General features: G+C 38.4%; 6 protein-coding genes, 3 non-coding genes and 1 pseudogene across 17 annotated transcripts; 4 read left to right on the top strand and 6 right to left on the bottom strand.

The window, feature by feature from the left end:
- The first annotated feature begins 4,902 nt into the window (after positions 1–4,902).
- On the top strand, positions 4,903–30,071 carry TGM5 (transglutaminase 5). Its single transcript, XM_061159118.1, has 13 exons — positions 4,903–5,016; positions 5,388–5,634; positions 5,757–6,002; positions 6,823–6,941; positions 10,110–10,238; positions 10,826–11,003; positions 21,132–21,270; positions 21,862–21,965; positions 22,072–22,311; positions 23,764–24,123; positions 24,633–24,793; positions 29,612–29,745; positions 29,918–30,071. The coding sequence occupies exons 1-13, from the start codon at positions 4,903–4,905 to the stop codon at positions 30,069–30,071; spliced, it is 2,325 nt and encodes a 774-aa protein (XP_061015101.1).
- A 21,153-nt stretch (positions 30,072–51,224) lies between these two features.
- On the bottom strand, positions 51,225–75,889 carry LOC133068046 (cyclic AMP-dependent transcription factor ATF-4-like). The gene is made up of 4 exons (XM_061159117.1): positions 75,760–75,889; positions 73,574–73,842; positions 73,200–73,335; positions 51,225–52,192 (listed from the first exon to the last, which is right to left on the bottom strand). Exons 1-4 carry the CDS (start codon positions 75,887–75,889, stop codon positions 51,225–51,227), a joined length of 1,503 nt encoding a protein of 500 aa, XP_061015100.1.
- Positions 71,468–71,539, bottom strand: TRNAC-ACA (transfer RNA cysteine (anticodon ACA)). Its single transcript has one exon. It is a non-coding gene; the product is annotated as a tRNA-Cys (tRNA).
- On the top strand, positions 73,289–122,237 carry MIS18BP1 (MIS18 binding protein 1). 2 transcript variants are annotated; one of them, XM_061159234.1, is made up of 15 exons: positions 73,289–73,585; positions 78,994–79,607; positions 84,042–84,161; positions 84,332–84,798; positions 85,759–85,832; positions 87,966–88,096; positions 92,823–92,910; positions 94,192–94,349; positions 97,719–98,583; positions 109,300–109,472; positions 110,243–110,400; positions 111,837–111,985; positions 117,628–117,715; positions 121,188–121,242; positions 121,425–122,237. In XM_061159234.1, exons 2-15 carry the CDS (start codon positions 79,079–79,081, stop codon positions 121,526–121,528), a joined length of 3,159 nt encoding a protein of 1,052 aa, XP_061015217.1. In that variant the 5' UTR covers positions 73,289–73,585; positions 78,994–79,078; the 3' UTR covers positions 121,529–122,237. The 2 variants fall into 2 exon arrangements, with proteins under 2 accessions (XP_061015217.1, XP_061015216.1); XM_061159233.1 differs by having other exon boundaries at positions 73,289–73,727.
- FANCM (FA complementation group M) lies at positions 92,940–185,524 on the bottom strand. 4 transcript variants are annotated; one of them, XM_061159227.1, is made up of 24 exons: positions 184,874–185,521; positions 184,111–184,283; positions 178,076–178,153; positions 175,022–175,180; positions 171,916–172,047; positions 169,418–169,550; positions 168,417–168,542; positions 167,816–167,902; positions 165,883–166,067; positions 158,613–158,819; positions 156,919–157,132; positions 151,013–151,170; positions 149,595–149,750; positions 143,993–145,910; positions 139,546–139,637; positions 139,378–139,446; positions 137,313–137,441; positions 136,434–136,590; positions 134,175–134,281; positions 131,937–132,461; positions 127,114–127,489; positions 125,232–125,523; positions 124,544–124,659; positions 92,940–93,634 (listed from the first exon to the last, which is right to left on the bottom strand). In XM_061159227.1, exons 1-24 carry the CDS (start codon positions 185,397–185,399, stop codon positions 93,606–93,608), a joined length of 6,144 nt encoding a protein of 2,047 aa, XP_061015210.1. In that variant the 5' UTR covers positions 185,400–185,521; the 3' UTR covers positions 92,940–93,605. The 4 variants fall into 4 exon arrangements, with proteins under 4 accessions (XP_061015210.1, XP_061015211.1, XP_061015212.1 ...); XM_061159228.1 differs by having other exon boundaries at positions 92,941–93,634; positions 185,058–185,189; XM_061159229.1 differs by lacking the exons at positions 169,418–169,550; positions 175,022–175,180; positions 178,076–178,153; positions 184,111–184,283; positions 184,874–185,521 and having other exon boundaries at positions 92,941–93,634; positions 171,916–172,050.
- On the top strand, positions 128,684–128,790 carry LOC133068756 (U6 spliceosomal RNA). Its single transcript, XR_009695703.1, has one exon. It is a non-coding gene; the product is annotated as a U6 spliceosomal RNA (small nuclear RNA).
- Positions 162,449–163,138, bottom strand: LOC133068464 (protein FAM136A-like; annotated as a pseudogene).
- Positions 185,525–186,995: 1,471 nt separating the features above from the next.
- Positions 186,996–196,953, top strand: FKBP3 (FKBP prolyl isomerase 3). Its single transcript, XM_061159226.1, has 7 exons — positions 186,996–187,149; positions 189,465–189,566; positions 190,178–190,285; positions 193,120–193,255; positions 193,746–193,813; positions 195,356–195,453; positions 196,626–196,953. The coding sequence occupies exons 1-7, from the start codon at positions 187,042–187,044 to the stop codon at positions 196,678–196,680; spliced, it is 675 nt and encodes a 224-aa protein (XP_061015209.1). The 5' UTR covers positions 186,996–187,041; the 3' UTR covers positions 196,681–196,953.
- A 241-nt stretch (positions 196,954–197,194) lies between these two features.
- Positions 197,195–232,059, bottom strand: PRPF39 (pre-mRNA processing factor 39). 5 transcript variants are annotated; one of them, XM_061159221.1, is made up of 14 exons: positions 231,901–232,059; positions 217,259–217,605; positions 216,264–216,389; positions 215,492–215,610; positions 212,327–212,494; positions 208,083–208,248; positions 207,242–207,349; positions 205,751–205,915; positions 205,312–205,438; positions 204,678–204,946; positions 203,595–203,779; positions 198,679–198,753; positions 198,322–198,442; positions 197,195–198,039 (listed from the first exon to the last, which is right to left on the bottom strand). In XM_061159221.1, exons 2-14 carry the CDS (start codon positions 217,574–217,576, stop codon positions 197,983–197,985), a joined length of 2,004 nt encoding a protein of 667 aa, XP_061015204.1. In that variant the 5' UTR covers positions 217,577–217,605; positions 231,901–232,059; the 3' UTR covers positions 197,195–197,982. The 5 variants fall into 5 exon arrangements, with proteins under 5 accessions (XP_061015204.1, XP_061015207.1, XP_061015206.1 ...); XM_061159224.1 differs by lacking the exon at positions 231,901–232,059 and adding an exon at positions 215,739–215,901 and having other exon boundaries at positions 216,005–216,389; positions 217,259–217,281; XM_061159223.1 differs by lacking the exons at positions 217,259–217,605; positions 231,901–232,059 and adding exons at positions 215,739–215,901; positions 216,005–216,073 and having other exon boundaries at positions 216,264–216,394.
- On the bottom strand, positions 204,517–204,602 carry LOC133068737 (small nucleolar RNA SNORD127). Its single transcript, XR_009695688.1, has one exon. It is a non-coding gene; the product is annotated as a small nucleolar RNA SNORD127 (small nucleolar RNA).
- Positions 232,060–235,983: the final 3,924 nt, after the last annotated feature.

Genomic DNA, 235,983 nt, shown 5'->3' with positions numbered 1-235,983 from the left:
CTGCTTTTATTTGAGATTCACCTTGGACCAGACATGGAGAAAGAAATGGCAACCCACTCCAGTATTCTTGCCTGGGAAATCCCATGGACAGAGAAGCCTGACAGGCTACAGTCCATAGGGTCACAAAGAGTCCAACACGACTGAGAGACTAAGACTTTCACTTTGGACCAGACAGATCTCACTCAAGACAGTATCTTCACCAGAAAACAAATACCAACAAGTCATTCCAAGAGTGGGCTCTGTCTGCACACGATGTCCAGAAAGTGACTCTTCAGGATAAAAGAGAGGGTTCAGGTGCCAAGCAGAGTTCCAGTCTGGAGAGTTCTCTTAGGTGACCTATAGTCTTGAGACCCTGATATTCCTTCCTGCAGGGACATAGGCCTCCTCCCTCCTCCTAGAGGCCCCATCAGCCCACCTCTCCCACCTGGCTTCCCCGTCACAGCACAGTACTAGCCCCGGAATGCCCTATTGCCCCAGAGTTACTTAAGGCCCACATGGCACAAGGCCCCGACAGTTCATTGGCCTCCATATTTCCTCTCAGCCAAGCAACACTGCCAAGAAAAACCCGAGGGCAAGTGAGAAAACCAGTTGTGATCTGCCCAGTAAGCAGGTGGCAGTGCAGCAGCCTCTCCGCCTTCAGTGTCTCCTGGAGTCTGGAGGATGGAAGGGGAAGCAGACACACCAGGACCGGTTTCCTGACACTCCAGGCCGCCCAGCTGTCCTATGCGGAGCAGCCTGGGAGCCAGGGGCAGCCACCATGGCGGAAGGTATGCAAAGCCCACGGGGCTGCTGGAGCTCAGGGCCGAGGAAGAGGGAGAGACTGCAGGAAGTCCAGGGGAGGGTGGATTCAGAGGGAGGAACGAGTAAGTCAAGAAGGAGGCAAAAAGAAGAGAAGCTCCAGAAACAGCAGCATTCATCGGTAGCCTGGGAACCAGGAGACCAGGTGGAGGCTGGCAGGTAAAGAGCTCAACAGCTGAGCGTCAGCAGGCCTGCTTCCACATCCCCGTGGGCCGGGGCAGGGCCAGGGACTAGGGGGTCAGCGTTCCTACTCTCTCTGCCAGAGCTGATCTTGATGCCGAACGAGTCACTTCTCTAGTTCCCAGTCCCTGTGCCGGACCAATGAGGGGCCTTGGACCAGATCATCTTAAAACTGTCTTCTAGCTCTAGAATTCTCTGAATCTTCATTCTTCTCTTCTCCCTCCACTCCAGAGTATCTGTGACTCAGGTTCTCATCACTACCCTTCTCTCTGTATCAACTCCCTCTCTCTAGAGAGAGCCGCTACAAAGATTAAATGGTTGGTCAGAAACATGTATAAAAGTGAAACATGAAAGTCACTCAGTCGTGTCTGACTCTTTGCGACCCCATGGACTATACAGTTCATGGAATTCTCCAGGCCAGAATACTGGAGTGGGTAGCCTTTCTCTTCTTCAGGGGATCTTCCCAACCCAGGGATTGAACCCAGGTTTCCTGCATTGCAGGCAGATTCTTTACCAGCTAAGCCACAAGGGAAACCCAAGAATACTGGAGTGGGTAGTCAGTTTATCCCTTCTCCAGGGGAGTCTTCCTGACCCAGGAATCAAACTAGGGTCTCCTGCATTGCAGGCAGATTCTTTACCAACTGAGCTAATGAGGGAAGCCCCAAAACCATGTATAAGAATGAGCTAAAAGCTCTACAAATGTAATAGCTTCCTCTTCATTTACTATTTTCATGTTCAAAATTTTAGTTTTAAATTTTTATAAATTTTAATTATACAAGAAATACTGTATAATGGACACACAGTTTGAGTAAAATAAAGCAATAATTACAGATAAACCTACTACCTGAACTACCCCTGACTACCACTTCAACCTAGCCTCATTTCTAGAGAAACCACTGTTACTAGCCTTCTGTCTATACATTCATTTTCATGTATATATGCTCAATGTAATGCATAGGATTAGCTTGTATGGCTTCTTCTTCTTTTTCTTGGCATATCCATGGTATCATCATATTGCACATATTTTTCTACAGCTAGATTTTTTTTTTACTCACTCAACAGTTATCTCTTGGACCTCTGTCTACATCTCTGAGTACCAAAAGATTTACGTCAGTATTTTCCACTTTGTATAGTATTTCCATAGTATGGCTGTAAGTAATTTATGTACCCAATCTTCTCTTGGTGGGTGTGCAGGCTGTTCCCATTTTTCAATTAAACAAGCAATGCTGCAGTGTACTTTCTTACCTGTGCCTCTCTGTGCTCCTGTGAGAGTTTTTCTCTAGGATAGATCTTGAGATCCATTACTTTAAAAGTTTTTCCAATAATTTCCCTTCTACCTCCCTGATCATTTCACCCCATTCTCCCCTCCCATCAAAGAGAATAAAAATGTCCAGTATTAAAGATACCTCCTATTTGGATATCTGATGTTTGGACTGAAGAATAATCCCTGTGCTATAGGCAGATATTAACTTGACCCATGGTGCATCCGGAGGATGAAATCTGGCCCCAGTATTGGCTGTCAGGAAGATGCTGCCGCAGCTGTTGAGTAATTTGGGTCACATGTCCAACCTGAATCAGGGCCGGTTAGCAATCCCTGTCTAGGCAATTGGTTTCTAAAAAGGGTGAGCTTCTTTTTTCTGGAAAAGGCTCAGTTGCTTTCCCAGGGGGCAGTGGGTCAGATGTCCTTTCTGAACATGAGTGAAGGCCAGCAGTGGGTGGCAGCTGTTGGGTAATGGTGAGGGCACTGGATGTGGGCCAGTTACCCTAGGTTTGACCTTGGGTATGATATTTAGCCTACTTACATCTTGGTTTTCTCATCTTCAAGCGTGGATGACACTGACATTTCATCTCCTCAACACTGTAGCGAGTATTCCATGAGATTACTGGCCTAGAGTGGCCTAGAAGATGGCCCAGCACATGTAATCAGGCACCCAACAGGCGGTAGTTGAATCTGAAATATAAAAGAAGTTCAGGGGATTATATAGAAAAACAGAACTCCATTCAACCTAGTAAACACTGGAGTATCTACAATGTGCCAGTCTTTATGCTTACATTTCTTTTATAATAACAATAATAAAACAACAACTAGTTTATGAGAAAGGTACACATTAACTGTAATCAAAAGAACTTAAAGAAGTTTAAGAAGATAAAGTTTAGCATCTATTAGGGTATTCTGGTACAGTCAATTTGATTCATATTTGTTTTATAAAAGCCTTACTGAGGTATAATTCACATACTGTAAAGCTCACCATTTAAAGTGTATAATTTATTGGCTTTCTTTATACTAAATTCATGAAGTTTTACAAGCATAACCACTAACTAGTTCCAAAACATTTTCATTACCTCAAAAATGAAACCCCATACCTACTAGTAATTATACTCTATTCTCCCCTACCCCTAGCCCCTAGCAAACTCTAGGGTTAGGGTTAGGGTTAGGGTTAGGAAATATGCACTATTCTGCATATTTCCTATAAAGTAATCATACAACACGTGGGCTTTTGTGTCTAGCTTCTTTCACTTAGCATAGTATTTTCAACTTTTATCCATGTTATAGTACGTTCACCCTTCCTTTTATATGATTGAATAATATTCCATCGTGTGGCTATACACATTTCATTCATCTGTTAAGCAGGTGATGGACATTTGGACTGTTTACAGCTTTTGGCTATTATGAATAAAGCTGTAATCAACAATCATGTATAGGTTTTATGTGAACATACATTTTTCATATCTTGGATATGTATCTAGGAATTACCAGGTCATATAATGACTCAACATTTAACATTTTGAGAACTGTTTTCCAAAGTTGAAGCACCATTTTATAATCCTACCAGCAACATATGAGGGTTTCAATTTCTTCACATGCCCACCACCAACACTGTTTTTCTTATTATAGCTATCCTAATGGATATGAAGTGCTATCTCATCTGCACTTCTCTAATGACTAATTCTGTTGAGCATCTTTTCATGTCCTTTTTGGCCTTCTTTGTATCTTCTTTAGAGAAATGCTTACACCAGTTGCCCATTTTTCATTTGAGCTATTGTTTTTTTATTGTTGAGTTATACAAATTCTTTACAGTGAGGGAACATTCTGAGTTGTAGCTCTTGTAGGACCAAAATACACAGACAGGTAGAGAGCTTTGCTTGGGGATAGACTGGCTAAAGGAGAGGGCCTGTGCTGGGATGGGTGACAGGTGAGAAGGTAAGCATAAGTTAAGGCCAGGTCTGCAGGGTCATGAGTGTCACATTAAGAGTGTGTCTTTTGGATGGCAGCCTGGGGTGTATCTCAGGACTTTTAGAGCAAATAGACAATGGAATGATCAAATTGTCTTGAGGGGAGATAATCTGGTGATGTGTTAAGGGGCAGGTGATGTGGAGAAACAGGATGCAGACCTGATGGAGGCTGTTATAGTCACTAGTAGTGAGGTGAGGAGGTTGGAATTGTGTTCATGTGGAAAGGGACAGATGAACACCACCGATATTTTAAAGGAAGGAGTGAAGGGAGTCATGACACGTGAATGGATAGAGACTGAGAAGATGTCAACTGCGATTTAAGGGCTATGAACCCGGGTGCTTGGGGACTGAGGTTGAAACATGGCCAAACATGCAGGAGTCAGAAGTGGAGCCCTTTTGGAGGAGGCACACTTGGAGAACACTGAGATCAGTCTGAGTTTTAGTGGAAGCTGCAGAAGGCTGGGAGTGGGCCTTTCTGAGACTGTCCTCAGCTCTCAGCTCCCAAGTCACTGGGCACAAAGCGTTAGTGGTAGTCAGAGAGCTAGCAAATTACTTTAAACATACCAGCTAAGCCAGGGACAATTAACCTGGGGCAGCTACCCCAGGGACTTGCTCAGAGCCAGAGACTGGTGCAGGGACAAGGGAAACTGTGAAGTCCAAGAAAGTAGATGCAGGAGTGAAGCTGGAGACATGTTAGACGGAGCAGTCAGATCTGGCCAGGCCTACAAGAGGAGTCAAAGAGGGGCAGAAAACTATGTGCCTCCTTATGGGAGAAAGGGACAGAAGGTCACAGAAGCCGGGAAGGTAGGCAGGAAAGAAGTAAGGGAGAGACACTTGCATGCATGGAGCCTCATTGAGCGTTAGTTGCTCAGTCGTGTCTGACTCTTTGCAATCCCATGGACTGTAGCCCACCAGGCTCCTCTGTCCCTGGGATTTTCCAGGCAAGAATACTGGAGCGGGTTGCCATTTCCTTCTCCAGGAGATCTTCCCGATCCAGGGATTGAACCACGGTCTCCTGCATTGTAAGAGGATTCTTTACTGTCTGAGTCACAAGGGAAGTCCATTTTATCCTCACACAAACCCTGAAAGGCTCGTTATATAGATTCTATTTTACCTACTCGGAAACTGAGCTCAGAGAGGCTCAGTTTCTTTTCCAAGTTTGCACAACTACTAAGTGGTGGACAAGAACGGGCCAGACCCCACAACCCTGCTCTTTTGTTTGCCCTCGCTGTCCCATCACAGGGCTGGAAGTGGCCCTCACTGACCTCCAGAGCTCCTGGAACAATGTGCGGCACCGTACGGAGGAGATCAGCTCCAACCGCCTCCTTGTTCGCCGGGGCCAGGCCTTCAACATCACCCTGTTCTTCAGGAACCGGGCCTTCCAGCCAGGCCTGGACAACATCATCTTTGTGACTGAGACTGGTGAGGACCCCAGCTGGCTTGCAGGGTCCATTTGTGTGTGTTTATGTGTGTGTGTCTGTTGGGGGCGATTATCGGGGGTTGGGAGGTCACTGCAGAGTTCCTCAGCTCTGTTTCCTTCTTAGGACCGCTGCCAGATCTGCCCAAGGGGACTCGAGCCGTGTTCAGCCTGGCTGGTCACCGTGGCCCCAGCCCCTGGATCGCCTCACTGCAGGCCATCGGGGCCAATTCCCTGGAGGTGAGCCTGTGTGCCCCTCCTGTGGCAGCTGTGGGTCGGTACCTCTTGAAGGTTCACATCAAATCCCTACAGGGGCCTGTCACAGCCTACCAGCTTGGGGAGTTCATCCTGCTCTTCAATCCCTGGTGCCCAGGTAAGGCGGGATGCCCTCACCGCTGCCCCTGTGTCAGTACCATAGACAGCGAGGCTCAAGGGTTTCCAGACCCCTTCTCCATAGCCACCGCAAACCTCCCCAATCCCATGCACCCAGCATCCACCCCAAACCGCCAACAAGCAGGACAGAGAAGCCTTGTTATTTATTTACTTGTTCAGAATTTTAAAATAATGAACCAAGTCATCTTTACTTTAAAAGAAAACTATTATAATCAACCACTGACCACTATTAACATCTACCTTCATCATACATACATTCTAAAGTTAACTGGAGTTTTTCCATTATAAGAGTAATAAGTACATTCCAATGAAAATTTGTAGAATGAAGTACAGGGTAAAATGAAGAAAGGAAGGTAAGTAGGTAGGTAGTTAGGGAGGAACCCCTAGGCTCCAGTTTGCTCATTTCCATAGAGGATTAGTTGAGTGTAGCAGAAAAAGCAGGCACTCAATATGGGCTCTGTGTTCAAATTTCTTTCTACTTATGTGTGATTTGGACCAGTTACTTATTACCCTGAGCCTATTTCCCCAACCTTGAAGTGGGGCTAGGATGTAAAGGTGCTTTGTAAACCAAAACATTCCACCAAAGGTTATTTTTACTTCTACCTTCTGTTCCTGTTGACCCTACTGCTGGTGTTGATGGGTGGTAGGGATGGGTCTCCCCCTCACACATCCACCTCTTGGAGTCACCCAGCTCTCTTCCCAGAGCTCAGGTCCCATGGGCCTGGGCCTTCTAGAGTGGGACTAGCGTGGGAAGGACGATGTGACTTTTCTGCCTTGTGTCCTCCCACTTTGATCCCCAGAGGATGCTGTCTACCTGGAGAGTGAACCCCAGAGGCAGGAATATGTCATGAATGATTATGGCTTCATCTATCAAGGGAACAAGAACTGGATCCGCCCCTGCCCCTGGAATTATGGACAAGTGAGTCTCAGCTCTGCTCATGGCCCATCCAGGCCCTGGTATCATGGGGAGAGGGGAGCAGGAGTGGGTGGGAGGATGCCCTTCATGCAAGATTCATCTAGAACTACTGACAAGTGGGAATTAAATAGCACCAAGAAGATATGAAATGTGACCCCAGGGAGCTAGGGGAGCAGCTGTAGAAAGGTGGAAGGTATTCTCAGATGATCACATCTGATTTGGATAACAGGACTTAAAGGGGAAGGACAGCTGAAGGCACCCACCCAGGAATTCCACTAAGAGGGTGCGGATGCAGGGACAACAGTGACAATGGTCATGATCGCTCCTGGATTTTCGTTTGTTAGCTGTGTTTCCAGTGGGGCCCCAGCTACCACACTTACTTCATCCCCATAACCCCAGGTGACAGGCTCTAGGATCCATTTTGTCACACCGGAGAAAATCTGTCCCCTGAACATCTCAGCCAGAATCAGGGCTGATGAGCAGTGGTGTGTCTTCCCCCCCATCCCCAATTGCTATCGCCTCTTCAGTTATTTGTTTTGATCATATGCCTTTTTCATTATAAAAGTACTACAGGGACCTCCCTGGTGATCCAGTGGTTAAGACCCCACACTTTCACTGGAGGGGGTATGGGTTCAGTCCCTGGTCAGGGAACTAAGATCCCACCGTGTCATGTGGTACAGCCCCTCCCCCCAAAAGCAATATATATTCTTTTCCCTTATAGATTATCACAAAATATTGAGTACAGTTCCCTGTGCTATATAGTAGGTCCTTGTTGGTTATCTATTTTATATATAGTAGCATGTATATGTTCATCTAAAAATCCTAATTTGTAACTTACGAGAGAAAAGAATCTGAAAAAGAATATATATGTGTGTACTACATATATGTGAATTATTGTGCTATACACTTGAAATTAACACAACATTGTAAATCAACTATGTGGTGGTGCTTTAGTCACTCAGTCATGTCTGACTCCTTGTGACCCCATGGACTGTAGCCCACAAGGCTCCTCTGTCCATGGGATTCTCCAGACAAGAGTACTGGAGTGGGTTGCCATTTCCTTCTCCAGGGGATCTTCCCGACCTGTAGATCAAACCCAGGTCTGCTGCATTGCAGGCAGATTCTTTACCCACTGAGCTACAAGGGAAGCCCAAATCAACCATACTTCAACAGAAAATAAAATTGGTATTAAAAATTTTTTAAAGTAAAATATAATTGCTTAAAAAACTTTACAAAACATTACAAATATAGGTGTCTAGAATACGAAAGTCTGTCTAGGCACAGTCACCAGCAAGGTGTGTGTTCCTCTACATTTTGTTCTCTACACATATTCTAAAACATGTGATTTTGTTTGTAAAAACAGCATCATCTTAATTGCAATGCTCTGCAATTCCTGAGTTACTGAAAGCCTGCCTCCCACTGAAAGCTCAGCCAACAGCAGGTGCTCCAGGAAGCCCAGAGCCAGGCTGAGCCCTCGCACCAGAACACTCTGGGGGTCGGTGGGGAGGGGCCAGCTCTGGCTGCTCAGAAGGGGTGGTGGCTGGAAAATTCTGCGGGGGGTCTGTGGTGCTTGTATCAGGTTGATATGGGTCCCTGTCCCAGACTTCCTCAAAGAGAACTCCAGCACAGGTGGCATCAGGCCTGTTGGCCCCCGACGTGGCTGTGATCAAGATGAGACATGGAAGCCTCAAATAGTCCCAACTGAAATCCCCAACTCCTCACTCAGCATGGGCAGATGGGGATCCCAAAGGGCCCCTGGACAGGAGTTGGCTGTCATCTGTGAGAAACAGAAGTGAGGAGATGCTGCTTTCTGAGTCCTGGGTTTTTCCTGTCTCTCTTCTTCGGTGAATGCATATTGAATATCTGCTCAGTGCCGGGCAAGGCGCTGGGTGCTAGAAGCATGAAAATGAATAAAACACTGTCCTGAGCCCAGTGAAGTAGGGACTCAGTCACATAAGCAGGTCACTTATTATGCAGTGGGATATGCAAAGACTGGGTGCCAGGTGCAGGGTATTCCAGGAGCCTTGAAGAAGAGCACTGGTTGGGCATGGGGGTGTTGGGGAAGCTTCCTGGGAGAGGAGATGCTGGAATTGAGTTAGCCAAGTGAAGGGAAAGGGGAAACTATCCCAGGCAGGGGGAAGCATGAGCAGACACAAAGGAGAGAAATGATTTGGTCTGCTACAGGGGTTACGAGGAATCTGATGTTGCTGAAGCAAAAAAAAAAAAAAAAAAATGAGGCGGTGAGAGTTACTGAGACACAAGACTAAGGAGGTAGAAGGGGGGCCGATCAGGGAGGGTCTTATGTGCCTTGAAGAGGTTAGAGCTTTGATCCTGCAGGCCACAGGACCCGTTGAATATTTTAAGGCAGAAAAGTCAACCAATCAGACTGTCCCCTGGGGAAGATGAATCAGAGAAGCCTCCTAATCCTATTTATGTATTCATTTACTCTCATTCAACAAAGACGTACAGAGTCCCTCCTATGTGCTGGGCACGATGCCAGGTCTGGGGGTAGAGCTGTGAGAAGAACTGGAGGGACACAGCATACAGTCAGGCAGGGAGGACAGACCCTGGGTATCTCGTTGTAACGTAATCTGATGAGTAAGAGATACAGCCAGGGCTATGGAGTGAAACCAGGCTCTGGCTCAGGGAAGGCCTCAGAGGAAGTGGCATTCATTCCAAGCCTAAAGGACAGAGTCAGCCTGGCTTGGTGAAAATTTTCCGTAACTCATATGCTATTAGTCAACCCAAAGCTCCACTGACAAGTCGGTGCCGTCGTCTCAGCACCAGCTGCCAATGAAGAGCTGGGTCAGCAAGTACAGGTGGAAGATGAGGCAATGTGGCTTTAGCAAGAAACATCCCGGGGGCTCTGGGAGTGTGGGATTAAAGGGGAGAAGAGCGAGAAACAGATTTTTTTTCAGCCAGTCAGACTCACTGGAAAAAACTCCAGGAATCTGACAGGCAGGAATTACAAACTAGGCGAGCTGTGACCCCAGAGCTTTGAGACCCTGTAGGGCCGTCCATGGCTGTGCTGCTGGACGGTTTCCTTCCAAATGGGCTTGTATCCCACAAACACACTCCACTGGAGAACTGGGTGGGGTGGGTCATGTATTTCTTTTCATATCCACGTGTGCCTAGCCTGGGCACCTTGCCTCTTTGCATCTTTTCTCGCAGTTTGAAGAGAATATCATAGACATCTGTCTGGAGCTGCTAGACAAGAGCCTGAACTTCCAGATCGACCCAGCCACAGACTGTGCCCTACGGGGCAGTCCTGTCTACATCAGCAGAGTGGTGTGCGCCATGGTGAGGTTGGGTCTGGCTGTGTCACCCAGGGCATGTCCAGGGAGGGAGGAAGCTCTGCAGGGGAGCCCTGCCCACTCACGGTTGCCCACTGCAGCCGGGAAAAGAAGAGTCAAGAGGCAGGAGCCCTCTGGCAAAGTCATTTTTGATGAGACTGATGGAAGAATCTGGGTAACTGGTTTTGTTAACTGAGATCTGAAACGGCTGGGTATGACCATCACCTCCATTAATTACAAATTGCATTTTGGGGAAAGAGTAAATGAAGCTCTGGTTTGGGAAATAATCTTGTGTCTAAATTTCCTTGGCTCTGAAGTGTGTTCAAATGCTCTTAGAGCCAAGCTCTGGCTTTGCAGGGGTGGGGGGGTGGAGGGGTCAAGAGGGTGGGTAGACACAGAATAATAAAGTAATTAACAGTGGTGCACAAGTCAGAATAGCTGGCTTCCCACCCTCACCCTTTCCCCAGAAGGTCTGGAAGATCCCAGTTAAAATAAGATCAAACCTTCCTGCATCTCAGGCCCAGGAGCCTGGGAGGCAACCCACTCGTTGAGGAAAAGGCTGCTTCTAATGCTTCTACTTTGGCTTCTCTGCAGATCAACAGCAACGATGACAGTGGGGTGCTCAATGGAAACTGGGGCGAGAACTACTCAGACGGCACCAGCCCCACAGAGTGGATGGGCAGCGTGGCCATCCTGAAGCAGTGGCACGCCGCGGGCTGCCAGCCAGTGCGCTACGGGCAGTGCTGGGTCTTCGCTGCTGTTATGTGCACAGGTGAGGAGTGGAAAGGCAGAGAGGACACTGGTTCACGTCTTAGCCGTCTGAGCCATTCCTGTCCCAGAAACCTCACACAGTTCCCACCGAGGGACATTTACAAGGAAGCAGAATGCCTCGTCACTGACCTCAGGCTTCACATACCTTGGCTTATCTCAGAGGGTAGTTCGGAGGTGGACATCATACACTTCTCAGAACACATTAGTAGAAGAAAAGTCTCAAAATATGTACTGGGAAAGAAAGCAAATGGAAACCAGTTTGCAGGTGGCGAGAGGAGCAAGCAGAAGGAAGGGGAGGTGAGTGTTAGGGAGGCAACACCTGGACATGAGTTACACCCTGGAGGTGGCAGGAGGAGGCTTTCTGCTTCACCCAGGTCCAAACTTGCTTCTGGCCCTCTCACTGCCCCAATATCTAGGCCAGCTCTCAGCCTCCTGGCAGGCTATCTGTGTACCTGAGTCACAATCAGTCAATTCCTGTTGGCTGGGGAAAGAGGCCAGGTATGACTTTTACTCACAAGGCTCTCTAGGCCAATCCAGGAAGGCCAGATCTGCCCACAGCTTTACTGAGGGCTCAGGCCTTTTCTGTAGAAATTCCCTGTATGCAAAGGCTGGTGAAGTCTGTGACTGTGTGTGTGGAGTGTGAGTGTGTGCTGGACAAGGCTCTTGGAGGAAGCAGCAGGTGTCAGCCCACTGTTCACAGGGGCATCAGTTCACAGGGGCATCAGGAAGTTTCTGCCTTCACAGGGGTTGGAGAGAGGGGTAGTCCTGAGCTACTCCTCATCTGCAGCTGCAGAGGTGCATCTGGAAATGGATGCCTTAATGGCCCAGGGGTTAGAAGCCAGAAATTCAACAGCTTTGATGCCCAGAGTCACAGACGTCAGGGTGAACTAGGATGTCTGAGTCATCCAGGGAGCAGGCACAAGACTGAAGGCAGAGAATGGAATAATCTCGTATATGACAAAGAGGGAACCTTCCTGGGACTGGAAAAGCCTAGAGTCTAATGGGTAAGGTGTGTGTATAGAGGGAGAGGGCCAGGTGTTTGGGTGTGGTTGTCTGGAACTGGGTAGTGAGAGAGTAAATGGAGATGATGCAATGAGAGCAGACCAATTAAAATTTTTATGAGAATCATGGCCCTTTAGTGACCCTGGAAGCAAAGGGTCGGGCCAAGTTGGTCAAGCGTGGCTGGCTCACCTGCAGCTCAACAACACCAGCCCTCCCCCACAGGGGCCACCATGCTGTGTGTTAATAAGTATGTCTATCAGTTTGGAGAACTCATCACTCATCCAGCAACATTTCTTGAGTCCTTATCCTATGTTAGGCACTGTGCTTCTAATAATCTTGGTTACAAAGATGGGTAACACCCAGCTTCAATCCTCCACTAAATGTCAAGGATTTAGTCAGCCTCTTTAACCCAATACATGTTGCCAAAACATGTTGTTAAAAATTATTATTATTATTCTTTAACAGTCACAATAGCTGACATTTATTAGAGACTTTCTTGGTGCCAGGCATTGTGCTAAAGCCTTGACAGCCTAGAGTAATTGTGAAGCTTGAGTTCAAATACTAGTACTACCATTAAGTGACTGAGTGATTTTGGGGAAGTCGTTTAACTTGTGCCTCAGTTTCCTCAGGCATATGATGGAGAAATTAATAGTACCTACATCATAAGGTTATTGGAAGGATTGACTGAGTTCATACATGGAGGGTGCTTAGAAAAATGCCAGGCTACAATGAACAATCAATAAGTTCTTTTGTTTTCTTATTGAATGATTTCATTTATATAAAATGTCCAGAAAAGGCACAGTTATAGAGACAGACAGCAGATTAGTGGTTGCCTGGGGTGGGGGAATGGAAGCGGGGATTAATGATAAATGGGTATCGCAGGGGTCTTATTGCAGAGATGAAGATGTCCTAAAACTAATTTATGGTGATGGCAGTAAGTTCTAACTAGGATCACCTTACTTGATTCCCCAAATGACCTTCAGAGACAGGCTCTATCATTATCTCCATTTTACAGATGAGGAAATTGAGTGGCAAAGCTAGTCTCACCTCCAGGTATGATGGCTCTAACCACTAGACTATACTGCTGCATGAACGACGTTAGCAGCTGCCATTTAATCAGCATCCCCTGTGCTGAAGGCACATGCTGGGCCCTTCCTGATGCTCACAGTCACCTGCAGGTGGATATCATTACTGCCATTTTACAGAAGAGAAAACTGAGGCTTAAGGTGACCACGTAACTCATCTAATGAGACGTGCATACTCCCCTCTGCAGCTCTGCCTCCCTGTTTCCTTTTTTTTTTTTGGAAACTGGAATCTGTTCAAGAGCCTCTTCTCTCACCTCTGTATTTATTTATTTATATATATATATTTTGCTGCCAAATGCAGCTTGCGGGATCTTAGTTCCCTGACCAGAGATCAAATCCACACTCCTGGCAGTGGAAACCGCTGGACCGCCAGGGAAATCCCATGTTGCATTTTTAAAAATAACATCAGCATACTGACTTCAACTTCCTAAAGAGAAATCACACAAAGAAAGATACTTTGTATGCATCAAAGACATTATTATAATTTTTTGGATAGATGTTTCCTTGACATTGATTTAGTTGGCTGTTTCTTTGGGAATTTCAGAGAAATCCCTGACCCTCCCTCCCTCCGGTGCTCAGGGCTGGCTGCTCCACAGCTCTCTGTCTCAGTCATCAGGCGTTTCCTGTCCTGGCTATACACTCTATGTGACAAGGCCAGGCCCCTCAGCCCTGGGGTCTGTGAAGTAGCCTGGATGCCTTGCTCTGTAACAAAGGAACAGAGGGAACAGTGATGTTCTGTGACCTGAAAATTCTCCCCAAAGCCAGGTATCACCTACTGTATGATTCCAAATATGTGAAATGCCCAGAATAGGCAAGTTTGTATAGACAGAGAGTCATTCTGCAGTTGCCTAGGGCTGGAGGGGTGGAAGAATGGGAAGTGACAGCTAGTGGGCATGGAGGGCCTTTCTGAGGTGATGAAATGGTCTGGTATTAGATGTGGACATTGTTATACAACCTGTGGATATACCACACACCACTGAACTGTACACTTTAAAAGGGTGAATTTTGTGGTATGTGGATTATATCTCAGCAAAGATGTTTACAGAAGAAAAGTCAGGCATCCTGGAGATGTGCCTGGTCTGTCCCTGCCCACAGCTGCAGGGGGCAGCGAGCCTTGGGCTGAGGCTTGGGATGCTCAGCAGGCCTATGGGCATCGCCCCCTCCTCTGTAAAGGAGGGTCCGGGGCCTGGAGCCACAGAGGAGGGTGGTGTGAAACAGCCTGGGAGATGAGGAGTCTGTGTGCTTAGGGCTGGGCCCTCCTCTCTTCACCCCAAACTACCCCATGTGTCCATCTTTTATATGTTGGATCCCCACTTATGATCTGGTTCTCATGTGCAGTCCTCTGCTGAGAAGTTTCAAACACCCCTGGGTTAGAAGTCATCTAAGGTTTCTTCTCACTCACTTATATAGTGACCTCTATAAAGTGCCTCACTATCTCCATTTCAATACAATAACTCTAATCTCATTGTTTTTACTGAGCCCTTACCTCTCAAGGAGAAGGAAATGGCAACCCACTCCAGTATTCTTGCCTGGAGAATCCCATGGACAGAGGAGCCTGGCGGGCTGCAGTCATGGGGTCCCAAAGAGTCACTGAGCAACTACCATTACCTCTCAAAGATGGACCCTTAGCCAATGTCCCTGTCTTTCTCTGACTTACTTCACTTAGTATGATAATCTCTAGGTCCATCCATGTTGCTGCAAATGACATTTTCATTTCTTTTTATGGCTGAGTGATATTCCATTATATACACACACCACATCTTTTTAAAATATATATATATATATTTATTTATTTACTTATTTGGCTGCACTGGGTCTTGGTTGCAGCCCACAGGATCTTCTATCTTTGTTGCCGCATGCGGGATCTTTAGTTGTGGCATATGAGATTTAGTTCCCTGGTCAGGGACAGAACCCTGCACTGGGAGCGGGGAGTCTTAGCCACTGGATCAGGGAAGTCCCTTTTTTTTTTAAGTTGAAAACAATTTTTATTATCTCACAGTCTCTGTGGTTCAGGAATCTGGGTACAGCTTAGTTGTCTTATGTCAACACATCTTCTTTATCTGTTCATTTGCCAGGGGACACTTAGGTTGCTTCCTATCTCGGCTGTTGGAAATAGCGCTGCTATGAACACTGGTCTGATACTGTTTTAATCCCTGGCTTTTAGGCTCCAGGGTCAAGCTGGGTCTTGTTCAAAAGTCGTTTCTAGCCATCCACCAGACTTTAGCTCTCCTTTGGCTGTGCTGGGTCTTTGTCGCCGAGTGGGCTTTTCTCTAGATGTGATGCACGGGCTTTTCATTGCGGCGGCTTCTCTTGTTGCAGAGCACAGGCTCTAGGGCACTAGGCTTCAGTAGCTGTGGTTCATGGCCGCCGAAGTTGTGGTGCACGGGCTTAGTAGCTCCGGGGCGTGGGATCTTCGCAGACCAGGAATCGAACCTGTGTCTCCTGCACTAGCAGGCTGATTCTTTACCACTGAGCCACCAGGGAAGCCCCCTCTTCACCACTATTTTACTTTACTTCCCTCCTTTTTCCCTTGGAGTATTTAGGTTTCAATTAATCATATTCTTCATTTCATGGCATTTATCATAATAGGTCTGCTTCAAATCCCTCTTTTTAAAAATTATTTACTAATTGATTCCCCCCTTTATCTCATAACCCATTCTTATTCACTTCCTCCTACAATAGGGAAACATTTTGATGTGTTTGACATGTAGTATGGTATTTGAATGTGTTCTTACAAAAAAAAAAGTATATTTTTATCTTTGTGCAATATTCTTCCAGTACATTTTTTGTATTATATATTACACTTTTCATCTTTAGAAGTTCCATTCGGTCTTTTTTCTGTCTTCCATTTCTCTTTCATGTTCATGTTTTCCTTTACCTCCTATTGAGTATATTGATAATATTTTTAAATTGGAGTATAGTTGCTTAACACTGCTGTGTCAGTTTCTGCTGACACATCAGAATGGATCAGCCATATGAATACACATGAGTGAAAAGCGAAAAGTGTCAGTCGCTCAGTCGTGTCCAACTCTTTGCGACCCTATGAACTGTACCCTCTGTCCATGGAATTCTCCAGGCAAGAATAGTGGAGTGGGGGGCCATTCCTTTATCTTGGGGTTCTTTCCCACCCAGGGATCAACCCAGGTCTCCCACACTGCAGGCAGATTCTTCACCATTTGAGTCATCAGGGAAGCCCATGTATTTCCCCCACCTTTAAAAAAATTTTTTTCTTTCCCATTTAGGTCACCACAGAGCAGAATTCCCTGTGCTATACAGTAGGGTCTCAACAGTTATCTATTTTATACATAGTAGAGTATATATGTCAATTCCAGTCTCTCAACTCATCCTGCTCCTCCTTTCCCCCTTGGTATCCATATATTTGTTCTCCACACCTGTATCTCTATTTCTGCTTTGCAAGTAAGATCATCTATACCATTTTTCTAGACTTACTAATAATATTTAAAATAATTGCTTTAAGGTCCTTGTCAGCTAATTCCCTTATATCTGTCATTTGTGGATCTAATTTGATAGGCATTTTTTTCTCATTTGGAGTCATACCTTCTTGCTTCTTTACATAAAAAAAATAGACTCTATTTTTTAGAGACATTTTAGGTTTCATTGTCATTGGAGACAAGAGAGAATTGTTTGATTTTGTGATGGCATATCTGAAAAACCATAGCAATATTACCATCTTGGTTATAAGGGACAGTTAAGGGCATGGGAGGAGGAATAGGAAGTGATGTTTTTACCATGTGGAAGCTTAATGCATCTAGGGTGAGACAAAAATATGCTAAAAGTCATCACACTTAAATGAAATTAATTTGATTCTATTGCTTGGGGCTCTGACTGTATTTCATCAGTATAAGCCATGCAAGTGTGGCAGCAAGGCTGACCAAATGAATTTTGATAAATTGAGCTTGAACTTTGCACTGATTTCTCTTATAAAATTGGAGCCACATTTCCACATGGGGGTGCAGAGGAGAGAAGAACTGGTGGGAAGCCTTCATGGCCAGTCCTGAAACAGATTCCATGTTTTAACCACACCACCAGGACAGGGTCCCCCACAGGTCAGAAGTGAAGCTGTGCTCCTCAAAGGCAGGACTGTCTTACGTCTCTGCGTAAGCATCAGAGCCACTGCCTGGTTTATCACAGGGGCTTTGCACTTGTCACTGAATGAGTGCCGAATGGCTAAGTGAAGAGACACAGTAATTGATGCCAGGAGTGTCGTGTGGTGTAATATACATTAGGAACTCTATCGACCTTTCCTGACTCTGAGATCTTGTCCATCTTTGTCCAAGCATTGCTGTGTGAAAGTGCATGCAGGTGTATGCACAAGCGCACATGCACCCCACATTGATATTTCTTTTTTGAGGGATTCAGCTCCCAAATTGTCTATGAAAGTCTCAGGTGCAAAGTCACGTGAAACTCACGTCAAATTGTGAGTCTGCATCAGGACTGATAGTCTGTAGAAGTGAGGCTAAAGAAAACTCATTTCAACACAGATTTAATGAGCATCTACTCTGGTCAGCACTGTGCTGGGAATGAAGAAACACAAGAAAAGTATTTGATCTGAGCCCTACTCTAGTGGAATCTGTAATCTAGCTGACAAGATAGGACAAATGTATGAGATCACAGAGCGCTTCATGCAGTGATAAAATGTATGGCATTGGTGACTGGAATTAAGTGAAAGCATAGGAAGGAGGATGAGTGGGCATGGAGTAATCAGTGAAAACTTCACAAAGGAAAGCGCATTGAGAATAACACGTTGTTGGGACGTGGAGTGAAGCTGCAATGGTTAGTGAAGTTGTAGTGAAGGCTTGTGGTTAACACTGGGAGGCTTTGAGGTCAGAGATACGGGGGCTTAAATCTTGCCATGGCTTTTCTCTTGCTGCCATGTGATCTCAACCACTCTAAACTTCAGGTTTTTCCTCTTCAAAGGTGGAATAATCACAAGGTTGTGGAGAGGATTAAGTGAGATTATGCCTGGGCAGTGCTTGGCACCATTCCTGGCACCTAAAAGGAAGATGATGTCATCAGCTGGCCAGGAAGCTTGCCAAGAATGGAAGACAAGCTCAGCTGCAGATGTGCTTCATGACAGCAAGGTCTCCACCTAGGCTCAGGTTTCAAATTTAGGAGTCACGGGCACAGGGTGAGAGAAGAAGCCACGACCGAAGCCCTTTGTGGGGGGACAGAGAAAGCAGGACAGAGGGGGCAAACCCTGTGAAACATGTACGTGCGTGACTGTGCAGGTCTGAACACTGCTTCCTTTGCGTGACACTAAAGCTACAGGCTTGGCCTCCTCCCAGTGTAGAGAACCATTCTCGTCCCTCTGTCGCCTCATTTTGACAGCTATTGTCCCCTATCCCAGTCCTCTCATGAGGCACGATGAGGAAATGGTGAGAATGGATTAGTGCAGACCCATTACCACTCATGGAGAAGGCAATGGCACCCCACTCCAGTACTCTTGCCTGGAAAATCCCATGGACAGAGGAGCCTGGTGGGCTGCAGTCTGTGGGGTCGCTAAGAGTCGGACACAACTGAGCGGCTTCACTTTCACTTTTCACTTTCATGCATTGGAGAAGGAAATGGCAACCCACTCCACTGTTCTTGCCTGGAGAATCCCAGGGACGGGGGAGCCTGGTGGGCTGCCGTCTATGGGGTTGCACAGAGTCGGACATGACTGACGTGACTTAGCAGTAGCAGCAGCAGCAGAAGCATTACCACTCAAAGCTTATGTTCTGTGGAAAGTCAAGTTTGGTATCCACAGCACAGCACACAGCCTTCAGTTGGAAATTGTCAAAATGGACATAAGATTCAAGACATTCATTCACTCTTCCAGCAAAGATGCACCCACGTTTCTGCAGAACAGGCCTGCCTTGTATCGTTAATGGTTGTATAATGATAAAGATGACTATCACACAATCCCTGCCCTCAGGAGGAGAGACTCATAAATAAATCATTACGTGCCATATACCATGTGTAGCAGAGAACTCCAAGTGCCATGAGACCAGTGACCTGTGCTTGGGTAGGAAAGTGCCTATCTGGCCATGTCTAGCAGCAGCTGACACCACCACTGACACTTCATGAATTTAGCAATCAGGGTGAAGAATGGAGGCTTGCTCCCTGCTCTCTCTGACCACCCCTCTTTGGCATGTGCTCTTATTACCATAAGTGTTATCCACCCTCCTGACTGTAATCTTAGCATTAATGTGCCCATGGTAATTCTCTTGAGTCATGCTCTTGCCTCACCCCTGTCTCATGTTCCTTCAGTGGCAGCTTTTCCCACCTTCATCCTACTCTTTGGGGTGGTCCTGAGTCACCTCCACCTACAATTCACTATCAGCTCTGCGCATTCCCCACCCTCGTTCCTTGGCCCTGTGCAGACCTGCCATTCCAGGGAAGTGCATGGCTCCCCTTTGGGGCTTTTCTCCTCCCCTTCCTGGGCTGCATCCAGGGATGTATCCCCACCCCAGCCTGGACAGGCTGTGTGCCAAAGAAGGACCCTAAACTGAAGACTACAAGCAATTAAATGCTTATTACAAATAAGTATCTAAACTAAAAATTATAAACATTTTTAAATGACAGTGGTATTTTTGAAGAACTATTAGAAATATCTATATTTTTTGACTCAGTCATTTTACCTCTTGGAATCTGTCTCAAGGGGGAAAAACAGAAATTGATCTATAGAGATGTCCATCATAGCATTAATTACAATAGGGGAAAAAATTAGAAACCAAGCAAATGTCTAAAAATAACCTCTGCTAAAGTTTAAAAAAATATATGAACCAATAACAATACAGTGGGTATCAATGCTGTGATGGACATCTCTGTAGATAAATTTCTATTTTCCCCCCTTGAGACAGATTCCAAGAGGTATAGCAATACCAGTCTTCCCTGGTGGCTCAGATGGTAAAGAATTTGCCTGAAATGCAGGAGCCACGGGAGACCTGGATTCGATCCCTGGGTTGGGAAGATCCGGGGAAGGGAATGGCAACCCACTCCAGTATTCTTGCCTGGAGAGTTCCATGGACAGAGGAGCCTGGCAGTTCATGAGGTCTCAAAGAATCAGACATGACTGAGAGATTCACCTCACTTCACTTCATAACAATACCAAAAAATGGGAGAGGGAGATTGAAATGCTTTTCTTTATAGAAGAATGCCAGCTAATACATATTGAAAAAATGATACTGTTAGAATATAACCATTTTGGTACCACCATGGAGAAGAGAATGGCTACCCACGCCAGTACTCTTGCCTGGAGAATACCATGGACAGAGGAGCCTGGCGGGCTACAGTCCATGGGGTCGCAAAGAGTTGGACACGACTGAAGTAACTTAGCACACAATCAATTGAGCATAGCGTTAATTCAGGCAAGGATTATCAGGAATGCTAAAATTACTTGGTGAAAGATTGTTAGGGAGCAATATGCTAGTGATTGCTTATTTAACGACAAGAAAAATCATAAAGACAGCATTCTACTTTCTTTTAAGAATTTCTCCATTAGGTATAGATTCTCACTTTTCTAGCCTTTGTTACAGCCTCCTTGCCTTCCTGGCTGGATTTGTAAATACTTCCTTTGATAAGCTTCCAAGACTGTACAACCACAGAGAAAGGGAAATCCAAGCAGCAGAACTCTTTGCCTAAGAATCTGATGGTCTTAATCTGTACCACAGGAGGGAAAAAAAATTCAGCTATTTGGTTTGAAGATAGAGATTTATGGCCAGGAGGGAAGTGAGACAAGTCAGGCTACTGAGTTTTGCCAAGGTACCCGCCTCTGCCACCTTGCTGGCTAGGGCAGGGAAACCCCAAATTTGCTAGACCCTCTGTTGACCCTAGGAGAGCTTGTCTGAGCAAGCAGACAAGCTCTCACCTTTGTGCAGAGCATTAGGGAGAGGAGCTCAGGAAGGTGGGGAGGGAGGCTGGAAGTGTCATCAACCTGGTGCCCCAGACAGCTCCTGCCTGCCAAGGGTATGATTTTCTTGAGCTGAGAGCGCTAAGCCCAGGAATCCAAGGCCCACAGGAGATTTCTGCCCTTTCTACAGTGATGAGGTGCCTGGGGATCCCCACCCGAGTGATCACCAACTTCGACTCTGGCCATGACACAGACGGAAATCTGATCATTGATGAGTATTATGACAACACAGGCAGGATTTTGGAGAATAAGAAGAAGGACACTGTCTGGTGAGAGACATCTCTTTCTGGGGCAAACCCCATAAGCCTGCTACCCTCCCATGCACCCCCCATTTCATCAGCCCAGAGGCTTGGTATCCTCAACCCTAAGGCTGGGAAGCAGCTAAACACAAATACAACCATCTTCTGAGTTTAACACATCACATCACAAGAGCTCTCTGCACCGAGGGAGTTTTCCTCTTTTTCAACCTCCTTCATTTAATACTCAACCTGTGGCTCTGATCACAGGATGGCCTGAAGTCTCACCTCTGGACAAAGGTGAGCCCGTGACTGCCTCTGTGAGTGGACAGCAGACACGAGAAAGGGCTACGAGAGTCTTTTGAGAGAGAGTGAAGGGTTTCCATTGGCTCTGGAAACTTCACTCTTTACAAAGAGAGGAAACCTCCTTTCTGGGCAAGCTAAGGCTCACAGGAGGAAGGGTGGTCACCTGCCTCCCACAGAGGTGCGCAGGCCTGCAGCACCCTGACTTTCTATCTAGCTGTCCATCACTCATTGTCCCGTGCCTAACTCCAGAAAGAACTCGAGCACCACCAACTCTCCCTCAGCTTCACCTGACACCCACTCCTCTGGCTTCTGCCCCAGGAATTTCCATGTGTGGAATGAGTGCTGGATGGCACGGAACGACCTCCCACCTGGATTTGGAGGCTGGCAGGTGCTGGATGCCACACCTCAGGAGACAAGCAATGGTGAGACTCTTGGGAGGACAGGCAGAGCCCACCACCACAGAAACAGCCCTCACCCCGACCCGGCCCTGCAGCCACAGCCCACCGAGGCTCCTCTGTTCCCCTTCAGGCCTCTACTGCTGTGGCCCTGCCTCCGTCAGAGCCATCAAAGAAGGAGAGGTGGATCTGAACTACGACACAGCCTTCGCCTTTTCCATGGTGAATGCTGACTGTATGGCCTGGCTGGTCTTTGGAGGGAAGGAGCAGAAACTTCACCAGGACACCAATACTGTTGGCAATTTTATCAGCACCAAGAGCATCCAGAGTGATGAGCGGGATGACATCACGGAAGACTACAAGTATGCAGAAGGTATGACCAAGCCAGGCCCCTGCAGAGTCCAAGTCCTGTAGGCCCCTTCCCCAAGACCCCAGGGAATCTCTCCGGCAGCTGGGGCAGTCCTCTGCAGTAGGGGAGTTGGGACCCAGGCCCACTGTCTCCTCAGCCCTTCAGGTTTAAGGGCCCAGTATGGGGTCCCCACTGCCTCGCTTCCTCACGCCCAACCCCACCCCACTCCCCACAGGCAGTGAGCACCCTCCACAAGATAGTCACGTGGCTGCAGGGCCATCGACAGCCATCATACAGCAATAGTATATGACCTCCTTGCCCCTGTCTTCCTGAAAAATCAAACTGAAGAGGGCAGGAGATTGAGTAAACTCTCCTACAAATTAATTTTATTAATTTCATTTAACTTATTGTTTGATTCGTGTTTTATTGGGTGTTTGGAGGACAGGCCAGACCACAGCCAGCACTGCAGCCGATATAAGGCCAAATGCTCACTCCCACACCCACCCCGTGCAGAGGGTGGTTCTGAGAGATGGGAGCCCTGGCAGGGTCTTCTGACCCAAGCCAGTGGGGCAAGGGGCCTCTACATCAGTCAGCTGTGGACTGATTCCTGGAAATTGAGACCAACCACCAGTTTTGACCACTAGGGAGCCAAGAAAAAATATGCAAATCTAAGAGGGCCAGAAGCAGGGTGAGGAGCAGCATCTGAGCAGGAGTGAATCAGGACTGTGGGCTGGTGGTGGGAGCACCTGAGATTTCTGGAAGTGCCATAAAGTATGTGTTTGTGTCTGTCTATGTGGACCTTTGGGGCCAACACAGAGAAGGCCCAGAGTCCAAGCCTAAGAGACAAGCACTGAACACATCCAGGGTACTGGCAATCCATCCCTCCACCTCAATTCTCTGTGCGGCTATCTTCACTGGGGATCATTTCAAGGACAAGTGGTTTATCAGTGAGGAGATTTAAAAGCTACTGGAAGGAAGGAGAATGAGCAATTGAGATGAGGAAGGGGAGCAAGCCAATACCGGGAGCCTTGTCAGGCCTGGTAGCGCTGTGGGCGAGTGGCTGGGGCTCAGTCTGCTGGGGTCCCTGCCAGTGGGGTGACTGAGAAAATGTAGGATGAAGAATGCTGTGGTCTCACTGTGGCCAAATCATTTGTTGTTAATCTGAAATTCAAATTAAACTGCTCTGTATTTTTATTTGCTAAATTTGGCAATCCTATCAGAGATTTAGTGTAAAGTGTAGAACAATACCGCAGATTTATCCCACCCAGGAGGCAAGGGGCCTAGGCTATCTATCCACCAACTCTTTTTGGTCAGTGGTTGGAGAGGGCTGCTCTTGGGGAGTGTAAATTTCCTAGCACTTTCGGTCTGCTCCATGTATGAGGTGAGTCAGTCTGGTGGCAGAGAAAGCCTCAGACGGAGAGTCTCAGGTGGTGGAATTTGAAATGAGGGCACTGGGGCTTTGCTCTGCCCTCCCAGGTTCTCTCCAGGAGAGGCAGGTGTTTCTGAAGGCTCTTCAGAAGCTGAAGGCTGGAAGGTCCCCAGGCTCTCTCCGAGCAGAATCGCGACCTAGGTCCGTGCCACTGAGCGACAGTCCGCGGAGCCTGGCTACTCCTTCTCTCCAGCCCAGTAATGTTGTCCAGGTCTCCCTGAAATTCCAGCTGCTCGACTCGCCCGACATGGGCCAGGATATAAGGTTTGTCCTGCTGGCCCTCAACATGTCGCCCCAGTTCAAGGACCTCAAAGTGAACCTGAGTGCCCAGTCTCTGCTGCATGATGGCAGCCCCCTGATCCCATTCTGGCAGGACACAGCCTTCATCACACTCTCTCCTGAAGAAGGTATGGGCTCTGGGTGTGGGCATGAACACAGAGTATCTTATGGAAATGCCCTAAGGGGGGGGTCAAGCCAGCCAGCAAGGGTTTGGGGGCAGATCCCTGTGACAACTGTCTTCCTAGTGTCTCCTCCAGAACACAGTCCTCCTCCTTCCTTCCTTCCCTCTCCCTCCCTCTCCTCTACTTCTGTTTCTTTCCTTTAACCTCCTCCTTCTCCTTCTCCTTCTCCTCAATCCTTCCTTTACTACCTCAAGGGATATAGGCTGGGCTAGTGAGGAAAGCCTGGGATTTGAAGTCCTCCAGACCTTGGTTAGAGCCTCAGTGCACCCACATACTAGTAGAATGACCCTGGGCAAGCCATTTCACCTCTCAGCCCCTCCAACAGAAAAATGAGTACCTGCTTCATTGGGGCTCAGTACAGGATGGCCTCTCCTCTGCGTAGTAGGGTCCCAGAGCCACCCAGGCCCAGCTGATTTCTCTAGTGAGTCTCACCTCATCCTGTGTTCTCTCCCTAGCAAAGACCTATCCCTGCAAAATCCCCTATTCCCAGTACAGCCAGTACCTGTCCACAGACAAGCTGATCCGCATCAGTGCCCTGGGTGAAGAGAAGAGCAGTCCCGAGAAGATCCTGGTGAACAAGATCATCACCTTAGCCTATCCCAGCATCGTGATTAATGTAGGCAAGAGCCCTGCACGTGGCCTGGGGGCTCCTTGGGACTCACTGAGGGGTGGGGGGGGGGGGATGGAGACCCCTGAAAGCTTGCTCAGGAGAGCAGTCCCTCCTGTCTCCTGCCTCTTCTGGTGCCTCCAGGAACCTTCCCACCAGGAGCAGGTTTATCAGAAACACTGGATGAGGTCTCCATCCTCTTGTACCCTGAGAGGCCTTATGGTGCCCCTTGAGCAACTGCCACGGGGAGGTTGGGGAGAGACCCCTCTGTTGTATCTCCTCCCACTGTTGGCCTTCCCCAGGGTCAACATGAGGAAACATGGGCTCAAATGGGAGGATCCTGAGTGGGGGAAGACAGCTGCCTGAACAAAGGTCAGCTCAGGTTTGATGCGCTAGTTCCTGGCTGTGGATCCTTGGACAAGCCCTGGGCTTCTGCATCTTGAACTGTCATTGATGGGCTTAGACTAGATGGCTTTCGAGGACCCCTCTTTCTCTGACATTCTGGTGGGGAGACGTCACAGGGCTCTTCCTGCCAGTGCTGTTTCCCCAAGGCCACGCAGCCTCCTAGATCCTGCCTAGTGAGCCTGGGGTGCCCCCTGGTGGGGTGCGTCTGGCAAGCCCAGCCACTGGAGTCTATTTTAGGGAGGGTTTCCAAAGGTGCCTCCAAGTTTCCTGAGGCTACTTCCTTCTCTCTAAGCCCTGAATGATCTACTGGCCTTGACTCACACACTGGTGTGAAAAGAACCTGAGCCAACCAAGATAAAAGGGTGGGAAGGAATGGAGTTAGACTGAAAAGAAAAAACAAAAACTGCTCCCAAATGATCCTATCCACTCAAATTATCCCTGAGAATCCTTTGGAGCTCTTATTTATTTCACATTTTGATGAAATCCTTGCAGCAGAGGAAATATTACTGAAGACTCCCAAGTCATCAGACCTTTCCATATGATGCGTTGAGTAGAAATATTTTACACAAATGTCCATACATGTATAAGTCAAGTAAAAGTTTCACATAACAATATCTTGTGTGATGAACACTGATATTCTATTGTATTTCATTTTTAAAAATTAATTTAATTATTTTAATTGGAGGCTAATTATTTTGCAATATTGTGGTGGTTTTTGCCATACATCAACATGAATCAGCCACGGGTACAAAAGTGTCCCCCATCCTGAACCCCCCTCCTACCTTCCCCCATCCCAAACCTCCCTCCTACCTCCCTCCCCATACTATCCCTCTGGGTTGTCCCAGAGCACCGGCTTTGAGTGTCCTGCTTCATGCATCAAACTTGCACTGGTCATCTAGCTTACATATGGTAATATACATGGTTCAATGGTATTCTCTCAAATTATCCCACCCTCACCCTCTCCCACATAGCCCAAAAAGTCTGTTCTTTACATCTGTGTCTCTTTTGCTGTCTTGTATATAGGATCATTGTTATCGTCTAAATTCTCTCTCTCTCTCTCTATATATATATATATAAATTAATATACTGAATTGGTATTTCTCTTTCTGACTTACTTCACTCTGTATAATAGGCTCCAATTTCATCCATCTCATTACAATTGCTGGGAGGTGGGTCATAGAGGATCTGGCTGTGATTTATGTCAGAGTATTCTGCCTAAGTTTCCCTCTAAGAGTTTTATAGTTTCTGGTCTTACGTTTAGATCTTTAATCCATTTTGAGTTTATCTTTGTGTATGGTGTTAGAAAGTGTTCTAGTTTCCTTTTTTTTTTTACAGGTGGTTGACCAGTTTTCCCAGCACCACTTGTTAAAGAGATTATCTTTTCTCCATTGTATATTTCCCCCCTGCTTTGTCAAAGATAAGTTGTCCATAGGTGCATGGATTTGTCTCTGGTCTGTTTTGTTCCGCTGATTTATATTTCTGTCTTTGTGCCAGTACCATACTGTACAGATGACTGTAGCTTTGCAATATAGTCTGAAGTCAGGAAGGTTGATTCCTCTAGTTCCATTCTTCTTTCTCAAGATAGATTTGGCTATTTGAGGTTGTTTGTGTTTCCATACAAATTGTGAAATTATTTGTCCTAGTTCTGTGAAAAATACCATTGGTAGCTTAATAGGGATTGCATTGAATCTATAGATTACTTTGGATAGTATATTCATTTTCATTATGTTGATTCTTCCAATCCACGAACATGGTATATTTCTCCATCTATTTGTGTCATCTTTGATTTCTTTCATCAGTGTTTTATGGTTTTCTATATATAGTTCTTTTGTTTCTTTAGGTAAATTTATACCTAAGTATTTTATTCTTTTTGTTGCAATAGCAAATGGGATTGTTTCCTTAATTTCTCTTTCTGTTTTTTCATTGTTGGTGTACAGGAATGCAAGGGATTTCTGTGTATTAATTTCATATCCTTCAATCTTACTATATTCATTGATGAGCTCCAGTAATTTTCTGGTGGTATCTTCAGGGTTTTCTATGTAGAGGATCATGTCATCTGCAAACCATGAGAGTTTTACTTCTTCGTTTCCAATCTGGATTCCTTTTATTTATTTTTCTTCTCTGACTGCTGTGGCTAGGACTTTCAAAACTATGTTGAATAGTAGTGGTGAGAATGAGCACCCTTGTCTCACTCCTGATTTTAGAGGAAATGCTTTCAATGTTTTGCCATTAAGGAAAATGTTTGCTGTGGGTTTGTCGTATATGGCTTTTATTATGTTGAGGTATGTTCCTTCTATGCCTGCTTTCTGGAGGGTTTTTATCATAAATGGGTGTTGAATTTTGTCAAAGGCTTTCTCTGCATCTATTAAAAATAATCATACGGTTTTTATCTTTCAATTTGTTAATATGGTGTATCACATTGATTTGCAAATATTGAAGAATCTTTGCATCTCTGGGATAAAGCCCACTTGGTCATGATGTATGATCTTTTTAATATGTTGTTGGATTCTGTTTGCTAGAATTTTGTTGAGGATTTTTGCATCTATGTTCATCAGTGATATTGGTCTATAGTTTTTTTTTTTGTTGCCATCTTTGTCTGGTTTTGATATTAGGGTGATGTTGGTCTCTTAGAATGGGAGTTTGCCTTCCTCTGCTATTTTCTGGAAGAGGTTGAGTAGGATAGGTGTTAGCTCTTCTCTAAATTTTTGGTAGAATTCACCTGTGAAGCCGTCTGGTCCTGGGGTTTTGTTTGTTGGCATATTTTTGATTACAGTTTTGATTTCTGTGCTTGTAATGGGTTTGTTAAGATTTTCTATTTCTTCCTGTCTCAGTTTTTGAAGGTTATACTTTTATAAGAATTTGTCCATTTCTTCCAAGTTGTCCATTTTATTGGCATGTAATTGTTCATAGTATTCTCTTATGATCTTTTGTATTTCTGTGTTGTTTGTTGTGATTTCTCCAGTTTCAGTTCTAATTTTATTGATTTGATTCTTCTCCCTTTTTTTCTTGATGAGTCTGGCTAACAGTTTGTCTATTTTATTTATCTTCTCAAAGAACCAGTTTTTAGTTTTGTTGATTTTGTTATAGTCTCCTTCGTTTCCTTTTCATTTATTTCTGTTCTCATTTTTATAATTTATTTCCGTTTACTAACTTTGGGGTTCTTTTGTTCTTCTTTTTTTAGTTGCTTTAGGTGTAAAGTTAGGTTGTTTATTTGATGTTTCTCTTGTTTCTTGAGGTAGGCTTGTATGGCTATGAACCTCCCTCTTAGCACTGCTTTTACCAAATCCCATAAGTTTTGGATTGTCGTGTTTTCATTTTTATTTGTTTCTATGCATATTTTGATTTTCTTTTTTATTTCTTCCATGATTTGTTGGTTATTCAGAAGCATTTGCTTAGCCTCCATATGTTTGTATTTTTAGTAATTTTTTTCCTGTAGTTGACATCTAATCTTACCACATTGTGATCAGAAAAAATGTATGAAATGATTTCAATTTTTTAAAATTTACCAAGGCTAGATTTAGGGCCGAGGATGTGATCTATCCTGAAGAATGTTCTGTGTGCACTGAAAAAGGTGAAATCCGTTGTTTGGGGGTGAAATTCCCTGTAGATATAAATTAGGTCTAACTGGTTCATTGTCTCATTTAAAGCTTGTGTTTCTTTGCTAATTTTCTGTTTGGTTGATCTATTCATAGGAGTGGGGTATTAAATTCCCCCACTATTATTTTGTTACTGTTAATTTCCCCTTTCATACTTGTTAGCATTTGCCTTATGTATTGAGGTGCTCCTATGTTGGGTACATATATATTTGTAATTGTTACATCTTCTTGGATTGATCCTTTGATCATTATGTAGTGTCCTTCTTTGTCTCTTATCATGGTCTTTATTTCAAAGTCTATTTTATCTAATATGAATATTGCTACTCCTGCTTTCTTTTGGTCTCTATTTGCATGAAATATCTTTTTCTAGCCCCTCACTTTCAGTTTGTATGTGTCCCTAGGTTTGAGGTGGGTCTCTTGTAGACAGCATATATAGGGGTCTTGTTTTTGTATCCATTCAGCCAGTCTTTATCTTTTGGTTGGAGCATTTAACCCATTTACATTTAAGGTAATTATTGATAAATATGATCCCATTACTGTTTACTTTGTTGTTTTGGGTTCATTTTTATAAACCTTTTCTGTGTTTCCTGTCTAGAGAAGATCTTTTAGCCTTTGTTCATGAACTGGTTTGGTGGCGCTGATCTATTTCATTTTTTAAAAAGGTTAATGACAATCCATTAAGTTGTCCATACTTGGAAAAACACAGGCCATGGAAATCTAGTTCTTTAGGAAGCAGATCTAGGGAACAGTGCCCTCCATAAATGTCTGATGAACTGGGGGATGAGACTAATTCTCTGCTCTCTCCTCTCTGGATTTTCCTGTTCAGGTTTTAGGAGCAGCCATTGTGAACCAGCCGCTCTCTATACAGGTGGTATTTTCAAACCCCCTCTCGGAGCAGGTTGAAGACTGTGTGCTGACTGTGGAAGGAAGTGGTCTCTTCAGGAGACAGCAGAGAGTCCTGTGAGTGCTGGCAGTGCCCACTCTCCCCCCCATCTTTTATCCTCGGTGTGGAACTGTCCTTTGTTTTAGATATAGGGGAAGGGGAAGGGGAAAGTGTGGCTTCTGAGTAGAAAGGGGTTCTGGGGTTATCATAATCCCATGGTTTTCTCACAGTCTGTTTTCTCTGCTGCAGCATTGGAGTCCTCAAACCCCATCACAAAGCCAGCCTCACTCTGGAGGCTATCCCCTTCAAGAGTGGCCAAAGGCAAATCCAAGCGAATCTGAGGAGCAACAAGTTTAAGGACATCAAAGGTTACAGGAACGTCTATATAGACTTTGGGTTATAAATTCTGGGACAAAGAGCTGGATGTGTAGATGTTAGGCTTCAGGGAAACAGCAAGTTCAAATGCAAGCTGTGCCATTCCCCACCAGCAGCAGAGGAGAAAATGGCAATGGATAGTCCCCTGGGCCATTTGCATTGCTCCCTGAGGACTCTGCTAAGGGCCCAGGGATTCCACAGTGTCCTATCCAGAATTGTGAGACTGGCCATGCAGTCCAGAATTGCAGACTTGATTTAATGACCCCTAGATGTCCATAAAAGAAGAAGACTGGCTGAGCAGCTGTCCCTTTGACATTGCAATGGCTACTTCCTTAGTACCAATAAACTTCAGCTCTCATTCTCATCTTTGTGCCCAGACACCCATCACGGCCCCCACAGCAGCTCCATCTGTTCCCTGGATGCTGGGAGTGAGTGTCCTCCTATTTTACTACTTGAGCCCACTCAACTCATTCAAGAAACATTTACTGAGGAGTTTGGGATGGATGTGTACACACTGCTATATTTAAAATGGATAACCAAAAAAAAAAAATGGATAACCAACAAGGTCCTACACGGAACTCTGTTCAGTGTCCTGTGGCAGCCCAGATAGGAGGGGGGTTTGGGGGAGAATGGATACATGTATATGTACGGCTAAGTCGCTTCACTGTTTACCTGAAACTATCACAACATTGTTAATTGGCTATACCCCAGTACAAAATAAAAACTTCAAAAAAAAAAAAAAAAGAAAAGAGAGAGAGTGTAAAGAAACATTTACTGAGTGGCCGGTATGTGCCAGGCACTGTTCTAAGTGTAGAAGTGCATGCATGCTCAGTCACTCAGTTGTGTCCTATTCTTTGTGACCTTACGGACTGTAGAGGATGAGGCAGTAAATAAAGCAGTCTCTGCCCCTCTGAAGCTTCCATCCTGGGGGTGGGGAGACAGGCAATAAACATGTCAATAAAAAAGGAAGGCACTTACAGATGGTCTATCCGTCATGATGGACTTAGGAAAACAAACACCTTTGTAGATGTCTCTGCCGCTGCTTGGTTGCTTCAGTTGTGTCCAGGTCTGTGGGACCCTACGACTGCAGCCTGCCAGGCTCCTCTCTTCATGGGGAGTCTCTCAGCAAGAGTACTAGAGTGGGTTGCAATGCCCTCCTCCGGGGGATCTTCCCCACCCACGGATCGAACCCGGGGTCTCCTGCATTACAGGCAGATTCTTTACCACGTAGATGTCTCTACATGCTACTATCTTTACATCTTAGAAAAAAGTCTGGGCGATCTCTCACTCGGCTATCCTTTGGATCCCTTCCCAAATCACATCTAAGAAGTCCCTCAATCTTAACTGTTCCAACCCCTTGGCTAAAAGTTCACTGGTGCGTTGTGGTCCTGAATGGCTGCATTCTGGAGAGAAAGTCAGCTAAATAATACAGTGAGGTAGATTTTGGGTAGGGAGTGAAGTACTTTCAGACTTTGCTATTGGTTGCTGCTGGCGTTTATGGTCCTACTGAGCACAAAGCAACTGTGATCATTGTTTCCCCTGGGACAAGCCTGCTTTCTCACAGCAATGCAGGAAGTTCTGTGTGGAGAAAGGCATGATACATCTGTCCTCTAGGCACTGGCTACGTGACTGAGGCAGCTGCTTAGGGCATATATTAAATGCCCACATTAAATAAAAAAGTTAAATACTTCTATTATATAGGAACAGAAGGGTAAGTGCAGTTAATCAGAGGGAGAGGGAAGGGTGTGGTGGGAATTGCAGAGTAGGTTGATAGTTCTCTTAAAGAGAGGGCTGAGAACCAGGAGAATTCTGGCAGCATGGAGCTGGAGATAGCCTATAATTATTTCATTCTATAATTACAATCTGACAGTCACGAAAAATGGTTTAAGGAAAACATCATGGAGGGGAGCATCCTACAGAGGCAGTGACCCCTGAAAGACTTGGAGTATTTCTGCTACTGCACTCTCAGACTCTTTCACAAATCCCGATTTTAATACCATATTCATTCACTCTTTTCATCAGCAAATCTCCACAGAGTTTCTAATAGGGGCCAGGCCCTGAGTTAGGCACCTAGGACAAAAGAAGGACCAAAAACTACCCTTGTGGAGCTCAAATTAAGCACGTTGAGAATGAAAAATAAACAGAAGGGGACTTCCCTGGCAGTCCAATGGTCAAGATCTCACCTTCCAATGCAGGGGGTGTGGGTTTGATCCCTGGTCAGGAAGCTGAGATCCCACATGCCTCAGCAAAAAAAAAAAAAAAAAAAACCCCATAAAAAACAGAAGGAATATGTAACAAATTCGAGGAAGACTTAAAAAAATTTAATAAGCAGGAGATTATAATACAGTGTGGTGAGACTCACCATAAGGGTGAGTATAGGGTGTTGTGGGAGCATAGGAGGGGCAACCAGTCCAGTCTCGGGACTGTGGATCAAGGAATACTTCCTGGAGGCAGTGGCATTTAAGTTGAGCACTAAGACGCCAGCAGTTAGCCAAACAGGGGCTTCCCTGGTAGCTCAGCCTGTAAAGAATCTGCCTGCAATGCAGGAGACCCCAGTTTGATCCCTGGGTTGGGAAGATTTCCCTGGCGTGGAGATCTGGCGTGGAGTGGCTACCCACTCCAGTATTCTTGCCTGGAGAATTCCATGGACAGAGGAGCCTGGCGGGCCCCAGTACACAGGGTCACAGAGTTGGACATGACTGAGTGACCTTCATTCTGTCAGGCGAGTGTATGCTCCTCGGTTCTTTGTCTCCTCACAACAAAGATTTGGAGTGACGGACATTAAAGCCCTCGGCGCGTCACAGCTGTTGGGTCTTGGACAGACCATGTTATAGCTCTTAGACAAATCAGTGTTACAGTTTTATTTTATTTAGAAGATAGCAGGAGAATCCATCCTCCAAGAAGAGAAGAGAGTGGAGTAGTGCGCCAGCACGCGGGGGCGGGGGGTGGGTTGAATGAGGGAGAGAAAGAGGGTATGCACGCGTGGGAGAGAGAGAGAGAGAAGAGGGCTTTGGCTCCTCTTTTTATATGTTTCTCTGTCCCTGGGCCTGTCTTATGTAAATTGGGCCAGCCAGGAGTGTTGTTTGTTTTACCTGAGGTTCTCACTCTGGTCCTCGGACCTTCCTTTGTTCTATTTTCGCGGGCTTTTCCCTTCCAGGTCTTTTAGCCACCGCCATTCTGGGCTCCTTTTCCCTATTCTAGCTACCTAACAATTCATTAGCCAAACAGATTCAGCATTGAAGGGGTGGGACTGGAGTAAAGCAGTCAGGAACTGAATGTCACCGAGATGGCTAGAGATCAGAGCAGGAGGGAGCAAGTTGCAGGAAAAAATGTGGCAATAGTCAGGGAGTCAAAAGCTTCAGGTGGCAGTTTAAGGAATTTGGACTGTGATCATTTTCAGGCATGTTTCCTCTAAACCTCAATTCATAGTCACTGCCTGTGATGTCAGTGCTTAAAGTAAGCAGACTTCAGATGATTTGAGAAGCACTTAAAGGACAAATAGTTCTCCATCCTTGTCTGTCATAGGACCTTACAATCTCCTTCAGCGTCGCTCTTTGGAGTTAAGGGCTTCCTTGAATGTCAAGGTTGTCTTTAATCCATTCGTTTAATATTTACTGAGTACCTACGTGTAGAATATTCTAGGTCCAGAGGACAGAGCAGTAAACAAGGCAAATAAGGTCTTCCCTGATCCATTCCCAACTCACAACCCCAATGGAATTCAGCACAGAAAGACCTCAGAGATATTGCAGGTTTGCTTCCAGACCACTGCAATAAAGTGAATATCACTATAAAGTAAGTTACACCAATTTTGGGGTTTCTCAGTGCATATAAAAGTTATGTTTACTACATACAGTAGTCTAATAAGTGTGCAACAGCATTGCATGTAAAGGAATGATGTATACACTTTAATTAATACCTTATTGCTAAAAATGCTAAGCATTATCTGACAATGCAGGGTTGTCACAAAATGTCAATTTGTAAAAAGACACAATGTTTGCAAAGTGCAATAAAATGAGGCATGCCTGTATAAACGTCCAGCCACAGGCACAAAGGAGCCCTGTAAAGACTTGCAGATGCTGGAAATTATGAATCCTTTATGTGCTTCCACAAGGTTGAACCTCACAACACCTATGAGATCAATATTGTTATTATCTCCCCGGTGGCTCAGTGCTAAAGAATCTGCCTGCCAATGCAGGAGACATGGGTCCAATCCCTGGGTCAGAAAGATCCCCTGGAGTAGAAAATGGCAACCCACTCCAGTGTTCTTGCCTAGAGAATCCCATGGACAGTGGAGTCTGGTGGCCACAGTGCATGAGGCTGCAGATAGTTTCACATGACTGGGCATATAAACATCCCTCATTTTGTAGAAGGAAAAACTAAGTGTCAGAGAAATTTAACTGATTTGCCTTAGGCCTCAAAGCTTGAAAGTGGCAGACCCAAACTCAAATGTAGGCCTTCTAATTCCAAATCTGGGGTCTTCCCCCCCCCCCCCCCACCAGCACTTTCTTGTTGTAGGTATCAACATAATTAATAATAGCATCTATCAGCTATCTGGCTTCCCAGGTGGCACAGTGGTAAAGAATTCACCTGCCAATGCAAAGAGACTTGGGTTTGATCCCTGGGTTGGGAAAATCCACAGGAGAAGGAAATGGCAACCTGCTCCAGTATTCTTGCCTGGAAAATTCCATGGACAGAGAAGCCTGGCAGGCTACAGACCATGGGGTCGCAAAGAGTTGGACATAACTGAGCACTCCTCCCTGTTTCAAATCATCTATCCATCACTTTTCCCTTACATGCCAGTCACATGACCTACATTACATTAACACATCACTGTCTTATACGGTAGATATTATAACTCCCATTTTATACAGGAAAAACCTAAGGCACAAAAGTGAATGGACACTCATTGATTGTTCTCGCCTTTCTTTTGGTGATAACATCCCAGTTTCTTTTGGAGGAACCCCTTTGTTCCTCATGGTAATTTTGGTGGGTTCGTCAGCCAAGGCTCCCTGACTTCCTCTTGCCAAGAGGTGGTCATGTGACTTACACTGGACCAGTGCTTCTCTCAGGACTTTGGCTACAGAGGGGAGAGAAGGCAGAGACTTGGAGCTGACCACCTAGGCAGCAGAGCTCCAGAGAGAGACCATCCAGCAGCTCCTGCTTCCTAGACCCCCTGAGATGCCCCGGATTCCTCCCTTCCCCTGGTTCTGAGCCTTGTCCTCTGTTTCCTATCAGTTTCTGGAGTCCCCTCAATTACTTGCATTCAAAGTACTTTATCTGGTTCAGAGAGATTAGACAGCTTGTTTAAGATCACACAGCAGGGATTTCCCTGGTGGCCCAGTGGCTAAGACTCCACACTCCCAGTGCAGGTGCCCAGGGTTCAATCCATGGTCAGGGAATTAGATCCCATAGGCCGCAACTAAGAGTTTGCGTGCCACAACAAAATAAAAGATCCTGAGTGCCACAACTAAGACCCATCGAAGTCAAATAAATTAATAAATAAGTAAAAATATTTAAAAAGAAAAAAATCACAGAGCAAAGTCTCTGTGACTCCAAATTCCCGCTACACCATTGTATCTAGTGCTCGTAGAAGTCTGCCTTTTGGTCCTAGGGGTGCCCTGATTAGTGCTAGAAACTAACCTGAAGTTCAAGGAAGTGGCAGAAACTCTAATTCACCCCAGCCTTGTAGATAACAAGAGAGGCTAGGTCTAGCAGTGTGGAAAAGGGGCAGGTGCCCGCTAGAGCTAGACTTTGTTTTCCAGGCCCTGCTCCTCCTCTGGTCTCTGGCATGACCTTCCAGACCCATCACCCAGCGTTTCTCCCTCACCATCTGCCCAGTGACTACCAGGGAAACCACCAGTGTGCGGAAAGTAACTGCCTCCCTACCTGCCCATCAGACCCAGCTTTTCAGTGTCCGGAAAAGCACCTGGTGCCAGCTTTGGGCCTGCTGCTTTTTCAGAAGTGCAGACACAAAGAATTTGATTGCCAAGTGCTCCCCGCTCGCCTCGGACCCATAGGATGGGACGTGGCCTCAGACTGTTCACGAGCACAGGCACAAGCACGGAGCTTCCTAAAGGCAGGCAGACTGAGAGCTGGGACCAGCAGAGTGGGTCGGGAAACCTTTAAGCTGGGACAATGCAGGAATCTGTGGGACTGTGAGAAAGAGCTCTGCCACTCTTCACCAAGTTGGAGGGAAAAGAGTCAAGATAACAGACAGGGAACGAAAGGCTTTTTCAAAGAAACACATTGCTTATGTTCATTGTATCTGGGGATTTTCTAGTTACCTTTTGGTACCCATTTATAGCCTAGTTCCAATGTGACAAGATTAATTACTCTATCTGAATTTAATCCTTTGTAATTTGTTGAGCCCTGTGCTGTGGACCAGCATGTGGTTCATTTTAATAGATGTTTCACATGCTCTTGAGTATGTGTTCTGCAGTTTTGTGATACATGTTTTAAATATATGTCCTTTAGGTCAAGTTTGCTAATCATTTGCTCAATTCTATATCCTTAATAATTTTTTGTTTGTTCTATAAATTATTAAGAGAAGTGTATCTAAAATCTCCCATTATGATTGAGGAGATATCTATTTCTCCTTTAATTCTTCCTTTGAGGGGGTATGTTTTGAGGAGAGGGGCTATTTAGAGACGGGCAGGGGTAGGGAACCACAGTAACTGTAAGGCACTTAGAGCTCTAGGCTTCAAAGAGTGAGAGAAAGGGAAGAATGTTGGAAACAAGAGACAGAAAGAGCTTTGTGGGGTAGGCTGCCTGCCGGAAACTGATGTTTGGTGACACTACAGGGAAGGAACCAGAAGAACTGATACGTCAACCATACCCTTCTCCATCCTCTGATTTGATGCTTGTGCCCCCTGTCAGGCAAAGAACACAGCTGGGGGCCAGAGAGCTAGGTGCCTTTGTGTATCATCCACACGAGTCCATCATCCAGCTTTGGGGCACAGGGCAAGATACACAGATATGAAGAGTATATCTGGGGCAGGGGGTTGGGGGAGAGACATGAAAAACATCCAGCATAGGAAGTAACTAATCCAACCTTCTGACTTTAAAGGTACTGAGCCTCAGGAGGAATCCTGGCCTGAAGACTGTGGGTGAGGAGCATAGCTGGGCCTGGGTGCCACTTCACACTCCTCCACTCTCCATGTGATCTTAAAGGTGTTACTCATACCTTGAAATATAATTGATCTTCAAGTTAGCTGGAAATGGCCCATTTTTCATTTGTGGATGGTGTGTTCTCCAGCCACTCCTCCATGGTAGAGTCTGTCTTCTCCAGGAACTACTGTGATACCCCGGCTTAGTTTATTACTGTGTTACATTTGGCAAGGGTGTTGAGGTTACCACATTTTAAGGGGCTATAGTTCAGAACCAAAAAAAGCTTATAGCAGGCATAGATATGTAAACACAGTGAACTTGCAGAGCACGCTTGAAGTTCTACAGTAAAGTCTAGCTGCTCACACACTTTGGTGTCCAGCTGGGGCACAGTAAGGATAAAGAAAGTGCCTCCATCTAGAACCCCAGCTCAGCCCCTGACCTTTAATGAGCTGACAGACCACTCTCCCATCCTACTTAAATCAAGAAATAGCCGTGTATTGACTCACAATTTGCTCAGGCCTGGAAAAATCCTGCAGGAAATGTTGAAAGTCAGATGGTCTTTCAAGCCCTTTTAAATTGAACTGCAAGAAAAGAGTGACTCATTAAGACTTATTTTGTAGGTATTAACTGAGTTATAAACTCAGTATGAAAGATAAGTGATTTGTTGACTCTCAGTTTCCATACATATTTTTAAACTTTACCTCTTTATGGAATAAGGTGACCTATCCAATTCTTTGGAAAACAGGTTTCTATCAAGAAGCTTCCATCGATCAGTTTCCTCATTTTTCATTTGTTCATTAAATCCATCAGTCCAAAAATGTTTCTTGAGCCTCTGTGTTTGCTACTGTGGGCAAACAAAAGATAACAAGAAAAATCTGTTTGCCTGGAAACATATGCTTTCATTTGCTAAAAGATATTTTCTCATTTATACAATTTTAGGTTATCTAGTTTTTCCTTCAGCAATTTTCAAGCTATTATTTCATTAGTCTTCTGGCTTCAATTGTTTTCATTGAGATATCATCTATTTATCTTATTTTACCCCTTTGGAAGTAATGTTTTTCTCTGGTTACTTAAACTTTTTTTTTAATCCTAACTAGAGTTCTTAGGACAACAGGAATTGGTGGTTTTAGTTTGGGAACATTCTTGGCATTATCTCTTCTAAACATTTCTTCTGCCCTATTCTCTTTCTCTCCTCTTCAATTTCACACTTTTCCCCTCCATGCTTAAATGGACTCTCTTCTATTGATCTGTTTTCTAGTTCACCAATCTTCTCTGAGATTAATCTGTTTTTAAACTCATTTATGATGTTTTTAATTTTAGTTATTGTACTTTTCAATACTACAATCTCTGTTAGATTATTTTCTACATATTTCAATAACTGACAATATTATTGTCAGATATCTGCAGATTATAATTTATTTTCTTGAATATAATAATCACATTTTTGTCTTGAATAAATTTAATATTTGGATCTTTTATAGGCCTGTTTCTATTGTCTATATTTCTCTTGGTTCTCGGTCATTTGGCCCTTTTTTTTTTCTGTTATGGTTGGTAATTTCTTACTGAATGCTAGATATTGTATATAAAAATCATAGAGATAAAGACAGGCTTTTCATAATGTTAACATCCTCCAAAGAAATTACCTTCTACTAGGCACTTAAGGTAGGGCAGAGGACCATAATCCAGGCTGACTTACATAAGGTTTCAGCACAGGCAACAAAAGCAAAAATAGACAAATGGGACTACATCAAACTTTGAAATTACTGTTCATTGAAGGACAATGACATAGTGAAAAGGCAACCTATGGTTTATGAGAAAAGACTTACAAATCATAAATCTGGTAAGGAGCTAGTATCCAGAACATATAGAGAACTCTTACAACTTAACAACAAGAATTAAGTAACCAAATTTAAAAATGGGCAAAGGATTTGAATAGACATTTCTTCCAAGTTGATATACAAATGGCCAATAAGCATATGAAAAGATGTTTCATATCACTAACTATGAGAAAAATGCAATCAAAACTGCAGTGAAGGGAGTTCCCTGGCGGTCCAGTGATTAAGACCCTGTGCTTCCAAAGCAGGGAGCCTAGGTTCAATCCCTGGTCAGGAAACTAGATCCCGCACACCAGAACTAAGAGCCCGCATTCCGCAAGAAAGATTCTGTTCATGGCAACGAAGATCCCATGTGCCTCAAACTAAAACCTGGTGCAGCCAGATAAATCTTTTAAAAGTGCAGTAAAGGGGTGAAAGCAGCCAGTGGCAGGGGCAGCTAGGGGCATCCATTCTACCAGGGCATCCGTCTGCTGGACAACAGGTCTGGGAAGAATGTGCTACAAGCTGAGGTTCTGGGAAGTAACTTAAATGTCCATTGACAGATGAATGGATAAAGAACATGTGGTACGTATATACAATGGAATACTCAGCCATAAAAAAGAATGAAATAATGTTGTTTTCAGCAATATGGATGGACCTAGAAATTATCGTATTAAATGAAGACAGAAAGACAGATATCATATGATATCACTTATATGTGGAATCTTAAAAACATTATACAAATGAATTTATTTATAAAACAGGAATGGACTCACAGATATAAAAAACAAACTTCTGACTCATATAATATGTGCAACCTTTAAGATGTTTTAGTACTTTTATCTTTAAAACAAAATAAAGTATTTTACATACATGCCACACAAATGTATACACCCATCTATGTATACACATACATACGTGTTGCTGAGTTTTAGTATTTCATTGACTTGGAGGCGTAATGTTATCTGTGTGGAGATTAAAAGCTGATAATGCCTTATGTATATTATATATTTTAATAAGTTTTTAATTTAATGCATACTGTGGGTTAAGACTGATAAACTGGGAAATGCTAAAGCAAGTATTAAGACCCTACCATCTAAAACAGATTATCAATATAGTAGAAGTTTCCTCATCCATTTATTCATTCATTCAATAATGTGAGTTGAATTAGATGAGATTATATATTAAACTTGTATTGTGTGCTGAACTATAATAGGTAATTAGGAATATAAAAGCAGAATGATTTGCATTTGTTGACAGTAGGGAACTGTTGGATGTACCTGATTAGAAAAAGTGACATGATGCAATATACTAGGAAAGTTAATCTGGCAATTCATTTGAGTCAAATAAAAAGAGAAAATACAGCCTAGTGATAATAGCATGGTTCAAATTCCAACTGAGTTGAATAGAGAGCCCAAAAATAAAGCCAAACACCTATGGTCAATTAATCTTTGACAAGGGAGGTAAGAATATACAATGGAGAAAAGACAGTCTTTTCAGGAAGTGGTACTGGGAAAACTGAACAGCCACATGCAAATCAATGAAGTTAGGACACTCCCTCACACCATATACAAAAACAAACTCAAAATGGCTTAAAGACTGAAACATAAGACATGACTCCATAAAACTCCTAGCAGAGAACATGGGCAAAATATTCTCTGACATAAATTGTACCAGCATTTTCATAGGTCAGTCTCCCCAGGCAATAGATATAAAAATGAAAATAAACAAATGGGACCTAATCAAACCCAAGCATTTGCACTGCAAAGGAAGCCATAAACAAAATGAAAAGATAACCTACAGACTGGAAGAAAGTATTTGCAAATGATGTGACCAACAAAGGCCTAATTTTCACAATATACAAACAGCTCACAGAACAAAAAAACAACCCAATTGAAAAATAGGTAAAAGACCTAAAGAGACATTTCTCCAAAGAAAAAATACAGATGGCCAATAGCCACATGAAAAGATGCTCATTATCACTAATTATTAGAGAAATGCAAATCAAAACTACAATGAGGTATTACCTCACACCAGTCAGAATGACCATCATCAAAAATCTACAAATAACAAATGCTAGAGAAGGTATACAGAAAAGGGAACCCTTCTACACTGTTTGTGGGAATGTAAATTGGTGTAGCCACTATGAAGAAGAGTATGGATGTGCCTTAAAAAACTAAAAATAGAGCTATCATATGATCCAGCAATCCCACTTCTGGGCATATATTGGGAGAAAATCATAATTTGAAGATACATGTACCCCAATATTCACAGCAGAACTACTCACAATAACCAAGATATGGGAGAAACATAAATGTCTGTTAATAGATGAATGGATAAAGAAGATGTGGTATATATACAAAATGGAATATTACTCAGCCATGAAAAATAATAAAACGCCATTTGCAACAATATGGATGGACCTAGAGATTATCATACTAAGTGAAGTAAGTCAGAAAGAGAAAGATAAACACCATATAATATCACAAATAGGACACAAATGAACCTATCTACAGAACAGAAACAGACTCAGAGAACAGACCTATGGTTGCCAAAGGAGGAAGGAGGGGAAAGACAAATTAGGAGCATGGAATTAACAGACACAAACTACTATGTGTAAATCAGATAACAAGGTCCTATTGTATAGCACAGGGAACTATATTCAATATCCTATAATAATCCATAATGGAAAGGACTATGAAAAAGAATACATAAGACAACCTCAATTGGTGTGAAAAGGCACAACCTAATGGTCTGAGATACTGCTCTTTCTTTCTGACCTCAATCTATCCAAATACATTATGTTACCATAAGTAATGTGATGTTGGAGAAGACTCTTGAGAGTCCCTTGGACTGCAAGGAGATCCAACCAGTTCATCCTAAAGGAGATCAGTTCTGGGTGTTCATTGGAAGGACTGATGTTGAAGCTGAAACTCCAATACTTTGGCCACCTGATGCGAAGAGCTGACTCATTTGAAAAGACCCTGATGCTAGGAAAGATTAAGAGCAGGAGGAGAAGGGGACGACAGAGGATGAGATAGTTGGATGGCATCACCGACTCGATGGACATGGGTTTGGATGGACTCTGGGAGTTGGTGATGGACAGGAAGGCCTGGCGTGCTGCGGTTCATGGGGTCTCAAAGAGTCGGACATGACTGAGCAACTGAACTGAACTGAACCATAAGTGAACCAAGACTGAGATTTATGCATATTGAAAATTGCTTAGCATTTCTGCAATTTCTGGAACAGCACATGCCATAATGATGTGCATGCAAACTTCTCTGATTTAGAAAGAGTCATCTTAGGAGAGTTACTCTCATCAGGCTTAGGTAAAGTAAGATTCTAAGTCATCCACACCTTATTAACTGAAAAGCTCAAAAAAAAAAAATAAATAAATCAGTCACTTGTTTCCTTTCTTGTTTCTTTCCAGACAGGGAGTGAGAGAAGATAAAAAGGAAAAGGGAATGGGCTGTTAATCTCTCCCTTGAGGAAGATCCTCAGTGGTCTAGAGAGAGGCTTACTTTTATGCTTTAAATTCTGCTTTCCCAGGGGCTGAAGGGAAAAGGAAAGAGAATGAGAATTAAAGAAAGCATTTCATCAGAAGATGGAAAAGTTCAGAATTCTTCAGGCTTCCTACCTCTCTTGGTCAAGGTCAGATGAATGCAAAGTAATCTTAAATTAGAAAGGGAAGAGAGCTAGTCCTAGAGAAAAGGGAGACAATAATGACAAAACAGAATACTCTCCAATCGTTCAGCTTCTCTCAAGGCCATGGCACATGCAAAACCCACTGAGTCAGCAAAGAAGCAACCACCTAGAGTTGCATCTGCAAGGGGAGCTCAGGCCCTGACTTGTGACTGACCTTGCCTCAGTGCCACAGCTGTTTTTCTCCCAGTCTAAGCTGAGCTGGGCTGATATGTCTTGCTTAAGTATCAGTCCCACTCTTTCAGAAGAAAAAAATCTGGCATTTGGTGCCTAAATCACAGACATCAGATAAATGACAAACATCCTCTCTCTGCTCTGCAGGCATGGCATACACTGCAATAATTCCATAAGTTTTTCAATTTGTCTCTTTCAGTACGACCTGATTATAAATTTAACAGACAATTATAATCAAATAAATTAGACTCCCGAACTTTTGTTCAAATAAGGATCACAGTAAGTTTTGTTTTTCTCTCAGCACATTAATAGTGAAGGAGTATCAATAATTCCTTCAGACGTAACCTCTTCAAGCTTTTTAACTTTCAAGTATTTTTACATTTCAGAAAACAAAAATGTTAATTTAAATATTATTTTCAGAACAGCAAATTATTATGTAAGATGAAAACATAATTACAGATTTTTTTAGAAGTATCCTCTCCAGAACAGACCAACAATGCATGAAATTTAGACATTTTATAAGACCGTTAGAAATAAAATTTGCAAGGATGATTTCATGGCAAACAAAATAAAAGCAAAATTTTATGTATGTTCTGCAGATATAGAGGAAGAGGGGATATTTTATCCTTCTTATCTTACTGAGATTTTCATCGGCAGTTGGGAGTCCCTACAATTTAATTGCTAGTATACCAGAATTTCATTAATTAGCATAAAGAGAAAAATAAAGACTAGGTTGAGAAGCTCAGAACTAACAAAATGGGAAAGGAAAAGGACCAAATAAGATTATTAATAATGAAAATTTGGGGCATATAATGGTTTGCATCCTCATCTAACAACTCAGTAATATTATAGTTAAAAAAATAAAATAAGAATGCATGATCATATAAAGAGGACCCTAGGACGTCCCTGGTGGTCCAGAGAATCTGGAAGGATCTGCCTGAAGAATCTTAAGAATCTGCCTGCCAATAAAGAGGACATGGGTTTGATCCCTGGTCTGGGAAGATCCCACATGCCTTGGAGCATGAGCCCATGAGCCATAGCTACTGAGTCTGTGGTCCAGCGCCTGTGCTCCTCAACAAGAGAAGCCCCTGCAATAAGCCCACGCACCACAACTAGAGAGTAGCCCCAACTTGCCACAAGTAGAGAAAGCCCGCGCGCACCAACGAAAACTCAGCACAGCCAAAAATAAATAAACAAATAAATCTTTTAAAAAAAAGAGGACCTTATTACATAGGAGAATTATGATAATTTGCATGGAGATCTGAAGCTTCAAAAATCTGACTTAACTACAAAATTTGAAGTTAACACATTAACACTCCAGGAGAGGGAAATGGCAACCCACTCCAGCACGCTTGCCTGGAAAATTCCATGGACAGAGAAGCCTGGCAGGCTACAGTCCATGGGGTCACAAAGAGTCACCCACGGCTGAGAGACTGAGCACATTAACACTAGACACTTCTTTTGTAAAAAAGCTGGTAAAAATATATAATGCCCTCATTTGAAATATAAATGAATGTTTAATTCCTTTAAGGGATTCTGCATTATGTAAAAGGTATTTGAGGTTTATTATAACATGCAATTCTGAGGATTAAGGCCCTTTCTAGAAGCATAAAATATTCAATTAACTATCCTGCAGAATTTTAAATTATGACACTGAAATGCTAAGCAGAGCATTAACATCTATTATTCTTTATGAATTAATATTTTCCAGGACTACCCATACTGTGGTTCTACAAAGTAGGGCACTATTTAAGATTTTGGTTACATTTCTCAACCCATGTGAAAGGGTAGTATTTAATTCTGACTAAGCTACCTGTCATAAGCAGTGAAGCATTGTTTCAAATCAAGGAAATGGTATATATGCTTAATTTTAAAGGGAGAGTATTTTCAATATATTAGGATAACTTCTTACCAAACGTCAAAATCATTAAGATATTCCAAATTCCCAAAGCTGTGTTGTAAAAAATGATCACCATAATATGCTTCCTGGCTCATTTGCTTTCCTCACAAAAGGAGCAACAGGTCCTCTACCTCACTTCCAAAGAACAAGCCAGCTCTGCAGAAAAGTGTAATTGGCACAGAGTGGAGGCAGCCTGAAACTGAGTATTGCTGATGTATCACTAAAAACTTAATGAAGAAAGTAGTACCAAAAGGAAGATTCTACTATAGGAAAATATGTATATTTCAATGTATATCTTGCTCTGCTCTGTAGGAAAAGACACAAAAGGCTTGTGTTGTTTAAATGTCACTTCTCCTGAGGTGACTGTTCTCCTTCACATAATCACTTTTTATGCTAAAATAATAATAATTCAAATTGTGTACACTCCAAATGCATACTCTTCCTGGGAAGGGCATACAATTTGTAAGGGAACATTAAATGTATTTAAAACATACTGCCCCTTGAGAAAAGGTCTTAGAATTTGTTAGTCTCTTAGTTTTCAATAGAGGAACTATCGATTTTGTCCATATAGGTCAGCTCCTGTGGATACAGCAGGACAAGTAGAAGGAGAGTAGATCTGAATAGGCAGATGGAAGATACTTAGCTCTGTCCACCATTTTTGTTCTTCACAAATGAAAAAAATGTTCATGCCTGCAATAAAAGAAACAATGAAAATGCAAAAAAAAAATAAACTTCTCAGAATAAACTTCTTCTACATGACAATCTTTCAGCTATTTAAAGACAGAATCAAGTCCACATAAGTTTCTCTCCTCCATAGTGTACATTTTTCATCTCTTCAACTATACCTTGTATGATGTAGTTTTAGCTCTTGATATACTCCTGTTGGTCAAAGTCATTTTCAAAATGTGACATCTAGAACTAAATGCAATCCACTGGATGTGAGAAGTTTACAAGGAGGAGAGGATATCATTTCCTTGTGACAGGACCAGTGATTTCATACTACTTATTTGAGCAAACTCTGGGAAATAGAGGAGGACAAAGGAGCCTGGTGTGCTATATGTGTCCATGGGGTTGCAAAGAGTCGGACACGACTTAGTGACTGAACAACAACAGTCTTTGAGAAGGGAACTATCTTTGGAACTTACTAGTCTCAGGTCAATCCAAGTATCCTTTTCTACAGTAATCTTGACAGACAACCAGCCACCCCCTTCTTGCACATGACCAACCAACAGAGAATGTGTCATCTATCCATTACTAAGATAATAATGCAAAAAAAAAAAAAAATACCACCTAAAAATACAGTGACTTAAAACTATAAGTGTTTATTTAGCTCATAATAAACAACTAGGACAGCAATTTAGTCTGGGTTTGAGTAAGTCCTAGACTTACTCAACTCAGATGTCTGGATGTTAGCTGGCCAATGCAGAAGACAAAGAGATGCTGGTTTGATCCCTGGGTTGGGAAGATCCCCCGGAGAAGGAAATGCCAACCTGTTCCAGTATTCTTGCCTGGAAAATTCCATGGACAGAGGAGCCAGGCAAGCTACTCTCCATGAGGTCGCAAAGAGTTGGAAATGACTGGGCACATACACACACCTTCAAGCACACCACACACCTTACAAGTCCAACCCCTGTGTTTTTAATATACAATGCCTTGAAAGCATGTTTGTATTTTAGTGTAAAACCTTAAAAATATAAAAACTCAGAAGAACAGTAGAAATTAATTACTAATGACAAAATTATAGAGTTGTAGGAGAAAGTTTTCTACCAGGAGAGTTCTTCTGTTTTAGTTGTCTGTCTATTCACAAGCCTATACTTAGCTAATAGCATCCTTGTCTAGGTTGTTAATCCTTCTTTCCACAATGGTAGTTGAACTGTGCAGAGAATCGACTAAAATTATAGCCTTGAGTGATACTGATTTGGAGGAGATTCGACCTAATGATTTTTTTAAACATAAACTCTAATGCACATTATTTCTAATGCTAACATCTGTGGTGAGCAGCTCTAAATAAAAAAATCCCTAAGGGTTCCAGGTAATCATGCCAGCTCTAACAACACAACATTAAAATAATTTCCCTTTGTAAAATCTGGAAGAAGTCAGAGCTTCCAGATATTAGGCTTGTTTTTTGACATACATAGGTCACTATGATCATCTTCTAAGTTTATTTTGGATTCAGCAACTTTATTTCCATTTTTACAACCCTCTTATGTCACTGAATCTTCCCTACAATCTACAACTCTGACTCAGTGAACACCAGGTGAATCACAAGCTATACTTGTTTTATTTTTAGTGTGAACCATAAACCTGAGGGAGTTGCAAATGCTCAAAAACAAAAAAACCTTGTAAGGCCAAATAACACTCCTTTACATCATGGAGTGTCTCCCATTGCCTGAATCTTAATACATGTCAATAGAGGGGGCAGCATGATGCTTTCAGGAGAAACTGTGTCCTCTGCACTTTTCTGAGGCCTTTTTCACTGTGACAAAAAGCACAAATGGCAAAAGAAGAATACCACACTTATGAGCCAGGTGAGGAGTCTCTCATACAACTTCATTTCTATTACTTACAGGCTGTCTGTGAGATGCATGGGAGAAAAGACAACAAGAGTATCTCCTTTCCAGACAAAACAAACTCTCTTATCAGAGATGAGAAAACTGTGCTAAAATTATGCTAAATTAAAGCATGTCAGAAAACAAGTTCCAAACAGGACTCAAAAGCTATTTTTAAACTAAATGCCAGCTACTTACTCTGGTAGAAAGATTGCCAGTAATTAATTCTACTTTAGCTGTTTCTATTTGCTTTAGAAAACTGTATTTAATCTAGACTATAGTAAGAAGTGAATTATGAATTAAAGCTGAACTTAAAATATTACTGCATAATTCAAGTGTTTTCTTTCCTTCCAAATGAATTTCATATGGATGAAGTAACATAATGTCAGGCTTTAGTTTTACATCACAGTGAATGTTTATTTATAGGTACCCTGAGACAACTGGAGCTCAGTAAAAGGTTTTTCTTTACCTTGCAAAAGTATGTAACTTTCCTAACTAGTGGGCCTAATTAGTGATGGGGACTGACTCCCAAAAAGGACAGCCTCGGCTGCCAGAGAGTGACATCACCTCATGGCACTGTGGGATGAAAAAAAAAAAAAGAAACATGACTCAGTAAAATTACCTTTAGTGTAACTCATTAAACAAACACAATACTCAGAAGGAAATGGTCCATTTTTAATTTAACGGCATACTATGTCAGTAGCATTTCTCAAGATATCGGTTGGATTCAAGGCTCATCTGCAAGATTCGATCAAACAGAAAAATTTTAAGCTGTAAATATTTATTATATATATCAGAAATTAGATATTTTCATATTTTTACTTGTAATATAGTGCCTTGCTCCTCAAAGTGTGATTTGTAGACCAGTAGCTTTGGCTTTAGCTCTTAATAGAAGCTTGTTAAAAATGTAAAATCTTGGACCCCACCCCTACGACCTGAGTCAGAATTTGTATTTTAAACAGATGCCCAGGTGATTACTCTTCACATTAAGGTTTTAGAGACACTATCACAGTAGACTTTAAAATCTCTTCTAGCTCCGATCTTCCACAACCAGAACCCTATACTCCCATTTAAAGAACCAGAACACATTAATAATAAATGTGTTGTTGAGTCCTGCATTCTTTTTAAATTAACTGGAATAAAAATTTTTATGAAGTTGTCAAATAATGAATAACTGATTGAAGTGGCAAGAATGAGGTTACGTGAAAACTGTAGTTGATCAGGGAAAACAAACCTGATGGATATGATATTATTTCAGTGTGCTATTTGTGACATTGCAAAAGGATGTTACTAAACAAGATCAAATGAAGCAGCTATACTGAAATCAAAGAAGCATATCAAGGACAAAGGCAAGAAGAAAATCATAATGTCAAATGCAAAGTTTCATTTGGAATAGGAAATAGAATTTTGTGCAGATTTTTGTGGAAATGACAACTGGATAGAAAGTTATGAGGTAGGTCTCACTAACATCCCTCACTTTTGTCATTCTGCCTCACCCTTCCTGTAGGTTGTAAGGTGAAACCCTTGTCCTATCTCTGGGCAAAGCTGCTGCTAAACAACGACATGCTCAAGCAATTAACCACTTTCAGGATTTTGCACAAATGTCTTTAATTCCTCTCTATACTATTGTCAGAGTGATTTTTTAAGGCATAAAAAATTACTTCCCAGATTAAATCTCTTCAGTGGTCCAAATCCCTCAGCAAGTACACAGATGCCTTTCTGAGAGGCTTATGACTTTCCAGGCTCATATCCTGCCACTTTCACATACCCCACCACACAGCCATTCCACACTGCCAACTCAAATCACTGAGCCTTTACACTGTTTCTCCTTCCTCAGAAAGTCCTTGCTCTTGCTTTCCTCAAATCTGCTGGGTGCTCATCCTCCAGGTCTCAGGATTCAGTGAATTACTCTTTCCTCTGTTTTACCCATGTAGCAGCACTTAATATGTTGTACTCAAATTTATTGACATCTTTTTTTTCCCCACTAGGCTAAGTTCCTTGAGCAGAGAAAAGCCTTACTCATCTTTGTAACCCCAGTGCCCAGTACACTGCACTAGGTGCATTTCTCCCTTCCTGGGTCCTCTAGTTTGAAGGGAGCTTGGTGTGGCTTCTTTTAAAGAAACAACCTAAATGTCCACTGAAAGATGAATGAATAAAGAAAATGTGGTATATATATATATAACTCAGCCAAAACTGACAGATGAATGAATAAAGAAAATGTATATATATATATAACTCAGCCAAAATTGATAGATGAATGAATAAAGAAAATGTGGTGTATACATATACATAAATAAATATATGTATACATATATATATATAAAGGAATATTACTCACTCAGCCAAAAAAAAGAAGAATGAAATAACGCTATTTGCAGCAACTTAGATGGACCAAGAGATTATCATACTCAGTGGAGTAAGTCAAAGACAAATATCATATATCACTTATATGTAGAATCTCAAAAAATAATACAAATGAACATATATACAAAATAGAAACAGACTCACAGAAATAGAAAACAAACTTATGGTTACCAAAAAGGAAGGAGGGAAAGGGAGGGAGGGAGGGAAGCACAAATTAGGAGTTTGGGATTAACAGATAAAACACAACTATATACAAGGGCTTCCTGGTGGCTCAGATGGTAAAGCGTCTGCTTACAATGCGGGAGACCCGGGTTCAATCCCTGGGTCAGGAAGATCTCCCGGAGAAGGAAATGGCAACCCACTCCAGTATTCTTGCCTGGAAAATCCCATGGACAGAGGAGTCTGGTAGGCTACAGTCCATGGGGTCACAAAAAGTTGGACAGGACTGAGCGACTTCACTTTCTTTACTTTACTATATACAAAATAATAAACCACAAGAACCTACTAAACAGTCAGGGAACTCTATTAAATATCCTGTAATAACCTATAATAGAAAAGGATCTGAAATAGAGTATATATATTATACATATATATATAAATGGCTGAATCTCTTTCCTGCATACCCAAAATACTATAAACCAACTATATTTCAATTTAAAAAAAAACAACGTAGTAGTTAGGAGAATAGGCTCTGGATCAAACTGTCTAGGCTTGTGTAGGTGTGTTAGTGGCTCAGCCGTGTCCGACTCTTTGTGACCCCATGGACTGTAGCCTGCCAGGATCCTCTGTCCATGGAATTCCCCAGGCAAGAATATTGGAGTGGGTTGCCATTTCCTTCTCCATGTCTAGGTTTAAACCTAGACAATTTATCTTGGGCTGTGTTTATGCTTAGTTATCTTTAAGCCTCAGTTCCCCAATCTCTAAAATGAGACTAATAAAAACATCTAATCTCATTGCTGAGGTAGGGGGAGGTAAATGAAACAAAAATATAAAAATATATATAGGGCATTTAATGTTTGTCAAATGAATGAATATATATTCTCCAATTAAAACATTTAAACATCACAATATATTTTCCATTTCAGTTTGAACAACTTGATTCTAAATTTGACTGTATCTGTGAATCAGGGTCTTTGTAATTTTTTGATACAAGTGCCACTGTCTCATGCAAAGACTAGGTTTGAAAAAGCAGCAATTTATGATCTTGGTGCAATTGAGAAATTGAAAGAGAATGCTTGCCATCTAGTGGAGACCTATTAAACTGCAGTGCTGCTTCTGACGTGGCAAATTCCTGGTTTCAAGTGAATTGTTCATTTTACATCTTTTGTGAGAAACTTCCTTCATATAATTTCTTGTATAGATTTATAGGAGGAAAAAGCTCTGTGGTAGAACAAAATAATGATCATCATCATCAATATCAAGTTATCCTTTGATCAAACAGGATCTGCTTTATAAGATAACATATGTATATTATAGTATATATATATATTTTTACTTTCATTACAAAATAATTTATTAAAGCACAGCTTCAGCCTCCTATATACAAGCTCACATACTCCTGACTACCCTAACTAGGGGACATTTTTCTTCTCCCTTGCCTTGCGAACCTCTTCTATCAGATCTTTAAGATACTGGATTTCCTTGGCCAAGGAATCTGCCTTCTCTTTCAGAGCCTCATTCTTCTTTTCTAGCTCGTTACATTCATCAGTGAGAGCCTCCTGTTCTGCCCTGTTCTTCTGGCGGTACCTAGTGGCTGCTGTCTTGTTCTGCTCCATTTTCTGCAGCTTCTTGTCTAGCTTCTCGCCCTTTACTTTTGCTGCTACCATCTTTTCTCCAGGAGGGTCATAGGGGTTGGGGCGGGAAGAGCCACCGAGGGCACCTGGAGATAGCAGGCTCTTATTTGGAGAGCCCCTGGAGGTGGAGGGGCTGTGCTGGGGAGAGCCCAGAGAGGAGTCAGATCTCATACAGAGGCCACGATCATTATCTGAGGGGGCATCCTCCTCCTTTATGCACTGAGGGATCACAGTAATGCAAGTGGTGGAGTCTGGCTTGCTATCTCCTGCAGAGATAACCACTTCACTGCATAGCTCTAAACTAAAGGAATGATCTGGAGTGGAAGACAGGGCCCCTGGGGAAGGAGGAAGAGGTTGCAAGAAGGTGAAGGGGGCACCCTGGTCAATTGTTGGTAAACTTTCTGGAAGATGGCCAATTGGGTTCACTATCTGGGGGGGCTCCTTATTAGTCTCCTGGAGTAGGGGATCAAAGAGACCACACGTGTTATCCAACGTGGCCAAGAGCTCATCTGGCATGGTTTCCAGGTCATCTATACTCAACAGGGTATCGTTAAAATCAAACTCCTTCAAATCCATTTTGTCCACCATCCAATCTGTCCCGGAGAAAGCATCCTCCTTGCTGTTGTCTGAGAAACTGACCAACCCATCTATAGCCAGCCATTCGGAGGAGCTTGCCTTAGCCTTGTCGCAGGAGAACCCATGAGGTTTGAAGTGCTTGGCCCCCTCCAGGTAGTCACCTAGGAGACCTAAGCGATATTATAGTATTTTTAAGTCAGACTTGAAAGAAAATTCCAGAAAATAACCAATAATAGAAAAGAAACATATCTGCTTGAGTTACCAGCATTTCTTCCACAGTACCCACATAGAAGAGTCAAGAATATAAGTAGATGCTTGCTCCCAGATTTCTGTCTGGTTTTAAGGCCCAGTTTTTCTGTAAGTAGTCTCCATTCTTTCTTTCTATAATTTTTTGTGAATGAAGTTTCAACCTATTTTGCCTTTCAAGGAATCATTTCCTTTTACCATCAAAAAACACCCAAAACAATTTTCTTTTTTCTTAACAGAGTGTTATGTTTAGTAAGCACTTCTTGGGTTGAGTTCAGTATTACTTCTTTAATCACCATAGAGAGAAAACCCTGCAGTAGCCAGCTCTTATGAAACCAACTCACATCTCAAGAAACAAATTACACTGGTAGGTTCACGAGCTGTGGCAATGATGTACAGTTCTTGCATCAGAAAGGTAACTAACCTACATGTTGAATAAGGTTCCTTCTCTCTAAAAATGAAGAAACTTGAAAAAATATGGGTGATAATTCTTAAAAGAGGCGAGTAAGTGGATTCCATAAAATTATTTGAAAGGTTAATAGTTTTAAGACATAATGAGACTGGAGCTATGGTTAGGATGGGGGGAAAGGTGCTACTGAGACAGAGAGAAATGTATTTGTGTGAAGAATAGACAATAGTTCCCAGGATGTTCTATCTTTCAGCGTGACCTTTAAGTGAGGCTACTTTTTATTTTATCTATATTTTGACCTGCTTATCCATAAACCAAGCTTGAGTTTTTTAGTTACCCTTCAGGTATTCATAGAGAATCCCCCAAAGAATCACAGGCATGTGATAAGGGAAGGGCAGTGATATCACCATGCCATGGGGTCTATAACACCTGCTCATGAAGCTTGTTTATGCTAACTGGCCATGTTTGTGCTTGCTCCCAAATATACCACTTCCATCTTGCAACATACTGTGGCTGGGCCTGTATGACCTTATCATTTGAGAAGTCTGAAAGGACTCAGTTCTAGATAGAAAGTCATCTGATGATCCATGGCCAGGTATCCAGCCTTCACCAGGGACCAGGGGCATATTAAAAGGCACATAATTCTCCATGGAAAATGGCATGGCCTCACTCCCACACTCAGAGTTTACATTATGATTTGCCCACTGAGGCCTGCCACAAACTTCATGCAGCATCTTTTCTTACCAATACTTTTTTTTTTTCAGTCTGCCCAACTGTATGAGCCAAGTGGTACGATGGCCTGAGCTCTGTCTTACTCTAGATCCCATTTAGAAGTCGTCAACCTTTTATGCTTATGGGCAGGAGAAGCATTCCAAGCTATAGAATTATGCTTCCCCCAGAATTCAAGCACCCACCACTTATTGCGCCTTTTAACTTAAAGATACAATAATTCCTTTTTTACTTTAGAAGAGAGATCTAGGCATACCACTGATCAACTGATGGCTAACGTATTTACAGATGTGGCAGACACTTGACTTTTCATAGGATTTGTCAGCCGCATTCCTGCACCATGTCTTACCAATACCTCCACAGTACTCTCTTGCAAATTCAACCCAATCAACATAATGTTATCAAAGTAACTAATTAAAGTTATACACTGCAAAATGTCAAAATGGCCATATCTTCTCAGACTATATTATGACAGAAGGCAAGAGACTTAAAACAGCCCTGCACAAACCTATAAATGGATATTATTATCCATTCCATATGAATAGAAACTGGTTTTTTTTTTTTTTTCTGGGTAAAAGGAAATATTTTGGAGATCAACTTTCTCCTGTGACTGAATGGATGTGTCTTAGTTCTGTATCTCATTACCCTGGCCAAGTTGCCATTAATTCTGTGTTATTAAGTCTGGTATGTGTGTAACACACTTGCTAATACTTTGCTGCTATTCAGTTGCTAAGTCACGTCCAATTCCTTGTGACCCCAAGCACCACAGCATGCCAGGCTTCCCTGTCCTTCACTGTCTCCCGGAGCTTGCTCAAACTCACGTCCATTGAGTCAGTGACGCCATCCAACCAGCTCATCCTCTGTTGCCCCCTTCTCCTCTCCCCCTCAATCTCTCTCAGCATCAGGGTCTTCTCCAAAATGTCAGCTTTACACATCAGCTAGCCAAAGTATTAGAGCTTCAGCTTCAGCATCAGTCCTTCCAGTGAATATTCAGGGCTGATTTCCTTTAGGATTGACTGGTTTGATTTCCTTGCTGTCCAAGAGACTCTCAAGAGTCTTCTCCATCACCACAATTCGAGAGCATCAATTCTTCAGCATTCAGCCTTCTTGATGGTCCAACTCTCACATCCATACATGACTACTGGAAAAACCATAGCTTTGACTACACAGACCTTTGTCAGCAAAGTGATGTCTCTGCTGTCTAGGTTTGTCATAGCTTTTGCTAATATTACTCAGACCCAATTATCATTCAAAATATGCCAGTTAATCATAAGAGGGACCATCTGAGATTAGTAATAAAATAGATCAAATGTATAACTACCAGAGGGCTTCCCTGATGGCTCAGCTGGTAAAGAATCTGCCTGCAATGTGGGAGACCTGGGTTCAATCCCTGGGTTGGGAAGATCCCCTGGATAAGGGAAAGTCTATCTCCTCCAGTATTGCGGTGGCCTGGAGAATTCCATGGACTGTATAGTCCATGGGGTCACAAAGAGTTGGACACAACTGAGTGACTTTAACTCACTCATAACTAACAGAAGAAAACTGACAAGTTTCCTCTACTGCAATCATTATTACCATGAGATATCTTAAGATCTTGAAACTAGCAAAGAAATATTTCAAGTCAAAGCATGACTTTGGGACTTCCCTGGTGGTCCAGTGGTTAAGCATCCACCTGCCAACACAGGGGGCCCAGGCTCAATCCCTCTTCAAGGAACTAGATCCCACGTTCCACAACTAAGAGTTTGGATGCTGCAACTAAACATCGTGCATGCTGCAACTAAAAACGAAAAAATTCTGCATGCCACAACCAGAGAGCCAAAGTGCTGCAACTAAGACCTGATGCAGCCAAATACATAAATATTTTAAAAAAAAGAAAAGAGTTGATGACAGTAATGCTACACAATGCTCAATTTTTTCATTTGTTGGTTAGACATGTACCAAAGATGAAGTGAGAGTAAAATGCACAATTTAAAACAATATTTTTCTTTTAATTTTATGTATATGTTAGGTGAAGGATTTTATGACCTGAAAAAGTCAAAATTGTCTCTTTTTAGTAATGCATGAACAAAATGAATCTAAAATACAAGGTCTACCTTTTAGAAAATCATAGAATTATAGTTGAAAAGGAACTCAAGGTTACTTGGTACATATACCATTCTGATATTTTACCCTCATGATATTATAGTTTCTGCAAGTAATCATTGGCCTATATTTGAACCTATGTGAGAACTTAATGTTTCTTAAGGTAGTGCACTCCATTCTTAGAAAATTCTGACTGCTAACATTTTCTTATATTTAGCCAATATCTCTCTGTAGCTTCTAGTTCTAGTTCCAATCCAAGGAGCCATGCACAGCCTTGCACGCATGTGTGCTCAGTTGATTCAGTCATGTCCAACTCTTTGTGACACTATGGACTGTATTCCGCCAAGCTCCTCTGTTCATGGGATTCTCCAGGCAAAAATATTGGAGTGGGTTGCCATGCTCTCCTCCAGGGGATCTTCTGGACCCAGGGATTGAACGTGTGTTTCTTAAGTCTCCTACACTGGCAAGTGGGTTCTTTACCACTAGCGCCACCTGGGAAGCACCTGGTATTTAGGATAGTGCTGCCAAACATATGCGGGCTTTTTCCTTCAGCTTTATTGAGATTTTTATTTGACAAAAGCACTATATAAGTTTAAGGCATACAGCACAATGATTTGACTTATATCATAAGTTTAGTGAATATCCATCACTTAATACAGATACAAAATAAAATAAAATATACTTTTCTTATGATGAGAACTCTTAGGATTTACTCTCTTAATGACTCTCATATGCAACACAGAGCAGTGTTTATTAAATTAATCATGTTGTACATTATATTCCTAGTACTTATTTATATTATAACTGGAAGTTTGTACCTTTTGACCACCTTCAAAATTCCCTCTCTCCCTACCCCCATTTATGGTAAGCACAAATTTTATTTATTTTTCTATAAGTTGTTTGTATTTTGAAGTATAACTGACTTACACTATGCTAGTTCCTTGTATACAACATAGTGATTAGATACACGACAAAACAATCACCATGATAAATCATTACCATCTGTTAACCTATGAAAATATTACATTATTATTGACTGTTATTATTTTCCATGCTGTACATTACATTCTTGTGACTCACTTATTTTGTAACTGAAAGTTTGCACCTCTTAATCTCTCTCAACTATTTCACTCATCCTCTCCTATCTTCCTTCTCTCTGGCAACCACTTGTTTGTTCTCTGTATCTATGACTCTGTATCTGTCCTGTTACTCCTGTTCATTTGTTTTACTTTTTAGATTCTGCATATAAGTGAAATAATACAGTATTTGTCTTTCTCTATCTGACTTAATTCACTTAGTGCAATATCCCCTAGGTCTATGTTGTCACAAATAGCAAGAAACTTAAGATGACATAGACAAATGTAAAGATGTATCACATTCATGGGTTGGAAGAATTAATATTGTTAAAAAGGCCATAATACCCAAAGTAATCTACAAATTCAGTTCAATCCCTATGAAAATACCAGTGACATTTTTCACAGTACTAGAATAAGTAATCCTGAAATTTGTATGGAAACACAACACTGAATAGCCAAAACAATCTTTAGAAAGAAGAATAAGTTCAGGGTATCACACAGCCTGATTTTATTTAATTTATTTTTTTTTAATTTTTTTTTACACAGCCTGACTTTAAACTATACTACAAAGCTACAGTAATCAAAACAGTATGGTGCTGGCACAAAAACAGACACATACCTCAATAGTTGCCAGTCCAAGAAGCAAAACTAACCAGCTGCTCCACATCAGGAGCCAGAAGGACTCCAGAGAACTTGGCATCTCAATCGGGACTTTTCTATCCCTCCTTCTCTTGAAAATGGGAAAGAAAGAAAAAGAAATAAGAAAATCAGAGAATTCATTAGAAAACTGAGCAAAAAGCAGAAATTCAGAGCACAAATTTATTGAAGGTCATAAGAAGAAAGTAAGCTCCTCAATACCCACCTCCCTCCTCATGCCAAAATCTTTGGATTTCCTAAAGTTAAACAATAAAGAGTATAGACTAATTTTATTTGACTGTTAAACAAAAGGGTAATCTCAGAGGGCTAGAGAATTTGAGAATATTCAGGATGCATGCATTACTTTTATGCTACTTTTCTATCATATTTCTGCTGTTGGTTACTATTTTGAGGAACTCAAATATATATTTCTACCCCAGTAGGACTCATATCTATCCCAATCAAATTATATTTGGTATATTTAGCCCATTACTCAAGCTTTTAGAGGATATTTTGGATCTTAATTTTATCATATCATATACTCTTTACCATAGAGTCATAGTGATGGCACATTTGATTAGTCTTTCTTCATTATTCTCATAAATATCTTCAGCAAAAATGCTAAGTCTCACAAGGGTAAGAGGGAGAGCTTTTAAAACAACCACTAACAGGTATCAATCAGCCAGCTGTTATTTTAGAAATTGTACACATATCACCCCATGTTCTCAGATTTAAGAAGTTCTTGTCAACTGTCCTGTGGAAGCCCATTAATGCTACTCTAGCATTTACTTAACCTTCCCAATGAGTCACCCCATTAATTTAAAGCTGTTTGAAATTTGTCTGAGAACTTTCTCTGCAGATAATGACTAATAAAAAGAAATCATGAGCAAGGATTATTTTCCCTATCAATGTGATGGTTCTAAACTACTTTACAAACCATGACCAGACTTTTCTTTTATGGTGATATCTTTTTGACCCCAAATAGCCAAAGAACAAAGCTGGAGGCACCATACTCTGACTTCAAACTATGTTTCATATATTGGATTATAGTAATCAAAACAGCATGACATTGTCATAAAAACAGACAGACAGGTCAATGGAAAAGAATAAAGAGCCCAGAAATAAACCCATGTACATAAAGTAAATTAATTTACAGAGTTTCTTCAATAAAAAGTATTGGGAAAACTAGACAGCCACATGCAAAAGAATTAGGTTGGACCGCTATCTTATACCATACACAACAATTACTAAAAATAGATTAAAGACTTGAAACCATAAAACTCTTAGAAGAAAACATAGGCAGTAAGTTCCTTGACATCAGTCTTGGTGATGATTTAACTTGACAACAAAAGCAAAGGCAACAAAAGCAAAAGTAAACAACTAGGATACATCAGACTAAAAAGCTTCTGCACAGCAAGGAAACATCAACAAAATTAAAAGGTAACCTACAGGAAAGAAAAGAAAAAAAAATTCAAAAATGGGCAGAGGATTTTAACAGACCTTTTTTTAAAGACACATATAATTGGCTAACAGGCTTTGATAAGATGCTCAATATCCCTAATAATGTGGGAAATTAAAATCAAAATCACAATGAGATATCACCTTAACCCTGCTAAAAGGGCTATTATCAAAATGACAAAAAACATCAAGTGTTGGTAAAGATGTGGAGAAAAAGGAAGCCTGTGCACTGTTGATAGAAATGCTAATTGTTATAACCAATATAGAAAGCAGTATCAGTTCAGTTCAGTTCAGTTCAGCCGCTCAGTTGTGTCCGACTCTTTGCGACCCCATGAATTGCAGCACGCCAGGCCTCCCTGTCCATCACCAACTCCTGGAGTTTACTCAAACTCATGTCCATCGAGTCGGTGATGCCATCCAGCCATCTCATCCTCTGTCGTCCCCTTCTTCCCCTGCCCCCAATCCCTCCCAGCATCAGGGTCTTTTCCAATGAGTCAACTCTTTGCATGAGGTGGCCAAAGTATTGGAGTTTCAGCTTCAACATCAGTCCTTCCAATGAACATCCAGGACTGATCTCCTTCAGGATGGACTGGTTGGATCTCCTTGCAGTCCAAGGGACTCTCAACAGTCTTCTCCAACACCACAGTTCAAAAGCATCAATTTTTCGGCACTCAGCTTTCTTCACAGTCCAACTCTCACATCCATACATGACCACTGGAAAAACCATAGCCTTGACTAGACGGACCTTTGTTGCCAAAGTAATGTCTCTGCTTTTTAATATGTTATCTAGGTTGGTCATAACTTTCCTTCCAAGCAGTAAGCGTCTTTTAATTTCATGGCTGCAGTCACTACCTGCAGTGATTTTGGAGCCCAAAAAAATAAAGTCTGACAGTTTCCACTGTTTCCCCATCTATTTCCCATGAAGTGATGGGACCAGATGCCATGATCTTAGTTTTCTGAATGTTGAGCTTTAAGCCAACTTTTTCATTCTCCTCTTTCACTTTCATCAAGAGGCTTTTTAGTTCCTCTTCACTTTCTGCCTTCAGGGTGGTGTCATCTGCATATCTGAGGTTATTGATATTTCTCCCAGAATGTGAAGTCAAGTGGGCCTTAGAAAGCATCACTACAAACAAAGCTAGTGGAGGTGATGGAATTCCAGTTGAGCTACTTCAAATCCTGAAAGATGATGCTGTGAAAGTGCTGCACTCAATATATGCCAGCAAATTTGGAAAACCCAGCAGTGGCCACAGGACTGGAAAAGGTCAGTTTTCATTCCAATCCCTAAGAAAGGCAATCCCAAAGAATGCTCAAAGTACTGCACAATTGCACTCATCTCACATGCTAGTCAAGTAATGCTCAAAATTCTCCAAGTCAGGCTTCAGCAATACGTGAACTGTGAACTTCCAGATGTTCAAGCTGGTTTTAGAAAAGGCAGAGGAACCAGCGATCAAATTGCCAACATCTGTTGGATCATTGAAAAAGCAAGAGAGTTCCAGAAAAACATCTATTTCTGCTTTATTGACTATGTCAAAGCCTTTGACTGTGTGATCACAATAAACTGGAAAATTCTGAAAGAGATGGGCATACCAGACCACCTGATCTGCCTCTTGAGAAACCTGTATGCAGGTCAGGAAGCAACAGTTAGAACTGGACATGGAACAACAGACTGGTTCCAAATAGGAAAAGGAGTACGTCAAGGCTGTATATTGTCACCCTGCTTATTTAACTTATATGCAGAGTACATCATGAGAAACGCTGGGCTGGAAGAAGCACAAGCTGGAATCAAGATTGACAGGAGAAATATCAAGCAATATGAAGATAGCTTAAAAAATTAAAAATAGAACTACCATCTGATCCAGCAATTCCACTGCTGGGTATTTAATCAAAGAAAAAAAGACTAACTCAGAAAGACATTAGTACCCATTAGTACCCATATTCACTGCAGCACTATTTATAACAGCCAAGACATTGGAACAACCTAAGTGTCCACTGATGTGTGAATAGATAAAGAAGCTATGGTATATAAACAGAATATCATTCAGTCTTAACAAGAATGAAATCTTGCCATTTGTGACAACATATTGATAGGAACTGGAGGGCATTATGCTAAGTGAAATAAGTCAGAGAGAGAAAGACATATGTTATGATCTCACTTGTATGTGAAGTCTAAAAGAAAAAAGAAAAAAAAAGCTCATGGATAGAAAATAGATTAGTGGTTGCCAGAGGCAAGGGTTAGTGATGGGCAAATGGTTAATGGAGTCAAAAGGTACAAACTTCTTAAAAATGCTCAGAACTGCTTCTTCTTGCTTATCTCTGAGTTCATCTAGACATTTAGTCTCGCAAGATCAGAACAGGTCACACTTGGAGCCAAAAGATGCAAGGACAGAAAGCACAGCAAGCAAGCAGGGCAGTATCCGGCATTCTCCTTATGTAGGAGTCCTCAAAGCAATCCACCAACCCAGGGGTTGGCTCATCTTCCCCCAAATAACAGCTCAAGTGGAAGAGAATGAGACCCAAATGGACATGTGTGATCGGGGAACTAGGATCCCGCAAGCTGTTCAGCATGACCTAAATAAATAAATACCTGTGAAGTGACCAAAAAAGACCAAAACTCATCAATACCCAAAACTAAGACTGACAGGCATTTCAATAGTGGAGTGTAAGAGACATCATACTTACTATGAAGCAGATAGAACTTTGCTGCAAAAAAGCACATAATTTCTGCTTCATGAAACAGATTGCCTGAAAAGGAGTTAGAAGTTAAAGCATAGTTCACCACTGTCTGTTTCTGAAATCATGGATACAGGGTCTCCGACAACCAGAAATTTAGAAAATCATTCCTTTTTTTAAAAGGGCCAATCCATGAATTGACTCTCTATTTCTTCCTTATGGTGAGGAGTCAATTTTCAGTGGTCTTCTGTTTCTGCTTGTGTTGTAAAGAGGCACTGACAACTTTTTTCCCAGACTATTTTTGCAAGGATATTTGTGTGAAAAACAGTTTTGAAAGAAAGAAAATGATGTCTCCTTCTGAAGCAGAAGGCAGATTTGTTTCCTGACAGGATGGTAAGGTTTTTAGTGAATGTTTTAGTGAAAACTAACCTAGTAGACAAGAGATGCCAAAGAACTAACCTGCAGAGGGAAGGAACCTAGTAAGAACTGAACTTATTTGTACTGCAAATCCCAGAAGGTTTCAGGAATTGGACGCTGCAGGTACATTTGAAGGCAAAGTGTAGAGTTGAGCTAAAAACAGGAGAAATGGCTGAAAGTCTGTATCTTAATAAAATAGTTTCCCAGACCTCCTCCCAGCCTAAGACCTGGGACACCTCTCAAAGCTCAGAGATTAGCTGCCATCTGAAGACAGGAGGTTAAATGAACATTTTCATAATGAAAGGTGACATCCCTGGCGCTCTTGTCTTGTTCCTCTCACAGAACATGAGCAGACAGGTTTACACTCTGTACTGGTTGTTCTGTTAGGTTCTCCTGATCCATTACCACTCTCTGCCCTGCCCTGGGAAGATAACCTCTATGGATGGCTTCACTTTGGCTTCCTTAGCCTTTGGCTTCCATTTGGAATCAGTCAGTGAGAGGAACCAACAGAAGAACAAAAGGTAGAAGGAGAGAGGAATTGGGCTATTTATTCTACTCCCCCTCACCCCTACACTTTTTTTTTTTGGCAGTGGCTGCACTCCTCTGCTTTCACACATAGTAACTGTCGAGTGTTGGGTTTTTCCAGTAGTCATGTATGGATGTGAGAGCTGGACTGTAAAGAAAGCTGAGCACCGAAGAATTGATGCTTTTGAACTGCGGTGTTGGAGAAGACTCTTGAGAGTCCCTTGGATTGCAAGGAGATCCAACCAGTCCATCCTAAAGGAGATCAGTCCTGGGTGTTCATTGGAAGGACTGATGTTGAAGCTGAAACTCAAATTCTTTGGCCACCTGATGCAGAGAACTGACTCATTTGAAAAGACCCTGATGCTGGGAAAGATTAAGGGCAGGAGGAGAAGGGGACGACAGAGGATGAGATGGTTGGATGGCATCACTGACTCGATGGACATGGGTTTGGGTGGACTCCGGGAGTTGGTGATGGACAGGGAGACCTGGCATGCTGCGGTTCATGGGGTCGCAAAGAGTCGGACACGACTGAGCGACTGAACTGAACTGAACTGTTGGGTGTACTCTCACACACTGTTACAGATCTTGCCCAGTTCCAGAATGCTTTTCCTTCCTCTTCCACCTTTAGGTCTAGAGGAGATAAAGGCTTCCAATTGGTTTTAGTCCTTGGGTATTTCACCATCCCTTGATGGTTTCTGTTGGTAAAGATTCCCTTCATTAAAGTCTCTTCAAGGGACCCTTCTATTACTTTCTTCAATTACCCCATTGAGTGATCCATCTGCTTCATACAGGTCCAAACAGATACATACTCCACAGAAATTTTGCAGGGTTTCTCTACTGGACCTGAACAACCCCAAGATAAGACCTTTAGATGTTTGTGTATAAACAAAAGGAAACAATGTACTAATGGCCAGAGGCACGAAAAGACTCATGTATTAATAGTTCCCGGAACTATTAATACAAGTGTTACTAGGTGTTATGTGTGAAATGAGGAGTGATTAGAGAGGAGGCTTAAAAGTGGACAAATGCCAACTCACAGGTATCTTTTTTTAAATGTTTTTAAAATTGAAAGATAATTGCTTTACAGAATTTTGCTGTTTTCTGTCAAACCTCAACGTGAATCAGCCATAGGTATACATATATCCCTTCCCTTTTGAACCTTCCTCCCAGACTGACACAGAGCCCCTGATTGAGTGTCCTGAGCCACACAGCAAATTCCTGTTGACTACCTATTTTACATATGGTAATGTAAGTTTCCATGTTACTCTTTCCATACATCTCACCCTCTGCTCCCCTCTCCCCGTGTCCATAAGTTTATTCTCTATGTCTGTTTCTCCACTGCTGCCCTGTAAATAAATTCTTCAGTATCATTTTTCTAGATTTCGTATATAAGAGTTAGAATACAGTATTTATCTTTCTCTTTCTGACTCACTTCACTCTGATACATACACAGGTATCTTTTAAGCCACATCAAGGAGCTTGGACTTTACCCTGTAGGCTCTTGGGAGGTAACAAAGGATTTCAAATTTGAATTTCAAATCAATCAAGCTGGAGGCAATATGAAGGAAAATTTTGAGATGGGCAAGGCTGTAAAATGGGTAACAGGACAAAGACAACTGCAATAGTTTCAGTGAAAAATATTGAAGGCTCTAACTCACAAAGTGGCAGAAGAATGTAGAAAATGGACAGGAAGTTAGTCACCATTTGAAACTGGGAGTCAGAAAAAGGGAATAAAGGGTAGGGGGGAATCCAGAATGACTTTTGGGTTCTGATTTGTTCAGTTGTCGAGTCATGTCTGACCCTTTGTTACACCACGGACTGCAGTATGCCAGGTTCTCCTGTCTTTCACTGTCTTCTATCTCCCGGAGTTTGCTCAAATTCATGTTCATCGAGTTGGTGATACTGTCTAACCATTTCGTCCTCTGCCACCCATTTCTTGCCTTCAATCTTTCCCAGCATCAGAGTCTTTTCCAATGAGCCGGCTCTTCTCATCAGATAGCTGAGAAACAGAGTATTTCCTGCCGTGTCAATAAACAAGAATGTCACAGTCATCAGCAATTACAGCGGTCATCTCACGCTCTGCTCACCGCACGACAGGCCAATGAATCCAAGAGACGAGGGGTTGAGGCAAGGAAGAGACTTTATTCCGGGAGCCAGCTGACCAAGAAGATGGCGGCTAGTGCCTCAAAATAACCATCTTACTCGGGCCTTGAAGCCAGGCTCTTTTTATAGATCAAGATGGGGAAGTGAGGAAGCAAGGTGAAAAGGCCATTAATCTTGCAAACATCTCCTAGAATGGCAAGCCTCAGGCGGGGATGTGTTAATTTCTTCCTTCCTGCCACCTACAGGTGGACAGGGTTCTGAACAAAGGCACTGTAGTTTAACAGTCAGTCTGAGGGGCAGGATTCTCTGAGGTAGGCCCTTTTGTATGATTATAGTAAGAAAAGCAACAAAAGCAAGTCAAAGAAACAGTTCCAACTTGGAGTCAGAATTGGCTTCTTTCCTGCAACACAGCCACTCCTTACAGTGAGCACTGAGGTAAAACACAGGATACTCACCTCAGATAGCTGAGATGCATATGAAAGCAATGTTTTCAGTGAGCCCAGACTCTTGTATCTTCTCATATACAGAAAAGCGCTAAATTCCTTAACTTGAGATATCTGGTTTTCTTTAATCCACAAAAATACTTCTGATGTTCAGACTACCTACCCACTGTTGCAGACTTCCATATAATCTGACTCCTCCCCACTCCCTGCCTTCTTAGAGCAGTTCTCTCAGGGTACTTGAGATGCTGTCGCCCACGCCTGAAGTCCTAAAAATTCCCACTGAAATAATTCTCAACTTTTAGGTTGTGACTGTTTTTAAATCAACATGGTCAAAAGACTGGAGCTTCAGCTTCAGCATCAGTCCTTACATTGGATATTTAGGGTTGATATTCTTTAGGATTGACAGGTTGGATCTCCTTGCAGTCCAGGAGACTCTCAAAAGCCTTCTCCAGCACCACGGCTCGAAAGCATCAATTCCTTGGAGCTCAGCCTTCTTTAAGGTCCAACTCCCACATCCATACATGACTACTGGAAAAACCATAGCTTTGACTATACTCACTTTTGTCAGCAAAGTGATGTCTCAGTTTTTTAATACGCTGTCTAGGTTTGTCATAGCTTTCCCTCCAAGGAACAAGTGACTTTTACTTTCATTGTTTCAGTCACTGTCCAGTGATTTTGGAGCCCAATGTGTCACTGCAGGGGCTTCTCCAGCAGCGCAGTTGGTAAAGAACCCGCTTGCAAATGAAGGAGACATAAGAGACATGGGTGTCACTGCAGTGGATAAACACTCTTTCAGTGAAATAAAGAGCTGAGGAGAAAAGAGTTTAAGACTGGGATTTACTGAGGTGAAGCCTGGGGTGGAGGAAAGGAGGGGGATGCAGAAGAGGAAAGGGAAGAAGATTGATGAAGTCATATTATGAATATGTTGAACTTAAAATACCTGTGGGAAAACTAACCACAAGAAAAGAGCTTCCCTTCAACCTACTCAACCTGGTCACTATGGAAGACACTGGACTCTTGAGTTTGCCTCTCTCCTTAACCTGGGAAGCCAGATGCAAAACCACAGAAAAAAAGGCAGATAAAATTGCCTTTAACCTTAAAGAAGTAGGTGAGACCAGAATAAAAGGCTCCCAGTGCAACCACCTATTTAACCACATGATGGTGTAAGAGCTAAGAAGAGCCCTAGTTAGACCCTCCTTCACTGGGCAAAAGTGAAACTGAAGTCACTTATTCGGGTCCGACTCTTTGTGACCCCATGGACTGTAACATATCAGGCTCCTCCAACCATGGGATTTTCCAGGCAAAAATGCTGGAGTGGGTTGCTGGGTCAAACCTGGGTCTCCTGCATTGCAGGCAGACGCTTTTATCATCTGAGCCACCTGGGAAGATGGTGGCTGGGCAAAGCTATCACTTATGCCGTGGCATATTTTGCTTGTTTTTGTTACTATGGAAGAGATGATATTCCTTCATCCCCAATATGTTTCCTAGGAATCATCTCAGCAGGGGTAGGGGATGAAAGTTGTAGGATTAGAGTTAGATAGATTTGGGGCATTTCCCCAAAGACTGGGAAGGGGCTGGGATATTATGGTTTCAGATGACAGAATTAGGCCAAGTTGTTTTCAAGTTAGCCACAATTTAGAAAGAGAGATATTTGACAGACTACAGTAGGAAGCAGGGATGGGAAAATCAAACCATTTTCTGTTTAACTGCTAATAATTTGAGACTCTTTAAAAAACTGGTTTCATTTTTATCTTTTGCTTCAAGTCAGCTTTAGTGTAGTTTCTATACCTATTAGTATGAACTGACAAAGAGGAACACAATACAGCTTACAAAATCCACGCATGCAGGCTCTGTTGCTCAGTCCTGTCTGATTCTGTGACCCCATGGACTGTAGCCCTCCAGTCTCTTCTGTCCATGGGGATTCTCCAGGCAAGAATAATGGAGTGGGTTGCCATGCCCTTCTCCAGGGGATCTTCCCAACCCAGGGATCAAACCCGGGTCTCCCGCATTGCAGGCGGATTCTTTACCATTTGAGCCACCAGGGAAGCCCAGGAATACTGGAGTGGGTAGCCTATCTCTTCTCCAGGGGATCTTGCCAACCCAGGAATCGAACTGGGGTCTCCTGAGTTGCAGGCAGATTCTCTACCAGCTGATCTACCAGGGAAGCCATCATATTAAATCATAGACACCTCACTTCATGTTTACCTATAACTAAAATATTAGTTATAGTAAGTATTACAGACATAGTTACTGTTAGTACCATCAGGCCTCTCATGTTACCCGAACCTCAGCCTAAAACCAGCTGGACTATCCATATCAGTTACTATTTCCTAAACTTTAGAGACACCTAGGAATGCCCCTATCTCTGATACTTCAATATGCCACAGGCTTACCATTCAGCCTTCCAGTTTTATTTGCTTAACTCCTATTAAGTTTTCATTCTTATCCCAAAGAAAGGCAATGCCAAAGAATGTTCAACCTACCACAAACTGTACTCATCTCACATGCTAGCAAAGTAATGCTCAAAATTCTCCAAGCCAGGTTTCAATAGTACGTGAACCAAGAACTTCCAGATGTTTAAGCTGGATTTAGAAAAGGCAGAGGAACCAGAGATCAAACTGCCAGCATTCACTGGATCATTGAAAAAGCAAGAGAGTTCAGAAGAACACCTACTTCTGCTTTATTGACTATGCCAAAGCCTTTGGCTGTGTAGGTCACAACAAACTGTGGAAAATTCTTAAAGAGATGGGAATACCAGACCACCTGATCTGCCTCTTGAGAAATCTGTATGCAGGTCAGGAAGCAACAGTGGTATATATACACAATGAAATATTACTTGGCCATGAAAAATAATGAAATAATGCCATCTGCAGAAATATGGATGGATCTAGAGATTATCATACTAAGTGAAGTAAGTCAGACAGAAAAAGAAAATTTCATGATATTGTTTATATGTGGAATCTTAAAAAAAAAAAGAAATGAACTTAAACACAAAACAGAAATAGACTTACAGACATAGAAAACAAACTTATGGTTACAAAACGGGAAGTGGGGGAGGGATAAATTAGGAATTAAGATGAAATATACACACTACTACATATAAAATAGATAATCAACAAGGACCTTCTATATAGCACAGAGAACTGTACTCAATATTTTGTAATAAACCTCAAGGGGAAAGAATCTGAATATATATATGTAAAGAATATATATTTAAAGAATACACACACACAGAGGAATGAAATTTGACCACTATCGTCAGGACCAGCCCAACAACGAACAGACCTGAGGGAGCAGTGCCGCAGAATAAAGAAAAACAAGACTCAGAAGTAAGGCGGGGATCAGGGGGCTGATGCCATTCACAGGCAAAAACCCAGATCCTAATCCTTGCTTGCCTTTTATTGTTAACGTCTACTTCCTTGTATGTGCTCTAGAGATATCTGTTTTTTACAATCTCAGATCGGGGATAAAGATATACAATACACAGTCCTCAATGTCAAACCTTCAGGCCTTTCATGACTCTGTTTAGCCCTTTAGCGAGTGACACCTTTCTCAGCAACTCCCTCAAGGCTCTGGTTACAGAACAGTCACTAATGGTTTTCCATCAGTCACATCAGTATTTCAACATCTTGTTTTCAAGATGTTTTTCCACGCTGTACTTTTTACTGCTTCCAGCCCTTCGCCTGGGGGTGATGAGAAAGTCATTCTTACTTTTCAAAGAAGCCCTGTTTAGTACAGGCCTGTGCATAGCATATTCCCTACACACTATCTTACACTAAATACAAAAATTAACTCAAATGGTTAAAGACTTGAACATAAGACCTGAAACCATATAACTTCTAGAAGAAAACAAGCAGTAAGCTCCTTGGCACTGGTCTTGACAATGATTTTTTTTGGATTTGACACCAAAAAAAAAAAAAAAAAGCAACAAAAGGAAAAATAAACAAGTGGGACTATATCAAACTAAAAAGCTTTTGCACAGCAAAGAAAACCATCAAGAAAATGAAAAAGCAACCTACAGAATAGGAGAAAATACTTGTAAATCATATACCTGATAAAGGGTCAATATTCAAAATATATGAAGAACTCAGCTCAATAGTGAAATTTTTAAACCAGCAAAAAAACTGAATAGACATTTTTCTAAAGAATACATAGAAATGGCTGACAAATATAGGAAAAAGAACTCAACATCACTAATCCTTAGAGAAATGAAAATTTAGACCACAGTGTGCTATCACCCCACTTACGTTAGAAAGACTGTCATGGGATTTGCCTGGTGGTCCAGTGGTTAAGACTGTGTGCTTCCACTGCAGAAGGCACAAATTCAATCCCTGGCTGGGGAAATAAGATTCTACAAGCTGCATAGTGCAGCCAGAAAAAAAAAAAAAAAAAGAATGAATGATTGTCATAAAAAAGATAAGAGATGTCCCTCTTCTGTTTTCCAGAAGAAAAAAAAAAAAAAAAGATAAGAGATAACAAGTGTAGTGGAGAAGGAAATGGCAACCCACTCCAGTATTCTTGCCTGGAGAATTCCATAGACAGAGGAGCCTGGAGGGTCATGGTCCATGGGGTCCCAAGAGTTGGATGTGATTGAGCAACTAACACAACACACTAACAAGTGTTGGCAAGGATGTGGAGAAAGGAGAACCCTTGTGTACTCTTGGTGGGAATGTAAATTGGTACAGCCACTATAGAAAACTATGGAATTTTCTTAAAAATTTAAAAATAGAACTAGGATATGATCCAGCAATTCTACTGTTGGGTATTTAACCAAATAAAAAAGAAAACTAAGATATTTGTACCCCCATGTTCATTGCAGCATTATTTACAACAGCCAAGGCATGTAAAGAATGTAAGTGTCCACTGATGGATGAACTGATAAAGAAAATGTGGTGTGTGTGTGTGTATATACATACACATATGTATATACATATATGTATGTACACATATATACATACACATGTACACACATATGTATATATGTATGTACATATATACATACATATGTATACACACACACAATGGAATATTACTCAGCTGTGAAAGAGAAGGATATCTTGCCATTTGCAACATGGGTGGAGCTGAAGGGTATTATGCTAAGTGAAATGTCAGACAGAGAAAGACAAACACTACATAGTCTTACAATTAATAGTGAAACTTTAAAAATTTAAACTCATAGACACACAGAACAGATTGATGGTTGCCACAGGTATGGGCAAATGGAAGAAGGTGGTCAAAAGGTATAAACTTTCAGGTATAAATAAAGACGTCCTGTGGGTGTAATGTATAACATGATGACTACAATTAAAAATATTGAATTGTATATTTAAAAGTTGTTAAGAAGGTAGATCTTACAAGTTCTCATTGCAAGAAAAACAAAATTATATGTATCTGTCTTAATGGATGTTAACTAGACATAGTGTGGTGATCATTTTGCCCATTCAGTTGCCCATTCATATCCGACTCTGCAACCCATGGACTGCAGCATGCCAGGCCTCTCTGTCCCTCACCATCTCCTGAAGTTTGCCCAAGTTCATGTCCATGGCATCGGTAATGCCATCCAGCCATCTCATCCTCTGACGCCCTCTTCTTCTGCCCTCAATCTTTTATATAATAATATACTATTATGTTAATTATATATCAGTTTAAAAAAAATTTAAGCCTTTGAGCCAAAGTGTGTTCTTCCCATTGCCAACATAATGGAGTTCAGGACCTTTCCATTTTGGCCCACTGGATATCTCCTCTGATAGGTTACCCCAAAACTCCCTATTGTCAATCCAACTCCCAACACTTTGTCAATCTGTACTGCAATCTTTAGCTCCCTTTGCCCAGTTCTACTTCCTTCTCCCTTTTTCTTTCACAAATTTCTGATCTGCATCAAAGTCTAATGATTTTCCAGGCTCATTTCTTTTTCCTCCCCCTTAAACTTTCACAGGCTTTATCTTCCAATAAGTCTCTTATACTCCATGTTACCATCAGTGTCCTGCAACTCGAACTGATACATCATCATAACACTTCTTACAATTTGTAATGGTATGTTTATGTGCTTGTATGTTGTCTCTATCACATAACAATCTCCTTGGCAGTCTTTCCTTCTGAAGAGTCCTCCTCTAAGAAGCCTGGATAACCGCCCTGTTGACTCAATCCTCATCCCTCCTTTCAGTCCACAGGATAGTAGTAGTTGCATAGCTGTGTCTTACATTGGGAATACAGTTGAGAGAGAGGAGACTAAAATCCTAATTCAGGGCTACATCTTCCAAATGCAGGATTTATCAACTTTGGTGCTATTGACATTTCAGATTTAAGAATTCTTTGTAGTGGAAGGGCTGTCCTATGCACTACAGGAAGTTTAGTAGCATTCCTGCCCTCTACTCACTAGCTGCCAGTGGCACCCTTATAAGTTATGACATTTATATTTCCAGACTTTGCCAAATGTCCCCTGGAGTGCAAAATCATCCCTGGCCTTGATGAAAGAGCATCTTTTTTCTAAAATGCTATTTGGTCAATTAGTATACAACTGGAAAGTGAAGTCGCTCAGTTGTGTTCGACTCCTTGCAATCCCGTAGACTATAGACTACCAGGCTCCACCGTCCATGGGATTCTCCAGGTAAGAATACTGGAGTGGGTTACCATTTCCTTCTCCAGGGGATCTTCCCAACCCAGGGATCGAACCTGGGTCTCCTGCATTGTAGGCAGACGCTTTAACCTCTGAGCCACCAGGGAAGCCCAGTATACAACTGGACCATAGTATATTACCATGGTTCTGGGAATATTCTTCCAGGCTAAGCAGATACAGATCTCTTGCAACTCCCACACAACATAAGAATTCCATCCTCTCTTGCTATGTATTTTAAACCGTAAGTAGGTCTCTGTGTTCCCAGGTGTTACAGATTGAGGACAGATTATCCCAGGTGCCTGGCTCTGACCATAAAAAGCCCGTCTATCCTTGCAAACACAAACTTAAGAGGATCCATCCAAGGCAGCATGTTGATGCTCCATTGGACAGATGAAGGTTGTCCCTTGGCCTATATACCTTCTCACTGCACTTTTATCCACAAAGTGTTATTCAGACTTTCTTGGAAAATTATTAGTCACTCTTAGGTAATTTCTTGTTGCTGTTCACCCTGGAGCATACTAGATCCTACTTACTTCTCAAACAGAAGTGTCTAATTTAAAAAGTTAAAGTCTGTAATTCTGAGTGTCTGCCCTTAATATTTAAAAGTTCCTGTTTTAGCTGAAAGTGTGAGCCATGGTTACCTTCATCATCAGAAACAGAAACCTTTCATGCCTCTATTTCAGATGCTTTTAAGTATGAATGCCCCTCTTTTCAAAGTCCCTCTATCCCACAAAGTGTATTTCATAGATTTCATTAAACATATATTTCAAGTTTGGTTTGCCTGCTAAGTCCCTTCAGTTGTGTCCAACTCTTTGAGACCTCATGGACTGTACCACCAAGCGCCTCTGTCCATGTAATTTTCCAGCCAAGAATACTGGAGTGGACTGCCATGCCCTCCTCCAAGGCATCTTCCAAACCCAGAGATTGAACCTACGTTTCTTACATCTCCTGAATTGGCAGGCGAGTTCTTTACCACAATGCCATCTGGTTTTTCCCATAATTTGGTGCAAATCCATGTCCAGCCATTTTCTCATTATGCTGCACAGTCAGAAATTTCTATGCAGACCTGCTTCTCTCCTCCCACCCCCAACTGGTTTCTTTTCCTTACTTGCATTCATTCGATGTTTTATTTATTTTCATTCGATGTTTTAAAAAGTGTGTTTAAAAAAAAAAAGTGCATTTTAGATTCTGAATATTCCATGAGCACAAGATTTATGGATACATGATTTAGAGGAGAGAATCTCAAACGTCACTTTAAAGAGGCAAAAAATAAACTCTCCGGTCCTAAATGTTGACTTGGTGGGGAGTGGGGCGGAGTCTATGAAGAGAACACGCAGGACGGGAGCTGGAACAGATTTAAGGCTGAAAACTCTAGTTACTCCTCTGGCTCCTCCTCCTCCAAGACTGAAACAAGGCATTCTACAGAGTTTCCAGCCCGCAACGCGTCGTGCCGGGGCGCTGAGCCGAAGGAAGCACAGTACACTGGGAGAAGTCTAAGGCTGGGATAAGTCTGAACGCGACTGGAACAAACTGCATCGCAACCCAGTAGTCAGGATGAATTGCTTTTAGGGTTCGAGATGATTAGGTTAAAAAATTATAACTATTGCAAGTATAACTTTGCATTTAGTCCACTATCCCCTCAAGAACAAAACGTTCCTTCTCGGCCTCAAATATCTGACGGCCAGGGAAAACTTAAAAGCTCTCTTAAACATATTCAGCAAGCTAATTCCTCACACTTGGAAGCAACAAAGAACCAAAAGCTATTACCGTTCTCACACAGAGCAAGAGGGTAGCCGAGAAGGACCAAACGTAAGATGCGCAGTAGCGCGTCTGACGTCTGACGTCGGCTTTCCTGCCGCAAAGCATTTCGGGAAGAGCCGCGAAACGCGAAGCTGGCGTTCTTCTGAAGAAGAAACAAAGTCCAAGGACGGCTAGAGGTGCCTGCCCAGTACCTGTCGCAGCTTGGGGTTACCCAGTTTTTGTGGAAACAGCCACTGCCCACGCGGAGCGGCAAGGGCCCTCAGGCTTCCGGAGTCCCAGTGAGACGCACGGTGACGCAATTCCTGAGCGCGCCAATCCAGGGTTGGCTAGGAGGGCGGGCTCTTCAAATTTGAATTCCCTAATAGTTCGTGTTAGGGAACCTCACGGAGAAGGTGAGAATCACCTGGGGCTCGGCCGCTGAGGGGTGGGGCAGACTTGGCCCAGAGGCGCGATCTTAGGGCGCCCAGGTCCCCCGCTGCCCCGAAGCCGAGCCCAGACTGCTGCCGTCTCTCCCGGTCAGGCTCTTCACCCAAGGTACGGCCTCCCCGACCCTTTACCCTAGCTTCTGCCTCCGGTCCCTCTGGCGCAGCGAGTCCCAGCGCTTCAGTTTTCTGCCGTCTGGCGGACTTTTGTACGTTTCTGTCTTTGGCTGCGGTATCACGACCACTCGTTCATTCGGTGTGTATTTGCTGCGTGTCTACTGTATTTATCAAGAGAGCAGACCTCCTGTTTCCCTCTGATTTCGTTTCAGTGGTGAGCGCCCTAGGCTTTTGTTCTAAAATCACTTCTAGAAAAAGAAAATTAGATTTCCAAATAGGAATATTGTGTGCGTCACTGCCCGATTCTTCACCTTGGAACCCAGGATCCACAGAGCTAAAGAAACAATTTATCCATCTAGTGTGTGTTTTCTTCTGATTAAACTACATATTGCAAACATTTTCAGATGTAAATAAAATTATTTAGGAAACGGGAGGCCCCTTCATCCCTCTCTACAAAGATAAGTGCTATTTACAATTACAGTTTTTACAATATCTTAATTCCAGATTTTTCCATCTTTGCGTAAACTTTTTTTTTTTAACAAATTCAATTGTACATCCTGTTCTGCTGCTTTTTAAACTTAGTATATTCCAGCTACTTTCTATGTCAGAGTGTGTGTGTATCTGTATGTATATCTTTTTTTTAATTTATTTTTTTTTGTGTTTTTTTAAAATCTTTATTTTTTGTATATCTTTTTATTAAATACATAGAATTCAGTTATATGGATGACAAAAGCAGAATTTTGTCCCATATTGATAGACGTCTAGGTTGTTTCTAGTTAGCCCGGTGCTTTAGTGAACAGCGGAATTTTGGTAGCCATCTAGATTGTTTCTAATTAGTTTAGTACTTCTGTGAACATCCTTGTATAGGGCCTGTTTAAGAACTTAGGCTTTGAAATCAGATAGACTGGAGTCCTGCTCTTAATTGCCAGTGGGACCTTGGACTGGTTATTTAACCACTTTATGCCTTAGTTTTCTCATCTTCAAAATGGGGATAATAACAATACTTAACTCTTAAGAATTGCTGTAAGATTAAGTAGTGTCTGACATAGGTGCAGTAGATGTTGAATATTATTACCACATATGTATTTGCATTCTTTTGTAGATGTTTCCGTAAGAAAAATTTTAAGTGGAATTTATTGATCAATGGCATGCACACCTATAGTTTGAAATTAACCTTTACCAAACTGATAAACATAAGAAGTCTCACTTTTAATTTGCATCTCTTCATTTATTAGTAAAATAGAGTGTCATTTTGACTCATTTATGGGCCATTTGTATTCTATTAAATGCCTTTCATGTCCTTTGGTCATTTTTTATGTTGATCATTTCTTTAAATTGATTCATTTGGTTTCTTTGAATGTTATCCATTGGGTTGGCCAAAAAGTTCCTTTGGTTTCTAAGTATAAATGAAAGAACTTTTTCATTTTCACCAAGAATTTTATTGAACAGCATATTCACCATTTTATTCCACTACCTTCTGCCATTTTTCAGGCAACTTCATAATTCCATCTTCCCAAAACTTTTTATCTTTTTGAGCAAAGAACTCTTCCACATGCCATTTGTAGTCCCCCAAGAGACTGAAATTTTTTTCATTAAGAGAATTTTGTAAAGACTGAAATAAACGGGAATCTGAAGATGCAATGTCTGGTGAATATGGCAGATGAATCAGAACTTCTCAGAGAAGCTGTTAACAGTTTTTGCCTGGCCACCAAAGAAACATGGAGGCTTGTGTTACCCTGATGGAAGAATTTGTGTTTTCTGTTGACTAATTCCTGACGCTTTTTGTTGAGTACTGCTTTCAGTTGGTCTAATTGGGAGCAGTTCTTTGAGCTTATAATAGGGGACTCCTTTCCAATCCCACTACATACACATCGCGTTTGGTATGGTTGGTGGTGGTTCATTTCACTTGCCCCATGATCTCTTCCATTCCACATTATTGTACAGTATTCACTTCTCATCACACATCACAATTTGTTTTAAAAATGGAATGTTTTTGTTACAGTTCAGAGAATCACATGCAGAAATACAGTCAAGAAGTGCTTTTTTGCTTAACTTATGTGGAACCCAAACATCAAAGGGATTAACATAACCAAACTGGTGCAAAAGATTTTCAGTGCTTGATTTGGATATTTTGAGTATGTCAGCTATCTCCGACATGGCATAATGTTGATTGTTCTCAATTAATGTCTCAATTTGATCGCTATCAACTTCAAATGGTTATTGTACCAGGGAGCATTATCCAGCAAGAAATCTCCAGCGCAAAATTTTGCAAACCACTTTTGACAGGTTTGATCAGTCACAGTAGCTTCTCCATACACTGCACAAATCTTTTTTTTTTTTTTTGCATTTCAGTTGTGTTTCCACCTTTCTTGAAATAATAAAACATAATATGCCAAAAATGTGGCCTTTTTCTTCCATTCTTAATATTAAAATGGCTACACAAAAGTTCACTAATCGTTTTTTTTTAATTTTAATGCATTGTGAATGACATCTGTCACAATACAATCTGACAGAACTGTTTTGAATGAAGTTAAAGACAAATAAGCTCTACTAGAACCACCTTACTGGAAAAACCAAACAAATTCTGTGGCCAACTCAATATGTTGTGTGCTGCACTTTTTTCCAAGTATATCATTTGTCAGTTAACTTACTATTCCTCTCATTTTTTCCCAACTCTCTCTCCCAGTTTTGGTTAGTGTGCCTTGGGAGTTTTGACCCATTCCATTGTAATTATTATTAATGTTACTACCACAGCAGTAAATTCCTAGAACTTTTTATGTCTTCTTAGGAAGAAGAATAAAAGTTAAATTCAGTATTATATACATGATAACAGTTGTTTAGCTTTCTAGATACTCTAGATACTCATAGCTACTTTTTCATACTTATAGCTGATTTTCCCATGCCTGAGTCCTTTATTTTGAATAAATAGCAATTTTTCTCTAGTATATCAGCATGTCAGTTTTCAGAGTAAATTTTAAGTATTAGATTTTTCAAATAGTTTTAAGCATTTAATGAAGGCACAAACATACCATTTTAGAGTTCACCTTGTCTTCTCCAGTCCTAGAAGGAACCTAAATAGGAAGGAAATCTAAAAAAGAATGGATATATGTATGTATATAACTGATTCACTTTGCAGAAACTAATACAAGTTTGTAAGGCAAGTATAAGCCAATAAAAACAATTAAAAATAAATAAATTGCATGATTTTCTTAATAGCATAATGAAATCTCACACTGTCCTTCTAGGAATGTTAATCACCCCTTTGTCCAGCATGTCCCATGCACTAGTCACTTAGCAGTCCTCAGTTATCAGATGGACTGTTGAAGTATCATAGTGCTTGTGTTCAGGTAACCCTGATTTTACTTAGTAATTGTCCCAAATCACAAGAGTAGTGCTGCTGGCAATTTGGGTATGCCAAAGAAAAGTTGTAAAGTGCTTCCTTTAAGTGAAAAGGTGAAAGCTCTTGACTTAATGAAAAAAAATTGTATGCTGAGATTGCCGAGGTCTGGATAAAAATGAATATCCTATTTGTGAAGAAGGAAAAAGAAATGCATGCGGGTTTAGCTGTTGACCCCCAAAACTGCAAAAGTTACAGCTACAGTGCGTGATACATACTTAGTGAAGTGGAAAAGGCATTGAATTTGTGTTTTGGGTGAGGTGACATTCACATAACTTTTATTACAGTATATTGTTATAATTGTTTTACTATTGTTAATTTCTTACTGTGCCTGATTTACAAATTAAACTTTACCACAGGTATGCATGTAAAGGGAAAAACAGTATATATAGGCTCTGGCACTATCCATAATTTCAGGCATTGACTGGTGGTCTTGGAATGTATCCCCCTGGGAGAAGGTGGGGAGGGAGAAACTATTGTACTACAGACTGGTCTGTTCTTATTTCTGCTAATTTACTAGCAGTTTATACTTATTGTTGAGCATTTCATTAGGTTCTAAAGAAATGAGATTGTGTAAACCTTCACATACTTTGCCATCTTTCCATGCAGTTGTCCCAGTTTATTCATTTTTGTTTTTGAGAACTTAAACTGAATGGCCAGTGAGTATTATATAACTCCAAGCACAGGATTCCTGTCACTAATATCTTGCCAAATGCATGAATATATGCGCTAATACATATTTGCTGAATTCAGTGGGTTTTGTGCCATTCCTAAAATACTGGGTATCTTTGTCAGCTCTTGTTATTGAGGAATATTTCCTTCTTTTTTTCTCTTATAAAATATCAAATAAAATGGTAGTTTGTATGTGAATTTTTAACTTGTATATTTCTTGCAGAAGTTGCTGTAGATAAAGATACTTGATGTCTTTGGTCTGAATGAATTTATATTTTCTGAAATACATTTCTTATGTTTATATGAACAAAGACTGATTGAAATAGTTATAAATTCAGTGATAAGAGATGCTGTAAATCTAGACTTATAAGTTCTAGGCTCCTTTAGGTTAAAATATTGTATTAATTTACCAAGTATAGCAGAGTGCAACTGTATGGTTCATCACCTAGAAATGTGTAGGTGTGGGAAATAAAATTTATATGTAAGAAACAAGCTAAAACAAGTCTAAGACCATGTATGCCCAAGTACATGATTTCCTCTAAAAATTCTAAGCAGCAGTAAATGTTTATTTTTTTTTTTAATGTTTAGAAAATTATAATGAATATAATCTACTTTTGACTTGAGGTCTTTTTTTTTTAAACTAAAATCTCATATTAAAAAGTTCTGCAGCATAACAGAAATCAGGATTGGAGATTGTTAACTTAAAAATTGAATGGATTTTTAACCTTCATTAGGATATGTCATGTAGCTGCTGCCTTAAAATTTAAGTTCCTAAAAGGAAAAATCATATTTGTGAAACTTAATCTTTTCATAATTTATTGCTATATGCAGCTGTCATTTAATGTTTTTTGATGCAAATATTAGATTGGAACCTCCAGGACTTGAGGTTCAAATAAATTTCAAAAACAAATATTCAAAATTCTGCTCTTAGAGGGATAAAGTAGAAGACTTGGTGGAAGCTGCTGTTTTGCAGAGAATAAATTTAAAAACCAAACTGTTTATCACTGAAAAAAAAGTAAATGAAACCTTAACAAAAATATAAACTTAGTCTGCTTTGTGAGGTATAGATTATCCAGTGTTGTTATGAACCAATTAAACCTTTTACTTTGTATAATGTTATTATGGAAAGCAAATAAACTTAACTTTTTCTGTACAGAAATATGATAAAAATTGATTTCATATTGAATTGCAGGTTCCTCTGGCCCCCTGCTGAAGGTCTATCCTGAAAATTGTGTGAATTTTCTGTTAGAGGGAATTTGTTGCTTCTGTTTATCAAGATGATTGCAACACCTTTGAAACATCCAGGAATGCACCTGTCTTCAGATACATCTTCTCAAAGAAATATGCCCATGCATGCGATCTTTTTTGACAGCATTCCTTCAGGCACACTTACTCCTGTAAAAGACTTGGTGAAATATCAGAAATCTGCTTTAAAACTGAATAATCATAAAAAGAGTCAGTTTGTAGAAATGGCAGTTTTTAATAATAAAAATGTATTTCAGTCTACCATGCTAGCGGAGGCTACCACCTCTAACAGTTCTCTTGATATCAGTGCTATAAAGCCCAATAAGGATGAATTTAAAAATAAGGCAAGCTATGAATCACCAGGAAAAATATTTCAAAGAATGAAAGAAAAAGTCCTACGTGACAAGCAAGAAGAAGCATCAAGAAACAGTTTTTTGGAACCAACACAAAATGAAAGTTTCACTCCTAATGGAGCTGAGGAAAGAATATTAAAGCATACCTACCTCTGTGAAGAAAAGGAAAACAACAAATCATTCCAGCCAGAAAACAGTTCACTAAGAGGTTAGTTTTATTATGTGTTGGTTAAAATGCTATACCGTGTTTAGTGTTTATTATGTCTGACACTTTTAGGTATTCAGGGAACAGCAGTGAGCAAAATGAACAAAAATCTTTGCCCTCATGAAGCTAGCTTACATTCAGGTGGTGGCAGACAGATCATTAAATAAGTATTTTTTAGAATTATAATAGAAATGGTCTGGAAAGAGAAAGCAGAGTAAGCATGATGGGGAGAGTTGGAGCAGGTTTTAATTTTTCATGGGGTGGTCAGTGTTTCAATGAGAAGGTGATATTTGAGCCAAAAAAAACTGAAGGAAGCGATAGATGCAGATAGATATCTTGCGGCTGGTACAAGTGCCCTGAAATAGAAGCATGCAGACTAGCTAGGAGATTACCAAGGAGTGAGCGGGCAGCTGGGGAGGAGGGGATAAATAAGGAGAGGGTCAGGTAATGTGTCTTTTAGGAGGGTCCTATAAGGGCCTTATAGGTAAATATAAGGGTTTGGGTTTTTGTTGTAAGCAAATTCAGGAGCCACTGGAGGGTTTTGAGCAGAGGAATGTCACAATCTGACTTATATTTTAAAAGTATCACTCTAGCTGTTAATTTGAAATAGTTATTTTAGTATTCCAGGTAAGAGATGGCATTGGCTTGGTCAGGTGGTAGCAGTGGAGATAATAAGGAGTTGCTGAATTCCAGATAGATTTTGGTTTTGGGGAGGGTGTTAATTTGTTTTAATATTTTATTTATTTATTTGGCTGCACAGGATCTTAATTGTGGCACATGTGATCTTTTAGTTGTGGCATGTGGGATCTAGCTCCCTGTGCAGGGATCAAACCCAGGCTCCCTGCGTTGGGAGTGCGTAGAATCTTAGCCACTGGACCACCAAGGAAGTCCCTCCAGATATATGTTGACAGATGGGAATGTGGAATATAAGAGAGGTATAAAGGATGACCTTGGTGATTTGTTTGGTTTGGGTTTTTTTTTGCTCAAGCAACTGGAAGGATGGAGCAGTTTAACTGAGGTGGGGCAGACAGAGGTGGAATAGTTTTGAGGACTCAGTAATTATGTTTCTTGTCATGTCAATTTTGATATGTCTGTTAAAAATTGAAGTATAGATGTGAATTAGGCTGTTGAAAAAAATTAGTTGGAATTGAGGGAAATGGCCTACCTGAGAAATACATCTGGAGTCATTAGCACCTAAGTGGTATTTAAAGCTATGAGATTAGATGGGATCATCAAGGAGTAAGTATATTATACTTGAAAAAACTGTGTATGTTGAAATGTTTCCAGAGAAAACATTTAAGGATAAGTTCTGGGGCACCCTGAAATTTAGAAGGTAGAATAAAGAGCAGAAGGTAGTGAAAGCCACTGAGATGAGGAAGAAAAACCAGAATGGTATCTTCAGAAGCCAGTAATTGGTAAAGATACTTTACGTGCATTATCTCATTCGCTCCTTTCAGCAAACATTATGGATATATGCTCATTTAATAGTCTAGGAAATGGAGCTTTTAAATCAATTAACGTCTGCTATGTGTCTCACAGGTAGTAAGTAAGTGATAAGCTGAGACTTAAATACAGATATCTATTAGAAAGCTCAGGCTCTTAACTGCCTACATAATAGATTGTGGGTGTATTGTTGCATTTCAAAGACAGTGATGTATTTTGACACAAAAGCAGTTTTCTAAGGGAGTTTAGGATGGAGGTAGGTGAATATACAAATAATCTCATATAGTCTAAGAGAAAAGGGAGAAGCAAGAGAAATAATGTACATTATAGCATGTTTTATATGTAAACTGGGATTAGAGAGAGGAAGACATAACTGACTGCTTTGAGAATCTTCTGACTTTCTAGAAAATACACATATATACAAACACAGATATTGTATATAATTTCAGAGATCTTTTGGAGAGTCCCTACATGGATCCCTGAACTGAAATAAATGGCCTGTGTTCTGTACCGTGTTGTATATGATTGAAGTATCTACTCATCTGTACTACATTGCCCTGCCATTTCTAGTAGAATGATTTAAAGAAATAGAAACTTATCTATCTTTTATGACATGTCATTATAATAAAATCTTTATATTGAGGTTTCTAAGGGTAAAGCAACATACATATTAAAGTGTAATCACTACCAGTTTTTTCAAGTATAATATTTGAAATTAAACATATAAAATAATTCAGTTTTTCCTTCACTGGTACAATTTTTTTTTCTTTTACAATACTACTACTAGCACTGCTACATTTTATTTATTTTTTTTTCCATTTATTTTTATTAGTTGGAGGCTAATTACTTTACAATATTGTAGTGGTTTTTGCCATACATTGACATGAATCAGCCATGGATTTACATGTGTTCCCCATCCCGTTCGGCCCCCCCCGCCCCCCACCTCCCTCTCCACCCGATCCCTCTGGGTCTTCCCAGTGCACCAGGCCTGAGCACTTGTCTCATGTATCCAACCTGGGTTGGTGATCTGTTTCACCCTAGATAATATACATGTTTCGATGCTGTTCTCTCAAAACATCCCACCCTCGCCTTCTCCCACAGAGTCCAAAAGTCTGTTCTGTACATCTGTGTCTCTTTTTCTGTTTTGCATATAGGGTTATCGTTACCATCTTTCTAAATTCCATATATATGTGTTAGTATGCTGTAATGTTCTTTATCTTTCTGGCTTACTTCACTCTGTATAATAGGCTCCAGTTTCATCCATCTCATTAGAACTGATTCAAATGAATTCTTTTTAATGGCTGAGTAATATTCCATGGTGTATATGTACCACAGCTTCCTTATCCATTTGTCTGCTGATGGACATCTAGGTTGCTTCCATGTCCTGGCTATTATAAACAGTGCTGCGATGAACATTGGGGTGCACGTGTCTCTTTCAGATCTGGTTTCCTCAGTGTGTATGCCCAGAAGTGGGATTGCTGGGTCATATGGCAGTTCTATTTCCAGTTTTTTAAGAAATCTCCACACTGTTCTACATAGCGGCTGTACTAGTTTGCATTCCCACCAACAGTGTAAGAGGGTTCCCTTTCCTCCACACCCTCTCCAGCATTTATTGCTTGTAGACTTCTGGATAGCAGCCATCCTGACTGGTGTGTAATGGTACCTCATTGTGGTTTTGATTTGCATTTCTCTGATAATGAGTGATGTTGAGCATCTTTTCATGTGTTTGTTAGCCATCTGTATGTCTTCTTTGGAGAAATGTCTGTTTAGTTCTTTGGCCCATTTTTTGATTGGGTCATTTATTTTTCTGGAATTGAGCTGCAGGAGTTGCTTGTATATTTTTGAGATTAATCCTTTGTCTGTTGCTTCGTTTGCTATTATTTTCTCCCAATCTGAGGGCTGTCTTTTCACCTTGCTTATAGTTTCCTTTGTTGTTCAAAAGCTTTTAAGTTTAATTAGGTCCCATTTGTTTATTTTTGCTTTTATTTCCAATATTCTGGGAGGTGGGTCATAGAGGATCCTGCTGTGATTTCTGTCGGAGAGTGTTTTGCCTATGTTCTCCTCTAGGAGTTTTATAGTTTCTGGTCTTACATTTAGATCTTTAATCCATTTTGAGTTTATTTTTGTATATGGTGTTAGAAAGTGTTCTAGTTTCATTCTTTTACAAGTGGTTGCCCAGTTTTCCCAGCACCACTTGTTAAAGAGGTTGTCTTTTTTCCATTGTATATTCTTGCCTCCTTTGTCGAAGATAAGGTGTCCATAGGTTCGTGGATTTATCTCTGGGCTTTCTATTCTGTTCCATTGATCTATATTTCTGTCTTTGTGTCACTGGTACAAATTTTAAATCTATTACCTTCCCCTTTTTATATGAAAGAAACTCATTTCTATATTCAAGATACAAAACTTTAACCATCTAGGATGTAAAGCAGAATAAAATATAAGCAGTGCTATTAGTTCCTATTTGTCTGGTGATTAAGCCTACCAAATTTGTGTCTTTGAAGACCTGCTAAAGGGATGTCAAAGAAGTATAAATTATGACTTAGTCTGCTACTGAATCTCAACATTTTGATTTTTAAACCTGTTACAACTGTTCATCCATATTTTAGAAATTTCCAACAACCAGAAGCAAAATCAGAATTTTCAAGACAGGATGGCACTTGATATATGACTTTGACATAAACATATCTGATTTGTGACAGCACCAGAATTTTATTCCAGATCTCTAGGCTTCTAAGTCCAGTAGTATACTTGTGTCTAGAGCTGGCAGGTAATGTGGAGAAGTTTTTTAAAAGTTCTTTCTCAGCATAATACAGGTATAGAGAATGCATTGAAGATATGAGATAATAAAAAAGGGCAAAAACTTAATATAACTGTCATATATTAAAGTATATACTCTGTTGGTCTGATCACTCCTCAATTTAAGTCTTTATTCCAAGATTTTTAAAGGCATTTTTTTCTCTTATTGACTAATACAACTTCTTTCTTTAAAAAAAGAAAACTCAACCTCAATCCAAGAAGTTCCTCTGGAATCATCAAATAATATTTTTGTGCCGGTCAAGCAAAAGATTAAATATCAGCAGGAAAAGAAGGTGCCTCTGCACAATTTAACTTATGGTAAAGTGCTTTTTGTTTTGTTTTTAGTTTGTTATTTGACTGTATGGTTAAATGTTCTAGATAATTATTTTCCCTGTGTCGGCAATTAAAAGTTTTAAATTTTTCTGTTGTTCTCTTTTCATTTCATATTATCCGTCTATAAATTTGGTTTGGTTTTGTATTTTTTGCAGAGCTTCCAGTTCTGAACCAAGAACATAAAAATGTTGCAGCTGCAAACAGGGCACTAACTAGAGCTCAGCTGGCTAGACAAATTCTTCACTCAAAGGAGAATACAGTTGCAACCAATAAATCCAAAAAGGACACGTTTGTTTTAGAAGACATTGATTCTACCTGTGAAAAGTCCCCAAATACCACTGTTGAGACTCTTTGTGGTCCTGATGTTGAGAATGGTGGTCAATTACTGGTTTCCGATGATAGTAAGATTACAGCAGAAGGCACTTCAAAACAGGAAATTAAGGAAGGAAATGAGAAAACAATGCACAGAGAGACTGATTTTACAGGTTCCATGAATGATACTTGTAAAATTGTGCTTGCAACTCCACGATTTCATATAACAATACCTCAGAGATCAAAAAGAAATGCTTGGAACCCTTCTCCAAGTACAAGCCAAACTATTACAAATGGAGTTAAAGTTAAGGTAGGAAAACTTTTAAGGCAGATAAATACTTGTTTTCACCCTCATTCTTAAAGTGCATAAGCTCTTTTGCTCTCTCATTAACAGGTTCATTTTGGGTTTTTGTTAATATATAGTGTAGAGGCAATGTGGCCTAGTGAAATGAGCAGTGGATTAAAAGTAAGAAGACCCATGCGTGAAGTCTTATTTTGCTCTATCACTAGTTGCATAGTCTTCAACTCCCTTTGGGGATGAATACTGAGGTATTCTTGTTCTTAAATTTTTTTTTTTTCCTGATTCTTGGTGTTCTATTAACAGAGCAGTTAAAAGGGAAAGGAGTTATAGCATCTAAAGATTTGAGAAGTTTTACTCTTGTAACACTGGAGTAGGAAATGGCAACCCACTCCAGTATTCTTGCCTGGAGAATCCCATGACTAGAGGAGCTGTTCACATGTTTGCTTTGGAATAGAATACTAAATATAGATTACTAGCAATCACCTTTATAGTTTATAGGAAATTAAATGCAACTCCAAATCAACTTTTCAAAAAAAAATGCTCTAATTATACAGGGATAAAAGTGATGGTGAGATGCATACTACTTAACTTGTTTTCTCTAAGTTATTGTGTCTTTTGTGGCTTTGGTATTTTAATGGATACCTCAAGATTTTAGGTGACTTTTTCCCTTAGTGGTTAAGATATTTGACATAAGAATATTTAAGGTATAATTGATTCTGGATGTTATTAATAGAACAAACTGCAGTACAACTTCAGTTCAGTCTCTGTCTCCATCTTTTGTTTAATTATGCATAAGAGTTTTTACCTTATTGCTATATAAAATAGAATGTGATTCTTATATAGATGAACACGAAGGACTCATTTGGATTACTTGTATAAGTTTTTTCTTTTAATTTAATGTAAACTGATTTTGTAATGCATATGGTACAATATAAGAAATAATATATATTTCATTTTATGCTTTATCAGGTAGTCCAGCTACAGGAATGGATGATTAAAGTCATCAATAATAACACTGCTATATGTGTAGAAGGAAAACTGATGTAAGTATAACTTTTCAGTATTCTTTTAGTAAAATTTGTAATAAGATATTTGTATGTAAGAACTTACAAGGAGATGCATGACAAATCGCATCTTGCTGTAAAACAAAGACTTTCTAATGAGGTTATAAACTGATGGCAGAAAAGTAAAATGAGTATGACCATTTTGATTATAACTAGCTTTCTTGCTTTTGCAAGAAATTTGTTAACTCACATTATTTTTAAAATAGTGACAGCTCAAATTTGTATGAATAGTGCTTTATTTTTTTCAGAGGTTCTAGGAAGTGGGCTAGGATTATCTGCTTAACAATAATGATTGCTTGTAGTTAACATTCACTACATGCATTTCAGTCCAGAGTCTCACATCTAAATTGGGGAAAGATATGTATTTACTGATCCAGAAAAGAAATCAAAATTATTTAACAGTGCCACACAGCTACATGTTAAGTAATTACTGGCACTTTATGGTTTTCCCTAAAATGAAAGCATCCTTTGGTAAGTGGGCTTTGCCTAGTTCTGCTACTCTGCTAGTCCCATTTCCTATTCTTCAAAACCAATTTTCTTAGTGGTTAAAAAAAAATGTAATAAAAGGTTGTAATAAAACAGTACACTGTATCACGTTTAGAGATACTTACCTGAAAGTTTATGAGTATACAAAACCTGCCTTGCTCACCTTATTTCTTGCTTGCCTTGCACCCACTCATTTCCTTAATATCCAGAGGCAGCACTGATTGCCTTTGTTGGAACCCCATTACTACTGCCGGAGAAGTACTCCAGGACTCTTGCCTGGAAAATCCCATGGACGGAGGAGTCTGGTAGGCTACAGTCTGTGGGTCACTAAGAGTCGGACACGACTGAGTGACTTCACTTTCACGCGTTGGAGAAGGAAATGGCAACCCACTCCACTGTTCTTGCCTGGAGACTCCCAGGGACGGGGGAGCCTGGTGAGCTGCTGTCTATGGGGTCGCACAGAGTCGGACACGACTGATGCGACTTAGCAGCAGCAGCAGCAGCATTACTACTGCTTACTGGCTGTATGACTTAGGCCAATTACCCTCTTTCAGTCTCATTTTCTTCATTTGTGTAATGATGATACAGCATGACCTACTTTTTAAATTATTTTGAGAGTTAAATGAGTTAATATTTATAAGACTTCGAGAACAGTGCTTGAGTACTATTTAAATATTTGTTAAATAAAATAGTGAAAGTCACTCAGTCGTGTCCGACTCTTTGTGACCCCATGGACTATAAGTCCATGGAATTCTCTAGGCCAGAATACTAATGTGCGTAGCCTTTCCCTTCTCCAGGGGATCTTCCCAACCCAGGGATCGAACCCAGGTATCCCACATTGCAGGTGCATCCTTTACCAGCTGAACCACAAGGGAAACCCGAAAAAGAACAGAGGATGTGAGAATATTGTGTTAAATTATAACATATGAGTTTAGTTCCATTTGACCAAACTAAATGACCTTAACTTTCTCATTTATTATGCTTATATTTAGAATGTTTATTACTAATCTAATGAGTCAGAATGTTCATTTATCTAATATATTTAAAAATTTTGTTTTCTCTATATTTATTCTTGGCTTCATGTAAAGAAATATAAAGAGTATATTTATGGGTCAGTAGTTTGATGCTGCAGTTTGTTTTTTCACAATTGGAACCTCTTTTGGTACTTTCTAAAGAGGAAGGTAAAGACATTTGGCTGTATGGTGGGGGGGCGGGGAACACAAGAGAAGAATAATTCAAACAATATAACTGCATGAAATCTAACCCAGCATAGGCCCTGAGGAGAGTGACAGGGAAACCATCCTTTGGCGGTTTGGCATCAGTTGAGATAGAGTTGTGAACTTTATTACCACAAGATATTTAGAGAACTCCTTGCTTTCTTGCTAATGATACATTTTATATTAGCCACATGGCTTGGCCACAGTACAGTTTCTTGTTACTCAGGTTCACATTAGCCAAGAGGTTGAGTTCTGTTGCAGTGTTTGGCCCTCAAATGTTTTGTAATTAGATTGATAGCAGTAGCTGGAGTGCAAATTTATTCCTGTTACAATTTTATTACATGTGTACATTGTGACTCTTGGTAAAATGTGAATATTTTTGCTTTAACTAAGCTTTTTTTTCTCCTAGAGACATCACCAACATATATTGGCACAGTAATGTAATTATAGAACGGATTAAGCACAACAAACTTAGAACTTTATCAGGCAACATTTATGAACTAAAAGGAATGATAGACCAGATTTCCATGAAAGAAGCAGGTAATGACTGTCATTACTAATTGGAAGAATTACTTTACTAAGTGAAATAATTAACCATATTTCAAACCATATTTTTGCTTTTAATTAGGTGCTTTAAAATTACATGTCAACACTAAAAATTAAAAAATACTGCCCAAATTATGTAAAACTATTATATATGTTGATCCTTTATTATGATTTACTGTTATTGACAGTTTAAGTTCAGTTATTTAAAAAATATTCAAATGTAATGTTCCTTATTTGTGAGGAACTGGCTAGAAGAATATAATTTAGCTCCCTAATTCCTCTTTTGTTGAACCTGCCCAGCATAACCCTAGTCCTGATACAATCTTATTTTCTGTCTATGCCTGCTGCTGCTGCTGCTAAGTTGCTTCAGTCGTGTCTGACTCTGTGTGACCCCAAAGACGGCAGCCCACCAGGCTCCCCCGTCCCTGGGATCCTCCAGGCAAGAACACTGGAGTGGGCTGCCATTTCCTTCTCCAGTGCATGAAAGTGAAAAGTGAAAGTGAAGTCGCTCAGTCGTGTCTGACTCTTAGCGACCCTGTGGACTGCAGCCTACCAGGCTCCTCTGCCCATGGCATTCTCCAGGCAAGAGTACTGGAGTGGGGTGCCATTGCCTTCTCCTGTCTATGCCTAGTACACAGCTAATGTGACTAAGGAGAAGCACACCTGAGTAGTCTACTTTAAATCTATGACTACCAGCAACAAACTGTGGCCACTTGGTATCCTACCGTAGGTTCCTAATCCATTCATTCTCCCATCATCCTCGATGACTATTTGGTATTTCTACATCTCTCCTGCCTTCCTCTCAGCTTGGTGGGTGGGGGAACAAGGAGAAGACTTGAGCAACAGGAACAATCAAAAGAGAACTTTTCTGCCACATCTCTTATCTGCTTGTATTTGCACCTGCTTTTATTGGGCAAGCCTCCCACGTTCCTGTCTGTGTCAACCTGTTTATACTTTAGTTCCTACCCTCTTTTACTCAAAAATATCACTCTAGTAATTCTCCCTTTCATCACAAAGAAAACCAAAACAAAACATTCTCTTTTGTGTAAAAAAATCAAGGTTGTTAGAATGTATTTGTATTTAAGAGATCATCAACTTAAAATAATCATATATATATGTTACATAGTAACCTCATGGTAATCGCAAACCAAAAATCTATACTAGATATACACACACATACACATAAAAGAGAAAGGAATCCAAATGTAACACAAAAGATAGTCATCAAAAGAAGGAACAAAAAACTACAAACACAACCAGAAACAGTTAATAAAACAGCTATAACTACTTTAAATGTAACTTTAAGTGTAAATGGACCAAATGCTCCCAATCAAAAGACAGAGTGGCTGAATGGATACAAAAACAAAGAGACTCCTTTCAAATCTAAAAATGCACACAAAACAGAAAGTGAAGGGATGGAAAAAGGTATTCCATGTAAATGGAAATGAAGCCAAGTTAGCAATGCTTATATCAGACAAAACAGACTTTTAAACAAAGATTGTAATAGAACACAAAGAAGAATATTACATAATGGTAAAGGGATCAATACAAAAAAAAAGCTATAACAATTGTAAATATATAGGTGCCCAACCTCGGAACACCTAAATACATAAATAACAAAGCTAAAGGTATCCCACTCCCTGAATTCAAACTATGCTACTAAGCTACAGTAATCAAAATAGTGTGATACTGGCACCAAAACAGCCACATAGATCAACTAAACAGAATAGAGACCCCAGAAATGAAACTACATGTATTTGGTCAATTTACAACAGAGGCGGTAAGAATATAATGGAGGAAATGACAGCCTCTTCAATAAATGATGCTGGGAAAACTGGATAGCTGCATGCAAAAGAAACTAGAGTACTTCCTCACACTGTGTCCAAAAATAAACTCAGAATGGGTTAGACTTAAATGTACGATCTGAAACCATAAAACTCCTAGAAGAAAACATAGCGAACCCTTTGACAGATGCCTTAGCTATATTTTTCTAGATCTGTCTCCTCAGGCAAAGGCAACAAAAACAAAAAATAAATGGGACAACATCAAACTAAAAAACTTTTATACAGGAATAGAAACTGTCAACAAAATGATAAAGCAACCTACTGAGTAGGAGGACGTATTTGCAAGCTACATTGCTAATAAGGGATTAATACCCAAAATACACAAAGAACTCATACAATTCAACATCATAAAAAGAAACAGTCCTATTAAAAAATGAGCAGGGGACTCCCCTGGTTGTCCAGTGGCTAAGACTCCATGCTTCCAATGCAGGGGTCCTGGGTTCAATCCCTGGTCAAGAAACTAGATCCCACATGCTGCAACTAAGAGTTCATATGCTGCAATGAAAGATCCTACATGCCACAACTAAGACCTGGTGCAGTAAAATAATTTTTTAAAAAGTTGGGTAGAAGAGCTGAATAGGTATTTTCCAAAAGAAGATATACAGATGGCAAACAAAGATCACTAATCATCAGGGAAATGCAAATCAAAAAGCACAATGAGATACCACCTCATGCCTGTCAGAATAGCTATTATCCAAAAGACAAGAAATAACATGCATTGGTGAGGTTATGGAGAAAAGGGAACCCTTATGCCATTTTGGTGAGAAAGTAAATTGGTATGACCACTATGGAAAACAGTGTGGAGGTTCCTCAAAAAATTAGAAGTAAAACTATCATATGATCCAGCAGTCCACTTTGGGGTATTTTTCTGAAGAAAACAAAAACACTAATTGAAAAGATAAATGCATGCCTGTGTCTACTGCAGCATTATTTATAATAGCCAAGATACCAAAACCCACTTAAGTGTCCACTGATAGATGAGTGCATAAAGACAATGAGGTGTATACATATACAAAAGAATTATTATTCAGCCTTAAAGAGTGAAATCTTACTATTGTGACAACATGGAGGGACCTACAGGTATTAAACTAAGTGAAATCAGAGAAAGATAAACACTGTATGATTCCACTTGTATGTGGAATCTAAAAACCACAGCAAATGAACAAGTCAAAACACAAACCGAGTCACAGATAAAGAGAACAGATGCTTGCCAGAAGGGAGAGGGATCAGGGAATGAGTGAACTAGGTGAGGGAGATTAAAACATACAGAATTCTAGTTATAAATGAGTCACAGGGATGAAGGGTTCTGCAGTGAACAATATTCACATTGTTAAGATACAATTTTATGTATTTTATATACAATTTTATATGATATAATTTTTGATATAGTTAAAAGTATTGTAAAAATGTGGGAAGAGGATTTGGAAGGAGAGGTGCAGATGTTAAATCTTCATCTCTTATTTATAAATTTTAAAATTGCTTTTTTCCTTTTTATTGTATCTATATGAGATGGTAGATATTAACTATTGTAATCATTTGGCAAGATATATATTAATGAGCCATCATGCTGTGCATGTTAAACTTACACTGTGCTGTGTGTCAGTTATTCCTTAAAAAAATAGGGTGAGGGCAAACCCTCTTTTAACCACACTTCTTTCAGCCACTATTGCTCTCATTGACAGCAAAACAGCTCAGACAATTCGTTATACTTAGATCTATTTCCTCTTGAATTCTTTTCCATCTTTTTTCTTGAATTCCCTTTAGTCTCTCCTTCATCCCCAATTCTTCACTGGAACAGCCCTTATCAAAGTCACCAGTGGCCCCAACATTGCTAAATCCAGTGTATACTCGACATGGTAATCACACCTACCTTCTTGAAATACTTGGCTTCTGGAATACCATATTTTCATGCTGCCTCACTTCCTGTTCCTTCATAGTTTCTTTGCTTACTTTTCTTTCTTCTTTGCTGCTAAATAATGGAATAGACTAGGGCTCTTTCTATACTCAGTGCTGTGCTGATTTCATACTTTTTCATTCATTTTCTGTCTGTTCATTTGACATCTTCACTAGGATGTCTACAGGCGTCTCATAGTTAATATGTCAAAAACCTGATCTTCTCCATGTACTTCCACAGACTGTTCTCAAAATACAACTAATTCAGTCCTGTTAAAAAGTCAGTCATACTCTTTGGCTCCTCCACTCAGAAATTTTCTATAACTTCCTATCTCACCCAAAGTAAAAGATCGGGTCCATAAAATGACGCCAAGGCTTTAAAATCTCTCCCAGCTGCCTCTGTTACCCATCTGAGTACTAAGTGGCCTCCTAGTTCTTGCCTCTCTCCATTTCACTTCAGCTACACCAATCTCTTTGTGGTTCTACAAACAACCAGGCATACTCTTATTTCATAGCCTTTCATTTTGTTCCCTCGGCTTCCAGTGCTTTAACCCCATATTGCCACATTGCTCACTTCATGTACTTCAGAGCTTTACTCAAATGATGCTATTTCAGTGAGAACTTGTCTGTCCTTTTTTGAAATACTGCCTGCCCCCTTTCTCCCCTAAAATGAACACACTGATACCGCTATTCCTCTTAATTGCATAATTTTTCTCCTCTTAACTGCATAATTTTTCTCCATAGCATAAATGACCACTCTAACAAATGAGCTCTATTACTTACTGGTTTGCTTTCAGTTTAGAAGGCAGTTTTCATGAAGGCAGATTTTTTGTTGTTGTTGTTAACTGCTGAATTCCTCAGCACAGGCACTGTGTGCCTGGCACACAGTAAGCAATAAGTGTTTATTTTTAAATTATTTAATAAATGAATGACATCAGTTTAAAATCTAGGCTTTCAGATAACTTCTGTTTGTTTATAAATAGGTTACCCAAAATATCTCATAAGGAAATTTATGTTTGGATTTCCAGAAAAATGGAAAGAGTACATTGACAATTTTTTAGAACAGTTAAGGTAAAGTAGTTTTTAACTTTTAAAACAAGAGTTGTTTCTTTTTTTGGTTGCGCTGGGTCTTCCTTGCTATGCATGGGCTTTGTCTAATTATAGAGTGAGGGCTACTCTTTAGTTGCGATGCGCGGGCTTCTCAGTGTGGTGGCTTCCCTTGTTACGGAGCGCAGGCTCCAAGTGCACGGGCTTCAGTAGTTGCCGCACGCAGGCCCAGTAGCTGTGACATGCAGGCTTAGTTGCTCCCAGGCACGTGGAATCTTTCCAGACCAGGGATGGAATCCATGTCTCCTGCATTGGATTCTTATCCACTGTGCCACTAGGGAAGTCAGTCCATCTTTTAACTTTTTAAAAAACAATCTTACTGATGTATAATTTACATCTGATAAACCACCCATTTTAGGTATAAAATTTGATGAGCCTTTACAAATGTATATACTCATATAACCAATGGAAAGTGCTTTTAAGTTCTGCTTTTGGAAATGTCCATTTTGAGCTATCTTTGATCTTAGATTTTCAGAAGGCAGTAACACTTTACTGGAACTTCTGTCATGTGGAATAAATCTAAAAGAAAAATTAAACCTTTGACATATTTAAGGAGTCATCTGTAATCACCTACCTTTTAAGAGGCATGTAGCTGTAAACAGGAGTCTGACCTTCTTGGTCCCTTTTCATTCATTCATTTCCTCAATAGTTACAAAGTGTCATCTGCTTAGCCAACTCTGTATCAGCACTGGGAAAAGAAACAAGAATTTGATTAGTTCTTAACCTTAAAAACTCTTTAGGTTGTGTAAGTTAATCTCATCACAGTATAATGACATATAATATCGGCTGGCAGTTTTCTCCTGTAAAGGGTCGATAGTATTTTCATGGGTATGCTGCTTCTGTCACAGCTAGTTGACTCTGCCTTTGTAGTGGAAAAGTGACATAGACAGTACAGAAATGAATGAGTATGACTGTGTTTCAGTAGACTGTATTTACAAGAACAGGCAGCTGGCAGAATTTGTCCTGTTATTTTCTTGTATCAGTTTAAATAGGAAATACAAGAGTGAAGATAGTAAGAACTTAAAAAGTCATATTTGCATATTTTGACCTAAGATGTCATACATAAATTTTTTGTGCGAGGAAAAGGGTAGAAGCCATGAAAGCTTAAATACTGTAAAGATTAAAGGTAATCTGCTAGGGAAAAAAAGCTTTATCTGAGGGAATTTATTTATTTATGGGTTTAGTTTTTTGGTTTTGTTTTTTGAGAACCTATATTAGAGGAAAAAATACTATACTTGTTTTTAGGGCTTGTGAGAAGGAAAAAGGAAAGGCCAGACAAAACCAGAAAGCTGAAAGATGTGTTCCTGACATTCAAAAATCAATGAAAAATGATGCAAGGAAAACAAAACCAGATGTCCTCCAAAGAGCCACCACCACTTATGACCTTGACTGTGATTCTTTGGGTATGTTTGCTCTTTTCTTCTCTTGTTCATATTGTGGTATATTTTTAAATGAGCTCCACATTGTTTAATTCTTTACAGTGTATATAGTACTGAGTCCTTGACTTATACTGCCCTAAAATTTCCATTTTTTTCACTGGTTAAGAGGAGAAACTGCAATCACCTATAGTCAGCATTTAGCCTACTTCATTAATTAATTCCTTTTAATTAATCAGAGTATCAAGGACACTGATAAACATAGCAGTGAAAGATGATTGTTGTTTCAGTTTTCTAAATGCAAAGTTTTAGGCTGCCAGCTTGCCTCAAACCTATATTAGAGATACCTATATTTTTGTGCTAAATATTATTCCTGTTAATAGACAAAACCAATTTGCTTTCATGGAGGAAATGACATGTATTTTCTGAATGACCATTGCTATGAAGGTAACTGGCAGAACTGTTCTGTGTCCGTTCTTTACCAGAACTATAATCTGCCTCACATCCACCCAACCCCAAGATGAAATAGAGTATTTACAGCCTTTTCTAGATAATATAATGAGTAAAAGTTACTAGACCATGTTGTATAAATTTAGGCCATTTCTACCTTGACCTTATAACAGAGCTTTACAGAACTTCAAGAGTTCAGGACTGCTTCTGCCAAAAACATAACCCCATACTGGATGTAGATATACCTGTATGTTATTCCTTCACTCCTACCACAACCTACTCCCCTGTCCCCACTGAAACTATGCTTATCCTTTCTAGTACAGAGAAAGGAATAAATTAAATACATGGATGAATGCTTGCAAAATTCACTCCTTAACTGTAGCTCCAGTTCCTTCTCAACTCTTCTTCATTTTATCAAGTCATCCTATTTCTTATAAATTAGGCATATTGCTTATTGTCATTGCTAAAACCATCTTCAGTATTTTGGAGTCCTGGGGCTATAGCACCTGGTATGTATTTTTTTACCCCCAAATTTAAAAATCCCTAAAAGTATATCTAACTTTATTATTCTTTTTTAGTCTTAGGTCTTATCATCTCCCTACCTCCATTCCTTCCTTTCACTTATAGTACTGTTTTTCAGGAATTTGAGTTAAATTGTGAATATTACTGGTAAAATATTTGAGACTACAAAGTAAAAGACTAAAGTTTGGTAAACCGTTTTACATGCCAGCTGTGTCCATAGGAAAATCATTAAGCAGACATTTTTAAAGTATCTTCTATGAACCTTGATCTATGTCAGCTTATTAGGAACCTAGAGTTAAATAAAATGAGATGCTCCTTGAGACGCTCACTGTCGGGCAAGATAATACTGCAAAACAGACTGCAGTCTGTTTTGGATTATCATTTTTCCACTGTGATTCATTAAATCATTGTTTTGTGAAACTATTAAGACATTCAGTGTCCTCTTGTCACATATGTTATTTTGAATGGTGGTAGTTGATGCTGCTATTATTTTTATTATTATCATTATACTTTCCATGGGAAAACCACTAAAATATATATTAAAAAAACAATACATCTAACATTAAACAACTAAGGTTATGCAAAGGTGCCAGTCACTGATAATTTAAGATTATGTAATTGTGTATATATATTTTAATGATTTACCTAAAGTTTTGTTTTGCGTATTTAGTGTTGTAATCTATATGTTTAGTGTTGCTATTAAAGTGCTTTATCTCTACTACTATATAGAATATACCTGACAGTATTATTATAAATGATTGTAACGTCAGCCTCCTTCACCATATACTGTAATAATCTCAAGAGCAAGGACCATCCATTGTGCATCTTGAAGTACAGACTTCTATGAAATTAATACCATAACTTAATTTTGTGTAAATGTGGATTTTCAGAGTAATTTCATTGAAATCCTGCCTATCAGAATTTAAAGAGCCTTTTCTCTACACATTAGCAAGTTTAAAATTTCATATTGAGTTAAATCCATCTGCTTAATGGCATTTTTTTTTCTTACTACTTCTAAATGAAAAGAAATGAAGTGAGGAACATTTCTAAGTGTTTAAAGAAGTAAAGAGGCAACAACACTACTTACACTACCAACTTCATACAGCTTAGGTTGAAGTATCCAGAATGAATCTTTATTAAAATTATTTAATAAAATGAATAAAAATATTCAGAATAAAAAGGCTGTGTTCAAAATTAGAAAGTTCAGAATTTTCACATTTCCAGTTGAACATTTGAATCATGTTTATATGAGGAATTAGAAAGAAATATATGATTCCATTGAGAAATCATAGAGTAACTTCCTTGATTACTTTTGATTAGTGCCACTTCTCCATGAACTATAATTTAGAGACTCCTTTCTCCCCAGCATTCGGTATTTCCCAAAAGTCTTTCATTTTGCCATTCATCTTGTAAAATGGCAGACAGTATGTGTAGGTTGTTAGAGTATTTAACTAGGATGGTTGGTATGATCATTTAAAGCTTGTACATATTTATAATTGTATAATTTAAAGTTAGAAATTAAGTGGGTGTGGCTTTTGGTTTCTTAAGTTTCAAACTGGAGAATTTCTCTCATTTTAATTTGCTTTCTTTAGCCAATGACACAGTATAAGATTTGTTTTCCCAAGATCTGTTTTGGTTGTTATCCCATGATTCTTCATGGAGCTTTGGGGGATTCAGCAAAAATGTATCTCTGTGGCCTCCACTAGTGATGAGAATGGGGCCATGCAGATGGATCTCCATGTTTTTCTAACTCTCCTTAACTAGGATAGTTTCTGTTCCATATATTTTATACCTAGTAAGGTTTTAGTAACCCAAGTGGTTTTCAAGTCAAAAGTAAAAACAAAGTTCTTACCATTAAGAATTTTTTTCAGTTGAAAGACAAGTATATAATTATAACACAGGGCACATTATCAAACATGATATTATTTGAAAGTATTCTGGAAATTTGAAGGAAAGCTTTCATTCAGTTGAGGGAATCGGGACAAAGTTTGTGGATAGGTGAATTGGAAAACAAATGAAGTAGGTTATAGGACAGAACTGAAGTAGATAGTAGGTGGAGGAAATTTTCCAAGTAGAGTGAATGAGATTAATGAAAGTTGAGAAACAGTGAATTAACAGAATGTCATTCAGATTGAGTACAGTGAGCAGTTAGAACTATATTGATAAAGACCAGTGAGAGGAGCTATGTACATTAAGTATACTGTGAGACATATGGACAGATTGGTATAGAAATTAATAAATGTTAACAGTTGAAGGGGCAATGATCTGAACAGACCAGTGCTTCAGGAAGCTTAATTTGACAGTAAAGTGTGTAAAATGGAGTTTGTGGGGGGAAAAAAACAGTATATTTGTGGAATTTTTTTTTCTGATATTTTGTTACTAATTTGAAATTTTGATCTTTGGTTTTGTCTTATGAAATTAAAGAGAGAACTAAAGAATCAAAAGTATCCATTGATATTCTAACATCAAAGGAACAGTTTTTCACAGATGAAGAAAGAAAATATATGACTGTTAATCAGAAGAAACCTTGTGTTTTAGTGACACCACTTAAATCTAAAAAAATTATAGAGAAAAAATGCATGAACTATAATCTGTCATCTGACACCATTAAAGCAGTAACAGAATTTGCGTTGGGAAAGCCTCAAAAAGAAAGTAAAACAGACTCAAATGAAACTACAAGTCCAGTCAGTAAGCCCACAAAGACTTTAGAAGGTACGTTTGAGTGTAGTGTGGGCCGTAATAGTGAAAATACGGAAGATTGTTTTGAACATGATTTCCTCACTGTCAACGACAAAATAAAAATACCCAGTCCTAAAAAGGAACAAACGGTCACCTCTGACTTTAAGAAAAATACAAGGTTATCAAAACTGAAGAAAATTGAAAATCAAGTAACTGTGTCATTTGACAAGCATCAGTCCTCACCAGATTTGTCTAATGAAGAAAGTGAAAAAGGAAAGAAATTTAGAAGGAAAACTGAGATTGTTAAGAAAACCAGAGCAATAAATACTGAAAAAATAGTGGTTCAGCAGAGAAAAAGCACAAGGAAAACAAAGACAATCCCAGTGATGTCTGAATCTGAAACTGAAGAAAGTGAAAATGAATTTTATATGAAACAAAAGAAAGCTAAATGTTCTGCTAAAGAAAATCTTCAGAAACCTGATGTTGGTAATGAACTTCCAAATACCGAGAAAATGGGATCTGGTAAGACAAACAGGTATTCCTTGGAATGTTTGCCTGGTCTTACTCAGGATGAGGAATGGAATAAGAAAGAATTACAGAAACTTCATTGGTAAGTAGTTAGATTTGACTTTGAAATCTAGAATGGCCACAAAACAATTTATAACATAAAAACACCAACAAGAGGCTGATTTATCACTTCTAATCATTAAAATGGAAAATGTCATCCAAAGACACTTGAAGAGAAATGGAAATTTATGTAGGGTGGAGGGAAAATACAGATAATATCTAACTAGGTGGCCATCTGCAGCCCACATATGAAGAAAGTGAAAGTGACCTTCTTTTCTTTTCATTCCCATTTAATATTTCAAGACAGCCCGGCCCTCCTTCCCTCCCCAAAAACTACTTGAGGGGACAGATGCGTTAATTAATTTGATTGTGGTAATCACCTCACAATGTACATGTGTATCAAATGATCACATGTACATTTTAAATATATACAATTTAATCTGTCAATCATACCTCAATAAAGTAGGGGTAAACTATTTCCACAGACAAATGCAACTCTCTCACTTAGCTTCACATTTTAAGGAATATTTTATAATTAAATTTACTATTATAAAACCTTAAATTTGAACCCAAATTTATAGGTTATTTAATAGAGTCTTTTCCCCCTCATTGATAAATGAAAAATTAGTCTCAAAAATTAGGTGATTTGTCCAGGGTTTCTTAATTACTGCTGCTTGGTAAACCAGGTATGGTAAGAGTTGGATTTGGCTACATATACTTGAAAAGCAGTTTCAGTAGTGTGGTAGTTGGTATTGGAAGCCAGGTCACAGTTGAGCAATGAAAAGTGAATGAGACAGTAAAGACAACCTAAATGGACAGTAAAAGATATGTGGCGATGATGGGGAACAGAAGGCGGCACAGTCATAGAAGGGAGTGAGGAGATAAGGGAACATGTATGTTTAGTTGCTTGCTTTTTATTAGATAGATGACTCAGGCCAGAGTATAGTGGTATGCTGATAAAAATCATCCAGTACAAAGATAGGAAGATGTCACTGATAAAAGAGGGAAGAATAACATAAAAACATACCACATTTAGTGTTCCATTCTCTTGTGTACCCCCAACTTTATAACATTTGGAATTCATTTTCAAATCTACTTTTTCTTCCTAAGGGATCTTTGTGCCACTGTACTCTTCCTTTCCCCATTTCCTAAATTTTCCTTCTGTCTTATTTTCAGGCAGAAGTTTTCTTATATTCCAAAGTTCTTGATTTTGGCTGCTTGCTCTATAGCAAAGTGTATTCCTCAGTGGTCTTTTCCTTCCAAAGCTCTGCTTTTTTATATAGGGACTCCCAAATCTGTGTCTCTAGTTCTGAATTCTTGTACTTTGGTCTGTATTTCCCTTTGCCTGCTGGACATCTCTGTATAAATCTCACCTACAGCTAACTTCAGGTGTTCCCTGATAGCTCAGTTGGTAAAGAATCTGCCTGCAATGTGGGAGACCTGGGTTCGATCCCTGGGTTGGGGTGATGTGGAGAAGGGAAAGGCTACCCACTCTAGTATTCTGGCCTGGAGAATTCCATGGACTGTGTCCATGGGGTCACAACAGTTGGACACGATGGAGCGACTTTCACTTTCACAGCTAACTTAAAACGTCAAAAGCCAAACTTACTTTCTTCTGCCTGTCCACTTTGCTTGACATTCCTGTTTCTTAATATGTAATTCTCCTAGTCAGCTAACTTTAAACTCTTTATTATTATTGGTTTTTAATCTTTTAAAAAATCATGAAGCTACCAGTATACTTAGGAGATGTTGTTAGTTAGGTTCCAGACTACTAGAATAAGGCGAATATCTCAACAAAGCAAATCATATTAACTTTTTGGCTTCCTGGTGCATATAAAAGTTATGTTTACACTATACTGTAGTCTATTAAGTATGCAATAACATTGTATCGAAACAAAAAACCCACTGTATGTACCTTCATTGGGCTTCCCTGGTGACTCAGATGGTAAAGAATCTGCCTGCAATGCAGGAAACCCAGGTTTGATCCCTGGGTCAGGAAGATCCCCTGGAGAAGGGAATGGCAACCCATTCAGTATTCTTGCCCAGAGAATTCCATGAACAGAGAAGCTTGGCAAGCTACAGTCCATGGGGTCACAAAGAATTGGACACAACTGAGCGACTAACGCATGTACCTTAATTTAAAAATAACTTGTTGCTTAAAAATACTAATTATCATTTGAGCCTTCAGCAAGTTGTAATTCCTTTGCTGGTGGAGAGTCTTGCTTTGGTATTGAAGGCTGCTGACCAGAGTGGTAGTTGCTGAAGGTTAGGGTGGCTGTGGCAATTTCTTAAAATAAGACAATGCGGTTTGCCACATCGATTGACTCTTCCTTTAATGAATGGTTTCTCTGTAGCATGCAATGCTATTTGATAGCATTTCACCCAGAGTAGAACTTCTTTCAAAATGGGAGTCCTCTCAAACCTTGTGACTGCTTTATCAACTAAATTTATATATTCTAAATCCTTTATTGTCATTTCAGCAATGCTTTATCAGCTAAGTTTATATAATATTCTAAATCCTTTATTGTCATGTCAGCAACCTTCACAGCATCTTCAGTAGATTTCATCTCATGAAACCACTTTCTTTACTCATCCGTAAGACGCAGCTTCTCGTCTGTTCAAGTTTTTTCATGAGGTTGTAGCCATTCAATCGGAGAAGGCAGTGGCACCCCACTCCAGTCCTCTTGCCTGGAAAACCCCATGGACGGAGGAGCCTGGTAGGCTGCAGTCCATGGGGTCGCTAAGAGTCGGACACGACTGAGCGACTTCACTTTCACTTTTCACTTTCATGCATTGGAGAAGGACATGGCAACCCACTCCAGTGTTCTTGCCTGGAGAATCCCAGGGATGGGGGAGCCTGGTGGGCTGCCGTCTGTAGGGTCGCACAGAGTTGGACACGACTGAAGCAACTTAGCAGAAGCAGCAGCAGCAATTCAATCACATCTTTAGGCTCCACTTCTAATTGTAGTTCTCTTGCTACTTCCATCACATCTGCAGTAACTTCTTCCACTGAAGTCTTTAACTCCTTCAAGTCATTCATAAGGGTTGGAATCAGCTTTTTCCAAACTCCTGTGAATGTTGATGACGCTTCTCATGAGTCACACATGTTCTTAATGGTATCTTCACTATGAATCCTTGCCAGGGGGGTTTTCAGTTTACGTCTCTCAGATCCATCAAAGGAATCACCATCAAGAACAGCTCTAGCCTTAGGAAGTATATTTCTTAAATAATAAGACTTTGAAAATCAGAGTTACTCCTTGACCCATAAGTTGCACAATGGATGTTATTTAACAGACTGAAAACAACATTATACAGAGTGAAGTAAGCCAGAAAGATAAACACCAATACAGTATACTAACGCACATATATGGAATTTAGAAAGATGGTAACGATAACCCTATATGCAAGACAGAAAAAGAGACACAGATGTATAGAAAAGACTTTTGGACTCTGGGAGAAGGCATGGGTGGGATGATCTGAGAGAATAGCGTTGAAACATGTATATTATCAAGTGTGAAACAGATTGCCAGTCCAGGTTGGATGCATGAGACAAGTGCTCAGGGCTGGTGCACTGGGAAGACCCAGAGGGATGGGATGGGGAGGGAGGTGGGAGGGGGGATCAGGATGGGGAACACATGTCAATCCATGGCTGATTCATGTCAATGTATGGCAAAAACCACTACAAAAAAAAAACAAACCAACATTAATCTTGTTGTACATCTCCATCTCAGCTCTTGGGTGACCAGGTGTATTGTCATTGAGCAGTAACATTTTGAAAGGAATCTTTTTCCTGAGTTGCTTTCCCAGTGAGGTTAAAATAATTCAGAACAAATGTGCTGTCCTCTAGGGTTGTTTCACTTATAGAGCCCAGGTAGAGTAGATTTAACACAATTGCTCAGGTTTTTGAAATGGTAAATGAGCACTGGCTTCAACTTTAAGTCCCTAATTGCATGAAGCCAGTCATTGACTTTGCTTCCTTAGCTATAAAAGTCCTAGACAGCATCTTCTTCCAATACAAGACTGTTTTGTCTGCGTTGAACATCTGTTGTTTAGTGCAGCCGTCTTCATTGATGATCTTAGCTAGATCTTCTGGCTGATTTGCTGCGGTTTCTACACCAGCACTTATGACTTCACCTTGCATTTTTGTGTCACAGAGAGGACTTCTTTCCTTAAGCCTCACACCAGTTTCTGCTAACTTCAAACTTTTCATCTGTAGCTTTCTCATGTTTTACCCTCCATAGAATTAAAGACAGTTAGGGCCTTGCTCTAGATTAGACTTTGGCTTCAGAGAACCTGGTGAGTGCTTTGATCTTCTATCCAGATTGCTAAACTTTCTCCATATCATCAATAAAGCTGTCTCACTTTCTTATCATTTATGTGTTTACTAGAGTAGCATTTTTAATTTCCTTCAAGAACTTTTTTCCTTTGCATTCACATTTGGCTAACTCTTGCAAGAAGCCTAGCTTTCAGCCTACATCAGCTCTTGACATGCCTTCTTCAGTAAGCTTAATCATGTTTATCAGTTAAATTTGCTTTCTTAGATACATACAGTTCTTGGTTCCCAAACAATAACAGTACCATCACAGGTCACCATAACAAATATAATAATAATGAAAAAGTTTGAAATATTGTAAGAATTACCAAATGTGACAGAGACCTATAGTAACCAAATGCTGTTGGAAAAATGGTGCCAATAGACTTACTTGACAGAGGGTTGCCATAGGCGTTGAATTTGTTCAAAAAATAAAACCCCAGTAAAGAAAAGAGCAGTAAAACGAGATATGCCTGTGGAGCCTTTTTCTTGACACTGCTCTTTTTCAGACCTTTAATGCCTTTTGCCTGAACTTTGGAAGTAGCTTTGTATTTGTATACAACTCCAGATTAGTTGTAATGTATTGTGTGGTTCTAACAAGTCAAAACCCTTCGCTTGCATTCTTACTGATCTTCAAACTATATAAAGATTCTTCTGCCTTACATTGAGAGCAATAGTTGACTTCAGTTATCCTTTTTCAGCTGTATCCCCCATTATTTCCTTTACTGTGTGTTCAGATCACCTAAGGGTATTCTGAAATGCCTGAACTGCAGAAATGCCAGTTCTCAGTAAGATAAGTAAGCATACTCCACTGTTTCTTCTACGCAGATATAAACACCTGAACAGAATGCTTGGAACTGCTTTTGTTTATGCAGAAAGATAAATAATAGCAGTTGATTGGGAAAGACTAGAATTTTAAGAACCACCAAACTGGAAGTGAAGTTCTAGTTTTTCCTGTGATATTCCCCCAAGCTAGACTCAAGACCACCCAAAACCAGGAAGTGTGCATTGAGGCAAGACAGAGAGAGTTCATAGAGAAGCCCTTTGGCTCTGGCTTGAGCAGGAAAGGGGATCACTGCCACTCAGAACCAGGAGAGGAAAGCGCTGTTTGCTTTTCTCCTTTCCCTCATAACCCAGTACCCATACAGTCCAGCAGGGGTAAACTTCACAGCAGCAGTCGGGGCCCACACACACGTAAAACTCAAGAAGTATGAACCTTTCTCTCCAGTTAGAGTAATTCTGCAGTTTTCTCGTCTGTCCTCTGCCTGGCATTGGAGCAAGATGCAGCTGTATAAAGTGTGCAGCAAAGCTGGTAACTAAAACCCCTGATTTCTGCCAGAGAAGCAAAAACAGAACTCTAGGGAACCAAAAACTGCAGAGGGACGAGCTAGGGAACGTAACCTGAGAAGGTTGTTTATGGGCTTTTGGACTTAACCTGCGTTGTCCATTTGTGGGTCTGATCCTAGACAGCATAACCAGAGGCTTTGAGAACTGAACTAATGGTAGACTACCATCCAATTTCCAGGCCATCCACCCAGTATCCAACATGCAGTATATCCTAACAGCACTGCAAGGCTTTAAAAACAGAACTAACATTGAAACTGCAACCACAGAAAACTGACTGGAATTTATAATTCAGGTTACAGCCAGGTTGGTTGCCTGTTAAAACAAAAATATTAATATTCTCTATAGAATGTATAGGGTGCTTCCCAGGTCGTGCTAGTGGTAAAGAATCCACCTGCCAATGCAGGAGACAGAAGAGACGCAGGTTCAATCTTTGGGTTGGGAAGATCCCCTGGAGTAGGAAATGGCACCCCACTCAGTATTGTAGCCTGGAAAATTCCATGGGCAGAGGAACCTGGCAGGCTACAGTCCATGGGACTGCAAAGAGTTGGACATGACTTAGTGAACATACCAAACTAGCATAGAGTGTAAGACCCAGAATTTCCTATTTCAAAATGCCTTGGAAATAATCCTGAATTACTTAACATATAAAGAACAATGAAAATTTCAATTCACATGCAATGATGTCATTCAAAAAGACGTGAATGATGGCATGACACAGAGGTTGGAATTATCTGATAAGATTCTGAAGCAGGAATATAAAAACACTTTAGACCTGCCTTCTTGGCATAGTGAGCAGCATGTCAGTCTCATAAAAAACACTTCAGGACTAAAAGCAATCATTCTTGAACAGAAATTTATAATGTCTCAACAAGAAGTAGAAGGTATAAAGAAAGCTCAAATGGAAATTTTAGAACTGAAAAATGAGATAATCAAAATTAAAAACTCATTCGGTAGACTCAATAGCAGAATAGAGATGAGAGAGGAAAAGAGGCAATATCAGGAATGGAGGAATAGGAAGGAGATGGCAGTTCTCTGGGTGAATATAATAGACTATTTTCCTCTTGAGTTCTTTTAAGTATTTAATGGTTTAAAGCAAATATATTGTATGATGGAATTTTTAAATATTTGTAAATGTAATACAGAAGATAACTATAACAAAAAGGAAGGAGGAAGACACTTGTATGATGGTTAGATTTTACTTGAAGCTGTAAGATATTGATTCAAAGTAGACTGTGCAGTATGTATATAGTAAACATCAGAGCATCCACTAAAAAACTACACAGATATCTTCAAATATATAATAGATAAAATACTTTTTAAAAAAGGCAGAAAAAGAAATAGAAGATGGGGAGCAGAGAAAAACAATTGCATTAATTATGTTAATAATTTAAATGCACCATTTAATAGATTGTCAGAATGAATTTAAAAACACAATCCCACAATGTGTGATATAAAAGAAACACTTCAAATACGACATAGCCAACTTAATAGTGAAAGGATAGATAAATACCATGCAAACCCAATAGCTAGCTGGAGTGGCTATGCTAATACTGATCAAAGATTTCAGTATGAAGAAAATATCAAGGGTAAAGCAAGACATTACAAAATAATAGAAGTGTCATTTCACGAGGAAGGCTTAATCCTAAATGTGTATGCACTGAAAAAAAACTCAAAATACAAGAATCAAAATCTGAAAGAACTAAAAGGAAAGTTGTTATTCAGTTGCTCAGTTGCGTCCAACTCTGTGACCCCATGGACTGCAACACACCAGGCTTCCCTGTCCTTCAGGAATGTACTGAACTGAAAAGAGTCATACGCATAATTATAGTTGGAGACTTCAGTGTTCTTCTCTTGGTAATTAACAGAACTAGTAGACAGGAAATTAGTGAAGGTGTAGGAGAACTCAACAACATTATCAACCAACTGTATCTAGCTGACATTTTAGAATAGTGTACCTAACAGTAGGGAAAGAATATTCTTTCCAAGGATAGGTGAATTATTCACCAAGATGAACACTTATTAGATCATAAGACAAATGTTAACAAATTGAAAATAACTGAAGTTATACAAAGGGTATTTGTTGGCCATAACTAAATTAAACTACAAATCAATAAAGGAAAAATATTCCAAATGCTGGAAAAATAAATAACACACCTGTATATAATCCATGGGTCAAAGAGGAAGTCTCAAGGGAAAAGATTCTGAACTGAACAAAGAAGGAAATATATCAAAATTTGCAGTGTGAGCCCATAAACATTATAGATTGATTTTACGTAGCTCATTTCTCTTCCTGATTTTCACAGCCCTGTTTGCATAAAGGCAATCATGGTACAATCTGAACAGTGAATGAACTACTAAGTAATAAAAAGGAAAAACAATCCATTCTTGTAACCATTTGAATTAATTTCAAAGGTATTATGCTGAGTGAAAAAAGCCAGCCCAAAAGGTTACATATTATATGATTCCATTTATATGATGTTCTGGAAAAGACAGAACTAAAAAGAAAGAAAATGGATCAGGGATTTCCGGTGGTTGTAGTGGTGAACCACAAAGAGGTGGGACCAGAAGTTTTTTTTCCCCCAGTCTGATGGAGCTGTTTTGTATCTACATGTATATGTTAAGATTCAGAGAACCATACCCAAAAGGACAATTTTACTATAAACTTAAAATGTTTTGTAAGTGCCTAGAGTGCATACTATTATAATATTCTGATCTGGAAGACTTGGGCTTGGGTTACGATTCTCTAGTTTTTTTCACAACTCTGACCTGCAGCCATTTCTTTGAAGTTTACCAGACTATAAATATGAATTATTTACCATTCCGTAGCCATACGACTGAGCAGCAGCAGCAGCAGCCATATGCAGTTTCTTTGTCTTCATTTCTTTGCCAATATTGTTGCCTCATTTTCTCCTGTTATATTTTTATCCATCCCTCAAATTTCATCTCACATGTCACTTCTTCCCTGTAACCTTTCCTTGTTATTACCCCTTCCTACTTTCCACTCAATTAGATGTAATACTTTATTCTTACAAACAACATAAAGCAATTCTAATGCTGACGCAAAATAATCACATAAGGAGCTTTGGAAAATGCAAGGACTGTCACCCCAGTCCTACTGAATTGAAATCTTCAGGAATACAGTCTATGGATCTGTTTGCTTATTTTTACTTGATTCCTTAAATTTTGCTATAAGCTCCTTAAGTGATTCTTACTTGCAGCCCACTATTTTATACCCCTCATCATGCTTATAGCCTAGTAGGGTAGACAGATACTTAGCAAATAATCCCTGTAAGAGGTTTATGAGAATATTTTTCTGGAAAATGACTTTGTTTAGGTAGATACCAGAACTAAGATTTGAAGGATAAATAAGTATTCAAGCCAAAGATTCAGGATAAGTACATTTTAAATTAAAACCAAGTATATAGAGGTAGAAAGTAAGAGAGAATATTTAAAAATACTAAAAGGCCAAAATGACTGGCATACAGAAAGTGAGGGAAGAACAGTAGAGGATGAGAACTGATAGGCAAGGAATAGAATAGGTCCTACTTGGTTTTTATGCTAAGAATGATGAAGTGATTTTTTAAAAAGAAAATGTTTATTTGGCTTTATTGGGTCTTAGTTGTGGCATGAGGGATCTAGTTCCCTGACCAGGGATCAAACCCAGGCCCCCTGCATTGGGAGCTTGGATTCTTAGCCACTGGACCACCAGGGATCCCAATGAAATGATTTTTAAGTAGGACTGGAGTAATATGATTACATTTGCCTTTTTAAATTACTTAGATTGACTAGAGGAGATATGTTAACTACAGAATGATTTCATATTAAATGGATTAAGTATTTTTACTATAACAAACTAGTCCTTTTAGGCAATCCTAGACTTGCATGCTAGCTGTGTATACAAATAGGGAACTTTGAGCCCCCTCCCTGTAGTTCTCCACTTGAGAACATGTGTGGAATGATTAATTATGCAAAAGTAGAACATTCATTAACAAGTTCAGTGCTCTTAGTACTTGTTCTCTGTTCTCCTTTTATGTATGGAATAAGTGGTATTCTGTAGTTAGATCATATCTATTCACAAAAGTTGACTCTTAAATATTTAATACAAATTGAATATTTTTATTCAATTTGTCATTATTAAAAATTATATAAACTAAAATTTACTAGAAACAAACTCTAAACTCATCACTTCCTAAATATTTTACTATATTTTATTCTTATCTGTGCCCTTGAGGTATTTAATGTCTGTCATATCTGTATGGTAGAAATTCTGTATAACTGGTAGCTTGAAATAAGCCACAATAGAAGTATTTACAATATGGAAGTTGACAAACACCACAAACAGGGCTTTTTAACCCCAGAGAACTAGTTGTTAAATTTTTTCCAGCATGATACTGCATAGGTTAATTGGTGAGTTAAATAGACCTTTTCTGGCAGAACTATTAATATCAGCCTAACCACAATATATAAAATCTATTGGGAGTTGGGGAGGTATGTATACCAGGTTCTAAATAATCATTTACAATGAAATTTTAGAATGTAACTCAATTGTTAAATTGGGAAACTACCTTATATTGACTTCGTTTTTTTCTATTTCAATTTTCATTTCCCTCAGTTAAGTACTATACATAAAATACTGAGTTCTATAAATTAAAATAGAGTAAAAGCAAGCATAACACTTTTTAGTAAGAGTTTGTAACCTGGAGTATACAGAACCCAAGAACCTGTCTTCCTATATACTTAGCACCAGTAAGATTCATGCATTGGTGCAGAAAAGTTAATCATGCTAGAGCCCCCACCTCCCACCCCCAAAAATCTAATCATTTCTTAGCTGGACTTAGGAAAATATGTTGAAAGACTGGGCATAGTTTTTCAGGTTTGATAGAATACAACAAAATTGAAGGCATCTGCTAGATACATAAACTCACATCTTCATATTAGAGTAAGAATTATTAAGTGTAGGGAATACTAACTTCTTCCCAAATAGTTATCTAGAATGATTTTGATAAAATTCCTGATTTAGCGGCATCCCTTCACTTCAATAAAAGGTTACTTTTAATTAGTTGAATTTCTTGTTCTTTAACTGGTTTTGGTCTTCTGTAGTGCTGTTGCATCTCTGCCAAAGCACAAGCCTGGTTTCTGGTCAGACGTAGCTACGGCTGTAGGTTCTCGATCTGCGGATGAATGCCAGAGGAAGTACATGGAAGATCCCCGAGGAAAAAGATTTCAGAAACATGACACCAAGAAAAAGCCAGCCAACCCCAAAGGCCAAGATGGTAACCTTTATAGCAAATAAGTTTTTTCCTAGTTCTCAATATTGATTTCTGATCACTCATTAGATGTAATTTATGTTTATCCATGGGTCTTCTAATAGGTGGATTTTGTTTTTATAATTTTAAAGCTAGAAACAACTCCAAAGATCATCTGTTTAATTTTTTAAGTCTGACCTAGCTACTTACTTGTATTAATCGTAACCTTAGCAGCCTTGTGCTTTGAGTTTGTTCTAGGAAATCTGCAGTTGGATTGAGAGATTCCAACAACTGGGTTATTTTTCTAAGTTAAATTTGAGGCCACTTTGTTAGGGTCCCTTAGTAATTCATAAGAAAACTCATAAGAATAAGTTTAGTGTATAGTCCCCAGGAGTACACATTCCTGGCCAGGTTTACGTCAGAGAAGTCTTATACGAAGCTTTAGGGAACATTCAGTATCCCTGTCCTAATTCAATAAGGTTTATATTTTAGCAAGACAATAGGGTAGACAATCAGCAAGGGAAATCTAAGGTAACTTCCCTCACAGATAAAGAACCTTTCCAACCACACCCTGCCTAATCGAAATGTAATTTCTTCTTGAGTATTTTTGTAATCTAATCATATTGCCCGAATCCCAGTGTAGAGTCACTTGTTATTTAGGAGGCTTGGAAATATTAACAGATGCTGAGTTTATTTAATATGAATATACAGTTTAGATTTTGCAAAGGCTGTTAACTTTATAGAGCAGTTACTATTCAAGACCAAATCCTTACCAAAATCTTTTGCTGACTCTTAAGGCAAGATCGATGATGCTGATAAGGAAACTATGAAGATAACTGCCAAAGTGGGAACTCTTAAAAGGAAGAAGCAGATGAGAGATTTTCTTGAACAGCTGCCAAAAGATGACCATGATGATTTTTTCAGTGCAACACCTTTGCAGCGTCAAAAAATACTGGTAAGAGTCTTAAATGTAGAAATCATTGTTTTCTTTATATTGACTTTGGTATCTTTCATTTTTATTTAGGGTTAGTGTTCATCCCTAATATTTAGGCCAAGGACTGATAGCCTCCACAGATATGCTAGAGTAGAGTGTGAGTGGAGTATAAGAAGCAGTCTGCCAGTCATGGTGTTCTCCTCAGTGGCCAGGGTCTACCCTTCAGTGGGGTCCAGAAGTAATTTGCTTAAAGAACCCCTTAGAATGCTTAGAAAACCCAGAAATAGGCCAAGCACATATATTTAAAATTTATATGCAGTGAGGCAGAGTTTAAGAAGGGGGGTGACCAGTATGGATTATTACCTACTGCATAGTAAATTCAGAGGAGGGATTACATGGCAGCATAAAATTGACAGATTTGAATGTATACAAGAATTTTTATACTAACAGAATGAAAAAACCACATAACTAAAAACTTCAGTGATTGGGATAAAATATTTGCAATATATAAAAACAGTAAGAACTCATTCAGATGTTACTGGAATAATAAAAAGTATCAAGCTCACAGGGGAAAAAAGTAGGCAAGAAAAAAATTCAGAAGGCTCACACTTGGGGTAATTTTTCCATCTACCCATTTCACAGTGTTGTTAAATTATCCAGTTTTAAAAGGCTACTTAGAACTTAGTGACAATATGATCTGGGGCCCCTTTTTACTTAGACAGGTTATAAAGGGAAGTATTTTAAAGGAGCCATCTGAGGCTCCTACTGTGTTCTCTGCACAAAAACACTGATCCTTTAGGCATTGTGCCCTTTATATTATTCCCCCCATCATTTCAGGTTCTATCTATGTTTTGTCCTAAGTGCAACAGTAGCAGTATTTTAAAAGCAAAAATAATAAAATAGAAACAGAAACCCACTTTTTCTAAGGTTTTAATATGAAAGTAAGTAAAATTTTAATTAAAAGATTAAATTATTTATTGGAAATATATACACCCAAAAAGTTTAATACTGCTTGAGTATCTGCTAAGTACCAAGCGTACACAGTAAATCAGGTGTACTTTCGCTTTGTTCTCTGTGCAGAGGCCAGTATACTTGGCCCACAGGCCGCATCTGGCCTATCAGCTGTGGCTGCCTTCCTGCTTCCGCAGTGGGATTGAGCAGTGGGACAAAGACTGTGTAGACCATAAAACCTAAAATATTTTCTGACTCTACAGAAAATATTTGCTGTCCTTTGGCCTATGCAATACTAGAAATGTGTGTCATTTCCATTTTACACAGTAGAAACCAAGTATTTTAGAGACCAAGGCTCTGTTCTCTACCTACTAATATTTTAATTATCTCAGTTGTGAAGTTATAAGAAGGAAAATAACATAATCCCTCCCCCCAAAATACAATTTGTGATAATGAGGAATTCTGTTTTTATGGGTGCCTGTTGGTAATACATATTTGCTTTTTAGTTACCAAGTTTCCAGGACAGTCAAGAAGGGGATGATATTCTGCCAAATATGGACAGAAATCCAACAACTCCATCATCAGTTATCTTTCCACTGGCAAAAACTCCCCAGTGCCATCATGTCACGCCTGGCATGCTGGACTCTATAAACAGGTAAGTGTTTGTGCACATGGAACTGTGATTCTCTGCAGCAGCTTTTAACATCCCATGTTGAAGACAGTAGATGTCAGTAATTAGAGAAGCCACCATTATTTTAAAAAAACAAGAAAGAATGGTTCCTAGAGGTCAGAGGTGGATAGTCTCTGCAAGTATAGGTGTTTTCAGTATTGTCAGTACACTCCTCACACTCTGCCTTAGGATAAATTCCAAATGGGTCCAAGTTTTGCATGTAAAAATTAAACTATATCTTTAGAAAACTGTGGAGAAGTATTTCATAATCTTAGAAGTCCCAGAAGCCACTAACAAAAAGTATGATAAAGTCAGCCATATAGAAAATAAAGTTTTAGTTGGTACCAACCATCATAAACAGTCAAAAGACAAATGAGAATCTGAGAAAAGAATTTATGGAACTTAAAAAAAAAAGAATTTATGGAACTTACCACAGGAAAAAAGGCTAACTTCCCTGTTACAACACTCCTACCAATTAACAAGAAAAGGAAAGCCATTCTCACACATTACTTGTGAAAAGGTAAATTAGTTCAGTCCCTGAAAGTGGTATGTTGTTGATATCTATCAAAATTATAAATTCATATACTCTCTGACCTAGCAGTCCTACTTCTAGAATTGTGATTTTTCAGCTAATTTGTTGCAGTATTGCTTATAATGACAAAAGGCTGGAAACAACTCAAATGTCCATCAATTAGGGACCAATCAAATTCTGCTACATTATGTAGCCATAGAAATTAATGAGAAATTCTTTGTGTACTTATGGTAAGATATTCAAGATATATTAAATGAAAAAAAGGGGGACTTCCCTGGCAGTCCAGTGGTTAAGACTCCACAGCTCCCAGTGCAGGGGGCGTGAGTTTGATCCCTGGTGGGAGAATTAAGATCTGCATGCCGCAAGCACAGCCAAAAAATAAAAAAATAAATGAAAACCGTTAGATGTAGTTAATGTGTTATCATTTGTGTAAATAGGGGCTCTGTGTGTGTATCCTTGTATGTATGTGTGTGTATACACACATGTAATTGCTTTTATTTGATCAAATATCTCTGAAAGGATACATAAGCAACTGAAAACATTGGTGATCTTTCAGGAAGACAAACTAAGATAACTTGGGACAAAAAAGAAGACTGAATTCCACACTATGTGAATATAAACGTATTTTGAAATATAAATAAATAAGAAGTGGTATGGGTGGCCAACAATCAAATAACATAGGGGGAAAATGGAAAATGGTAAGGTGGCCTGAAAATAGACTATTCATTTGGCAGTTCAGCAGGCCAGCACTGATCTTGATAAGAGCAGTTTTCATGGGGTGTGAGAGAGCAAAGCCATATGATCAAAACTGGGAGGAAAAAAAACCATTCAGTATTCTCATGAAGCTTAGTGAAAATTTGAATTTGCATTTACTTAGCAAAAATATAATTTTCCCTAGCAATCCAGAAATTATTTTTTGTTCATTTTTAAATAAGTATTTACTACAAGTAAAAGTATATTAAGCATATAATTTTTTTAAATACTTCAGAATTTATTTTATTGAAGTATAGTTGATTTACAGTGTTGTCATTTTCTTCTGTACACCAAAGTGACTGTCTGTGAGTCTATTTCTGTTTTATAGATAGGTTCATTTGTGTCATGGATTCCACACATAAGTGATTTCATGTGGTATTTGTCTTTCTCTGTCTCACTTCACTTAGTATGATAATATCTAGGTCCATCCATGTTGCTGCAAATGGCACTATTTCATGCTTCTTTTTATGGCTGAGTAGTATTTCACTGTATATGTGTACCATATCTTTTTTTTTTTTTTTTTACCATATCTTTTTTATCCATTCATCTGTCAGTTGACATTTAGGTTGCTTCCATGTTTTGGCTATTGTGAATAGTGCTGCTATGAACATAGGGGGTGTATGTGTCTTTTTGAATTATAGTTTTGTCTGGATATATGCCCAGGAGTGGAATCGCTGGATCATATGGCAACTCTTTTCAGTTTCTTGAGGAACCTCTATACTGTTCTCCATAGTGGCTGTACCAATTTACATTCCTACCAACAGTGCAGGAGGATTCTCTTTTCTCCACATTCTCTCCACCACTTACTTGTAGATTTTTAAATGATGGTCATTCTGACCAATGGGAGGTAGTACTCATTGTAGTTTTGATTTGCATCTAATAACTAGCAAGGTTGAGCATTTTTTCATGTGCATTTGTATGTCTTCTTTGGAAAAATGTCTCTTTAGGTCTTCTGTCCATTTTTTGATTGGGTTGTTTTGTTTTTTCCTTGTTGAGTTGTATGACCTCTTTGTATATTTTGGAAATTAACCCTTGTTGGTCACACCATTTGCAGCTGTTTTCTCCCAGTCTGTAGGCTGTCTTTTTGTCTTGTTGATGGTTTCCTTTGCTGTACCAAAGCTTGTAAGTTTGATTAGGTCCTATTTGTTTAACTTTGCTTTTATTTCTATTGCCTTGGGAGACTGATCTAAGAAAATATTGGTATGATTTATGTCAGAGAATGTTTTGCCTATGTTCTCATCTGGGAGTTTTATGGTGTCATGTCTTATAAGTCCTTAAGCCATATTTTTATGCATGGTGTGAGGGCGTTTTCTAACTTGATTTACATATGGCTGTCCAACTTTAACATCACTTATTGAAGAGAATGTCTTTTTTCCATTGTATATTCTTGCCTCCTTTGTCAAAGATTAATTGACTGTAGGTGTGTGAGTTTATTTCTGTGGCACATATAATTTTGGACAGATTTTGGTAAGAACTTTGGCCAAATCATTAGCTTTAAGATATTCATTCCTTTGGCCCTTTAATTTTATTTCTAAGGAAATAAGAATTTGGGCAAGTATGAGCGTACACTTGTATGAACAAAGACATTCATCACAAAACAATACTGAAATTTTGAAAGTGACCTAACAGTCCAATCATAAGGAAAGTTAAGAAATTAGGATTTGTCCATATAATAGAATAATGTGTAACAATTTAAAATGATGTCTTCAACACAGATAGCCAACAAACACATGAAAGGATGCTCAACATCACTAGTTATTAAAGAATGCGAGAGTACAGTGAGATATCACATCATACCAGTCAGAATGTCCATCTTTAAAGATCTAGACAGTATATGCTGGAAAGGATATGGAGAAAAGGGAACCCTCTTGCACTGTTGGTGGGAATGTAAATTGATACAGCCATTATGGAGAACAGTATGGAGATTTCTTAAAAAAACTAAAAATTGAGGTACTTCCCTGGCATTCCAGTAGTTAAGACTCTGAGCTGCCAATGCAGAGGGCACAGGTTCGATTCCTGGTCAGGGAATTAAGATCCCACATGCTGCATGGTGCAGCCAAAAAAAAAAACAAAACCTAAAAACTGAAACTACCATGTAGTTCAGCAATCCCACTACTGAGCATATACCCAGAGAAAACTGTAATTCAAGTAGACACATGCACCCCAGTGTTCACTGCAGCGTTATTTACAGTGGCTAGGACATGGAAACAAATGTCCATTAACAGAGGAGTGGATAAAGATGTGATATATATATATACAAGGGAATATGACCATAAAAAGGAATGAAATTGGGTCATTTATAGAGACAAGGATGGACCTAGAGACTGTCATACAGAGTGAAGTCAGTCAGAGAAAAGAATATTGTATGTTAACACATAAATATGGGATCTGAAAAAATTGGTAGAGACCAGCAGTTCCCAAAATTTTTGACACCAGGAGCAAGTTTTGTAGAAGACAGTTTTCCACAGACCTGGGGGTGGGTGGAGGGTGGAATGGTTCAGGCAGTAATGTGAGCAATGGGGAACCGAAGTGGAGCTTCACTCACTCACCCGTCCCTCCCCTCCTCCTGTGCAGCTTGGTTCCCAACAGGTCATGGACCATTACAAGTCCCAGGCCCTCTGCTTGGGGAACTCCTGATATAGATGGGTCTCATTTACAAAGTGAAATAGAGACACAGATATAAAGGACAAACATGGATACCAAGGGGGGAGGGTGGTTGGATGAATTGGGAGACTAGGTTTGACATATGTGCACTATTGACATTATGTTTAAAGTAGATAGCTAATGAGAAACTACAGGTATAGTACAGAGAACTCTGCTGAATGTTCTGTGGTGACCTAATGGAAAGGAAATCCAGAAAAGGGTTGGGGGGTGTGTGTGTAGCTAAAGGAAATACAAAAAGGGTGTGTGTGTGTGTGTGTGTGTGTGTGTGTATAGCTGACTCACTTTGCTCTACAGTAAGAACTAACACAACATTGTAAAGCACCTATACTATTGGGAGGTGTGTGTGTAGCTAAAGGAAATACAAAAAGGGTGTGTGTGTGTGTGTGTGTGTGTGTATAGCTGACTCACTTTGCTCTACAGTAAGAACTAACACAACACTGTAAAGCACCTATACTCCAATCCCAGTTTAAGAAATAAAACTACATTACATACAGTATGATCCCAGTTTTGTAACATGTATTCATAGGAGATAGGAAATTCCTTAACCAAAAACACCAGCCATTAAATGTAGACTGTAGGATTACACTGATGTGGATTGTGATACTGTTCTTTTAATATATATCACTTTCACAATTATAGAAAATGGCTTTTTTTCCTTACAGAGCACAAGATTGACTCATACCAAGAATATATTTTGTAAAACTTTATTTTTAAAAAACAAGTTTCCTAGACCTCTTTAATCTCTAGACTTCACCAACTCTAGTAGTTAGCTCCCTTTTCATAACAATTTTAAGCAATTCAACGGTATTTTTTTTTATCACTCCCAAAGTATCTGTACAGGACAGCAGTTTTGTGAGGTGCCAATCCTGAACAACTGGCTAGGCTCATTCATGTACTGCGCAGCAGTGCTTGTAGTTCACATTAATATCTTAATATATATCACATATTTATATATTTCTTACACATCATACCTTTAAGGTTGCCAAATAGTCATAAAGGAATGGATAGTCAATCATGAAGGGACTTGAAGCCTAGAGTGAAAATTTGTCCAAAGTAATTGTTGGGGAAACTGAGAACAACATTCTATGTGGCTTCGGTTTTCATCTGTAAATTATGAGTCAGGTGTATTTGCTAAGGATGAGAGGGGAAAGAGGTAAGGTTAAAAAAATTTTTTTGTTAACATCTTAGTTGGTATAAGAAACATGTAACGATGTAGAAATAAAAGGCTTATGAGCCAAACTGAATCTCAACACAATTGCAAGGCATAAATTAATGGAGAGTTTTCATCACCATGCATATCCTTAAAGTGGTAACTTTAAGATTCAACCCGGATAGGGAAGGAAGACATGAACAAGAGAAAGGAGTGAAAGGTATAACAAAAGGGAATCAATGGACAAGATGTCTTAGTGAGTTTAGGAAGACAGGCAGCAAGATAGAGACTAGAAAGAGCAGATGGGACAATGGACAATGAGTAAACCATCATTTTTCAGAACAGTCTTATAGGGTTGAAGCATTTTGTCCATCTCCATTGGTACACAATTGTCTTTTTAAAAATGGACTATAAAATATACTTTTAATGTACAGAAACATTTTAAGTTAATATTGTCAATTGCTGTTCAATCTGTGGATTAAAGTATGGTGATTAATGTTAATTTGAAATTATTTTATATTTAAACAGGAATGATTGTGATAAATATGTTTTTCGTATGCAAAAAACCCATAAAAGTAAAGGTGGCACTACCTGGGGCAATATCAAGAAAAAAACAGTAAGTATTTTCCTTTGTTGGGGCTTCCCAGTACCTAAGCGGTAAAGAATCTGCCTGCTATGCAGGAAACACAGGAGACATATTTTAGATCCCTGGGTCGGGAAGCTACCCTGGAGGATGGCATAGCAACCCACTCCAGTATTCCTGCCTGGAGAATCCCATGGACAGAGGAGCCTGGTGGGCTATGGTCCATAGGGTTGCAAAGAGTCGGACTCGACTGAAATGACTGAGCATGCATGCATCTGTTGAACAACTATAATACCCGGCAAATTGTTGGCGTTATAAGTTATGTAACAACCCCTGCCTTCACACTGATTATAGCCTAATATAAGTAAATTATAATATGAGGCTATGAGTGAGGTTAGCACGTAAGTGCTATAGGATTACAGATGGCAGTTCACAGACTGGAGCATTTGAGTAAGGTGACAATTTTCATTTGAGGAGTCAAGCAGGATGGGAGAAACACATATAGGTTAGAGAAGGACATTTCAAGCAAGACACAGCAGCATAATATCTATTCAGTGATTGAGGAATAATCCATACTGATTGAGTTATGATTGTCATAGAACAAGAAATTTCATTACAGATTCAAAATACTCTATACAGATTTCAAAATTTTTTCAGATTCAGCTACTTGATTTTGTATGTGTATGTGTGTATTGTATGTATTTCAATATTTAAAATCTAATTACAGAAAAATTTTAACTCAATATTGCCTTTGAGTGATCTAAATTTTAATTTCTAATTTAATTTGAATAATTTATATCCAGATAAAACTGTAAGTATTCAGGAAAAGCTAGTTCACCTCAGATTTCCTCAAAGTAAATAGCCAGTCTTAGAGAATGATAATGTATGGGGTAAAAGAGGAGACTACCTTATTCCCTGAGGGTGTATTCCTTCAAACCAGGTTATGGCCATCTTTTCTTCCCCTCACCCATGTTGAAGTATTTATATAGGACACCTGCTAGAGTATAGTTCCTCTCAGAGAGTCTCTAAACATTGGGATTACCTAACCAGATCTAATCTTTATAGGCTTTATTTGTCCACAGGAAATGGTTGATAACTCTGGGAACCTTGGTTTAAAATCAGCCTGGAGACTATAAATTCTTCAAAAGAAACTTCTACTCTGCAATTGAAAATGTGGGCAAACTCCCTTGCAGTGTTTGAGTCCCTTTTTCCAATTCCACATTCCTTACAAGAATGAAATTTTGGCTTCATTTATAGCCACTGGGTCAGGATAGAGCAAAGGGTTTGGTATTAAAAGTTCTGATTTCATAGTTTGACTCCATACCAGCTTTATGACAAGGCAAGCTACTTGAGCTTTCCAGTCTCATTAATATATGATGTGAAGTGGGGATCATGATGATATCATATCATTTAGGATCTCCACTGCCTTGTTGATTTTCTGTGTTGAAGATTAGTTCATTGATTTAGTGGGGTGTTAAAGTCTCCTACTATCATTGTATTCCCGTCAGTTCTCTTTCTGTCTGTTGTTCACTCGCTAAGTCGTGTCCGATTTTGCAACCCCTTGGACTGCAGCACACCAGGCCTCCCTGTCCTTTACTGTCTCCCAGAGTTTGCTCTAACGCATGTCCATTGAGCCGGTGATGCCATCCAACCATCTCATCTTCTGTTGCCCCCTTCTGCTCCTGTCCTCAATCTTTCCCAGCATCAGGGTCTTTTCCAATGAGTCAGTTCTTTGCATCAGGTGACAAAGATCCTTTAGCTTCAGGATCAGTCCTTCCAATGAATATTCAGGGTTGATTTCCTTTAGGATTGACTGATTTCATCTTGCAGTCCAAAGGACTCTCAAGAGTCTCTCCAGCACCACAGTTCAAAAGCATCAATTCTTCAGCACTCAGCCTTCTTTATTGTCCAACTCTCACATCCATACCTGACTATTGGAAAAACCATAGCCTTGACTATACAGATCTTTGTCAGCAAAGGGATGTCTCTGCCCTATTAGTATTTGTTTTATGTATCTGGATGCTCCTCTATTGGGTGCATTGTGTTGATGACTGTAATATCCTCTTGTATTGTAATGATCCTTTTATCATTACAATAGTGCTAGTAGCTTGCCTTCTTTATCTTTCTTTATAGCTTTTGTTTTAAAGTCTACTTTGTCTGATATGAGTATTGCTCCCCCCAACCCCCTCTTCACTCCCCCCACCCACCCGGCTTTCTTCCCATTTCCATTTCATGAAATGTCCTATGTGCCCTAAAGTGGGTCCTATGTGCCCTAAAGTGGGTCCTCTTGTAGGCAGCATGCTGTAGGTTCTTCTTTTTTCACCCAATTTTTAATTAATTATTTTAATTGGAGGATAATTACTTTACAATATTGTGATGGTTTCTGCCATACATCGACATGAATCAGCCACAGGTGCACATGTGTTTTTTAACTGGAACGTTTAGTGCATTCACATTTAAGGTAATTATTGATAGATATATTTATTGCCATTTTTAAACCTTGTTTGCCTGTTGATTTTGTATTTTCTTATTTGTCCATTTTTGTTTTCCCTTTTGTGGTTTGATGATTTTCTTTCATATTGTGTTTGTGTTTTCTTTTTGGTTTTTATGAATCTGTTGTATGTTTGATTTGTGGTTACCTTGTTTTTCAAGTGTATTAACTCCTTCCTGTATCCACTTGCTTTAGACTGGTAGTAATATAGGCTCAAACATATTCTGGGGGAAAAAAATGTACATTTTCTTACTCTCCTCCCCTACATTTTATGATTTTGATGTCCTCTTTTAAATCTTCATATTCATCCTTTTGCTATCTATTGTGGTTATCCATTGCTTTCATGAATTTTTTTCATTTTTTAAAAAAAATCTGTGTCCTAGCTTATTTACTTTCCAGTTGTGATTTTCTTTCCTGTAGATTCTTACTTCTTTTCTGTGTGGAGAAGAACTTTCAGTATTTCCTTTAGGATAGGTTTAGCATTGCTGTAGTCTTTCAGTTTTTGCTTGTCTGTGAAATTCTTAATCTCTCCTTCTATTCTGAATTATATCCTTGCTGGGTAGAACATCCTAGTTTGCAGATTTTCCCATCAGGGCTTTGATTATATCTTGCCAATTCTGTCTGCCCTGTGCTGTCATATTTTCTTTTCTATCCTATTCCTTTTCATTTTTTAAAGATAGCCATGGCCAATAGTTTAAAAGGTACTGGTGTACATAAGCATGCATTATATACTTGAAACTTGTCATATATGTCAAATTACTCTATTAGTCAAGAATTTAAAGTACAGAGAACTCAAATTTTGCTAGTGTTATGGAATGGAATAAGTATTCAGTTGATTTTGGCAACTTTCAGGTGCTATCCTTTAACCACTATAGCATTAGTTTGTAATATTTCCTTTGGGATAAAGTATACTGAATTTTGTCTACGTTTGAAGCAATCTTCACAGGAGGTTAATTAGCAGCAAACTGTGGTATTGGAAAACTTTTCACTTAGCTAATATGAACTCTCTTGTAGTTTGAAACTGATTTTTCAACTCCACCATCAAGAAGAAAAACACCATTTAACAAAGGTAATGTACTTTTCTTTTGTAGCTCTGTTCTACTATAGGGTAGTCTCTTTATTAACACAGTATTAAAATTAATTGTTCTCAAGTGGGTAGACCTATCAATTTGTTTCCTGTAGTTATTTTCAATTTCCTTGAAATTGCTTTTAGAAATATATTAATCTTCTTTATTAAACTTCTCATTACAGAATTAGCAGAAAACTCTGGTATTGGAAAACTTTTCACAAAGGCTATGGAGTCTTTAGATGAAGAAGAGAACGATTATTATTTTTCAGATTCTGATTCTGCATAGTATAAATAAGAGAACATGTCCAGGATGTTTATCAAGAAGCAGACAGTGTATTTGTGTCTTCATCTGAAGTATATATATGTTTTCTTTATAGAAATTGCACACTCTTTTTCAAAGGTTTCATGTTTTATGTCTCTCATAAGCATCTTAGTCTGTTTAAGAAAATCATGTTCCATACAGGTTTTCTTTTTTTTTTTAAAGCATTTAAGAAAATATTACTATTGTTAAACGGAGAGATGGGGGAGAATAGAATATAGATTGTAGCTACTGAGTTCATGAAAACTTTAGGTTAGCATTTGTTACCACAAGCTTTCTCCTGATTGTTTTTCTTAAAGCTTGTGATTGGCACATCCGTGAAACCTATGTAAATTTCATTTATTGCTTTTAAGTATTTTTATTAAATAGATTGAGAAGACATTTTGTTGTATTTTTAAGCAGACATAGCAAAAATTTGGTCTCAGTATTGAAAAGACTGGATTAGACAAAACATTCAGGTTACAGATTTACTACTGTAAGAAGTCAAGTTACTATGTCATGTCATAGTAAACACTGTTTTCCTTTTGGACAGCTTCTTTAGAAATAAACATCTTTTAGCATATTCTGCCATTATGTTTTAAATTTGACATGAAAATTTTTTTCCCTCTGTTTATAGTACATCACTCACCCTTTCTCTCCAGTTAGGTTGTTCAAATAAAGTAAGTTTTTTTAAAAATAATATTCGTGTTTTGGTTGGTTTTTCTAACTGCTGGATCATAGAAAAAAATGACCTTTTTGGTTAATGGTTCAGCTCTTTCCTTGAAAAATATCAGAACTTATAGAAAAAATACATTTGTTTCTTAAGAATTTAGTCAGTAATGATCAGCTACTAAAGAACTATGGAATTCATAGAAACACAAGACTTGAATAGTGCAGGTAAAGTGAGATCACGCTCCTTTAAACTACCATGACAGTTTCTGCCACAAGTATTTTTGCTAGGTGAAGGATGAAAAAAATGAAAGGGTTATGTTAGAGTAGCTCTAAAAAAACTACTGTAGAACTTTAAGTTACAAATATTTGGTGTAATAATGTGCTGTTTGATGTTAATGGATAGTATTTTAGGAATTAGAAGGTAGTTCACTTCTATAATAGGAAACAAAAAGGGTATTTTGAAATAGCATACACTTGACGTCAACTACAATGTACCCCCACTCCCCATATTCCCTGTGACCTATCAAATCTGTTTATCCCACCTGCCAGGTACCAGGTTACTCCCATTTCTTTCCATTGGGTCATTAGATAAACTAGTAAGGTTTAAGGCAACATCCAAAGGAGACTTAAAATTGGAAGAGAAAGACTTTGAGGGCTCAAAGGCAGACAAGTTGGATTGATAACCAATAGGGTTGATAAGTGCAACCTGTGGGAATATAGAATGAGGCTGTTGCAGTTTAAAAATGGATAGAGGTCTCTACACAGCAAGCATAAGTAAATGAAATCCTCTAAGTTATGTCCCTCAAACCATGTCAATTTATGAAACACTTTGCAGCGTGCACACAGAACCTGAGGACACTGGTGTCTGCGTGGGAGAGGCTGTAGGGAGGCCATCAGTCCGCAGCAACGCGAGGTTGCTGAGGGGGCTGTGTGCTTCTGGTGGAGCTGGGGCACAGGGTTCCGCCAGACGGCCCTACCCAGTGCACCCGCTGATACCACGTAGTGTGAGAAGCAGCAACACACATGCTGGAACCGGAAAGAGAGGCCCCTTTCCTCCTAGCTGACAAAGCTTAGAATCATGCTCACTAGGGAGAAATGCTCAGAAAGTCCACTCCACCACAGCACAGTGAAACACTAAAGGATGAATTTGAACCTGAGAGATACAAGGAAAATTGCACATCAGCCAATAATTTATATCACTTCCTTTACTCTCTGTAAAGGAGAAGTTTGACAAAATTACTGAACAGCAGGAAGAAGAGATCAACTGCTTTAGAAGAATTTAGAATTTACACTGTCCCAAAGGAGCTAAGTTCACAATCAGAGTAGCTTTTTTAGTGAAAGAAAACTATCTAGTTCTTGGGTTCCTGTTAGCTAGATTTCCCAGTCTACACTTGAGTAAGTCACTTGTTTCTGTGTCTCTTATCGTCTGATAGGAAAGAGAAAAGCAATCTGAGTTAGATCAGCTTTGAAGACCATGCCAAGTCTAAGTGAAACCCTCTGCTGTTCGGTTGATTCAACTCCCCAACAATGTGTAATAGAAGATAAAAATAAGGCAGAGAATAAAGGACCTTAAGTGGGGAAACCATATATCCATAATTATAGACTGCTTTAGCACTACACTGACTAGAAGGAAGGGACTCATGTTGTAGATAATAATACGGAACCATCTTAAAATATTAGTAGCATCACAGATGCAATGTAATGGGTCACAATGAAAGCCTGCATTTGACAGCTCAACCTATACTGAAAATTTGCAACTCCAGTATATCACTTCTTTGGTATTTCAACAACAACAAAAGAAGCAGTATAGACTGGAGGTCATAGTACTAGAGTTTGACAGCTACTAGGATTCAGTTAAATTTTTGACTTTTCCTAGTTCCTGGGGCATTATCTCACAATACACCTACCACCCATACCTATTCAATATTGTATATGTATAGGAAAAAATGTTTACGACCATTAAGCTGGCAGCAGATACATCAACCTATAATGCTAACAAATGACAATGACAGCACTATAATCTTTGGAAAATTTCTAAAATACATCTTTCACTCTAGCTTTTATTTCTTCACAGCACCTTAAACAAACTTTTTATTCAATAAGAAAGTTTCATTATCTAATTAACCAAAATAATTATTAAACACACGTTTTCAAAATTTACATATTCTATATAAATAAAAATGTACACAGTATAAAACAATATATAGGGCAATATTCTCATATGTATGTATTAAACTGATAATCATAAACCGCAGCAATGACTGAAGTGCATTTTGTATTCTCTGATAGCCCAACCTGAGCAGTCTGATCACGTGTCAGATTTAATACTACCTTGGTTAAGATCAGTTGGCAACATTTGCATGTCAAATATATAGTGAATATATCTATAGATCTCCTCAGCCTTTTGATGAGTTACTTGTGCATACATGGAAATTTCTTGAGGTGTGCTGAAAAATAAACAAAAATATACTTGAACTTCTGACTTGTAAAATTCAATATTCTTGTTTAAAGAACACCAAACAAAAGCCTTTAAGGAAATAATTTTTCCCCCCAGATTTCTACATTCACTTACTGTGTTTAGCATTGGTTTAAATAAAAGCACATTTATTTCCTAAATTTGAAATCATTTAAAATGATAATTTCAAAATCTTATTTGGGCCTGTAGTTTAACGTATTTGCTAATACCTTCATTTGATTTTCAAGCAATAAAGTCATTAAAACCTAGTAAAACTTTCAACTTGAACATTTTTTTAGTTACAGAACTAAACAACCCAGAAATGTTAGGCTGCAAGTGCTGTCTACCTCCCCATAGGGCTCTAAGCTACAAATACAATGCTTACCTTTTTAACTCCCCCCTTCCATTAATGTCCTTAGCTTAATGCGGTAACAAGCAAAGTCTTTACTGAATGAATCTAACTGGCACTACACCTCTTTACTTTTAAAAAATATGAAAATTCCAATGAAATCCCTCTTAGAACAATTTTAAAGTAACCATTTAAAAATATTAAAACAGACATACCTGTTTGTCATCTTTTTCACAGATGAAAACTGGTGACACATATTCAGTGCAGTTATATAACTTATATTGGGAATACTTAGATAAAACTGAAGAGTTTCACATTTATTACTGTTCGCCACTGTGGGAACATGAATGCCAACATTCTTTCTTTGTTCCACTAAAGACAATTCCTTTAGCAAATCTGCAGTTTCTTCTTGGCAGGAACTGAAAAGAATTCGGATCCCAGCACCAATTAAGGTAGTCAGCAGGCTGTCATAGCTCTTTGTTCTCCTAAACATCCTGGACGTGTCTCCTGAATATTTTTTATTTAAGAAAATGCAAACTTTAGTAACTTACATTGAGTAGAACTGTTAATGCTATACATTATTAAAATCCCAAGATCTGTATCATTAAACTAGTGCTATGTTATGCTAATGAGAAATCCTACTGCTAAAGATTTAAAGTGATTCTCAAATATCTGAGAGAGAAAATAGGGAAAACTGTCTTTTTAGTGTCTTAAATTAGAATCAACAGAAGGTGAGTAAACAGGAGAAAGTATATTCCTAGATAGCTCATTCCTGATGGCCAAGACCATATTCATCTCTCAAATTCATAATGGTAGCATTGCTGAAGCATTCACTTAGTAATACTTCTAACAGATATAAAATTCTTATGCATTTATTTCAAGGATAACTTAATACATTCCATACCCATTATAATATCTCTAACTCTTGCCTGTTAATTTAACTTACCTACTCTCATTCATTTCCTTTCCATGTCTACCTACATCCTTCTTTTGGCATTCTTCCTTATGCCAAAAAAAAAAAAAAAGATGTTTTTCCATAGCTTTTGTCACATTACTTTCCTTTTTATTACAAATCTATTTCCTTTATAAAGGGTATGTTAGTATAAATTATAGAAATTTAGCACTAGAAAGACCCAAAAGATCACGTAATCTAAAGCCCTCATTTGTCAAATTAAAAAAGAAAAAAGAAATTGGATTGGGGTTACTGAAAGATAGAGTGATTTATTCAAGATCATATGGTTCAATAATGACAGTGGTGATGAAAAGGTATGTTGCTCAATTCCTGAACCAACGTTTTACATAAACATTATTTCCTTTTATATACGTAATGACTGTATAATCCTTGAATTCTTCCATAGTGGCTTTCAGCTGCATGATTTCACTGAATTCTCGTAACACCACGGGATGACTAGGAAAAGTGTACTATTAACTCCTCAGAGGAGTTAACTGTCAAATGGAATGTCACATAGCTATAAAAGACATCAGAACTCAGTGCATCTTCTGATTCCATACCCTATGATCTTTTCACTAGTCTCAGGGATGCCCTATGCAGTTAAACATTATCCATAAAACTCCCTAACTGAAGCTCCAAGCCTGCATTTTCTAAAATATTCTAGGCACCCATTTTAGTGACCCACTGAGAATTCAATCTTAATGTATTCAACATTAAACACCTCTTTAGTCTCAAATCTGCTGCTTCTCCTATATTCATAATTTCAAAGAAGAGCACCACTACCTGACTGCTCAGTAATCAAGAAACTGGTCAGCTCAAGAGTAATTCTTGATTGCTTCCACTTACTCCTGCTAATTCTACCTTCTTAAACTCCTCAATCCTCTCCCACACTGATGCTTTATTTCTGGCAACCTTCCCAGGCCTCCTCCCAGAAAAAGACTTATGATTGGTTCACTTGCCTTCAATTCACCCTCTTCAATGCTCATAAGCTGCATTTAAACACAGTGACTAATAAAAAATATTATGACATTATGTAAATATTCATGAGTCAGGTATTCACATTTTAAGAGCCTCCCACATCCTGACAGTAGAATAATGAACTAAATAATAGTCAAGTTCCTTTATAGCCTTATAAAAATACAAACCTGTTTTTTCTCTGTCCTTTTCCACAATCACACATATTCTTTCAAACATGCTCTGTAGGTACTGGATCTGATTGATGAGCTTGTTCTTATTGATGCTATTTAACATCTCAGACTGAGACCTCCTTTCCACCACCATGCGGTTACTCACAATATAATCACAACCATTAAGAGGACAGACCTCTACCTGTAAGCCATGAATTGCTCTTAGGGAAGAAACTACTTCTGAACCAGAAACGATTTCACGACTATCTACAAGAATACAAGTTCTGTGGCCTTCCTGGGGCAGTCTTAGAGAAGCATGTGTGTCAGCCAAATGTGGTCGTGAGTTGGAACAGCATGGCGCAGAAGTGCCAGAATCCTCCAGAGCAGTAGCACCCTGAAAAGTAGAAAACATCAATCACCATCAATTACATATATGTTGACGCCATAAACTTCTAACACCTAGGCTGACTTTTCTCACTCATACTTCTTCTTCCTTCAACAGGACCAAAGGTACTATGTAGATGAAGCTACCACTAGCTACCCTTAATACCTAGTAGGATGGCTAGACATTTTCCAAAAGGAAAATGCGTTGATGAGAATGTGAAAAAAACTGGGACGTGCATTGTTGGTGGGAATGAAAATGATGCATTAAAAAAAAAAAAAAAAAGAAAAGAAAATGATGCATCCACTTTGGAAAAGTTTGGCAAGTTCTCAAAGTTGAATTACCATATGGCCCAGGAATTCCACTTCAAGATAACATACCCATGATAACTGAAAACAGAGACTCAGCTACTTGTATGCCAAAGTACTTTTAGAAAATCCTCAGCCATTGCCTGTTCAACTAAATCTACTTGCTCTCTCTTCTCCTTAATTCTAGTTTCTCTCTTTTTCCTTTCCTTCCTCTGCAAAGGGTCTTCATCTAGGCCCTGGGGACTACAGAGTTTGTTGTTCTTCCCCCAGTGGCTAAATACTTTTTGTTCCACAGGGGAACGCGGGGAGAAGGAACTAGTTGGGGCTTGGTGCCTTGCCCACTGCAGCTGCTGGTCACTTGCCCACTGCCTGCAATGGGAAGGTTTCCTCTCTCAATCTTTTTTGTGAACACCTGATGACTAGCAATTCATTAAAGTTTTAGCTGAGGTCTCCTTACTAGATTGTACAATGTCCAGTGACTGTTCCAACTCAGCAAGTCTCTCCATGGAGGCACTTGTCTTTCCTTAGATATCTGGCTAATTGGTTGCCATGCAACCTCAGATTCAAATAAACTTATGATTTTGTAGATTATCTGGCTTTTTTTGTTGTTGTTGCAAGAATGGGAGCAACATTCTTTCCAGCTTTCTATATTCTAAGCTAAAGAGGAAGTGCTAATCACTCAGAATAATCTTTTAAAATGCATTTAATATTCAGTTTTTAAAGGAAAAGAATAAATCTAATGAAGGAAGAAATGACACTAAAGAAACAAAAAATAGTAGAAATATTTAGTTGTCTTTGAATGCAAAATGGATTTTTAAGCACTGATGTCAGAAATTATAAAGAAAAAAACTGGAACTCTATAAAAAAGCTAAAATTTCCTATGGCAAAACCTACTTAAGTGCTCGCTTCGGCAGCACATATACTAAAATTGGAACGATACAGAGAAGATTAGCATGGCTCCTGCGCAAGGATGACACGCAAATTCGTGAAGCGTTCCATATTTTTTCATTGAAATATTTAGCTCATTTTTCTTTCAACTTGATACCAGTCCCCACATACCTTTTATTCTAAGCTGTTGAGATTCTTTTAAGAATTGCTGTTTTGTTGACCCTGAATGACCCAAAGGCACTGGTGGACTGTCCACTGGGGGTTGAAGAGAGCATATGACACCATGACATGTGTTGTTAAACATACTTCGTCTCCGGTGTTCCGACACCAAGTGTCAGCTGTGGTACTTTCTTCACCTGGGATGTTGATTATAATTGTCTTTTTTGTTGAAGGTTGATACCCTTTTCATTGACTTAAACTTACACATTACTTTTACTCCACATGCCCAGTTGTTATGTATTCCAAAGCCACTGGACCACTTGAGTACATAAGTCCACTGGTGTATGAAGTGTGTGTTCAGGCCTGTAAACCCCACTGTGTGACTGGGCGTGCTTCCTGCAGGCGACTCTGACTGTTGAGTACTTACATGGACCATGGTGATATCCAAAAGAAAACGCTTTTATATTTATAGGTTATTTCATTGAACTATATAAAATGGGTATCAATACATGTATTTACTCCAGAAAAAAAAAAAAACAAAAACCTACTTAAAACAAAAGCAAATGATGAACAAAGAACACTGTATATAATATATGTGACAGATAAATATTAACATTTTCAGTAGCTAACAGTTTTTGACAGGATAGTTAGTTTATTTTCTGTCTTTTCAAATTTACCTCAAATTCTTTCACCTCCTAATTTGAAGAAGAATCATACCTTGCACTAGATGACAGAAGTTAAAACAGACTTCTGTAAAAATCTACCTATCCTTTTTCACAGTCCTCAAAATATTACTAGGGTATATCTATGTTTTTTGGTTGGAGCACGCTAAAGTAGAAATGCAGAGAGTGCTTACCGGTTTTCAAAGTATGGTGCAAGTACTACCTACCTTGACCCTTGGGATTACTATCTTTCTACTAGAGCTGATAATTCTGATGCTCAGAGAAATGAAGTGCTTTGTTGTTCTCCAATCTAGTCAACTTTATCTAATTATGCCTTCCAGAAATACTTTCATGCCAAAAGAAAAAAAAAAAAGTCTGGAGGTAATGTATGGAAATGCCAATCTGAGGGCCACTGTGTGGACACCGGAGCACGCTGCTCAGGTGGGGCGGCCTGGAACACCCAGAGGAAGCAACGGGAGAAGTCTCAGTCTGGGATTCCTATTACTGTCACTTTAACCCCCATTTTAGCAAAATTACTGCAACTATAAACTCCTAAAAACTGAAAATAGTTTTGGGGATTACTTTAGCAATAGTAAAATAAAAAGGAGCTGGAAAGTAAACTACATAACCATTCTGGAAGGAAAGAAATTCAAAGGAAGAAAATCAGGCCCCTAACCTCTACTCCAGCATTTGGAAAACTCAGCAGTGACCACAGGACTGGAAAAAGTCAGTTTTCATTCCAGTCCCAAAGAAAGGCAATCCCAAAGAATGCTCAAACTACCACACAATTGCACTCATCTCACACGCTAGTAAAGTAATGCTCAAAATTCTCCAAGCCAGGCTTCAGCAATACGTGAACCGAGAACTTCCAGATATACAAGCTGGTTTTAGAAAAGGCAGAGGAACCAGAGATCAAATTTCCAATATCCGCTGGATCATCGAAAAAGCTAGAGAGTTCCAGAAAAACATCTATTTCTGTTTTATTGACTATGTCAAAGCCTTCGACCGTGTGGATTGCAATAAACTGTGGAAAATTCTGAAAGAGATGGGAATACCAGACCACCTGACCTGCCTCTTGAGAAACCTGTATGCAGGTCAGGAAGCAACAGTTAGAACTGGACATGGAACAACACAGTGGTTCCAAATAGGAAAAGGAGTACGTCAAGGCTGTACATTGTCACCCTGCTTATTTAACTTATATGCCGAGTACATCATGAGAAACGCTGGGCTGGAAGAAGCACAAGCTGGAATCAAGATTGCTGGGAGAAATATCAATAACCTCAGATATGCAGATGACACCACCCTGAAGGCACAAAGTGAAGAGGAACTAAAAAGCCTGTTGATGAAAGTGAAAGAGGAGAGTGAAAAAGTTGGCCTAAAGCTTAACATTCAGAAAACTAAGATCATGGCATCTGGTCCCACCACCTCATGGGAAATAGATGGGGAGACAGTGGAAACAGTGTCAGACTTCATTTTCTTGGGCTCCAAAATCACTGCAGATGGTGACTGCAGCCATGAAATTAAAAGACGCTTACTCCTTGGAAGGAAAGTTATGACCAACCTAGATAGCATATTAAAAAGCAGAGACATTACTTTGCCAACAAAGGTCCGTCTAGTCAAGGCTATGGTTTTTCCAGTGGTCATGTATGGATGTGACAGTTGGACTGTGAAGAAAGCTGAGCGCTGAAAAGTTGATGCTTTTGAACTATGGTGTTGGAGAAGACTCTTGAGAGTCCCTTGGACTGCAAGGAGATCCAACTAGTCCATCCTAAAGGATATAAGTCCTGGGTGTTCACTGGAGGGACTGATGCTGAAGCTGAAACTCCAGTACTTTGGCCACCTCATACGAAGAGTTGACTCATTGGAAAAGAGCCTGATGCTGGGAAGGACTGGGGGCAGGAGGAGAAGGGGACGAAAGAGGATGAGATGGCTGGATGGCATCACTGACTCGACGGGCATGAGTTTGAGTAAACTCCGGGAGTTTGTGATGGACAGGGAGGTCTGGCGTGCTGCGATTCATGGGGTCGCAAAGAGTCGGATACGACTGAGCGACTGAACTAACCAAGTAACCTCCTCTTCCCAGTAAGTAGATGAGAATTACATACCTGAAGCCTTCAGAGAGGGAAAGAAAAGTTAATCTGGGGAAACTAGTTCTGAGCATGTAATTTCTGTTACCTTGCAAGAAGCTAATTTCCTGTATTCTTTTTATAAACGAAGCATGTTTCCTTACAGTGTTCTTAAGAAAGCTATTAACACATTAAAAAAATAAGCATCCTATGAATTAGCTATATAATTTAGTATGCTGATTTCTTGTCTGAAGAATTCTATTACTTGTTAATTTTTCTTTGACCTAGTTATTCAACACAAAAGAAAGGAAAACAAACAAACAAAAAAACCTTTTGGTAAACACATGAAGGCTTTTTTTTCTGGTTTGATTCATACCTTCGACTGAACTGGAAACTTTCCACCGTCTTTCTGTGCACTGACCGGAGTGAACAATGAGGAGGCAGATTCCATGTCAGTATGGTTCTGAGGTGTGAAGTCTGAGACATCAGAAATGGGAACCTTTAAATTAGGTGGGGTCTGTTGTCTTTGGTTTAGCAATTGATTACCAACTGGATTAGAGTGGTCCCTGGAATGCGGTGAAGACCCAGAAGGCACTGTGCTTGGGTTAACCACAGGTCTGAATTCCTGTTTATCCTTTACATCGTGTTCCTCCTCACTTGAATCATCCAGTAAAATAATTCTGGATAATTTATTTTTTGAACGTGCACAATTTTGTCTCATCTTCATTTGTTTTAGCTTTACTGCACGTCGGGTTTTATATTTTTTACTCTCATTTGTATAGCAGTCTTCAGTTATTAGGTTAAAATCAACACAAACTTCTTCACTTGACTGGCTTTTGCAAGACTCCTCTTCATCAACGCAAAAACTGTCTTCTAAATAGGTTTCATCTTGCTCAGGAATCTACAATAAAAACACAAATAAGAGTATAATAAATTTCATAAAACCAGCATGTTTTTAACATATTCTTTTAAGTTCATGATATCTCTGTGAATATTTATTTCATTTACTTTGTTAATTCAGTCACTTGCTCAAATGACTCTTTATTGAGCATATTCTTTTTTTTCTTCCAGTTTTATTGGGATATAATTGGCATACAACACTGTATAAGTTTAAGGTGTACAGCATAGTGATTTGACTCACTACATCATGAAATAAATTTAGTGAACAGCCCTCATCTCACAGAGAGACAAAATTAAAGAATAGAAGAACACACTTTTTCCTTGTGGTGAGGACTCTCAGGATTTACTCTCTTGACAATTTTCATAGTTAACATACAGCAGTATTAATTATATTTATCATGTACATTACATCCCAAGGTCTGTGTCTGCATGAATGCTCAGTCATTTCTGATTCTTTGTGACCCCGTGGACTGTAGCCTGCTAGGCTTCTCTGTCCATGGCATTTCCCAGGCAAGAATGGCATTTCCCAGGGATAGAACCTGCGTTTCTTGTGTTTCCTGCACTGAGGAGGGTTCTTTACTGTGACACCTGGGAAGCCCATCACAAGTACCTATTTATACCATAAACCTGATCCCCTTTTCTATGAGTTTGTTTCTGAAGTATAATTAACCTACAACATGATGTTAGTTTTGTGACATACATTTGAAACTGATCACCAGGATAAGTCTAGTTACACGCTGTCACTGTACAAAGACACTACATAATTATTGACTATATTCCCCACACTGTACATTTCAGAGGTATAACATTTATTTTGCAACTGGAAATTTGTATCCCTTAATCTCCCTCACCTATTTCTCTCCTCCCCACCCATTCCTCTCTGGCAACCACCTGATTGTTTCTTTGTGTCTATGATTTCCTTATTATGGTGGTTCATTTGTTTTATTTTTCAGGTTCTACATGTAAGTGAAATCATACAATATTTTTCTTTCTCTGACTTCTTTCACTTAGCATAATGCCCTCTAGGTCTGTCCATGTGGTCACAAAAGGCAAAATTTCTTCTTTTCTATGGCTGAGTAAACTTCCAATTTTTATATATACCACATCTTCTTTCTGAGTATATTTTTTAATGGAAGAAAATGGGAAGTTTGGGAATAAAACCTCTAGAAATTTATAGGCTAGTGCAAGTAGCCAGAAAAATGAACAGTAATTCATAAAACACTATATAATAAACACAATGAAAGTACAGAGTAGGAATGATCATAAAAAAAATGCCTATATTTCTGAGCTGAATATGGCAATTTATAAACAAATAAGACTAATACAAAATTGATTCCATAAATGAAAAATAATCTATAATTTTTGTGATATGCCATTTTAATGGGAAAAATTAATTTCTAAGAGAAATATGACAACAGAAGAGTTAAAATTTTAACTAGCAGATGATAAAGTTCTATTCACTTCCTTTAAATATTCTAATTGGAAAACAAATTCAGAGTATATTCTAATTAGCTCATTAACAAAAGGAAACTGTGATCAAATTATGACTGAAAGGGATTTTGAGAATTCACGTAGTCCATCTTCCTTACTCAGGGCAGAAACTACTGCAAATAGTTCTGATGGAGTTTTAGAAACAAAATGAAGGCTTCATTAACAGGAATATATTCCAACATCACCGCCAAGAAATTCTCCACTATATTTCTATAGTTCATACCTGGGAAAAAATGTTTATGTTGTTATGTTTCTTATGGACCATTTTGTATCGATTGCTCATCAATGGACTTCGCACAGATTTCATGTAAACAGCTCTCATTTCAGAATCTGTATAAAGATAAAAAAATTTTTCAAATACCCAAATTATTTAAACAAAAAGTAAATAAGTATTTAACTTTGACCTATCCCAGATTAGCCATTCCCTGGTGGCTTGTTGGTAAAGAACCCACCTGCCAATGCAGGAGGCTTGGGCTCTACCCCTGGGTCAGGCAGAGCCCACGGAGGAGGAAATGGCAACCCACTCCAGTATTCTTGCCTGGGAAATCCTATGGACAGAAGAGCCTGGCAGGCTGCGGTCCAATGGGCTGGAGAGAGTTGGACATGACTTAGTGACTAAACAACAATATAGTATGTAACCTTTTGAATCTGGCTTTTTTCATAAAGCACAATTCATGTGAGAATCATATGCCGATTATTTTTTAAAGTTATATAGTAAAGAGTACCTAAGAAATGAGGCATAAAAAAAAAAAACAATGTGGATTTTGAGATTTTCTTTAAAAACAAACAAACAAACTCTGAAATCCTACATATTTCAAACATACTGTGAAAAAAAAAAGTACTGTGTCTAAACGGGGTTTCAGATCTCCCTATTCTTTATCACAACTGAGCTACCTTCAACCTTCCCAATAGCAGCAACTGAAGTCCTTCCTGTTGCTCAAGCCTACTGACTCCCTCTTTGTGTCTCTGCAACTGCTGTTAAGTCGCTTCAGTCGTGTCTGCTCTGTGAGACCCCATCGACAGCAGCCCACCAGGCTCCCCCATCCCTGGGATTCTCCAGGCAAGAACACTGGAGTGGGCTGCCATTTCTTCTCCAATGCATGAAAGTGAAAAGTGAAAGTGAAGTTGCTCAGTCGTGTCCGACTCTTAGCGACCCCATGGACTGCAGCCTACCAGGCTCCTCTGTCCATGGGATTTTCCAGGCAAGATACTGGAGTGGGGTGTCATTGCTTTTTGTCTCTCTAATCCATCAGAAAATCCCATCAGCTGTACACAGCCAGAACCCAATCTTTCTCCCCTCTCACTGCCACCATCATTCCTTGATTAGATTACTGCCATGGCCTCTTGTATGGTCCTTTCTTCCACCTTTGTTCCCAGATAGACCATTCTCAACACAGAAGCTGGAGTGATACAAAATAACATGAGTTGGCTGCTCATTCATTACCCCTCTGATTTCACTTCCTACTACCCCCCTTCTTCCCTTTCAGTTCTAGTCATAATGATGTTCCCCTGAACACGCCAGGTACACTCCTGCTTCAGGGCCTTTACATTGGTCATCTTTGCATCAACATTCTCCCACCAGATTCTACTATAAACCTGGGAAAGAAGCCTTATTCTGCAAATCATATCTGAATCAGCAACACACTACTGAGACCTTTGTATTTAAAGCCTTCTTTAAAGTCATGGACCTTGGGAAACTTTGCCGTCTTAAGTCATATGAGACCCTGGAGGAGCAGAATAATGACAAGATTTGTGAAAGATAAGAATCCAGAAAAGCCTACTACAATCTTTCCCATTTCCATTGCAGCCAATCTGAACCATCTATAGAAGATCTGCTCAAGCACTATTTGGGGAGACTGTTTTCTAAAAGTAGTCTCCCTTACTTGACGAATTTAATAAATTTAGCTTTGTGTCTCAGCTGGTTTTAATAGACTGCATGATTGAATTCCTCATCTCCTAGAGTCTGGACAAATGTCACCTCAATGAGGTCAACCCCTAATTACCTTACTCAAATTTATAGCTTAATACCCTGACACTTCAAATCTTCATCTTACTCAATCTGTTTTTGTTTTTCTGTAAACTTGTCTTACACTGAATAATTTAGTTATTGTGTATATTGTTACTCTTCTTCCACTCTAATGTATGCTTTTGAAGCGCAGGGGGTTTTGTCCATTTTGTTCATAGATACAACTTTCTCAAGAACCTTACAGAGTGCTAGGCACATACCAGGCATTAATACTTGTTTAAATGAACAACTGACAGCCAGCCAGGTCTCTAGAGACTGTTTTCTAAAAATAGTAATTTTTAAAATTAGTAGCCTATAAACAAGCAACTCTCACATAAAGGAAATATTACAGAATTACCAAGTATTTTACACACATCAAATTTAATTCCCTTTAAAGTCAAGGTTCTTTGGAAAAAGTATAACCACAGTAAACGCACTGAAAATAAAAAGAAAGAGAAGTATTATTGTATCATTTACCATTTATAGCCTGTGACAGTTGAGTCTCATCATTTAAAAAGTCAAGTAGTGAGGAGTCTTGTTCATTTTCTGACTCATCATTTTCATCTGATGAAACACATTCTGCATCTTCTTGAGAAAGTTCTGCTTCTTCATCTAAAAACTTCCTAGCTACGAGCTAAGATAAATGAGAAAACAGGAAAAGTGCCTTTAAGAAAATCATTTAATGTCCTCAAATAACTGAAAACTGTTTTGGAAAATGGATTTCTTGCCAGTGCTTTTAAGATTAAAAATAATAAAAATAGAAAACTGCAAGAAGAAATGATAAAGTAGCATATCTATTTAAAATGTCTTCTTTTAATTGTTATAAATAAAATAAAGTACAGATCAGCATGTCTGCTTGCTGAATGTTTCTTAATAAAGTCTCTTGAGTCTTTCAGCAATTCATTTTTGCCAGGAAAAATACAGTGCCACAAAAAGACTGATCAGAAAAAAAAGTGCTAAGAATTCTTTTCCAAAAATTTGAATACTGGATATAGATAAGAAAAACAATATAAATATTATAAAAGCAAATATTTTAAAATTCAGATTTCTGTCTCTATATTTTCTTCAATTTGAATGTTACATCTTCAGTACACTAAAGTTTCTTCATTTAGTTCTTCAAAATAACACAACATTGCAAGATAGTTTCAAAACACAAAGAGAAACTAAAAAACCACACTTTGGCTTTTTAATTCTAGTAAAAAAAAGTAAAGTTAGGGTCAAAATAATTTTCAGGTTTTGGTTTTTTCCTATAAAGGAATTATAGAGAAATCTACTTCTATGTGAAATCTACTCTTCTGTACTAATTAAAAATATATAGTATATTTATATAAAACTAAGAAACTGAAAAAAGTTTACCTTTAGGTGATTCTGTTTCTTTCTGACTTTGATGCTTCTTTTGGCATTCCTCTTATGATCCTTGAAGTCTTCTGATAGTGGATCTCGTTTGTGAAAATTATCACTCTCATCACTAGATGATAAATCTAACTATAATTCAATAAAATTCTTGCATAAGAAAATATTATTTAAGTGTTGTATCTTAATGAGTTTCTGAAGGGTTGTTGCTTCTATTATCATGTTTCCCTTTTAAATAGTTGACCAAACATTTTCTTGTTAGAAAAATAAAATGCTCTTACAACTCAGAGCCATGCACAAATACACAATATTTTAAAATTTAAAAGTTAGATAATTCTAAGTAATAAAATAATAAATTATAAGTAATACTAATACAGTATTCGTTCAATTTTGTATGAAATTGAATGTATCTGATGAATGTTTATGTTTTTAGTTTAACTGTTTCCTTTAAAAGATCCTGAAGGGCTTCACAAAAAAATAATTGTCTATAAATATAGCTATCAAAATCAATTCAAACATACACAAGTCCTTTCAAACTAAGAAAAAAATATAACAACAAATCTTTTGACTATGAAGCCTACTACAGTATCTCTTACAGAATAATATAAAACCAATCCAAATAATCAAAAGAAATTTATCAAAATAACTTCAATTAACAGGGATAATTTTAGGTTAAGGTGGATTAAGCATCAGCATTATCAATATTTTAATTCACATCTAGCAAGTAAATCAGACATTGTAGATAAAGTAGCAAGTTAAAACAATTTTTTAAATGGAGTTTTATATAAGTATACAAAGTTAATGAGGGTTGATTGCATTTTTAATTAATCTTGCACAAATTATACTAGTTAGTATTAGAGAATTAAAACACACAAGATTTCCTAGTCTCAAAATTTAGCTGTCAGCTATAAACTGATGACAAATGAATACTAAAGCCTTAAGATGTGCCCACTGACCAAATTTCACATTTTCTTTTTTTTTTTTCCATGGGAAATAAGAATGTTAATACCAATATCTTAAGACTTATTTTTAGGCTAAAATATTTTTTTTTCTTTTTTTTTTTTTTATTAGTTGGAGGCTAATTACTTCACAACATTTCAGTGGGTTTTGTCATACATTGATATGAATCAGCCATAGATTTACACGTATTCCCCATCCCAATCCCCCCTCCCACCTCCCTCTCCACCCGATTCCTCTGGGTCTTCCCAGTGCACCAGGCCCAAGCACTTGTCTCATGCCAAATTTCACATTTTCATAGTTGTCAATGCCTTCCAGACATTGTCACTTTACTGTCCCACATGGACTTCAAACTCGAACATATTCAACACTGAACTCACCACTCTTTCTTGTTTCCTCTAAAAACATGATGTATCTGCCAACTAAGCCCAAGCCAAAACTGAACAGTCATTGTGGACTCCTCCTTTCCCTTCTTTCAAACTCATTCAGTAAGCAAAAGAATGAGTAAGACCTTCCAAAAGCTCACCCAGATTTTCCTCCAGCTTTACTTTCTGGTACTTTTTACCTTTACAATCCACAACAAGAGATGCCATTTCCCTGTTCTGTACCCTTCTTTAAGCTGCTGGGAATGCCTTCCCTTCTCCCTTCTTTTCCCCTAAAATATGTATGCTTTAAGATTTATATAAGGTGTTATTTTCAAGAAGCTTGCCAGAACTCCCAAGGTCTAGGTTAAGTTTTATCTTCTCTCATCACTTAAAAAATTATATGGAAACTATCCATTTACTTATCTATCCTTCCTACTAGTTTATGCACTTAAACAGTATCAGGAAATACTCTTTATACTATCCCCAGCATCTTGCACAGTAGATACACGGTAGGTATTTAATCAATGTTTCATGAATTGCTGGAGTGTACTGACAAAAATAGGAATAGTTTCTTGAAGGAGTTTAAAATTAAAATAGAAATTCCAGTCACTGAAGATTTACTATCTTTTTCTGTTAAAAATACCTGTAAGATCAAATATACCTATGCTCAGCTATTCACATATTTCTCTTGTAATATTTATCTCAAAAAGATTTGAATTACTATTTATTATTTGTTATTTACTTACTCTGTTTGGAGGAACCCTGCGCTTTTTGACAACCTGAAGTGGAGAATCAACTTCGCTATTTTTCTGATTCTAGATAAAGCAGACAAAGTAAAAATTAAAAAAAAAAAAGTTTTAAGGGAAACAAGAAACTTTATATGATCTTGCTACTGTGATTACTGACCAACTCACCTCTGGGGATTCCAAAACATTTCCTTTTGTTTTTTTACTTTTTCTTCGGAAAATCTCATCATCTTCACTTTCACGGCTTGATAATTGTTCATCTACAATTTATTTAAAGATAATGAATCTGGTCAACAGATTTAAGTTTGTCCAACCGCAGCTATCTATTTTATTGATGGGTACAGTAAAAATTGTTCCTGGCAATCTCAACATTTATTCAGTCTCAAAGATAGTTATTCTTGTATCACTCACTCTGGAGGAAGCCAGATGCTATACGGTAAGAATAGAGGAAGTAATCCTGCGGGGAGGAAAACAAGGCAGGAAACTGAGGCCTCTTATACAAGAGCAATGTGATCTGCCAAGCTGACTCAAGCCTTCAGATAACTGTAGCCCTGGCCAATGTTTTGAATGCAACCTCATAAAATATCTGGAGTCAGAACTCCCGGCCAAGCCATTCTCGAATTCCTAGTCCAGAGAAACGGCTGTTTTAAGCCATTAAGTTTGCAGTCAATTTGTTATGCAGCTAGAGATAAATAATACAGATTTTGGTGCATGGAAATAGGGAATTAATTACCAAATACCTAAACGGTGGATATAGCTTTAGAACTAAAGAGTGGGCAGAAGCTAAAAGAACTTGTTTTGTTGTTGTTAAAAGAATTTTTGTCCCACTGGAAAAAAAAAAATAATAATAATAAAAATTAAAAAAAAAAAAAAAAAGAATTTTTGAGGAGAGTTTTTGTGAAAGTTTGAAGACCCTCAAAGGAACTGTTTATAGGAAGATTAATGGCCATTGAGGAGGTCATGGGTAACAGCTTAAAGAAGTAAGAAAATCCTTATTAGAAATTATAGCAAAGAGAAATTTTACTATAGTGCCAGAAAGTTTAACAACGTTGCAGTAACACAGAAAGTAGAAAATGTACCTCATGAAGGAGGTACCAGACCATCTTACCTGTCTCCTGAGACCCCTGTCAAGAAGCAACAGTTAGACCCAGACAGGAAACAACTGACTGGTTCAAAATTGGGAAAGAGTAGGACAAGACTGTACACTGTCACCTTGTTTATTTAACATATGCAGAGTACATCGTGCGAAATTCTGGGCTAGACGGAGCTCAAGCTGGAATAAAGACCGCTGGGAGAAATATCAACAGTCTCAGATATGCAGATGATACCACACTAATGGCAAGAAGCAAAGAGGAACTAAAGAGCCTCTTGATGAGAGTGAAAGAGAAGAGTGAAAGAACTGGCTTAAATCTCAACATTCAAAAAACTAAGATCATGGCAACTAGTCCCATCACTTCATGGCAAACAGAAGGGGAAAAAGTGGAAGCAGTGACAGATTTTCTCTTTTTGGGCTCCAAAATCACTGCAGATAGTGACTGCAGCCATGAAATTAAAAGACATTTGTTTCTTGGAAGGAAAGTTGTTACAAACCTAGACAGCATATTAAAAAGCAGAGCCATTAGTTTGCCAACAAAGGTCCGTCTAGTCAAAGCTATGATTTTTTCAGTAGTCATGTACAGATGTGAGAGTTGGACCATAAAGAAGGCCAAGAGCCAAAGAACTGGTACTTCGAAGAATTGAACTGTGGTGCTAGAGAAGACTCTTGAGAGTCCCTTGGACTGCAGGATATCAAACCAGTCAGTCCTAAAGTAAATCAACCCTGAAATCATTGGAAGGGCTGATGATGAAGGTGAAGGTCCAATATTTTGGCTACCTGATGCAAAGAGTCAATTCATTGGGAAGGACCCTGATGCTGGGAAAGACTGAAGGCAAAAGGAGAAGGGGATGGCAGAGGATGAGATGATTAGGTAGCATCACCGACTCAATGGACATGAAATTGAGCAAACTCTGGAAGACAGTGAAGGACAGAGGAGTCTACAGTCTATGGGGGTCTCAAAGAGTTGGACATAACTGACTGAGTGAACAACAACAATGAAGGAGGTGCTCTAAGCAAGAAGATTTCCAGACAACATGTTTAAGGTATCACCTATGCTTCTTGTTTAAATGTGAAAGGAGAGAGAGGAATTAAAGTACATTAAACATGAAACAGGGGGACTTTCCTGGTGGTCCAGTAGCTAAAACTCCGCACTTCCAATGTAGGGGCTCAAGTTCGATCCCTGGAACTAGATCCCACATGCCACAACGAAGAGCTCGCATGCCAGCAGTTTAAAGACCCCACATGTCGCAATTAAGACCCGGCACAGCCAAATCAATCAATCAATCAATCAAAACATGAAACAGTTGAGACTTGCTGGTTTTGAAAATTACCAGCTTCTCCAGATGGCAAACAATGTTAAATTAAGAAATCTTCCAGGCAAAGACCTAATCTAGAAGACTGCCAGGAAACTACAGTCCAGATGATGCTGAGGGTGTAACTGTAAATGCTTTAAGACCTCAGAAAGATCAAAGGTGGTGCTCAGAGTACCATTCAGTCGGACGGTACTCTAAACATTTTAAAGATGTCTCTTACATTCCCTCTCAAACAACAGATTTTCTAAGAAGATTAAGGAACTATCTTTACACATTTCAGCAGAAGCCGAAGTTAGAGAAGAACTCACCTCCAAAAGATTTGTGGACATGGCTAGTGTCTAACGGAATGAACCTCAAATAAGATTCACAAGAGATCCACAAATATTTATGAGAATTAGATGAGGAAAAAACCACAGCCAGCTACAACTAAAAGGGGCAGAGAGAGTACAAAATGAAGAGGCCTTTAGATCCCCAAATTTTTACTGGAAGGACACAACCTGAGAAAGCTCCACAAGTGCTACCTATTAGGAAACTGGACTAGGCATCCAGAGGATAGAACCAAGAACCATGGAGAATTATTCCCAGGCTTTGAGTACTAATCAAGAAACTTTCAGTCTTGGCTCTGCTAGATTTTAGAATCACTGTGGACTAGAAATTCCTGTGTGCTTCCCATCATCCTTCCTTGCTTTCAAATAAACCACTTTGGAAGCAGATTTTACATGCCTAGTCAAGTCTTCAGATGACTGCAACCCCAAGTGAAATCTTGACTATAATCTCATGAGAAATTTAAGCCAGAATGACCCAGTTAAGCAACTCTGAAATTCCTAAACTACAGAAACTGTGAGATAAATGCTATTTTAAGCCACTAAATTAGAGGGAGTAATTTTTTACACAGCAGTATAAAACTAGTACAAACTCACATAGTATATTTCTCCTTATGCTCTGTGCTAATAAAGTATCTACCTAGACAGATTATTGTATATATATAACATGGTAAATGATCCTAAATCTTCTATTTCAACTAAGTGGAATGAAAAATACTAAAAAAAAAAAACCAAAACTCATAATAAATAGTTCCTTAATGGCTATGTATTCAGAATTAATATTGCCCATGGTTAGTCATTAAGTACAATGCTAGAAAAAAAGTTTTAATGCAAATCTGACACAAAGACAGAAAAATTATCTCACTCATTAACAAAGACTTAATATAAAGGTATTAAATATTAAAGGACCTAGGCAACATACTTAATGTGTCCGAGTATATCCAAACTTATGTAGACAAGTTAGTCTTTAAAAATTAACTGTATATCCAGAACTTATAAGTTTTTATCTTAAAACATTCATGAATCATAGGATTTATAGAGGAAATTCTCATTTTATCCTGTAACTACTCTTTTCCCTTAGCCATAAAGAGTAAAATTCATAAGTGGCCTTTAATAATAACCTATACATAAACTAGAGTTGAGTTCTATAACAGGATCTAAAGGATATTTAAACCATTATATTTTTGATATATAAGTCACTGGTATTTATATCATCTGTTTTCTGGATTTTCTATAGAATTAGATTGTACAGATCCAAAGATTCCTATAGATTTTCTATGACCTTATCTCAATTTTTTAAATATAGTCTTATTTCTCAGGTTTGTTATATAAATCCCCTACTTTATACACCCCCCAAACTTTACACTTGCTTTATTTCCCTCTGCTTTCATCATTTACAACATCCAAATTCTCTTTTGATTATCTTCAACAAGTCCAAATCATTAATATTGCCAAGGAGCCGAGATGAAAACCTACATCAGAAGTCAACATTTTCAATCTAAACCAGTTCAAAATGTTTTCATCTTCTGAACCTAAATGTCCACCATCTTATTATTCATCTGGTAGTTATTTCCATATTTTACTGGTATCTTTTCAAATTTATATGTCATACAATTGTTTGTGTTTTATAATTAAGGGCTAGAGCCAAATCTCACACTTCTGTTTTTCAGTGTCTAGCACAGTACCTTCCCATGGCATGCATGCCATAAATACATGCAGAAAAAAATAAATCTTGTACCAATAAACATCAATATAAGGACTATATAGTACATCAATTATCTAATTCAGTATATCATACACTGAGAAATTACATTTTGTAAAAATTATAGACTCTGATCCAAAATATTCTAGAAAATTTGTGCTTTATAAAGCTGGAATCTTACCTTCAGTAGAATGGCAGGATTGATGCAGATTGATCTGTTTCTTGCTTTTACACTTTTCTATAGAAAGTCCTGAATCACCAAAAGTTGAATTCAATGTTTCTTTGAAACTGTGTAGATCTACTTTTCCTATGTTAGAACCTGACTTTTTAGCCATTTCTATTCTCGTCTTAGAAAATGAGTTCAATATACTTGATTCAGAAAGTGGTGTGCTCATAACTTTCTCTCCTACTGGCAATGAAAACTGAGAATAACTAGGAGACATAAATTCTTTACTTTTTGTTGCATTCTTTGAAAAACATGAAAAAGCTGGACTCGGCTTATTTTCACTTGATGGGTGAGTAGTTGTTACACTTGTAGAATTGTCAACATTGGCTCTTGACATGACTGCTTGATGTGAAACACAATTTGTGCCATTTATCTGCTTAATGTCTAAATGTCTTCCAGGTAGATCATCTAAAATTTTATTATTTGTAACTGATGCATGGTCCACTACTTCATCCTCAGAACCTGTACTACAAAATCCTAAATCAAATGTAACAGAAAATAAATCCTTAGAGCAGTCAAAATTGTTTTCATCATTATTCAGTTTTTCCTCATGTATACCTCTCAAACCTTCATGAGATTTCCAACTCATATTAGTATCACAGACAATTTGATCTTGGGGTTCAGAATCATTCTCTAACAAAAGTTCATCAGAAATGAAGAACTGAGAGACTGGTGCCATTTCACTTACAGCAGTTCTGTCTGACATACATAAAGATTCACATTTACTGTTTAAGGGAGGAGGGCTCACATCATTAAACTCCATATTAACATCTTCAAATAATAATAAACTTTCATCCTGAGCAGTATGCAATATTGGGAAGTCACTGTTATCAACATCATGATTCTTTTCTTCAGCAAAATCCTTTGAAGGGCCGATGTTTATTTGAATTTGATTGCTGGATACTAAATGTTCATTTTTACTATTTTTATGTACTTTATCAGAGTCACAGAAGTTTGGCTCATCAGAAATATTATCGTTAGTTGTACCATGAAGGCAAGTTGTTTCAGAAGGATGAGTAATAAACTTAAGTGAATTCAATTCTAAATTCTGTTGAGAATTTACAGCTGAATATGACATTAAATTGGTGGATTTATCATTCTGTAAGCACTCTGAGTAGGGTAGAAAAACCGAGTTTTCAAGTGCAGAACCCTTAGAAATTTCATATTCCAAATCTGACAGTCCACTGAGAGGTGGAGGAGAATGTGATAAAAATCTCTCTACATTAGCTAGCACCTCTTTTGTTAATGAATGACAATTAAAAAACTGGTCACCTGTTTTTGCTATATCAAGCTCATCCTCAAATGAAAGAAATAAGCTAGATGAAAGAGATTTCTCATCACTGAAACTGTTATAACCAGAATCAAAAAAACTTCCAGTAAATGAACTAGTAGATTTATTTGTAAACTGACAATCTGTTAATAATCCACATGACGGATTACCTCCATTTTCATTGACAGCACATGTGGCAGTGACTTCACCTGTATCTGATGCCCTTTTACCATTTTGTAGGTCTACCTGAAGAATATGTTCAGCGGTAGAACTGCCATCAGTATCTAAAGGCTCCACGACAACATCCTTATTTTCTTTTTTAAGTTGATCTTTTTTCAGGATTTCAGAAGACTTCTTTTTAAAAGAAGGAATTTCAGTAGATTTGATAGGAATTTGTTTAAAAATTTCAGCACATTCTTCATCAGATTCTGTCCTTGAGACTGATGTCCCTTGATTTATATTCTTTGCAAATGAAGACTTCTTGTTACTTGTAAAGGTGCCACTGGCAAGAGGATTATATTCATTTCTGGGAGTACCAGATGCTGAGCTAATATCTTCCATTTGTAAGTAAGATTTAATTTCCAATTCATAGCTGCATTCTCCCTATAAAGAAGGAAAATGAAAAAGTCACAAGAAAGCAATATAAAATAAACAAATAAAAATTCTAAGAGATGAGCCTTACTCTGTTAAAATATTTTCCAAACAATATTGCATTATTCAAATGATTTTACCTTAAAAATTATTCTAAGTCAAACAAAATTAGAAATGACATTACTGTGAAATTATCACAAATTATCTTTTATCAGTTAATAGTTTTGTATTCCCAGTACCTAGTACATAAGAGACCCACGATAAACATTTGTAGAAAATATAAATTTAATTAATATATAGAATATTATTATAAATACTTTTTTCCTAACATTTAACTGAACAATGATTCTAACTTCTTAAAGATATTTAAGAAATTAACATATATAAATGAGAAACACATACTTATGTGAAATTTACTCTCTTGAAGATAAACTAAGAACAGATTTTAGAACATTTGAAATAATGGTACCTACAGTCTTCTAGGCTGTAAGCTAGAATATGCTATTTTTAACAAATTTCTCAAGAACTCTTCTCATGAATTTCCAAGTCTTATATCTAAATCTAAAACTACAGTCCCCACCATCCCTGACTCATCCTTCCCTCTTGCCACTAAATGCCACTTTAATCAGGATTCCTCTACTATTCAGGGACTTAAGCAGTTAACTCTCCACTTTTTGTATAATAAATACAATAAATATTAATGTTAGAATGTCTGTCACCCTAATAGGATATATGCTCCCTACAGAATATTTAATCTTAACCAGTGTAGCCATGGGGCCTAGAACAGACCATGTCATATAGAAGGCACTAAATAAATGTGTTACTTTGATGCACAGCCTTTGCTGGCACAGCCCAAGACAAATATTTGTAGAAAGTACAAATTTAATTAATACATAAAATAGGATTATACACACCTTTTTTCACTTGTAGGGATCCACAAATATTACTTTATTTACATGTGTTCATGAACACATAAAATTAGCAGCTACAATCTATCACATAATTACTAGGTGCCAGGTATTATTCTAATTGCTTTACATATATTAAGCCACTTAATCCTTACTACAACATTATGAAGAAAGAATCATTATCGCCAATTTATAGGTGAAACTGAGGCACAAAGAGGTTAAGTAACTTACAGATCCAAAAAGTAAGATTCTAACCCAGGCATTTTGGATTTCACACTCACAATAGGTTCACCATTCTGACTCTCTCAGGGAATAAGAATCAGGATGTTACTCAAGGAATCACTAATTCTCTAAACTAACACCAGGATAAAGGAAACACACCAAATGACCTGTATGATAGAGAAATTTCAACAGATCTAACAAAAATACTAAACTTGCTTTACAAACATTTATATAAATCATTAAATGAGAATTTCCTGAAGATCTAGTGTTTAGGACTTGGTGCTTTCACTGCCAGTGCTTTTCAATCCCTGGTCTGGGAACTAAGATCCTACAAGCTATGCGGCACAACCAAAAAACATTTTTTTAGCCATTCAGTTCAGTTCACTTGCTCAGTCATGTCCGACTCTTTGCAACTCCATGGACTGCAGCACACCAGGTGTCCTTATCCATCACCAACTCTCAAAGTTTACTCAAACTCATCTCCACTGAGTTGGTGATGCCATCCAACCATCTCATCCTTGGTCATCCCCTTCTCCTCCTGCAGTCATTCTTTCTCAGCATCAGGGTCTTTTCAAATAAGTCAGTTCTTCGCATCAGGTGGCTAAAGGATTGGAGTTTCAGCTTCAGCATCAGTCCTTCCAATGAATATTCAGGACTGATTTCCTTTAGGATGGACTGGTTGGATCTCCTTGCAGTCCAAGGGACTCTCAAGAGTCTTCCCCAACACGACAGTTCAAAAGCATCAGTTCTCCAGTGCTCAGCTTTCCTTATAGTCCAACTCTCACATCCATACATGACCACTGGAAAAACCATAGCTTTGACAAGACAGACCTTTGTTGGCAAAGTAACGTCTCTGCTTTTTAATATGCAGAGTCACAACTTTTCTTCCAAGGAGTAAGCGTCTTTTAATTTCATGGCTGCAGTCACCATCTGCAGTGATTTTGGAGCCCAAAAAAATAAAGTCTGACACTGCTTCCATTGTTTCCCCATCTATTTGCCATGAAGTGATGGGATCACGTGCCATGATCTTAGTTTTCTGAATGTTGACGTTTAAGCCAACTTTTTCACTCTCCTCCTTCACTTTCATCAAGAGGCTCTTTAGTTCTTTGCTTTCAGCCTTAAGGGTAGTGTCATCTGCATATCTAAGGTTATTGAAATTCCTCCCGGCAATCTTGATTCCAGCTTGTGCTTCATCCAGCCCAGCGTTTCTCATGATGTACTCTGCATATAAGTTAAATAAGCAGGGTGACAATATATAGCCTTGAAGTACTCCTTTCCCGATTTGGAACCAGTGTGTTGTTCCATGTCCAATTCCAACTGTTGCTTCCTGAACTGCATACAGATTTCTTAAGAGGTAGGTCAGGTGGTATGGTATTCCCATCTCTTGAAGAATTTTCCACAGTTTCTTGTGGTCCACACAGTCAAAGGCTTTGGCATAGTCAATAAAAGCAGAAGTAGATATTTTTATGGAACTCTCTTCCTTTTTCGATGATCCAACAGATGTTGGCAATTTGATCTCTGGTTCCTCTGCCTTTTCTAAATCCAGCTTGAACATCTGGAAGTTCACGGTTCATGTACTGTTTAAGCCTGGCTTGGACAGTTTTGAGCATTACTTTGCTAGCATGTGAGATGAGTATAATTGTGCAGTAGTTTGAACATTCTTTGGCATTGCCTTTCTTTGGGATTGGAATGAAAACTGACCTTTTCTAGTCCTGTGGCCACTGCTGAGTTTTCAAAATTTGCTGGCATATTGAATGCAGCACTTTCACGGCATCATCTTTTAGGATTTGAAATAGCTCAACTGGAATTCCATCACCACCACTAGCTTTGTTCATAGTGATGCTTCCTGAGGCCCACTTGACTTCGCATTCCAGCATGTCTGGCTCTAGACTGGTGATCACAGCATCGTGATTATGTGGGTCATGAAGATCTTTTTTGTGTAGTTCTGTGTATTCTTGCCACCTCTTCTTAGTATCTTTTGCTTCTGTTAGGTCCATACCATTTCTGTCCTTTATTGAGCCCATCTTTGCATGAAATGTTCCCTTGGTATCTCTAATTTTCTTGAAGAGATCTCTAGACTTTCCCATACTATTGTTTTCCTCTATTTCTTTGCATTGATTGCTGTGGAAGGCTCTTATCTCTCCTTGCTATTCTTTGGAACTCTGCATTCAAATGGGTATATCTTTTCTTTTCGTCTTTGCCTTCTGCTTTTCTTCTTTTCATAGCAGTTTGTAAGGCCTCCTCAGACAACCATTTTGCCTTTTTTGCATTTCTTTTTCTTGGGGATGGTCTTGATCCTCTTTAGCCATTAAATACATTAAAATTTCACTCTGGTCTATCAATATTCACAGATGGCATTCTTCTAATTAGGCCTACTTCTCCTAAGAGAGAAAACTAGTCCATTGAGATCACAAGAAGCTACATAGAAAAACAAAATAGTCTAGCTATTATTATTTATAATAAGTACTTGTTTCTTTTAATAATGACTTCAAATTAAGAAGACTAAAGTTTAAATATTCTAGTTTTACTATCATACCAGCAAGAGAAAGTTACAGTAGGCTCCTACCTCTTCATGTCTCATTCCTTCTATCATTTGCATGATATTTATGAAAAGCTGACATCGATCTGAATGGTCAACTTGATATGTAGGCAAAGGATGATCCTGCCATAGTCTCCACTCAGAGAGAGAGAGCTGACGAATTCCAGTGGTTGGTTCTTCAGTCTTAATTAACGATAATTTAACATAACAAAAAACACACATACTCAGATTTCACACACTGATTTAAAAAATACTTAATATACAGATAATTGGCATAGCATAAATAATTTTAATTCACTTAGGTATTTTCAACTAAAATCTCAGGTGAAAAATAAAATAACTTTATGAAGTACAAAGATATCCTTTTAAATACATTTTAAAAATAACTGTCACATATATTGCTTATAAAATTAGAAAGAAAACTATGTCATTAAAAATAAAATACATAAATAAATGCTAGATGAGTTAGTTACTACTTGGCCATATTCTGGTTTATATAATTCCATGTTAAGAGTTTTTGCTAGATTATGTTCTATAATCTAATAAACTGAAACTGAAGTCATTCAGTCATGTCCAATTCTTTGTGACCCCATGGAATGTAGCCCACAGGGCTCCTCCATCTGTGGAATTTTCCAGGCAAGAGTACTGGAGTGGGTTGCCATTTCCTTTTCCAGAGGATCTTCCCGATTCAGGGATCGAACCCAGGTCTCCTGGGTTGCAATCATACGCTTTTACCGTCTGAGCCACCAGGGAAGCTCATAAAGAGGTATTCATAATCTCTCGGTGATACTGATCCCAATTCATCATGCCTGCTGCCATTCCTCACTTTAGTGAGGAATAAATATATTAGTGAACAAAATATAGATTCTCAAAGCCAAGTATTTCAAGCCCCATAAATCTTCTCAAAGGTATCTTTCTTGAAGTTGTTTTTCTACTTCTCTGGTAGGTATGTAACCTCTGATCAATTCGTTTGACTTTCCTCAAGCTCATCAATAATTTGTTCATAATAAAATAAGTCTAATATCCAATTTAAAGTTTTACTGTAATTTCAAAACAAAAATTAAAAACCAGTTTGTACAAAGACATTCATAATTGCATAATTAGTAATATACTGAAAATAATTCTAAACACAACAGAGAAATAGTTAAAGTACAGTATATTACAGAGTAATATAACAATCATAAAAATTACACCTACACAGAAATGTTCATATGAAGAAAGTAATAAAGTCAGAATTTATGTAAATATATTATAGTCATGTAAAAATGTATACACAAGAAAATCAGTAGTTTATCAAAACAGACTATTCTTTAATATTCTTTTTTAAACTGCTTACATTCTTAATTTTTATAAGTTGAACTTCTGATCATTAATATTCATTCTCTTTATTCCCAAAGCTATTGCATAATCACTATAAAGAACATCTGAAAACACATTTAACTTACTAGTCTGTTCTCTTCATTGTGTAAAGATAGAAACTGAACTTGAGGCAATCTTATTTCCTGAATTTCATCAGTGTCTCTTAACCTATATCGTCTGTTCCATAATTTAAATTCTTCTTCTGATAAGAACCAATCATTCTTTGAATTACTCTGCTTTATTCCTAGAAGTTTAAAAAATAATTGAAAACAGGTTTAAAAAAATCTGCTGGACAAACACAAAATAAAAAACATCAACTCAAACTCTCTGTTTATGTCTACTTGTTTCTGCTAAACCACTAATTCGAGTCCTTAAAATTCGCTCTCTTCATATAAACACTTTGGTTATTACTTCCTGTTTCTACATATCTCCTAAACTTCTCTCACCTTTTTGAAAGTACCAGGGCACCGTCCCAACTACACCTAACCTTCATCAACAAAACCCCACCAGGTAGCTCTCAGTCTTATATTCTTTCAGACTCTCTTCATTTTGTTGTCTAAGACCTGGAAGGAAACAGATCACCTACAAATGAAAACTAGCATCATGATTCTATCCTAACATTATCAGAAAGTTATCTGAAACAGGTATGGATGCGGGAGAGATGACAAGACTAAAAAGAGTTTTAGCTAAAGTCTTAAATGCGGGGTGGGGTGGGACGACAGTTTAAAAAGGACAAAAAGACCTACTGCTTTAAAAAAAGACATGATAATATACTTTTAAAAAATGTATAGTAAGTTAATCCTTTATTATTTCCATAATCTTTATAAAGGAGAATAATCACCAACATGGAAAGGATTAAAAAAATATTAAGCTGTAACTCTGGTCCCAATAAAGATAAGGGCAGAAAAAGAAATCAGAAAGATACTGAATTCGAAATCAGGAAACTTCTGTCTTAGCTATTCCTAAATATTACATGAAAGCTTTTGCAAATTAGGAGGTCTGAATTAGGTGATCTCTCAGGTCTTCTTCAGATCTAGCAATCTGAGGCACTAAGACTTGGAATAGAAACATATTTCCTTCTCCTAGTCACATTAAATATATTCAGACCTCTAGCCTAAATGAATCATATACAAATATATAAAAGATGACATTTATACACACTATCTTATTAGCAAGATGAATCACTGACATTTGAAAAATCAGAGAAAATGGAAGAAGAAAAGCACAGAAAAATGTACATGAACTAGTAATGTAAGAAAGCCTTCCTCAGAGATCAATGCAAAGAAATAGAGGAAAACAATAGTATGGGAAAGTCTAGAGATCTCTTCAAGAAAATTAGAGATACCAAGGGAACATTTCATGCAAAGATGGGCTCAATAAAGGACAGAAATGGTATGAACCTAACAGAAACAGAAGATATTAAGAAGAGGTGGCAAGAATGCACAGAAGAACTACACAAAAAAGATCTTCACGACCCAGATAATCACGATGCTGTGATCACCAGTCTAGAGCCAGACATGCTGGAATGCGAAGTCAAGTGGGCCTCAGGAAGCATCACTATGAACAAAGCTAGTGGTGGTGATGGAATTCCAGTTGAGCTATTTCAAATCCTAAAAGATGATGCCGTGAAAGTGCTGCATTCAATATGCCAGCAAATTTTGAAAACTCAGCAGTGGCCACAGGACTAGAAAAGGTCAGTTTTCATTCCAATCCCAAAGAAAGGCAATGCCAAAGAATGTTCAAACTACTGCACAATTATACTCATCTCACATGCTAGCAAAGTAATGCTCAAAACTGTCCAAGCCAGGCTTAAACAGTACATGAACCGTGAACTTCCAGATGTTCAAGCTGGATTTAGAAAAGGCAGAGGAACCAGAGATCAAATTGCCAACATCTGTTGGATCATCGAAAAAGGAAGAGAGTTCCATAAAAATATCTACTTCTGCTTTTATTGACTATGCCAAAGCCTTTGACTGTGTGGACCACAAGAAACTGTGGAAAATTCTTCAAGAGATGGGAATACCAGATCACCTGACCTGCCTCTTAAGAAATCTGTATGCAGTTCAGGAAGCAACAGTTAGAACTGGACATGGAACAATACACTGGTTCCAAATCGGGAAAGGAGTACTTCAAGGCTATATATTGTCACCCTGCTTATTTAACTTATATGCAGAGTACATCATGAGAAACGCTGGGCTGGATGAAGCACAAGCTGGAATCAAGATTGCCGGGAGGAATTTCAATAACCTTAGATATGCAGATGACACTACCCTTAAGGCTGAAAGCAAAGAACTAAAGAGCCTCTTGAGGAGAGTAAAAAAGTTGGCTTAAACCTCAACATTCAGAAAACTCAGATCATGGCATCTGATCTCATCACTTCATGGCAAATAGATGGGGAGACAGTGGAAACAGTGTCAGACTTTATCTTTTGGGCTCCAAAATCACTGCAGATGGTGACTGCAGCCATGAAATTAAAAGATGCTTACTCCTTGGAAAGAAAGTTATGACCGACCTAGACAACATATTAAAAAGCAGAGACGTTACTTTGCCAACAAAGGTCCATCTAGTCAAAGATATGGTTTTCCCAGTGGTCATGTATGGATGTGAGAGTTGGACTATAAAGAAAGTCAAGCACTGAAGAATTGATGCTTTTGAACTGTGGTGTTGGAGAGACTCTTGAGAGTCCCTTGGACTGCAAGGAGATCCAACCAGTCCATCCTAAAGGAAATCAGTCCTGAATATTCACTGGAAGGACTGATGCTGAAGCTGAAACTCCAATACTTTGGCCACCTGATGCAAAGAACTGACTCATTTGAAAAGTCCCTGATGCTGGGAAAGATGGAAGGCAGGAGAAAAAGGGGACGAAAGAGGATGAGATGGATGGATGGCATCATCGACTCAATGGACATGCGTTGGAGTAAACTTTAGGAGTTGGTGATGGACAGGGAGGCTTGGTGTGCTGCAGTCCACGGGGTCACAAAGAGTCGGACACGACTGAGCGACTGAACTGAACTAGTAACATTCTTAGAAACAATTACTAAACATATTGTTAATTAACATCTATAAAAATTAAATGATCATTAAGAAAATGTATACCAATCTAACCAAGTTTTGATGATACTATTAATTTAATAAATTCAAGAGAATTCAAATATATACTATCTTTTCATTTTTAACCGTAATTTTGGCAAAGTCTTGTAAAATGATAGGTATATTTCTATTAAGTGAATTTGCATTAGGTTTAATAGCCATATCCACAAATCACTGATTAACGGCTCTGAGTTAAAGGAAAGAACATTAACAAATTTAACCAAGTCCAAAGAAGGTGCCCAGGAGGGGGAAGAATTTGGAAACTTCATAGTAACGAAAACCAGTGGAACAGTCAGTTGAACAAACTTAAGAGGTACTGTTTTCAAATGTATAAAAAAACTACCTCCTAAGTAACTCAAAGATCAAATCCATTTTTGTGTCTAGAAGCTGTGGGCAAAGAAAGTCACCTGCCATTTCACTAAATAAAGGATGTTGTTGGGGAGATCAAACATCAGCCACTGCAGCTGCCCCTGAAGGGGTTCAGAATGGAACAAAACAGAATACTTGCCCGAGGTAGTTAAGATGTATATCAAAGGAATAATTTCAGTGAGCTGAAACTCTTGCATCTTCCCATACATAAAAAAGCACTAAAATCATTAACTTGAGAGGTCTAGTTTTCTGGGATTAGCAGTCATCTTTTAATATTCAGTGACTGGGTTTTTTTTTTCCAGCAAAAACTCCTATATATCTTGGCTCCCTACTTGCCTCTTTCAACAGTCCCTAAAAGCTATCTGAGAGGCTTCCTTCCTGTGCTATAACCCTCAGTAGTGCCCTGAATAAAACATAATTCTCAACTTTTATGTTATGCATTTTTTTCAGTTGACAAAGCCAAAACTTAAACAATGAAAAAAAGAGACTGATTTTTTTTCAACAAAAGAACTTCTTTTATATGGACTATCAACAATGGATGAACTTTCATAAAAGAATACAATTTCCGTTAACAGAGATGTTCAAGTTGAGGCTTGATATACATTTGACATGAAGACGGAAATAGCAACCCATTCCACTATTCTTGTCTGGGAAATCCCATGGACAGAGGAGGTTGGTGGGCTACAGTCCACGGGGTCTCAAGAGTCAGACATGACCTAGAGATTGAATACTCACACACACACACATTTAACAAGCATGGTACATGGAGAAGGAAATGGCAACCCATTCCAGTACTCTTGTCTGGAAAATCCCATGGACCGAGGAGTAGGCTACAGTCCATGGGGTTGCAAAGAGTCGGACATGACTGAGTGACTTCACGTCACTTCATGGCAAAATGTCTTGTGTGAAACATGCTTATCTTCATTTCCATGAAACAACACTCCGCAGTCTAATAAAACTTTTATCTACTGTACATAGAAAAAAACAACAATAAACATGGTACAGAAAACATCCCTACCTTGGTAAGTAACTAGACCAGATGATCCCTGAGGTTTCTTCCAAAGTTTAGAATATATTTTATGATTCTTTAATATTTCAAGATATTTTCTTGATATCACCAAAATCTCTGCAATTCTTAAGCTAGTCCTCTCCTGATGATGCTCCCTGGCATCAAAGGATCAATATTTATTTCTCACTGGCTCAGTATCACCGGCTTAGTCTAACTTCTGGTTACACCACTATCTGGTGTAACAGTAAATAAAAAAAATTAAAAAAATTCTCCTTTGCAGAAATTCCCCCTGCTTCTCTGAAAGCAATTCCACAGATACTTATTAATATTCCCAAATTCTTTATTTAACTCTCTGATATGCATGCAAATGTTTGTAAAGGTAAAGCAAGTCTCTAGCCAGCTTTTCAACCAGAAATGATTTTCTTAAGGACCCAGGAGACATCTCTTTGAAATGTAAACATCGAGGAAGACAGTGTCCCTATCTCCCAGGCACCTGGGGAGTTTAGCCTTGGCACCTTTCTCTGAGCTCTCCCTATCTGCTTGTCATAGAGACAGAAGTTTTATTATTTCTTTGGATAAGTGTTAGGTGCTCAGTTGTGTTCAACTGTTTGTGACCCCATAGACTGTACCTTGCCAGACTCCTCTGTCCATGGAATTGTCCAGGCAAAAACACTGGAGTGGGTAGTCATTCCCTTCTCCAGGAGATCTTTCCAAACCAGGGATTGAACCCAGATCTCCTCCATTGCAGGCAGATTCCTTATTGTTTGAGGCAGCAGGGAGGATGAGGATCAAGGCAACCAGCTAACGCAAGTGGCCACCTCAATTACTGGCTGAACTTGGAATGAACTATGAAAGAGCATGGGCTTCCCAGGTGGCTCTGAGCCAAGAATCTGCTTGCCGATGCAGGAGACGCAGGTTCGACCCCTGGGTCAGGAAGACCCTCCTGGAGAAGGAAAAGGCAACCTACTCCAGTATTCTTGCCCTGGAAATCCCAGAGGAGCCGGGCGGGGCTATAGTCATTGGGGTCGCAAGAGTCAGACATGACTTAGCAACTACAACAACAACAACAATGAAAGAACGTAAAGCAAATGCTGCTGTCCTCTCATAAGACAAGTTACCGTTAAATTAAGAACATGATGCAAAGGATTAATACTGCTGGAACGAACAGGGTAGAATTTCCTTCTTTCTCTTAACTTAGTGGATTGCTTACAACACACATTATAATATGGCTTAATGCTTATTCAATAATAAAACTATTTTCCTCTTTTCTACATTTTGTAAACAGGATTCTCTGGGCTTATATTTTTAGATTTTCCCAACACTGAGCTGCTTTCATCCTGTACTGCCAGTACCTCCTTCCCTTTGCCACATTAATCATCTCTCTTCTATCCTTCTCAAAGGGAACACCTATAACATACGAGAATGTATGTTGCTTTTCTCATAGAAGAAATAGATCAATACATGATCTGCTAACAAATAACAGAAAAACAAATGCGTGTCTCAAACGCAAAAAACTGTATTTACCCTTCCTATATGAAAAGATAGATGACTTTCGCTGTAAGTTTCGAGAAGGCTTCTCTGGTTCATAGACACCATGTGTGATGAACATCTTATGTAATTGTGGGTTGACTCCATCAGGAACCATTCGTGGACTTCCTTGGTAAAAATGGAGGACCTGCCTATTACCTGAAATAGCTTTATAAATACTTCTTTTGTTGCACTGACTTTGATTATAAGTCTGCAAGAAAAAAATAAGTGCAAAATCATTTTATTTCTATAATAATCACCTAGCCATAGCAAGCAGTTATTATATCACCCTGTGTATTCTAAACAGCAAATTAAACTCTGATCCACTTAAATACTTGAGGAACAGAATATATGTTGTTTTAAATTTAAAGCGTATTTAAGTCTTAATGAAAATCATTTCAAGATTATTATAAAAGCTTACCTTAGTAACTATATTGTACCAAGAAAGTCTGTCTTTTATTTAGTATCTTGCTATTTTTGAATAAGGTTAATATTTATATATAAATATAAACTGCTTTTAAAAAAAATACTTTTTATTTCAGCTTGTTACTTCATCTCTCTCTGTGTCAATTTTCTTTACTGTATACAACATGAAAATCCCTAGTACTGCCCTGACAATGTTGTTGACATGATTTAAGTAAAATAATGCATTTGAAACATTTTTAACAGTGTCCAGCACAAAGTAGGTACTCATGAAATGTGGTCCATTATGACTTATTTAACAGATAAGAAAACTAACACTTAAACAGAGGTTAAGTGAGTTGCCTAAGGTAACACCATTAGTTAGGACCCAATTCCACTCAGTGACAATACACGGACTTTTAAAAAGGTGCCAGACATTTCATTTATTAGAATTATTTTGTAGATAAATTGGATGTTACATAAGAATATGCTACAACCACATAAAAAGTATTGGTGGAAAAAGAAATTCATTTTTCAGGATGATTTTCATAGGGTTTCTGAAACGCTTCAAATCAACTGTTTAAAACTATCGTCATTAATAAAAATTCCTCAATGTAAAATTATTTTAAAAATATTTACTTGGCCACAGAAATAGTCCCACTCAGTTATAAAAGTTAGGTAACACTTTAGTGTACATATACAGAATAATATTACATACAACATCATATTTAGAAAGGCCTGTCACCCAAGATTTATGAATATCACTCAATGCCTTTTCACTTAGAATAGACATTAGTAAATTTCCACAAAGGGTCAGAAAGTAAATATTTTAGGCTTTGCTGGCTAACATATTACCCCCAGTGCATATTCTTGGTTGGCTGGTGGATAACTTGACTGATTTAGGCACCTCTTTAAAATGTAAAAAATATTCTCACTTCACTGTAGTTATTAATAAAACAACAACTAAACACAAAAAAACAAGCCTTAGAAGCACAGGGAAATAGTCAGACAAGGTAATACTTGATTTTTATATCTATGTGTTGCTAAATTAATACTGAAGTACAAAGATATGGTTCTTTATATGGATAAAAATTATAAAGTGGAGTCTAGTCAAAAATTTTCCTAATTACAAGAAAAGAATAGGGAGTATCTAACACAAAGGGAAACAAAAATCAATCACAATTACCTACAGATTATTTGGACTTTGAATGTGAACAGACTGATTCCTGTCTTTAGGCTCTGTTTCTCAAATTTCGACTGTCAGATTACGCTTCCACAAGTTTACTTACACGTTCCTCTCGTCCTTCAGCAAGGATAACAACAATCCTGCCCTGACGTTTGCGGCCAGTTCTACCCATTCGCTGTATAAGACGAATCGGGCTCTTCTGGGCATCAAAACATATTATAAGGTCAACTTCTCCAATATCCAAACCTTCTTCACCAACGCAAGTAGACACCAATGTATTGTAACCACCACTACGAAACTGTTTCACTACCTAAAATTAAAATTTAAAAATAATTAGATGCAACTAGAAGAGAATTGCAGATCAAAGCATACTTTTTCCATTTGCCCCTGCAATCAGATTAAAAATCAGCACCCAAAATACTACCAAATAGGAAAAGAAGCAGCAAAATGGCAATATAAACCAAGAGAGACAATGGTACAGTGCAAAGCACAGTCCCAATTCCTTTGCTTTAATGACGGTTATGATTCCAAAACGTTCTTCTAAACATTTACACATGAGTGAGAAAGCACAGATATTATTTTTAACATCACTAAAAAGGGGGTAGAGCATGTAAATGGCCCCAGAGCACTTCACTGCTATTTATCATATCCTAGACCTAAATTTATTGTCAGTCAATTTTAGAATAATAGTAAGTTTAATAATTAAACTATGTTTTATTACTTCTAGAATTCATATTTTTAAATAGAAACAGAATCACAGCCATAGAGAATAGACTGGTGGCTGTCAAGGGGGAGGGGGCTGAGGGAGGGATCAAGTTGGGGGTTGGGGTTAGCAGATAAAAATTTCTGTATATAGAATGGACGAACAAGTCCCCACTGTATAGCACAGAGAACTATATTCAATATCCTATGATAAGCCACAATGGAAAACAATATTTACAAAAAGAACGCATGCATATGTGTAACTGAATCCCCTGGCTGTAGAGCAGTAATTCATACAACATTGTATAAATCAACTATACTTCAGCAACAAAATTTTTAGTTAAAAATACAACTTATATTTTGCTTTTTACACTGCTATTCCAGTGAAGGGTAGCAGAATATGGCAGCCCAAATATGACTGTAGGAGTTTAGATCATGCTGCCCCAGCCTATGCTGCTTTTGGTATACTGATTACTTTGAGTTAAAGGCACTCAAAACAAAAGCAAGTGCAGTTTCTCTGGCCACTTATCTGCCTAAAACCAGATCCTCCAGAAGGAACGCAACTGTCATAAATCCCTTCCCCAGGAGTTTCATCAACCAGGGAAAACTAACTAAGCAAGAGACTGAAAGTCCACACCATATCCAAACAAACTTCATCACAATCCATCACTCATACTTCCCATCTTTTAAATCCCCATTCATCTTCCCTGGAAATTATTTACTCTCCTTTGTGCATGCCACTCCTCTTTCCCCATAAGATGCTATTTAAATATGAATTCTAAGCCACTTAAGGGAGTTACTCATTTTTCCCTCGGTATTTTCCCACGCATACATGAAATATACATGTTTGTTTGTTTTTTATTTATATTGCTTTTTGGCTGTGCTCAGGCTTTTCTCTAGATTAGATGAGCAGGGGCTACCCTCCAGTTGTGGAACTTGGGTTTCTCATTATGGTAGCCTCTCTTGTTGGGGAGCACAAGCTCTAGGGTGCACGGGCTTCAGTAGTTAGGACTCCCTGACTCTAGAGCACAGACTCAAAAGCTGTGACTCCTGGGCTTAGCTGCACCATGGCATGTGGGATTTTCCCAGACCAGGGATTGAACCCAAGATTGGATCTCTTGCATTGGCAGGTGGATTCTTTACCACTGAGCCACCAGGGAAGCCCAGTATACATTTGTTAATAAGCTTCAGTTTGTTTTTCTCTTGTAAATCTGTCTTTTATTACAGAGGTCGCACCTAAGAACTCAGAAGGGTAGAGGGAAAATTATTTTTTCTTCTCTTCACCAGGATTCCCTGATCAAGTTACAGGAACTACACCAGCATGACAATGAGTTAATGAAAAAGTCAAAGTCAACTCCTTTATCTCAGATTCCACTCTAATTTGTTAGTAAGTCCTGTCAACTTGACCTTCAAAATATATCCATAATCGAATCATTTCTCACAAACTTCCCTGCTTCCACATAGTCCAAGCCACCATTATCTTAGCTTGAGGATTATTGTAATAAGTCTTCCAGTTGGTCTTCCTATTTCCACCCTTAGCCTCTACAGTTTATTCTTAAGACAGCAGCCAGTGTGATTCTTTTAAAATATCAGCCAGGCCATGACCCTCCTCTGCTCTAAATTCTCTAAAGGCTTCTGCTCGTCTCACTCAGAGAAAAAGCCAGTCATTAAAACAGAAATGACCTACAAGATCCTAAAGAACCTGGCCCCCCACTTTCTCTGTGACTTCATCACATGTTTACTTACACAGACTTTTTTGAGGGGAGTGGAGACCGGTATAAGAAGGATGTAAACAGTAGGAGTCCTCATCTTTTCATGTTAACAGAATCAAGAAGGAATCTTCGAAAACGAATTAGCTATTAAAGACATACCTAATTGTCAGAGACTGCTCAAGTGCAGACTTATAGCTAATCTGCAAAGCCCTGTACACAGTTTAAAAAAAAAGTAATAGTCTAAAATTTCCCCCAAATCATAGCACAGCACTCAGAAAACTTATGACCAATATTCAGCGCATACAGCTACCTTAAATACCACCATGGTTTCTTTTCTCTGACCACATTTTGAAGATTTTTAAATAAAAGAAAAAAGTGATACAATCATTATTTGTTTGGAATAAATAACTAAAATGACTTAAGATAAATAAATAGTAAACATTTATTGAAGGTTCTGTTGAATGATTTCTTTTTTTTTTTAAGAAAATTAAGTCTTATTTATCTTGAAAACCAAACCACTAGGAAAATATATCACAGTCTTGAAACAGCAAACAGACAGTATTATAATTTCAAGTACTAAGTTGGTAAAAAAAACAAGGTTCTTATCAAAATGATAAGGGGCCAGAACTGGGGCAAGAACAACACATGTAGCAAAGGCCCTGGCAAAAGTGGTATTTGGTAATGGAGGGCAGTCCCTTTATCGCTCTAAAGGAGCCACAGTTCATCCCCGAGTTGCTTACTTTTCCTCCCTTGACTTTTTTGTTGCCAGGCGATTGTCTCAACAAAGTTCTGTTATTTCAGGGGGCAAAGTAAGCAATACTGAGTTTAAGCTTTCATTCTGTTTCATGAAAAACAGATTTTTCCAAAGCCCGTACTTCACAACCCTCTTATTTAAGTAGCTAATAGTTCCTCTTTCACTGTTTGTTCCTGAATATGAGCATATAATACTGTCAAAATCCTGTTTCCCTTCAAGGCCAAGTGTCACTGTAAGACTGTCTTGTCGCTTGGCTGACTCTGCTGCAGGCGGCCTCAGGGCCCACCATGGCTGCCAGTGAGAGGGAACACTTGCTTCCCTTACCAGTGTGATATCGCTTCTTACATTTTTGCAGGGTCTCCAGGCTGAATGATGTAATGTGTGAGAATTTTAAGAAACACACATCCACATCTTGATGGAGAAATGAGTACCTGCAGGAACCCTTTCAAAGTTTTTATCCAAACTGCCTCTCCCAACTTTACATCTTAACGTCATGCCCTTGTCTATAAAAGAAAAACAAGCAAAACAAACCCCCTAAAGCCCCCTGCCCCTTTCGACATTAGTGACTGCATGGATTTTATTAGTTTGTGGAAAATATTGTAGTGATCCTTCTGGTAAACAGCAGGTGGGCAACAAATAGAAACACTTCTTTTCATACTCCAGTAGACCATAAGCAGGTTACATGAACCTGCCGGCCTCTTGGTATCTGTGTAGTAAGAGAATCTGGTACCTTGGAGGGCCCCGGTTTGGGACAAGGGAGACTCCCTATTGGCAGAAGTACTTGCCACATGAAATTCAGGCTCACAACAAACCTCCTGTGCTATCTGTGACCCAAATTTTAGCACCGTTTTTTTTTTTTTCCCATTTCACTTTCTAGGATTGAAACACAAAGGAACCAGTGTCCAGAAGAAAGAAACACAGGCCTTAGACTTGCTGCCATCCTTAATTTCCTCATTCCTTAACTCTCCTTAAAAGACCCAAATCCCCATTCCTCCTTTTAAATCAATTCCTGCCCTCAGCCCTGATGGCCACTAGCAGACAGCTATTTCCCCATGGATGAGAGCGACTCCTTCATCTTCCTGGTCATGGTTGGGATGAGGTTCATGTGCTCATCCACACACTTGGTCACGCAGGTCTCCAGCTGCCGCTTCACGTGAAGCTCCTTACTCCCTGCATCTATGGAATCTCTGGCCTTGTCATTGCAATACATAGTGCACCGGGCCAGGCGGTCCTGGAACTTCTCCAACTCGCTGGTCACCAGGGCCTGGGCTTGAGCCAGAGGTGCATGGCAGCGCTCAATGCACTGGTGCACTTGCTGCATGGACGCCTGGCTTTCCTCACAACAGGCGGCGCTGCACTGGAACATAAGGCCCTGCATTTCCGGATATTCTCCCTCTCCAGACTCTTCACCACGGAGTCCACCGCCTCCTGCACCCGGAGTTGCTGCTGCAGCTCCGCCATGGCGACCCGCGCGGTTCCTGGCTGCGCCGGCGCCCACATGGACTCCCGCACACGGGCCCGCCCCCTCGACGCCCTGAACGATTTCATTTAATGTTTACAATAGCTCTATGGAGTGTGTTTACAGATAATGAAAACTGAGGCACAGGAAGTAAAAGTGTTTATCAGTGGAAAAGCCAGGACTCCAATCTATATAGTGTGATTCCAGAGCCTTTCTTCTCAAATGTGCTTAAAATTTTTCAAAATCACAAAAAACACTTTTTTTTTGATCTTTCAAAATACGCCTCAGTTCAGTTGCTCAGTCAGGTCTGACTCTTTGCAACCCCTGCAGCACGCCAGGTCTCCCTGTCCCATCACGAACTCCCAGAGTTTACTCAAACTCACGTCCATCAAGTCGGTGATGCCATCCAACCATCTCATTCTCTGTTGTCCCCTTCTCTTCCCTCCTTCATCTTTCCCAGCATCAGGTTTTTTCCAGTGAGTCAGCTCTTCACATCAGGTGGCCAAAGTATTGGAGTTTCAGCTTCAACATCAGTCCTTCCAATGAACATTCAGGACTGATTTCCTCTAGGATGGACTGGTTGGATCTCCTTGCAGTCCAAGGGACTCTCAAGAGTCTTCTCTGTCACCACAGTTCAACAGCATCAATTCTTCAGTGCTCGGCTTTCTTTACAGTCCAAATCTCACATCCATACATGACTACTGGAAAAACCTTGGCTTTGACTAGATGGACCTTTGTTGGCAAAGTAATGTCTCTGCTTTTTAATATGCTGTCTAGGTTGGTCATAACTTTTCGTCCAAGGAACAAGCATCATCTAATTTCATGGTTGCAGTCACCATCTGCAGTGATTTTTCGAGCCCCCCAAAATAAAGTCTGTCATTGCTTCCACTATTTCCCCATCTATTTGCCATGAAGTGATGGGACCAGACACCACGATCTTACTTTTCTGAATGTTGAGTTGCAAGCCAACTTTTTCACTCTCCTCTTTCACGTTCATCAAGATCAAGAGGCTCCTTAGTTCTTCTTTGCTTTCTGCCCTAAGGGTGGTGTCATATGCATATCTGAGGTTAGCGTTTCTCATGATGTACTCTGCATATAAGTTAAATAAGCAGGGTGACAATATACACCCTTGATGTACTCCTTTCTTATTGGAACCAATCTTTTGTTCCATGGCCAGTTCTAATTGTTACTTCCTGACCTGCATACAGATTTCTCAGGAGGCAGGTCAGGTGGTCTGGTATTCCCATCTCTTGAATTTTCCACAGTTTGCAGTGATCCACACAGTCAAAGGCTTAGGTATAGTCAATAATGCAGAAGTAGATGACTTTCTGGAACTCTCTTGCTTTTTTGATAATCCAATGTATGTTGGTTATTTGACCTCTGGTTCCTCTGCCTTTTCTAAATCCAGCTTGAACATCTGAAGTTCACGGTTTACATACTGTTGAAGCCTGGCTTGGAGAACTTTGAGCATTACTTTGCTAGTGTGTAAGATGTCCTTTTCAATATAGGGGACTGGAATGCAAAAGTAGGAAGTCAAGAAACACCTGGAGTAACAGGCAAATTTGGCCTTGGAGTACAGAATGAAGCAGGCCAAAGGCTAATAAAGTTTTGCCGAGAATACACTGGTCGTAGCAAACGTCCACTTTCAACAACAAATGAGAAGACTATACACATGGACATCACCAGATGGTCAATACCCAAATCAGATTGATTATATTCTTTGCAGCCAAAGGTGGAGAAGCTCTATATAGTCAGCGAAAACAAGACTGGAAGCTGACTGTGGCTCAGATCATGAACTCCTTATTGCCGAACTCAGACATAAATTGAGGAAAATAGGGAAAACCACTAGACCATTCAGGTATGACCTAAATCAAATTCCTTATGATTATACAGTGAAAGTGACAAATAGATTCAAGGGATTAGATCTGATAAGAGTGCCTGAAGAACTATGGACGGAGGGTTCGTGACATTTTACAGGAGGCAGGGATCAAAACCATCCCCAAGGAAAAGAAATGCAAAAAGGCAAAGTGGTTGGCTGTGAAAAGAAGAGAAGCGAAAAACAGGAGAAAAGGAAAGATATACCCATTTGAATGCAGAGTTCCAAAGAATAGCAAGGAGAGCTAAGAAAGCCTTCCTCAGTGATCAATGCAAAGAAAGAGAGGAAAACAACAGAATGGGAAAGACAAGAGATCTCTTCAAGAAAATTCGAAATACCAAGAGAACATTTCATGCAAAGATGGGCACAATAAAGGATAGAAATGGTATGAACCTAACAGAAGCAGATGATATTAAGAAGAGGTGGCAAGAATACACAGAAGAACTGTACAAAAAAGATCTTCACGATCCAGATAATCACAATGATTGATCACTCACCTAGAGCCACACATCCTGAAATGTGAAGTCAAGTGGGCCTTAGGAAGCATCACTATGAACAAAGCTAGTGGAGGTGATGGAATACCAGTTGAGCTATTTCAAATTCTAAAAGATGATGCGGTGAAAGTGCTGTACTCAATATGCCAACAAATCTTGAAAACTCAGCAGTGGCCACAGGACTGGAGAAGGTCAGTTTTCATTCCAATCCCAAAGAAAGGCAATGCCAAATATGCCTAGATTTATTTATATATTTACTATAAAATTATCTTTAAGCTATAGCCAACTCAGTAGTGAGTTAAAACGAAAAAAAATGGCATGAGTGCAAAGCTAATCAATTTTATTTTTATATTCATTAATTCAAAAAAATAATTACCTCCAGTTGCTCCTTCTGGGTAAAACCCTTCATGCTTTTTCCCGAGGCATGGCCAACAAAAGTCATTACTCTAATAATTGGCTGATGCGGTAAAAGCATTTCTGCAATTTCTTGAACACTATCTCGAAACGAAGAGAAGATCATAACTCTGGTCTCGTCACATTTCTTATCAGACGTTTTTCGAGCTGTATAACAAAAAAATATTTTAACTACAACTTTACAAAAAAGCATTTAGATAATTCAAAAGGAAACAAACCTGAAACTATATACCAGTGAGTGACAACTGACAAGTTCTTTCAAAAAAGTAATTTAAAGCATCTTAAACCTTTGCCAGTTTTCCTTCTACCTTTTCTAGTCATCTTAAACCTGGCTCCTTATCTCACTGGCTATGGTAAAATAAAACCCAAAACCAATCAAATAAAATTTACCATTGGATCAGTCCTCCAATTTATGCGTGATGCTTCTTATGCCTCTTTACCTTCTAAACCAGAAGCACAGGTCTGCACAGCATCATTGATTCTGTAAAATTTCCCTTTCCTTTCTGCTTCTCTAGGCACTGTCTTAACCCAGGTCATGGTACTCTGTCCCTGAATTATTGATACTTTCAAATTCTCCAAGGAAAACTGCTGAATATACCCTACATGCAGCCACAAAGCTGCTCCTATTGTCTCTGTGATTGGGAGGAGTAGAATGCATGAATAACAACATGATTTTGAGGCTGGACCACTTAGTCTCTAGGCAATGTGTGACCATGGCGGTGATTTAATCTCTTTCATTTAATCCCTTTAAGCTTTAGTTTCTTAATATCTAAAATGGATTGAGATGATGATGAAATGAAATAGTAAATATAAAGTATGTAGACTTGAGTATAGCAACTGGTTAATAATTGCAAGCTGTGGGGGGGGGGACTTTGACAATACTGAAACATGATTCATATTACATTAATCATGTGTGTGCCAGGGACTCCACTATGCATTTTATATATTAACTCATTCAATCTTCATAACAATCGTATGAAAAAAATGACTTAATACACATAAAGCTAATATTTGATATCTAAGGAAAAAGAAGTAGGTGCAGTTGTAAGGAAAATTATTTCAGCTAAATTCCAGAAACAGTGACAGCCTTTATTTTATCGGGCTCCAAAATCACTGCAGATGGTGACTGTAGCCATGAAATTAAAAGACGCTTGCTCCTTGGAAGAAAAGTTATGACCAACTTAAACAGCATATTAAAAAACAGAGACATTACTTTGCCAACAAAGGTCTGTCTAGTGAAAGATATGGTTTTTCCAGTAGTCATGTATGGATGTGAGAGTTGGACAATAAAGAAAGCTGAGCACCGAAGAGTTGATGCTTTTGAACTGTGGTGTTGGAGAAGACTCTTGAGAGTCCCTTGGACTGCAAGGAGATCCAACCAGTCCATCCTAAAGTAGATCAGTCCTGAATGTTCATTGGAAGGACTGATGTTGAAGATGAAACTCCAATCCTTAGGCCACCTGATGTGAAGAGCTGACTCATTTGAAAAGACCCTGATGCTGGGAAAGATTGAGGGCAGGAGGAGAAGGGGATGACAGAGGACGAGATGGTTGGATGGCATGGAGGCCTGGCATGCTGAAGTCCATGGGGCTGCTAAGAGTCGGACATGACTGAGCAACTGAACTGAACTGAATATTATATATTGTTTTTAATATCTGCTTCCCTTATACTGTCTTAGGCTGACTTTTCTTTTTCACGTAACACCCTATTGTTAACATGTCTACAATCTCCCTGGTCTGTATGCTGCCAAAATTTCTAAGCTTTGTTTCACGTTCATAATCCAGAATAATTAAAAGCTCATCTTCTCCATAAGAAATGTTAGCAAAAATGAACAAATCAGAGTTTTAGCTTTTTTATAACTTTGCCTTGCCTTGAGGATATTAAATACGACCTACCATTCCATGACTTGAAGTGTTCAACTACAACTTCTTCTAATTTCTTTAATTTTGGATGACTATAGCAGAACTTTTTATCTTTACCTCCTGGGAAAAAAACAAACAAAAAACTTTTCTGTATTTTTTTCATATTCTGTTACATTCATGTATTTTAATTAGCCTTTTCAAAATGGATTTGTTAAAACACATTTAAAAAAATTTATTTACACAGTAACTGGCACCTGGGTAGCACACAAACCTTACTGTAAAATAAACTTTGAATTGTTACGAAAATTTCATTCTGAGAAATAATCCAAATAGGAATAAGCAGCGAAGTAGAAGGAAAAGCTCACATTTATTTAAGCTACAATCAGTATTTGGTAGTTCTGAGAATTTTCACTACCAGTAACAACTCCTACTAACTTCATTATATGTTTAAAGTTCATAAACTGCTTGAATATATATGTATCCTAAGTTGAAAAATAAAATCTTTTACGTTTAATAGGTCTATTGTTTCAAGAAATATAAGTAGGTATAAATAGACATGTAGATCAATGGAGCTTAATTTTAAAATTAACCTTGATAAAGAAGAAACTATAAAATTTTAAAAGAAAAAACAGACCTTTCTGGATAACAGAAACACCATTTGTTGAAGTGCTACGTGTATGTGCAAACATGCTCTCTAGATGATCATAAAGTTTCATGAAGTCCTCGTTTCGGCTAAGTTCATTTTTCGCCCGAGTCATTCCTTCAGAAATTAAGAAAATATTTTCCCATTAAATGTAATAGCAAACTAATCAAATGCATTATTTATTTAAAAGAAATTACGATTCAGCAATGAATGCAAGTTTTTCAAATTTAAAATGAAAACCAGCAACTTTTTCCATTTCCACATTCACATTTGTATTAATGAATGGCTTCCTTTTTTTCCAGCAATATATCAAAAACCAAACATGGTTTGGGATGTTTTTTAATCTTAGACTTCCCAGTCTCCAGAACTGTGAGAAATATATGTCCATTATTTAAGCAAAATAAAAGGAGGAAAAAAATAAGAAGAAAAAATATGTTATATAACTATTTCATTGTTTTTTAAAATAAAGCCCCTTAAGTAATCCAAACTGTTCGATATACATATCATTTGTAAGGTACAGTTCCGGCGAGGCAGAAAAGGAAAGACGACCTCAACAGAAGTAGGTTACCTTTATTCAGGCAAGGAGGGGCGACAGTCGGCCTAACGACCAGGCTAAGCGCCGAAAGGGATCAGGGAGGCTTCATACTTATAGGGAGGTTTGTGGAAGCGATAAGGGAAACGTCAATCAGGTGGGATATTTTGAGTATTCTTTTGTTGAGATGACACTTGTAGTTGGGCAGGGGGTGATAAGTCTTCTGGGCGGGTGTAGGGGGTGGTAGGTTTCCGGACAGGGGGTGATAAGTCCCAGATAGATGCAACTGGCCTGGAGCATCAGGATGGAACTAAAGTTATACTTTGTTTTCTCCGAAGTTAGATGATTCAGCAATGGGCCTTTGAGACTGTTGTTCTCTTTTCTAGGCCCAAAAGACTCCTTCATCATTAACCAAAATAATGTATGTCATCACTTCTTTAAATAATTCCATATAATTTACCTTTAGTTCCATCCATAATTCCACAGAGGAAGAAATATAATGATCTCATTCCCATTTGCTGCAATAATTCATAACCATGATATAAACTAATACAAATAGCAAACTCTCCCTCGATTATGCCTTGCTGCATTCCCTAAAAAAAATAAAACAAAACAAAAAAAACCATGTATCAAATTTGTCCAGAGAAACAAATGAAGATACATGCAGCATGCAGAACTTACTGGTTCTACTGAATGTCCTGTGATGTTGCTAAAGAAAGGTGTCAGTATATTTTCTATATAATATCTGCCCCTTCACTTAATTCAACAGGAAACTTACATTTTAAAGAGAATAAATGAAGGGGTGAATATTTATCATATGCTGTTTTTCTGTACAGGCACATTACTAGCAGTATATAAATTCATTTGATCTTTCAAAACAATTTAATAAGCATCTACTATTTGCTAAGCTCTGAGACAGACATTTGGGATACAAGGGAAAATAAAACAGACATGGGCCTATCCATATGGTTTCTGACATCAGGACACATATTTAATCAAACTCTTTAACACTAACATTTAAAACCAAGTACACATGCCACAGTAACATCTGACACTGAGCATCAGACAGTGTTACAGAAACACTACTTATACAAACCTGGCAGTCTTAATACCTAGGAGGAAGGTACCACTGCCATGCCCGTTTGGAGATGCAGAAGCTCATACAGGCGGCAAGCAGCAGAGCCACTATTTGCACCCAGGAACTCTGGCCCCGTATCGTCGTGCTTCTAACCACTACTCTCAAGGAAAAGTGAAGTTCGTATTCCTTTTATGGGAGCATAGGTGGGTATATCTATATGATAAGACACCTTTAAAGGAGACCACTGAGAATATATTTTAATCATTTTCCTTTATTAGAGATGAGGACTATTATTCAATATCTTACATTTTTACTAGCAATTAACACCAGTTACACTCATTTTAAATGTTTTTAGGATAGTGATAAATGTTCTAAAATGGCACCCTAATTACCTAAAAGGATAAAACAATATCATCAGTGGATCAAGTTCAATAGGTTTAGATTTATGATTTAAAATTTCAATGAAACTTTAACTCCTAGAATAAACTTTAAACACTTTATTAAAGTTTAAAATGGTTGTGGTTTAGTCGCTAAGTCGTGTCTGACTCTTGTGACCCCATGGATTGTAGCCCACCAGACTCCCCTGTCCATGGGATTTTCCAGGCAAGAATACCAGCATGGACGGCCATTTCCTTCTCCAGGGGATCTTCCTGACCCAGGAATTGAACCCAGGTCTCCTGCACTGCAGGCAGATTCTTTACTGACTGAGCTATGATTGCAGTGTATTATTTTAAACTCTTTAAAAAGTAAAAGTTTAAAATAATACACTGCAATTGTACAGAAGACTTCCTTTGTGGTTCCCCAGATACTAGAGAATGAAGTCCTTATTTCTCGTGTAACATTTAAAGCTACTCCCAGGCAGTCACAAACTAGACTGACTAACATATCTGACTTCCTCAGTCCTTTACCTCAGTCCAATCAGCCTGCTTGCTGTCTCCTTCATCCCTTTACTCAATTGTCTTGTTCTTTTGCAGATGCATTCTCTCTCAGTTCCAAGAAAGACTCAGTGCCTTTTTGTGCTTGTGAGTATCTCTTCTGATTTCGGACCTAACTTGATGGTTCTATTCCCTATCCATCTATTTTTTTTCCCAAAGAAGATTAAAAACATGAAGTTTACTACAATGCATACTCTGACCTCAGTAAGGAGAATTAAGACTAAATGCCAGAGGTCTAAAAGTCAGTTAAGACCTACCTTCTTATGACCCTTCTTTGACTTTGCAGAACAGAAGTGAACTGAAAGATCAATTTTAAAAGTTACAAGATAGGGACTTCCCTAGTGGTCCAGTGGTTTGGAGTCCTTCTTGGAATGCAGAAGAAGTGGGTTTGCTCCCAGGTCAGGGAGATAGAATCTCACAAGATGTGGGGCAACTAAGCCCATGGCCACAACTACTGAGCCCATGAGCTCTGCATACCAGGTGCCACAACTAAGATCTGACACAGCCAAATAAGTAAATAAACTTTAAAAAATGTTATAAGGTTAAATTTGTCTTAATTCACATTATCAAACTGTGTTCCTGCTAGATTTTTTTGGTGCTTTTATAAACTGTATAAATGTTGGGGCTTCCCTTGTGGCTCAGCTGGTAAAGAATCCACCTGCAAAGAGGGAGAACTGGGTTTGATCCCTGAGTTGGGAAGATCCCCTGGAGAAGGGAAAGGCTACCCACACCATTATTCTGGCCTGGAGAATTCCATGGACTGTATAGTCCAAGGGGTTGCAAAGAGTCAGACACAACTGAGTGACTTTCACTTCACTATAAACTATATAAATCATACCTGAATTCTTGATGAGCTAATATACACCAAAAACCAATCATCATTTACATTTCATCCTTGTTTTGAGTAAGAACTTAGTCTATCAAAATTTACTTTAAAATACCTACCACAATATTTGGAGATGGGTTTTTCCTAAATTGATCTCTTGCAAGAATTATCTGGTATTTTGTTAGATTGGGAATATCTTTTCTCATCAAAACATTCCTCTGAATCAGAGAACTGGCAAATGCTTCCAAAATCTGCAAGTTTCAAAGAAATTTAGTTTTTGTTTTAAAATCCTTTTTCAAATACAATCATTTCCTTACATAGTAAAATAGTTATATATATTAAATTATATACTAGTCTTAAAATGCAAACTTCAAGTAAACACAGAAGAGATGATAAAATTTTAAAGTACTTGATATTTATCCCCAGATAATATCCATATGAGTCAGCAGAATCAATTATTAGATTCAATTATAATTTAAGAACATATGTGTTTAACTGTTTATTTCTTAACTCTCCTCCCCTTTCCCTAACCTAAGCACAATGAAAGGAGGGCCTTGATTTTTTTTCTCCTGTGGCATCGTCAGTGCCCAGAACAAGTCTGATAAATATCTGTGGAGTGATGACAAAGTCAAAATGGCCTTGAATACCTTTAATTTCATTCACTGATTCATTCTTTCAAAAATATTCATTAAGCATATACTAGATGCTGGGGATATTGTGGCTGAGACAAATGAATTTCTGCTTTCATAAAGTTTACATTCAATAGAGGGAAGAAAGGAATAAAACAGAATGATTTAATCATAACCAAATGTATTAGTATTTATGAGATGATTACCAAAAAGACTCTGCCACATCTTAAATTATTAACACTTAGAATTTTGTTACAAGTAATTTAGAAACAAAAATCAAACCATATTTTTATAAAATTTCTCTTTAAGACGTATTAAAGGTTAAATGATAAACATTTTGTTTACTTATTCCTGAATAACAAACTAATTCAAAATACCATAGATTAAAACAACCATTTTATTTGTTCCTGATTGTTTTTCTGCAGGAAACAATTCAAGCGGGTCACAGAGAGGGCCTAGAAGGGATGACAACACAGTAACAACAAGCATATCTAGTTCCCATGTCTTGGTCTTTAAACACAACTCTTCCATAAAAGGTACAAGGATTCCTTGGAGAAATGGCTGATTCCACAGCTGGGACAGAACAACTAAATGACTAATAAAATATCTTGTAATGCCAGAAAGTGAGGAACTAGGCCTCCCCTGTAGAGGAGGAAACAGCAACCCACTCCAGTATTCTTGCCTGGAGAATCCCATGGATAGAGGAGCCTGGTGGGTTACAGTCCATGGGGTCGCAAAGAGTCGGACAAGACTGAGCAACTAAACAACAACAGGCCTCCCCTGATGACCCCTTGCAAAAAAGCATATGTCTAAAGGGCACAGGAGCCAAGATCTTAAAAGTGCTCCTAATGGCCAGAGCTGGAACAATCTGAGCAATAAAATTAATAATGATAGTACAGCACTTAACCCACAAGAGAAAATAATTATCCATTAGTAAAAAAATTATCCACATTAATATAAAGAATTGAAAAAATAAACAGGGGAGAAGAAATAGCTCTTCATTATACAGGCATTCAAACTAACAAATGCAAAAAAAAAGAGGGAAACAAGAAACAACGATTAGGCAAATATAGAAGTAACTGTTGTAGGCAAGAACTATCATTATATTTTAAAGTTAGTGAACAAAATATTTTGAGAAACAAGATATATTTGCATAGTCTCAAAGTATCTCCCCACTGGAACTCTCCATACTATTTTTGCAAATTCCCTTAAAGTCTAAAATTATTGCAAAACAAAATATTAAAAATCAAAAAGGAATCTGTCAGGGCACTGCAGTGACAGTCTGTCTCTGCTCCTGATGTCGGGAGCCTGAGATGGCTTGGGGCTAGCTGAAACAGGTCAACTGGGACCACATGTCTGCACTCTCACTTCTAGCTAACTACTGGCTTCTCCTTTCTTTTGAGGCTCACCATGGCTCAGGGTTCATCACATTCTATTGGTCAAAGTCAGCAGAGGGCCAGCCCACATTCTAGGGAAAGAGAAATGTACCTTGCCCCTCAATGGAAAGAAATTTGTAGCCATCTTTTATCCACAGCAATAAGGATATGAAAACAAGGTATTCTCCTAGCATGACAGCAATCATGAATCTTAGAAAACTGTTACCCCAAATTTCTCCAATTGAAAGTGTTAACTGTCCAAGCAGTTTCTCTTACAGCTCCAGTACTGACACTTGCACCAGATAATTCTTTGTTATTGGGGGGCTTCCTGTCCACTGTGGGATGTCAAGTAGCATTCCTGGCCTCTGTACACTGGATGCCCGTAGCAAGTCTACACCCGACTCCCCCTAGTTAGTAGAACAACCAAAATGTGTCAAGACATTGCCAAATGCCACCAAGTAGGTAAGATAGTTGAGAAACACTGCTATACAGGGATCAGGGATTGAAAGATATTTCCTTACAAAGAAACTTCTAATTGAATCTGGATACGTGTTTTGAGTGTGTTTATGTGAAAATTCACTGAGCAGCACACTTACATTTTGTGTACTCTGCTGTCCACAGATTTGGTGGGGGAGGGTTAAACTCCAATTAGAAGGTTGATTTAAGAAATATAAACTATAAGCCTATTACTGGCTTTAGAAACGGTCCATCATTACGTATTTCCTCTTTAACTCACAGTCTGCCAGCACAAATAGAACATGGTGCTCATACTAAAAATCTTAATTTCAAAGAATTTTTCAACATATTAATTATATAAAATGACTATATACTTTCACAGTCAGATTTTATTAACAAAAATAATTACATTATCAGTTCATTTATTAAAACCCTGGGGCTTCCCTGGTGACTCGGTGGTAAAGACTCCGCCTGCCAGCACAGGGGACACAGGTTCCATTCCTGGTCCGGGAAGTCTCACATGCCACGGAGCAACTGAGCCCCATGTGCCACAACCACTGGGTCTGTGCCCAGAGCCCAGAAGCCACAACTCCTGAAGCCTGTGCACCTAGAGCCCGTGCTCTGCAACCAGAAGCCAGCACGATGAGAGCCCCCGCTCGCTGCAACTAGAGAAAAGCCCAAGCCGACAGGAACATCCAGCACAGCCAAAATAATAAGTAATTAAAAAAAAAAACAAACCCTGAATTATGATAAAAATGGCTTACCTGTATATACGCCTTTTGGATAGCTGCAAGTTCTTCACCAAGAGGAACAACAAGCTTTTCAACTCGTCTTTCATGAGAGTATGGCAAAATATCTGGAGAGTCTTCAGAACGAAGCTCTACTTGCCCAATGAGTAGGTTAGTAATAACCTGCTGCACAGCCTACAGGAAATCAATTAAGTACAATTATGTATTATATTACTTGTTAAATGTTTTAGTTTGTCACTAACAAAAATAAGATAGCAGTAAATTTCTGAAAAAAGTTAGAATCTTTTATCTTCAAATATTTTTAAAACTATAAAGTATAGCACATCAGAAGTGGAGCAACAGAGGAAAAAGGCTTTTATAACATCTTTCTTGCATGTTGCCCTTCAAGCCAAGCATCCAAGATATAAGAATATTAGTAAATGTTCAGCAAGCTCCTCAATATATCTTTGTGTTTTCCTATCAATAAAGAGTCAGACAAAAGAGAAATTTTAGATTAGCAAACCAAATCCTCAAAATATATCAGTCAATTTTAAAGCCAGAACGAAAACCCAGACTTCCTAATTCCTTAGCAAATACTTTTTTTCCACTGATTTTTAATGGGGAAAACAGAGAAGTCCCTTTAGTATTAAAGCATACAACTGTATCTCAAGAATACTTTACAAATTGACTTGCTAAGAAACTGAGGGAACAGGTCCTACACTGAATCAATTATTAATAAATGAGTGGAGGGAAGTCTCTGGCAACCCAGTGGTTAAGTCTCAGGGAACTAAGATCCCACAAGCTGCATGGTGTGGCCAATAAAAATCTTTTAAACAAATGAGTGAAAATTTTCCATTTAAATCTATCTATCTATCTATATGTTGATACATTTCTGAACCTAAATTTCATTCAACCAAAGCTTATAAAGGAACTTAATTGTAAAACTAGAGAATATGAAAAAAACCCAAAAATCCTGTTGGTATAATTCCTGTTGGTATAATAGACCACAGTACTCCTGAGTATAATGAAAAGAATGGAAGGGAGAGGTAGATGGATGGATAGATGGTAGGAGGGAGAGAGAATCCTGAAAGTATCTAGAAATTAAGAACTCTTTTTTTAAAAAACTAGAAAAACCTCATGGGCTTTCAGACAAAAAGTACTCTAGGGCAAGGATCACATCTTTTATATTCCCAATACCTAGTATAATGCCTAATATAGTAGTAGAGTATAGTTACTTAAGGTCCACACACATTCAGTATCTAGGGTAAATGTATGACCATTTTATAAAATTGAGTAATACTTTAGTACTTTTAATCACTGAACAAATATTTGAGTAACTCCCAAATGCTAGATATTGAATTGGTGAGAGATATCAAGACATACATAATCCCTACTTTCATGTAGCTACTAATTCAGCAGGAGCTACTAATTCAGCAGGAGCTAAAAAGACAGCAGTGAATAAGCAAAAGAATAACAGACTGTGATAGATATTAAGAAGAAAATTACAAGATAGGAAGAGTTGACTTTTGATAGCTTAACAGTGAGTTTTCTGAAGAGGTGATATTTAAGAGGAGACTTAAAAGATGACTAAAAACCATCAAGCATGTTTAAACAAGGCTGGCAGGAAACAAAAGAACAGAAATTTCTAAAAATAATCGAGGTTGTAGACAGAAGGAAAAAAGTCTTAACGGCTTGGCAGAACTGAAAGCTATCTTTGAAGTTATCCAAAACCCAACACAAAAGACCATTCAGAACTACTAAATTAGAGTGACATGGGACACAGCTCAATAGCTGCATTGTTACCATCCTCCAATAAAGGAAACCCAAGCTCCCTGGAGAAATGGTTCATTCCACAGAGGGAACAGGAAAAATACTAAAGGAGCACAAAATATCCTGTGATTCCAGTAGGTTAGGAAGTATTCAAAACAAACAAACAAGCAAAAGAGTGCTTTCTAAAGGCACAGGAGCCATCTTCAAGGAACTCCCAGTAGCCAAATCTAAAACAATGTGAACAAAAAATTATTAGTGATGGTACTTGTAGTTCATTTAATATATATATATATCTGCATTAGCCCCTATTGATGTAAAGAACTGAAATATAAATAATTAAGAAGACAGCTCTTCACTACAGAAGAATTCAAAATTTAAAAATGTAGAAGAAATGTAAAAAAAAAAAAGAGAAAAAAAGGAAATAATGATTAGGCAACAGCACAGAAAATAACTGTTACAAGCAAGAACCATCACTGGGTGCTAAAATCTCCACCCTACAACAAACTTAATTACAAAGGGAAAATCAGGAGTTTTACAATGTAGAAACCAGAAAGGCATCATCTTAACCAAGTCAAGATTAACAGCACCAGTAAAAAGACAAAGTATCATGTATTCTCTGATGCAATGCTCTAAGAAAGGTACAGCATCACTTTTGGGGTATTCTTGTCAAAAATGTATACATAGTTTCACTTCAGTCATCACTGAGCCAACAGGGAAGCCCTAAGAAAAGTCAGACAACTGCAAATTGAGGGATACTCTACAAAATAACTGACACCTACTCTTCAAAAGCATCAGAGTCACAGAAGACAAGAACTGGCATAGCTGGGAAGGAACTGAGGGGACAAGATAACTAAAGGCAGTGTGGGATAATGGACTGGACCCAGGAGCAGAAAAGGACACTGGTGGGAAAACGCAATATTCAAATAAGGGCTGCAGATCAGTTACTAGTATTGTACCAATGTTAATTTCCTGGTTTTGATCATTTGACTACAATTATGTAAAATGGTAACATTAGGGGAAGCTGAATGAATGATATACAGAGACTTTAATTTTTGCGTATTTTCTGGAAGTCTAAAGTCATTTCAAGATAAAATTTGAAAAGAACTGAAAACACTAACAATTTAAGTGTCAAGTGATTCTTTGGCATGCTGAAGTCTAAAAACTACTAACGCAGACAATTTCCTGCAACCATAGAAGAAAAGGAAGGCATCTTATAAGAAATGTTGTACTCCTGATGTCAAACTAAATACTAGAATGGGAAACTGATTTGGTCGCATACAAAAGTTCTTATTTTCTTAAATGGTAATAAATTTTACTTACTTTTATATCACTACCTGGTGTGGCACTAAGAGCCAAGATTCTAAAGTGATTCGTATATTTGACTAGTTCTCTTACAACCTTAAAAAAAAGAAAAAGAAAACACCAATTTTTAAATTTCATCTATCCAACACAAAAGTAAAAATAATTCTGTTAAACAAGCGATTATATATGGTCCATTATCATTGTTCCTTATTTAGAGTGTTGATGGGCTGGCAGAAAGAACCATCATTAGTTATACTGTCTGAAGAGCAAATGATTTAGGTTTATACTCTATACCAATGAGAAACACTTTAGGGTTTCTTCTAAACTATTCAGTGTATTTTTGCATATAAAGCTACAACATCAAGGCCTATACTGAGGCAAATCAAAATATGCAGAGGGATAATTCAAGAGCAAATGGTAGAAAAAGATCAAGTCTATTCCCCATTCCTCAGGTCACAGTCTAATCTTACAGCTATATCCATATGTACATCTGCCAGATTAAGATAAATCATAACATAAAAATAGAAAAAAATTAAATACCAACATGGAATTAGAGTTGAAGTGAAAACAGCTTTGTTTAGGAAAAATTTTAAAGAAGTTAGATTTCAGGTGGAAGGCTCACAGTCTTTAAGTTTATTCCTAAAAGAATAACGTTAATTTGGGATAATTCTTAAAATCTAAATCCCCTTTTAAATCCTAAAACATTTCCTGAGTGGCACCAAAGCATCATTCTAGGCTTCGCATTTAGAATTCAACACCCACTTCTGGTGTAATTTGCCAGATTCCCATTTCCCCCAATACAGAATCGAAGGACCCTAGGTAAATTGAATCGCAGAACAGCTTTTAGTATCCATAGTTTCACATTAGCTGGAGGAAACTAAAAGCAGATTATTATTTTTTAATTGAAGTATAGTTTACAATACTGTCTTAGTTTCAGGTGTGGAGCATAGTGAGTTGGTATTTTTGCATATTATACTTCATTATAAATTATTATAGGATAATGGGCATAATTCCCTGTGCTCTGCAGTAAACCCCTGCTGCTTATCTATTTTACATATAGTAGATTGATTCTGTTAATCCCATACCACCCTTAATTTGTCCCTCCCCCTTCCCCTCGCCCCTTTGGTAACTAAGTTTGTTTTCTATGTCTGTAAGTCTGTTTCTATAACTAATATCGTATAGTATTTGTCTCTGACTTATTTCACTGAGTGCCAAAAGTATTTCACTCTTTTTATGGCTCAGTAATATTGCATTGTGTGTGTGTGTGTGTGTGTGTGTGTGTGTGTGGTTTAGTCACTAAGTTACTTTCAACTCTTGCAACCTCATGGACAGTATTCCCCCAGACTCCTCTGTCCATGGGATTCTCCAGGTGTGGGTTGCCATTTTCTTCTCCAGGGGATCTTTCTGACCAAGGGATCAAACCTGAGCCTCCTGCATTGCAGGAGGATTCTTTACCAATTGAGACACCAGTGTGTGTGTGTGTGTGTGTGTGTGTGTGTGTATAGGTATGTGTATAGCACACATTTGGCATATATACATGACAAATCCTCTTAACCCAAGCATCAGTCCATGAACATTTGGGTTACTTCCATGTCTTACTATTGTAAATAGTGCTAAAACCAGGTTATCTTAACACTGCTCTAATTTTTACCCATGTTAATGATGAAATCAATGAAATGCAAACTGAATATTGATTAACACTCAAAAAATACCATTTACAGAGCTTTTAAAAACATGATACAGAATAGATATCAAAGATAAAACATTATAGGGAATCTCCTGGTGGTCCGGTGGCTAGGGCTCTGCACTTTTGCTGCCAAGGGCCAAAAAAAAAAAATAATAATAATAATACTTAATGGAGGAGACTTAATAACAATTGTCCTAATTAACTGATAAAAGATAAAATCCCAGATATATTATTTTCTTTTTTTTTTTTTAAATCCCAGATATATTATTTTCTTTCCAGGAGGGATTCTCAAACATTTTGTAGAAATGGTTTTGTGTTTGTAATCCAGGAAGCTACCTTCTTCAACAAGCTGTGTGCCTGTTGGAAACTATCTGGAATATTCAAAGCAGTATAAACTCTCATTGCTTGGGACTTCCCTAGAGGTCCAGGAGTTAAGACTTTGCCTTCCAATGCAGGGAGTACAGGTTCACTCCCTAGTCAGGGAGCTAAGACTCCACATGTCTCTCAGCCAAAAAAACCGAAAAATATAAAACAGAAATAATACTGTAAAAAATTCAATACTGAAAAAACATAAAACATAAGAAATACTGCAACAAATTCAACAAAGAGTTTAAAAATGGTCCACATCAAAAAAAAAACCTTCAAAGAACTTGCAATGTTATTTAGATACTAAAGAAGTCAGTCATGTCTCACTGTACTCAATAAAAGCCTAGGCCTCGTAGTTAAGAAAAAAAAAAAAAACTCACCCTAATACCAAGAAATTTTTTGAAAATAAATTTGCTAATGGGAGCTCTCTGATTGCCTAATGGTTAGGATTCCAGGCTTTCACTGCCATGGCCCAAGTTCAATCACTGGTCAGGGAACTGAGATCCTGCAAAGCATGCAGTGTGACCAAAATAAGTAAATTTTTTTTTTTAAGTTGCTATATATAAGCTTTGGCTACACAGGTGGCTCAGTGGTAAAGAATCTGCCTGCAAATGCAGGACATGCAAGTGACTTGGGTTTGATCCCTGGGCCATGAAGATCCCCTGGAGGAGGAAATGGCAACCCACTCCAGTATTCTTGCCTGGAGAATCCCATTGACAGAGGAGCCTGGCGGGCTACAGTCCGTGGGGTTGCAAAGAATTGGACACAACTGAGAGACTGAGCATAAGTATGAGCTAAATGTACAAAATGAATTCCATACAGTTAGAATAAAATTTTATAAATGCCCCTCCCCAAGCAGAAACTTTTAACACATTGGGTATTAATTTAACTTGGAAAGACATGAATGGAAAAATATATCCATTTCCTGGCTGACATCAACTCTAACATGACAATTCTCAAGAAGAAAATACAGAGATATAATACTCAAAGTCCCCCCAAAAACTGCTTTACAAAATCACAAACTGGCAGTAAAATTCATCTCTTTGCACTAAATAAAATCAACTTTCTCTCTATGCTTACTCGACTCCCTCTCCCTAGTATCGCCAGCTATTACTATTTTAATTACCTATCACCTATACATTGACGGTTTCCAAATCTGTCTCTCTACCTCAGAACTTTCCATTGAGATCTGTACTTCTGTCACCCACTCCCTACTGAATATCTATTCCTAGATTTGTCACACACATCTCAAATCCAACAATCTAAAACTGCACTCACTCCTTTCACAGTACCTCAGACGTTCTCTGCTTCCAGAACTCCATTTGACTAACTGCATCACCCTCCTGACAATCTTCCAAGTTTGAAGCCTGGCAGTCATCTTAAATTCCCCTGATCCCTCACTGTACTCCCTGCCTTTACTCTTCTCTCCTCTAATCTCTTTTAAAACTGAAGTATCACCCCAGTTCAGTCGCTCAGTTGTCTCCAACTCTTTGTGACCCCACGGACTGCAGCACGCCAGGCTCCCCTATCCATCACCAACTTCCGGAGCCTGCTCCAACTCATGTCCATTGAGTCAGTGATGCCATCCAACCATCTCATCCTCGGTCATCCCCTTTTCCTCCTGCCTTCAATCTTTCCCAGCATCAGGGTCTTCTCCAAGGAGACAGTTCTTTGCATCAGGTGGCCAACAGTATTGGAACATCAGCTTCAGCATCAGTCCTTCCAATGAATATTCAGGACTGATTTCCTTTATGATTGACTGGTTCGATGTTGCAGCCCAAGGGACTCTCAAGAGTCTTCTCCAACACCACAGTTCAAAAGAATCAATTCTTGGGCGCTCAGAATTCTTTATGGTCCAACTCTCACATCCATACATGACTACTGGAAAAACCATAGCTTTGACTAGACAGACTTTTGCTGGCAAAGGAATGTCTCTGTTTTTTAATATACTGTCTAGGTTGGTCATAGCTTTTCTTCCAAGGAGCAAGCATCTTCTAACTTCATGGTTGCAGTCACCATCTGCAGTGATTTTAGAGCCCAAGAAAATAAAGTCTGTCACTGTTTTGATTGTTTCCCCACCTATTTGGCATAAAGTGATGGCACTGGATGCTATGATCTTTGTTTTTTGAATGTTGAGTTTTAGGCCAACTTTTTCACTTTCCTCTTTCACTTTCAACAAGAGTCCCTTTAGTTCCTCTTCGCTTTCTGCCATAAGTGTTGTGTCATTTGCATATCTGAGGTTATTGATATTTCTCCTGGCGATCTTGAGTCCAGCTTCTACTTCTTCCAGCCCAGCATTTCTCATGATGTACTCTGCATATAAGTTAAATAAGCAGGGTGACAATATACAGCCTTGATGTACTCCTTTCCCAATCGGGAACCAATTTGTTGTTTCATGTCTGGTTCTAACTGTTGCTTCTTGACCTGCATACAGATTTCTCAGGAGGCAGGTAAGGAGGTCTGGTGTTTCCATCTCTTGAAGAATTTTCCACAGTTTGCTGTGATCCACACAGTCAAAAGCTTTGGCATAGTCAATAAAGCAGAGGTAGATAAAAAAGAGGTAGTCAAAAAAGCAACTCTCTTGCTTTTTCTATGATCCAACAGATGATGGCAATTTGATCTCTGGTCCCTCTGCCTTTTCTATATCCAGCTTGAACAACTGGAAGTTCTCGGTTCATGTACTATTGAAGCCTGGCTTGGAGAATTTTGAACATTACTTTGCTAGTGTGTGAGATGAGTACAATTGTGTGGTAGTTTGAACATTCTTTGGCATTGCCTTTTTTTGGGACTGGAATGAAAACTGACCTTTTCCAGTCCTGTGGCCACTGCTGAGTTTTCTTAATTTGCTGGCATATTGAGTGCAGCACTTTCACAGCATCATCTTTTAGGATTTGAAATAGCGTCTAGTCAAGGCTATGGTTTTTCCAGTGGTCATGTATGGATGTGAGAGTTGAACTATAAAGAAAGCTGAGGGCAGAAGAATTGACGCTTTTGAACTGTGGTGTTGGAGAAGACTCTTGAGAGTCCCTTGGACTGCAAGGAGATCCAACCAGTCCATCCTAAAGGAGATCAGTTCTGGGTGTTCATTGGAAGGACTGATGTTGAAGCTGAAACTCCAATACTTTGGCCACCTGATGCGAAGAGCTGACTCATTTGAAAAGACCCTGATGCTGGGAAAGATTGAGGGCAGGAGGAGAAGGGGACGACAGAGGATGAGATGGTTGGATGGCATCACCGACTCGATGGACATGGGTTTGGGTGGACTCTGGGAGTTGATGATGGACAGGGAGGCCTGGTGTGCTGCAGTTCATGGGGTCGCAAAGAGTCGGACATGACTGAGTGACTGAACTGAACTGAACTGAAAATTCCATCACCTCCACTAGCTTTGTTTGTAGTAATGCTTCTGAAGGCCTAAGTATCACCCCAGTTAAACATTTTTCAGTGAGTCTCTACCATCTACATCCCCTATGACCTACAAAGGGCATTCAAACTGCTTAGCATAGAACACAAATGCCTTCATGACCTGATGTTAAGTGCCTCTCCAGCCATATCCCACCTCCTCACTTTTGTACTTTATATTCCCATAGTACTTAACTGGAAGGCAGTGTAGGTATGTTACATACATTATGTCATTCGTTTCTCAAAACAATAACTCTCAGTTACTATTTTACCTGACAGGGAATAACAATGTGTATCCACTACCAATCTTTTGACTACTATCTTAGTCTCAAGTTTCCATCCATACTCTACTTTGGATCAAGGAGATTCTCACCATCTGACACTAATGGTCTTGTTAAAGTTAAAAAAAAAAAAAAGAAACCAGCAGAGACACTGATTTCAAATGGATGAAGCAAAGTATTTCTATCACCATCTGTTGAGATAATAGGTATAAAACTTTTCATAATAATAATGCCATCAGTAACTTCCATCATTAAAAATTATTCCCCCAAATGCTCTACAACAATATTTTACACTATAAAATACTTTTAAACAAGATTACCTGGCAATAAGCATAATTTCCAAGGGCTTTATGAGCTTCATCAATAACTAGACACTTTATTTCAGCAGCTGGGCAAGCTCCTCTAGAAAGATCATTTACCATGACTTGAGGTGTCAGAAAAAGAACCCTCTTACTGCCCCAGATTTCCTTCCTGGTGAAAGCTTGAGTAGATCCTGTAAAAAAAAAAAAAAAAAAAAAAGTGACATCACACATTCTAAACTTCAGACTGTCACCTGTAAAATATAAACAGCCTGGCCTATTTTCAGCATGCATTCCTGTATTGGTGATCTGCTTCCAAGGTGCTAATTTGACAAATAGGAGAAAGCAACATTTTAAAGCTTTGTTGTGGTCCAGATGTCAACGCCAGCTTTTACCAAAAATCACAACTAGACTACCTTTAGAGAATCCTTGTAAAATGACATAATACTTGAAGAGAAGAAAATTCTTCACCTGGGAAATCCTGAGCAAGAAAGGCAGAAAACCTCACTTTCACTTACCAATGGGGTATACACACATAACCACTTCAAAATGCTTTGACAAGCTACAGAAATTCTCTGAAGATTGAATAAAGCAACCCTATTAGAGTTGGACTTGCTACAAGGAGATGATGTTTCAAGAAAGAAGAGGTAAAATAAGGATACTGTGATCTGGGGTCTATTCCACATGGGTCCGGAATTCCTTTGGCGCTAGTTCCATCAGAATACGAGCTTTCCCCTGGGTGCCCAGCTCTTAATTTCAAGTTAGTCCACTGTTTCTAAGATACCTGTCATTTCGGCCATGTGGGACTGCGGGATACCCATCACCCGGTAGCAAGCCTCGATCTGCTGTGTCACCAGGGGTTTCGTGGGGGCCATGAAAACCACCTTGCCAGAAGGGAACCAGCGGTAGAAATTGTACATGACCACAGCGGCAATAAAGGTCTTTCCCAACCCGGTGGGCAGACAGACCAGCGTGTTGCAGAAGAGGGCGGTCCTGGAGATGTGCAGCTGGTAGTCTCGCACTGGGCAATTAGTAGGGTAAATCCACAAGGCGCCCGCTGAGGTGCAGAACCCGCCATTCTCTAGACTCAGCTGCCTCTCTGCTTCGTACACCGCGACCAGCAACACATCATCGTCTGATTCGGACTCAACCTCGGCCGCCTTTGCCGCCTCTGCCACTGCAGGAAAACGCGCCCTGGAGATGCCTGTGCTCTGAGGCCGCTCAGTTCCAGAGTTGCAACTCGGAGCCCCAGTGGACCGAGAAACTTTTGAGCCCCACGTCTGGAAAAGCGTTTTTTGCCGTCCGCTCATTAGACCGACGACCACCGAAGGCTACCCTCAGAGCAACTGCTGCAGCTCAATAGCCTCCGTTCCAATCCCCATCGGTTACCTTCGCGTAAAAAACAGAGGAACCAGTGGGCGGGACTGAGGCCAGTTTATCCTGTTGAAAGTGCAGCCACTGAGTTTGCGTGGGGAATATGATTGGCGGTCTTCCCGGAAACCCCGCGGGCCTCTAGGAGACGCATGCGCATTACCGTGGAGTTACTCTAAATTTTGTCCCCTTGTCAATTTTTTTTACCCACTCTAAATTTGGGTTCCATTTTCAATAAGTGATTATATGTCCTGGCGTCAGGGCTAAAGTGATATTGCTTAAAATGATATAGTAAATAAGGGAGTTGGTGATGGACAGGGAAGCCTGGCTTGCTGCAGTTCATGGTGTCGCAAAGAGTCGGACACGACTGAGCGACAGAATTGAACTGAACTGAAATAACCTTGAGGTCCCGAAACAATGCATACCCCCCCCCCCTTGTTTTAACTTAACGTTACTGAGCGTCTAACGTGCCTTATTCCTTGTTGTCGGTTGTGTTTTTAAATCGGTAGATGAGGTGAAAACAAAAGTGTTTAGACAAAATTAAATAACACCTCATTTCTTTATCCAGACTGAGAAAACAAAATGCCAGCTTTTTCAGGAGTAGCAACCTCCTATCTTAATATTTTTATTGTTTAAAGGGAAGTGAATGGTTTGGTCGTGATATTCGTTGGAAAATTCCAAAGGAAAAAAAATGTCCTGATGCTCCATCATTACATCTTCATAAACGATATAGAGCAGTAAAATCAGCGTCTGGGTGATATTTTTCTCCTCTAGCGATAGCATTCTACCTCCAAACTTGGATACAATTCCGGATTTCTCCTCTCTAAACCTGGCGACTTTGAGTAACCTCTGTAGATTTGTTTCCTTGTGTATTGAGGAAAAGTACACACACATCATGAGGTTTTCTGGATCACTAATAATGTCACCCCCTCATCACCACCATCAGCAAGCATCACCTTGAGTGTAGCTACTCTACCTTGTTTTATTTGGTCAAGTGTCTGGACTTGCTTTTAGACAAACTGTTTATCGTGTGTTTGCATTTGGGAAGGGAAAGGGAACAGGCTGCTATTCTAGTTTCATTTGTGTGAGTTTTAAAAGGGAAATGGTAGGATATACGTTGTTCTGATGGACAAGGACTGAGCCTATTCAGGTGTGAATTTTTAGGGTAGAACTAGGTAAAATAATATTAGACGACTGAATACTGTTGTTTTTTTCAAACAGATTATCGACTTTAAATGCACAGCAGCTTGTCGATAATATACAAGTGTGGGTAATGGGTGGTAAACAATCGCTACCACCGGCGGTCGTCGCCTCACAAGGGTCCCAACTATGAACAGATGATACCTCGCGCTTTTCTGCGGAGTCAGTCTTCGGGGCCACCTCAGCGGGTTTTACCCCGGACTCAACAAAGAGGCCCCCAGAGCACAGAGTTGATGTCACTCAAAACTGGCCCCAATCCTGTGAGGTATCGCGGTGACCCCGCCCCCTCGAGCTCCGAGTGGCGCTTGCGCCACGCCCCTGGGGCGGGGCGACGCCGAAGCCAGGCGGGCCGGCTCAGTAAAGCGGAGGCAGCGGGGGAAGATGGCGGCGGCCGTTCCGCAGCGGGCCTGGACCGTGGAGCAGCTGCGCAGCGAGCAGCTCCCCAAGAAGGACATTATCAAGTTTCTGCAGGATCACGGTTCAGATTCGGTACCGGAGTTGGCGGGGCGGCCGGGCTGGTGCGGCTGAGGGACACTTCACCCCCCCGTAGATGCCCATACATTCCGTATTCCTCCGTGCCCCCGCCCTCGCTCTCCAGCGGCCCGCGGCCTGAAGGCCGAAGCGGCCCCGCGTGCGCTCCCGAGACGCGCTCCCGCCCCTCAGGCCGGCCCTGTTTGGGCGAGTGGAGCAGCTTTATCTTTTGGGGCACGGAGCAATCGGAGATTTAGAACCTCATTGACATCCTTGAGTGAGGGTGGAGGCCGTGAAAGAGAAGGAACCCAGGAGATATTGGGGGTTGAGATGGGAGCCCGAGGACTGAAGGCTTGGTTGAGATCCCTGGAGGGGAGTGTATATTACTAGGGAAAAGATTTCGGATTGCGATTTGCCTTTCTCATCGATTCCCGAACACTGAACACTAAGACGTGTAATTTTTTTTTTTTTTTTTACAACGTGTAGTTTGCGGATTAACTTAAAATATCGACCCTTCAAATGACCTTTTCACTCTTATGTTTAGGGGAGTTATTGCGTATTTTGTGTGCAGTGGTCTCCTATTGTTTATAAACTAAGAAATCTATTTGACATTGTTCACACTTTTACGCCCCGCATTTTTCAGCACAGTCTCCATTTTAACCATCCTCTGTAGTCAAAAGTTATTTTTGTCAGACGGCTTTTTTTCCTTCGGAAATTAATATCATTCGTATCTTAAATTAGAACTCGCTTTTCAATGCAGGAGACCTAAGAGACGCGGGTTCTCGATCCCTGGATCAGGAAGATGCCCTGAAGGAATAAATGGCAACCCACTCCAGTATTCTTGCCTGAAGAATTCCCATGGACAGAGGAGCCTGGCGGGCTACAGTCCATAGGGTTGGAAAGAGTCCGAAAGGACTGAAACGGCTTAGCAGAGACATCTTAAATTGCTGAACGACTTTACAAATTTGTGTGCCCTCAGCGTCTCCCACATGGGGAAGATGAAAGCCAGTCTAAATGTAGTATCCCAACCATTTTTAACTTAATTTCTAAACTTCATTTAGAAAAATTGCATCTGGGCTCTTTTGAGAAGCTTGTAGTTTATAATTTTGCAGGTTTTTGAAGGAGAGGTATTGACCGAGTTACTCTCCCTCTTGCTTCATACTCCTGATTGATAATCCTGACATCTGCAAATACTTTACAACATGTACAGCAAGAACTATACTGTCTGGGGAAACAAGGGTGAAATGAAAAGAACATGCCTCAGAGATACCATTTTATACTATGATACCATTTCAGTGGAATTATTTTCTCAAGCCAGTTCATATTTCACTGAAATAATAGAGTAGATAAAATACACGATTTCAAGATGAAGGTACATGAATTTGATGATTTGATATTTCAGTAGTGGTATTTTGGTGTTCATCTGACAACTCAGTCTTATAATTGAGAGAAATGGAATTCTGTTAGATTAAATACATTATAAGTCAAATAGGTAATATGTATTGAGTTATTCTGTGTGACTGAAAATGGATTGCTACATTTATCTTTACAAGAAGCCTCTGACAAAGGATGCTGTTATTGATCTTTCAACATGATGTAGAAACAGCCTTGAGACAGCTTAATCCCTTGTCTAAAATCAAACAGCTAGGATTTTAACCTAAATGGTCTGACACCACAGCCTATACACTCAAACACTATGTATCCAGCGTTGTGTTAACAGTGCTTTTGGGTATGCCAAGACTGGGTTACATATATGTCAAGATAGCTAAACCCAACATGACTGGAAGCTCCCAGGGCAGGGGCCAAGTAACATCCTGCTGGGAGTAGCTTTGCTCAGTTAACCAAAATGTGCTTGCTGTTAAAAAGTGTGCTCATATGTACATAGTATTTTTTTTTTAACCTTCCTTAAATCTTGTTTTTGTTACAAAGTAGAGTGTAAATATAATGTTTCATTTATCATTGGGCTTCCCTGATAGCTCAGATGGTAAAGAATCCACTTGAAATGCAGTAGACATGGGTTCGATCCCTGAGTTGGGAAGATCCCCTCGAGAAGGCTAATGACAATCCACTCTAGTATCCTTGCCTGAAGAATTCCATGGATGGAAGAGTCTGGCATGCTACAGTCCATGGGGTTGCAGACAGTTGGACATGATGGAGCGAGTGACTAACACATGCACACAGAGCATAAAATAAAATGTTTCATTTATCATTAGTAGTATGATTGAAAACATACTTGCTTGATAATTGCTAACATAAAAATTCATTTTCTAGTTTTACACCCTCTCTTAACATGAGGGAAATTATTTTGACTAACCAAAATTTTTTCTTTACAGTTTCTTGCAGAACATAAATTACTAGGAAACATTAAAAATGTGGCCAAGACCGCTAACAAGGACCATTTGGTTACAGCCTATAACCATCTTTTCGAAAGTAAGGTGAGTACTATTACATTATATTATCAATATCACTTTAGATATTTTATTCCCAGAAGAAGTTTTAAATGCATTTACTTGCAGATTATGTTGATGTTTTTCCACTTGCACTTTTTCTTAACTGTAATCATAAATGGATTGTCAAATTTAGCATGGCTAATCTGCCATATGGTGGGATGTTTTGATATTTTGAATGAGAACAGATTTTTTAAAAATAATTCCCTGGAAGCTTAAATTAAGTCAGCAAATCCTTAAGGATGCTGAAAAGTTATAAATGTAAAATCAGCTGCCTTTCATTAATTAATTTAAAGTCTTGGTTAGATCTAGGCTGAGCCTTTAAAAAAGCAGATTTCAAGAAATTCTTCCTGATATGTGTTAACTATGAAATGACCACCTTTCACACACACACACACAAAAAAAAAATTTAAGAATTAATTGAATTGTATTCATATCTCTGAGTTTGAGTTGGTCTTTCTAAAGGTTATGGGTCTCATTTCAGAATTTATTTTGTGAGATAGTTTGAGATACATAATTTGTTGATTAAAATGCTTACCGTAAGAGTTTTGTTTTTAGCCAGAATGAATCTGATAAACACCAGATCATTTTCCTTACAGCGTTTCAAGGGTACTGAAAGTATAAGTAAAGTGTCTGAGCAGGTGAAAAATGTGAAGCTTAATGAAGATAAACCCAAAGAAACCAAGTCTGAAGAGACTCTGGATGAGGTTTGTATATAATGTATTCTTACTTTATTTCTCAGGTGAATGAGAAAAAGTATTTGCTTTATAGCACTGGTTTCTCATAATAAGATGGGGCTGAGTATGGCCACTTTCAGTGAGCCAAACACTGATTTGGAATGTGTTTTCTCCCTTTGGTGTACTCAGTAAGAAAAAAACCCTAAGAACCAATGGTTTACAGTTAGTAAGCCTTTCCTGTGAAATACCTCTAACTTTGTATTTTACATTGCCTCTGTGTCTGGCCAGAAGTTCTGAGCTTTCAGAGCTATTTAAAGATCCTATTCTATAGCCAAGTTGGACTGAGTGAAAGAAACTTCCTTTTGATTATTTTTAGCCTTTTTCTAATGTACATGATGTCCTTGGCAATGGAAGTAATTAATTCGAGCCTCACTGCAGGATGTGGGTTTATCTGCCTCATCTTTCCCAACCCAGGTTTTACATTTTGGTAACAAGGTTGGAAGAACCAGATAAAGCTATTTTTGCAAATGGACAGCCTTTCTAGAGCTAAGGACAGCTCTTAGAAAAGCTTCAGTAGAGCTAAATTATTATCTTGCCACTTTTGATAATATCTTGCTAGTAACTAAGCTCATTCATTCCTAGCAGTGTTTGTATCAGTGGCAATAATTTGATAAATGTTTTAGATACTGGGCAAAATTTGTGCAGCTACTAAGGTAAAAAGAAGTGTAATAATTACTAGAAGGGTTACCAAAGTAATTCTCAACATAGATTATCTTCCAGAAAATTAGAGTAAGGGAGGTATGAGGTGGCAGATAATATATCAAGGGATTGAGTTAAAAGGAAAAGTTGTAAGGGTTGGAGACAATTTAGAGAGATCTTGTGAGAGTCCTAAATTATATCCTTTTCTTCAAGACCTCTTTTCATTTCATTTAATTGGTCAGCATGAGCCCTCTTTTTCATGTACTCTCATTGTCTTCCTGGTGCCTGGGTTCCGTAACCTCTGGGCCAGCATTGTGCTGGTCCCTGCTGTCTGCTTTCTTTCTTCACACTTGGGGACTGCAGAGCAAGCTTTGTGAAAAACAGAATTATAAAACTTTTTACTGGCTTTGTATAAATTCTTAAAATCAGCTAAGCATGTTTTCTAGTTTCATTGCTACTCAGCAACTTTTATACTATCCCTTGCTCAATCCCCTATCCATTGCCGATGTGAACTTCTTGACATTTTCACACAAATTCTCAAATCTGTCTTTATTCCTTTATTATATACCCCTTTGTTCTCTTTTACCAAAATATCAACATACATACTAATAGTTGTAACTGTTCTCGTCTTCCCAGCTTAAAAGCTCTCTGAATTGGTTTTCTTTTCCTTCTCCTGTCTCCCTCAGATCTAAGGCTCTCAAACATCTCTTGCAAATCTTCATCCATTCCTTTTTGATTCTCAGGCATTCTAAGGCCTTAGACCTGGAGTGTGGAAAAAGTCACCAATCTGCCTTCAGTCTCTTTCTTCATCATTCAGCCCCAAATAACTATTCTAGTAATAAGCTTTCTAAAATATTTTGCAAACTTCACCCTGCTTAAGAACCTTCAGTAATTCTATACTGTCTAGAACTGCATTGTCCAGAGTAGTCATTAACCACATATGGCTGCTGAGCACTTTGTAGCCACTCTGAATTGAAGTGTGCCTTCAGTATAAAATATGAAATTTCAAAGCTTAGTATGATTTTTTAAAAAGAATGTGAAATATTTCAATATTTTAATATTGATTACATGTTGAAATATTAATGTGGCAACTAGACAACTGAAGATTACATTTGTGACTCTTATTTCTATTGGATTGCATCTCTGGCCTATAGAACCTTCCAGTGTCTGGCCCCTGCCCAGCTCCATAATTACTACTACTTTAGAAATATTCTTGAGTCACAAATGTCTGCTCATTGTCAGTAAACTGTCCATACTTTTATTTCTTGCTTAGTGTATTTCTTCTCTCAATTTCTTCTGTCTTGTCAGTTCTGTGTCCCCTTCAAGGCCCAGGTCATGGGCTCATCACTTTCTCCGGAGTTTTTACCATCCCAGATATTACTGTTTGTGTAAGTCAGAAGTTCCCGTAGCTCATAATACCTATATTTCTCTCTACCTTTTATTTATCTTAATGCAAAGAACCTTGTCTAAAAGCTCTTTGTTGTTGTTGTTTAGTTGCTAAGTCATGTCTGCCTCTTTGCAACCCCATGCACTGTAGCCTGCCAGGCTGCTCTGTCTACGGGTTTATCCCAGGCAAGAATACTGGAGTGGGTTACCACTTCCTTCTCCAGGGGATTTTCCTGACCCAGGGATTGAATCCATGCCCCCTGCAGTGGAAGCATGGAGTTTTAAACACTGGACTGCCAGTGACGTCCCTGTAATATTTCTGACCTTGGGAATAACTGGTTCATTTTATTGTTTGATGCATAATTAATCTTATCAAAAGAACACTGGTTCCCAGAGAAGCTGCAAGTTTGAAATTACAATATGCTAGTTATGGGGTAACAGAGAATGAGGTTGGATGGCATCATTGACTCAAGGGACATGAGTTTGAGCAAACTCTGGGAGATAGTGAGGAACAGGGAAGCTTGGTATGCTGCAGTGCATGGGGTTGCAGAGTTGGGCATGACTGTGCAACTGAACAACAGTTACTAATATTCTCATCACAGACTTAAAATGAGAGAGTGAAGTTTTTAACTTGAGAGGTCAGTCAGAGGCAAAATAGTTTGTTACCCAATCTGTGAAACTCTGACTGGACTTAGGTCACAGTTGGCCATGTTAAGTATTCTCTTTGTCCTCCTTCTAAAAAAAGGACATGAGTTAACAACTGTGTTTTTTGTTTCTAGGGTCCACCAAAATATACAAAATCTGTTCTTAAAAAAGGAGATAAAACCAACTTTCCCAAAAAGGGAGATGTTGTTCACTGCTGGTATACAGGAACACTACAAGATGGGACTGTTTTTGATACTAATATTCAAACGAGTAAGTCTAAATGTAATCTTATCCTTTTGGCTGTAAGACATGCAAAACACTTGTGTTGGCAGTACCTTTTTTTTGGCTGTCATTTTTTCCAGAAGTCTTTTGCATTTGTAATTTATTAATACTAGTAAGAGGTTTTCACTTCACTACGTGTTGGCTGCATATAAATAAAGACCTTTTGGTCACTGCAAAGCAAAAAATAAAGCTTAGTCTAGTCTTTATTAATGCCCCAAATTCAGGCATTTGTATTCTAATGTAAAAGGCAGAATAGTGTTATTTTAATGGTGTAATATAGGTCCTTTCCCTCTCCCTCCTTTAGACCATAATTATTTTTACATCCAAAATTTTATTGATGAATTATTTGGCTTTCTGAATTTTTATTTTCAGATGCATAGCATGGTAAGTTCTAAAATCGATCTCAAGACTTAAATCCCTGTGTTTTTCAATTGGAACTTAATTTCATCATTAATTATAAGGAAAATCTGTTTTACAGGTTCAAAGAAGAAGAAAAATGCCAAGCCTTTAAGTTTTAAGGTTGGGATAGGCAAAGTTATCAGAGGGGTAAGTAAAAACTGGCCATGAACCAGTATATATTCTGGCCCATGCTGCATGTGGCATAACATAATGAATTAGGTTTGGGGATACAATAAAAACAAACTTTGGAGTTTCATATCAAGAGCTTCCCTGGTGGCTCAGCCGGTAAAGAATCCGTCTGCAATGTGGGAGACCTGGGTTCAATCCCTAGGTTGGGAAGATCCCCTGGACAATGGAACGGCTACCCACTCCAATCTTCATGCCTGGAGAATTCCATGGACTGGGTAGTCCATGGGGTCACAAAGAGTTAGACACAACTGAGCGACTTTCACTTCACCAGCACTGCTAACTGATCTGGCACAAGTTAAGTTCTCTGGGTTTCATACAGTACAGCCTACCCCAAGGTTGTTAAAACATTAAATGGGTATAACTTAAAGCATGTAATATAATAGAAACTCAAATATTATTTCCTTCCATGCTTACCCCTTTTATTATTTTTTTCCATGAAGTAATTTTCAGAATTACTGACAAGTAAGTTTGGTTTTCTGAATTTGTCTGTATGATTCCTGTAAAATGTTACATATCTATTGTACCACTTATACATGACTCAGAAAGGTAAAATACCTGATCCACTGAAGTACTGACAGAAGCCTTTGAGTTTTCTTGTAGCCTTCTCACCTCTCACAATTTGCTCAAACACCAAAAAAGATCTTTCCAGTGTAAGCATGCCTTTACCCACCCTTATGTGTGAGAGATAACAGAAGGAAACTGAGAAAAAGGAAAGTTAGGCTTGAGCTACTGACCATTGCCTTGTACAAAAGGAGATGAAAAAGCAGATCTGATCATCCTCAACTGAATCAGGTTGTCATAGGGCCTGCTTATTGTTCTAAATTCTTTGTATTCAGAACAAACATTAATAACAAAAATGCCTATTTAAGTGCAGTTACGAGAACCCTCAATGTGTTATTCTTTGTACTGTGGTAAGACCTAAAATACTATTCAATCTTATCCAGAGCCCAAAATAGATTGTAAAACATCTTGAAACTAAAGGTTTAGTTGAAAATCACTTTTTACTACTACCTGATTATACCAAGTTGATATATCAAGTTGAGCTATTTTTCTGTTTCTATAACTAATGTGCTTACTGGTAAGTTTGTTCTGTTCAACTAAATTCTTAACTTCAAGTATGTGACAAATCTGTATCATTTGAGCTTATATAATTGTTACATTTCAACAGAGTATATAAATGAATACATTCTATATCCTTCCACTATGTTTTGATTTGTTTTTGGTAATTTGGCCTAAGATCCAAATTTGTACAAAATGACATTATGTCATTTTCAAGACTTCAAGTATTTATACTAAAAAACTGTTTAATATGTCCTTAAATTCTTTTTTCCATTGAGACAATGAAGGACAAAGATTTAGGGACTCACTCAAGGACATTACCTTAGGACATAATGAAGTCCTGTAACAGAATGCTTTGTATGTAATCTTGCCTTTCTTCTGGTTTTGCATGTATTTTTTTGTGAAGTATCATTAGTTTTAATTTGATGTTCCCGTCTGTAGTGGGATGAAGCACTCTTGACCATGAGTAAAGGAGAAAAGGCTCGACTGGAGATTGAACCAGAATGGGCTTATGGAAAGAAAGGACAGCCTGATGCCAAGTATCCTTTTTTTCTTGGTAATTAAAAGAAAACACAGTTGAAGATCACTTGAAGGCAGCAAGATGCTATCTAGGTTATTAACCTCTAGAAGAGAGAACATGTCCAGCCAGTCTTCTGATATTTATATGCTTTTGTGTCAACACACCTCCAATACAGACAGTGTTTTCCACTGTTATAGGGATTCTAGAATCTCTTTTTCCCCTTCCTATTTAAGCTCTTAATTTTCAAGACCTAAACTGAGATTTAAGTTTCTGTCTTTGAAAAGCTACTATTAATGTTTGAAAATTTTCAAGGAGTAAGATGCTCAATATAAACAACTGTAGCAAATTGTAGGATTCAAATATGACTCATGGTGATTTTATGCTACTGTATAATTTCAGGCAATTGAACTGGGTTCTCAGAGCTTAGCAATGGAACACATGTTGGGGGTTACCAGTTGTGAAATGAAGGAGACCATGGTCCAACATCAGTGTGAACATTAATAAAAGAGAAGAGCCATGATTCCAATCTGTTACAAGCAGAACAACCCAGTAGCTAAGTGGGAAGGTAGTTTAGTTGTTGGTTCCATTCCCAATGGAAAAGTTAGACCAGTTAGAATAAGTTTAGGGGAGGAGGGAATTGGAGGTCCTTTTTAGTCTTATCAGTTATTAATACAGTTACTTGGGAATACAATAGCCTTCTCAACCTATCAAAATCCCACAGCCAGCTGCAGCTCCCACAGTCTCATGTGAAGTATCTCAAGATTAATTAGATGAAAATCACTCTTCCCGAACTCAACATCTGAAAATTCACAGCAACTATCAGGTACTACCTCATATGAACTTTAGTATAACTTATACACCCAGCTAAACTGAAATCACTTTTTGGGGATGGATGGGAGGTACCAAGTAGCAGTCTTCATAAAGTAGTGGCTAAGCTGGGAGTACCTAGTGACACAGGAAGATCCTAGTTCAAGCTCAATTTATCTAGTCTACCTCTATTGTCAGGTTTTGACCTCCATTCAAAAATAGCTTTAGGAACCTCTCGGTTTGTATGTACTAGCCCCTGAGTCAACTATAAAGCCCTCCCTGTGCAGTTAATTACCAATATCTAAAGTTCTAATTTTAGACAAAGGTTACTGGGAGTGAGGAAAGAGACAACTTTTATCAAATTTACCTTAACTTCTTCAACAGAATTCCACCAAACGCAAAACTTATTTTTGAAGTGGAATTAGTGGATATTGACTGAAATAGTGAAGAAATCATCAACAATAAAACATGGCCATGAAGAAACTTATCTAATTAGAGCTGGTTACTATTGTTAAGATAAGAGTCAACTGGAAAATTCAAGTTAGAACATGTTTACTTGATCCCTCAACTTTTAAGAAATGTAATCCATTATAAACCCTTGAACTTTAAAATATTTTACTACAGTTGTGTAAAATATCACTTAAAGAGAACTGATTTGCCTTTTACCTCATGTTGTAAACTAAAAGGCTCAATAAAAATGTATCCAAATGTCTTGATTTGTGTGGTATAAATGTATTAATGTTCTGATTAGGTTAACCAGTACTAAGAGTTCACCAAACCAAGGGAATAACACTAAATTTGTCTGGACAGCCTTGCTAGAGACACTCATCTTAAAATATTTAAATGTTTCTGTATAAGGCAGGCAAAAGCATAGAGACTGAGAAGAAGCAAAAAGCTACAAAACTTAAGAAATTCTGTCAAGAAGATAACAGCTGAATTCAAGAGAAGTATACTTCAGAATCATGGTGAATATAAATTTAATATTAAAACAAACCACTAAGCATGGTGAATATAAATTTTTAAGTGATTTCCCCCCGAATAAATCCGTAACAATTATTGGATGAGTCTTCAGTTTTATTACAAAAATGAAGATGATCAGTTTGATCAAAATGAAAGCTTGCTCACAAGTTTAACATGAATATTCCAAATACAAAGTCTCCCGCAACAACATAGTTTTGATATGATTTTCATTTTTTCAAAGGGATGCAAAGATTCCATTTCCTCATTTATTATCTCTATTCCAAGACAATATTTTAACAGGAATTGTTTCTGCTGTTAGATCCAAATTCACAAGTATAATCAAAACACACAGACAGTATCTTGTCAGCAAAGGTTAAAAATCCATTTTTTTTAAAGAGGAGGTAAATCCTTAATAACCAGCCCTTATGTGTTTTCAGAATCTTGTACTACACTGACATGATTTGCAGTCAGTTTTTTTTCCTACCCTTAAGGCTACAAAACTCTGTTGCAAATGCATTGCAAAAGAATTCTAGACCACTTAATGCAAAAAAATCAAAAAAATAGTTCTCCAATAAAAAGTAAATTTTATAAATGGTAGGAAATAGTATCTGTGGTAAGCTACTAAGTGACATTTTCCCCTATTACTAAACAAATCATGTTACACAAAAACAGGGAAGACAAGTTATCAAATACAACAAGCTTGTACTATGTTTACATCCCTCATTAAAAAAAAATAATTTCATACTTTTCACACACTCCCAACTGATACTTGATTTTCTTATCAGGTTGGAGGAGGAGGATAATACTGTCCATAATTCCAAGGATTCTGATAATTGTACTGAAAAGAAAAAGCAAACGTATCAGCATACAAGAGCTATGACTGGGTTCCATATATAAAAATTTAATTAAGGCAGGCTTCTATTTAAAGAAAACAAGCATGTGTTCACTGCTGAAATTCCAAGTCTTAATCATAAAAGACAATGTATTTACACACAGATCAAAAGTAAAGAGGTTGTTTTTTTAACCCTAAAGAAGGAAAAAAAGACTACCCTAATTTATATATATAATTTCGAGTAACATCTATTAACCAAAAAAATCAATTATAATTATGTAAACTTACCTGATACCAGGCACTATAATTATACGCAGCTTGATTTGCCTGCAAATCACCATCAATCATCTGTGTAGATGATGAAGTTGTATCTTCTGTGTGTGCTTTCTTTTCCTCTGGTTCTTCTGATCTAAATAAAAGGTAAAAATGGAAACTTTCAGAACTCCCATAGATAAGTACTTTAACAAATGGACGAATGTCACCTTTGTATAAAGCTGAAGTTCTTGGTCACACTGTTTTATATGATTTCAAATCATGAAAAAAGTAAATTACCACAATATAAAGGTAATAATTATTTTTAAAGGGATTTCCACTATGAACTGTTTTTTTAAGCTTCCTTTCCTGATTCAGCAGGAAGTTACATACCCGTTTTCTGCTTTTCTTTTTAAAGAATCCTGCTCTTTTAGGAGTGTTTGATGTTCATCATAAGCATTCAAAAGCCTGTGAGGGAAGGAGAAACAATCCACTGGAATACACAGAAGCCAAACTTAAAACTTTTCTAGGTTTTCAAGTTACTTCCACTCAGGGAAACAAAAGCAAGTAGAAATGAACATTGCTTAGGAAAAAAAAACAAGCAAGCAGACAAACCTAGCCCTAAATACCTTTTCTATTTGCTTGCCTTGCACTTTCCTTCTCAGTCCATGTGGTTCAAATGAGGCTTCAGAGATATAGGCCTGGCCAATTACCTTACTAGATGTCTCTGACCAATAACTGGTTCAGAGGTGATCACATGACCCAAAACAGGATCAGTAAGTCCCAGGATTTTTGACAGATACTGAAGAAGTGCCTGTTCTCTGCACTACAGTGGGCTAGAGCTTGAGGGGACGCTGGTCAAGACCTGTGTGTTTATCATTTTTAACACATGGGAAGGGCCTAAGGAGCTATATCACAGGACAAAGACAGCGACCTTGACACTGTTTTTGTCTAGCACAACCTTGAATTCTGACAGTTTTATAATTCGTGTACTTCTGAAATCTAATTTAACAATGCTTACTAAAGACACCTGCCACCAGTTAGGATAAAGTATATTTAAACTTTGGCTATGTGATAAACTGAATGAGAACTAAAAATTTCAAAATACTTAATAATCATTGCTTAAAAAGATAATTTTTAATAAAAAATTTTAATGGGCTATGTATTACAGGTTTCACCTGGAACTTACAACTTCAAAAACAATGTCACTTGAAGCAAAACTGACTTTAAAATCAATGATTTTGTAATTTTCTTTTTCCTTTTTTTGAGCACTGACTGCTAACCCAGACTGAACACCAGGGAATCACTTTTTAAATATTTTTTAGAAATGCAAAGATGGCCTTATTTTTTAAGGTAAATATAAACCTGAACACAGGTTTCTCTGAAAGAGAATACAGAGATTAAAATTTCTCTGAAAATGACCTTGATATTTATATGCATGTTCAACTTCCCTGAACAGCCTGCATATGTACACATTTAGTAGCTATTACCAGTGACACTTGGAGAAGGGAACAGCAACCCACTCCAGTATTCGTGCCTGGAGAATATCATGGACAGGGGAGCCTGGTGGACTATGGTCCAAGGGGTCACAAAGACTTGGACATGACTAAGCGACTAACAGGAATGGTATGGACCTGTTAGAAGCAGAAGATACTAAGAAGAGGTGGCAAGAATACACAGAAGAACTATAAAGAAAAGATCTTCACGACCCAGATAATCACGATGCTATGATCACTGACCTAGAGCCAGACATCCTGGAATGCGAAGTGGGCCTTAGGAAGCATCACTACAAACAAAGCTAGTGGAGGTGATGGAATTCCAGTTGAGCTATTTCAAATCCTAAAAGTTGATGCTGTGAATGTGCTGCACTCAATATGCCAGCACATTTGGAAAACTCAGCAGTGGCCACAGGATTGGAAAAGGTCAGTTTCATTACAATCCCAGAGAAAGGCAATGCCAAAGAATGTTCAAACTACTGCACAATTGCACTCATCTCACATGCTAGCAAAGTAATGCTCAAAATTCTCCAAGCTAGGCTTCAACAGTACGTGAACTGTGAACTTCCAGATGTTCAAGCTGGATTTAGAAAAGGCAGAAAGAACCAGAGATCAAACTTCCAACATCCATTGGATCATCGAAAAAGCAAGAGAATTCCAGAAGAATATCTATTTCTGCTTCATTGACTATTCCAAAGCCTTTGATTGTGTGGATCACAACAAACTGTGGAAAATTCTTAGAGAGGTGGGAATACCAGACCACACCTGACCTGCCTCCTGAGAAATCTGTACACAGGCCAAGAAGCAACAGCTGAAACTGGACATGGAGCAACAGACTGGTTCCAAATCGGGAAAGGAGTACGTCAAGGCTGTATACTGTCACCCTGCTTATTTAACTTATATGCAGAGTACATCATGTGAAATGCTGGACTGGATGAAGCACAGGCTGCAATCAAGACTGCTGGGAGAAATATCAATAACCTCAGATATGCAAATGACACAACACTTATGGCAGAAAAAGAAGAACACCTCTTGATGAAAGTGAAAGGAGAGTGAAAAAGTTGGCTTAAAACTCAACATTCAGAAAACTAAGATCATGGCATCTGGTCCCATCACTTCATGGCAAATAGATGGGGAAACAGTGAAAATAGATTTTTTTCCCTTGGGCTCCAAAATCACTTCAGATGGTGGCTGCAGTCATGAAATTAAAAGATGCTTGCTCCTTGGAAAAATTATGACCAACTTAGATAGCATATTAAAGAGCAGAGACATTACTTTGCCAACAAAGGTCCGTCTCAACAAAGTTATGGTTTTTCCAGTAGGTAAGTATGGATGTGAGACCATAAAGTATGGATGTGGACCATAAAGAAAGCTGAGTGCCGAAGAATTGATGCTTTTGAACTGTGGTGTTGGAGAAGACTCTTGAGAGTCCCTTGGACTGCAAGGAGATCCAACCAGTCCATCCTGAAGGACATAAGTCCTGGGTGTTCATTGGAAGGACTGATGCTGAGGCTGAAACTCTAATACTTTGGCCACCTGATGGGAAGAACTGACTCATTTGAAAAGATCCTGATGCTGGGAAAGATTGAAGGCAGGAGGAGAAGGGGATGACAGGATGAGATGGTTGGATAGCATCACCGACTCAATAGACGTGAGTTTGAGTAACCTCTGGGAGTTGGTGATGGACAGGGAGGCCTAGTGTGCTGTAGTGCATGGGGTTGCAAAGAGTCGGACACCACTGAGCAACTGAACTGAACTGAGCAAGTAAAACACACATACAACTTCCTTAAGACATTTAACAACTTGTGGGTTGGCAACGAGAGACTCAATATTCATTTGAGAGAATCTGGAAACTGAGGAATACAAAACATTAAGAGCTAGGATTTAAGCCTGCATTTGTCTGACTTGAACATTAATTCTTATTAATTCATTACAGTTATATTTAAATATCTAAGCAGCTCATTTTCCATATCATTTCTTTTTAAAATTTCATATACAACAGACCTGATACTCAGACCCTCCACAATTCTATTCGCAAGGGCCTAACTGGCATCTCAGATTTGTCTCTGTATTACTGCCAAATTTAAATGTCATTTCATCTCAGTCAAAACTCTTAACTGCTTCCTACTGTCAACCATGTACCACATGTGCTCTGAACTCAGTCTAGCTTTCAAGACAGCACATTTAGCATCAAGCTTTCACTGCTTCATAAAACCCTCCAATCCAATGTAAAAGATGTTACTTTTACATTAACTTTCATTTGCTTTCACCACTTATAGCCTCTCCTAAGTTTGTCAGCTGAGCACTGAGGAATTGATGCTTTTGAACTGTGGTGCTGGTGAAGACTCTCGAGAGTCCCTTGGACTGCAAGGGGATCAAACCAGTCCATCCTAAAGGAAATCAGTCCTGAATATTCACTGGAAGGACTGATGCTGAAGCTTCAATGCTTTGGCCACCTGATGTGAAGAGCTGATTCACTGGAGGAGACTCTGATGCTGGGAAAGATAGAAGGCAGGAGGAGACAGGGACGACAGAGGACGAGATGGTTCGATGGCATCATTGATTCAATGGAGATGAGTTTGTGCAAACTGCATGAGACGGTGGACAGGGAGGTCTGGTGTGCTGCAGTCCATGGAGTTGCAAAGAGTCGGACATGACTGAGCGACTGAACAAAGCTTATCAGAATCCAGTAACAACTAAATGAAACCCCACCTCTTCTGTGAAAGTTGCCAAATCGCTTCTGTTCCAAAGAGATCACAGCCTTCTTAATAGCTATATACTACCTCACATACATACATCTATCACCATACCATCCACCTAGATTAAAAGATGGAATTACATATGCCATTTCTTTTGTATACTTTCTTCAGTGCAAAACAAACAAAGACACATATAGGTATCTTCTTAACCATCACATAAGGTGGTTAAGAACATAGGCCCTGTAGTAGGTTCTAATCCCAGCTGCACAAATAGCTAAGTGACCTTGGAAAAACTGCCTAATCTCTCTTTAGCCTCTTTGTCTATAAAGAGAACAGTACCTTTTCCCCTCCTTATAGACTGTCAATGTGTTTCACATTAGGTAATTATAAAACATTTAATATGCCAAGCACATATATACAACTGTATTAAAAGGTAACTCATGTTAAATATTTTTAGTTTAATTAAAATCTTACTCAGCCATCAAAAATGTTTCCACACTTGCCTAACAGGAATTAGGGTATTTCTATACTAGAATCAGGTAAGAAAGGAATGGCAGCAATGTTCTCATCAGTATTTCTACTCTCTATTTTGCAAATTTAAATCTTAAACTTGTCCTTTTCGCTAGGGGAAACTCTTACCACCCTTATCTTTTAGCTTGTTACAATACATGAAAATTAGGTCATTAAGCATGATCTTAGCACCACACTCATTCTTCTCCAACCTGAGATTGCATTCCTATTCCAGATTAACCACATACAGCCTTGGTGACCTATATATCAAATGTTTCTGTGTTTCACGGTTCACTCCTTCACTCGCTCTGTTTCTCACAGAATTCCTGCTTCCTGCCTTCTCTCATCTGCTCATTGTTTAAAATTACCACGCTAAAATTCTGAAAATAGTTTTGAAGGAAAGACAAACCATATGTCCTCTTATTAAGCACATAAACGTTTTCAAAATTGAATTTACCCCCATATATATACCTAAGGAAAAAAGGAACCTAGGAAACATTTAAAATTTAACAATATACTACTTTGTACTCATCATCAAAGTCCCATCCAAAATAATCAATGTTCTTTTACTATTCAAATAGATAATATATAATTAAGATCTTACTTATTAACATCTGAACCAAAATCTTCAAGAAATTCCACTTTTCTCTGAGAAAATGTAATTCTCATTTTAATAGGTAATGAACCATGTATAGCTTTGTCAAAACAATTTAGGATATTTTCTTCATTTTGTTTGAGGTCACCACTATATTCCATTTCAAGTAAATTGAGGTATAACTTTGTGTTCTCCTGTGTAAAAAGCAGTACCAATTAATCACATATTCCTAAGATATTTTGATTAGACCACAGATATTTAAAATGCCTTAATGTTCATGTCTCAACTTAAAAAATTCAATATTGAAAATTGTATTAACACGTAACTCATGTTAAATATTTTCAACATACATATAAACAGGTTAAAAAAACTAACACACACATTGGTAGATAGAATCTTCTAAACTATGCATATTGTTAAATGCCAATAAATTAAAATCCTATATCCTGTTTAGTGTGCTTGACCTACCACAACAAATATGAAGTAAAACACTAAAAAATGATCTCTACATGCCCCAGTAATCTAAATCTTCACAACCACAGATGATCATCCTCAACTGCAGCTGGAAGCAAACCTGTTATAAACCTGGGTGCTAAACAGACACGGTATTTGCTGAAAATTAAAAAATGAGAAATTTCCCAGGCACTGTCTTTTGGCATTAATTGATATATAAAAGGAAATACTTTATATACTTTACATAAGAGGAGAATAATCTCACTGCTACATGTGCTACAATGTAGGCAATTACCATGCCTTTGTTTATAGTTTCTCCCAGGCCCTCTAATCTACTTAATAATCGGTAAATTTGCCATAAAATTTCTGAATGTGGAGAAAATGGAAAGTGTAAACAATATTAGCCATAGTTTTAATCCAATAATGTTAATTTTCTCAATGTTTTAATGCATAATAATGTGAAAAATTTTTGAAAGAACGGCAACATCAGTTTAGAGGGACTGTTGTCTTCACTTAGTAATAAAATATATTACATACAGACCAAATCTTTCATCATAGTTGCCAAAATGAAAAAACAACCAAGAAAGACCAATTTTTTTTTTTTAATGGAAGATACTCTAATAAAAAACAAATACATACTTTGTCTCTTTCAATAGCTTCCAAAAGCACCTTTCTTGATTTTGGAAGGTTTTTTTGTATTTTGAAAAGATGTCGGGCTAGTTTGATAGCATAAAATGATGATTCATTATTTGATTTGGCATTCTTAATGGCTTCCTGAAGCAAACGTTCAGCTTCTTCCATATTTCCATGACGTCGTTCTAAGCTTACTCTTCTCAAACGAACCATTGCCAATCCTAGAACACATTCTTCAAATGTTCTCAAGATATTCCTGGCTTCATTAATATTACCTAGAAATAGTAATTAAATATTTGTGCTTTTGATTAAACTTAGGAAACATCCTTTATGCCATGTATTGGCAAATAACAGCCCACAGGCTAAATCCAGTCATCTGATCATTTTTTTTTTTTTTAAATGGAAAATAGTCATGCTCATTTGTCTATGTATTTTCTATGGCTATTTTTGAGGCTACCATGGCAGAGTTGTTAGGAAAGAGACCATATAGCCTGCAAAGTCAAAATAATTACCATCTGGCCCTTCATAGAAAAAGTTTACCTGACCTCTGCTTTACACCAGTTCCCGAGACTCAGTTCCTATATCTTTGTCCCAAAGTAACTTAAATCCCAAAATATCAACTGAATTTCCTCATTCTTACCCTGCTGTTCCTCAAAAGCTGCCCAAAGCATATGCACCATGGGTTTCTTTGGGAGATGAATAGTGCAAGCTCTGCTGAAGACATGCCTCACTCCTTCAATGCTATGATTTTCCATGTACTTGGCATACTACATACAGAAACAGAGGAAATACTGAATAATTTACAGTTGAACAAGCCATTAAATATGTGACAGAACGATAAAATTCTATTTTTAAACCCATTCAGCACCTTTATTGAACCACTAGACTAGTTTCTGTAAGGAAGGACGGAGAGGCAACGAGGTTGGCATATGCAGCAGTCAAATCTGGTTGCAAGCAGACCATCTCCTAATGCAACAGATATAGTTATATGAACAACATTCAACAGAAGTACAAAAAAGGTTAGTCACTAGATCAATGTTTATAATATATTCAAGTTTCAGACCATATAATTTTCTTACCTTAATCCAAAACTCCTCATAGAGGGCACATGATATGACACATCTCTCAAAGAGAACTACAACTCGTTCATGAGTCCCATTTTCAATTTCAAATTCTAAGTATTCTTTCCAGTTTTTCAGTTGTGCCTTTTCCAATGGTTTCACATGAAAATATGGTCTTTTAATCTGTAATAGAAGCATGGCATAACAATGAAAGTAAACCACCACCAAAACATGCATTACTACAGTAATGCAAATTGTTTCAATTATAAAAATAATAATGAACCAGAAAAGTTTAATCACCACATCTCATGATTAAAAAGATTTTTAAAGTTAAAATCCCTTTAATTACTTAGGTTTTATAAATTGAAGGAACAAAATTATTTTCCAATTATCCAGTCATTTTAAGAGAACTACACAATTTTATGTTCAGAAAATTTTATTCTTTGCTGAGTATTTTAGAACTCAACAATTATACAAGAGTAACGGAAAGCAGATCAGTGTCCATCACAGATGAATGGATAAAGTGATGTGGTATATATATATATATATACACACACACACACACACACATACAGACACACATCAATGGAATACTACTCAGCCATAAAAAAGAATGAAATAATGCCATTTTCTGCAACACAGATGTAACTAGACTATCATACTTAGTGAAAGTCAGAATGATAAAGACAAATACTATGTCCTATCACCTATATGTGGAATCTAAAGAAAAAAAGTGAATATTAAAAAAAAAAAAAGGCAGATAAGCAGTTGCCTGGGGCTGAGTCAGGTGGTTACTGACTTGACAAGGAGCCAAAGGGGCCCTTTTGAGGTGACAGGACAGTCCCATAAGCTGACTGTTGTGATAATCACAATGCTTGTCAAATGCCATTTTACTAGCCAATCACAAAAAAAATAACAACACATACTACATGATTCCATTCATATAAAAGGCCAGAACAGGGAAATCTATAGAAGGTTAGTGGTACCTTAGAGTTGGTAGTAGGGAAGAGTAAGCAGGTGAGGGGTAAAAGCTAAAGAGTTTTTCAAGAATGATGAAAATGTCCTAAAATTAACATTAATTAAATGTTCTAAAATTATCTGTAGGTACATATCTGTGAATATATTAACAACTACTAAAGTGTACACTTTAGTACATGTGAATTACATCTCAATAAAATGCTTAAAGAAATAAAAGCCCTCATTTTACTCTATTTAAAATAGGCATATTTTGTTATATTACATGAAATGACTCAATGAAGTTCATTTTAGAAACTGAATTGTAATAAAATGGTTCAGATTAAACAGGTAACTTGCAATTCAAATAAATCTGAATATTTCTAAAGTTGATAACAGAAAATTGATAATGGCAGCCATAAATGCAACAAACATTACTTAAACAAGTGAAAATAAAAAGCAGAGACATCACTCAAAACTAAAAGAAAAATACATTATTCCTATCTGTATTTTGAAGCCTATTAACGACAACAAAAAAAAAGCAAAAACACTTACACCTTCTTCAAATGTCCACCTTTTACTAACTTCATGCTCATTATAATTAAACATTTCTTGATGAATTTCAATGATTCTATGTCTCATATTTTCTATTTCTGTAATAAGCTTGGGAAGAAAAGAATTTAAACATGTAAGTTACATACTAAAATTTTAAAATATCACTGCTTACATTTAAGTATTATCCACACTTTAATCTTAGTGATGGGTTTCTGTTATCAATTATGTGCAAAGTACAATTAATGATACTGAAATTAGTAACAGATTTTCATAATAAACCACTTTTCTACATGCCTTAAAAAAAAACAACAGGTCTAGTACATCACAACATAGGTGAAATTATCCTTTTACACTAATTTAGTTTCAGGTGTCTCTTAGTAAAACAGATCATCTGCTTTAAATCTATATTTAAACCACACTAGCTAAAGAATTCCTGGAGAAGGCAATGGCACCCCACTCCAGTACTCTTGCCTGGAAAACCCCACGGATGGAGGAGCCTGGTAGGCTGCAGTCCATGTGGTTGCCAAGAGTCGGACACGACTGAGCGACTTCACTTTCACTTTCCACTTTCATGCACTGGAGGAGGAAATGGCAACCCACTCCAGTGTTCTTGCCTGGAGAATCCCAGGGACGGGGGAGCCTGGTGGACTGCTGTCTATGGGGTCGCACAGTCAGACACAAGTGAAGCGACTTAGCAGCAGCAGCAGCTAAAGAATTCCTACCTACCTTAATCAGAAATCAATTTTATAAGAGCTACAAATCATACCACACATGCAGTCAAGGAACATAAAGTCTATAGTTTCTCACACATGGAAATTTTTTTTTTAGTAAGTCTGGTTACCTTTGCTGGATCAGTTATGTCTTCTATTCCTGATGGCAGATCATCACCAGGAGGACCATCATCACCACTATGCCCATTTACAGAAGCTAATTCCCTTCTCAGCTGAATAAACTGTTCACCAGTTAAAAGATCTCTAGGCAAATTATTCTGGACATGGTCTTTAAATCTAATGGAAGACAATAAAAATACAAGCTCTATATATAAAGCATAACTTTAGATCCCACATTACATTTCTACTTACACATTTTTCTTTCAAAGGAACTCTGACTTAAAACAAAATAAAAAAACCCCACACCTTTTCTCCTTCTTTTCTATAGTAATAACCTACACCACTTGGGATCTTTGTGTGTCCTACATTTTGCGACTGTAGCCCATCAGGCTCCTCTGTCCATGGAATTCTCCATGCAAGAATACTGGAGCGGGAAGCCATTCCCTTTTCCAGGGGATCTTCCCAACTCAGGGATCAAACCTGGGTCTCCTACATTGCAGGTAGATTCTTTACCATTTGAGCCATCAGGAAAGCCCAAACCTTTCCCCTAAACTTCAGATTCACTTGCCAACACTCTGTATAAAGAAATACAGATTTTAAGCAAAGACTGTTTTGAAAAACATGTAATTTCATTTATCTACACATATTAGTTTATATATACACACATACATACAAATTTTAATCAAACACACAAAGCTGAGGAGCTAAAATATCTACACCATCTTAAATTGGAACCTTATATACATGTCTTCAAGTGTATCACTTTCATCCACAAATCAACACCCTCAGGCATTTCTAATCTTGATATTGTCAACCGCTAAGTTTCCCAATCTCTTCCACCTACCTTATTTCTTACATTCCATTGGATACCAGGTCCAATTTAGTCTACCTTCTAAATATGGCTCCATGCCCTCATTATTTACCAAAATAAACATAAACCTGTGTCCTGATATCATCTCCTCCCACTCCCACCTCAATACTGCTATCAAAAATATTAAAAAATAAACATGAAAAAATAGTAAACAGGATCATATCCCATCCTCATCCCCAAAATCACTTCAATGTTTACCCTGCATTCAGACTAAAATCCAGTCTCCATGAAGTCTTTCATATTTTGACCTAGCCTCTGACCCAGGCCTGCATCTTCAACCTAATTCTCAGAGATGGTTGTACATGTACCGTAACTTTTGGATTTCCCCCAAAGTTTTTTAAAACTAATGTAGGCTACTGACACATGGATTTTAAAACTTCCATAGGGACCACCCTGGCAGTCCATGGATTAAGACTCTGCACTTCTAATGCAGGGGCCATAGGTTTGATCCCTGGTCAGAGAACTAAGATGTCGCATGCCACAAGGTACAGCAAAAAAAAAAAAAAACTTTTACAAACATATGTAAATAACATCGGAAATTAATTTAAATTTTGCAAAATCAACGAATACAGAGGCTTAACTTGATATATTTTATCACCAGGAGGAAAAAAAATATAGATTGCCTTATTTAAAAAAAATTTTAAATGAGGAAGTAACTCTCAAATGTGTAGTATGAAAATAAACAATTCTCATATATTAACATTAAAAATTGTCAATATATAGATAAGAAACTTGAAATAAGGTAAGACTGAAAATAAATTTTAAAACAGTTGCCATGTTATATTAGAAACTTCTTTCACATGGTGATAACATATGCATAATATGTTTTCATTAGCTTTTTCTACTATAAAGCTAATTTATTCTATTATTAGAATGGCTGAGTGCCTAATACATATGGAACTGTTTTCCTACGTATTAAGGATGAGTATTTTTCAGTCGCTAAGTTGTGTCTGCCTCTCTGTGACCCCATGCATTGCAGCACTCCAGGCTTCCCTATCCTTCACTATTTCTTGAAGCTTGCTCACACTCATGTCCACTGAGTCAGTGATGCCATCCCAACCATCTGATCCTCTGCCTCCCCCTTCTCCTCCTGCCCTCAATCCTTCCCAGCATTAGGGGTTTTTCCAAAGATAAAAAGAATTAAAAAGCCTCAGAAAATGACAGACATGTAGAGGATACAGGAGACGTAAATTCAAAGGTGTGTTATTAGTGCTAAGAAAAATGAAATAAATGTAGGTAGAGTGCTGGCACAAATGATAAAACAGTTCTGTTTAGGTGAACTGGAAAAAGTGTCATAGAGAAAACATTAAGCTACATGGGTCCTGAGGAATGAGTTCACCAGATAAATGAAAAGTGGAAAAGGTATTACAATCATAAAAGTATAAATCAACACTGCCCATTGGGAAATTATCAGTACTTAGGTTTGTCTAGCGCTTAGGAACTACCAGGGACTGAGCCTGAGGAGTTAGATCATACCATAAAAGTATTCACGCTAGGGGGATTTTAAATTAGATGTTTTCTTAGAGATAATGTTCAGTGTATAACCAATGTACAAGCCTACACAATAGAAGTATTTGTATTACAGCACTTAGAACACTTCTTAGCACATGCTTCCTCTTCTACACTTGTGAGTAACTTAAGGGCCAAGTCAATACACACATATCTTCTACAGGCCTTTATTCCTTCAAATTAAATGCATATCATCTGGTACACAGCAAGTGCTAAATAGGGAAAGTATATTTGACAGAAGAAACCATTTCAACAGTTATTAAAGCAGTTAGTCAAGGGAATTAGTTTATTTACATAAACCATAAGATTTACTGATACAAATACTATTTATCAGTCTGGTATACTCATAAGGAAAGTGGTTCTCATTAAGTAAAAAAGACTAGATTAAAAAGTAGTATGTAAAACACAACCCACTAAATCTCTGTTATAAGTATACATGCATTTTAAAAACCCAGTGAAATATTCATTAAAAAAAAAAAAAAAAAAGATTTAGAAAACTACACCAAGAACTTTGGGGCCATGCTGTCTAAGTTCCAATCAGCTTTCAAGCACTTACTAACTCTGTAATCTTATGCAAATATTTTAATCTTTCCTTACCTCTACTTTCATAAAATGTAGAAAATACCAGTATGATACCTCCAAGGTTTATTGTGAGGATTAAAAGTTATAAGGCACTCAGAATACTGTCTGTATAACTGCTTCTTAAGTCTTATTTTTTCTCATTCACCAACAATAAAATTATAATCATAGGTTTTACCTATACTTTAGACCCTAGAAGAATTGATTTATGAAAGGAAACTGCTTTGTCCCCGAAGACTTTTAAAATCTCTTTTTAAAGGTTTAAAAAAAAATTAAAAATATTTAACTTTTAAAATTTGACCAACAAATATGCACCAAGAATTTCCAGATGCCAATCCTTGTATTAATCTCTTTCAGCAAGTATCTTCCTAGATCATTTATACCCTAGAAACCTGCACACCTCCTCTAAACTTCATGAAAAAAAAAAAAAAAAAAGAGATGGCATTTTCAGACCCACGTTTCCTATTTCTAACGTGGGTCTGCAGAGATTTAGCAAATTGATCCACAGTTATCTACAAATGCTTCATGAAGTTTTCTACTTTTTTAGTAAAGAAAATTTCAGAAAATCACTTACTTAAGAAGTATCTAAGTACAGGTTCTACCACAATCCTAGTTATAAAAATTATGACAAAAATATAGACAATATGGCACTTAAGAAGAGCAAACATTTATCAACACAGTCCTCATACTTCCTTGTTCAGAAAGACTGAGTCTCTATCAGTGGGATACTTGAATACATGAAACAGAACATGCAAATCACAGTACACAGAAATAGTTGTTTTATACAGTGCTCATTAAAATGAAATGATACCAATCATAACAGATTATCATAGTAGAAAATTAAACTGAAATAATTTTTGATTGTTTGAATATAAATAGGACTTACCTACAAAAAATACATTCTTCACTGTATGAATCACAAGAATGTACCTTGAGTAAATTATTACATTTCAAATAAACTTCTATTATGTGCTATATACTGAGTTAACCATAAGAATAATAAAGCTTAGATTATTTTCACTACTCTGAAATATCCTAAACAAAAGAGAGAAGTCCTGCTGTTTCCTCATCTATAAAACAGATCAAGGGAACCTTATAACTAAAACCAGTGAAGTTCATAAACTATATTGAAAATATCAAAATTTTAAAGTGTATATAAACTGTGATTATTGAACAAAATAAATTTGTTTGCATCTAATAGAATCTTACATTTCAAGAGAATAATTATCCTCAATATTAGAAATAATTACCTGAGTAATCACAAAAAAATTTTAATGATCTGATTTTTCCACCCACCTCTGAAAATGATGACTATATAGCTGTGTTGGAATACCAAGAATACGATCATATATAGCTGTCACTTCTCTCAGGTTTCCCTGTTCGTTTTCCCAGTTTATGTACATCTCCCACAGTCTGTCCGATCGGAAATCTGTTCCCGCAGCTAGAACAGCATGCTCAAACGTTCTGAAAAATTAAATTACCTCTGCGTTATTTTCCAAGATAAAATCACTTTAAGTATATTATTTCTGCATTTTGCAATATATAAAAGTATCAAATCAATAAGTCATACATTTGAAATTAATATAATTTATATGTCAATTATATCTCAATTTTAAAAACAAAATATTTCTAAATTTTAGAAGATAATGCTAAATTCAAAATTACATGCAACTTTACAAGTACAGATTAAAAGAAGGAAAAATAGACAAGTGTGTATGACAGCTGCTTAAAAAAAGGGAAAATATAAAGGGAATAGATAAATGTACTTTTATGTAGCTGTATATTATTTTATATGCTATAAATTTGCAATGCAAGTTACACTACAAACATGTAAGAGTGACAGAGCAGACACTAAAATACTCACTAAACTTGAAATGTATGTTGAATAGATTCCTCTAGGGCAAAAGACAAAGTGACAAAATTTATCTTAAGAAACAGTTTTCTGACAAAGCACCTCTCCAACGAGGGGGCCCAGCTGCCTCTTTGGGTAATGAGAAATATACATATACTTTAAAACTCAAAATTCTCTCCTGATTCTAAAATTCCACAATTAAAGTTTACTAAAAAGTCCTTCATTTTAAAATATTTACGCTCATTTCAAGAGATTTCTGTAAGCAATTTTAATCACAGGATTTGATACCTCAATGGGATAAAATTTTAGATACATATTTTCAAAATAAATATTATAATCAAGAGGGATTTTTAACAGTATAGAACTATACTACCTAAAGTAATCTAAAACTAAACAGAATCCCAATCAAAGCACTAAGAATTAGGTGGAACAGAGAAAACAAATTCTAACATTCATCTAACACATAAAAATACAAAATATTTTTCTAAAAGGATAAAGAAGCAGGCTTCTTCCTGAAAGGTCTCCAAGGAAACTAGGAAGCTATAGAAATTAAAGGCACAACACTGACCCAGTATCATCAAAATGAATTAATACAACAGTTCTCAAGAAAATAAACCCATATACATGTGACAATTTAGAATATGATAAAAAAGTATTTGTATTTTAAATCCATACAGAAAAAAATAAGCCAATGAAGAAAAGACAGTTCAACAAATGGGAGAAAAAAAAAATGTTAATCTCTGATTCACAAAAGACACAAACTAAGGTTAATCTGTCTCACAAAAGGTACAAACTAAGAATCAGATAAATGAAGGACAGAAAAAATAAGTCTACAAAAACAATTAGTAGAAAACTCATGATTTATATATTCTTGTCAAGACAGGCACAAAACTCAGAAAGTAATAAAAGACTGAAAACTGAACCATGTTAAGAAAAAAAACAAACACCTCTACATGAACCCAATGGAAAATGCTTTAAGGCCCTAAGGAAGTATTACTTTCAACTCAAAATTCTATACCCCACGGGATTCATCAACTGGATGTTTCAGATATACAGATTAAAAAAATTTTTTTTCATTCCAAACATCCTTTATCAGGAAGTTACGGAATTCACTCCTCTAAAGGTATGCAAGAACCAAGAAAGAACAGAATCTAATCAATAAACTAGTAAACAGAATTTAGAAGGTAAAGACAAATCCTAGGATGATGGTAATGAGGAAACCTGTAAACAGCTGCCACACAAAAGACTCAGAATAGAACCACCAGTGCATATTACAGAAGAGGGGGTCCCAGGAGGGTATCTCCAAGGGGCCAGGGTAGAATTTACAGATCTCAGAACAAAATTCTCTTTCTATAATTTTCAGATTAAGTAGAATAACACAATACATGCATTTTTTTACTTTCAAAAAAATAACTTACACAGATAGCATTTGTAATTGTGGAAAGTATTAGTATTGACTACTGAAAGTAGCTGCTGGAAGGGGTAGAAAATTTTAAGTGTTCCAAGAAAGCCAGGCAAATGGAAAAAGAGGCAGAGGTAAGAGAAGGGGTAATCAAAGGAAAAACAAAAAGCTATGAAACCTATCCATATAAGAAAGATGAGGAATGGGAAGACAGGATATAAATGAACTAAAAATTCTCATATACCATAACAGAATGATAATATCTACAGTTAGTGAAAGAGAAGCAGAAAGCAGTAGAGTGCTATTGCTATCAACATGTTGGAAAATAATAGAACAAAGAGCTAAAATATCTGAAGAGAGGTGAAGGGACCACTTTTTGTTACAAGTAGTTTAATATTAACTGTCTAAACTATATGCACATACTTTGATAAAAATAAAAACCAAAAATACATTTTAAACTCCTATAATCAGCAATAAGGACAATTCCAAAGTAAAATAATCAAATCATATAAACAGGCAATGTGAAAATGGCTTATATAGATAGCATCTGAAAAGATGGTAAACCAAGATATGTAAACCAAGGAACCTAGAGATACGTGAATTCAGATAATGAAACACTACAGGAGGTTAAAAAAAATATGCCATGACTGGGAAAATGACTACCCTCACACACCACAACAGTTTAAAGCTGGTACCACTTTACATTTGATAAATGTAGCTGTGTATTTCCTTTGACACAAGTTCCATTTCTATAGTGCTCTACATAAATACTGACTTGAGATGTTCACTACAGCACTATTTCCTATAAAGATCTGGTTAAATAAAATACACTACCTTGATACTATAAGGTTAAAAAATGGTAGGGAGCAAGTCTAGAACACTATTAAAAAAAAAAAAAGACAAATATGTATAACGGTATACACACATATATATATGTATATCTATGTGTATCTCAAAGAATAAACACCAATTCATTTACTATGAAGGGAGATGGATTGGAGACGTAAGAAAACAGGATATGGAATGGTGGAGGACTTTATTATGTATATTTTTTAATAATCATGCGTAAGTTTACTAGGGTATTTTTTTTATAGTGAAAAAGAAGTATACGAAAGTTAAACTTTCAGTTTAGCATTGACAAATAGTTCTACTATCAATATCAGAAAACCTGACTTATTTATGTCTTTAAATACTTATTTTCACATACCCTCGTACAGTACTGTTCGTCTCAGGATCACCAGGGTCCAGTGTTTCTTTTAAGAAGTTTATATAATGTATCCAAAGGTCAACACTCAGAGGTATTGCCTGAAGTCCCCGGCGATACACCTAAGAAGAAAACAACAAACTGTACTTCAAATATTTAATTATGTCTTAACAGAGAGGCAACACTGTGTTATCCGGTGAACCTTAGAAATACTAATTACTGGAATTTTGTTTAAATAATCTACCATTACCATTTGGGTGGAGGTTGGATAGAACATGGCAATGTTCTGATCCCCACGTGCAGAGTCTTGATCTTCAAAGCGCAGCAGTCCCTGCATTCTGACCGGGCTGTGTGGGCAGGCTTTGGGTTACAGACCATAGGGCACAGACCCATTAGAGCATCAATGACAGCGTCTGACCAAAAATGCAATAAGACGTAGCAAATGTGACTAGCAAACCAACTATATTGTTTGGAAAATGAGAAACAAATGTAAGTGAGAGAAAAGCCCTGCCCTACTTGTTAAGCTGCAGTGTAATACAGAGGCTTGCACTGCAAAGCTTGACAAACTGTAGAGGTTTAACGCACCTGCCAACAAAGAGAGAAAATATTAGCTACAAATGCCACAAGAGTGACAAATGCAAATAAAATACCCTATAAAATCGTTTGACCACAAATCGTAGGTACTGCCAGCCAAAAAAAAAAAAAAAGTCTTTGCTTTGTTATTATTTGGCTTACAGTACCTAATGGAGATAATTTTATTCAGTAATGTACGCACCTCATCTGATTGTTTAATGTTGTCATGTCGCTTTTCAAGGTCTGCATACTTTTTCCAATAACCATAGCAATACGGATAGTGTATGAAAAATTTGTCAAATGCTTTCCTGGCAGCCATCAAGTGATTCTGATGAAAATAAAACAAAGTGTTTAAACATCTTGAAAATTTCTGTCACAAAAGCATTTATTATTCTTTCTAATGTACAGGCATACCTCAGAAGTATTGCGGGTTTGATTTCAGACCACTGTTACAAAATGTGTATCACAATAAAACAGGTCATGCAATTTTTTTTGTTTCCAAGTGCACATAAAAATTCTGTTTATATTCTACTGTAGTCTACTAAGTACACAATAGTATTATGTCTAAAAAAAGCAACATACATACCTTAAACTACTTTATTGCTAAGAATTGCCAAAACAACTATAAAACAGTAATATCAAATACCACTGATCACAGATGACTATAACAAATAATGAGAAAGTCTGAAACATGGTAAAAAACATCAAACATGTGAACAAGACAGGAAGTGAGCAAACACTGTTGGAAAAACAGCACCAACAGACGTTCTCAATGCAGGATTGCCACAAACCTTTGTGAAAAATGTAGTATCTATGAAGTTCAATAAAGTAAAGTGCAATAAAATGAGGTATGCCTGTATTATCTCAAATAAAATAAACGGCAGGCTTAAAAACTATACACTCGACAGCTTTGAAACAGAAGGAACTCATTCTGTCAAACAGCAGGGTAATTTTTTTTTAATTTTAGCAATTTTATACACATATACGTACACATACCAGTCTTTACAAACATTAGAATTTGATTATAATACTTTCTATAATGTACAAATGCCATGATAGCTATTTTTTGAAGCTAAAATACATATAATTTAGTCAACTTAATCTGAAAATTATAAAAGAGGCAACTTCAATCACACAACAATACGGCTTAGTCTGATATTAGTTGTTTAATCTAATCCCATTGAAATAGTTACTAACCTCCTGTTCTACATACTGAAGCAAATATACCCAGCCTGTAAAATCCTGAGGATTACTTTCTACAGTTTTCCAAAACTTTTCATATTCTGGAGGGAAATTTGCTTCTGTTTCTGTCACTGGAAGGTCCACAGTACTTGCTATTTCATTTTCCTCTGTAGCTGTGTTCACACTAGGAGATCCATCGGGTGACTGCTCCATTTCTGTAACATTCATAATCTCAGTACTAAAGTCAGCAGGCTGCTCTACCACTGCCTCTGAACTGCTGCCTATGCTGCCGTTACTGGGATTTCTGTACTCCTCCATGTGAGAGTTTTGCATAGCTGTTTATTTCGCCTTCAGTTAATGATCTGTGGAAACAAAGAGAAACATCTTCCAAATGTTTATCTGGCATTATCAAAGCCATCTTTTAAAAGCCTAAATTAGCTATTAAAAGAATACATTAACTTGATTCTTGAACTCTCCTATACGTCATAATCAGGTTTAACAGTTTTTACATTATAAATCAAATTCTGTAACATATAAATGTTCCAAAATTCTGCCACTTATTGTTGGCTGAGCAAAAACTAGTTCTTTCATCTATAAAACAACTGAATATTGTGCTAGCTCCCTAAAGAAGCAACCATATTGAATTCAATGCTTGAATTCAATGCTTCTCAGCTAGCTAAGAATCTAAAATTTAATGTAGGAATTCTATCCTGCTACCAATCCTGACAAACAGCAACATTTTTAATATCTATCCTGGAGACTACAGGTAAAACTAATAAAACATACTGTGATAATGGACCTAAATGTTCCAGAGGGAAATGCATAACATAGCTCAAGGCAGATTTTTAGAAAAGAGAAGGTTAATACTGTTGAAATATATTTATAATTTTTAATTCTAGAAGACTTTATTACAGAAGACATATATTATTTAAAAAAAATTAAAGAGTGACTTTTAAAGTGATTAAATATTATTAAAAACATATTCATGAGAGAATTCCTTGGCAGCCCAGTGCTCTCACTGCAGGGGCCCTGGGTTTGATCCCTGGTTGGGGGACTTAGATCCCACAAGCCAGGCAGCCAGAAGAAAAAAACAAAAAAAGCACAAAACACTGTACTTATGAAAGTTTTACCACCTGGATAGTTACTTCGTAAAATCTTTTAAATTATGTCATCTTACAGTTAAAGCCATAAAATAATAAAGAATTATTATTTTTTCACAATTCACTTCATCTCTTCCACTAACAGTTTAAATGGAACCTGAATCATTAAATTATATGGCATATCTTTTTTTAAAATTAGGGATTATTCTCAAAACTAAACAGACCATAAAATTGATTTACTCCTAAACTACACTCTGAATACATAAGTAGTTAACACAGTACAATATAATTTAAAAGAGGATTAAGGCTTTAAAGGTAGTAATTCAAAGAAAGAAATCCAAGTGACCAATAAACATATGAAAGGACTGTAGCTTTGCTAATAAAGATGTAAATTAAACAATGAGATATCAAATTGGCAACAATTAAAAAGATCTATCTGGAGGACATTCATGGAAAATATACCAAATGGCAATTGTGCATATTTTATGTTAGATAAATAATCAGTCAAAAAGCATTTGATTAAAAGCATTCCCTGGAACACTGTATTATAGCGAAAAGAGATGGCAGTATTAAGTACATTGCTTTAATAAATGCCATAACTGTACAATGAAATAATACAAGAAGTATGTGCACCTGTGTTAACAGAGAAAGATATCTACTACATGTATATTATATAGATGCTACACACAGATCTGTAAGAATTTATACCAAATAAAATACACTAAAAATATTAGTTGGTGTTAATGGTTGTTCTCCCTATATAACTGGGCTGATGCTTGTTTTTGTTCAGCGCGGCAATATACCTAACCCTGTGTAAGGATTATGAGACTGAAAAGACATCTGCTGCAGAGCTCTTGTAAAGATTTTGCTTTTTTGACAAAAAAGACAGTCAGCAAATAGTGTTGGCTCTACCACTTTATTCTTATCTTGCATGTGAACATATCTGAAATAACCGATATTAACAAGTCAAAAGAACTGGCCAGAAAAATGAAGAAATGCCAGCCCCGACATCATCAAACTGCTAACATGCCAACTTTATACTGCAACAGAAAATAAGTCCCTATTTGCTTAAACTATTATCAATAAGTGGGTTTTTCTATTACTTTCAGAAAAGTACATTCCTAACTAACCCACAAACAATGCATGAGAATGTTCCATTTTTCCATCTCCCCCCGTTAGCACTAGGTATCAAGAAGCTTAATTTTTGCTCATCTGATTAAAAATGAAAAACAGAAAGTAGTACCTTATTTTGATGTGCATTTCTTTGACTACAAGGAGGTTGAATTTCTATGTTCTTATTTTTCTTAAATGCTACTTCACATCCTCAGTCCATATTATCCATATATTCTTTGTGTGTGTGTGGAGGGCATCTTTTAGATTGTCATGGAGATTTGAACTCCAGATTTTAAAATGCAGTATGATGGAACTGGAGGAATCAACCTTCCTGACTTCAAGCTCTACTACAAAGCCACAGTCTTCAAGACAGTATGGTATTGGCACAAAGACAGAAATATAGATCAATGGAACAAAGTAGAAAGCCCAGAGATAAATCCACGAACCTATGGACACCTTATCTTCGACAAAGGAGGCAAGGATATACAATGGAAAAAAGACAACCTCTTTAACAAGTGGTGCTGGGAAAACTGGTCAACCACTTGTAAAAGAATGAAACTAGAACACTTTCTAACACCATACACAAAAATAAACTCAAAATGGATTAAAGATCTAAATGTAAGACCAGAAACTATAAAACTCCTAGAGGAGAACATAGGCAAAAAACACTCTCCAACATAAATCACAGCAAGATCCTCTATGACCCACCTCCCAGAATACTGGAAATAAAAGCAAAAATAAACAAATGGGACCTAATTAAACGTAAAAGCTTTTGCACAACAAAGGAAACTATAAGCAAGGTGAAAAGACAGCCCTCAGATTGGGAGAAAACAATAGCAAACGAAGCAACAGACAAAGGATTAATCTCAAAAATATACAAGCAACTCCTGAAGCTCAATTCCAGAAAAATAAATGACCCAATCAAAAAATGGGCCAAAGAACTAAACAGACATTTCTCCAAAGAAGACATACAGATGGCTAACAAACACATGAAAAGATGCTCAACATCACTCATTATCAGAGAAATGCAAATCAAAACCACAATGAGGTACCATTACATGCCAGTCAGGATGGCTGCTATCCAAAAGTCTACAAGCAATAAATGCTGGAGAGGGTGTGGAGAAAAGGGAACCCTCTTACACTGTTGGTAGGAATGCAAACTAGTACAGCCGCTATGTAGAACAGTGTGGAGATTCCTTAAAAAACTGGAAATAGAACTGCCATATGACCCAGCAATCCCACTCCTGGGCATACACACTGAGGAAACCAGATCTGAAAGAGACACGTGCACCCCAATGTTCATCGCAGCACTGTTTATAATAGCCAGGACATGGAAGCAACCTAGATGACCATCAGCAGACAAAGGGATAAGGAAGCTGTGGTACATATACACCATGGAATATTACTCAGCCATTAAAAAGAATGCATTTGAATCAGTTCTAATGAGATGGAGAAAACTGCAGCCCATTATACAGAGTGAAGAAAGCCAGAAAGATAAACATCAATACAATATACTAACGCAAATATATGGAATTTAAAAAAATGGTAATGATAACCCTATACGCAAGACAGAAAAACAGAGATGTACAGAACAGACTTTTGGACTCTATGGGAAAAGGCTAGGGTAGGATGATTTGAGAGAACAGCATCGAAACATGTATATTACCAAGTGTGAAACAGATCGCCGGGGCTGGTGCACTGGGACGACCCAGAGGGATGGGATGGGGAGGGAGGTGGGAGGGGGGTTCAGGATGGGGACACGTGTAAACCATGGCTGATTCATGTCAGTGTATGGCAAAAACCACTACAGTATTGTAAAGTAATTAGCCTCCAAGTAATAAAAATAAATGGGAAAAAAATAAAAGATAAAAAAATAAATAAAATAAAATGCAGTACGATTATATTGTATCTCAAAATGCAGTATGAAGAAAATTTCCCCCCACAAAGGATAAATTTAAAATTTATTTAAAAATGCAGTATGAAGCAAAATTTTTCCCAAAAAAAGGATAAATTTAAAATGTTAAATCAAGTGAATCTGAGGCTGAATGCCACTGAAAGAATTAGTTATCACCAGGTAACTCCGGGGAGTATTTTTTTAAAAGGAGGTAGAGAAGGGGTGAAGACAAAGGGAAGTGGAGAGAGGTCGGGTGAGGACAGAAAGTTTCCACTACCTGATGCATATCCAGCACTATACTACATTCCTTGCAGAAAATACACAGATAGTTTTCAATCTAAGGCTTATGAACTAGTTGGAAAGAGATCAAAAACATGCAAAGCAATTATATAAAATTTCAAATGAAACAAGTCAAAATTTAGAGAAATCTATTGAAAACCATAGACATCTAGCAAAACTTTATGAAACACAGAATTTAGTCTTCACTTTGAAAAGCTATAGCTTTTAACAACAGAAAAAAATGATAAATTATTCCAAAACAGGAAATAGCCCACTTGACTTGACAGAACAACCTTTCTTATTAACAGCAGACAAGAAGATGGAAATTAGGAATGGTTCCAAGACAAGGAGATAAGACTGATCAGAATGAAGAGGGCCTGCATTGGGAAAGTGAAATACAAGTAAGCAGGGTAGAACAAGAGGAATTTGAGAAAAAATAGTAAACAGTCAAATCTAGAAAAAACAGTTTCCTTCTACTGAATTGCTGACTATTGTCATAAACACTGGGAAAGTGAAATACAAGTAAGCAGGGTAGAACAAGAGGAATTTGAGAAAAAAATAATAAACAGTCAAATCTAGAAAAAACAGTTTCCTTCTACTGAATTGCTGACTGTTGTCATAAACTTTTCCAGGTTTACCATTTTTGATCCTAGGAAAAGGCACAGAAGCTTTTCAACTTATTTTGGTCTCTTTTGTCCCCTACATTAAAGACAAGACACTACTGAAGATTAATTTTCCAGACATAAATTAGTCATTATTTTGTGTTTTTTTTATTTCAAAGCATACTGCCAAAACAAACAAAAAAAAATTGTTTGTTGATACATTCTGAGTCATTTACTACCTGCCCTATTCTAATTGCATACTTAAGTGGGACGTAAGTTTTTTTCTGGAATCAGCAAGTTTACCACACCCCTGCATCATCACAGACTATCAGTTACTCCACACCCTGCAATTATAGTGTTACAAAAATTAAGAACATCAGCCTTATCCTCAGGGAGATCATTTTTCTGATTACTTCAAAAATCACAAGACCAAAAGAAAAACACACTAAAGTTATTTTTAAATAAGTTACTCTAACATATACTTCATAATGTGGCAATTACTAACTAGTACCAGTATATTCTTAACAACAACCATTAACTTTGAACTTGTGACATAAAATGGCAAAGGTGTAAAAAAATAATTATCAAAAGGAAGAAGACAACAGTGTGGTACTAGCATAAAGATAAACAGACCAACAGAATAAAAACATAAAGCCCAGAAATAATGTTGGACAAGGGTTACAAGATTACTCAATGGGGAAAAGACAGTCTCTGAAACAAATGGTGCTGGGAAAACTGGATAGTCACATGCTAAAAAAAAGGGAGCTAAACCCTTAACTTACAGCATATATAAAAATTAACCCCAAGTGGATTAAAAACCTAAAAGTAAAACCTAAAACTATAGAACTCCTAGAAGAAAACATAGGGGGAAAGTTTCATGAAAGTGGACTTGGCAATGCTTTCTTGGCTATGATACCAAAAGCACAGGCAACAAAAGCAAAAACAGACAAACGGAGGTACATCAAACTAAAACTTCTGTGCATCAAAGGACACAAGTTAAAAGGCCAATCGCAGAAAAGGAGGAAACATCTGTAAATCTTATATCTGATTAGTAGTTAGTACATAAAATACATAAAGAACTATAATTGAACAAAAACTCAGTTAAAAAATGAAAACAATGATTTAAACAGACATTTCTTCAAAGAAGATACACAACTGGCTAACAAACACATGAAAAGATGCTCAGTATCACTGATTAACATAGAAATGCAAATGGAATTCACAATATCACCTCACACCCATTAGGATGGCTACTATCAAAAAATACATAAATAAAACAGGAAGTAAGTTTTGGCAAGAATGAGGTGCAACTGGAACCTTTGTACACTTATGGTGGGATTATAAGATGGTGCAACTGATATAGAAAACAAAATGGGGTTTCCTCAAAAAACTAAAAATAGAACTACCATATAATCCAAAATCCCACTTCTGAGTATATATTCAAACTAACTGAAAGCCAGGTTTCAAAGAGCTATCTCTATATCCAAGTTCACAGCCACACTATCCAAAACAGTCAAAGGAGTAAGCAACCCAAATGTCCAACAGAGATGAAGAAATAAATAAAATGTGATATACACATACAATGAAATATCGTTCAGTCTTTAAAATGAAGGATCCTATCATATACTACCCTGAGGAAATTATGCTAAGTGAAATAAGCCTGTCACAAAAAGACAAATGCTACATGAGTCTACTTATATGAGGTATTCAGAGTTGTCAAATTCATAGAAACAGAAAGCTGATGGTGGTTACGAGGGATTGGAGACGGAGAAATCCACAGCACTGCCTACAGGTACACTTATAAACGGCTAAGAGACTTCCTCAGGTGAGCAAGCGGTTAAGAGCTGGAGCTCTCACTGTAGGGGGCGCAGGCTCGCTCTTAGTCAGGGGAACCAGGATCCCACATGCCTGCCTTGCTGTGCAGCTTTAAAGAAAAAGTTAAGAAGGTCAATTTTATCTCATGTGGTTTTACTACAGCAAAAAAATTTTTTGATGGAAGACAAAACAGCTAAACTATAACTGTAACAGCTAAACTATGACAGCTAAACCATAATTCAATTAGAAAAGAGGAAATACAAGAGACTAGGAATTAGAACTTTCAGTTCTTTCATTACTAGTACGGTAAATATTACAAGAGAGGTTAGAGGAGGATGAGTCCTACTTCTCTCCCTTAAAAGGATGAGATTCCAGTCAGTCTGACTTTCTTCAGTTCGAAAGGAGACTAGTAACACTTATACTATCTGCTTCATAGGGCAGTTAAGAACATCAGATGAGATAAATGCATGCCAAAGTCCTAAAACTATAAACTCACATAAGTGAAGATACCACTTCAAACAAGTTCCTGGAAAGTGTTATTCAGACTTAAGATGTTATACTTTAAAATTGTCTCCTAGGTGACTCAGTGGTCAAGAATCCACCCGCAATGCAGGAGACCCAGGTTCAATCCCTGGGTTAGGAAGATCCCCTGGAGAAGGAAATGGCGACTCACTCCAGTATTCTTGCCTGGAGAATCCCATGGACAGAGAAACCTGGTGGGCTACAGTCCATGGAGTTGCGAGAGTCAGACATGACTTAGTGGCTCAACAACTTTAAAATTAACAAGGAAAATAAAAATGAACTTTACAGTGCATCTAGAATTTGTCATGCAGAGATTTTAGGAGGTGGGAAAAAACCTATTGACTTTGACTTCAAAAAACTGGTGGCAATCAACACAATATTCATCTGAAAATATTTTACTTCTTGACTTTTCAATTTTATATCTTTTTTGCTATCTATTAGATAAAATATAGGTTTAGTTATTATACCAAATACACATGCACAACTTTCCTCTCATGTGCTTCCAATGTACCTCTATTTGGCTGGGGTTAAATCAATATTCAGGTTTACATTAGTATGTCTATGTAAACATTTTTTTCAAGCTACTTTGTACACTATAATCCCATTTCCTTGCTTCTACCTCTTTAAATCTATCATTTTCATATGCTTCACTGCCTTTGAAAACTGACTCCACATCCTTGAAGAGACCTTATAAAGGTCCTTCAAAACAACTGTCACTCATACTTATCAATTCCATTTCCCCTTCTGGTGCCATCCTTTCTGAAACCATCTAACCTTCTGCAAGAATTTAGATTTGCTTGTCTTATCTAGGTTTGTCTCTTCATTTTGATATAAAGAATTCCTTTCACTTATCCCCTGGGGTGAATCTCATTTATAACAAAATCTATTTCTTCCTTGATTTATTTCCTCTTGTAAAGAATCATTTCTGTAACTCTGAAAAAAGGTATGTGGGGTGAAAAAAGTCCTCATGATTAAATGAGTATAAAATTCTAGAGTGAAAATACTTTTTCTTAAAAGTTTTAAAGCAATTTATTCACTGTTTCCTACCATCTGATGTCCCTGTTGAGAAAATCTGACATTTTTACTTCTTATCCTCTACATGTGACCTGTCCATGGAAGCTTTTAGTTTCTCTGTTTATCCCAGATGTTCTGAAATTGGATAACGATGTGCCTTAAGATGAGTCTTTTCCAATCATTCTGCAAGGCATTTACTTGGAAGGCCTATTTTAATCTATTTACATCATTCAGTTCTTACGTTCTATTATTTATTTGATAATTTTCTCCTCTTGGTTTTCTCTATTGGATTCACACTGCTCAGGTGTTGGAGCTCCTGGATTGATCCTCTACTTTTCTTTTCCCACATTTTTCTTCTATTCCTTTCACTTATTCTACTCTGCAATAACCCTTTTACTGAGTTTTTAATATATAAGCCAAATTTTAAACTTCCATTTCTTTATTCTCTGAATAATCAATATTCCTTTTTCACTGGTGCAGCATCTCCTATTTCTATAATTTACTTTAAATTCTCTTGTTCTCAGAACTGTGTCTTCTGAGTGTCTTTGACTACTTGCTTTGGTCTCTCAAGTACAGTGATCTTCAAACTTCTGTTCAAGAATAAGTATAAGGCAATACCAAACAAACCAGACAAAGTTGGCAATGGGTGGGCCTCCGTGCAGGACGGCATTTTTTTCTTTTTTGGGGGGGGGGGGGCGGAAATTGCCATGCTGCACAGCTCACAGGACCTTATTTCCCCAACCAGGAATTGAACCTGCACCTTTAGCGTGAAAGCTCAGAGTCCTAACCATTGGGAATTCCTAGGATGGCATTCTTTGAGGGTAGAATCCATTAAATGCCAGTGTTCTACGCAATTTCCCTTGGGTTATGTTTTGCCAAAGAAGAATGTTTCACCTTGAGTAAGGCAACAAGCATTCTGGGAGCAAAGAAGACAAACCAGGCTTGTGATCTCACCATTCAACACAGACTTTCTTTCAATTTCCCATTTTCATTATGACCCTTCACCCCTGCCCCACCTCCCACCAGCTATGCCAACTTCTCTGGCTTTACTCTCTTCAAATAATGAACATCCAGTTTTTTGCTGGCTATACTAGATGGAGGACAATTTAGCTGTGAACAAAACAAAATCCTTGTTCTCAAGGAGCAGACATTACAGTGGGGGGATGGAGGCTTTTTTCCCCTAAGTAAATTTCTAATATATATGTGGTATCAAGTGCTAAGAATAAAACAAAAGAGAGGATGAGGTAGTAGGAAAGCCAGTCATGCAGCTATCTAGAGGAAGAAAATTACAGGCATGTTCTGAGATAACTGCTTTGCTTGGCATGTTCACAGAAAAACAGACCAGTAAGAAGCAGTATGAAAGGATTTGCTTAAATATCCCTCAATTCGACTTGAATTCTTTCTAAAATTTGCCATTACTAAGTATATCAAAGTAAACCTCCTCATGTAAATACCTATTTTATTATTTATTTTTTGCGGCTTGCAGGATTTTAGTTCCCTGACCAAGGATCGAAACCATGCCCCCTACATTGGGAGCATAACCACTGGACTGCAGGGAAATCCCTAATGTCTATTTTCAAAAAGCAATGTTGAAAAAAAAAAAAAAAGCAATGTCAAACTTTCCCAGCAGTCCAGAGGTTAAACACCCACCTGCTGTGACTTCCTTGTTGGTCCAAGGTCAAGAATCTGCCTTGCAATGCAGGGGACATGGGTTCAATCCCTGGTCAGGGAACTAAGATTCCCACATGCTGGAGCAACTAAGCTGCACTCTTGAGCTCTGGAGCCTGTGTGCCACAACACAACTACAGAGCCTGAGCACCACAGCGAGAGTCTGTGCACCGCAATGAAGGTCTCATGTGCTGCGATTAGGACCTAACACGGCCAAGTAAAGAAATATTCGGGAAAAAATTCCTGCCTGCCAATGCAGGAGACATGGATTCAATCCCTGGACCACTTCAATCTCGTGTCAGAAAGTATTCTGCCCGTGTTTTCCTGTAGGAGTTTTCCCTCACCTCTTTTATAAATAATCTTCCCTCCCTTTTGCTCTCAAAGTGTTTGTTCTGTACCCCTATTATAGCACTACTATAAAAACTGAAATACATTACAATTATTTGCCTTTCCTCCTTCCCTTGGTCACAATGGATGAAGTATCTCCGCTGCTGTCAATGCTCAAACTAATGACTTGGATCACTTCTCCCACCTATCTTCTCAAAAATGTTGCTTCTTAAATTATCTTCACGCTCTCCTTATCAGTTTCTCTTACTATATTAGATTACTTCCATTACCCTTCAAATATGTAAAAATCTCTTTTATATTACAATTTATAATATACACACTATAACTTAGCTTAACTTATAAAACAACCAAAGGACAATCATAAGCTATGTTGAGGACTTAGATTTTGTTTCAAGTACAACAGAAAGACAATGAAGCTGCCTAAGTTTATCTCTACATCCTCCTTGTTGTTCAGTTACTAAGTTGTGTCCAACTCTTTCCGACCTCATGGACTGCAGCACACCAGGCTCCTTTGTCCTCCGTATCTCCCAGAGTTTGCTCAAATACATGTCCACTGAGTTGGTGATGCTATCTAACCATCCTTCCTCTGCCGCCCCTCTTCTTTTGCCTTCAATCTCTCCCAGCATTGGAGTCTTTTCCAGTGAGTCGGCTCTTTGCATCAGGTAGCCAAAGTACTGGAGCTTCAGCTTTACCATCAGTCCTTTCAGTGAATATTCAGGGCTGATTTCCTTTAGGTTTGATCTCCTTGCAGTCCAAGGGACTCTCAAGAGGCTTTTCCAGCACCACAATTTGAAAGCGTCAACTCTTCAGCGCTCAGCCTTTTTATGGCCCAACTCCCACACCTGTACATGACTACTGGAAAAACCATAGCTTTGACTGTACGGACCATTGTTGGCAAGGTGATGTCTCTGCTCTGTAATACGCTGTCTAGGTTTGTCACTGCTTTCCCCAAGGAGCAAGTGTCTTTAATTTCATGGCTGAAGTCACTGTCCACAGTGATTTTCTATATCCTCCATTTACCCTTAAATTTGGATTCTTCTTTATTACCACTCTGAAATTCTCCCAAAGTCACAATCTCTTTGTTTATATATCCAACTGGACATGTTCTGATTCATCTTTCTGATCTACTCTTCACTGTATCCAACAGCAACGATGACTTTCTCCTTGAAAGGCTCTGTCTTCTTGCCCCTTTTCTAACATATCACATTCACCTAGTTTTGTTGTGTTTTCCAGTTCAGCTCATTCCAGCTTCAGGACCTTAGTGTTTGCAGTTTCCTCTGTCTGTCTGCACTGCGGCCCCACCTCTCTACCCCACCCTCACACTCCCACTCAAAGCCTTCAACCTAACTGAAGCCCACTAACTAATCTGGGCAAATTTAAACATCCCTGACTGAAAAGTATTCCCAGACCCTCCAAATTAGTTAATTTCCCCCAATGATGCTTCCACAGCATTCTTCCATGGCACACAATCACATCTGTGATACTCATTCGATGTCTTTTCCTCTCTAGAGTATAAATTCCTTCACAGTACAGCTCAGGTCTACAATACACAGGGAGGTATAATACACACTTAATCCACTCCATCACAAGTAAAAGAGCATCACAGACCTTACCCTCCCCACCCAGAGTCCTAAACCTAGCTTATTACTTTCATAACAATTGGGAAGTTGTATAATAAAACACTTGGGTTAAAACCTGAACAGAATGGAATTAAAAATCTGGTCCAGTTACTCCTTAGGGAACTTTGAACATGTTACTTAACCTCTCTAAGCCTCATGCACAAATAATCACACATACCTTGCTATAAAGATTAACTATCCTCTTCATTTATACTGTTATGTTACAGTATAATTATCTCCCCTTTTGAATAATGTTCTTCAAACCTCAGAATGCCTTGCACCAGTTTTTTTTTTTTAATACAGAATAGAAAAAAAGAATCAGAGTGCATTGCACACATTAAGGGCATACTGTTGAAATACACACAGGATCCAACTACTAGATTATGAAACTGCAATGTTACATGTACCTATTATACGCTGCAGTCAAAAAAATGGAAAAACACTGCTACACATAAATTATTAGTAGTATATTAAATTCGCTGAGAACAGGGTCCCTGGTTTTGTTCACTACTATAACCCTAGAATCTGAAAGTGTCCAGTATACAACAGCACAATAATTTTTGAACGACTGAGTGGTATATCTGGTCCCAACTTAACTTTTCAAAGGGCATTAATCCAACAGTATTCCTTACTGTCATTTACAGAGGACAACACATGCTCATGCTATTCTCTCAGAATAACAAAAATTTCCTTCTGTTCTCAACTCACGCCTTTTTACTACTTTGCACTTTCTTATGTAAAACTATGAGATGCATGAAGTACACAAGTATAAGAGAAAAATGATATATTAAATGTGAATAAGCAGTACATGAAAAAGTACAGTTCTACATCATACATTTTAAGTTTTAGTTATGAGATACATTTATCTAAGATTCAATATACCATCTTAACACTTAAAAGCTCTTTTGGAGGATGACTTAATTTTTAATTAAATTAAAAATGAGAAATACTCAATTAAAAATGAGAAATCTGATCTATTACTTTAATCTCTTTATAGGCATTTATGCTGACAGAGGTATTAAATAGAACACATAAAAACCTGAAGTCATCACTAAGGACTGAAAGTCAGGAGTTTGAGTACTGCAAATCAACTACCTTTGCAATCCTTAAGTCATTCTGTGCCTCATCCACAGATAAGCCAATCTGAAGACTCAAAGTGTTTGGGGAAAAAAAGACTATCATAATCACTGGCTTTGGCAACTGTTTTCAGAGGCTGAGCAGAATGTTTATACAGACTGACCTTTTAAAAGTTTCCATATATTAAGCACTTGCTACTTTCCAGAAATTGGACTTTATTTACATAAATGTTTGCACCGTCTTCATATTTTGGAGGAAAATAAAAATCACCATTTAGCTGGAATTATCTTCTTCCCGCTCTGGCTACTTTTCAAAAAAAATTTTTAGATCCTATATTTTATGGGGTATTATTTGATAGCATACCACAGAAGGGTCTCTTCTCTCTCTTCTTTTATTTACATCATTAAATAAGACTGATACAGTTTCCTGTGCTATACAGTTAAGAACCTTGTTGTTTATCTATTTTGTACATAATCTTTTTTTTTGTACTAATCTTTCTCTTGAAAAAAAGCTACACACACTTTCTGTCATTTGATTTATAAGATTCTTTTTCGTATTCAATTATAGGTAAGCAAGTAAAATCACTTCCAAATATCATGACACCAAAAAAATTCGCTTTTCAATTCTCACTTCAAATATCTCATACTACCTACTAATTAGGCATCTTTGGTAACCCCTAATTATTCCAGAGTTCACAATCTTGAGAACATGTCTTCTTTAGCAGAACTCCTTTCATTAACATTATCCCTACCAGCGGCCAAACAGTGGAAAAGTTCCAACTTCTGCAATTTTAGAATGGGGGGAGGGGAAGAATACACCTGACCTGATTTGCTTGTTTTTTCAATCCATTTACTAGCTCTCGGAACCCAAAATACTTAAGTTCCAATGCTTTTTCAGGCTTCAACCTTTACAGCCGTAAAAAAGTGTTGTTATTTCTGAACAGGAATATTAAACTTAAAGGTAATATTTTAGTTGGCATAAATATAAGTACATAATACCAACGGAAGATGTGATTTTTAGAACGAGAAAAACAGCAGTGTCGGTCTCTGGCTACAAAAGATAAAACACTGGTTTTCTGCTTCCATCCTATCCTGCCAAAAGCTTTAACTGATCTTTGGGGTGCTGTGACTCAAGAGTCCCAGAATGTGGCTTCAGTCAGAAAGCGAAACGCACCCTACAAGGGGCCTAGAAGTTTTACCCAATTTGTATCACATCCTCCCAAACCTCTCGGTCCCTTCCACTTCCAGTCGTGCCAGCCACACTGGTTCCCAGCTCTCGCCAAATCATGAGCTTTAGACTTATCCCCCAAAGCGCTTCCTAAATCCAAGTTGAGGCCCACAATTCCCCGCCCGTCCTAAGGCGCCGGCAGAGAAACGTGTGGTCTAAGAAAAGAAACCTCGCACTGCCCCACCCAACAGGTGGGGATGAGAAGGGATGGACAGCTGGGCCGCGAGGCCAAGTCAGGCCTCAAAACAGGGCTGGAGAGGGAGGCCGCAGCCCCAGCGCGGCCTGAAACGAGGCAGGCCCCTTCCAGACCGGCGTATCAGATCAGCACGCCCCCCCACCCCCACCCCCGGCCAGTTCCAAGGCGCCCGCCCCAGCTGACCTGACGACGGATGCCACTGAATTCCATGAGCCACAGTCTGGGCCAGCTGAGTCGAAGATGGCACTTTAACAGTCTCGGTCCCCACAAACACAGCAAGTCGCCACCAGCACCACAGTCGACAAGAGCGCGGCGCGCATGCGTCGGAGCCCCCGGAGACGAGGGCGTCACGTGGTTGCGCCGCGCGCAGGTCTCGGCCTCCGCGGGACGTGGACCCGGCAGGCCCCGCCCCGCGGCCGTGAGAGCCCGGCCGCTGCTCCTACCCGGCGTTGCGTCTGCTTGGACTTCCCAAGCAGAAAGCGGGTCCTTAGGGTTTTTCGTACCTCAGATCCTAAACACAGACAGCGCCCCGCCCAAGGAAAATGCTGTTATTCTTTTTTGGGCAAACAGCTGCCGAAACTTCACCCCTCTTCCTAAACTTCAGCCTTAAACTCATAAATCTCACGATGATATTTGGACTCGGGGTCCACCCAGGTTCCTGCAAGTGAAACAATAGTGGAGTTAGGGGCCCGAGGAGCTGATTATTAAAAGGATATGTAAGATTATTCCCCGGGCGAATGAAGGCTGCGTTATTTTGACAAGCTTGGCGGTACTCTTCAGTTGTGCTTCCATACGAAGTTTAAAAAAAAAAAAAAATTATTTTTTTAAATCTGGCTTTTCCTGTTTCTGTTTCAAGATTGCTGAATTAACCAACCATTTACCAGGCAATCTCTTGTTCAAGATTCAGTAATATAACAACTGGGCTGTAACTTCCTCCTCTGGAATCTGTCTGCTTCCCCAAATAGGGCTCTGCAAGATGATGTTTCCTGTCTCTAACTCTATCATAAATCCCTTCACCAGCCGGGAAGTTTTTCGTTATCCACAGTATTCACCTGACCTCTTTTCAAACACCTTCAAGCATCTCAACAGCTTTTTGCAGGGAAAATGCTTCCACAACCAGCATGATGCAGAAAATGCTTTCCAAGAATTCCTTGAATTTGCATGCCAATGCAGGAGACACAGGTTCTATCCCTGGGTTGGGAGGATCCCCAGGAGAAGGAAATGATAATCCTCTCCAGTATTCTTGCCTGTAACATCACATGGACAGAGGAGCCTGTTGTGCTGTAGTCCGGGGGTTGCAAAAGAGTTGGACACGACGTAATGATGAAACAATGAGCATCAATTTAAAAATTTCCTTTTTGTTCATGCCAGCTGGATATTTTTTCCCCTTTTCTCTGTCTTCCCTTTCCTCTTATCTTCTTGGTCATAGACTTGGTAAGTTAAAACTGCAACTTAAATTCAGAACTCTCCCAGGAATTCCCTGGCAGTCCAGTGGTTAGGACTCTGCGCTTTCACTGCTGAAGGCCTGGTTCAATTCCTGCTGAGGGAACTTATATCCCACAAACCTGGCAGTGGCAAATGAATGAATGAATGAATGAATGAATGAATGGATTCAGAACTCTGCCTTCACAGTCAACTTCTCTCACAGGGGTCCGAAAGCATTACATTTATCTCTTCCTCACCAACTGCTTTTCCTCGGAGTATTCTCCATTTCAGTTAAATGGTATCAGCATCCACATCTCTAGAGTGAGAAACTTTATTAACTTTGACTCCTTTCTGTTCCAAATCTAAGTATGTCATCAGTTTAGTCAAGCCTGCCATGAGAGTACCTTTGAGACCTATTCTTTGGATTCTCAGTGCTTCTATTCTTTAGACCTTTACTGTCTAGAATCTGGCTCTGAGCCCTGCCTAGTAAGTAGATCACTACCCTCTTTCCTCCTGAAACTTGCGGTAACCTCCCAATCTTTCAACACATTGAAAAGGCATATCTTATCAATCTACTAGGCTGGAACATTGGATGAAGTCCATTTGCTACAGGATGCCTTCAGATGGGTGTTTCTGTCCGGCTATGTCTTCTACTGGTTAACTTTTCTAATTTGTTCAGCACAACCCTTGAAAACATTGCTCCAGAATATACTTCAAACATATATAACATTCAACATTTTATTCAAGTACTATTTATTCAGCGCCCAGTATAGGCCAAGGCACCCAAGATACGCAGAGGTGAACAGCACATTCAAGACTGGGTCATAATTTGGTACCACACCATTGTCTTAATTTTACATAGCACTGAATCAAGCATTCCATGCTCCAGTATTTAAAACGGAAAAAAAAAGACTATGTTGCTAAACCTATGATTCACTTTAATCCCTTGAAATCTGTTTACCCCATTGTTGCCCACAGAAGAGTTTAAGTATGAATTAAGAGTTTAGGTACTCTTTTACAGTACACATTATGAGACTTTAATTCATTAATGTTAATACAGTACTTAAACGATTTTCCCTTCATTTGATCTATTTAACCTAACCAGCAACAAAGTAAGTAGGATTAGCTTATTTTGGCACTAAAGATTTCTATAGGTTTCTGCCCTTCTTTCCTCAACTTCATTTGCTGCTGGGAAAGTTAACTTTGCGTAGAATTTGAGTTTACAAATGCCTTCTCATACATAATCCCATGTTAATTTTGTACCTCACCCCAACTGCAGGATACATGTAAGGTTTAACAAGTAATAGTAAAACTGGGTTCCAAATCCATGGTTTCTAAATCGAAGCCTAATGCTCTTTATAATTTGTTGCTTCCATTTCTTCTCATCTTCCTTCTAGTCATATCACTACTTTCCTAAGCACTTTTTCACTACTTTTGTCTCTTTATTTTCTTTTTACCTTAATTTCAGATTTTATGCAATTTAAATTTTATTACACAGGCAATACATATTGCTCATTTCTGAAAAAAAAATAAAAATTGCAGAATAGTACACTGAAAAAATTAACTTTTTACCCAGAGATGACCAACATTATTCTCATATTGGTGTATACAATTCCAGTTCTGTCTTGTGTGTGTGTGTATATTTAATAGAGACACTGTATGTATGTAGTCAGGCTTTTTTCCTTTAACATATTGTGAACACTGTCCTGTGGTTAACATTTTAAATAAATATATGCTATCAATTCTGTTGGGTAAATATGCCATTTAAATTCTTTTATTTTTTTATTTGTAGTGCTGGTGGGGTTAGACTTTATCATTATCACTGCTTGTAAAAAAAATTCCTTTATTTCAATTTATTTACACCTTCAGCTTTTCTTTAGTTCTATCAGTCTCCAATTCTTTTTGACTTCCAGATTGGTAACAATTCTTGGCAGTAGAATGCTAGACTTCTGCATGCTCAGTATCAACAAGTTGCTAATATACAGAAAAATATTTAAGGTGTGGAACTCGGTTATGGATATTTTATTTATAACAAAAACACACAGATTGCATGAAGTTTCCACATTATTAACAGTCGTATACTTACTGTACTTTTTTCAATGCAAAATTAAAACTCTTATCTACTGAAAAAAATGGATGACTAAGTTTATGCATAAAGTAGTGCTCTTCTTTGGCCTCAAATCTAAAATTTACCTTCAATATGTCCAACAAGCAGTGTAACTTTAGTAGGCACATTTGCAATGAAACAAGGGCAATGGTCAAAATTAATAAAATTTAGAATCTGTAACTATTTTAATAGTAAGTATCATAAAGGGTGAAGCAAAATTTAATGATGATTTCAGAGTTACAAGTGAAGTCAAAAGTCAAGGCCAGGTGCTTTGGCAAACTACATCAGAGGCCCAAGCTAAGAACTTTTTTATATTTCTAAAGGATTGTTTAAAAAAAAAAAGAAGAAGAAAAAACAAGCAAACAAAAAAAAGCGCAAAACAAAGAATATGCCACAATCTGTGGCTTACGAAGCCAAAAATATTTATTTTCTGGTGCTTTACAGAAAATGTTTGCTAACTTCTGACCTAAATAATAGGCATATAATAAAACACATTTAGAAGAAAATGAATTTTAGATGTATGTAATTATAAAAGTGTATATAAATACAGGAAAAGCAGCCACATCTTTCCTTTCAGATTAGCTTCAAACTTTTTTTTTACTATTGTGCTCAGAAATTACAGATTAATACAAAGAACCACAACTTAAAAAGTAGCCAAATACATTAGAAATATATACATTTGTTAATGACACAAGAAGTGAAAAAGAATGAAGATAGTCTACAATTGTAATAAA

This window comes from Dama dama, chromosome 13 (genome assembly GCF_033118175.1).
Source record: "Dama dama isolate Ldn47 chromosome 13, ASM3311817v1, whole genome shotgun sequence".
Lineage (NCBI taxonomy): Eukaryota > Metazoa > Chordata > Mammalia > Artiodactyla > Cervidae > Dama > Dama dama.
The sequence above is the reverse complement of the archived record's forward strand: the minus strand, read 5'-3'. Positions and strand labels throughout refer to the sequence as shown.

Coding starts and splice junctions, on each gene's coding strand:
- TGM5 (XM_061159118.1), top strand. CDS start 4,903: ATGTTAGACGGAGCAGTCAGATCTGGCCAGGCCTACAAGAGGAGTCAA. Junction 10,239..10,825: donor GCAGAGTGGTGTGCGCCATG/GTGAGGTTGGGT, acceptor GCTTCTCTGCAG/ATCAACAGCAACGATGACAG. Junction 21,271..21,861: donor AAGAAGAAGGACACTGTCTG/GTGAGAGACATC, acceptor CTTCTGCCCCAG/GAATTTCCATGTGTGGAATG.
- LOC133068046 (XM_061159117.1), bottom strand. CDS start 75,889: ATGTCGGAGATAGCTGACATACTCAAAATATCCAAATCAAGCACTGAA. Junction 73,336..73,573: donor ATTCTCACCTTCTCCGTGAG/GTTCCCTAACAC, acceptor TTTCTTCTTCAG/AAGAACGCCAGCTTCGCGTT. Junction 52,193..73,199: donor TCTTGCTCTGTGTGAGAACG/GTAATAGCTTTT, acceptor AATATCGCTTAG/GTCTCCTAGGTGACTACCTG.
- MIS18BP1 (XM_061159234.1), top strand. CDS start 79,079: ATGATTGCAACACCTTTGAAACATCCAGGAATGCACCTGTCTTCAGAT. Junction 110,401..111,836: donor TGCAGCGTCAAAAAATACTG/GTAAGAGTCTTA, acceptor TTTGCTTTTTAG/TTACCAAGTTTCCAGGACAG. Junction 117,716..121,187: donor GCAATATCAAGAAAAAAACA/GTAAGTATTTTC, acceptor ACTCTCTTGTAG/TTTGAAACTGATTTTTCAAC.
- FANCM (XM_061159227.1), bottom strand. CDS start 185,399: ATGAGCGGACGGCAAAAAACGCTTTTCCAGACGTGGGGCTCAAAAGTT. Junction 157,133..158,612: donor CTGAAGGACGAGAGGAACGT/GTAAGTAAACTT, acceptor TTTTTCTTGCAG/ACTTATAATCAAAGTCAGTG. Junction 145,911..149,594: donor AAGGAATGAGACATGAAGAG/GTAGGAGCCTAC, acceptor CCTTCTTTATAG/GGAGAATGCAGCTATGAATT.
- FKBP3 (XM_061159226.1), top strand. CDS start 187,042: ATGGCGGCGGCCGTTCCGCAGCGGGCCTGGACCGTGGAGCAGCTGCGC. Junction 193,256..193,745: donor TGATACTAATATTCAAACGA/GTAAGTCTAAAT, acceptor TCTGTTTTACAG/GTTCAAAGAAGAAGAAAAAT. Junction 193,814..195,355: donor TAGGCAAAGTTATCAGAGGG/GTAAGTAAAAAC, acceptor TCCCGTCTGTAG/TGGGATGAAGCACTCTTGAC.
- PRPF39 (XM_061159221.1), bottom strand. CDS start 217,576: ATGCAAAACTCTCACATGGAGGAGTACAGAAATCCCAGTAACGGCAGC. Junction 216,390..217,258: donor TTCAGTATGTAGAACAGGAG/GTTAGTAACTAT, acceptor TATTTTCATCAG/AATCACTTGATGGCTGCCAG. Junction 203,780..204,677: donor AAGCTATTGAAAGAGACAAA/GTATGTATTTGT, acceptor CTTTTTACACAG/GAGAACACAAAGTTATACCT.